Raw genomic sequence first — 288358 nt, forward strand, 5'->3', positions numbered from 1 at the left:
CAGGTGCTTTAAGCTCAGGTTGCTGACATATCATTGTTTTCAATTTTTCAAATGCTTCTTGACAAGGCACCGTCCACACAAACTTCACATTCTTCTGCAAAAGGTTAGTTAATGGAAGGGCAACATTAGCAAAATTCTTACAAAATTTTCGATAATATCCTACCATTCCCAAAAACCTTCTGAGAGTTTTTTCCCCCGTTGGAGTGGGAATCTCTAAAATTGCCTGAACTTTTGCCTGAACAGGAGCTACCTTACCTTGACCCACAACATAACCAAGGTAAGTCACAGTGGCATGTCCAAATTCACTCTTAGCTAAATTAATAGTTAAGTTAGCTTTTGAAAGCCTTTCAAACAATTTCTCCACTGCAATAATGTGTGCTTCCCAAATCATTTCCTGTCACTAAATCATCAATATAAGCATCAATATCTTTCAATCCCTGAATCACAGAGTTAATCATCCTCTGGAAAGTACCTGGGGCATTCTTCATCCCAAATGGAAGAACATTATACTCATATAACCCAGATGGAGTTACAAATGCAGAAATCTCTCTACCTCTGTCCGTTAATGGAACACACCAATACCCTTTCAATAAATCAATCTTTGTAAGGAATTTTGCTTTTCCAACTTTATCTACACAATCATCTACTCTAGGAATTGGATATGCATCTGTTTTCGTTACAGCATTCACCTTCTTATAGTCCGTACAAAACCTAATACTACCATCTGGTTTTGGCACCATAACACATGGCGAACTCCAATTCGAGTTAGAATGTCTAATGATATTATTCTCTAACATATATTTAATTTCTTTCTCAGCAAGTTCACATTTTTCTATGTTCATCCTATATGGGTGTTGTTTGATAGGTTTGGCATCTCCAACATCTACCTCATGTGAAGCTATAGTAGTCCTTCTCGGAACATCTGGAAACAAATCCTTATATTTAAAAATTAATTCCTTCATCTGTTGTTTCTGCTCTAGCTGTAAATGTGATAATTTCTCATCAATATTTTCCAGAATGGTCGAATTTGGTAACCTGACAGAAACAATGTTGGATTTAGAATGAAATTCAGATGAATCATCTATCATGTTCCTCGTTAAATCAAACTCATTCTCACTAACCACAACAGTCACAGTATCAGATTGTTTCCCAAAATATGGTTTTATCATATTTATATAGAAAAGTTGTGTTGACCTTCTACGATCTGGAGTTTTTATCACATAATCCACATCATTGATTTTAGACACAATTTCATAAGGACCATGAAATCTAGCTTGTAAAGGATTTGCTTGCACTGGGAAAAGAACCAACACCTTATCTCCAGGCTTAAACATCCTCATCCTAGCTTCTTTATCATACCAAGTTTTCATTTTCTCCTGAGCCAATTTTAAATTGTCCTTGGCTAAGCTACAAGCTTTATGTAACCTGTCCTTAAATTTCAAAACATAGTCCAACAAATTAGTGTGTACTTCCTTATTAATCCACTGTTCTTTTAATAAAGCTAAAGATCCTCTAACTCTATGCCCAAACACAAGTTCAAATGGACTAAAACCTAAAGAATCCTGTACCGATTCCCTTACTGCAAATAAAAGTAAGTTTATACCCTCATCCCAATCACTTTCATTTTCCACACAATATGTCTTAATCATATTCTTGAGGGTAGAATGAAACCTCTCCAAGGCACCTTGCGATTCTGGATGGTATGCAGACGAAGTGATTTGCTTAGCTCCCAATTTATAAACTATCTGTTAAAACAATCCAGACATAAAATTACTGCCTTGATCAGTTTGTATTTCCTTAGGTAATCCAAAATAAGTAAAGAACTTTATAAGAGCCTTTGTCACAGTTTTAGCTTTTATATTCCTAAGTGGTACTGCCTCTGGAAACCTAGACGAAGTACACATGATAGTCAACAAATACTGATAACCAGTTTTTGTCTTTGGTAATGGACCAACACAATCTACAATAACTTTAGAAAACAGTTCACCAAATGCTGGGATAGGTTGTAATGGAGCTACTGGTGTAACCTGATTTGGTTTACCCACAATTTGACAAGTATGGCACGTTTTACAAAACATCGTCACATCTTTTCTTAGACCAGGCCAGTAAAAATGTTTTAAAATCTTGTCCACAGTTTTCCTTACCCCTTGATGTCCACCTAAAGGCACACTATGAGCTAAAGTCAAAATCTCATTTCGATAAGCTTTTGGAACAACTACCTGGTAAACAACATTCCAATCCTCACTTGCAGGAATTGTAGGCGATCTCCACTTCCTCATCAACACTCCTTTTTCCAAGTAATATTCTACTGGCACCTTCTCAATTTCACTATCTAGTAGAGCTTGTTCTCTTAATTTTATAATTTCAGGGTCTCTATTCTGCTCTGCTATCATCTCCTTCCGAGACAGAGATAAATCTTCATAGTCAGACTTCCTCCAAGAATCTTGTTCAAACAACGAAGGTAAGAAAGTCTCTGACACATCCTCAAAACTCAAATCCTGAGTTGAACAGTCATGAGTAACAACCTCATTCTGCACATCAATATTTTTAGCCATAGCTCTAGTCACAACACAGGAAGAATCTGTGTTAGAATTCATCTCTGGTTCCCCTGACTCCATTGTCAAATGCACTTCAGGAAAAACTTGTCCACCTGCCAAGTCATTACCTAACAATAAAGAAATACCCTTCACAGGTAAGCTATGCTGTAATCCTACTTTACCAAATCCTCTAACTAACCCTGAATTTAAATTTACTTTATGCAAATGTACAGGCATAAAATCACTCCCAACACCTCTTATGTAATTTACCTCACCAGTATCAGACTCTTCATTAAACTTCAACACACTGTCTAACATCAGTGATTGAGAAGCACCAGTATCCCTAAGGATTTTTATCGGCACCAGAGTAGATCCTTCTTTCAAGGATACAAACCCTTCAGTTATAAAATGATCATATCCCTTTCTAACTTGGTCAGACTATAACAAAACCTCATTTATGTTTATCAAACCCTGTAACTTTACAGGTGCTTCAGTATGTTGCACACAAGCCTCTGGAACTGCTTCCTTCTCTTTCTTTTTCAATCTGAAACAGTTAGCTATTACATGGTCAGGTTTCTTACAATAGTTACAGATAAGACCAAGCTGTCTTTCCTTCACAGGCTTTCCTTCCTCCTTACCTTTCTCATTAACTTCTGATTTAATTTCTGATTTACCTGGAGTCTCCGTGTTATTTTTCCTCTTAAAAATTCTGCCCTGAGGAAATTTATTCTTATGGATAAAAACACACTCATCAGCTAATCTAGCACAGTCCTGCAATTTATCACTATCCCTCTCATTTAAGTAGGTCCTTACTTCAACAGGGATGCTTCTTTTAAATTCCTCCATTAAAATCAGCTCTTTCAATGTATCATAGTCCTCATTTACATTTTTAGAAGAAACCCATCTCTCAAAACACACAGCTTTATCATAGGCAAATTCCACATAAGTTTTTTCCACAGACTTCTTCAAACTTCTGAATCTTTCCCTATAAGCTTCTGGGACTAATTTGTATGATTTTAAAATATGCATTTTCACAATATCATAATCAAGTGCTTGCGCAGCAGTTAGGGTGGTTGGGGGTGTGATGGGGTGGGTTAGTTGGTGGTTGGGGGTGTGGTGTGGTGGGGTGGGTGAGTGGGTGGTTGGGGTGTGGAGGGGTGGGTGAGTGGGTGGTTGGGGGTGTGGAGGGGTGAGTGAGTGGGTGGTTGGGGTGTGGAGGGGTGAGTGAGTGGGTGGTTGGGGTGTGGATGGGTGGGTTAGTGGGTGGTTGGGGGTGTGGAGGGGTGGGTTAGTGGGTGGTTGGGGGTTGTGGAGGGGTGGGTTAGTGGGTGGTTGGGGTGTGGAAGGGTGGGTGAGTGGGTGGTTGGGGGTGTGGAGGGGTGAGTGAGTGGGTGGTTGGGGTGTGGAGGGGTGAGTGAGTGGGTGGTTGGGGTGTGGATGGGTGGGTTAGTGGGTGGTTGGGGGTGTGGAGGGGTGGGTTAGTGGGTGGTTGGGGGTTGTGGAGGGGTGAGTGAGTGGGTGGTTGGGGTGTGGAGGGGTGGGTGAGTGGGTGGTTGGGGTGTGGAGGGGTGAGTGAGTGGGTGGTTGGGGTGTGGAGGGGTGGGTTAGTGGGTGGTTGGGGGTGTGGAGGGGTGGGTTAGTGGGTGGTTGGGGGTTGTGGAGGGGTGAGTGAGTGGGTGGTTGGGGTGTGGAGGGGTGGGTGAGTGGGTGGTTGGGGTGTGGAGGGGTGAGTGAGTGGGTGGTTGGGGTGTGGAGGGGTGGGTGAGTGGGTGGTTGGGGTGTGGAGGGGTAGGTTAGTGGGTGGAGGTGTTGATCAGCCTCACTGCTTGGGGTAAGTAACTGTTTGAGCCTGGTGGTCCTTGCTTGGATGCTGCATATCCTCCTCTCTGATGGGATGAGATTTTGCAGATGCTGGAAATCCAGAGCAAAATACACACACACTCAATGCTGGTGGAACTCAGCAGGTCAGGTTGACGTTTGGGGCCGATACCCTTCTTCAGAAGTGGGCAGAAGCCAGCATAAGAAGATGAGGAGTGGGGAAGGAGGACGAGTGAGTTTTGAAACAATTCCACTGGAATATCCCTTGCCCTGTCTGTAGGGGGCAGTGTAGCCTTTACGATGATGTTTCCACTGCTCCAGGAAGTCATTGTGAGAAGGAGGGGAGAGCAATGCCAAGGTTCCCTATTTGTTATTATCAAAGTATGAATGCAATACACAACCCTGGGAGGTGTGTTCCCCACAGACACCCACCCGTTCAAAGAAAAGCATCAAACACCTCCTCCCCGCCACGTGCAAAAGGAATCATGTGACAGGGAAAAAAACGAGTGTAAAACACAGAATATAAAACGCAAAAATCAATGAGAGTCCAAGCATATGAAGTTCAGCTCAGGGTCCGTTATCTGCAGGCCGGCCCGACTCAAATCCACACCAAACAGCAACAAAAACGGAGTGACTAACAGTACAGAGTCCAACCCACAAACCACAGACCCAGTACGCGGACACCATCCTCCGACAGCATCGAGGGAGAGAGAGATCGTTCAAACACAGGGGTCTTCCCTCAGGAGCGGTGAGCAAGAGGGAAAGAGAGATTGCCACACGCGGACACCATCCTCCGACAGCATCGAGGGAGAGAGTGATCGTTCAAACACAGGGGTCTTCCCTCAGGGGCGGTGAGCAAGAGGGAAAGAGAGATTGCCACATGCAGACACCATCCTCTGACAGCAGTGACGATCACCCCCTCTCCTTCTGTAGCTGCCTCGATGAATTCAATCTTCCTCGATCAGTAAGAAATGGAGTCAATCATGGGCTCGCACCCTCTTTCCAGGCTTCTTGGCCTTCAGGCCACACACTTTATCCAAAGCCTCCCAGAATAACCTCGGAATCATCAAAATGCCAGATCGCTCAATCAGCCCGATAACACACCATCAAACAGTAGATCACAGCCTCCAGCTGTAGCGGGAACCACGTTTGAGAGGAAAGGAAGATGTAAAAGAAGGGAAAGAAATAGTTTGTGAACCATCCGATGGATGTCAGCCTCGGTTGTGTTGTTCACTGGCACCATCTTCTTCTGAATCCGGAATAGTTATCACCCCTCGACGATCAGGCTCCTAAACCAGTGTGGATAACCTCAGACGCCTCAACAATGGACAGACCCCACCAACTACAGGCTCACGTTCAAAGTCTCCACCACTCACATCTCATTATGATTTATTTATTTACTTATTTATTATTATCTGTATTTGCACAGTTTGTCTTTTGCATATTGGTTGTTTGTAGTCTTTCAGTGATTCTAGAGTATTTCTTTATTCGACTGTGAATGTCTGCAAGAAAATGGATCTCAGGATAACATGTGGTGATGTATATCTACTGTACTTGGTAATAAATTTACTTTGAACTGTGAAGTGTAAATATCGGAGTTCATCGTTCCACGTCTGTGACAGTCACTGGACTAAAGAGCAGCTCGTTGGTGGTGGAATTAGAAATTATTCACCAACCGTGCACTGAACTCATCACAGAGACAAGCTAAAAACTGTGATTTTTCTTTAAAGCTATCTAATCAGCTAGAAAAATAAATTTATGACAGGAATGTGCAGTTGTCACACGTTCCGTGTAAACATAGAAAAAATCAGAAGAGAGCGGTGCGGATGTTGCCCTGATGGAGCAAGTCTGATAGTGGTCATGGGGGTGGGGGATGGTGTCAGAACACAGAGCATTACAGCACAGTACTGGCCCTTCAGCCCTTAATGTGGTGCCGAATGTTCAACCCTTCCCTCCCACACAGCCTCCATTTTTCTGTCATCCATGTACCTCAATATCAGTATGATGAGAGAGCTGACTGTGGACTTCAGGAAGGGTAAGACAAGGGAATATGAACCAATCCTCATAGAAGTGGAGAGAGCAATTTCAAATCCCTGAGTGTCAGGATCTAACCTGGTCCCAGCATATCAATACAGCAGCTACACTTCAATTGGAGTTTGAAGAGATTTGGTTTGTCAACAAAAGCACTCAAAAACTGCAACAGATGTACTGTGGAAAGCATTCTGACAGGCTGCATCACTGTCCTGACAAAGGGTCTCAGCCCGAAATGTTGACTGCTCCTTTCAACGGATGCTGCCCAACCTGCTGAGTTCATCCAGCCTTTTTGCACGTCTTGATTTGACCAGAGCATCTGCAGTGTACTTTGTGTTTGCATCATTATCTGCTATGGGTGGGGGGGGGGTGATGGTGAGGGTGAGGGTGAGGTGCTCCTGCACAGGGTCGCTAAAAACCTACAGAAACTTGTAAAATTAGTCAACTCCATCTTGGGTACTATAATGTACTGTGTGAGTATTCGTAGGTCAGAGTGCACATGATGTCAGGACGGGGGTAAGAAAAGTGGAAGTCTGTTGAATAAACATTGTTGTGCAATCTACAGCGGTGTCCGAGTCACATCAATACTACATGGTGTCAGAAGAAATCGCGGAAAAAAAAGGAAGAGAAGAGACGTAAAAGATGTCACAGTTACAGCCACCGTCAAGTTTAAGCCTGCAAGGTAATCTTGGTGAGAACTAGAAAATATGGATCCAGAAGTTTGAGCTGTTTTGCTCTGCTAGCGGCGTAGCTGAAAAGATGGTGAAAGTGCAACGTACTATGTTTCTGCATGTGGCAGGGGAAGAGGCAATAAAGATTTGCAATACGTTTGTCTTCCAAGATGATGAGCAAGATAAAATTGAAGTGTTGAAGAAAAAGTTTCAAGATTACTGCAAACCGAGAAAAAACCTACTATACATCCGACACCTGTGTTTCACGAGGGCTCAAGGACCGACAGAGACCATAGACGCCTACGTAACAGATTTGAAGAACAAGGCAAAAGACTGTGAGTTCGGACAACTGCATGATTCTTGAATACGCGACAGGATTGTATGCGGCAGACGAGATGATCATGTGAGAGGCAGGCTGTTGAGAGAGGCGGAGCTTACATTGGAAAAGGTGATTGATGTTTGCCGTGCCAGTGAGATCACATCAAGTCAGGTTAAAGTGCTCAATGAAGAGATTGAAGTGCACAAAATAAAAGCTGTGAAAACTGACAAGAGTAGGGCAAAGCCAGCTCCACAGGATAATCAAAAGGAAGTTAACTGCAACAGATGTGGTTATAAACATGGATACAGAAAATGTCCAGCCTTTGGTCAGACATGCAAGTTATGCCAGAAAATAAATTACTTTGCAAAGATGTGCAAATCGCAGGAGCACGCAAGGAAAATGCATGCTGTGGAACAGAGTGAGGGCAACAGTGACATGTTCATTGGCACAGTTGAAGTGGAACAGGAGGTATGCATAAAGAATATTGACAATGCAGAGATGGAGGATGAAGATGATTGGACTCAAGATCTGATGATAAACAGGAGGAATGTGACATTTAAGCTTGACACTGGGGCAAAGGGCAATGTAATGTCAGCAGAAACATTCAACTCACTGGACATCAGAGGAAGACTGAGAAAATCCACCTGCAAGCTTGTTGCATATTTCGGCCACAAGACGGCGCCATTGGGAAAGAAAGCACTCACCTGTGTGTACAAAGGACGAAAACACAAGATGGAGTGTGAGATCATACAGCAACATGTTCCAACAATACTGGGCAAAGCAACTTGCACAAAGCTAGGCCTGGTGAAGCAAATCTATGGTGTTGAGAAAGAAAATGACATTCTTAAAGACTTTGCTGACTTGTTTTCTGGACTAGGATGTTTACCAGGGAAACACCATATCCAGATTGATCCAACTGTTGCACCAGTCGTGCATGCCCCCAGAAAGATTCCAGTAGCTCTCAGGGATCGAGTAGTGGAGGAGCTACACAGAATGGAACAGATGGGAGTCATAACGAGAGAAATAGGACCGACCGACTGGGTGAAACGTGTGGTGACAATGGTCACTGAAAAAAAGATGAGGATTTGCATGGATCCACAAGATCTCAACCGAGCCATCAAAAGAGAGCACTATCCGCTGCTCACGGTTGAAGAGGTTGTCTCCTGCATACCTAATGCGAAATACTTTTCAGTATTAGACGCAAATCAAGGTTTTTGGCAGATCAAGCTGGATGAGGGAAGTTCCAAATTATGCACTTTCAACAGATATCGTTTCCTGTGTCTACCCTTTGGGATTTCTTCTGCATCAGAGGTATTCCAGTAGCACATATGATTGAAGGCCTGGACTGGTGGTCAACATCATTGTTGATTTACTGATTTGGGGTGACACAACTGAGGAACATGATCAGAGACTGAGGAAACTCCTGGAGAGAGCATGTGAATACAACCTAAAACTGAACAAAATTAAATGTAAGATCAGAACTACAGAGATCAAATACATAGGTCACGTACTCAGCGTTGATGGGCTAAAACTAGATAATGAAAAGGTCAGGGCTGTGGTACAGCTACCACCACCCGAAGACAAGCAAGAACTATTGAGGTTCATGGGCATGATACAGAATCTTGCCAAATTCATTCCCAACTTATCAGAGGTCAGTGCTCCACTTCAAAAGCTACTAGAGAGCAACACTGAATGACATTGGGAAGACGAACAAATGAAAAGTTTTGACACATTGAAGCAGTCGGTTACCAATGCACCAGCACTCAAGTTCTATGATGTCAATAAACCGGTGACGATGTCTGTGGATGCCAGTTCAGAGGGAATAGGAGCTGTTATACTGCAGGATGGGAGGCCTGTGGCATATGGATCACGAGCATTTACAGACTGTCAATGCCGATAATCTCAAATCGAGAAGGCATTACTCGCCATAGTTTATGGGTGTGAGAAGTTCCACCAATATGTATATGGAAAAGAAATCCAGGTTGAGAGTGATCACAAACCACTTGAGAGCATCTTCAAAAAGCCACTTCACCAAGCTCCTATGAGGCTGCAAAGGATGCTTCTCAGGCTAAGAGGTACACTCTCACAGTCACCTGTAAGCCAGGAAAAGAACTGCACATCGCTGATGCTTTGAGCCATGCTTACCTCAAAGAGCAAAAGGAAGAGTTGCCAGGAAGAGAGCTGGAGGTCAACTGGGTTACACCTCAGCTACCCATCTCTGAGGAGAAGTTGAACATGTTCAGGAAAGTGACTGCAGATGATCCTGAAATGCAAATGCTAAGAGACATTGCAATGAATGGATGGCCAACAGAAAGAAAAGATGTTCCAAAGGAAATGCAGAAATACTGGACATTTAAAGAGGAAATTAGCTATGCATCAGGACTAATGTTCGAAGCGGCAAAACTCATCATACCAAACCAAATGAGACCGGAAATGCTCAACGGAATTCATGAGTCACACCTGGGGATAGTGAATTGTAAAGAAAGAGCAAGGGACATTCTCTATTGGCCAGGTATGTCAACTCAGATAGAGAACATTGTGTCTCAGTGTGCTGTCTGTAATGAAAACAAAAACAGCAATCCAAGAGAGCCTCTGCTTCCCCACCCACTACCAGGAAGACCATGGGAGAAAATTGGCACAGATCTCTTTCACTACAATGGTGCAGAATATCTGCTTTGTGTGGACTACTATTCAAAATATCCGGAGATCACCAAGTGACACATCCAGTCAAAGTGTCATTACCGCGATGAAGTCGACATTCGCAAGACATGGCATTCCAGATATTGTAGTTAGTGACAATGGTCCACAATATGCCAGTGGTGAGTTTAGAGGGTTCTCAGAAAACTGGGAATTTCAACATGTTACTTCCAGTCCAGGGAACGCTCAATCTAATGGACAAGCAGAGAGAACTGTACAAACTGTCAAGTACATGCTCAAGAAGGCACAAAGCAGCAATGGTGACCCTTACATTGCTCTGCTTGAATACCGCAACACACTGATTGAGGGTGTGGGGTTCTGTCCTGCGCAGCTGTTGATGGGACGTCGTCTGAAGTCCAAACTGCCAACATCCACAACTCTACTGACTCCTGAAGGTAATGCTCAAGTACATGACAAGCAAAAGTACAAGCAAATAAAGCAAAAGAGCTACTATGACAGACATAAAAGACAGTTGCCAGATCTGCATACAGGTGAAAATGTCAGAATACAGAGAGGAGACACTTGGCAACCAGCTGTGGTTGTGAACAGACATCAGCAACCAAGATCCTTCATAGTTTGCACGCCGGATGGAAGAGTCTACAGGAGGAACAGGAAGCATCTGCTGAAGACAGGCGAGAGGGAGTTTCCACGTACAGATGCACAGGACATTTCCACAGATACAGACATGGAAACAAACGACACCAAGAGTGAGGGACGCGACAAAACCACACGGCGTAATGAAGGTGAAGGTTTGGCGTGGGCCGACCAAGGTGGAAATGCAGACCGCAAAGGTACAGAGGTCACTCGAGAGACTAACACTGATGAAGGACAAGCACAGTTGTGTTACACACGGTCTGGGAGACAAGTCAAACTTCCAGCTAGATACAGAGACTAGATCTATCTACAGTCTCACACAGTTTGAGGCAAAGTCACACATGTTATAGGTTCCAAGGTGTGAAATAAAAGGGTTTTTAGTCTATGTTAGTAAAAGAAAATATACTGCTGTTAGTATTATAAGATACAATGTAGAATACAGTATAAGAAGTTAAGATTTTTTTTAGTTTATGTCATGGCTGTTGCAATGTAAGAAAGGCATACCTAGAGGCATTGTTTTGGTAATTCAGTGTTGTTAAAAAAAATCTTGAGAAGGGGGATGTATTGTATTTTGTGAGTATTCGTAGGTCAGAGTGCATACTTTGTCAGGATGGGGTTAAGGAAAATGGAAGTCTGTTAAATAAACGTGGTTGTTCAATCTGCAGCGGTGTCTGAGTCACATCAATACTACAGGTACTATCCTCCATAGTATCCAAGACATCTATGAAGAGCGGTGTATCAGAAAGGCAGCGTACATTATTAAGGACCTCCAGCACCCAGGTCATGCCCTTTTCTCACTGTTACCATCAGGTAGGAGATACAGAAGCCTGAAGGCACACACTCAGCGATTCAGGAACAGCTTCTTCCCCTCTGCCATCCGATTCCTAAATGGACATTGATCCCGTGAACACGACTTCACTTTTTTTAATATATCTTATTTCTGTTCTTGCACTATTTTTAATTTATTCAATATACATATATACTTACTTTAATCTACTTATTTATTAATTTGATGTTTTTATTTTTCTTCTTTCTATATTATCATGTATTGCATTGAACTGCTGCTGCCAAGTTAAATTTCACAATACATACCGCTGATAATAAATCTGATTCTAATTCCGATTCAGACGGAGACATAACGTAAAGATTTTTTTCTCCTCGTGTATGCAAAGGATGTAAGAAATAAAATCCATTTAATTCAATGATTCTAGGATTTTCCTAGTTGTCCCTAATGTATCTGGCTCTACCACCACCCCAACAGCACGTTCCATCCATCTGTGTAAAAACTTTGACATCCCCCCTATACTTTCCTGCAATCAAAAATTAGCTATTTCCACCCTGGGAAAAAACCTCTGCCAGTCAACTAGAGCCATGCCTCTTATCATCTTGTTCGTCTCCATCTTGTACAATCCTCCACAACATCAAAGTTCTGAATGACAATAAACCTATGAATACTATCTCACTATTTTAATTTTCTTTATATACTATTTAATTTAATTTTTCTTGTATTTATACTTGTTTATTATTATATATTGCAATGTACTGCTGCCAGAAAACGAGGAGGGGCTGTGCTGGATCTGTTTTGGGAAATGAACCTGGTCAGGTGTCAGGTCTCTCAGTGGGAGAGCATTTTGAAGATAGTGATCACAATTCTATCTCCTTTACCATAGCATTGGAGAGGGATAGGAACAGACAAGTTAGGGAAACGTGCAATTGGAGTAAGGGGAAATATGAGGCTATCAGGCAGGAACTTGGAAGCATAAATTGGAAACAGATGTTCTCTTGGAAATGTACAGAAGAAATGTGGCAAATATTCAGGGGATATTTGCATGGAGTTCTGTATAGGTACATTCCAAAGAGACAGGGAAAGGATGGTAGGGTACAGGAACTGTGTTGTACAAAGGCTGTTGTAAATCTAGTCAAGAAGAAAAGAAGAGCTTACAAAAGATTGAAAAAACTTGGTAATGATAGAAATTTATAAGATTATAAGGCTAGCATGAAGGAGCTCAAAAAAGAAATTAGAGGAGAGCCAGAAGGGGCCTTGAGAAGGCCTTGGTGGACAGGATTAAGGAAAACCCCAAGGCATTCTACAAGTATGTTAAGAGCAAGAGGATGAGACATGAGAGAATAGGACCAATCAGGTGTGATAGTGGAAATGTGTGTATGGAACCGGGGGAGATAGCAGAGGTACTTAATGATTACTTTGCTTCAGTATTCACTACGGAAAAGGATCTTGATGATTGTAGGGATGACTTACAGCGGACTGAAAAGTTTGAGCATGTAGATATTAAGAAAGAAGATATGTAGGAGCCTTTGGAAAGCATCAAGTTGGATGAGTCACTGGGACCGGATGAGATGCACCCCAGGCTGCTGTGGGGGGTGAGGGAGGAGATTGCTGAGCCTCTGGCGATGATCTTTGCATCATCAATGGGGACAGGAGAGGTTCCGAAGGATTGGAGGGTTGTGTATATTGTTCCCCTATTCAAGAAAGGGAGTAGAGATAGCCCAGGAAATTATAGACCAGTGAGTCTTACCTCAGTGGTTGGTAAGTTGATGGAGAAGATCCTGAGAGGCAGGATTTATAAACATTTGGAGAGGTATAATATGATTAGGAATAGTCAGCATGGCTTTGTCAAAGGCAGGTCATGTTCTACGAGCCTGACTGAATTTTTTGAGGATGTGACTAAACACATTGATGAAGGAAGAGCAGTAGATGTAGTGTATATGGATTTCAGCAAGACATTTGATAAGGTACCCCATGGAAGGCTTATTGAGAAAGCAAGGAGGCACGGGATCCAAAGAGATATCGCTTTGTGGATCCAGAACTGGCTTTCCCACAGAAGGTAAAGCGTGGTTGTAGACGGGCCATATTCTGCATGGAGGTCGGTCACCAGTGGAGTGCCTCAGGGATCTGTTCTGGGACCCTTACTCTTCATGATTTTTATAAATGACCTGGATGAGGAAGTGGAGGGATGGGTTAGTAAATTTGCTGATGACACAAAGGTTGGAGGTGTTGTGGATAGTGTAGAGGGCTGTCAGAGGTTACAACGGGACATTGATAGGATGCAAAACTTGGCCGAGAAGTGGAAGATAGAGTTCAACCCAGATAAGTGTGAGGTAGTTCATTTTGGTAGGTCAAATATGATGGCAGAATATAGTATTAATGGTAAAACTCTTGGCAGTGTGGAGGATCAGAGGGACCTTGGGATCCGAGTATATAGGACACTCAAAGCTGCTGCACAGTTTGACTCTGTGGTTAAGAAAACATATGGTGTATTGGCCTTCATCAATCGTGGAACTGAATTTAGGAGCTGAGAGATAATGTTACAGCTATATAGGACCCTGGTCAGACCCCATTTGCAGTACTGTGCTCAGTTCTGGTCGCCTCACCACAGGAAGGATGTGGAAACCATAGAAAGGAGGAGATTTACAAGGATGTTGCCTGGTTTGGGGAGCATGCCTTATGAGAATAGGTTTTCCTTGGAGTGACGGAGGATGAGAGGTGACCTGATAGTGGTGTTTAAGATGATGAAAGACATTGATCGTGTCAGAGTCAAAAGTCAGAGGCTTTTTCTCAGGGCTGAAATGACTAGCACGAGAGGGCACAGTTTTCAGGTGGTTTGAGGTAGGTACAGAGGGGATGTCAGGGGTAAATTTTTTACACAAAGAGTGGTGAGTGCGTGGAATGGGCTACCGGTGATGGTGGTGGAGGTGAATCAGATAGGGTCTTTTAAGAGATTGCTGGATAGGTACATGGGTCTTAGAAAAACAGAGGGCTATGTGTAACCCTGCGTAATTTCTCAGGTAAGGACATGTTCGGCACAGCATTGTGGGCCAAAGGGCCTGTATTGTGCTGTAGGTTTTCTATGTTTCTAACAGATTTCACAATATATGCAGGTGTATTAAACTGTGTATTGCTTTTTTTTGTTATCTAAATCATTGTCTGAGACAGCTAAGTCATTAATATGGTCAGTAAGTTGTGAGCGACACTGAAATGGGAGGTGTAGTGGACAGTCAAGAAGTTTAAAGTGGATGTAACTGGGAAAGTGATCCCATCCTGGGCCCGACATATCGATGCAGTTACAAAGAAGGCTCGACAGCGGCTATAGTTCATTAGGAGTTTGAGGAGATTTGGTGTGTCACCAAACACACTTGCAAGTTTTTACAGATGTACAGTGGAGAGCATTCTAATGGCTGCCTCATCGTCTGGTATGGGTGGGGCTGGGGGACGGTTTACTGCACAGGATCAGAAAAAGCTGCCCAGAACCCAGAACATGCCCTCTTCTCATTGCCACCATCAGGGAGGAGGTACAGAAGCCTGATGGCACACACTCGGCAATTCAGGAACAGCTTCTTTTCCTCCACCATCTGATGTGATTATGTATTGAACTGTACTGCTGCTGCAATACAACTCATTTCATGACATATGCCGGAGTTAATAAACCTGATTTTGATTCCAAAAGTGGACCAGAGAATGATAATTGCTATTTGATTTGGACAAATACAAGGTGTTTAGTTTTGTAATTGAAAAAAGCAAAGGTCTTACACAGTGAAAGGTAGACCTCTGGAATGCATTCTAGAGTTCCCTTGCTGATGCATTGGCCAAACCACACGGAGTATTATGAGCAGTTCTGGGTCCCTTAACTAAGAAAGGATGTGCTGGCATTGGAGAGGGTCCAGAGAAGGTTCATGAGAATGATTCCAGGAATGAAAGGGTTCCACGTGAGGCTCTCGGTCTGTAATTGCTGGAATTTAGACAAAAGAAGGCGGATTTCATTGAAATCTGTTGAACATTGAAGGGTCCAGACAGAGTGTGTGTAGAGAGGATGTTTCGTATGGATGGGGGGAGTCTAGGACCAGAGACCAGAGGACACAGCCTCAGAATAGAGGGACGTCCATTTGGAATGGAGATAAGGGTGGTGAATCTGTGGAATTCATTGACACAGGCAGCTGTGGTGGCCACATCACCGGGTATATTTAAAGCTGAATGGAAAGTGTAAAGGAGAACAAAATAATTGTTACTCCAGCTCTGATACAGCAAAGAAAAAGCACGATAAAACACAATAATAATAAAATCCAATAAATATAAATACATAAAAAGGCTTATATTCATAGATTGAGTGTATGTCTGTAAAGTGACGCTAGACACAGGAGTGTCTGCACATAGGATGACTGACAGGAAATGATAAAGTCAAGGTGCTGGAGTGTTGATCAGCCAAGAGCGATGGAGAATGCAGGCATCAATCTTGCTGCCTCTCGCAGGCCACGCCATCGCTCTACCATTTGAACTCATTCCCCAGCACTGTTATTCAGGTTGATTTATTGATTGAAATATAGTGCAGGTCAGGCCCTTCTGGCCCTCAAGCTGCCCTGTGCAGCCATCCACCTATTTAACACAGGGCAATTAACCCGGAGGAAACCCGCGGAGAACGTACAGGCAGCCCTGGGAATTGAAGTCAGGTCACTGGTACTGTAGAGCGTTGTGCTAACAGTTGGGGTACCATGCCGCCTCTTGCAGTGGGTGTACACTCTGATTTTCTGGGAAAAATGGAATCAAGAACTAATGGGCAAAGACGAGATAATCTGCAGATGCTGGAAATCCAAGCAGCACACTTGAAATGCTGGAGGAACTCAGCAGGCCAGGAGGCGTCTATGGAAAAGTGTGAACAGTTGACGTTTCGGGCCGAGACCCTTCATCAGGTCTGGTGACTGTTGTATTTTTGTGTGTGTTGTCCCAAGAACTGAAGGGTATAGGTTTAAGAAGAGAGAGGGACATTTTCATGCAGAGAGTGGTCAGTATACGGAACGAGCCTCCAGAGGAAATGGTTGAGGCAGGTACAATGTTAGAGGTTGTCTGTTGTGTTCAACGATGACAGGAAACCTGTGTGGGAGAGTTTTTAAAGTGGAAACGCCGTTGCACTGGGACAATTCCACTCTGTGGTCCAGTTGTACAAGTAGTTGCCACAGACTGTGCTCTTCCCTGCATGATCGAGAACGTCTGTGCCTCCTGATGCCCTTCGCTCTGCATGAAGTGTAGAACCTCCTTCCTGGCCGCTGGACCTCACTGTTGGTCTCACCTGCTAGTTCAGGCATTCCCTATCTCTCCGGGGTAAGAGACCCACTAACTACCCTCACCTACTTTAGCCGCCTATTAAAGTGGTGTTCCTACTGGGGTGTGGCCACTGTCGCGTGCAAACAGCTACGTGGAGCCACAGGTGAGAGCTGAGTGTCCGGAGGAGACCAAAGGTGAGTGAGCTGCCCCAACAACAAGCCCCTTCACCAGAGGTGCCACCCCTCCCTGGACACCCCAGACAACCCAGTCAGGTACAAAAGCAACATCTGAAAAGCCTTTGGACAGAGATGTGAATTGGAAAAGACTGGGGAACTTAGACAAATGTGGACGATGGATGATCTAGTCCAAAGAACCTGTGTCCCTGCTCTATAACTTAAAGAGCAAGAGAAGTTTCAATGACCCATTTGCTTCTAATTCATTACAAACGGCCAAGGTAACTTTAGCAAGGCTTTCTTCATGGCTAACCAAAACATTGAAATTGAGTCCAATTAGTGACAGGACAGGAATGATATTAATGTAATACAGATTAACATTACTGACTGTGAAAGTAACCATAGAAATACAGAAAACCGACAGCACAATGCAGGCCCTTCGGCCCACAAAGTTGTGCCGAACATGTCCCTACCTTAGAAATCACTAGTGTTACCCATAGCCCTCTATTTTACTTAGCTCCATGTGCTTATCCAAAAGTCTCTTAAAAGACCCTATGGTATCCATCTCCTCTACCGTTGCCAGCAGCCCATTCCACGTATTCATCATTCTCTGAGTAAAAAACTTACCCCTGACATCTCCTCCATACCTACTCCCCAGCACCTTAAACCTGTGCCTCTGTGAAATGGCAGCCATTTCAGCCCTGGGAAAAAGCCTCTGATTATCTACACAATCAATGCGTCTCAACATCTTATACACCTCTATCAGGTCACCTCTCATCCTCCGTCGCTCCAAGGAGAAAAGGCCGAGTTCACTCAACCTGTTTTCATAAAGCATGCTCCCCAATCCAGGCAACATCCTAGTAAATCTCCCCTGCACCCTTTCTATGGCTTCCACATCCTTCCTGTAGTGAGGCGATCAGAACTGAGCACCGTACTCCATGGGTAGTCCTAGCCAAAGGGTGGTAGTGGGGACGAGCTCCCACTACTAAACAAATGCTCTTTATGTCATGCATCCCAAACAGCCCCTGACAACCAAGTCTGACTCCTGGCCTTCATGTGTGGCATAGTTCTTATGCCCGGTGGAGCTGCTCTCACTGACAGGAGAAGGGGCAAAGGCAGACCACTGGTGCCTCAAAACCAGTTGCTCGGGGCAGATGGGGCTCGTTAACCACGGATGGTAGCTCATCTAGGAGAGGGAAAACTCCGATTTCAACCCTCCGCTGCCTTGCGACTATACCCGCTCACGGGAAAGGCTTTGGGAGTAAATCCCGAGGGAAAATCCCGAGTCGGAGTCCCGAAGGCGGCTGACTGCTGAACCCAGCATCGGCACGGCAACTCCTGCGATGCTGCTGGCACCAAACCGTATCGACTTCCGTCGTTCCTCTGGACCCGTCATCAGCTTGGAGAGGGCGGGTCCCACTGCGTGGGCAACAGACAGATCTCCATATCAACCCTGCCCTGGCTTGTGCCCTGGAGAGGCCACTCCCAGTGACTACCTGAGGCCCAGTACCCATGGTTGACCATGACCAACGGAGGACACACATTCCAAATGAGGTAAAGTTATATTTTTAATCCTTTAAAAATATTACTTTAACTCCATTAGAGGAAAATGTTAGGTTCATTTCCCAAATATGTGAATATTTGGCTAAATGAAGTTGAATTTTATTTCATTTTATTGTATTTATTTATTTAGTGATACCTCACAGAGAAGACCCCTCTGGGCCTTCGCTCACACCACCCCAGCAACTCCAGAAGCCTGATTCATCCTAGCCTAATCTCAGGACAATTTACAACGACCAATTAACCAACTAACCCGTATGCCTTCAGACTGTGCACCTGGAGGAAACCCCACACACCCCACATGGAGAACGCACAAGCTCCTTATAGAACGTGCTGGAACGGAACTCTGAAGTGCTGAATGCCCTAAGCTGTAATGGCATCACACCGCTGTGGCACCTCACCCATCACAGTGGTTTTGTATCTTGATACCCAGCCTTTGAAAATATTGTAAAGACTGTGCAAAAATATCGTGTTTGAAGAAACCTAAATATTAATTTAACTTTGATGCAAGTTAAAATACTTGTGACCTGGGTTGATGGGTGGGTTAGGAAGTTTGCAGATGGTACAAAGATTAGTGAAGTTATAGATTACATAGAGGGCTGGTAAAGAATACGGACGATTAGACATCAGTAGCAGATATGGGTGGAGAAATGGCAGATCGAGATTAACAGGACAAATATAAAGGTTGGTACTTTGGAAGGTCAATTGTGAAGAGGCAGTACCCTTAACAGTGCTGATGAGCAAAGGGATCTTGGGTGTTCAAGTCCGTTGGTCCATGAACATGGTTACACTGGTTGATAGGGTGGTTATGAAGGTTTATGGCTTGCTTGCTTGTATTGGTCGAGGCATACAGTTCAAAGGTAAGGGAGTCATGCTGCAGCTTTCTAAAACTCCCCTGAGGTTGTATCTGGGGTGTTGCACAGAGTCCTGGTTGCCCCATTGTAGGAAGGATGTCAACGCTTTGAAGAAAGTGCAGGGGAGGTTTACCAGGATGTTGCCTGATTTTGAGGGCATGTACTATCACGAGAGGTTGGACAAACTTACGCTGTTTTTTCTAGAATGGCAGAAGCCTTGGTATAGACGGCGTCCTTTTAGAATGGAATTTCTTCGGCCAGTGAGTGGTGAATCTGTGGAATTCTTTGGCGTCTGTGGAGACCGAGTATTTAAGGCAGAGGTTGATAGATTCTCGATTGGTCAGGGCATGAAGGAGTACAGGGAGAAGGAATGAGATTGGGGCTGAGAAAAAAGTTGGATCAGCCATCAGGAAATGGCGGAGCAGATTCGAAGGGCCACATGGCCTGATTCTGGTCCTATATCTTATGGACTTATGGTTATGGTCTGATAGAAGTTTATAAAATTGTGAGAGGTACAGATAGAATGGACAGGCAGTATCTTTTTCCCAGGGTTGAAATGTCTAATACCAAGGGGCATGCATTTCAGGTGAGAGGGGCAATTTCAAAGGAGATGTGAGGGGTAGGTTTCCTTACTCAGAGGGTGGTGGGTGCCTGGAGTGGTGGTACAGGCAGATACAATAGGGGCTTTTAAGAGACGTTTAGATCGGCACATGGATGTGAGGAAAATGGAGGGATATGGACATTGTGTGACAGAGGGGATTAGATTAGTTGGCCATTTGATTAGTTCAGGTCACTGTGGGCTGAGGAGCCTGTTTCTGTGCTGTACTGCTCAATGTTCTATGTTCTGTAGCCCTCCATTTTTCCACTATCAACATACTTATCTAAGAGTCTCTTAAATGCCCCTAATATATCCGCCTCTAACCCCTTCCCACCACTCTCAGTATAAAAACCTACCACTAACATTCCCCCTGTAGTTTCCCCCAATCACCTTAAAATTATGCTTACCTGGTAAAAAGTCTCTGGTTGTCCACTCGATCTATGCTTCTTATCATCTTATACCCCTCGATCAAATCATCTCTCATTATCCTTCACTCCAAAGAGAAAAACCCCTGCTCACTCATCCAGTCCTCATTAGACATGCTCTCTAATCCTGGCAACATCCTGGTAAATCTCCTCTAGAGCCTCTCTAAAGCTCCCACATCCTTCCTAGGATGTGACCGGAACTGAACACAATACTCCATTGTGGTCTAACCACGGTTTTATTGAGCTGCAACATTACCTCACAGCTCTCGAACTCAATCCTGTGACTGAGACACCATATGGCTTCTTAAGAAACCTATCTACTTGCACAGCGTCTTTGAGGGGTCTATGGATGTGGACCCCAAGATCCCCCTGCACCTCCATGCAGCCGAGAATCCGGCCGTTAACCACGTATTCTCCCTGTGTAAGGTAGAAGAATGTTCCTCTTTTCAGGGATCATTACACTTCACCAGTGTTAGTGCTCCAGCTCGCTCCAAGAATATCAGAGGGAACACTCTTAAAAAGTCAACAAAAGCCTTCAAACTACACATATGGGGGGGGGGGCGGTATGGTAGTGGAATAACCAGCAGAACACTGTACAACTCCAGTGATCAGGGTTCAACACCTGCCACAGTCGATAAAGAGTTTGCCTGTTCTCTCTATGGCTGGTTGGGGGCATTCCTCCCACATTTCAAAGACCAATTAGTAAGTTGTAGGCATGTTGTGTTGGTGCTGAAAGAGTTGGCTGCCCCCAGCAGTTCTGGTCACTGAATTATAGGAAAGATGTCAACAAAATAGAGAGAGTACAGAGGAGATTTTCTAGAATGTTACCTGGGTTTCAGCACCTGAGTTACAGAGAAAGGTTGAACAAGTTAGGTCTTTATTCTTTGGAGTGTAGAAGGTTGAGGGGGGACTTGATAGAGGTATTTAAAATATGAGGGGGATAGATAGAGTTGACGTGGATAGGCTTTTTCCATTGAGAGTAGGGGCAATTCAAACAAGAGGACATGAGTTGAGAGATAAGAGGCAAAAGTTTAGGGGTAACACAAGGGGGAGCTTCTTTACTCAGAGAGTGGTAGCTGTGGGGAACGAGCTTCCAGTAGAAGTGGTAGAGGCAGGTTTGATTTTGTCATTTAAAAACAAATTGTATAGGTATATGGACATGAAAGGAATGGAGAGTTATGAGCTGAGTGCGGGCCAGTGGGACTAGGTGAGAGTAAGCGTTTGGCATGGACTAGAAGGGCTGAGATGGCCTGTTTCCATGCTGTATTTGTTATATGGTTAATCATCCAGTTATAGAAGTCTACAGCACAGAAAATGGCCCATAGACCCATCTACATTAATCGGCCTAGTTCCATCGACCGGCACCTGGACCATAGCCTGCCATACCCTAGCCATCCATGTACCTTCCCAAATTTCTCTTGTGTTGAAATTGAACCTAATCTACCACTTGCACTGGCAGCTTGAACTACACTCCCACCATGCTCTGAGAAGGAGTTTCCCTTCGTGTTCCCCGTAAACATTTAATCTTTCACCCTTAACCTATGACCTCTAGTTGTCATCTCACCCAATTCGAAAGAAAAACGCCTGCTGGCATTTACCCTATCCGTACCCCTCATAAATCTTGTATAGCTCTATCAAATCTCCCCTCGTTCTCCTGCACTCCAAGGAATGAAGCCCTAACCTATTCAGACTTTCCCTCAGGTCTTCAAGTGCTGGTAACATCCTTGGCTTCAGTCAGTACAGATAGATGATATGAGATATTTGTCGGATTGCTGTGAATGTGGTATTATCCCACAAAGAGAGAAGCACAAAGATCTCTCACAGCAGATTAGCTCTGGAACTCCCTTGCTTTGACTGAATATTTACCCACACACTTACTGTTCGTGTCTGAGCAGAGCGTGTGGGCGGAAATACAATGCCACACAGTCACCACAGGGTCAGATCAATAACCTCTTGTATTTTATACCATCCCCGATCGACTCTGGGACTTACACAGTCAGTGGTAGGGCACTGAGGAGTGCCATGGAATGGAGGGATCTTGAATGCAGATCTATAATTCCTAGAAAGTGGTGTTAGAATCAAGTTTAATATCCTCGGCATATGGCGTGAATTTTGTTGCTCAGCAGCAGCAATACAAAAAACATGTTGTGTGGATCGTGTGGAAAGTCAGAGGCTTTTCCCAGGGCTGAAATGGCTAGCATGTGACGGCAGAGTTTTAAGGTGCTTGGAAGCAGGTACAGAGGGGATGTCAGGGGTAAGTTTTTTACGCAGGAGTGGTGAGTGTGTGGAATGGGCTGCCGGCGATGGTGGTGGAGGCGGATGTGATAGGGTCTTTTAAAAGACTCCTGGACAGGTATATGGAGCTGAGAGAAATAGAGGGGTATAGGTAACCCTAGATAATTTCTCAGGTAAGGACATGTTCACCTCAGCATTGTGGGCCGAAGGGCCTGTATTGTGCTGCAGGTTTTCTACGTCTCTATGTTTCTATGTTATAATAAGCAATATATGCACATATATAGATATATAAGCTAGTGTACATACACCATTTATCTACAGGCTATCACACTCAGGGACTTGAGCGATATTATTTTGTGACTATGATTTTCTGCTATCGTAAACGTATGTGCTGTGGGCTGTGTGTGAATGTTGGTTTTGTATTTGCACCTTGGCCCAGAGGACTACAGTTTCATTTGGCTGTATCATAGAGTCATAGAACAGTACAGCACAGAAACAGGCCTTTTGGCCCATCTAGTCCATGCCAATCCACTTAAGCTGTCTACTCCCATCGACCCACCCTCCATATCCCTACCACCGTGTACCCAGCCAAACTTCTCTTAAGCGTTGAAATCGAGTTCACATGCAGCTCATTCCACGCTCTCACCACCCTCTGAGTGAAGAAGTTTCCCCTCATGTTCCCCTTAGACTTTTCATCCTTAACCCCTGACCCTCAGGTTGTAGTCTCACCTAACCTCAGTGGAAAAGCCTGCACTTACCCTATCTATATCCCTCATGATACTGTATACCTCTATCAAATCTCCGTTTAATCTTCTATGTTCCAAGGAATAAAGTCGTAACTTATTCCATCTTTCCTGTTTACTCAGGTCTTCCAGAGCCGGCAACATCCTTGTAAATTTTCTCTGCACTCTTTCAACCTTATTTACATCTTTCCTGTAAGTAAGTGACCAAAACTGCACACAATACTCCAAATTAGGCCTCACCAACATCTTATACAACTTCACCATAATATCCCATCTCCTGTACCCATTACTTTGATTTATGAAATGGTGGGGCAGACTGGATGGGTTAAAAAGTACAGTTGTGTACAGTTCTGGTCACTGAATTATAGGAAAGATGTCAACAAAATAGAGAGAGTACAGAGGAGATTTACTAGAATGTTACCTGGGTTTCAGCACCTGAGTTACAGAGAAAGGTTGAACAAGTTAGGTCTTTATTCTTTGGAGTGTAGAAGGTTGATGGGGGACTTGATAGAGGTATTTAAAATTATGAGAGGGATAGATAGAGTTGATGTGGATAGGCTTTTTCCATTGAGAGTAGGGGAGATTCAAACAAGAGGACATGAGTTGAGAGCTAAGGGGCAGAAGTTTAGGGGTAACACAAGGGGGAACTTCTTTATTCAGAGAGTGGTAGCTGTGTGGAACGAGCTTCTGGTAGAAGTGGTAGAGGCAGGTTCGATTTTGTCATTTTAAAAAAATTGGATAGGTATATGGACTGGAAAGGAATGGAGGGTTATGGGCTGAGTGCGGGTAGTGGGACTAGGTGAGAGTAAGCGTTCGGCACGGACTAGAAGGGCCGAGATGGCCTGTTTCTGTGCTGTAATTGTTATATGGTTATATATGGTTAAAAAGCCTAACTCTGCTCCTATATCTCTTATGAAGGCCACTGTGTCAAAAGCTTTGTTTATCTCTGTGACACCACTTCGAATGAATATCGGACCTCTGGTCCCAGATCCCATTGTTCTACCGCACTCCTCGGTGCCCTACTGTTCATGGTGTAAGACCTACCCTAGTTGATCCTACCTCGCCACACCTCGCATTTGTCTGCATTAAAGTCCGTCTGCCATTTTTTAGCTGGTCCAGATCCCTCAGCAAGCTCTGATAGTCTTCTATGCCCCAAATCTTGGAGTCATCCACAAATTTGCTGATCCAGTTAACCACATAACATCCAGATCGTTGATGTAGATGACATGCAACAGTGGACCCGGCATGGATCCCTGCAGCACTCTACTAGTCACAAGCCTCCAGTCAGGAAGGCAACCATCTACTACCACCCTCTGGCTTCTCCCACAAAGCCAATGTCTAATCCAATTTACTACCTCATTTTGAAAATCGAGTGACTGAACCTTCTTGACCAGCCTCCCATATGGGACCTGGTCAAATGTGTTAGTTAAGTCCATGTAGACAACATCCACTTTCCTGGTAATTTCCTCGAAAAACTCAATAAGATTGTTTAGATATGACCTACCACGTACAAAGCAATGCTGACTAAAAATAGTCCATGTCTATCCAAATATTTGTATATCAGATCCCTTAGAAAACCTCCCAATAACTTTCCCACTTTTGCTGTCAGCCCCACGACCCATAATTTCCTGGTTTATATTTAGAGCCTTTTCTTTCTTAAACAGAGGAACAACGTTAGTTGTCCTCCAATTCTCAGGTACTCCATCTGTCGCTGAGGATAACCTAAATATCTCTGCTAGGGCCCCTGCAACTACTGCACTTACCTCTTGCAGGGTCCAAGGGAACACCCTGTCAAGCCCTGGAGAGTTATTCACCCTGATTTGCCTCAGGACAGCAAACACCTCCTCCTCTGTAATCTGTACAGGGTCCATGAAGTCTTTGCCTTATTACAGATGCAAAAGAGATCAATAAGACCTCCCCAGCGTATTTTGGCTCCACACATGGATTACCATTCTGATCTTCCAGAGGACCAATTTTGTCCCTAGCTACCCCTTTGCTCTTAATATATCCATAGAATCCCTCAGGATTCTCCTTCACCTTGTCTTCTAGGGGAACCTCTTGCCTTCTTTTAGCCTTCCTGTTTTCTTTCTTAAGTGTTCTCTTGCATTTCTTGTCCTCCATTAACACCTCACTTGTTCCTACCTGCCTATATCTGCTATGCACCTCTTTTTTTTACTTAACCAGTATCTTAATATTGCTTGAAAATCAAAGTTCCCTAAACTTGTTATCTTTACCTTTTATTCTGATGGCACATTGTACTGAGAGCATTGTACTCTCAAAAATTCACTTTTGAATTACCAAGTACCTCTGTGCCAGAAAACAGCCTATTTCCATCCACACTTGCCAGACCCCCTCTCACAACATCAAAACTGATCTGATTTACCATCTCAACGTCTGTCCCATGTGCCTGGTTGAATCACAATTGAACTTGAACTTGACATGTTAGTCATAATGGACTAGTTAGCTCTGCTTTATGATGCCATGAGCAAGATAAGTTTCAATCATATATTTGCATCCGAATCATTCTAAGCATCCAAAGTAATTTTCACCCAGCTTTTCTCATGGCTGACAAAAATAAGAGCAGAGTTTGAACTAATTATGAACAGCAATAGAACAAGGGAAGTCAAAGCCAACATAAAAGCAAAGAAGAAGGCTTTTATTATGGCAAAAATTAATTGGAAGTTAGGGGATTGACAAGCTTTTAAAAACCAACAGAAGGCATCTATTAATCCATAAAGAGAGATAAGATGAAATATGAAGGTTAAGCTAACCAATAATATCAAAGAGGATACCAAAGGTTTTTTTTCCAAATATATAAAGGGTAAAAGGGAGACTAGACTAAATATTGGGCCACTGGAAAATGACGCAGGGCAGGTAGTAATGGGGGGGACAAAGAAATGGCGGATAAACAATAAGTATTTTGCGTCAGTCTTCACTATGGAAGACACGAACAGTATGCTAGAAGTTCAAGAGTGTCGGGGGCAGAAGTGAATGCAGTTGCTATTACTGGGAAGCTGAAAGATAGAGAAGTCACCCAGACCTGATGGTGTACACCCTAGAGTTCTGAAAGAGGCAGCTGAAGAGATTGTGGAGGCATTAGTAATCATCTTTCAAGAATCACTAGATTCTGGAATGGTTCCAGAAGACTGAAAAAATGGAAATGTCACTTCGCTCTGTAAGAAGAGAGGGAGGCAGAAGGAAGGAAAATCCAGGCTGGTTAGCCTGCCTTCAGTGGTTGGGAAGATGTTGGAGTTTATTATTAAAGTTAAAAGTTCAACATACATTTATTATCAAGTATGTTTACATTATACAACCTTGAGATTCATCTCCTTACAGACAGTCACAAAACAAGAAATCCAAAAGAACCCATTAAAAAAGACCAGCAAACACCAATGCACAGAAAGAGAGAGAGTAATAACACATCGTGTAAACAACAAAAGCAAGCAACAGCATTCAGAGCGAAAGTGAGTCCATAGACACAAAGCCTGAAGCTCAGTAGAGTAACCGTCACAGAGCAGGGAACAGAATCAGCCCTACACCTGCCCTTTTCAATGCATCTGGCTTGACATTTAAATCATCTTAACACTGGGTCTTCACTTGCTCTGAGACCTGGGCCCTTTCGCATCAAAACGTTTTGGGCCTGGACTGCGTTGCCACATTTCAACCCTTACTCGCCCTTTCCAAATTGGCCCTGAGCTTCAGTCAGAGTTTTTTAAAAAGGCTTTTTTAAAAAAGAAGTTTTCAAAAAAACATAACCAGGAATTTATAGGCCAGTAAGTTTGACAACAGTTGTTAAGAAGTTATTGGAAGGTAGTCTAAGGGACTGGATATAGAGTATTCCACTAGACTGGACTGATTAAGGATAATCAGCATGCTTCATGTGTGATAGGTCAATCTTGTAGAGTTATCAGGAGAGTGGATGAAGGCAAGGTGGTGGCAAGATCCCGCATGGGAAATTGGTCAAGAAGGTTCAGCTGCTCAGCATTCAGGGTGAGGTGGTAAACTGGATTAGACATTGGCTTCGTGGGAGAAGCCAGAGAGTGGTTGTAGATGGTTGCCTCTCTGACTGGTGGCCTGTGACTAGTGGTGTGTCACAGGGATTGGTACTGGATCCTTTGTTGATTGTCATTTACATCAATGATCTGGATGATAATGTGATTAACTGGATCAGCAAATTAGTGGATGACACCAAGATTGGGGTGTAGTGAACAGCAAGGAAGGCTTTCATGGCTTGCAGAGAGATCTGCATCAGCTGGAAAAATGGCAGATGGAATTTAATGCAGACAAGTGAGACATTTTGCACTTCATTAGACCCAACCAGGGTAAGTCTTACACAGTGAATGGTAGGACACTAGGGAGTGTGGTAGAACATAGGGATCTGGGAATAGAGGACCATAATTTGTTGAAAGTGGCATCACAGGTAGATAGGGTCATAATGAATCCTTTTGGTACATTGGCCTTCATAAATCAATGTATTGAGCGCAGGAGATGGGATTTTAGGTTGAAGTTGTGTAAGACATTGGTGACGGCTAATTTGCAGTAGTGGGTGACAGTCAGGAAGGGGAAAGTGATTAAGGAGCGAGTGTAGAGTATCCATGTGGCCATCCTCCTCAACAACAGGGAAATCATTTTGGATACTGTTGGGGGGAGTGACCTAACAGAGGAAAGTCACAGTGGTCGGGTCTCTGGCACTGAGTCTGCCTCTGTGACTCAGAAGGGAAGCGGGGAGGTTCTGTGGGCAAGAACAGGATTCCTGGATGGTGTGTTGCCTCCCAAGTGCCAGGGTCCAGGATATCTTGGACTGAATCCTCAGCATTCTTAAGTGGGAGGGTGAATAGTGAGAAGTTGTAGTCCATGTAGGTATCAATGACATGGGTAGGATGAGTAATGAGGTTCTGCAAAGGAAGTTCGGAGAGTTGGGTGCTAAGTTAAAGAGCAGGGCCTCTGGATTGTGATCTCAGGATTGCTACCCGTGCCACATGCTAGTGAGGCCAGAACTAGGAAGATTATACAGTTTAATACATGGTTAAGGAGTCAGTGTAGGAGGGAGGGCATAAAATTTTTAGATCATTGGCTTCTCTTCCAGGGAAGGTGGGACACGTACAGAAGGGACAGTTTGCACCTGAACTGGAAGGGGACTAATATCCTAGTGGGAAGGTTTATTAATTCTGCATGGTAGGGTTTAAACTAAAGTTGCAGGGGGATGGGAACCAGAGTGCCAGATCAGTTAGTGGAGAAATTGTGGAGGCAGATGTTGGTTAGACCTTAGACAAAGTTAGGAATCAAAAGGTTGAGCATGGTGTGACTAGAGTCCCAAGTTGTGTATATTTCAATGCAATAAGTATCATAGGAAAGAGAGATGATATTCCTGAGGATGAGGTAACTGTTTTAGTAACTGAGGTAGCATGTAGTAAAGAGAGACTGTTGAATGGGCAAAATTGCAGTCAACAGGATGAGTTGCAACGTAAGAGGCGGACAAAATCAAAGAGGGTGAGTATCGGACTGAAGGTGTTGTACTTGAATGCACGCAGTATATGGAATAAGGTAGATGAACTTGCGGCACAGTTGCAGTTTGGCAGGTATGATGTAGGCATCATTGATTCATGGTTGAAAGAAGATTATACTCGGAGCATAAAGTCTAAGGATACTCATTATTAGATGACACAAAGCTGGGTGGCAGTGTGAAATATGAGGAGGATGTTAGGAGAATGCAGGGTGACTTGGACAGGTTGGGTAAGTGGGCAGATGCAGTTTAACGTGGATAAATGTGAGGTTATCCACTTTGGTGGCAAGAACAGGAAGGCAGATTACTATCTGAATGGTGTCAAATTAGGAAAAGGGTAAGTACAATGAGATCTAGGTGACCTTGTTCATCAGTCACTGAAAGCATGCAGGTACAGCAGGCAGTGAAGAAAGCTAATGGCATGTTGGCCTTCATAACAAGCAGAGTTGAGTATAGGAGTAAAGAGGTCCTTCTGCAGCTGTACAGGGCCCTAGTGAGACCACACCTGGAGTATTGTGTGCAGTTTTGGTCTACAAATTTGAGGGAGGACCTTTTTGCTATTGAGGGAGTGCAGTGTAGGTTCACGAGATTAATTCCCGGAATGGCGGGACTGTCCTATGTTGAAAGATTGGAACGACTAGGCTTATATACACTGGAATTTAGAAGGATGAGAGGGGATCTGATTGAAACATATGTTTATTAAGGGATTGGACATGCTAAAGGCAGGAAACATGTTCCTGATATTGGGGGAGTCCAGAACTAGAGGCTACAGTTTAAGAATAAGGGGTGGGCTATTTAAAATGGAATTGAGGAAAAACTTTTTCACCCGGAGGGTTGTGGATCTGTGGAATGCTCTGCCTCAGAATGCAGTGGAGGCCAAGTCTCTGAATGCTTTCAAGAAAGAGTTAGATAGAGCTCTTAAAGATAGCGGAGTCAAGGGATATGGTGAGAAGGCAGGAGCGGGGTACTGATTACAGCCATGATCACAGTGAATGGTGGGGCTGGCTTGAAGGGCCGAATGGCCTACTCCTGCACCTATTGTCTATTGTATTGAAAGGACAGATAGGAAGGTTGCTGTGTTGGTAAAAAGTGAAATCAAATCATTAGAAAGAGGTGACGTAGGGTCAGAAGGTGTTGAATCATTGTGGATAGAGCTAAGGAACTGCAAGGGTAAAAAGACCCTGACTGAAGTTCTGTACAGACTCCCAAACAGTACTAAAGATGTGTCTACAGTTGACAATGGGAGATAGACAATGCATGTCAAAAGGGCAATGTTACAATAGTCATGGGGGATTTCAGTATGCGGGTAGATTGGGGAAATCAGGTTGGTGCTGGGTTCCAGGAGGGTAATTTCTAGAATGCCTATGAGATGGCTTTTTAGAGCAGCTCCTGGTTGAGCCCACCAGGGGATCAGCTACTCTGGATTGCGTGTTGTGCAATGAACTGGAATTGATCAGAGAACTTAAGGTAAAAGAACCCATTGGGGAAAATGATTATATTTGTTTGAATTCACCCTGAGATTTGAGAAGGAGAAGATAATGTCAGATGGATCAGTATTACAGTGGAGTAAATGGCGGCTTAACCAGGGGTACCCAAGAACTATAGGAGCTTGAGGAGAGGATATTAGTTTAAATTGTACCTGCTCCCAATGGTTCCCAGAAAGAATAAGAGACAGGGGTGGTGCGCAGTGTGTGACTCAGGCCAGAAGTCTACCGTCCAGTCCCTGGGCTTCCAGAGGGTACTCAACGGCTCCCGAGGAATTCTGGCCCGGGAAGCTATGTCCTGATCTAGGAAGTTTCCTTCAGCACTGGAGTCCACTATAGCTGACAGAGGAAGGGATTGTTGGTTGCAGCATAAAGTAGCTGGGATCTACATCCGGGTTTGGAGGAGGGAAGGGAATGTTGTCTGACTCACTAGGGTCCCCCTTTCTATTGGTGAGCCCTCCCTTTTGGCCAAAAGGGAGAGGTAGCACGGAAGTGTCTGGACTGGCCACAATAGAGACACTCCCCTGATCTCAATCTCCGGAGCTGCTCTGTGGGAGAAAGGCAGTTCCATCCCAGCTGCATTGGTTCCTCTCCCGGGGCTGTGGAAACGGCCAGGCTGGGAGCTATTCCAGGAGCAGGAGGAGATGAGAGGCTTGTGCTGGTGGGAGACAGTACAGGGTGCCGTGGAGTGGCCAAAGGGGGTGGACGACCAGTTCTCTCCCTATGGTGTTCTCGAAGGTGGTTGTCCAGTCTGGTGGCCAGGGAGATTAAGGAATCCAGGCTGTCGGTGTCAATCCTTGCCACCAACTCATTTTTCACCATGTTGCTGAGACCATTCTGAAATACCCCTTAGAGTGCCTTGTCATTCCACCCAAGTCGGCCGCTAACATTCGGAACTCCACGGAATATTCGGCAACGCTGTGTGAGTCCTGACAAGGAGAGAGTAAACGCTTAGCAGCATCTTTACCACGAATGGGGTGGACAAAGGTCTTTCTCATTTCTGTGATAAATGTGGGGAAAGAAGAGCAGGTATCTGGTTGATTATCCCAAACAGCTGTAGCCCATGCTAAGGCACTACCCCGCAACTACCAGTGACTTATCTGTGAAGTACGTGGATGACTGCTGATCAAGCACCAAGGAGCATTGCAGAAGGAAGGCTGGCACTTCCCCAGATCCCCAGCATAGTGTTCTGGTTCAGGTATGTGTGGCTCCCTTGCGGGGGTGTTGCTGACATGTAGGGGGTTGCCACTACAGGCTGTCTGTGCTGATTAGACATAGACAGGGTTCCAGGAGTGGATGGGGTAAAACGAGTGGATACACGGTCCACCTGGTCACTGATCTTCGTTACGTTAGCAGACAGGGAACGGAGGTTCTTCACGACATCCTGGAGAAGTTGATCGTGCAGACCCAGTAGGGAGCCCTGGCTGGCGAGGGTGTTTGTGTCTGTTGGGTTCATTATGGCCAGATCATTCTGTTGCAATGAGTGAATGAGGCGAACCCAAGTGCAGGACAGAGGCACGGAGATTGAGTTGGGTACTTACACGGACGTGAATGTTGGACAACAAACAGGAGGGACCTTGACACAGAGAGAAGGGGTTTCACAGGTAAACCCTAAAACTGGAGTAAAACTTAGAACACATGGTTCTAAGCGGCTGGGAAACGTTAATCACCGCACAGGCAAAACCAACGATCTGGCAACTAGCAGTTGTGATGCCGGGGTTCTTACACTGCAGGTCCTGTTGGAAACCAGGTGTGCTGTCATCAAAGAAAATTAGGAGTAATTGGGAAATTAATGGTCGGAACTGTGGCACAATCAAATGAAATTAGATGAAAATAGGGAATAACCGACCAGGATCGTGACAATGAGGAGTAATTTCTTTATGCAGAGAGTGGTGAATCTGTGGAATTCTTTGCCACAGGCAGCTGTGGAGACCAAATCTTTATGGCAGAGGTCGATAGATTCTCGATTGGTCGGGGCAAGAATGGATAAGGAGAGAAGGCAGGAGATTGGGGCTGAGAGGGAAATGGATCAGCCATGATGAAATGGTGGAGCAGACTCGATGGGCCAAATGGCCTAATTCTGCTCCCATGTCTAATGGTAGAACACAAAAAGCCTTATAATAAAGCAGGTTTTTTCGATGTTTCGGGGCGAGACGCTTTTCGGACAGGAAAAGAGCGGACCTGATCTGTGTTGCAGCTGCGGTAAGTTTCTCTTTGCATCTGTGCACACGTGGTGTACTCTTGCGTCCATGTAGGACATTGTGGAGGTTGGAAAGCCGCCGGCCCGGCCTCACCGCGACCTGCAGACTGCGCTGCCGAGCCGCCGTCAATCACGGGCTGCCCTCCCCAAAGCGCTCGGCATCGTTGCGCACGCATCGGCTCCGAGTGGATCCCAGCAAAGCCCCCGGCGTGCAGGCTCTTGCTCCGACACCACTTAGGTAAGGGCTGTCTGTCTCTGATCATCTGTGGCGAAGGCAGCGCCCGCTGTCTGCATTCAGCTCGGCTCTCTCTCTGTTTTCTATATAAAATGCAAAGTTCTCTTACGCATCTGCTCTGATTAATCAGGGGGAAGCTGAGATTGCGAAGGGAAGAAGTCCGCGGAAGAATATTCTCCGAAGAAGGAGCCTAGGGGGTATAGAAGGAACGAGGTGGTGCTCTGTGTTAGCGGGAGGGAGGCGAGGTGAAGCCCGACGAGTCGGATCCCTGCAGCCCGTGTGGCACCGGAGAGCGGCGGCGGCGGCACCATGAACGGCTGGATCCTACTCACGCTGGGACTCTGTACACTGACTAACGGCGAGCTGGTAAGTGGCCGGCAGAGTAAATCCCTGGATCGGACAGGAGACGATAAGGGGAAGCATTTAGTGTCCACACTCACTGAAATGGTAATCTGTCTCTTACCAAATCCATTTACAATCGAATATAAACTTATTGCCCTCACTGCGTCTCCCAACTCTGCCCGTGTGCCTGGAGATTTAAGTTGTTTCTGATTAATTTTCGAAGAGGCTTTGTCCCGTCCAGGGTGGCAGCCGCAGGCTGAAGTGTGTTGAGAGTAAGCGGGAATGTGGCGCTCTTTAATCCCGGGCAGTTTGCAGTTTGACCTGAGGCTGTGTGAAGGAGAAAGCGGCGCCTCATTCCCGCACCTTTGCTGCTGGCCGAGGGGAGCTGGGCAAGTCCGCGAGTTGGAGGGACGAAGGTCCGGAACTAAGAGATGCAGAGACAAGTTTCTAATGAGTGTGTGTGTCCGTGAGTGTGTGTGTGTGTCTGTGAGTGAGTGTGTGTGTCCGTGAGTGTGTGTGTGTGTGTGTGTGTGAGAGAGAAAAAACACGAACACACACAGGTGGGATGTTTACTTGGACTGACTATCCGAATCCTTTAGATGGCGCGGGAGGTTTTTAATATTTCTCGCTTTTGTACGTAAATCACACGGTTGGTTCATGGTGCAGGGCTGCAGATGTTTACCACAGCACCCAGTGGTTTCCACAGTGTCCTTATCTACTTAATGCCCCTTTACAAAGCCGTTCTAAAATTAACAAAATCAAAGTGGATTCAAGATTAAATTGTGTTTTCTTTTGGGGAAGCAGTATCTATTCCGATGACATTTATATCATGTTCTTTCACAAAACTCTTCAGTGGCGTTACATTTCATCTGTAATTTTTAAAAATCTGCAGTTTGTCAATGGATCTGTCACAATGAGGAGCCAGCTCTAAGTGTTTCGCACAGCAAAGTGCTCAGAGATGAAGTAAAGGGTGTCAGAAATCATTCCGATTACTACAGTTTTTATAAGGAGTTCGGAGACAGGGACGGGGAGACAGATGGGAGAGGGAAAAGGGGGAAAGGGAGAGATAGGGGAGGAGGGGTGAGAGAAGTGGGTGTGTGGTGAGGACGGAGGGAGAGAGAGTCATGTTAACTTTCCAAGAAGTGAACTGACCGAACTCGAACAATCCCGTTGCGAACTGCTTTCCAGTCCGTTGGACATCATGGCTTGTTTTGCCGAAAGTAATGTGGTTGAACAATTGCAAAATTATCAGTACTCCAAATCAACAATCTTGGTTTTCAAAGATGAAAACGGATTTCTAATTATGGTTTGGCTGATCATGTGTGCGAGAGACGTGTAGCAGGCGATTTGGAAATATGCATCCCGGTAGAGAAGGTGGAAATCTCGAAGTCCTTGGCCAGACGCTAGCTGTGGGACTCTTGTCTCAGCAGATGAGAGCTGGGCTGTACACAAGAACAACGCGTGCCTCTCAGGAGGAACGCGGCAGGTCAGGCAGCATTTATGGAAATGAATAAACAGTCGACGTTTCGGCCCATACCCTTATCCAGGGCTGGAAATGAGAGGGAGAAGCCAGAATGCAGCTGGGTTTACAGACAGATCAGCCATGATCTTATTGATCATGGGGCAGGCTCGACGGGCCGAATGGCCTACTTCTGCTCCTATTTCTTATGTTCTTATGTAGAATCAGAATCGGTCTATCGTCTCTTTCAGTCCAGATGAAGGGGCTTGGCCCAAAACATTCACCCCGTGGAGGCTACCTGACATCAAAGACCATAAGACAGAGGAGCAGAGTGAGGCTATTCGGTCCATCGAGTCTGCTCTCCCATTCCATCATGGCTGATTTATTATGCTTTTTGACCCCTTTTTTCTGCTGTCTCCCTGTAATCCCTTTGATGCCTATCAGCCTCACCTTTAAACATACCCAATGATTTGGCCTCCACAGCCAGTTGTGGCAATGGATTCACCACCCTCTGGCTAAAGAAGTTCCCTCTCGTCTGTGTTCTAGTTGGATGTCCCTCCATTCCGAGGCTGTGTCCTCTGGTCCTAGACTCTCCCACCATCCTCTCTATGTCCATTCTGTCTCGGCCTTTCAATTTTTGTTGTTCTAAGCTACAGCGAATACAGGTCAGGGCCGTCAAATGCTCCTTATACAGCACATTAACCCTTTCATTACCAAAATTATTCTCAGGAACCTCCTCTGAACCCTCTCCAATGCCAGCACATCGTTTCATAGATAAGGGGCCTGAAATTGCTGACAATACAGTCTGACCAATGCCTTATAAAGCTTCAGGTGGCAATATTTATCATCTCTGACAGAGGTTGAATACAATGGATCTGTACAACTGTTATTACTACATTGTGCATGAAGTTCTGTCTCTCGTTTGCACTTGAAATCTGCCCAGCCGTCAGTGCCTAGGACATGGGAGCAGAATTGCGCCAGCTTTGCCATTTCATCATGGCTGATCCATTTCCCTCTCAACCCCATGACCATACACTTCATAACACCGTATTCCATCTGCCACTTCCTTGCCTATTCTCCTAAGTCCTTCTGTAGCCTCTCTGCTTCCTCAAAACTTCCTGCCCTCTGCCTATCTTCATATCACCTGCAAACTTTGTAACAAAGCCAGCACTGCATCATACAAATCATTAACATACAACATTAAAAGAGGTGCTCCCTGTGGAACACCACTAAGCCACTGGTGGCCAACCAGAAAAGGCTCCCTTTATTCCCACTCTGCCTCCTGCCAAACAGCCACTGCTTTACCCATGCCAGAATCTTTCCTGTAATACCATGGGCTCATATTTGCAAAGCAGGGTCATATCCTACTGAACAGCCTCAAGTGTGGCACCTTGTCAAAGACCTTCTGAAAATTCAAATACAACATAAATTCATTCCACCGAGATGCAACACTGAGCGTCACAGGAAGTCGTTCCTGCCTGTGGCCATCAAACTTTACAACTCCTCCCTCGGAGTGTCAGACACCCTGAGCCAATAGGCTGGTCCTGGATTTATTTCCACGGAATAATTTACTTATTATTTAATTATTTATGATTTTCTATTGCTATATTTCTACACTATTCTTGGTTGGTGTGACTGTAACAAAACCCAATTTCCTCAGGATCAAGAAAGTATGTCTGTCTGTCTGTCTGAATCTCCTTTGTCCACCCTGCTTGTTATTTCTTCAAAGAATTCTAACAGATTTGTCAGGCAAGAATTTCTCCTAAGGAAACCATGCTGACTACAACCTATTTTTCCATGTGCCTCTTAAGTACTCCAAAACCACGTCTTTTAATAATCGACCCCAACATCTTCCCAACCTCTGACGTCAGGCTACGTGGCCTATAGTTTCCTTTCTTCTGGATCCCCCTCTTTTTGAAGAGTGGAGTGCCAGTTGCAAATTTCCAGCCATCTGGAACCATTCCAGAATCTAGTGATTCTGGAAACATTATTGCTAATGTCTCCACAATCTCTTCAGCCACATTGAAGAGCTGCAGTTCCAGTTTCTCACCACGTTGTCATCGATCTGTATCTCCGGAAATCGCCACGTTGTCATCGATCTGTATCTTTGGTTTCTCACCACGTTGTCATCGAGCTGTATCTTCGGTGTCTCACGTTGTCTGAGGATCTGTAGTTCCGGTTTCTCACCACATTGTCATCGAGCTGTATCTTCGGTTTCTCACCACGTTGTCATCGAGCTGTATCTTCGGTTTCTCACCACGTTGTCATCGAGCTGTATCTTCGGTTTCTCACCACGTTGTCATCGAGCTGTATCTTCGGTTTCTCACCACGTTATCGAGCTGTATCTTCGGTGTCTCACATTGTCTGAGGATCTGTAGTTCCGGTTTCTCACCACATTGTCATCGAGCTGCAGCTTGATGCACTTTATGCAGATGTGGTTATCCGGGAGACTGGAGGCCCAGAATTCCCACATCAGGACACAGCCCCTGCGGTCATTCCCACTGCTCTAAGTACTAACAGATAAAGATGAAGAAAAAGAAACTTGCCCAAGTCTGTTGTTGCCGAAGCCTTCCCAGTCTAATACTGGTCCACTCACACAGTGGCAGTTCCGCTTGTCACTGTCTTATTTTTATTTGCCCTTGTTAATGAATCACTATTTGATTGGGCTGCTGGAAAAATGCTGAAAGCCCGCAACCCCTCCTGTTTTAAATCTCACTCACAGACCTGTGAGTTGCTTCCTTTTTCTCCCAGTTCAATTGGGCCACCAGAGAATCACTAAGAGCCTGTGTATGCTTAGTTACCTGGCTGATGAATCCTAAACTTCTAGGTAGGGTTCCATCCTATTTGTGATATTTTATAAATGACTTGGATGAGGAAGTGGAAGGGTGGGTTAGTAACTTTGCTGATAACATTAAAATTGGTAGAGTTGTGGATAGTGTAGGAGGTTGTTGTAGGTTACAATGGGACACTGATAAGATGCAGAGCTGGGCTGAGAAATAGCAGATGGAGTTCAACCTGGAAAAGTGAAGTGATTCATTTCGGAAAGTTGTATTTCAAGATGTTGAAGATTATTTAATGTTCGTTCCAATGCACAAATGTAAAGGAGATCAAAATAATTGTTACTGCAGATCAAATGCAGCACATAAAAAGCAATAAGATGACAAATGCATTAGTAAAAGTTCACAATAAATATAGGTAGTTTAGTTAGTTTCTTAGTCACAGCCTCACAGAGGACAATGAGATTTCAGTGCTGCTCTGTTCAGTTCAGAATGACTACATTCTAAATAACGTCTAGTGACATCTAAATTACAACTGAATGCACAACAAACACCTGAACTGCAGCATCAACAGCCCTGGGGAAAGAGCTGTTTTCAGTCTGGATGTCCAGGAAGAGATGTTTCTGTGTCTCCTGCTGGATGGTTGGAGATGGTTGCCGTAGATTCTTTCCATATCTGGTAGTGTTGGTCTGTGCAGTCTTGGTGACTTGTTAAGCTAATATACTCGACACAGAACGAATGTATGTCCATAAAGCAACACTAGGCACAGGAGTGTCTGTACAAACGGTGACTCTGACAGGAAATGATAAAGTAGTGGTGTTTGGGGGTGTAGAGGGTGGGTTAGTGTGTGGAGGTGTTGATCAGCCTTACTGCTTGGGGAAAGTAACTGTTTTTTGTGTCTGGTGTGGATGTTACGTAGCCTCCTCCCTGATGGGAGTGGGACAAGCAGTCCATGAGCAGGGTGGGGGGATTCTTCATGATGTTACTGGCCTTTTTCCAGCACAGAATACAATCATGCTTCTTAACAGTCTGGAGGGACATAAATAGATCTTAGGCTCCACTTCCACAGATCCCTCAAAACTGATGTCCAAGCTGAAAATCAGCTTAAGAAGTGGTATGATGTGTTCTAAAGTGCAGTGTTTCATGTTCTGTGTTCTAAAATTTGGCACGTCAATGGCAGGGGGTGGGAGGGGTGACCCTACTGGAGGCTTTAACTGTCTCGTCTTTGTGTTTATGACATTTTATTCACCATTAAGAGAAGTCATCTGTGTGTAGTATGGAGCTGAATGTTTCTTGTTTGAATCCTGTTATCCCTGTGTGTAGGGCAGTATCTCAAAGTATATTTAACTGGGAAAACTGGCAGTGAGTGCAATCGCTTTACACTGCTGTTGGAGGTTCAATTCCCACTGCTGTCTGTAAGGACTTTGTAGGGTCTCCCTGTGACCCTGTCAGTTTCCTCCGGGTGGTCTGGATTTCTCCACCACTCCGGATTAGGGTCAGCGAGTTGTGAGCACACTGGGAACACGGCAATGATTCTGAGCTGATTTGATCTGTTGCAAACAACATATTTAATTGTATGTTTTAATGTTTCGGGGTCCGTGTGATAATCCACGCCAGGGGTGTGTGAAAAGACCTACTTGTTAATCAGTGCGGTGATGAAGATTTTGGAGTCCAGAGTTTTGCAGCAGTTTTTCTGACTTGAGGAGTGACCAGTTGGCAAGCGGCATTGCGTAAAAAGAGCGACCATTCAGTCAGGTCTGCATTCAGGATTTAAAAGGCAGAGCTTCGAGCCAGTTTTCTCTGAGTTGGACAATCCACACCAGGGGTGAGTGAAAAGGACTACATTTTATTCAGGGCAGTGGTCGAGATTTCTAAAGAGAAACTTCATGGCAGTTATCCTGATTTGAGGAGCAACCAATCATATAACCATATAACAATCACAGCACGGAAACAGGCCATCTTGGCCCTCCTAGTCCGTGCCGAACTCTTAATCTCACCTAGTCCCACCTACCCGCACTCAGCCCATAACCCTCCACTCCTTTCCTGTCCATATACCTATCCAATTTTACCTTAAATGACACAACTGAACTGGCCTCTACTACTTCTACAGGAAGCTCATTCCACACAACTATCACTCTCTGAGTAAAGAAATACCCCCTCGTGTTTCCCTTAAACTTCTGCCCCCTAACTCTCAAATCATGTCCTCTCGTTTGAATCTCCCCTACTCTCAATGGAATCAGCCTGTTCACGTCAACTCTATCTATCCCTCTCAAAATTTTAAATACCTCGATCAAATCCCCCCTCAACCTTCTACGCTCCAATGAATAGAGACCTAACTTGTTCAACCTTTCTCTGTAACTTAATTGCTGAAACCCAGGTAACATCCTAGTAAATCGTCTCTGCACTTTCTCTAATTTATTGATATCTTTCCTATAATTCGGTGACCAGAACTGCACACAATATTCCAAATTTGGCCTTACCAATGCCTTGTACAACTTTAGCATTACATCCCAACTTCTGTACTCAATGCTTTGATTTATAAAGGCCAGCGTTCCAAAAGCCCTCTTCACCACCCTATCTACATGAGACTCCACTTTTAGGGAACTATGCACAGTTATTCCTAGATCTCTCTGTTCCTCTGCATTCCTCAATGCCCTACCATTTACTCTGTATGTTCTATTTGGATTATTCCTGCCAAAATGTAGAACCTCACACTTCTCAGCATTAAACTCCATCTGCCAACGTTCAGCCCATTCTTCTAACCGGCATAAATCTCCCTGCAAGCTTTGAAAATCCACCTCATTATCCACAACACCTCCTACCTTATTATCATCGGCATACTTACTAATCCAATTTACCACCCCATCATCCAGATCATTTATGTATATTACAAACAACATTGGGCCCAAAACAGATCCCTGAGGCACCCCGCTAGTCACCGGCCTCCATCCCGATAAACAATTATCCACCACTACTGTCTGGCATCTCCCATCTAGCCACTGTTGAATCCATTTTATTACTCCAGCATTAATACCTAACGACTGAAACTTCTTAACTAACCTTCCATGTGGAACTTTGTCAAAGGCTTTGCTGAAGTCCATATAGACTACATCCACTGCCTTACCCTCATCAACATTCCTCGTAACTTCTTCAAAAAATTCAATAAGGTTTGTCAAACATGACCTTCCACGCACAAATCCATGCTGGCTACTTCTAATCAGATCCCGTCTATCCAGATAATTATAAATACTATCTCTAAGAATACTTTCCATTAATTTACCCAGCACGGATGTCAAACTGACAGGTCTATAATTGCTAGGCTTCCTTCTAGAACCCTTTTTAAACAATGGAACCACATGTGCAATACGCCAATCCTCCGGCACAATCCCCGTTTCTAATGACATATTAAAGATCTCCGTCAGAGCTCCTGCTATTTCTACACAAACTTCCCTCAAGGTCCTGGGGAATATCCTGTCAGGACCCGGAGATTTATCCACTTTTAAATTTCTTAAAAGCGCCAGTACCTCCACCTCTTTAATTGTCATAGGTTCCATAACTTCCTTACTTGTTTCCCACACCTTAGACAATTCAATATCCTTCTCCTTAGTGAATACCGAAGAGAAGAAATCATTCAAAATCTCCCCCATCTCCTTCGGTTCCACACATAGCTGACCACTCTGATTCTCTGAGGGGCCAATTTTATCCCTCACTATCCTCTTGCTTTTAATATAACTGTAGAAACCTTTCGGATTTACTTTCACCTTATTTGCCAAACCAACCTCGTATCTTCTTTTAGCTTTTCTAATCTCTTTCTTAAGATTCCTTTTACATTCTTTATACTCCTCGAGCAATTCCTTTACTCCATGCTGCCTATATCTATTGTAGACATCCCTCTTTTTCCGATCCAAATTTCTAATATCCCTTGAAAACCATGGTGCTCTCAAACCTTTAACCTTTCCTTTCACCCTAACAGGAACATAAAGATTCTGTACCCTCATAATTTCACCCTTAAATGACCTCCATTTCTCTATTACATCCTTCCCATAAAACAACTTGACCCAATCCACTCTCTCTAAATCCCTTCGCATCTCCTCAAAGTTAGCCTTTCTCCAATCAAAAATCTCAACACTAGGTCCAGTCCTGTCCTTCTCCATAATTATATTGAAGCTAATGCTATTGTGATCACTCAGCAAGAGGGGTTCATTAGAAAGGGCCAATAGGAATGATTCAGGTTGAAGTGGAGCAGCCATTCATTTGGAGTGTGTCGGGCTGTAGAGTGGCTTGGCTCATCAGGCTTGCCTGAGGTAAATTGTCTTGTAAGTTACTCTCTCCACTTCATGTTCTTCTTTCTTCATTCCTCATTTGTAGTGAGAATGGCTCCAGGGGCAGTGTTTTGTACTGTGTATGGGGTGTGGGAAGTCTGGGAGACCTCCAGTCTCCCGGAGAAATACATCTGCACCGGATGCACCGAGCTGCAGCTTGCTGACCTTTGACTCCTACGGGAGAATGAGGAGGTGATGAGAGCTGCAGGGAGGTAGTCACCCCTGGGTTGCAGGAGACAGGTAACTGGGTGACTGTCAGGAGAAGGAGGGGAAATGTACAGTCATTGCAGAGTTGCAGGAGACAGGTAACTGGGTGACTGTCAGGAGAAGGAGGGGAAATGTACAGTCATTGCAGAGTACACCTGTGGCCATTCCCCTCAATAATAGGTATGCAACTTCAGATATTGTTGAGGTGGATGAGCCACAGTGACTGGGTCTCTGGCACTGAGTCTGGTGCTGTGACTCAGAAGAACAGAGGCGAAGAGGATTGCAGGATTGACAGGAGGTTCCTTAGTTAGAGGAACAGAGATGAGGTTCTGTGGGCATCAGACAGACATCCAGATGATATCGTGTCTCCTTGGAGCCAGGATCAGGGTTGTCTCATATTGAGCCCATGGCATTCTCAAGGACAAGGGTGAGCAGCCAGAAGTCTTGGTACATATAAGCACCAATGACATAGGTAGACAAGGTGAAGAGGTCCTGAGGAGAGATTTTAGGGAGCTAGGTAGAAAATTGAAAGACAAGACCTCCAGGGTGTAATCTCTGGGTTGCTGCCTGTACCACACACTAGTGAGGGCAAGAACAGGATGATTTGGCAGGTGAATGCGGAGTTGGTGCAAGGGGCAAGGATCCAGATTTATGGATCACTGGATCTTTTCTGGGGAGGATATGACCTGTACAAAAGGGGCAGGGTACACCGGAAACTGAGGGGTCCAATATCCTTATGGGCAGATCAGCTAGATCAGATCAGGTGGATTTAAACAAATTTGGCAGGGGTTGGGAACTGGAATGATAGTGCAGAAGATGAGGTAGTTGAGTTACAAATAGAGGCAATGTGAAGTGTGACTCCTAGCACGGAGAAGCTGATGATTACAGTCAACAGGATGAGTTGCAAAGTAACAATCAGACAAAATCGAAAAGGGTGAATACAGGACTAAAAATATTATATTTTAATGTGTGCAGTGTAAAGAATAAGGGTGATAAACTTGTAGCACCCACTTACAGATTGGAATGTATGACGTTGGAGGCATCACTGAATCATGAATGAAAGAAGATTATCGCTGGGAGCTTAATGTCCAAGGATACACATTGTATTGAAAGGTCAGTCAGGTAGGCAGAGGGGGTGGTGGTGCTCAGCTGGTAAAAAATGAAATTAAATCATTAGGAAGAGGTGACAATAGGGCTGAAGGATGTTGATTAATTGTGGATGGAGCTAAGTCACTGCAAGGGTAGAAAGACTCTGGGGGTTGTATACAGACCCCAAAACAGTAGTAAGGATGTGGCTTACAAATTACAACAGGAGATAGAAAATGCATGCCAAAAGGGCAACGTTATGATCGTGATGGAGGATTTCAATATGCAGGTAGATTGGGAAAATCAGTTTGGTGCTGGGTTCCGAGAGTGCCTATGAGATGGGATTTTAGAGCAGCACGTGCTTGAGTCCACTAGGGGTTCAGTTTTTCTAGATTGGGTGTTGTGCAATGATTCAGAACTGATTCGAGCTTAAAGTGAAAGAACCCTTGGATGCAAGTGATCATAATATGATCAAATTCACCCTGAAACTTAAGAAGCTAAAGTCAGATGTATCAGTGTTACAGTGGGGTAAGGGAATTACAGAGGCTAGAGTGGGAGTAATGGGAGCTTTTTCTGGTTGGCTGCCGGTGACTAGTGGTGTTCCACAGGAGTCTGTGTTGGGATTGATTCTTTTTATGTTTTGTCGTGATTTGGATGATAGAATTGATGGTTATGTTGCAATGTTTGCAGACATTACAAAGATAGGTGGAGGGGCAGGTAGTTTTGAGGAAGTAGAGAGGCTACAGAAGGACTTAGACAAAGAAGGGGCAGATGGAATACAGTGTCAGGAAGTGTATGGTCATGCACTTCGGTAGAAGAAATGAAAGGATTGACTAGAATATAAAAGCAAGGATGTAATGTTGGGACTTTATAAAGCACTGGTGAGGCCTCGCAGAGTATTGTGAGCAGTTTCAGAAAGGACGTGCTGAAGCTGGAGAGGGTTTAAAGGAGGTTCATGAAAATGATTCCAGGATTGAATGGCTTATCATATGAAGACTGATGACTCTAGGCCTGAATTCACTGGAATTCAGAAGAATGAGGGTTGACCCAATTGAAATCTATTGAATTGTGAAATGTATTGATATGGATGTTTCCTATGGTGGGAGAGTCTAAGACCAGAATACAGGGGCGTCCTTTTAGAATGGAGATGAGGAGGAATTTCTTCAGCCAGAGAGTCCAATTTAGTAGGAGAATGAAATCATAAGAATGTAGAATAGAAGACAATGGTGTGGTAATGAGAGGTAGCTAAGAGATGTTTTACTTTGAACTTGTTTGCTGTGTAACCAAAACTATGTAGTCAGCTTTGAGTTTGCTATTTGCTATGCATGTATCCAATTTAGTAGGAGAATGAAAGCTTAAGAATGTAGAAGACAATGGTGTGTTAATGAGAGGTAGCTAAGAGATGTAGATTAGAACAGGATTAAATCAATGGGTAGAAACAATAGTGGCGGATGTACTTGTGAGACGCAACTGTAGACCGATTGGATATGCTAATGCAACTAAACCAGGAGATTGCTATAAAAAATGCTATGTACAAGGATCGGTGGGCAATCAGCGACTAGCTCAATGACTGTCTCAGCTTTGATTTGCAAATTAAAGTTTAATACTTCTTGAAGAATCTTCTGCGTCTCCTGGTCGTTCGTGGGGCAAGAAAAACCACAACATGAGGAGGAATTTCTTCAGCCAGAGGGTGGTGAATCTGTGGAATTCTTTGCCACTGGGAGCTGTGGAGGCCAAGTCTTTATGTATATTTAATGCAGGGTTTGATAGATTCTTGATTGGTCATGGCATGAAGAGATATGCAGAGAAGGCAGGAGATTCGGGCTGAGAGCAAAATTGGATCAGTCACGGTGAAATGGCAGACAAATGTCCTAATTCAGCTCCTATATCTTATGGTCTAATCACTGTCAACTTTGAAGTCAAATCACCTCTGATAGGTAAATATTTTATGGTTGGTAGCTCATTTCAGCCCCACCAGGTGGCACAGAGAGGCTTCTGCTTCTGCTTGCCCCCAATACTGTTTGTGTTGGGGAGGAGGAGGTAGTTTAACTGTGTGCACTGATTTAGCAACTCCTTAATTTGTAGAGCTTTGAAACCTCAGCTTTGTGTTGGTACTTACTGCATGTACAGGTGCATCCAGTTCAAACAAGTGTTTGGTGGAATATTTTAGAAAAATTTTGTATCTGGAAATTACATAAGTCACACAACTGTACATCTTTTGGCCATTTTTCATAGACCTAGAAATTAAGCTTTTGCAGCAAGATTTTGGAGTGATTGAATCCAAAATGATTGAATGAGATTTCCCTTCAATAGAATTATAAAATAATCTTTAAATTAAAGGAATTTCAATAAATTGATTCCGAATACACTCAGTGGCCACTTTATTAATTACACCAGTACACCTGCACATTAATGCAAATATCTAATCATGTGACAGCAACTCAATGTAGACATGCAGACATGGTCAAGAGGGTCAGTTGTTGTTGAGACCAAACATCAGAGTGGGAAGGAAATGTGGTCTGAGTGACTTCAACCATGGAATGATTGCTGGTGCCAGACAGGGTGGTTTGAGTATCTCAGAAACTGCTGATCCCCTGGGATTTTCACACACAACAATCTCTAGAGTTTACAGAGAATGGTGCAAAATATTAAAAAAACATTCAGTGAATGGCAGTTCTGAGGGTGGAAATATCTTATTTATACGAGAGATCAGAGGAGAATGGTTAGACCGGTTCAAGGTGACGGTAACTCAAATTACCACACATTACAACAGTGGTGTGCAGAAGAGCATCTCTGAACGCACAGCACGTCGAACCCTGAAGTGGACGGCTACAGCAGCTGAAGACCACGAACATATAGTCAGTGGCCCGAGTACCTAATAAAGTAGCCAATATTGCAGAGGAATGATTATAAACTTATTTTCTCAGTCCCTTCCTTTGCTCCTTTATCCCACACGTTCTTTTTCATGTTTTGTTCTATTTGGAAAATAAATTACGAAGGACTAAATTGCTGGATGTCCAGAATCGGAACGTGTGAGTCTGGTGAAATGTTACAGAACAGAAATAGGTCACTTTGCATTAATCCCGATGTAAGCCTTGTCAAACAGACTGAATTATAAAATATTATAGTATACAAGAAACAATTGAGCCTGTTTTTTTTGGAAAATGCTCTGTTTTCTTATTTAAAAAAATTATTGATTCCTTTAATTTCAAAGGTAATTAAAATCTTGATAATTCTGAGTGTGTAATGACTGGAGTTTAGAAGCAAGCGCAGTCCCAGAGGTACAGTACGTTAACCCAATCATTCCTGGCATCATTCTCGTGAACCTTTTCTGGACCCCCTCCAAAAGGCTGTACATAATCTGGATCAGGATTATAACTAACGGAATGTGTTTTTCCCTTTCCCTTTCCAAATTAAAATGCTTGCATATTAATGAATTGGGAATTGAATTGAATTGACTTTATTTCTTACATCCTTCACATACACGAGGAGAGTGTTATGAAGAATGCCTGTTGAGGAGAGGTTGAGTGAGCTCGGTCTTTTCTCTTTGAGATGAACGAGGTTGAGAGGTGACTTGATAGAGATGTACAAGATGATATGAAGTATAGATCAAGTGGACAGTAAGAGACTTTTTCCCGGTGTGGAAATGTATAAAAGCAGAGGGACTAAATTTTAAGGCGTTAGGAAGAATATAGAGAGGGGGATGTCAGACATGTGGAAGGCTCCCTTAGTTACCATCGACATTGCTCTATTTAAACTCATGGCAATGGAACCGTGCTAAAACATATTTTACAAACTCTTTGCAAATGTTTTGATCTTCCTATCATCACAGAGTGGTGAATCTGTGGAATTCGTTGCCACAGACAGCTGTGGAGGCCAAGTCATGATGTATATTTAAGGTAGAAATTGATAGATTCTTGATTAGTCAGGGCATGAAGGGATATAGGACAAAGTTCGGAGATTGGGACTGAGAGGAAAACTGGATCAGCCATGATGAAAAGGCAGGCAGACTCGATGGGCCAAATGGCCTAATTCTGCTCCTATTATGGATTTTTAACACTCATTAGCTGTTGAGGTTGACTAGAGAGAGGGAGAGGGAACCTAATTAGTCAACAGCGAGGTACTGGATTCCCTTTGCCTTTTTGTGGAAATGTGTTTTGTAGAGACTTTGACGCTTGGTCTATAATCATAGAAAGTTGTGTGGGTCCTCCCATTGTGCCATGTTTGAAGTAGTGAAACTGTTGTTGTGAGGTTAACCGTGGAGTTAATTTGTTCCCAGAGGTTGGTTTTGCTACAATTTGGGGTTAGTTTGTGAAAGGGCAGCAGTGAGTTATAATCGGAACGGGTGTTTCACTCTCCCTTTCCAAGTTAAAATTTAAGAGACTCGTGGGTTAGTACGTGGATGCTAGAAGAATGTGAGAGGGAAGGGTTCGATTGATCATGGAGTAGGCTAAAAATTTGGTACAATGTAGTGGGCCGAAGGGCCTGTATTGTGCTGTAATGTTCTATTTCTCTGTAAGGGTCAGTTGAAGATTTTACATTTTGATCCTTTATCATAAATCTTATTCCCTCATTGCTATTTGGTTAGGATCCTGTGAAGTTGCAGGTGATGGAGGAAGGGATGTTGGTGAGGGAAGGGGATCTTGAGGTCATATTTGTGTTGTCAGAGCTTGAGGGATATAGAATCAGAATCATGTTTATAATCAAACCATAAATATAGGAGCAGAACTAGTCCATTCGGCCCATCAAGTCTGTTCTACCATTCCATCAAGTCTGATCTGTTATCCCTCTTGACCCCATTCTCTTGCCTTCTCCCTGTCACCTCCTGGGACCATGCTGGATATTGACGCAAGCGACACATTTCACTGTCATGTGACCATCGAAACAGTGAAATGCATCATCGTTGTTTCGCTCTTTCGATGTACTGTACATATAGAGCTGATCTCCATCTTTACTCAAAGAATTTAGAATCAGGTTGAGTTACATCTGATTGGGTGGCATGGTAGCTTGTGAGCAGATCAGGCTTCAATTCCTGCTGCTTCCCGTACATCTCCCAGTGACCATGTGGGTTTCCTCCCACTTTCCAGAGATGTACAGGTTAGGGTTTGTGAGCTGTGGGCCCCGGCAGGGTGGTGACACTTGTAGGCTGCCCCCAGCATGTCTTCGCTGATCTGAGTGACGCAAGTGACGTGTGTTTGCATCTACATAAAACTTGGCCAAGGCGGGGGGCGAAGCGCACGTTCGCTGTATATTTCACAAAAAAATGTGCTACTGGGCTCACTTTCAAGGTCTCATGTTCTCAGTATTATTTTATTTATTATTAGTTTTTAGTGTTAGCAGTTTGTTTTCATTTACACAGTATCAGTCTTTGTTATTGGGTAGTTTTTCATTGATCCTATTGTATTTCCTTGTTCTACTGTGAATGCCTGCAAGAAAATTAACTCAGGGTGACAAGTATGTAGTTCGATAAATTTACTTCGAACTTTTTTTTAGGATCTACCCTGAAAATCAGAAGTAGAAAGATAGGCCATTTAATTGGTGATTTAAATTTGGATGACTGAAATTGTTACTGGAGACGGTGTCCTTTCTGATGCAAATGTCTGCTCTGTGGGAGCTTGTCCTTACTGCATTTCTGGTACGGGAAATGTTCTTGTTCCACTCTTTGGAGCAAGTTTTCTAGAAGAGTCTTGAAACTTCAGCCTGATGGTTTTCAACACGTAAATGAGATTTTTTTGCTGGTGGTTGTATTAATTGTAAATGGTCTTTTCCTGCCTTTTAAACTGTAAATACATTTAATGCGAATGGTCTTTTACAAATCCTGTTAAGATTCAAGATTTTAATGTCATTTCCAGTCACAAGTGTAAAGGAGAATGAAATAATTGTTACTCCGGATCCGATGCAGCACAAAAAACCCACAGTAAGATGAAAAACACATGATCTTACTGGCCCTTTTCCGGCACCTTCTGTATCTATGTCTTTGAGAGTGGGTAGCTGGTGCCGGAGATGCACTCCGACTATCCATTGTAGTATACGCTGCAGTGCAGTTTCTGTAGCAGGTAGTGGTGTCGCTAGTTACGGTGCTCTCTACCGTGCATCTGTAGAATGATGTGAGTATGAAGTAGAGGCATTGGTGAGCCTTCCTGATTGTGTAGGATGTGTTCCGGGATGCGACCATGGGGAGGTTGTGTATAAACCACTCCCAGGAGTTTGAAACTTCTCAGTTTCCATTGCTGTCCCACTGATGTAACGAGGGCTGTGACTGATGCAAGTTCTGAAGTCGATAACCATCTCCCTTGTCTTGTTGACATTGAGGAACCGGTTCTTTGCCATAGCATTCAGTTGTTAGTTCAGTGTTGAAAGTAAAGGTTGGAAGGAGCTCTTTTTGGTAAATAACATCACAAACAACCAGACTGTCTGATAGTCTTACACCAAAATTCAAATTGATTTTGTACATTCAGAACATGTATCTCTGGTTCAGAATTTGGATTTCTTGTATGACTGTGTTTCCGTGCATGAGAACCCACCCACCGTGCCTTTTGAAGTTTACAAGCAGTCTTGAGAACACCACTGAACACACAACTTGTGAAGTGTATTTGCTGTTTGTATACCTGTGCCATTTTTCTTTGTCCTACTGTGAATGCCTGCAAGAAAATGGGTGCCACAATAGCGCAGCGCAGCACGATGCTATCGGAGTTTGGAGATAAATTATGGCGCCACCTGTAATGAGTTTGAAGGTCCTCCCTGCGACTGCGTGTGTTTCCTCTGGGTGCTCCGGTTCCCCCCACAGTCCAAAGACGTATCGGTTAGGAGGGTAATGGGTCATTGTAAATTGCCCTGTGATTAGATTAGGCGAGGGTTGAAACAGCTGTGTTGCTGGGCTGGGCAGCTTGTTGGACTGTTAACACTGAATCTAAGAGGAGTTTCTGGTGACATATACGTATGATTTAGTTTGAACTTTGCAGATAGTAGGTGGAGGGGCAGGTAGTGTTGAGGAAGCAGGGTGACTGCAGAAGGACTTGGACAGATTGTGAGAAAGGGCAAAGAAGTGGCAGATGGAATATAACGTAGGGAAGTGCATGGTCATGCATTTGGCGGAAAGAATAAAGGTGGAGATTATTTTCTAAATGAGGCAAGAATTTGGACATCAGAGGTGCAAAGTGACTTGGGAGTCCTCGTGCAGGATTCCCTAAAAGTTAACTTAAATATGAGCTTTATTTGTCACATGTACATTGAAATATTCACTCAAATGTGCTGTTCACATCGACAGTCAATGGAGTCTGAGGATGTGCTGGGGCAGTTTCTGGCACCAACACAGCATACGGACAACCTACTAAGCTCTACATCTTTGGAATGTAGGGGGAAACCGTGGCACCCAGAGGACACCCACATGGTCGTGGGGGGGATGTAGACACTCCTTACAGACAGCGGTGGGAATTAAACCCGGGCACTGTGATAGCTTTATGCTGACCACTGATTGCAGTGCCTGTGAATGGAGAGCATGACGTTTCAGGTCAGAATCAGAGTCAGGTCTAACATCACCGTGGTGAAATCTGTGGTTTTGTTGCTGCAGTACATTGATAATACAAACTATGAAATTGTAATAAGAAGTATATAATGAAATTAACTTTCTACTGCAAAGAGAGAGCAAAAGAGGAATAAAACCTAGTGAGGTCGTGTCAGAAATCCCTCAATTCCGTGGGGATAACTTCACTCACTTTCAAGGAGCCTTCATCTCCTGTACTTGTTTTTTATTTTGCTATTTACTATGAGGTTTTACTTCTTTTGTATTTGCATGGTGTGTTACCTTTTGCACAATATTCCTGTTCGGTGTGCTCTTTCATTGATTCTATTGTGTTCCATGGATTTATATGAATTCCTGTGAGAAAATCAATTGTAGGGTTGTATATGGTGATATATATGCTCTTGTACTTTGAAATCTGATGGCAGAGGGAAGAAGCTGTTCCTGAAACGTTGTGTGTGTGTCTTCAGGCTCCTGAACCTCCTCCCTGATGGTAGCAATGAGAAGAGGGCATGTCCGGGGTGATGGTGGTCCTTAATGAAAATTTTTATCATATTTTGTTTTAAGTTGAATTCGAATTTTACAAGTTGTCCAATGGACTTTGAACATTGTCTGCATTATTGACCAGACCTGAGTTACTAATTCAGCAGCATATCTATTACACAATCACTTATCGGCCAAACCTTGAAATTGCAGGTCACCACAAGTCGCTTCTGCCAATATTGATTTTCTTCACTAACTGTGGATGACCTTTAATTCAGATTGGGCGACCTGGTTGTCTGACGGTTAGAACAGCGCTGTTACATGTTGGGGCATTGGAGTTGAGAGTTTAGTCCTGGTATCCCCTGTAATGAGTCTGTCCGTCATCCCCCGTGACCCGTCTCTGTCCGTCGTCCCCCGTGACCCGTCTCTGTCCGTCGTCCCCCGTGACGGGTCTCAGTCCGTCGTCCCCCGTGAAGGGTCTCTGTCCGTCGTCCCCCGTGACGGGTCTCTGTCCGTCGTCCCCCGTGACGGGTCTCTGTCCGTCGTCCCCCGTGACGGGTCTCAGTCCGTCGTCCCCCGTGACGGGTCTCAGTCCGTCGTCCCCCGTGACCCGTCTCAGTCCGTCGTCCCCCGTGACCCGTCTCTGTCCGTCGTCCCCCGTGACCCGTCTCTGTCCGTCGTCCCCCGTGACCCGTCTCTGTCCGTCGTCCCCCGTGACCCGTCTCTGTCCGTCGCCCCCCGTGACCCGTCTCTGTCCGTCGTCCCCCGTGACGGGTCTCAGTCCGTCGTCCCCCGTGACCCGTCTCTGTCCGTCGTCCCCCGTGACCCGTCTCTGTCCGTCGTCCCCCGTGACGGGTCTCTGTCCGTCGTCCCCCGTGACGGGTCTCAGTCCGTCGTCCCCCGTGACCCGTCTCTGTCCGTCGTCCCCCGTGACCCGTCTCTGTCCGTTGTCCCCCGTGACGGGTCTCAGTCCGTCGTCCCCCGTGACCCGTCTCTGTCCGTCGTCCCCCGTGACCCGTCTCTGTCCGTCGTCCCCCGTGACCCGTCTCTGTCCGTCGTCCCCCGTGACCCGTCTCTGTCCGTCGTCCCCCGTGACGGGTCTCTGTCCGTCGTCCCCCGTGACGGGTCTCAGTCCGTCGTCCCCCGTGACGGGTCTCAGTCCGTCGTCCCCCGTGACGGGTCTCAGTCCGTCGTCCCCCGTGACGGGTCTCAGTCCGTCGTCCCCCGTGACGGGTCTCTGTCCGTCGTCCCCCGTGACGGGTCTCTGTCCGTCGTCCCCCGTGACCCGTCTCTGTCCGTCGTCCCCCGTGACCCGTCTCTGTCCGTCGTCCCCCGTGACGGGTCTCAGTCCGTCGTCCCCCGTGACCCGTCTCTGTCCGTCGTCCCCCGTGACCCGTCTCTGTCCGTCGTCCCCCGTGACGGGTCTCTGTCCGTCGTCCCCCGTGACGGGTCTCTGTCCGTCGTCCCCCGTGACGGGTCTCAGTCCGTCGTCCCCCGTGACGGGTCTCAGTCCGTCGTCCCCCGTGACGGGTCTCAGTCCGTCGTCCCCCGTGACGGGTCTCTGTCCGTCGTCCCCCGTGACCCGTCTCTGTCCGTCGTCCCCCGTGACCCGTCTCTGTCCGTCGTCCCCCGTGACCCGTCTCTGTCCGTCGTCCCCCGTGACCCGTCTCTGTCCGTCGTCCCCCGTGACGGGTCTCTGTCCGTCGTCCCCCGTGACGGGTCTCTGTCCGTCGTCCCCCGTGACCCGTCTCTGTCCGTCGTCCCCCGTGACGGGTCTCTGTCCGTCGTCCCCCGTGACGGGTCTCAGTCCGTCGTCCCCCGTGACGGGTCTCAGTCCGTCGTCCCCCGTGACGGATCTCAGTCCGTCGTCCCCCGTGACCCGTCTCTGTCCGTCGTCCCCGTGACCCGTCTCTGTCCGTCGTCCCCCGTGACGGGTCTCTGTCCGTCGTCCCCCGTGACCCGTCTCTGTCCGTCGTCCCCCGTGACCCGTCTCTGTCCGTCGTCCCCCGTGACGGGTCTCTGTCCGTCGTCCCCCGTGACCCGTCTCTGTCCGTCGTCCCCCGTGACGGGTCTCAGTCCGTCGTCCCCCGTGACGGGTCTCAGTCCGTCGTCCCCCGTGACGGGTCTCAGTCCGTCGTCCCCCGTGACGGGTCTCAGTCCGTCGTCCCCCGTGACGGGTCTCAGTCCGTCGTCCCCCGTGACCCGTCTCTGTCCGTCGTCCCCCGTGACGGGTCTCTGTCCGTCGTCCCCCGTGACGGGTCTCTGTCCGTCGTCCCCCGTGACGGGTCTCTGTCCGTCGTCCCCCGTGACGGGTCTCAGTCCGTCGTCCCCCGTGACCCGTCTCTGTCCGTCGTCCCCCGTGACGGGTCTCTGTCCGTCGTCCCCCGTGACGGGTCTCTGTCCGTCGTCCCCCGTGACCCGTCTCTGTCCGTCGTCCCCCGTGACGGGTCTCTGTCCGTCGTCCCCCGTGACCCGTCTCTGTCCGTCGTCCCCCGTGACGGGTCTCTGTCCGTCGTCCCCCGTGACGGGTCTCTGTCCGTCGTCCCCCGTGACCCGTCTCTGTCCGTCGTCCCCCGTGACCCGTCTCAGTCCGTCGTCCCCCGTGACCCGTCTCAGTCCGTCGTCCCCCGTGACCCGTCTCAGTCCGTCGTCCCCCGTGACGGGTCTCTGTCCGTCGTCCCCCGTGACGGGTCTCTGTCCGTCGTCCCCCGTGACGGGTCTCAGTCCGTCGTCCCCCGTGACCCGACTCTGTCCGTCGTCCCCCGTGACGGGTCTCTGTCCGTCGTCCCCCGTGACGGGTCTCTGTCCGTCGTCCCCCGTGACCCGTCTCTGTCCGTCGTCCCCCGTGACGGGTCTCTGTCCGTCGTCCCCCGTGACCCGACTCTGTCCGTCGTCCCCCGTGACGGGTCTCTGTCCGTCGTCCCCCGTGACGGGTCTCTGTCCGTCGTCCCCCGTGACGGGTCTCTGTCCGTCGTCCCCCGTGACGGATCTCAGTCCGTCGTCCCCCGTGACCCGTCTCTGTCCGTCGTCCCCGTGACCCGTCTCTGTCAGTCGTCCCCCGTGACCCGTCTCTGTCCGTCGTCCCCCGTGACCCGTCTCTGTCCGTCGTCCCCCGTGACGGGTCTCTGTCCGTCGTCCCCCGTGACCCGTCTCTGTCCGTCGTCCCCCGTGACGGGTCTCTGTCCGTCGTCCCCCGTGACGGGTCTCTGTCCGTCGTCCCCCGTGACGGGTCTCTGTCCGTCGTCCCCCGTGATGTGTCTGTCCGTCATCCCATTGGAATGTGTGGGTTTCCCAGCTGCTCTGGTTTTCTCCCACAGTCTGAAGATGTTTCAGGTACACTGTGAAGTGCCCCATGATCTTATTTGGGTGAAATTGGGACTGGGGAAGGTCGTTGTGGTGACACAGCTCAAAGAGCCTGAAGATTGAGGGTAGCAACTGTTGCCGAACCTGGTGGTGAGAGTCCTGAGGCTCCTGTACCTTCATGATGACAGCAGCGAGAAGAGAGCAGGACCTGGGTGGTGGTGGTCTCTGATGATGGGTGCTGCTGTTCTGTGGTAGTGCTCTGTGTCGATGGTGGGGAGGGCTTTACCCATGAGGGACTGCACTGTCACTGTAGGTTTCAATGTCCATGTGATAGATAAATCTGAATCTGAAATCAAATGGAGGATAACTTCTTGAAGACAGATATTTCACACTTTGATGTGACGTTGTTGGCGTGGGGACAGCAGCGCTCTGGGTCCTGAGTGTGTTTGGGTGGCTCTTCGAGGTACTGACTTAACAGAAAACTCCCTCTGCAGATCTACTGGCAGGTTCCTAACGTCAAAGAGTACAACAGCACAGGAAAAGACCCTTTGGCACATAGAATCTCTGCTCGACTTTCTCACAGCAGTGACTGGGGTTCGATTCCCACCACTGTCTGCAAGGAGTTTGTACGTTCTCTCCATGACGTTGTGGTTTCCTCTGGGTGCTCCCGTTTCCTCCCACAGTCCAAAGTCGTACTTGTTGGGGTCAGTAGGTTGCGGCCTGGGCAGCCTCCAGCACACCCTCAGACACAAACAGCGCATTTCATTGTGTGAGGCTGGTGAATTTGTTCAGTACCGTCTCATGTACAATGACAGGAATGTCCCAACTCCTGTATTCAGTACTTTGATCTATGACGGCCAATGCGGAGTCGAGGGATATGGGGAGAGGGCAGGAACGGGGTACTGATTGTGGATGATCAGTCAATGGCGGTGCAGGCTCAAAGGGCCAAGTGGCCTACTCCTTCACCTATTGTCTATGTGCCGAAAGCTTCCTTTACAACCCTATTGACCCGAAACACAGTTTTCCAGGAATTATGGACCTATCTTCCCAGGTTCCTCTGTTCTGCACAAAGTTAGACATCTTGGACATAACATCTGACTGATTTGCCCCGCTCTGTGAGAGGATAGCAATTGCCTGTTCAGAAACCAGAGCAGAGTATTCCCCAGAATTGGCCTTCCGTGTACTGTCACCGAGAGCAGCACCTCTTAACCTTCTGCATCACTCAGCGTTGTTTCTAAAGAAATGCACAGTGGAATAAAACAACTGAAAGTGAGCTGATGCAAGAGTATTTGAACATCTGTAAACTATTTTCCAAAACCACTGATCCAAGACCGACTAGAAATTATATGACGGAATCAGTGTAATTTTCCCACAATTACCAGAGGCCTCAAAGGACCAATTTTTAACAATACATTTTCCAACCCCAACCATTTAGGTCACTAATTGAGCATGATCAAGGAACTCAAAGAATTTTTAAAGATTTCCAAGTATTTCCTGATTTTGATAGGTGGGACAAGAGAATGGAAAAAAATCTGAAGGATAGGAGAATATTCTGTCATTGTTTACTCAGTGGAAAATGTGTGAAGTGATTCCCTTTGGAAAGGCAGAATACAGGGTTAATGGGAGGATTCTTAGCAGGGTGGAGCACCAGAGGGTCCATAGATTCCCCCCCCTCCAAGTTCGAGTTGCCATGCTAGTTGGTAGGGCGATTAAGAAAGTGTAGTATGTCGGTTTTCATTAGACGGGGTACTGAGTACAGGAGCTTTTAGGTAATGTTACAGCTCTATAAAACACTGGTTAGACCACAACTTGGAGTGTTGTGTTCAGTTCTTGTCGCCTCATTGTAGGAGGGATGTGGAAGCTTTAGAGAGGGTGCAGAGGAGATTTACCAGGATGCTGCCTGGATTAGAGAGGGTGCAGAGGAGATTCACCAGGGTGCTGACTGGATTAGAGAGGGTGAAGAGGAGATTCACCAGGGTGCTGCCTGGATTAGAGAGGGTGCGGAGGAGATTGACCAGGTGCTACCTGGATTAGAGAGGGTGCGGAGGAGATTGACCAGGTGCTACCTGGATTAGAGAGGGTGCGGAGGAGATTGACCAGGTGCTACCTGGATTAGAGAGGGTGCAGAGGAGATTCACCAGGGTGCTGCCTGGATTAGAGAGGGTGCGGAGGAGATTGACCAGGTGCTACCTGGATTAGAGAGGGTGCGGAGGAGATTGACCAGGTGCTACCTGGATTAGAGAGGGTGCAGAGGAGATTGACCAGGATGCTGCCTGGATTAGAGAGGGTGCAGAGGAGATTCACCAGGGTGCTGCCTGGATTAGAGAGGGTGCGGGGGAGATTGACCAGGTGCTACCTGGATTAGAGAGGGTGCGGAGGAGATTGACCAGGTGCTACCTGGATTAGAGAGGGTGCAGAGGAGATTTACCAGGACGCGGCCTGGATTAGGGAGGGTGCAGAGGAGATTCACCAGGTGCTGCCTGGATTAGAGAGGGTGCAGAGGAGATTTACCAGGACGCGGCCTGGATTAGAGAGGGTGCAGAGGAGATTCACCAGGTGCTGCCTGGATTAGAGAGGGTGCGGAGGAGATTCACCAGGTGCTGCCTGGATTAGAGAGGGTGCAGAGGAGATTCACCAGGATGCTGCCTGGATTAGAGAGGGTGCAGAGGAGATTCACCAGGTGCTGCCTGGATTAGAGAACATGTTATGTGAGGACAGGTTGAGCAAGCGAGGGCTTTTCTCTTTGGAGTGAAGGAGGATGAGAAGTGACTTTAAAGAGATGTACGAGATGTTAAGAAATGTTGATCGAGTGGACAGCCAGAGACATTTTCCTAGGGTGGAAAAGGCCTAGTACAAGGGGGAATAACTTGAAGCTGATTGGGTGAAAGTATGGGGGCAAGTGTCAGAGGTAGGTTTTTTTACATAGAGCGGTGGCTGTCGCCTGGGGTGGCGGTAGACACAGATATTAGGGACATTTAAGAAACTGTTAGGCACATAGATGATTAAATGAACTGTTAAATTAACTGCTTTTGATTAGTAAAGATAATTTCTGTAAAATGCCTTTAAAGCACAATTCCGTTCCAGGCTGCTTCACAGAGAAGTGGTACAAAGATCAGAGCTATGGAAACTGTGGGATTTGCAAACTGTGGGGAGTGTAGATTACACACAACCTCTCATGGTCCAAAATGTATCCCACACACTCAGGAAAGCTCAGCTGTGCCTTTACGTTCTGAGGAGAGCTGGACTTAGCACCTCGAGACTCAGGAAATTCTACAGACCACGGCCTTATTATTTCCTGTCAGTCACCTGGCATCACAGTGCACATACACTCAACATATATTAGCTCTCTTACGTACTTGTGTTCTTTATCATGTTCTGTTTTCTTGTGCCGTCTCAGATCTGGAGAAACAACTATTTTGTTCGACTTTACATTCGTGCACTGGGAATGACATTAAACAATCTTACATCTGAATAAGGAAGGACAGGACAGTATGGGGAGGGCAGGACAGGACAGTGTGTGGAGGGCAGGACAGGACAGTGTGTGGAGGGCAGGACAGGACAGTGTGTGGAGGGCAGGACAGGACAGTGTGGGGAGGGGAGGACAGTGTGGGGAGGGCAGGACAGGACAGTGTGGGGAGGGGAGGACAGTGTGGGGAGGGCAGGACAGGACAGTGTGGGGAGGGGAGGACAGTGTGGGGAGGGCAGGACAGGACAGTGTGGGGAGGGCAGGACAGTGTGGGGAGGGGAGGGCAGTGTGGGGAGGGGAGGACAGTGTGGGGAGGGCAGGACAGGACAGTGTGGGGAGGGGAGGGCAGGACAGTGTGGGGAGGGGAGGGCAGTGTGGGGAGGGGAGGGCAGGACAGTGTGGGGAGGGGAGGGCAGGACAGTGTGGGGAGGGCAGGGCAGGACAGTGTGGGGAGGGCAGGACAGTGTGGGGAGGGCAGGACAGGACAGTGTGTGGAGGGCAGGACAGGACAGTGGGGAGGGCAGGACAGGACAGTGTGGGGAGGGCAGGACAGGACAGTGTGGGGAGGGCAGGACAGTATGTGGAGGGGAGGGCAGGACAGTGTGGGGAGGACAGGACAGTGTGGGGAGGGGAGGGCAGGACAGTATGTGGAGGGCAGGACAGTGTGGGGAGGGCAGGACAGTATGTGGAGGGGAGGGCAGGACAGTATGTGGAGGGGAGGGCAGGACAGTGTGGGGAGGGGAGGGTAGGACAGGGCAGTGTGTGGAGGGCAGGACAGTGTGTGGAGGGGAGGGCAGGACAGTGTGGGGAGGGGAGGGCAGGACAGTGTGTGGAGGGGAGGGCAGGACAGTGTGGGGAGGGCAGGACAGTGTGGGGAGGGCAGGACAGTGTGTGGAGGGGAGGGCAGGACAGTGTGTGGAGGGGAGGGCAGGACAGTGTGGGGAGGGGAGGGCAGGACAGTGTGGGGAGGGGAGGGCAGGACAGTGTGGGGAGGGCAGGACAGGACAGTGTGGAGGACAGGACAGGGTAGTGTATGGTGGGGAGGGTAGGACAGTGTGGGGAGGGGAGGGTAGGACAGTGTGGGGAGGGGAGGGCAGGACAGTGTGGGGAGGGCAGGACAGGGCAGTGGAGGGGAGGGCAGGACAGGACAGTGTGGGGAGGGGAGGGCAGGACAGGACAGTGTGGAGGACAGGACAGGGTAGTGTATGGTGGGGAGGGTAGGACAGTGTGGGGAGGGGAGGGCAGGACAGTGTGGGGAGGGGAAGGACAGGACAGTGTGGGGAGGGGAAGGACAGGACAGTGTGGGGAGGGCAGGACAGGACAGTGTGGGGAGGGGAAGGACAGGACAGTGTGGGGAGGGGAAGGACAGGACAGTGTGGGGAGGGGAAGGACAGGACAGTGTGGGGAGGGGAAGGACAGGACAGTGTGGGGAGGGGAAGGACAGGACAGTGTGGGGAGGGCAGGACAGGACAGGGCAGTGGTGGGGAGGGCAGGACAGGACAGTGTGGGGAGGGCAGGACAGGACAGTGTGGGGAGGGCAGGACAGGGCAGTGTGTGGAGGGCAGGACAGGGCAGTGTGTGGAGGGCAGGACAGTGTGGGGAGGGGAGGACAGGACAGTGTGGGGAGGGCAGGACAGTGTGGGGAGGGGAGGACAGGACAGGGCAGTGGTGGGGAGGGCAGGACAGTGTGGGGAGGGCAGGATAGGGCAGTGGAGGGGAGGGGAGGGCAGGACAGGACAGTGTGGGGAGGGGATGGCAGGACAGGACAGTGTGGGGAGGGGATGGCAGGACAGGACAGTGTGGGGGCAGGACAGGGCAGTGTATGGTGGGGAGGGTAGGACTGTGTGTGGAGGGGAGGGCAAGGGAGTGGTGGGGAGGGGAGGGCAGGACAGGGCAGTGGTGGGGAGGGCAGGACAGTACAGGGGTGGGGAGGGCAGGACAGTGGTGGGGAGTGGTGCAGTTGGTAGAGCCCTTGCTTTGCAGCACCAGAGGTGTGGGTTTAATTCTGACTGTGGCTGTTAAATGTTGAGTTTGTTAGTTCTCCCTGTGACTGCTGCTTTCCTGTGGGAACTGTGGTTCCTTCCCACAGTGTGAGAACATGGAACATTGTAGAACAGTACCGGCCTTTCAGCCCACGGTGAGGTCTGATAGACCCAGGACAGTCCAGCTCCTCGGCCCACGGTCAGGGTAAGATCCCCCTGGTGTGTAGGTGAGTGGTGAGTAGGTAGGAATGTTGGGAGAGTTGTATAAATGTGACAGGGTCAGCATGTAGATGGTGGGCTGTGACCCAGTCCGTACTGTAGGTCTTTGATTGTAAGGAATGGTAATGAGACTGAAGGGGTCTACATCTGATCCTCCCAAACAGGAATCCCTTGCATCTTTTCTAGATTAAGTTCCATCTCTGCATCACTTATGAGCAGCACAGTGGCGTAATGGTTAGTGTGCAGGAAACCTGGGTTCAATTCCTGCAGCTGTCTGTCAGGAGTTCGTATGTCCTCGCATGGGTTTCCTCTGGGTTCTCCGTTTTTCCCCACAGTCCAAAGACGTATGGGTCAGTAGGCTAATCGGTCACATGGGTGTAAAGTTTGGCAGGGTAATTAGTCATGTAGTCGAGGGGACCGGGCAGAGTAGCGGTTCAGCATGGATTAGATGGGCTGAAGGGCCTGTTTCTGTGCTGTTGTGATCTCTCTATGACTCGATGATTCTATGGGTGTAATTGTTTGGTGTGGGTTCATCGAGCCAGGTTGTATACCTCTATCAAATGTCTTCTACATTTCTAACTCACCTGGCTCAGCGCAGACTCGTGTTTGAATTTCCAGCAGACACATACGATGAAGCTTTGTCTTTGGACACTGTTTTGTCATTGCAGCCTGCAAACGCAGAGGATGTGAGCCGTGACTGGGATGGGCTCTGACTCGGCTGTCATCTGTCCCTCATTACTCTTTCCAGATATCAGTCAAATTCCAGACTGCAATTCAAAAGTCAGATTATTAAATTACTTTCCAAAACTTTTGAACTGGGTCAGTTTTAGCTTTAATCGAGTCTGACAAATGAAGATCATGATTGGTTTTTGTTTGGACAATAATACCAAAGTATGCAGTGTGAATAACTGTGCAAATAAACTATTAGCTGTTCTCAGGGCCCTTGTTTTCCCATACCATAATAATTTGTTAATCTAATTACTGTGTCTTTGATTTATAGCCACACATTCCTCAACGTTTGACCGTTGGATATCCAGCGAGAAACAGCAATCAAGGCAGCTTTTATATTTCTGCACAATGCTTCGAGTGTCTCTCTTTGACAATCTCCTCTCTCCATGACCCCTTAAAAAAAACTGATTATTAAAGCATAGCAAGAAAATCGCTCACAACTTCCCCTCTGTCTTTGTTAAAAAAATAATGAAGGTGCTTTTAGTGCTTGTTTCTTCCTTTTTAATCTTTGACCCCAAAATGGCTTGTCTCCTTCCTTTCGGATACCAGTAGCTTCCTGGTATCTTGAGTGGGGTTCAGTTGGTTATATCTGGGGGGGCTCTTAACCTGCGAGGAACATAGCAGAAGGGCAGTGATTTGCAAAGCTTGTGTAGACTCAGCGTATCACTAAAAACTTTTGTTTTTATTCAGAGATACAGGCCCTTCCAGCCCAGTGACCCTGCACTGTCCAGTTACACTCCAGCACAGGAGATTCTGCAGATGCTGGAAATCCACAGCATCACACACAGAGTGCTGGAGGAACTCAGCAGCATCTATGGAGATGAATAAGTAGTAGAGAACCTTCAGGACTGTGACCAAGGTGACCAATTAGCCTACTACCCCATATCTTTGGACTATGGGAGGAAACTGGAGCACATGGAGAACATCTCGATAGTGACGGGAATGTCAGGCTGTACTAATGTTACATTAACTACTGTTATGGGATCGTGGGTTTGTGCCTCTGGTGGACTGCGTCCTCTCCAGGGCACAAGCCTGGGTGGGAAGGTTTGAAGAACCGGCTGTTGCCCATGCAGCGGGCTCCCCCTCTCCACGTCACTGATGTAGTCCAAGGGGAGGGCAAGCGCTGATACAGCTTGGCACCAGTTACAGAGGTTGTCAGAGTAATGTTGTAAACAACATCAAACTACCTTAGGAACCCCGGCTCCGGATTTCTTCCTCGGGGTTTACTCCCGAAGCCTTTCCCGTGGGTGGGTATGGCCGCAAAGCAGCAGAGGTTTAAAATCAGAGTTTACCTTCTCCTAGGCAGGTTATCGTCCAAGGCTGACGAGCCCCAGCTGCCCGAAACAACTGGTTTTGAGGCACCAGTGGTCCACCTTTGCCCCTTCTCTTGTCAGTAGAAACAGTTCTGCCGGGCCTAGTAGCTGAGCCACACGTGAAGACCAAGCTTTGGACGTGATTGTTAGAGAAACATGCCATTTGCTGCACTTTCTAGGTAGTGGGAGCTTGTCCCCACTACCATTGCCGGCTGTGACAACCGTAGGAATCAGTCTTTGATAACCATCTATAGTGGAGAGCATCCTAACTGACTGCATATGGAAACACCAATGTCCAGGAATGGGAAAGGCTCCAGAGAGTGATGGATACGGCCCTCCCTACCACTGAGCACGTCGACTCTACACAGAGCACTGTCACAGGAATCATCGGAAGCCACCACCCAGGCTGTGCTTCCATCTGGAAGGAGGTACAGGAGCCTCAGGACCCGCACTGACGAGCAGGACGATTACACTGGGTCAGAAAAGATGGGGGCCGTAACGCCTATCACTGTGTGTTTTCATAATCAGGGTCAATATCACTGGCACACGTAGAACATGTTGTTTTCTGGCAGCTGTACGTTGCAATACATAAAAAAAATGATAGATTACAATGAATATAGGTAAAAATAAATTCAAGAAGTTGATGGGTTCACTGCTCATTCAGAAATCTGATGGAGGAGGGGAAGAAGCTGCCCCGGAAACATGGTGTGTGAAACCTCTGAGTATCTTTGGTGACATATCAAATCTCTTCAGAGTCCAAGTGACATATAGCTGCTGGAGAGGGAAGAGTTGGTTGGGGTAGGGGAGTGGCTGTTGGAATAAAGTATTGTAAAGCAAGAGCAGTTGGCATGACAACACAGTGGTTCGAGAATATTTTGACAAGTGTTGTTGGATTTGGCCCGTTTGAAATTGTTGGCCCTGAAATTACTTGGGCCACATTCCGAGAAGCTTCAGTGGAAATATGCCTCGTGGCACTGGGTGTCCAGCGATTGCTGCGTCTGTCACCTTGGGCAAATCTTTTAGGGTAAAAATTCACTTTCTTTGTCACATGTACATCAAAATATCGAAACATTCAGTGAAATCCATTGTTTGCGTCAACAACGACAGCAGTCCGGGGATGTGCTTAGGGTAGCCTGTAGGTGCCATCACACCTCCAGCACCAATGTAAGACCATCAGGTATAGGAGCAGAGTCAGGCCATTTGGCCCATCGAGTCGCTGCCATTTCATCATGGCTGATCCAAATTTCCTCTCAGCTCCAACCTCCTGCCTTCTCCCCGTATCCCTTCATGCCCTGACTGATCAATAAAGAATCTATCAATCTCTGCCTGAAATAAACATAAAGACTTGGCCTCCACAACAAATTCACCACTGTCTAGCGAAATAAATTCCTTTTTCTCTCTGTTCTGAAAGGATACCCCTCTAAAATGAGGCTGTGTCCTCTGGTCTTAGACTCTCCCACAATAGAAAGCCTCTCCACATCCACTCTATCAAGGCCTTTCACCATTCAGTAGGTTTCAATGAGATCACCCCACATTATTCTGAATTCTAGTGAATACAGGCCCAGAGTCATCAGATGCTCTTCATATAACCAGCCATTCAATCCTGGAATCATTTCTGTGAACCTCCTTTGAACCCTCTCCAGTTTCAGTACATCCTTTCCAAGATAAGGGTCCAAAACTGTTCACAATACTCCCAAGTGAGGCCTCACCAGTGCTTCATACAGTCTCAGCATCACATCCTTGCTTTTATATTCCAGTCCTCTTGAAATGAATGCTAACATTGCATTTGTCTTCCTCACCACAGACTCGACCTGCAAACTAACCCTTAGGGGAATCTAGCACAAGGACTCCCAAGTCACTTTGCACCTTAGTTATTTGTATGTTCTTTCCATTTAGAAAATAGTCAACCTTTTCATTTCTTTTACCAAAAAGCATGACCGTACACTTCCCAACACTGAATTCCATCTGTTGCTTCTTAGACCATTCTCCCAATCTGTCTAAACCAGGGGTCGGCAACGTTTACCACTGAAAGAGCCATATGGACCCATTTCCCACAGAAAAGAAAACACTGGGAGCCACAAAACCCGTTTGACATTTAAAATGAAATAACACTGCATACAACGTTTTTTTTTGCCTTTATGCTATGTATAAACAAACTATAATGTGTTGCATTTATGAAATTGATGAACTCCTGCAGAGAAAACGAAATTACATTTCTGCATGCAACAAAAACATTTTGAACTCCGGAAAAAAAGACGTTGGGTTGAAGGTTACTCCATAGGTAGCCTACCTTGGATCGAAGAATTAAAAGAAAGCGCGCACTGGCGGGTGTCAGGCATTGGCAGTGGTGATGTATATTAATAGCGATAAAAAACACGTTGTAGTGGTGTGCTACATGCAGCGCTAAAATAAAGACACTGAATCAAAGGTAACTTTATTCGAACTAAACAGCCTTGCTTTAAAGCCTCCCTCAACCCGTCCCCGTGGGCACGGATGCTCCAAAAGACACGTACTCACAAACCCCCATAAGCTATCTCCCTTAGCCGGAACGGTGGCTAATTGTGAGCCGGTTCGGATGTGCCAGGAAATGGGGTCTCCACAACGTTTTTAGATTGTACAAGAACACCATAATCTTCAAATTTCGAATTATATTTCAAAAACTAACAAACCACGGGGAGCCGCAGCACAGAGATGAAAGAGCCGCGGGTTGCCGACCCCTGGTCTAAACCCTTCTGTAGCCTCTGTACTTCCTCAAAGCCCCTCCACCTATCTTCATATCATTTGCAAACTTGGCAACAAAGCTATCGATTCCATCATCCAAATCCAAATCTAATGTTAAATAACTCAGACCCCTGTGGAACACCACTAGTCACTGGAAGCTAGGTAAAAAAGCCTCCCGCTGTTCCCGCTCTTTGATGTAATTGACTATGAAAAGTTGACTTTATGTTTTAGAGGGATCTGAACACAACATTACAAAGAATGTAAGACATCTTGGTAGAGAGTATGGTATACAGATACAAATGGTTTGCTGCCTGTGTTGGATGGTCATCTCAAGTTCAGATTGTGCCCCCAACACTGACGATGTTCTCACAAATGACACATTTCACTCTATACTTCAATGTGCATGTGATAAATACATTTATTTATTTACTTAGCAACAGAGAGCCACACCACTGTAGCAACTCCACAGCCTTGATTAATCCTAATCTGATCATGGGACAATTTCTAATGATCAATTAAGCTAATAATCTTTGGATTGTGGGAGGAAACTGGAGCATCTGGAGGAAACCCGTGCTTTCGACAGGGACTCCACGCAGAATGACGGTGGAGTTGAACAACGGACTCTGGATTGCCCCAAGCTATAATAGATCCCGCTAACCGCTCTGTGCTGCTGCCTTATAATAATGAATTTCATGACGATAATCTGGTGTTAGATTTTCCCCTCCTCATTGGTGGTGAGCCTTTTGATTCTCCCAGTTGAAGACCAGTTGATTCCATTTGAAATGGAGATTAACTTCATTTCTGTTAATCTTCCTGCAGTTGTTTGTAAAGAGTTTGTACGTTCTTACATTGACCGTGTGTGTTTCCTCCGGGTGCTCTGGTTTCCTCCCACAGTCCAAAGACGTATCGGTCAGTAGGTTAATTGGTCACATGGGTGTAATTGGGTGGCATGGGTTCGTTGGGTAAGAAGGGCCTGTTGTAGTGTTGTATTGCTAAATTAAAATCGAATCTAAATACGTTTCAAGTAAGAGAACCCCAAATTGTGGAATATTTTAGGCTCAAGGCTGTAATGTGAAATCTTTCAGACACATTGCTTTTCTTGCCCAGATTCACTTGCCTCTGCTTCAGGCTGGGGCAATGGTTTCCACACTGCCATGTTACACTGACAAAATCCCACCCAGCAGAGTAGAGACACTGTTCTCCACCCTGAGATTGCCAAAAAAAGGCAGAAATGTTATCATTTTCAAGCATGTCTGCCCTGACCTCCCTGTGTCTTAAATCTGCAGTCGCCACTGGCTGAACTGTGCCTGACCTCTTTATTATGTCTCATTTCATTTGGAAGTGGACCAGAGGATTATGTGGTTGAACGATTAGCGGAGTCTGAGGCGAGATCTGATAGAAGTTTATAAGGTTACGAGAGGCCCAGACAGATAGGGAAATGTAAGCAGGCATTTTCCACTGAGGTTGGGTGGGACTCTAACCAGAAGTCATGGGTTAAGGGTGAAAGGTGAAACATTTAACTGAAACATAAGGGGGAAGTTCTTCACTCAGAGGGATGTGGGAGTGTGGAATGAGCTGCCAGCACAAGTGGTGCATGCAAGCTCGATTTCAATGTTTGGATAGGTACAGGGATGGGAGGGTTATAGAGGGCTATGGTCCCAGTGCAAGTCAGTGGGAGTAAGCAGTTTAAATGGTTCAGCATGGACTAGATGGGCCAAAAGGCCTGTTTCTGTGCTGAACTTTACTATGACTAGTAGACAGACAGGATATTGTTCCCAGGCTGAAATGTCTGATACCAGAGGGCATGCATTTAAGGTGAGGAGTAATTTCGGAGGAGGTGTGAGGGGCAACTTTTTACACAGAGAGTGGTGGGTGTCTGGAATGCGCTGCCTGGGGTGGTGTCGAGGCAGATGTGTTAGAGACTTAAAGAGACATTTAGATAGGCAGATGAATGTGAGGAAAATGGAAGGATATGGACATTGTGTAGGCAGAGGAGATTAGATTAGTTGGTCATTTAATTAGTAATGTAATTGCTTCTGGCACCAACGTAGCCTGTCGACAAGTTACTAGCCCTAACCCGTCCACCTCTGGAATGTGTGAGGAAGCTGGAAAAACACTCGCTCGCGGGAGGAGTGAGACACAGTTGTGGAATTGAACCTGGCTTGCTTTCGCTGTAATGCATTGTGCGACCAATATGATAGTTTAATTTCACTTTTCCGAGGCAATCTCTAGGTCAAGGATAGTTAGTTCATCAATCCTTCTCCACAGGATGAGGATCACCTAACCTATCGTGCAGTCCGAGCTGGTGGACACTAACGTCAAGGAGGAGGGAAGGAGGCTGAAGTTCAAAGTAAATTTATTATCAGTGTCACCTTAGACAACCCTGAGATTCATTTTCTTGTGGGCATACTCAATGAATCCATAATAGAATAATAACCATAACAGAATAACTGAAAGACCACACCAACTTGGGTGTACAACCAGTGTGTAAAACACAACAAACTGTGCAAATACAAAAAAAAGAAACCTACACTCAATGTTTCAGGAACAGCTTCTTCCCCACCGCCATCCTGTTTCTATAAGAACAATGGACCCATGGACGCCACCTCTTTTTTTATTCTCTCTTTTTTTTTGCACTACTTATTTAATTATTATGTGTTTATTTATACGTAGCTAGGTATAGCTCAAATACCATCTATAAATTTGCCGACGATACAACCATTGTTGGTGGAATCTCAGGTGGTGATGAGAGGGCGTTCAGGAGTGAGATATGCCAACTAGTGGAGTGGTGCCGCAGCAACAACCTGGCACTCAATGTCAGTAAGATGAAAGAGCTGATTGTGGAGGGATAAGATGAAGGAACACATACCAGTCCTCAAAGATGGAGAGAGTGAATAATTTCACGCTCCTGGGTTTCAAGATCTCTGAGGATCTAACTTGGTCCCAATATATTGATGTAGCGATAAAGAAAGCAAGACAGCAGGCTATACTTCATTAGGAGTTTGAAGAGGATAAGAAATAGGAACAGAATTAGGCCAGATGGCCGATCAAGTCTGGTCTGCCACTGACTAATCGGGGATCTATTAACCTCTGCCTTAAATATACCAAGTGACCTGGCCTCCACAACTGCCTGTGGCAAAGAATTCCACAGATTCACGACTCTCTGGTTAGAGAAATTCTGCCTTATCTCAGTTCTCAAAGGACGCCCCTCTATTCTGAAGCTGTCTCCTCTTGGACTCATCCATCATCGACTCTCCCACCATTTGGATTTTATGTTTGATATTCTGTGTTCTTCTCCATTTGTTTTGCTGTTTGTGTGACGTTTTCTTTTTGCATGTGGAGTGGAGGAGGAGGTGGTTGATGTTTTTCTTTGTTCGGGTTCCATGGTGTGTCTTTGTTTTGTGGCTGTCTGTGGGAAGACAAATCTCAGGGTTGTAGACTGTGCACGTACTCTGATAATAAATGTGCTTTGAATCTTTGGTTTGGCACAGCATTGTGGGCCGAAGTGTCTGTTCTTGTGCTGTACTTTACTACTATACTGCTCTTTTCCCCGTTATTAGAAGATACCTACAAGGGACCTACTAGAAACTACACAATCTTGCAAACAATCTAAAAAAATTGATACTGGTTTTTGTTATCTCACACTCTGAAGTATTTTGTGATCTCTTTGGGTGGCTTTTCAGATTCTTTTGCAGTGACTCCCAAACTCCTGCCTTTTGAAGGCCTGCATTATAAAAATACTTCTAGTCTGGGAACTTTCAACACCGCTTGTGATAACATATGATATTTGTTTTAGAGTAATTACTTGGAGCACTTCCAGACACTTTGTCTGCATGGAAAAATTGTACATTGTGGGAAGTTTTTCCAGTGCTGTGACTGAATGAAATAAAGAGCCCCGGTGGGGAAAAGGGAGGGATGTCAAAATTTTAACACGGGATCATGATCAATTGAGACACATATACATTGATAGCTGGCTGGTGAAATGTACAAAATTGGTTTGAACCATTGACTAGGTATTTTTAAATAGCATGCAAATGCAAAAAAAAAGATTTGCTTAACTTGAGCCGTAATGGTTCCCAGACTTTTTAATTGGGTCACCGAGTCAAAGAGCAGAACAACACAGAAAAAGGCCTGTTGGTCCACCTAGCCCATGCCAAACTGTTCAGTTACCTACTCCCATCGACCTGTCGCTGGACATAGCTCTCCATACCCCTACCATCCATGTGCCTATCCAGATTTCTCTTAAGTGTTGAAATCAAACCTGCACCCACCACTTCCACTGGCAACTCGTTCCACACTCTCACCACCCTCTGAATGATGAAGTTCCTCCTCACGTTCTGCTTAAACACTTCACCTGTCACCCTTAACCCATGACCTCTGGTTGTAGTCCCACCCAACCTCAGTGGCAAAAGCCTGCTTGCCTTTACCCTCTCAAAACTGCTCATAATCTGGTATACCCTGATTAAATCTCCCCTCATTCTCCTCGGCTCCAACCTATTCAACCTCTCCCTGTAACTCAGGTTTTCAATGAATATTCTCCCTTGTCTTCAGTATGATGACAAAAGTCCAGAACTGCAGAATGTATACATCTTGTTAGTTTCTTTTGCGGGAGTTACATTTGGGTAGTGTGAATCAGGGGTTCCCAACCTGGGGTCCACAGACCCCTGAGTTAATGGTAAGGCTCCAGGGTTGGGACCCCTGGCGTAAAGTTATTGCAGCTCAGAGTTCAATTCCAGCGTTGTCCGTGAGGGTTTGTACGTCCTCCCCGTGTGTGTGTGGGTTTCCTCTGGGTGCTCTGGTTTCCTCCCACAGTCCAAAGACGTACCGGTTAGTAGAGTAATTTGTCATTATATATTGCCGCATGATTAGGCTAGGGTTAAATTGGCGGTTTGTAGGGGTAGAAAGATCTGTTTCACGCTGTATAAAAATAAAAATGAAGTGAACTTCGATGGGAGGTGAGTACGTTGAGTTAACAAGATGGATGCTTTCAATTTTACCCCGTGGCCTTCATTTCTGCTGCTTGTCATCTCTTGATTCTGATTTTTATTTAATGTGGCTGAGCTAAATGTTTCTGAGAAATCTTTCAGATGTACTGACACAGAGTCTGGAAACTGAGTATATTTGTGATTTATCAGCCTTTCAAGCGAGCACTGAAATAAAGAACCTCTCTCAATCTTGTCTTTCTGCGTGAGTGCCAAATAGTTATCATGTAAAGTGGCAGTTTTATTTTTCTGCAGCCTTTTGTTCATATATTGTGATACAACGCCATCAATATTCATGTCTAGCTTTAGTTGGGCCTATTCTATTTGATGTTGTTTATATTTAGAAATGCAACAGACAACAGACCCTTCACACTCAACAAACCACGTCACTAGAATCCCCCGATTTAACCCCAGCCTAATCACAGGACAATTTACAATGACCTATTAATCTACATCTCTGAAATGTGGTGGAGAAAACCCACACATGGGGTACAGACTCCTTATAGAGGATGCTGGAATTGAACTCCGAACTTCGACACCCTGGTGCCTCCGGAGCGCTGATGAACTACTGAAAGCTCGACAGGAAGCTCAGAGACCTCGGCCTTCACCCTGCCTTGTGCAGCTGGATCCTGGACTTCCTGTCAGATCACCGGCAGGTGGTAAGAGTGGGTTCCCTCATCTCAGCCCCTCAGAGCTGTGTACTAAGCACCCCTCCACCCCCTTTACTCCCTGTATACCCAAGACTGTGTCACTGCCCAGCTCCAAACTGTTAATTGAATTTGCTGACAATACTACGTTGATTGGCCTCATCTTAAACAATAACAAGGGGGCCTACAGGGATGAAGTCATCTCTCTGACACAGTGGTGTCAAGAAAACAACCTCTCCCTTTGTCGTAAAAACAAAGGAGCTGGTTGTGGATTACAGGAGGAATGGAGACAGGTTAACACCTATTGACATCAATGGATCTGGGGTCGAGAGAGAAACAGCTTTAAGTCCCTCAGCATCCACATAACCGAGGACCTCACGTGGTCTGTACATACCGGCTGTGTGGTGAAAAAAGCACAATAGCATCTCTTTCACCTCAGACGGTTGAAGAAGTTTGGTATGGGGCCCCCAAATCCTAAGAACTTTCTACAGGGGCACAGTTGAGGGCGTCCTGATTGCCTGGTATGGGAACTGTACCTCCCTCAATCGCAGGACTCTGCAGAGAGTGGTGCAGACAGCCCAGTGCATCTGTAGATGTGAACTTCCCACTATTCAGGACATTTACAAAGACAGGTGTGTAAAAAGGGCCTGAAGGATCACTGGGGACCTGAGTCACCCCAACCACAAACTGTTCCAACTGCTACCATCCGGGAAACGGTACAACAGCATAAAAGCCAGGACCAACAGGCTCTGGGACAGCTTCTTCTACCAGGCCATCATACTGATTAACTCACGCTGACACAAATGTATTTCTGTTATATTGACTGTCCTGTTGTACATATTATTTATTACAAATGACTATAAATTGCACATTTAGACAAACATAACGTAAAGATTTTTACACCTCATGGATGTGAAGGATGTAAGAAATAGTTAATTCAATTTAATTCAGTTCAATTCAATTCAATACTTTTCACTTATGCTAACAGAATAAATGTATGAGATTTAAGTGAAGCCTTGCTTCAAATTGAATGTTAATAATAGAGAAGTTGAATGTTTTGTGCATATTTTACAGACTTACTTTCACTCTCAGCAGAGATTTGTTCACTTTATTGTGCAATTTTGAAGGCGTCTCCTTTGCTAAAATGTCAGATCCCTGAGTGTAGGAGAACGAGGGCGATTTGATAGAGGCGTACAAAATTATCAGAATCAAATTTAACATCACGAGCATATGTTAACTTAATGGCAACAGTACAATAAAATACATGATGAATAAATATAGAGGAGAAGAAAATGGAGTTGCATTAAGTATATGTATGTATTAACTAGTTAAAATAAGTAGTGCAACGTAACAGAAGTAAGAAAGGCACTGTGGAAGTGTTCAGTGTCCATTTGGAAAATGATGATGGGTATAGATAGGGTAAGTGCAAGCAGGCTGTTTCCAGAGGCTGGGTGAGAGTATAGCTATGAGTCATAGGTTAAGGTTGAAAGGTGATAAGTTGAGAGGGGGAATGCTTCACCTTGAGGATCGTGAGAGTGTGGAATGAGCTATCAGTGGAAGTTCTAGATGGAGATTCAATTATAACATTGAAAAGAATTTTTGGTAGGATTTGCTGCTTCATTGTGAAGTCTCTTCGAGAGCAATGCTTACACTGCAGAAGTTTAAATCTTCTTTTTGATAAAACTTCACTGTTTGTAAATGAAAATATCTAATCAGCCAATCACGTGGCAGCAACTCAGTACATAAAAGCAGCAGACGTGGTCAAGAGGTTCAGTTGCTGTTCAGACCAGACATCAAAATGAGGAAGAGATAGTCTAAGTGACTTTGACTATAGAATGATTGTTGGTGCCAGACGGGGTGGTTTGAGTATCTCAGAAGCTGCTGATCTCTGGGGATTTTCACAACAGTCTCTAGAGTTTACAGAGAATGGTGCAAAAAACAAAAACATCCAGTGAGTTGCAGTCCTGTGGGTAAAAATGCCTTGTTAACGAGAGAGGTCAGAGGAGAATGGACAGACTGGTCCTGTGGGTAAAAATGCCTTGTTAACGAGAGAGGTCAGAGGAGAATGGGCAGACTGGTTCTGTGGGTAAAAATGCCTTGTTAACGAGAGAGGTCAGAGGAGAATGGCCAGACTGGTTCTGTGGGGGAAAACACCTTGTTAATGAGAGAGGTCAGAGGAGAATGGGCAGACTGGTTCTGTGGGTAAAAATGCCTTGTTAATGAGAGAGGTCAGAGGAGAATGGACAGACTGGTTCTGTGGGTGAAAACACCTTGTTAATGAGAGAGGTCAGAGGAGAATGGACAGACTGGTTCTGTGGGTGAAAATACCTTGTTAATGAGAGAGGTCAGAGGAGAATGGCCAGACTGGTTCTGTGGGGGAAATCACCTCGTTAACGAGAGAGGTCGGAGGAGAATGGCCAGACTGGTTCTGTGGGGGAAATCACCTCGTTAATGAGAGAGGTCAGAGGAGAATGGGCAGACTGGTTCTGTGGGTAAAAATGCCTTGTTAACGAGAGAGGTCAGAGGAGAATGGGCAGACTGGTTCGAGCTGACAGGAAGGTGACAGTAACTCAAGTTACAACAGTGGTGTGTAGAAGAGCATCTCTGAATGCACAACACATCGAACCTTGATGGGCTCCGGCAGCAGAAGACACTGGACATGCACTCAGTGGCTACGTGATTAGGTACAGGTGAGGTCAGCTGAGAAGGTCATCGGGGTCTCTCTTCCCGCCGTCATAGACATTTACACTACACGCTACATCCGCAAAGGAAACAGCATAATGAAGGACCCCATGCACCCCTCATACAAACTCTTCTCCCTCCTGCCATCTGGGAAAAGGCTCCAAAGCATTTTGGCTCTCACAACCAGACTATGTAACAGTTTCTTCCCCTAAGCTATCAGGCTCCTCAATACCCAGAGCCTGGACTGACACCTTACTGCCCTATTGTCCTGTTTATTAATTATTATAATGCCTGCACTGTTTTGTGCACTTTATGCAGTCCCGGGTAGGTCTGTAGTCCAGTGTAGTTGTTCTGTGTTTTTTTTTCCTCTCTGTTGTTTTTTACGTAGTTCAGTCTAGTTTTTGTACTGTGTCATGTAGCACCATGGTCCCGAAACACGTCTCATTTTCACTGTGTACTGTACCAGCAGTTATGGTCGAAATGACAATAAAAGTGACCTGACTTGAAGAGGTCACTGAGTGTGTATCTAGAAATTTATAAATAGCAGACTATTAACAGTTGAAATTCAAAATAAAGTTATTACCAAAGCACATATATGTCCCCATGTACAACCCTGCAACTCATTTTCTTGTGAGCATACTTGATAAATCTAAAGAATAATAAGCATAACAGAATGAATGAAAGGCCACACCAGCTTGGGCATTCGACCAGAGTGCAGGGGACAGCAAACTGGAAATACAAAAGGAAAGATATAATAATAATAAATAAATATCGAGAACCTGAGATGAAGAGTCCCTGAAAGTGAGTCCATAGTTTGAGGGAACAGTGAAGTTGAGTGACGTTATTCTCTCTGGTTCAAGAGCCTGATGGTTGAGAGTAGTAACTGTTCCTGAACCTGGTGGAGTGATTTCTGAAGCTCCTGTACCTCCTTCCTGATGGCAGCAGTGAGAAGAGAGCATGACCTGGGTTCTGGGGGTCCTTGATGATGGATGCTGCTTTCCTGTGACAGCGTTTTGTATAGATGTGCTCAGTGGTGGGGAGGTCTTTACCCCAGGCATCGGTGTTTCCGTACCAGGCTGTGATGCAGCCAGTCAATACATTCTCCACCACACATCATAGAGATTTGTTGAAGTGCCAGTGGAACTGATATTCCAGTCAAGGCAGGGAACAATGGGTAACCTGGTTTATTATTGTCACGTACCAAGGTACAGGAAATCCCTTATTGATTGTTGTTTGTCTTTGTGTGCTGCTGTAGTGATGCTTTCAGCAGTGATTATTGTAGGGGAATGGTTGTGCAATATTTCAGTACATGGGGATTAACTGCCTGCCTGAGTAATCAGTAGTAACATCACAAATGCTTACTTAACACCAAATTCACTAAGTTTCATTTTAGTTGGTGAGCCTCAGGACTCGCAGCACCAGGTTCAAGAACAGTTACTACCCCATAACCATCAGGCTCTTGAACAAAAGAGATAACTACACTCACTGGCCCATCCGCTGAGAGGTTCCTAGATTTGAGAGATCTAGGAATAATGGTGCATAGTTCCATGTGGATAGGGTGGTGAAGAAAGCTTTTGGTGTTCTGGCCTTTATAAATCAGAGCATTGAGTATAGGAGTTGGGATGTAATGTTAAAATTGTACAAGGCATTGGTAAGGCCGAATTTGGAGTATTGCGTACAGTTCTGGTCACCGAATTATAGGAAAGATGTCAACAAAATAGAGAGAGTACAGAGAAGGTTTACTAGAATGTTACCTGGGTTTCAGCACCTAAGTTACAGAGAAAAGTTGAACAAGTTAGGTCTTTATTCTTTGGAGCGTAGAAGATTGAGGGGGAACTTGATAGAGGTATTTAAAATTATGAGGGGGATAGATAGAGTTGACGTGGATAGGCTTTTTCCATTGAGAGTAGGGGAGATTCAAACAAGAGGACATGAGTTGAGAGTTGGAGGCAAAAGTTTAAGGGTAACATGAGGGGGAATTTCTTAACTCAGAGAACGGTAGCTGTGTGGAAAAAGCTTCCAGTAGAAGTGGTAGAGGCAGGTTCGGTATTGTCATTTACAGTAAAATTGGATAGGTATATGGACAGGAAAGGAATGGAGGGTTATGGGCTGAGTGCAGGTCGGTGGGACGAGGTGAGAGTAAGCGTTCGGCACGGGCTAGAAGGGCTGAGATGGCCTGTTTCCGTGCTGTAATTGTTAAATGGTTATACTTTGATAATAAATTTACTTAGAGCTTTGCATTTGTGGATCCAGTTCCTATAGTGTGAACATTGAACCTGTTGAATATTGGAAGGCCTTGATAGAGTGGATGAGAAGATGTTGCTCATAGGGAGGAAATCTTAAGACCAGAGTAGAGTGGTGTCCTTTTAGAATGAGATGAGGAGGAATTGCAGGAGAATGGGTTTGGAGAAGGATAATAAATCAGCCATGATGGGATGGTGGAGCAGACTCGATAGACCATATGGCCTAATTCTGCTGCTATGTCTCATGGTCTCAATTTTGAATCTCTCTAGGCCCATTTAGGACCAGGAATTGATCTTGTTTTTTTTTCCAGACACTACTGTTGTGGATTTAGCATAAAAATCCTACTTCCTGCCATTTACAGGCTGACAAATGCCCTTTAATTGACTGACAGTATTCAATGTTGCTGTCTAAGTACAATGGCGGCACACTAGCCTGCTGGTTAACACAGTGATATCACAGACACAGCGATCCGGGCTCAGTTCCCGCTGGTTAACGCTGTGATATCACAGAGCCAGTGATCCGGGTTCCCTTCCCGCTGGTTAATGCTGTGATATCACAGAGCCAGTGATCCGGGTTCCCTTCCCGCTGGTTAACACAGTGGTATCACAGACACAGCAATCCGGGTTCAGTTCCCACTGGTTAACGCCGTGATATCACAGAGCCAGCCATCTAGTTTCAGTTCCTGTTGTTTAACACAGTGATATCACAGACACAGCGATCCGGGCTCAGTTCCCACTAGTTAACACAGTGGTATCACAGAGCCAGTGATCCGGGTTCCGTTCCCGCTGGTTAACACAGTGATATCACAGACACAGCGATCCGGGCTTAGTTCTCGCTGGTTAACACAGTGGTATCACAGACACAGCGATCCGGGCTTAGTTCTCGCTGGTTAACACAGTGATATCACAGAGCCAGTGATCCGGGTTCCCTTCCCGCTGGTTAATGCTGTGATATCACAGAGCCAGTGATCCGGGTTCCCTTCCCGCTGGTTAACACAGTGATATCACAGACACAGCGATCCGGGCTCAGTTCCCACTAGTTAACACAGTGGTATCACAGAGCCAGTGATCCGGGTTCCGTTCCCGCTGGTTAACACAGTGATATCACAGAGCCAGTGATCCGGGCTTAGTTCTCGCTGGTTAACACAGTGATATCACAGAGCCAGTGATCCGGGTTCCATTCCCACTGGTTAACACAGTGTTATCACAGAGCCAGTGATCGGGGTTCCATTCCCACTGGTTAATGCAGTGATATCACAGAGCCAGTGATCCGGGCTCAGTTCCCGCTGGTTAACACAGTGGTATCACAGACACAGCGATCCGGGCTTAGTTCCCGCTGGTTAATGCAGTGTTATCACAGAGCCAGTGATCCGGGCTCAGTTCCCGCTGGTTAATGCAGTGATATCACAGAGCCAGTGATCCGGGCTTAGTTCCCACTGGTTAAACAGTGTTATCACAGAGCCAGTGATCCGGGTACCACCGCTGCTGCTGTCTGTAAGGAGTTTGTATGTTCTCACTGTGATATGTGTGTATTTCCTCCGGGTGTTCCAGTTCCCTCCTACATTTCAGACATATGTGTTGGTAGGTGAAATTTGTCACATGTTATTGTCTTGTGGCACATAGTGCAGCAACATCTTGCCGTTTCTTTAGCGTTTGTCTGATTTTTACAAGGCCGTGATGCAAGCTCGATGGTAAACCAGCACAGATGGAAAGTGTGTAAGAGCTGGCCGGATTCAAGCCCGGCTCCAATCGCACTACACCTCCAGCTGGCTAATGGTCTCATGGGTGTAATTGGGCTGCACTGACTTGTTATCGTGCTGTATCTCTGAATCAATAAATAACTCACCAGTTGAGAGAGAACAGGGATGACTTACTTCATTAAATACTTAAAATATTCAGTATTCTTCAGTACTCACTACGGAAAAGGATCTTGGCGATTGTAGTGATGACTTACAATGGACTGAAAAGCTTGAGCATGTAGATATTAAGAAAGAGGATGTGCTGGAGCTTTTGGAAAGCATCAAGTTGGGTAAGTCACCGGGACCGGACAAAATGTACCCCAGGTTACGGCGGGAAGTGAGGGAGGAGATTACTGAGCCTCTGGCAATGATCTTTGCATCATCAATGGGGACAGGAGAGGTTCCGGAGGATTGGAGGGTTGCGGATGTTGTTCCTTCATTCAAGAAAGGGAGTCGAGATAGTCCAGGAAATTACAGACCAGTGAGTCTTACCTCAGTGGTTGGTAAGTTGATGGAGAAGATCCTGAGAGGCAGGGTTTATGAACATTTGGAGAGGTATAAAATGATTAGGAATAGTTGGCATGGCTTTGTCAAAGGCAGGTCGTGCCTTACAAGCCTGATTGAATTTTTTGAGATGTGACTAACACATTGATGAAGGAAAAGCAGTAGATGTAATGTATATGAATTTCAGCAAGGCATTTGATAAGTTACCCCCGCAAGGCTTATTGAGAAAGTAAGCAGGCATGGGATCCAAGAGGACATTGCTTTGTGGATCCAGAACTGGCTTGCCCACAGAAGGCAAAGAGCGGTTGTACACAGGTCATATTCTGCATGGAGGTTGGTGACCAGTGGTGTGCCTCAGGGATCTGTTCTGGGACCCCTACCTACACTTTGTGATTTTTATAAATGACCTGGATGAGGAAGTGGAGGGATGGGTTAGTAAATTTGCTGATGACACAAAGGTTGGGGGTGTTGTGGATAGTGTGGAGGGCTGTCAGAGGTTACAACGGGACATCGACAGGATGCAAAACTGGGCTGAGAAGTGGCAGATGGAGTTCAACCCAGATAAGTGTGAGGTGGTTCAATTTGGTAGGTCAAATATGATGGCAGAATATAGCATTAAATGTAAGACTCTTGACAATGTGGAGGATCAGAGGGATCTTGGGGTCTGAGTCCATAGGACGCTCAAAGCTGCTATGCAGGTTCATTCTGTGGGTAAGAAGGCGTACGATGCATTGGCCTTCATCAATTGTGGGATTAAGTTTAAGAGCCGAGGGGTAATGTTGCAGCTATATAGGACCCTGGTCAGACCCCACTTGGAGTACTGTGCTCAGTTCTGGTCGCCTCACTACAGGAAGGATGTGGAAGCCATAGAAAGGGTGCAGGGGAGATTTACAAGGATGTTGCCTGGATTGGGAAGCATGTCTTATGAGAATAGGTTGAGTGAACTTGGCCTTTTCTCCTTGGAGCAACGGGGGATGAGAGGTGACCTGATAGAGGTGTACAAGATAATGAGAGGCATTGATCATATGGATAGTTAGAGGCTTTTCCCAGGGCTGAAATAGCTAGCATGAGAGGGCACATTTTTAAGGTGCTGGGAAGTAGGTACAGAGGAGATATCGGGGTGAGTTTTTTACACGGAGAGTGGTGAGTGCGTGGAATGGGCTGCTGTCAGCGGTGCAGGAGGCAGATGCAATAGGGTCTTTTAAGAGACTCCTGGATGGCTACATGGAGCTCAGAAAAATAGAGGGCTGTGGGTAACCCGAGGTAATTTCTAAGGTAAGGACATGTTCGACACAGTATTATGGGCCGAAGGGCCTATATTGTGCTGTAGGTTTTCTACGTTTCTATGTTTTCTATGTAAAAGACTGTATTCTGTGAATAGCGGTCGGGCTGAAACGTCGACTGTACTTTTTCCATAGATGGTGTCTGGCCTGCTGAGTTCCTCCAGCATTTTGTGTGTGTTGCTGTGTATAGGTGTACTGTACAGAGTATTCAAACTGGGTGCATCATCGTCTGATATGGAGGGGCCTCTGCAGAAAGGGGCAAACTCAGCCAGCTCCATCGTGGCCATTAGCCTCCCTAGCAGTGCCTCAGAAAGGCAGCGTCCATCATTAAGGACCCCCTCACCCAGGACATGCCCTCTTCTCATTGCCACCATCATGGAGGTGGTTCAGGAGCCTGAAGACACACACTCAGCATTTCAGAAACAGCTTCTTCCTTTCTGCCATCAGATTTCTGAATGGACATTGAACCCATGAAGACTACCTTATATTTTTTTTGCTCTCTTTTTACACAAAATTTTTAATTAAATATATATATCTCTTATTGTAATTTATAGTATTTTTAATGTACTGCTGCCTCGGATCAACAAATTACACGACATACAGTATGCCAGTGATTCCAGTAGGTAGTTTGAGGTCTGGGTTTGATCCTTTGTGAATGATGTTTAGACCTTGTTAATACTGTCTTTGTAAGGACTATAAAGAACGTGAGGAGTTTTTTTAATTGTGGAGTGATCTGTTTCTACTGGTTCACATAGAAAAGGATGTTACCATAATCACAGACATCAAAGAGCATTGTCTCTCTTGACATCAGACAGATTTTCTGATTATTTTCTTGTTTGATGAGACTGTTTAGAAACAATAGAGGCATGGGGGGGGGGGCCCTTCTAAAACACTAGATGGGCTATGAATGGAAAACAATCTAGACTGTTCGGCAATAGTCCAAAGAGTCATAGAGAACAGAAACAGGCCCATCAGCCCATCTAGTCCATGCCAAACGTGAAATTGAGCCCACATGCACCACTTGTGCTGGCAGCTCGTTCCACACTCTCACCAACCTCAGAGTGAAGAAGTTTCCCCTCATGCTCCCATAGACATGTCAGTGTTTCACTTTCACCCCAACCCAAGTCTGTTTGCATTTACCCCATAATTTTGTCTCATAATTTTGTCTACCTCTGTCAAATCTCCCTTCAATCTTCTACATGCCAAGGAATAAAGGCCTAACCTATTTAATCTTTCCTTAACTCAGGTCCCATTGACCCAGCAACATCCTTGTAAGTTTTCTTTGCTCTCTTTCAAACATATTTTTATCTTTCCTGTGGTTAGGTGACCAAAGCTGCACACAATACTCTAAATTAGGCCTTAGGTCTTATACATTTCAGGATGTATATTGTATACATTTCTCTGACATTAAATCTACCTATTGATTGAACTTCAACATAACATTCCATCTCCTGTACTCAATACATTGATTTATGAAGGTCAATGTGCCAAAAGCTTTCTTTACAACCCTACCTACCTGTGTCAATACTTACAATGAACTGTGGTCCTACCATTCATCGCACTCTTCTACGGTGTAAATCCTAGCCTGGTTTGCCCTCACAACACCTCACACTTGAGTGTGACATCCACCATTCTTGAGCCCATTTTTCCAGCTGATCCAGATCCCACTGGGAGCTCTGGTAGCTTTCCTCACTGTCCACTACAACCCCAACTTGGGGTTATCCGCAAAGCTGCTGATGCCGTTCACCACATTACCACCCAGATTGTTGATGTAGATGTACGTAATGAAGTGGCCACTGAGTGTACGTTTGTGGTCTTCTGCTGCCATAGCCCGTCCACTGTGTTCAGAGATGTTCATCTGCACACCACTGTTGTACCGCGCTGTTATTGGAGTTACCTTCCTGTTAGCAGAATCAGGTTTAGTATGATCAGTGTGGCATGAAATTTGATGTTTTGCAACAGTAGTACATTGCAACACATAATAGTGAAACTATAAATTGCAATAAGAATATTTTAAAATAAATTAAGTAATTAGTTCAATGTGGGGGGGGGGGAATACTGAGTATTCATGGGTTCATCGTCCATTCAGAAATCTGATGGCAGAGGGAAAGAATTTGTTCCTGGACCAGTCTGGCCATTGTCCTGCTCTCCCTCACTAATGAGCCATTTCTGCCCACAGAGCTGCTGCTCACTGGGAGTTGTTTTTTTTAAGTTTCCCACCATTCTCTGTAAACTCTAGAGACTGCTGTGCGTGAAAATCCCAGCAGATCAGCAGTTCCTGAGATACTCAAACCACCTCGTCTGGCACCAACATTCATTCCACAGTCAAAGTCACTTCAATCACGTTTCTCTCCCATTCTGAACAACAACTGAACCTCTTGACCATGTCTGCATGCCTTTATGCATTGAGTTGCTGCCACATGATTGGCTGATTAGATATTTGCATTATTGAGCTGACGTCAAGTCAAGTCGCTTTTTATTGTCATTTCGACCATAACTGCTGGTACAGTACACGTAAAAACGAGACAATGTTTTTCAGGACCATGGTGCGACATGAAACAAAACAAAAACTAGACTGAACTAGGTAAAAACAACACAGAAAAAACTACACTAGACTACAGACCTGCCCAGGACTGCATAAAGTGCACAAAACAGTGTGGGCTTTCAATAAATAATAACACGTACAAACAAACTGGATGGACTCAGCAGGTCGCACAGCATCTGTTGAAGTGAGCAGTCAACGTTTCGGGCCGAGACCCTTCATCAGGACTTTGTGTTTACAATAAATAATAAATGACAATAGGCACAGTAGAGGCAGTAAGTTGGTGTCAGTCCAGGCTCTGGGTATTGAGGAGTCTGATAGCTTGGGGGAAGAAACTGTCACACAGTCTAGTCGTGAGAGCCCGAATGCTTCGGTGCCTTTTCCCAGACGGCAGGAGGGAGAAGAGTTTGTATGAGGGGTGCATGGGGTGCTTCATAATGCTGTTTGCTTTGCAGATGCAGCGTGTAGTGTAAATGTCTGTGATGGAGGGAAGAGAAACCCCGATGATCTTCTCAGCTGACCTCACTATCCGCTGCAGGGTCTTGCGATCCGAGACGGTGCAATTTCCGAACCAGGCAGTGATGCAGCTGCTCAGGATGCTCTCAATACAACCCCTGTAGAATGTGATGAGGATGGGGGGTGGGAGATGGACTTTCCTCAGGTTTGCAGAAGGTAGAGACACTGCTGGGATGTACCTAACAGAGTGGCCACTGAGTGTAATCCAGTACTGCTCAGTTATGTGAATGCATGCGTTGAAATGTTCTGGTTCTGTATATAATAACTTCTTAGGTAATCGGCATTCACAGTTACCAGCCACAGCAGTTCGAGGCCCTTTGATGCAAGACATTCAGAATGAGGTTTGTCTTATTTATTTCCTTGTCAATGCACACAAGAAAATGAACCTCAAGGCAGTTTGGCAAAGGTCCCTAATCACCGCTTAAAGGTATTATGTACTGCAAGTGGGGTTTGACCAGGGTCCTATATAGCTGTAACATTACCTCTTCACCATGATTGATGAAGGCCAATGCACCATATGTCTTCTTAACCACAGAGTCAACCTGCACAGCAGCTTTGAGTGTCCTGTGGACTCGGACTGCAAGATCACTGTTACTCCACGCTGCCAAGGGTTTTATCATCAATACTATAATTCTGCCATCATATTTGACCTACCAAAATGAACCACCTCCCACGTATCTGGGTTGAACTCCATCTGCCACTTCTCAGCCCAGTTTTGCATCCTATCAATGTCCAGTTGTAACCTCTTGACAGCCCTCCACACTGTCCACAACACCCCCAACCTTTATGTCAACAGCAAATTTACTAACCCATCCCTTCACTTCCTCATCCAGGTCACTTATAAAAATCATGAAGGGAAGGGATCCCAGAACAGATTCCTGAGGCACCCTACCGGTGACCGACTTCCATGCAGAATATGACACATCTACAACCACTTTTTGCCTTCTGGATCCATAAAGCAAGGCCCCCTTGGATCCCATGCCTCCTTACTTTCTCAATAATCCTTGCATGGGATAGCTTATCAAATGTCTTGCTAAAATCCATATGCACTACATCTACAGTTCTACCATCATCAACGTGTTTAGTCACATCCTCAAAAAATTCAATCAGGCTCGTAAGGCACGACCTGCCCTTGACAAAGCCATGCTGACTATTCCTAATCATATTTTGCCTCTCCAAATGTTCATAAATCCTGCCTCTCAGGATCTTTTTCATCAACTTACCAAACACTGAATTAAGATTCACTGGTCTATAATTTCCTGGACTATCTCTACTCCCTTTCTTGAATAAAGGAACAACATCTGCAACCCTCCAATCCTCTGGAATCTTTCCCATCCCCATTGATGATGCAAAGATCATTGCCAGAGGCACAGCAATCTCCTCCCTCACCTCCCACAGTAGCCTGGGGTACATCTTGTCCCATTCCGGAGACTTATCTAACTTGATGCTTTCCAAAAGCTCCAGTGCATCCTTTTTCTTAATGTCTATATGCTCAAGCTTTTCAATCTGCTCTAAGTCATAATTACAATTGCCAAGATCCTTTTCAATAGTGAATTCTGAAGCAAAGTATTCATTAAGAACCTCTGCTATCTCCTCCGGTTCCATACACACTTTTCCACTGTCACATTTGATTGATCCTATTCTCTCATGTCCTATCCTCTTGCTCCTCACAAACTTGCAGAGTGCCTTGGGGTTTTCTTTAATCCTGCTCACCAAGGGTTCTCATGACCCCTTCTGGCTCTCCTAATTTCATTCTTAAGCCCCTTTCTGCTAGCCTTATAATCTTCTAGATCTCTATGGTTACCTAGTTTTTTGAATCTTTCATAAGCTTTTCTTCTTGACTAGATTTTCAACAGCCTTTGTAAACCATGGTTCCTGTACCCTACCATTCTTTCCCTGTCTCATTGGAACGTACCTATACAGAACTCCATTCAACTATCTCCTGAACATTTGTCACATTTCTGCTGTACATTTCCCTGAGAATGCTTGTTTCCAATTGCTGCTTCCAAGTTCACGTCTGATAGCTTCATATTTCCCCTTACTCCAATTAAACGCTTTGCAACTCGTCTGGTCCTATCTCTCTCCAATGTTGTTGTAAAGGAGATAGAATTGCGATCACTGTCTCCCACTGAGAGATCTGACACCTGACCAGGTTCATTTCCCAATACCAGATCAAGTACAGCTTCTCCTCTTGTAGGCTTATCTACATATTGTGTCAGGAAACCTTCCTGAACACACCTAACAAACTCCACCCCATCTAAACCTCTTGCTCTAGGGAGATGCCAATTAATAGTCGGGAATTTAAAATCTCCCACCACGACAACCCTGTTATTATTACACCTTTCCAGGAGCTGTTTCCCTATCTGATCCTTGATGCTCCTCAATGGTTCCTCCATGATCTGACTGTCAATGCAAGCATGAAATGCATTGGTCTGATCTGGAAGTGAAGCTCTGCTGTCTCCCATGTCACCTGATTTAATTTATAAGAGGTGATATTATTCAAGTTTAGTCTGGAATTGCCGCTTCACCTGTGAGATGGCTTTCTGGAGATCGTATCAGTTCCAGAACAGACGCTAGTATTTCAGGTGCACCCGCATTGGTCTGGGCTGATGTCTGTTGCAATGTAAGATGTTTTGGTTTGTAGGGATGGTGTTATGTCATCCTTTTGGAATTGAAGAGAGATTCTAAGCTGCAGTTTGAAGTTTCCCATTATGTTTGATAATCTGATAACCAAGAGTGTCACATTTTTTGCAACACTGGAGTAAACAGTTTGAAGATTGTGTATAAATTATTCAAGGTCAAGTTCAGTTCATTGTCATTCAACCACGCACATTTATCTCGCCAAATGACACAAGATCAAGGTGTACAACACAATACATACTGTATAGCACACACACGCTCTACACATACTGTAATATTAGCACAAATAAAAAGTGAACAATGGAACACGACTGAGGCTTGATAGGTGATGAGATGTGGGTGGTGGCAGGGTGTTCAGCTGTCTCACGGCCTGGGGAAAGACGCTGTTTCCCATCCTCAGAGTTGCTGGCTGGGGGGTCAAAGAGACTGTGGGATGGATGGGAGGGATCTTTGAGAATGTGTACACAGCGCTGCTGGTGCGTATCTCCGGTGATCTTCTCGGCAGTCCTGTGTGGGGTCCTGAGGTCAGATGCCTTGCAGTCAGTGACGCAGCCCGTCAGCGAACTCTGCGCCCTGCTCCTGGAACCACCTTTGTTACAGGATCAGGGGAAGTAATACATCTTGTTTCTCATGAACCGAGTTGGTGGAAATATTTCAGAGGGAATGATGTGTCATTTGCTCTGTGGCCTCTGGCAGCAGAATGTCTGGCAGATCTGAGGACAAGTCAAAGTTCAAAGTAAAATTTATTTTCAGAATATTAACATGTCACCACATACAACCCAGAGACACTTTCAGTGGGCGTACTTAGCAAATCTATAGAACAGCAACTGTAAACTGTAAATGTCAAAAACTATAAGTTGTAAACAAACTGTGCAAATGCAGTTATAAATAACTAGCAATAAATAACAAGTATGAAATAACAAGGTAACATCCATCAATATAACCCAGCCCTTAAATGAATGTAATTAAAATAGAACGATAGAAAACCTACAGCACAATACAGGCCCCTCAGCCCTCAATGCTGTGCAGAACATGTGCTTACTTTAGAAATTACTGGGCTTACCCATTGCCCTCTATTTTTCTAAGCTCCATGTACCTATCTAAAAGTCTCTTAAAAGACCCTATCGTATCCACCTCCACCACAGTCGCCGGCAGCTCATTCCACACACTCACCACTCTCTGCGTAAAAAACTTACCCTTGACGTCTCCTGTGTACCTGCTCCCCAGCACCTTAAAACTGTGCCCTCTCGTGTTAGCCATTTCAGCCCTGAGGTAAACATTGTGGTTCCCACACCAGGCTGTAATGTAGCCAGTCAGCACACTTTGCACCACACATCTATAGAATCTTCCAAGATGCTATGCTGAACCTTCCGGACTCCTGAGGAGGTAAAGGCACTGATGTGCTTTCCTTGCAATTATATTTATATGTTGGGTTCAGGATAGGTCTCCTGAGATAGTGACACCCAGGAATTTTAGTTACTGACCCTCTCCACCTCTGATCCTCCGATGATTCATGGAACTCTGGTTTCCTTCTGAAATCTACAATCAGTTTATTGGTCTTACTGATATTGAGTGAAAGGTTATTGTTATTACACCATTTGGCAAGACTGTCAACATCTCCTGTATACTGATTCATACACACACAACAGTAGTGTCATCAGTAAGCTTGTATCTGATGTTGGAGCTGTACTTAGCCACACAGTCATTGGTGTAAAGAGAGTAGAGCAGGGGATAAGCACACAACTCTGTGGTATTCCAGTGCAGATGGAGATTGTGGAGACAAACTGACTGGGCTCTACAAATGATGAATTCCAATTGCACAAGAGGATATTGAGGCCAAGCCATGAAGTTTACTGATTACTTTTGAGGGGATGATGGTATTAAATGCCGAGTTGTAATTGATAAAGAGCATCCTGATATATGTATCTTTGCTGCCCAGATGCTCCAGGGTTGTGTGAAGAGCCAATGAGACAGCATCTGCTGTAGACCTGTTGCTTCGGTAGGTGAATTAGATGCACTGGGCTGTCCGCACCACTCTCTGCAGAGTCCTGCGATTAAGGGAGGTACAGTTCCATTACCAGGCAGTGATGCAGCCGGTCAGGATGCTCTCAATTGTGCCCCCCATCCTTCTAAATTCCAGCAAGTACAGACCTGGAGATGTGATCTTTACAGAACACGGAGTCCAGTGTAGCAGATGCCCAAGTGGGCTCAACAACAAACTGCTGTCAGAAGCCATCTCGTAGGCATTCAACAAACTCACTACTGATTTGATGCCCCTCTTTACCAGCAGAGCCAGGCCTCCCTCTCTGCCTCCCTTCCTACCCCTCTGATATAATGTGTAACCTTGGACATTCAGCTCCCAACTACAACCATCCTTCAGCCACGATTCAGTGATGGCCACAACATCATACCAACAATCTCTAATAGTGCAACAAGATATCCAATTTATTTCTTATACTCTGTGCATTGAGATGCAACACTGAGTACTGTATTGACTGCCTTTTTTGATTCTGCATCACCAATGCACTGGCACTCACCCTGCAGGCTGCAATTCTCTCCTGTCATCTGCCTGCCCTTCCTGACAGTCTGACTACAGGCTGTCTTTGCTTTTTTAACATCAGTCTTATCCTGTCCCTGCATTCTGGTTCCCACCCTCTTGTGAAATTAGTTTAAACCCTCCCTAACAGCTCTACCAAACCCACCCGCTCGGGCTCAAGTGCAACCACTCACTTTTGAACATGTCACCTCCCCCAGAAGAGATCCCAATGATCCAAGAACCTGAAGCCCTGCCCCCTGCACCAGTCTCTCAGCCACGCATTAATTTGCCAAATCATCCTGTTCCGGACCCCACTGGCACAAGGCACAGGTGGCAGTTGAGTGTGAAGAAATCAGATCAGCAGTTTCTGAGATGCTCAAACCACCCCGCCTGGCACCAGCAACCATTCCACGGTCAATCACATTTCTTCCCCATTCTGATGTTTGGGATGAAGAACAGTTGAACCTCTTGACCATGGACTGCATGCTTTTATGCATTGAGTTGCTGTCATGTGATTGGCTGATTAGATATTTGCTCTATCAAGTAGGTGTACTGGTGAACCTAATACCGTGGCCACTGAGGGCAATTCAGTGATGCTCGGTTCTGTGACTGTGTGTATTGAACTGTTCGGATCCTGTTTACAATCCACCATCACTGCTGGCAGCTTGTCCATGCTCTCACCTCTCAGGTTCCCCTTAAACATTTCACCTTTCACCCTTAACCTATGACCTCTAGTTCTCGTCTCACCCAACCTCAAAGGAAAAAGCCTGCTTGCATTACCCCAACTATATCCCTCATAATTTTAATACCTCTATCAAATCTCCTCTCATTGTCCAATTCTCTCAGCAGTAATATCCTAACCTATGCACTGTAGAATGACAACCGACAATCTATACCTGCAGCGTAATATTACGGCGAGGTTTTTGTTTGAGCCGTCAGCCTTGTGACAGTGGTGGCAGTTAAAGGTCATTGACTTTGTCCATTTTGCCATGTCACACATTCCTTCACCCTGGAGCCTGACCAGGAACACAACTGCGGTGCTTTCATCTCGTTGGAATTCCCACACAAAAAGGCCAGCCCCGTAACTGTGATACCTAATCCTCCAGTGGATGCAAGTTAATTGTACTGCATGCGTGAATGCATGGATCCAGTGGACTGTGCTGTCTCTCTCTCTCTCTCTCTCTCTCTCTCTCGAGGTTTTAAACACCATTGTTCAGTAATCAAAGGGGAGTATTCAATGTGATATGGGTTATGATGATGTTGATTAGTGAGCAAAATTACTGCCTCTCCTTCACCATGGTTTGTCATTTTCAACCAAGATTCTATTTTACCAAATTCCCGTCCACTGTGGAAGGTTCTGTAGTCCATGGAAATTCTGGAAAATCTAGCTTTAAATATCTTTTGATGTTTATTCAAGTATAGTGTTTTTGGTGTTTGTTCAAAAATCTAACCATTTGAATTCTAATTCAATGTGTACAAGACGATGCATAAACGCCAAGGACGACAGACCCAAATGGAGCGAGCTAGGTCCATCTTCTTTGGAGTGAAGGAGGATGAGAGGTAAATTGATAGAGGTGATAACAGGCATAGATCGAGTGGATAGTCAGAGACTTTTTCCCAGAACAGAAATGGCAAATATGAGGCGGCATAATTTTAAGGTGATTGGAGGAAAGTATAGGGTCTTTTCACAACAAATCAGCTGGAGATGTACAGAGTGTGTAAATTTCATTGCTAATATGAGGGGAACATAATTTTTAAGGTGATAGGAGGAATGTATAATAGGGATGTCAGAGGTAGGTTCTTTAGAGAATGGAGGGTATCAGGGGTGGTGGGAGAGGCAGATACATTTTGGACATCTACGAGACTCTTAGACAGGCACGTGGATGTCATAAAAATGGATGGCTATGTAGGAGGGAAGGATTAGATTGATTTTAAAGTAGGTTGTGCGTTGAAGGGCCTGCAGTGAGCTGTAATGTTTGGTGTAAGGTCATGTTCGTGGATCAGCGGTTTAGGGTGCTGAACAGTATTGAATACATCACTCTATGGTGAGTCTTAGTCAGTGACCAGAATATCTCCTGCTTTGTAGCTGATAGTCACAAAGCAGCTGGAGATGTAAAGAATATGGAAATGTCTGGAGATGTAAAGGGCGTGTAAATGTCTGGAGATATAAGGAGTGTGTAAATGTCTGGAGATGTAATGGGCGTGTAAATGTCTGGAGATATAAGGAGTGTGTAAATGTCTGGAGATATAAGGAGTGTGTAAATGTCTGGAGATAAAAGGAGTGTGTCAATGTCTGGAGATGTAATGGGCGTGTAAATGTCTGGAGATATAAGGAGTGTGTCAATGTCTGGAGATGTAATGGGCGTGTAAATGTCTGGAGATGTAAAGTGCGTGTAAATATCTGGAGATGTAAAGTGCGTGTAAATATCTGGAGATGTAATGGGTGTGTAAATGTCTGGAGATGTAAAGTGCATGTAAATATCTGGAGTTAGTGCTGAAACTCTTGCTCCACTTCCGCATTTGCCTCGATGCCTCAACCCTCCTCGATGCTTTAGATGGCGATTAATGGATGCTTTAACCAGTGAAATGGAGTCAAACATCGGCTCGAGCCCCATCTCGGTTTCTTTCCATTGAGGCTGTCCGAGCACGCGCTGGCTTCCTGGAAGCTTCTTGGAGATGGCAAAGTGCTGGGTCACTCAATCAGTTTCCAAGCAGTAAATCACAGGCTCTAACAGTCGGGAAACACACTTAAGGTGAAAAACAGATGTAAAGGAAGTAAAAAGGATATTTTCGGCAGATATCTGGAGGATGTCAACTGAGGGAGTGTTGTACACTGGCGCTATCTTGACCGGAAGTTTCAGGGTATGTATATGTCACCATATACAACTCTTGAGATCCATTTTCATGCCGGCATACTTAATAAACCCACTGAATAATAAACATGACAGAATCAATGACAGAATGCCCAACATGGGTGATTAACCAGTGTGCAAAAGACAACTACCTGTAAATACAAAAATAAATAGTAATAATAATTAAATAAGCAATATTATGGTTCTTGGATTTACTGTGATTGCCCGCAAGAAAATGAATCTCAGGGTTGTATATGGTGACATATATGTACTTTGATAATAAATTTACTTTGAACTTTGAAAACCCATCAGATGCTGGACGTCTGAAATAGAAACAGAAAATGCTGAAAGTGTTCAACAAATCAGGCCGCATTGGTGGAGAGAAATCACTGGCCCAAGCCCAAATGGTGAAATACTGTTTCATCTGCCGGACATGCATTTTGTGTGCATTGCTGCTGATATTTGCCGCTGCTTGGACAAAAGTTACTATGATTCTCCCTTTACCAACTCGCTCTGAGCAATATTGACTGCATTAAGCAAGGTGAGCAGATTGTTATATTGAAGTAGGAGGTAGAATGTTCTCTGTAGGAAGTTGGCTTCGAACTTCTTAAACACTTTAGAGAATAAAGTTAGGGGGGTAAACATGAAATCAAGGTAGAAATTAAACCTTTAAATAATTGTTTTCAAATTTCATTATTTTTAATAATACAGTATTGTTCTTGACAAGTAAAATGTAAGGGTTGACATGGTTGTTAATTAGTAATTATAGCATTTTGTTTAACTTCTCTAACTCAGTTAAAACTCATTCATCAAAATATTATACGGTCTGACAGCGGACGTACTTGGCGTTTCAGCTTTCCGTTGCTCACCCTGGGAAAGGCTACTACAACACATTCTGTCGAAGAGCAGGAAATGAGTGACAACAGGGTTTCTGAATGAAACTGCAAATGCTTACGCCAAGAGTTTTAATGTTAGATTTTCTACTCTGATCTCACGGAATTTTCATTGCTTTTTTTCCTGTGCTCTTGATACCACTTCCTTAATCTCTTAATTACCTTGCTTCAATGCCTAATCACTATTGTCCAAGATTATTTAAAGTAATTTCCAGTACACAAGTGTAGGAGAAAGAAATAATTGTTACTCCAGATCCAACATAGCACAAAAAAAACACAATAAAATAAAGAACACAATAATGATTTTTAAAAAGACAATAAATATAAATACATAATATAGCTTATATACATTGATTGTATGTCTATAAAGAAGTGGTTTCCAAGCTGGGGACCATGGTCCATCCAGGGTGAATGGTAGGGGGTCTATGGCATAAAAAATGTTGGGAACCCTGTCATGAGGTGTTACATAAAGTGACGGAAAGGAAATGATACAGTAATGGTGGTTAGGGGTCTGGAGGGTGGATTAGTGGGTGGAGGTGTTGATCAGCCTCACTGCTTAAGGAAAGTAACTGCGTTTGAGTCTGGTGGTCCTGGTGTGTAGCCTCTTCCCTGAGGGCTGGGGACAAACAGTCCATGATCAGGGTGGGTGGGATTCTTCATGATGTTACTGGCCCTTTCCCAGCACTTTTTGGCCTATACCTCCTTGATGGTGGGTAGGCTGGTGTGTTGGGCAGTGTTAACGACAGTAGCATAACTATATGTGCTGTATAAATGTACATACTGTGTTCTGCACCATGACCCTAGAGGAACAGTGTTTCATTTAGCTGTATATGTTTATGGTTGAAAGACAGCTACATTTGGAACTTGGTTGTGAAGATAAAGTTTTTGAAAAGGCAGTAACCAAAGCAAAGTTAGGTCCACTCAATGCCGATGAAGTGACGGAAGTTCAAGTTGAGTACTTTGTGTTGGTATTTACCAAGGAGAAGGTTTAGGGGATCAATTGGGGGAGAGGCAGAGTGTAGAATCCTAATGCACTGGGACATGTTGAGATTCAGATACAGGTATTAATCATTAATGTTCAAATTATGCCCCCTTAGAGTTAGCCAAATGGCCTGTCTAGCGTACTGTTCTGTTTTTATTAATTTCTGGTGTACAGAGAGACAGCGTGGATCAAGTCTTTTGGCCCTTTGAGGCACAGCGTCCCAGCAAACCCTGTTTCAACCCTAGTCTAATGCAGCTATTTACAATGAGCCATTAGCTTCTTTGGACTTGGGAGGAAACTGGAGGATATACCAACTCGGGATTGAACTCTGAACTCTGACACCCCGACCTGTAATATTGTGTCCTATATCTGCTCTTGTACAGTAAATTATATTATGGTTTGCAGCTCCATATGGCCAGTGCGACTTGGCAGATTAATGGCTATGGACTCAATGGACTGAATGGCCTGTTTCTATGCTGTAGTGCTCTTTAACTCGATGACTCCATGATTCTTCTCTTAAGTTAACAGAACTGCAAGCATAAGATTGATTCTAGATTCTAAATATATGTAGTGTGCATCTTGTGCCCTGAAGAAGGGTCTCGGCTGGAAATGTTTGCAGTATAAGTGCTGTCTGACCTGCTGAGCGTGTACCATTTTGTGTTCCAGCATCTGCAGTGTGCTTTTATAGTCTGTGATATTTCAGTACTTTCGAAGGGTGTGGAAGCATGATGTTTCAAAATGCTGATTTTTTTTTGTGTTGGCATTTGCATCAAACATTACAGAGCTGACCTTTCCTTTTGCCAAACTTCTAACCTAATCCAACATTAATCCAGCCTTCCCTCCACATAGCCCCTCCATTTTCTATCATCCATGTAGCCATCTGAGAGTTTCTCAATTACCCCTAATATTTCTGTCTCTACCATCACCCCTGATAGGTTGTTCCACACATCCACCATGTTATATGTAAAAAAAACCTACATCTGACATCCCTTACCCTCATACTTTCATCCAATCACCTTAAAATCAAATGATTAGTCATTTCTGCTCTGAGAAAAACACTCTGGCTGTCCACTCCATCTCTGTCTCTCATCGTCTTGTACATCTCTGTCAACTCACACCTTGTCCTCCTTCAGCCCAAGGAGAAAAACGCTAGCTCACTGAACCTGTTCTCATAACAAATTCACTCTCATCCAGTTGCTCTTACAATTAAGTTGTTCCTCTGTTTTTAAAATGTAAATTATCTTTACAGCGAATCCTATAAAAAGTAGTGGATACAGCCCAGTCCAACGCAGGTAAAGCCCTCCCTAGCATTGTCACAAGAAAACAGCATCCATCATCAGGGACCCCACCACCCAGGCCATGCTCTCTTCTCATTGCTGCCATCAGGAAGAAGGTACAGGAGCCTCAGGACTCACACCACCAGGTTCAGGAACAGTTATTACCCCTCAACCAAAGGGGATAACTCCACACAACTTCACTTGCCCCATCATTGAACTGTTCCCACAACCTATGGACTCACTTTCAAGAACTCGTCATCTCACGTTCACAATGTTTATTGTTTATTTATTTATTATTATTTTTATTTTTGTATTCACGCAGTGTGCTGGTTTGCTTGCCTGTCTTGTGTACGGGTTTTCATCGATTCTGTTGTGTTTCTTTGTATTTACTGTGAAAGTTTGCAGGAAAATAAGTCTCAGAGCAGTGTATGGTGTCACGTGCTTTGATGATAAATTTACTTTGAACTTTCAGAGTATGTTTGCATGTAAAAGCAGCAAGCCATGGCAGTGTGTCACGAGGGAGCAATTGCATTGAAGGTAACTTATGAAAATGAGAGTTCAGAGCTGGAAACCTTGGTGGTGGGGAAGTCATCTTACTGATACTTTATCAGTGGCTAAACATTTTAATTCTGATTCTCATTCCTGTTCTGACACGTCAGTCCATGGCCTCCTCTTGTGCCATGATGAGGCCGGTCTCAGGGCGGTGGAACAGCAGATTATATTCCGTCTGGGTAGCCTCCAAGCTGATTGTGTGAATATCAATTTCTCCTTCCAGTAAAAAAAATTCTCTCCCACTCCCCTCTTTTTCTATTCCCCTCTCTTCACCTCCCTCAGCTTCCCTCCTCCTTCCCTTTCTCCCATGGCCCACTCTCCTCTCTTATCAGATTCCTTCTTCTCCAACCTTTTATCTTTCCCACTCATCTGGCTTCACCTACCACCCTCTAGCTATCCTCTTCCCCTCCACCCACCGTTTTAATCTGGCATCTTCCCCCTTCCTTCTCAACCCTGATGAAATGTCTCAGCTCGAAACATCGACTGTATTCATTTGCACAGATGCTGCCTGGCCTGCTGCGTTCCTCCAGCGTTTTGTGTGCATTGAGACGGGAATTTGATATTGTTTAAATGCCCATGGATTTCCCTCTTGGTGGTGGAGTGTTGTTAATACAGTAAGTACGGACGTTAATCATTTGGATAGGAAGTTCTTGCAACTTGGGGAGTGTCAGTTTACTCTACCCTGTATATTATCCCACACTGGCTTTCACCAAATCAAGGGTTATTTTTTAAGCAACATATGTTTAGAATCCCTGATTGTCTGATGTAACCGACCTCACTGCCAAGCAGGCAATTTAGAACAGGGAGGAAAGCGTCTACAAACTACGTCCCAGACACATAATATATTTCAGATGGTGCAGTGCCGGAAACACTTTCCACAATAAAAGTCTGTTAATCTCAAACTAGAAGTAACGTTCCTTAACTTTTTACTTCTTTCATGAACTCTACTGAACTTTCCTGCGTTCTGTCTGTTTCAGCGCCCCAGACCCTCTGTTAACTCTCTGATTGCCTCCTAGCTTGGGTCTTAACACACCAGCCTCCCCGGTCTGCTTCACAATCACCACAACTTCCTGATGGTAAGGATCAGCATAAGTCAATGGTTTAGACAGTATTCAAATGTGTTGTCATTCCATCATAACTATTTACAGTGAATGTTCCTCAGGGATCAAGATGCAAAACACAGTACATATATACATACAGCACATAAAAGAATATTAACAGATTAAAGAGCATTCTGTCGATGCCCAAGTTGACATAGACTGCATATACGATACATTTAAATACACAACAGTATAATGTTACTCCACAAACACAAGACAATGTGCAGACACTGGAAATCCAAAGCAGCGCACACAAAATGCTGGAGGAACTCAACAGGCCAGCAGCATGAACGTTTTGGGCTGAGACCCTTCATCAGGACTGGCGCAGTCACAAGTAATGTGTGCTGGGTGGTAGGTGGCAGGGTGTTTAGACGTCAAGCAGCCTGGGGGAAGAAGCTGTTCGTGCTTGTTCTCATCCTGCGGTACCTCCTCCCTGACAGTAGGAGAGCAAAGTGACTGTGGCCACAATCGCTTTTTTGAACTTTTCAAGAGATTAACTTCATTTGTCATATGTTTATTCAAACATCCAGTGAAATGAGTTATTTACTTCAAATTAAATCAGTGAGGGTGTTCTGGGGGCAGCCTGCAAGAGTTGGCAACACAGCATGGCCACAACTTACCAGTCCTAACCCCAGGTTACCATGTCCCTGAGGTGCACCGGTGTTGATTGGCAGTGAGGAGGAGATGTTATTTCTGATCCACACAGACTGTGGTCTTCCAGTGAGGAAGTTAAGGATCCAGGAGCAGAGGGAAGTAAAGAAGCCCAAGTTTTGATGCTTTTTGATCAGAATGGTAGGAATGATGGTTTTAAACCTGAACTGTGGTTAATAAACAGCAGCCTGAGGAAGTATTTGTATTGCCCACGTGGTCCAAGACAATGGGACAAGCTAATAAGATGGCATCTATTGTAGACCTCATGAGGTGATAGGCAAATTGCAGTGACAGGAGTTGATTCTAGCCTTAAAAGCCTCTTTTGCTTAAGCAAAATAGCTTTTCAAAGTATGAAAGACCATAAGACATTAGTGCTCTTATGGTCCTGGTAGGTCAGGACTATAGGATAATGGGCCATTCTATCATGGCTGATTTATTATCCCTCTCAACCCATTCTCCTGTCTTTTCCTCATAACCTTTGATACCCTGACTAATCAAGAACCCACCAATCTTTGCTTTAAATAGACTCAATGACTTGGCCTCCACAGATATCCACAGCAATGAATTCCACGCTGGTGTCAGAATATGTGGTGACAAATTGCGGGCTGCCCCAGCACATGTGATGGTTGTTAACACATAGTGGAGGGGGATTGAGAAACTGAGGGCACAGATTTAGCATGCTGACTGGAGGAAGTTAAAAATTCTCACATGAATTTGATGATTTCTGATTTAATTGTTTGAGCAACGAATTCTAATTTTTAAGGTGCTAACGGAATTGTGAAACAGAAGATTGCTGCTGGTTGTCATGGAGACGGGCCAACCCTGTTTGGCCTGGGGAAGGAAGTTGGCCTGCTGGCAACCTCCTTTCACCAACAGAGTTAAACTTGGTTTAAGTATAAACTTTGTAATCAGATTTGAGGTGGCAGAAGGGAGAGGGGAAGTCCTTTTCTCCTCTGGTTGGGTGAGTTAAGAGTGAAGCTTGAGATATTTAGTGGGAACCTGACAGGGAACGTCGTCACTCAGAGGGAGGTGAGAGTATGAAATAAGCTGCTAGCACGAGTGGGTTTGATTTCAGCGTTGATGAGGAGCTCGGATAGGTACATGGATGGGAGGGGTATGGCGGGATATGGGCCCGGTACAGATCAACAGCACTAGGCAAATTAATGGTTTGGCAGAGACCGGGTAGGCTGAATGGTCTGTTTCTGTGACTCTATGTCTCTACGTGGTGTGTGCTGGAGATCCCACTACCCTCTGCCCCTCTCTCAGTCACCATGTTAAAGTGTTGGGCGCCACATCTGGGTATCCACACCATCAGTGTTCCTGCTGCAGTGCATCATCGTCACTGTCGGCCTTCCGCCAAGCTAGCCAAGAAGCTTGGCTGCGCACGACACCTGTAAAAGGCTGAATGAAAGAAGTCCCCCTGGTAGGATTAGGATTGGAGCACAGGGTGGTGGGCTGTTCACGTGTCCTCCAATCATTCACTGGAATGGAGTTCCTCATTTATGCTTGCCACCCTAGGAAACTAGCGGGTGATTCGGCTGCACTGGTTGGGATCTCCAAGATGCAGCTCTATAAAACTCTGGTTAGGCCACACTTGGAGTACTGTGTCCAGTTCTGGTCGCCTCACTATAGGAAGGATGTGGAAACATTGGAAAGGGTACAGAGGAGATTTACCAGGATGCTGCCTGGTTTAGAAACATAGAAACATAGAAAATAGGTGCAGGAGTAGGCCATTCGGCCCTTCGAGCCTGCACCACCATTCAGTACGATCATGGCTGATCATCCAACTCAGAACCCTGTACCTGCTTTCTCTCCATACCCCCCGATCCCTTTAGCCACAAGGGCCATATCTAACTTCCTCTTAAATGTAGCCAATGAACCGGCCTCAACTGTTTACTGTGGCAGAGAATTCCACAGATTCACCACTCTCTGTGTGAAAAAGTCTTTCCTCATCTCAGTCCTAAAAGGCTTCCCCTTTATCGTTAAACCGTGACCCCTCCTTCTGGACTTCCCCAACATCGGAAACAATCTTCCTGCATCTAGCCTGTCCAATCCCTTTAGAAATTTATACGTTTCAATAAGATCCCCCCTCAATCTTCTAAATTCCAGTGAGTATAAGCCTAGTCGATCCAGTCTTTCTTCATATGCAAATCTTGCCATCCCAGGAATCAATCTGGTGAACCTTCTCTGTACTCCCTCTATGGCAAGAATGTCTTTCCTCAGATTAGGGGACCAAAACTGCACACAATATTCTAGGTGCAGTCTCACCAAGGCCTTGTACAACTGCATTAGAACCTCCCTGCTCCTGTACTCAAATCCTTTTGCTATGAATACCAACATACCATTTGCCTTTTTCACTGCCTGCTGTACCTGCATGCCCACCTTCAATGATTGGTGTACAATGACACCCAGGTCTCATTGCATCTCCCCTTTTCCTAATCGGCCACCGTTCAGATAATAATCTGTTTTCCTGTTCTTGCAACCAAAGTGGATAACCTCACATTTATCCACATTAAATTGCATCTGCCATGAATTTGCCCACTCACCTAACCTATCCAAGTCACCCTGCATCCTCTTAGCATCCTCCTCACAGCTAACACTGCCGCCCAGCTTCGTGTCATCCGCAAACTTGGAGATGCTGCATTTAATTCCCTCGTCTAAATCATTAATATATATTGTAAACAACTGGGGTTCCAGCACTGAGCCTTGCGGTACCCCACTAGTCACTGCCTGCCATTCTGAAAAGGTCCTGTTTACTCCCACTCTTTGCTTCCTGTCTGCCAACCAATTCTCTATCCACATCAATACCATACCCCCAATACTGTGTGCTTTAAGTTTGCACACTAATCTCATATAATCTAAATATACCACATCCACTGGTTCTCCCCTATCCACTCTACTAGTTACATCTTCAAAAAATTCTACAAGGTTCGTCAGACATGATTTTCCTTTCACAAATCCATGCTGACTTTGTCCAATGATTTCACCTCTTTCCAAATGTGCTGTTATCACGTCTTTGATAACCGACTCTAACATTTTCCCCACCACCGATGTCAGACTAACCGGTCTATAATTCCCCGGTTTCTCTCCCCCTCCTTTTTTAAAAAGTGGGGTTACATTAGCCACCCTCCAATCCTCAGGAACTAATCCAGAATCTAAGGACTTTTGAAAAATTATCACTAATACATCCACTATTTCTTGGGCTACTTCCTTCAGCACTCTGGAATGCAGACCATCTGGCCCTGGGGATTTATCTGCCTTTAATCCCTTCAATTTACCTCACACCACTTCCCTACTAACATGTATTTCCCTCAGTTCCTCCATCTCTCTAGACCTTCGTCCCTTACTATTTCCAGAAGGTTATTTATGTCCTTCTTAGTGAAGACAGAACCAAAGTAGTTATTCAGTTGATCTGCCACGTCTTTGTTCCCTATGATCAATTCACCTGTTTCTGACTGTAAAGACCTACATTTGTCTTGACCAATCTTTTTCTTTTCACGTATCTATAAAAGCTTTTACAATCAGTTTTTATGTTCCTTGCCAGCTTTCTATCATAATCTTTTTTCCCTTTCCTAATTAAGCCCTTTGTCCTCCTCTGCTGGTCTCTGAATTTCTCCCAGTCCTCAGGTGTGCCACTTTTTTTTTGCTAATTTATATGTTTCTTCTTTGGACTTGATACTATCCCTAATTTCCCTCGTCAGCCACGGGTGCACTACCTTCCCTGGTTTATTCTTTTGCCAAACTGGGACGAACAATTGTTGTAGTTCATCCATGCGATCTTTAAATGCTTGCCATTGCATATCCACCGTCAACCCTTTAAGTATCATTTGCCAGTCTATCTTAGCTAATTCACGTCTCATACCTTCAAAGCTACCGTTCTTTAATTTCAGATCCTTTGTTTCTGAATTAACTATGTCACTCTCCCACTTATTGAAGAATTCCACCATATTATGGTCACTCTTACCCAAGGAGCCTCGCACGACAAGATTGCTAACTAACCCTTCCTCATTGCTCAATACCCAATCTAGAATGACCTGCTCTCTAGTTGGTTCCTCGACATGTTGGTTCAGAAAACCATCCCGCATACATTCCAAGAAATCCTCTTCCTCAGCACCCTTACCAATTTGGTTCACCCAATCTATATGTAAATTGAAGTCACCCATTATAACTACTGTTCCTTTATTGCACGCATTTCTAATTTCCTGTTTAATGCCATCCCCAACGTCACTTCTACTGTTAGATGGCCTGTACACAACTCCCACCAGCGTTTTCTGCCCCTTAGTGTTATGCAGCTCTACCCATATCGATTCCACATCCTCCAGGCTAATGTCCTTCCTTTCTATTACGTTTAGAGAGTATGGATTATGATCAGAGATTAAGGGAGCTAGGGCTTTACTCTTTGGAGAGAAGGAGGATGAGAGGAGACATGATAGAGGTGTACAAGATATAAAGAGGAATAGACAGAGTGGATAGCCAGCGCCTCTTCCCCAGGGCACCACTGTTCAGTACAAGAGGACATGGCTTTAAGGTAAGGGGAGGGAAGTTCAAGGGGGATATTAGAGGAAGGTTTTTCACTCAGAGAGTGGTTGGTGCGTGGAATGCACTGCCTGAGTCAGTGGTGGAGGCAGATACACTAGTGAAGTTTAAGAGGTTACTAGACAAGTATACGGAGGAATTTAAGGTGGGGGGGGGGTTTATATGGGAGGCAGGGTTTAAGGGCCAGCACAACATTGTGGGCTGAAGGGCCTGTACTGTGCTGTACTATTCTGTGTTCTATGCAAGATCCAAGGTGCAGGCTCGAAGGGCCAAATGGTCTACTTCTGCACCTATTGTCTATTGTCTATTATTGATCATGTGTACATTGTTTGTGTTAATGATCAACACACCCAAGGATGTGCTGGGGGCAGGCAGCAAGGGTCACCACCCATTCTGATGCCCACAGAACATGCCCACAATGCTTGGCAGAACAGGTCAAAGGACAAAACAGTGCCAAAGAAAGTCCTGTTCCTCCCTCTCTCCCATGCCAATATGCAGTCCTGTAAACCCAGGACAGTCTCTATATTAACTGATACTCAGACTAGGTCAAGGGAGGGCTGTTGAGGACCAGCAGGATCAGAGACCTACATCTCCAAGGTTTGTGAGGTAGTTGTTTGACATGCCCCTCGATTACAGTCTAATCGAAATTCTGGTACGTGATCTTCGAGCAAGTTTGCTTCGAAGCACAGAATATAGACCAGGACAGGGCCTTTCAGCCCACAATGTTGCAACTAAATTCAAGTAAATTAGTAATCAAATGGCCAACTAAACTAATCCCTTCTGCCATCACAATGTCCATAGTCTTCCATATTCCTCACATTAGTGTACCTATCTAAACATCTCTTAACAGCCTCCCTGCAGCCCCGTGGGCGGGCTGATTCCAGCCAGTTTTGCTGAATGAGGCACTGCGGGAGAAATGGAACATCGCAAACAGTGGACTGGCTGTTGGGGCCTCTGTATCCGGGCGATATCTATCTATCTACCTATCTATCTCACTCTCTCTCTCCCTCTCCCTCTTGGAACATTGACTGTTATTCATTTGCAGAAAAGTTGCCTGACCTGCTGAGTTCCTGCTTCATTTTATAGTAGATAACTCCCATGAGTACTTCACCCATGTTGTGTGAGCTCGCTGTTTGGTAATCAGACCCTCTGTGAGCGCGGACTCTTCGTGGTTTGGTTCAGATGATTTGCACTTGGTTTAATTTCCTGCACCGGTCACCCACTGTAAACTGTTCTCAAAGTTGACAGTAAGTTTATTATCTAAGTATGTATGTGTTGCCATATATAAATATACTTAAATAACACTTGAACAAGAGAAAATCTGAGCAACACACACAATGCTGGAGGAACTCAGCAGGCCAGGCAGCATTTATGGAAAAGAGTTCAGTCAATATTTCGGGTCGAAACCCTTCATCAGGACTGGAGAAAGAAGATGAGTCAGTTAGAAAGTGGGGGGGAGGAGAGGTGGTGAGATCCCACTGGAGATGGCGGAAATTACCACCACCGAGAACATCTTTCCCTTCCCCCCACTTTCTGCTTTTGGCAGAGATCGCTCCCTAAGCGACTCCTTTGTCCATTCGTTCCCCCTCCCCACTGATCTCACCCCGGCACTTATTCTTGCAATTGGAATGTGCTACACCTGCCCCAACACTTCCTCCCTCACCACCATTCAGGGCCCCAAACAGTCCTTCCAGGTGAGGTGACACTTCACCTGTGAGTCTGTTGGGGTCACTTACTGTGTCCGGTGCTCCCGGTGTGGCCTCCTGTGTATCGGGGAGACCCGACGTAGATTGGGAGACTGCTTCACCGAGCACCATCTGCCAGAAGAAGTGGGATCTCCCAGTGGCCACCCATTTTAATCCCATTTCCCATTCCCATTCCCATTCCGATGTGTCAGTCCATGACCTCCTCTACTGTCGTGATGAGGCCACACTCAGGTTGGAGGAAAAACACCTTGTACTCTGGCTGGGTAGCCTCCAATGTGATGGCATAAATATCAGTTTCTCAAACTTCCAGTAATGTCCCCCCTTGCTCTTTCCTATTCCCTTTTCGCTCTTGCACATTATCTCCATACCTGCCTCTCACCTCCCTTTGGGGCTCCCCCCCCCCCTCTCTTTCTTCCACGGCCTTTTGTCCTCTCCTCCCAGATTTGCCCTTCTCCAGACTTGTATCTCTTTCACCAATCAACTTCACAGCTCTTTACTTCACTCTTTGCCCCCCGCCCCCGTTTCACCCATCACCTTGTGCTTCTTTCTCCCTCCCACCACTTTCTAACTCTGACATCTCATCTTTTCCAGCCCTGTATCTCTTCCACTAATCAACTTTCCAGTTCTTTACCTCGCCCCCCCCCCCCCATTTCACCCATCACCTTGTGCTTCTTCCACCCTCCCACCACTTTCTTCCTCCGACTCCTCATCATTTTTTCCAGTCCTGATGAAGGGTTTCGGCCTGAAATGTCTACTGTACTCCTCCATTGATGCTGCCTGGCCTGCTGAGTTCCTCCAGCACTTTGTGTTTGATAGTACTTAAATTCTTTAGTCAGAGGGTGGTGAGTCTGTGGAATTTGTTGCTACCGGCAGCTGTGGGGGCCAAATCATTGGGTATATTTAAGGCAAAGGTTAATAGGTTGGTCAGGGTGCGGAGGGATGGGGAAGAAGGCAGGAGATTGGGGCTGAGAGGGAAATGGATCAGACGTGACCTAATTCTGCTGTTATGTATTATGATCATTAAGAACACAAGAGATTCTACAGATGCTGGAAATCCAGGACAACACACACAAAATACTGGAGGAACTCAGCAGGTCAGGCAGCATCTATGGAGAGGAATAAAGAGTCGAATTTTTGGGCCCATCCCTCATCAGGACTGGTCATTTATGTTACCCTATACTGCCTTGACATTCATTTTTTTCCAGTTAAAATAAGGAAATACAACAGAATTTACATAACCAGGCAAAGAATGCAAAAATAACCAAAATGCCAAAAAAGACAACTGTGCAAATAATATTTATTTTCCTCCTATTCAAATTCCTAGTACTGCCCACGGTAAACATCTGCTGTAAGGTGGTAATCAACAGTCAGAAAACATTTCGAGAAAAACTTAAATGCTTCAGAGGAGAGGAAGAAAATCTGGCCTTAAAATCGCGCGTGTGTGTGGTTATGAGGGAGTGTGTGTGTGGTTATGAATGAGCGTGTGTGTGTGTGTGTGTGTGCGTGAGAGGAGAGCAAGTGTAGGGAGAGTGAGTGTGTTTATGAGAGTGATTGTGTGTTTGAGTGCGTGTGAGAGAGAGGGAGAGGTGTGTATGTATGAGAATGATTGTATGTCTGTGAGAGTGAGTGTGTACGAGTGATTGAGTGTCTGTGTGACTGTGTGAGTGTATGTGTGTATTAGTTGGTAATAGTTGAAACTGTTAAACGCTCTTGTTCCGCCTAAGCAAAATGTTCTTGTTTATTTCAATCAAGCAGAACTGCTTAAGTTTGCTCTCCCGCAGCCGGGAATGGTGAGTTGGCTGTGCTTATCTCCAGGGTTATGTTAAATCCGGCACGGATTCAGATTAATCCTACAGCTGTCTTTCCATGATGCCAAATCTTGCTATGGAAAATGACTGTATCTTTCTCCCTCTGTACTTAGTGAAGCTAGCAGGATTCCGGGAGATCGTTGGGAACTGAGGTCAGATTTGGTGAGAAGTGGGCGTGCAGAATGATACTGTGATTAGGTTGCCTGCAGTTAAAACTTGCCAATGTCTATTCAGAAATTTGATAGGGTATCTTGCAGCTTTGAAGAGGAGCGCAATGACCTGGAGGGCTCTGCTGGCTGGAGTCAGGGCTTTATGCTCTTGGTAGGGTCACCCATGCCAAACAGGCCAAGGGGCAAAGACCAGGCTAAGAGTGGTCCACCAGCCCTCCAGGTTCAGGGTTTCAGCTCAGGGCTTACAACCCTGAATGGGTCAAATAAGATTGTTACAGGAACAGCAAGGAAGAATCCTCCTACACCGGAGTGCAACGGTGTTTCTGACTTTCCACCCGGGACTTGCACGACTGCAAATTGAGAGCAAGCTTCTAACAGGCAGCAGTGAAGTATTTTGCATCAATGTGAATCCTGACCCAGGAAGTAATCTGGAATCGGAATCAGATTCAGGTTTAATGTCTCTGGCATATGTTGTGAAATTTCTTGTTATGTGGCAGCAGTACATTGCAAAACGAGGTCATAAAGAGCTGTAAATTACAATTAGAAGTTTATAGATATTTAAAAAGTTAAATAAGTAATACAAAAAGACTTTAAAAAAAGTAGATGAGGTGTATGTGAGTTCAATGTCCATTTAGGAATCGGACGGCAGAGGGGAAGAAGCTGTTCCTGAATCACTGAGTGTGTGCATTCAGGCTTCTGTACCTCCTACCTGATGGTAACAGTGAGAAAAGGGTTAGAGCTAGGGCTTGTTGACTACAAGATTGTTGCTGTGTCGTCTCAGTTAAGTTTCTCCAGTATTTTGTATGTGTTGCCGTGGATTTCCAGCATCTGTGGTATCTCTTGTGTTTACTATTTTTGCATGACTTTTTTTTTGTAATTTTTCCTTTGTCAGTGAAAATAAACCTGCTTCTATCACCGTGGTAGTGTAGCAGTTAGTGCAATGCTGTTACGCTCGGGACGTCGCAGTTCAGGGTTCATTCCCAGCATCCTCTGCAGGACGTTTGTACAACCTCCCCATGACTGCTGGGTTTCTTCCAGGTGCTCTGGTTTCCTCCCATGGTACAAAGGTGTACCGGGTAGTAGGTTAGGCGGTCATTGTAAACTGGCCTGTGATTAGGTTTGGGCTAACCAGGTCAGTTGCTGGGTGGTGTGACTTGAAGGATCAAAAGGGCCTGTTCCACGCTGGATCTCCAAATAAAAACATAAATAAATTTCTCCAGTATGTCAAAAGTTCAAAGTAAAATTTATCAGAGTACATGCAAGTCACCAGCGCAACCCTGAGATTCTTTTTCCTGCGGGCATACTCAGCAAATCTATAGGACAGTAACTAAACAGGACCAATGAATAATAAACTATGCAAATGCAAGTAAATAGCAACAAAAATAACGAGAGCGTGAAATAACAAGAATCCTTGAAATGAGACCATCGGTTGTGGGAACACCAGAAGTAGAATGAATGTAGTTTTGATGGTTGAGGGGTGGAAACTGTCCTTGAACCTGGTGGTGCAAGCCCTGAGGCTCCCGTACCTTTTTCCTGATAGCAGCATGGCCTGAGTGATGAGGATCTTTGATAATGGATACTGCCTTTCTACGACAATGTTTCATATAGATGTGCTCATCGGTAAACCCAATTCTGATTTTGTCTCCTCTCATTGCCACACCTCACCCTCAGCAAGTTTTCTGTTGTCATGAAGCTAACCTGCAGGACTAATTGGAAAGGCTTCGGCCTACAGATTTGCACTCTATGGTCGGTGCTAGAGAAAGTAGCTGAGTTGTGTGTGCTGATTGTGTTGTGCCTTCACCTTCCCTGAGAGATCTAGCAGCAATTAAATCCTGTGTGGGTGCAATTTTACAGACCTGCAGTTAAATTATCAACCCAAGAGATTCTGCAGATGCTAGAAATCCAGAGCAACACACACAAAATGCTGGAGGAATTCAACAGGTCAGGGAGTATCAATGGAGGGCAAAATAACATTTGATGTTTAGGGTCAAAACCTTTCATCAGGACTGGAAAGGAAGGAGGAAGATGGCAGAATAAGGAGGTGAGGGAGGAAGGAGGACAAGCTGGCAGGTGGTAGGTGAGACCAGGTGAGGGGGTAGGTGGGGGAGGGGATGAAGTGAGAAGCTGGCAGGTGATAGGTGGAAATGGAAAAGGACTGATTGAGGAGTCTGATAGGAGAGGAGAGTGGAGTGTGTAAGGAAGGGAAGGAGGAGGGGAACCAGAGGGAGGTACTGGGCAGGGGAGGAGTGTAGAAGGGATAAGATGGGAGCCGGCATGGGGAATGGAAAAAGAGGGCAATTACCAGAAGTTGGAGAAATCAAAGTTCATGCCGTCAGGTTGGAGGCTACCTGGATGGGATATGAGGTGCTGCTCTTCCAACTCTGACAGTGGCCTCATCGTGTCAGAAGAGGCGACCGTGGACCGACATTCCAGAATGGGAAGATTGTTTAATGCCATTTCCGGTACACAGTGTAAAGGAGAACAAAATTGTTACTCCAGATCCGATGCAGCAGAAAAACACCGCAATAAGGTAAAGAACATGATAATACTAATAAAACACACAATAAATATAAATACAATAGATAGCTTATACATAGACATAGATTGTATGTCCATAAAGTGACGCTGGGCTGAACATGACGTAAATGGTGGGTCATAATAAATTAATGGTGGAAGTGTTGATCAGCCTCACTGTTTGGGGAAAGTAACTGTTTTTGAGTCTGGTGATCCTGGTGTGGATGCTACGTAGCCTCCTCCCTGACGGGAGTGGGACAAACAGTTCATGAGCAGGGTGTCTGGGATCCTTCCTGATGGATCTTCTCTGGCACGTTTCTGTATATTTGTCATTGATGGTGGGGCTGGTGCTGGTGATGAATTGGGCAGTTTTGATGACCTGTTGTAGGGCCTTCCTGTCTGCCTCAGTGCAGTTTCCAGACATGGTGTAGCTTGTTAGCACGCTCTCCACTGTGCATCTGTAGAATAATGTGAGTAAGGATACACAATTGTGAACTGTAGAGACTTTGAAAGTGAGTCCATAGGTTGTGGAATCTATTCCAGGTTAAGGCGAGTGATATTGTCCCCTCTGGTTTAGTAGCTGGATGGTTCTAGAGTAATAACTGTTCCTGAACCTGGTGGTTTGGGACCCAAGGCTCCTGTACCACCTTCCTGCTGGTAGCAGTGAGAAGAGAGCATGGCCTGGATGGTCGATGCTGCTTTCCTGTGGCTCTGTGCCTTGTAGATGTGTGCAATGGTGGGAAGATCTTTGCTTGTGACGGACCGGGCTGTATCCATCTTCTGTAGAGTCTTCCGTTCCTGGGCACTGGTGTTCCCATACCAGGCTGTGGAAATTGTGCCACCATTAGTCCTCCGTACTGGCTGTGACATCTGGTCCAGCATTGGTCCTGGGCACAGGTGTTCCCATACCAGACTATGAGAGCTGGTCTAGCGCTACACCTGTTTTCATTGTGACTAACGTAATGACATTCAGAACAAATGGCCAAGCCATTTTTAGTGTTCGTTTCTGACTAACCATAACCTCGGGTGGTTTTGTAAGGGGATTCTTTCCTTTCATTCCCCTCCTGTTAACATTCTGTATAATAAAATTATAGAATAGAAACATAGAAAATCTACAGAACAATACAGGCCCTTTGGCCCACAAAGCTGTGCTGAACATGTCCTTACCTTAAAAATTACCTACGGTTACCCATTGCCCTCTATTTTACTCAACTCCATGTACCTATCCAGGAATCTCTTAAAAGACCACAATGCCGCTAGATGATTTCGCTTTGAAAAGCACCCTCCACCTGTATGCCGAAATTCAAACTCTGGCACCACCTGCTCGTTGTTCAAGGACATTTGTTCCTGGTGTCTGTCGCCCAATGGCAAAAGCCTGCCAATTGTAACTATCTTGTCCTGTTTAATATCATTAAAATGTTTAATGATATTTTCTATTTGCAGTATTGTTTGATGTATCTGAAAATACCTTAAGAAAAAGATTAGCTTTATCTGTTACAAGTACTCAAAGCATAGAGTGAAATTTGTTGGTACGCATCAATGGCCAACACAGTCCAAGGGTGTGCTGGGGGCAGCCCGCAAGTGTTACCACACTTCCAGCATGTCAATAACTACTGACCCTAACACCGGAAGACCATATGACACAGGGGCAGAATTAGGGTATTTAGCCCATTGAGTCTGCGCTACCATTCAATCATGGCTGATCATTTTTCCCTTCCTCCGCCCCACTGCCTGCCCTTCTCCCTGTATCCTTTGATGCCATGTCCAATCAATCTCTGCCTTAAATACACCCAATGACCTGACCTTGCTGCCTGTCCACAAATGCACCACTCTCTGGCTAAAGGAACGTCTCCGCATCTCTGTTTAAAATGGACAACCCTCTATCCTGAAGCTGTGCCCTCTTGTCCTAGACTCTCCCACCATGGGAAACATTCTTTCCACATCTACTCTGTCTAGGCCTTTGAATATTTGAAAGGTTTCAATGAGATCCCCCCTCATCATATAACATATAGCCATATAACAATTACAGCACGGAAACAGGCCATCTCAGCCCTTCTAGTTGGTGCTGAACACTTACTCTCACCTTGTCCCACCAACCTGCACTCAGCCCATAACCCTCCATTCCTTTCCTGTCCATATACCAATCCAATTTTTTTTTAAATGACAAGATCGAACCTGCCTTTACCACTTCTACTGGAAGCTCGTTCCACACAGCTACCACTCTCTGAGTTAAGAAATTCCCCCTCGTGTTACCCCTAAACTTTTGCCCGCCTAACTCTCAACTCATGTCCTCTTGTTTGAATCTCCCCTACTCTCAATGGAAAAAGCCTATCCACGACAACTCTATCTAACCCCCTCATAATTTTAAATACCTCTATCAAGTCCCCCCTCAACCTTCTACACTCCAAAGAATAAAGACCTAACTTGTTCAACCTTTAGGTAACTTAGGTGCTGAAACCCAGGTAACATTCTAGTAAATCTTTCTGAATCCCAGCAAGTACAGACCCAGAGCCATCAAATGTTCCTCACATGATAACCCTTTCATTCCTGGACGCATCCTTGTGAACCTCCTCTGAACCTCTGTGAAAGCAGAAGAGATTTGGCCTGTCCCCTAAAACCCTCACTAATTTTTATAGATGCACCGTAGAAAGCATTCTTCTAGGGTGCACCACAACCTGGTATGGAAGTTGTCCTGTCCAAGACAGGAAGAAGCTGCAGAAGATCGTGAACGTAGCCCAGCACATCACACAAACCAATCTTCCATTCTTGAACTAATTTTACACCACACGCTGTCGGAGCAGTGTTGCCAGGATAATCAAGGACACGACCCACCCAGCCAACACACTTTTTGTCCCTCTTCCCACCGGGAGAAGGTTCAGGAGCTTAAAGATTCATACGGTCAGATTTGGGAACAGCTTCTTTCCAACTGTGATAAGACTGCTGAACGGATTCTGACCCGGATCTGGGCCGTACCTTCCAAATATCCGGACCTGACTTGCACTACCTTACTTTCCTTTTTCTATTTTCTAATTATTATTTATAATTTAAATTTTTATTATATTTACTTTGATTTGTACTTCAGGGAGTGTGAAGCGCAGAATCAAATATTGCTGTGATGATTGTACGCTCTAGTATCGATTGTTTGGTTACAGTAAAGTAAAGTAAAGTAACCCTCTCCAATACCAGCACATCTTTTCTTAGATGAGGAGCCCAAAACTGTTCACAGTACTCAAGGTGAAGCCTCACCAGTGCCTTATAAAGCCTCAGCATCACATCCCTGCTCTTGTATCCTGGACCTCTTGAGATGAATGCTAACATGGCATTTGCCTTCCTCACCACCAACTCAACCTGCAGGTTAACCTTTCGTTTGTTCTGCACAAGGGCTCCCAAGTCCCTTTGCAGCTCAGATTTTTGGATTTTCTCCCCATTTAGGAAATATTCTGTACATTTATTTCTACTATTAAAGACTGCAAATGAGGACAATTTGGAGGGATTATGATCTGGTGTACTGTCACCGAGTTAGTGGCTAGGCTCAACGATAGTTGAAGTGCTCTCCATTGTAAAGGGTCTGGAGTTTGGAACTAGGGAAGTTTTGGTTAACAACGACTTCTCTAATTTCCAGTAACTTTTCCCCTCCCCATTCTCTCCTTTTCCATTCCCCATTCTGGCTTCCCTCTCATCTCTTCTTTTCTCCACACTTGCCTGTCACTTTCCCCGGTGCCCCAGTTTCTTACTTTTCTCTCTGTTTACTTTCCTGTCAGATTTCTTCATCTTCAGCCCTTTACCTTTTCCACCTATCACCTCCCAGCTTCTTACTTCACCCCCCACCCCACCTACCTGCCTTCACCTATCACCTCCCAGCTTCTTACTTCATCCCTCCTCCCCACCCACGCCTCCTTATTCTGGTGTCCTCTCAGTTCTGAAGGGTCAGCCTGAAATATTGACTTAGGTGTCATCGTGCAAGACCCCAGAAGGTTAATTTACAAGTTGAATGCGTGGTAAAGAAAGCAAATGCAATGTCGGCATTTATTTCAAGGGGAATAGAATATAAAAGCAAGCAGAATGCTGAGGCTTTATAAGACACTAGAGGCCACACTAGGAGTATTGTCAATAGTTTTGGGCCCCATGTCTCAAAAAAGATTATAAGAGAAAGCTGGCAGGGAACATAAGAACTGACTGTAAAAGCTTTTATAGATACGTGAAAAGAAAAAGATTGGTCAAGACAAATGTAGGTCCTTTACAGTCAGAAACAGGTGAATTGATCACAGGGAACAGACATGGCAGACCAATTGAATAACTACTTTGGTTCTGTCTTCACTAAGAAGGACATAAATAATCTTCCGTAAATAGTAAGGGACTGATGTTCTAGTGAGATGGAGGAACTGAGGGAAATACATGTTAGTAGGGAAGTGGTGTTAGGTAAATTGAAGGGAATTAAAGGCAGATAAATCCCCAGGGCCAGATGGTCTGCATCCCAGAATGCTTAAGGAAGTAGCCCAAGAAATAGTGGATGCATTAGTGATAATTTTTCAAAACTCCTTAGATTCTGGATTAGTTCCTGAGGATTGGAGGGTGGCTAATGTAACCCCACTTTTTAAAAAAGGAGGGAGAGAGAAACCAGGGAATTATAGACCAGTTAGTCTGACATCGGTGGTGGGGAAAATGTTAGAGTCGGTTATCAAAGGTGTGATAACAGCACATTTGGAAAGAGGTGAAATCATTGGACAAAGGCTTATACTCACTGGAATTTAGAAGATTGAGGGGGGATCTTATTGAAACGTATAAAATTCTAAAGGGATTGGACAGGCTAGATGCAGGAAGATTGTTTCCGATGTTGGGGAAGTCCAGAAGGAGGGGTCACGGTTTAACGATAAAGGGGAAGCCTTTTAGGACCGAGATGAGGAAAGACTTTTTCACACAGAGAGTGGTGAATCTGTGGAATTCTCTGCCACAGGAAACAGTTGAGGCCGGTTCATTGGCTATATTTAAGAGGAAGTTAGATATGGCCCTTGTGGCTAAAGGGATCAGGGGGTATGGAGAGAAAGCAGGTACAGGGTTCTGAGTTGGATGATCTGCCATGATCATACTGAATGGTGGTGCAGGCTCGAAGGGCCGAATGGCCTACTCCTGCACCTATTTTCTAGGTTTCTATGTAACATATGAGGAGAGTTTGGCAGCTTTGGGCCTGTACTTACTGGAATTTAGAAGAATGCAGTTGGGGCGAATGGATCTCATTGAAACCTACTGAATGTTGAAAGGACTAGATAAGGTAGATGTGGAGAGGATGTTTCCTATGGTGGGGGCATCCAGAACTGGAGGGCACACCCTCAAAATTGAGGGGCAACTCTTTTGACAGAGGTAAGGAGGAATTTTTTTTAGCTAGAGAGTAGTGAATCTGTGGAATGCTCTGCCACTGACTGTGGTGGAGGCCAAGTCCATGGGTATATAAGGTAGAAGTTGATTGTTTCCTGATCGGTCAGGGCATCAAAGGATATAGCGAGAAGGCAGGTGTATGGGGTTGAGTGGGATCCAGGATCAGCCATGATGGAATGGCAGAGCAGACTCAATGGGCTGAATGGCCTAATTCTGCTCTTATGTCTTATGGTCTTATGGTAATGCCCACTCGCATTAGCTGTTTCCGCCCTGGGAAAAAGTCTCTGGGTGTCTGCTCAATCTGTGTCTCTTGTCATCTTGTACACCTCTATCAGGTCACCTGTCTTCCTCCTTCACCAGAGAGAAAAGCCCGAGCTGCCTTGCTCAGCTCGCACCTGCTCAGTCTGTCTTTGGACGAATGAGGAGTGCCCTATTGAGGCATGAGTGACTCTTGAAGGGGAGGGTGTTCTTGGCAGGTAATTGTTGTACTGGGAGAGTCACAAAGGGGGTATAGATACAAATTAATGTGCTGGTTGTGAAGACTGAGGTATGCTGGTGGACATTCCGTTGAGGGGAGTGAATCTCAGCAGTTCTCAGCCCCTGAGTGTGGGGAAGGCCGGATGTTTAGATATATTTATAGTGGGTGGGGGACAATAGATTAGCATTGAACAATTTGGGAATTAAGGATAATGGGGAAATGACTCATTGAGCTGGTGATCATGATGGACAGGTATGAAGGGCCAACTTCTGTCTACTTGCTGTGGGTGAGAATTTAAATGCAAAGAATTGGCGTATGACTCCTGTCGCTGCCTGTAAGGAGTTTGTATGTTCTCCTTGTGACCAAATGGGTTTCCTCCAGGTGCTCTGGTTTCAAAGACATGCTAGTGACGTGTGGAGAGATGTGGGCATGCTATCTTACTGTCAAAAGGATGGGGACACTTGCTGATTTGATTTGACACAAATGACACATTTCACTGCATGTTTTGACATACATGTGACAAATAAAGCTAATCTTTAATAATAAAAAAAATACTGGTTGAGAAGAGCAATGTAATAAAACAAAGATAAATTTTGTAAGTAACTCCTAAGTCTTATAAAGTTTATTTTTACCAGTAAAAACAGCTGGTTTTACATGTGCTGATTTCTTTTTCAGTTGCTATTTTTGGACTTCCCAATCCTTTTTGATTACTTCCTAAAACTTCCTTTATGAGGAAGCGCTGTGAGAAATGGGAAGTTAACAAGTGTCACGGGGCTGCTGAGTGAGCCATGCAGTTGGCAATAACATGTAGTGACTGATCTAAAGCTTACTGGGTTTTGGAAATGCTGAGCTATAACAAAACACACTTTGACCACTAGCCCACGACATGCAGCCCATCAATTTCCTCTGCCATTCCATCATGGCTAGATTGTCTGTTTATTCATTTTGTTTGTTGGTTTGTTTATTTATTGAGATGCTTTTTGGTACTTCAAGCCATGATGCCCTGCAATTCCCTGATTTATTCCCAACCTAATTGCAGAACAATTTACAATCACCAATTAACTAACCAACTGGTGTGTCTTTGGCCGATGGGAGATAACCCATATAGTCACAAAGAGAACATAAAAACTCCTTACAGACAGCGGTGGAATTGAACCTAGTTCACTGGTAAAATGTTGTGCTAACCATTGCACTGCACTACCATACTGCCCCTCGGTATTATTATCTGTGGTATTTATTACACCTCTCAACTCTATTCTCTTGTCCTTTCCCTGTAACCCCTGATGCCTTTAAAAGGCGGAACAGATTAGATATGGCTACGTTATTTCCAATGGTAGGGGAGTCTAGGACAAGAGGGCATGACTTCAGGGTTGAAGGACATCCATTTGTAACAGATGTGGAGAAATTACTTTAGTCAGAGGGTGGTAAATCTGTGGAATTTGTTGCCAAGAGAAGCTGTTGAAGCCAAGTCATTGGGTGTATTTAAGGCAGAGATAGATAGGTTCTTGATTAGCCAGGGAATCAAAGGGTATGGGGAGAAGACAAGGAGTTGTGCTGACTGGAAGAATTGGATCAGCCATGATTGACTGGTGGAGCAAACTTGATGGGCTGAATGGCCTACTTCTGCTCCTATATCTTAGGCTCTTGACTAGACCTTAAGACCATATCAACCTCTCTTTTAAATATATCCAATTACTTGGTTTCCACAGCTGTCTATGGCAATGAATTCTACAGATTCACCATCCTCTGGCTAAAGAAATTCCTCCTCATCTCTATTCTAATTGGACAAAACACTTTCCTGAGGCTGTGTGCTAGACTCTCCCGCTGTTGACAATACCCTGTCCACATCCACTGTACCGAGGCCTTTCAATATTCGACTCGTTTCGATGAGGTCCCCTCTCATTCGTGTGAACTCCAGGGCGAATAGGCCCAGAGCCATCAAACACTTAAATTCCTGGAATCATTCTCACGAACTTCCTCTTGACAGTTTGCAATGTCAGCACATCTTTTTCTTAAACAAGGGATCCAAAACTGCTCCGAATACTCCAAGCTCGACCTCATCAATGCCTTATTAAGCCTCAGCATTACATCCTTCCTTTTATATTCTAGACCTCTTGAAATGAATGCTAACATCACATTTGTTTTCCTTACTATTGCCTCAACCTGCAAGTTAACCTTTAGGGAATCCTGCACAAGGACTCAAGACCCTTTGCAGCTCTGATTTTCTGATTTTCTCCCCATTTAGAAAATAGACTACACCTATATTTCTTCTGCCACTTCCCTGCACCATAGGGAATTTCTTTGCCCATTTTCCCAGTCTGTCTCGGTCCTTCTACAGACTCCCTGGTTCCTCAGTGCCACCTGCCCCACCAGCTGAGGCCCTGACCATTGTCAGTGAGTCCTTCTGTCTGCCCAACAATCTGCTACCATCAGGCAGGAGGAACAGTGGCATTAGGACAAGGACACTTGGGGTGGCCACCCTGGGGTAAAGTAAGAGATTCCTTGCAGGAGGAACAGTGGCATTAGGACAAGGACACTTGGGGTGGCCACCCTGGGGTAAAGTAAGAGATTCCTTGCAGGAGGAACAGTGGCATTAGGACAAGGACACTTGGGGTGGCCACCCTGGGGTAAAGTAAGAGATTCCTTGCAGGAGGAACAGTGGCATTAGGACAAGGACACTTGGGGTGGCCACCCTGGGGTAAAGTAAGAGATTCCTTGCTTTATCCAGTGTCTGTGCTGTTGGTCAATAGAGGATGGTAAAAAAACTGGCCTTTGGGCTGATGAATGTGTTCAGCTACAAGACTGAATTGGGAAGGTTTGAGTAGAGTTACAAAGCTATTGAAACAGAATTGAAATGTAACTTAGATATACATACTTGACAACAGTTTAAAAGGTTCTGATCAAGGGTCTTGGCCTAAAACATCATGTACTAATTCCCCTCCAAAGATACTGCCTGACCTGTTGAGGTCCTGCAGCATCTTCAAGATTCAAGATTGTTTCATGTAATTTCCAGTACAGTGTAAAGGAGAACAAAATAATTGTTACTCTGGATCTTATGCAGCTCAAAAAAACACAGTAAGATAAAGAACAGAATAATTTAAATACATAATATATATTTGGGCCTATCATTTGATGTGACACTAGGCACAGGAGTGTCTGTACTAAAGATGACTCTGACAGGAAATTATAAAGCAGTGGGTTTGGGGTGAGTTAGTGGGCGGAGGTGTTAATCAGCCTCACTGCTTGGGGAAAGTAACTGTTTTTGGGTCTGGTGGTCCTGGTGTGGATGCTACGTAGCCTCCTCCCTGATGGGAGTGGGACAAACAGTCTGTGAGCAGGGTGGGGGGGATCTTTTCTGTGTGCATTAGTTTGGATTTGCAGAATCTCTTGTGTTAAATTGTGTTTGAATGTGTTCTGGTAAGAATACCAGCACCTCTTTCCTGTTGCCTCGGGGCTTTCCTGTATCTCATGCTGGAGCTGATTATTTTCTCTTGTTTCTTGAATTAACTTGCACTCAGTGGCCACTTTATTAGGTACACCCATATACCTGCTCGTTAATGCAAGTATCGAATCAGCCAATCTTGACAGCAACTCAATGCATGTAGATATGGTCAAGAGATTCCGTTGTTCAGACCAAACAGCAGAGTGGGAAAGAAATGTGACCTAAGTGACTTTGACCGTGGAATGATTGTTGTTTGAGTATCTCAGAAACTGCTGATCTGCGATTTTCACACGCAAAAGTCTCCAGAATGGTGTGAAAAATAAAAAAAACATTCAGTGAGCGCCAGTTCTGTGATCGAAAGTGGCTTGTTAATGAGAGAGGTCGGAGGAGAATGGCCAGACTGGTTCTGTGGGGGAAATCACCTTGTTAATGAGAGAGGTCGGAGGAGAATGGACAGACTGGTTCTGTGGGGGAAATCACCTTGTTAATGAGAGAGGTCGGAGGAGAATGGCCAGACTGGTTCTGTGGGGGAAATCACCTTCTTAGTGAGAGAGGTCAGAGGAGAATGGCCAGACTGGTTCTGTGGGTGAAATCACCTTGTTAATGAGAGAGGTCAGAGGAGAATGGCCAGACTGGTTCTGTGGGTGAAATCACCTTGTTAATGAGAGAGGTCAGAGGAGAACGGCCAGACTGGTTCTGTGGGGGAAAACGCCTTGTTAATGAGAGAGGTCAGAGGAGAACGGCCAGACTGGTTCTGTGGGGGAAAACGCCTTGTTAATGAGAGAGGTCAGAGGAGAATGGCCAGACTGGTTCTGTGGGGGAAATCACCTTGTTTATGAGAGAGGTCAGAGGAGAATGGCCAGACTGGTTCTGTGGGTGAAATCACCTTGTTAACGGGAGAGGTCAGAGGAGAATGGCCAGACTGGTTCTGTGGGGGAAAACGCCTCGTTAATGAGAGAGGTCAGAGGAGATTGTCCAGACTGGTTCTGTGGGGGAAATCACCTCGTTAATGAGAGAGGTCAGAGGAGATTGTCCAGACTGGTTCTGTGGGGGAAATCACCTCGTTAACGGGAGAGGTCAGAGGAGACTGTCCAGACTGGTTCTGTGGGGGAAATCACCTCGTTAACGGGAGAGGTCAGAGGAGAATGGACAGACTGGTTCTGTGGGGGAAATCACCTCATTAATGAGAGAGGTCAGAGGAGAATGGACAGACTGGTTCTGTGGGGGAAATCACCTCGTTAACGGGAGAGGTCAGAGGAGAATGGCCAGACTGGTTCTGTGGGGGAAATCACCTCGTTAACGAGAGAGGTCAGAGGAGATTGTCCAGACTGGTTCTGTGGGGGAAATCACCTCGTTAACGGGAGAGGTCAGAGGAGAATGGCCAGACTGGTTCTGTGGGTGAAATCACCTCGTTAATGAGAGAGGTCAGAGGAGAATGGCCAGACTGGTTCTGTGGGTGAAATCACCTCGTTAACGAGAGAGGTCAGAGGAGAATGGCCAGACTGGTTCTGTGGGTGAAATCACCTCGTTAACGAGAGAGGTCAGAGGAGAATGGCCAGACTGGTTCTGTGGGGGAAATCACCTTGTTAATGAGAGAGGTCAGAGGAGAATGGCCAGACTGGTTCTGTGGGGGAAATCACCTCGTTAACGGGAGAGGTCAGAGGAGAATGGCCAGACTGGTTCTGTGGGGGAAAACGCCTCGTTAATGAGAGAGGTCAGAGGAGAATGGACAGACTGGTTCCAGCTGACAGGAAGGTGACAGTAACTCGAGTAACCATGTGTTACAACAGTGGTGCGCAGAAGAGCATCTCTGAATGCACAACAGGTCGAACCTCGAAGTGGATGGGCGACAGCAACAGGAGACCATGAACATGCATTCAGTAGCCACTTTATTAGGTACTTAATTAGTGAAGTGGCCACGAGTGTAATCTATTGTGTAATGCAATTTTAGCAGACAAGAAGAGTCCCTGTTCCAGTTGTACGTTTGGATGTCTTTCTTTCTTCTACTAGTTGAAGACATTATTGAAGCCTTATCAGATAATCAATTGGACTGAGGGTTGTTCAAAATGGCTCAGATAAGTTAAATTTGTTATGAAAGCAAAGCACACAAAATGCTGGGGAAGCCCAGCAAGCTGTGGAAATGTATAAAGAGCTGACATTTTGAGCCGAGACCCTTCATCGGGACAGTAATGAAAGTGGAAAGATGCCAGAGTAAGAAGGTGGGGGAGGGGAGATGATAGATGGGTGGTTGTGGGAGGATGAAGTAAGAAGCTGGGAGGGGATAGGTGGAGAAGAGGAAATGTGATGGGAGAGGAGAGTGGACCATGGGAGAAGGGGAAGGAGGAGGGGCACCGGGGGAGGTGGTAGGAGGTAAGAAGGTGGGGGAGGGGAGATGATAGATGGGTGGTTGTGGGAGGATGAAGTAAGAAGCTGGGAGGGGATAGGTGGAGAAGAGGAAATGTGATGGGAGAGGAGAGTGGACCATGGGAGAAGGGGAAGGAGGAGGGGCACCGGGGGAGGTGGTAGGAGGTAAGAAGGTGGGGGAGGGGAGGTGATAGATGGGTGGTTGTGGGAGGATGAAGTAAGAAGCTGGGAGGGGATAGGTGGAGAAGAGGAAATGTGATGGGAGAGGAGAGTGGACCATGGGAGAAGGGGAAGGAGGAGGGGCACCGGGGGAGGTGGTAGGAGGTAAGAAGGTGGGGGAGGGGAGGTGATAGATGGGTGGTTGTGGGAGGATGAAGTAAGAAGCTGGGAGGGGATAGGTGGAGAAGAGGAAATGTGATGGGAGAGGAGAGTGGACCATGGGAGAAGGGGAAGGAGGAGGGGCACCGGAGGAGGTGGTAGGAGGTAAGAAGGTGGGGGAGGAGGAAATTTACCTGATTAAATTGATGTTCATACCATCAGGTGGAATATGAGGTGTTGCTCCTCCACTCGGAGTGACCTCATTGTGGCCATGGACCCACATGTCAGAACAGGAGTGGCGATAGGAATTAAAATGGTTGGCCACAGGGATGTTCTACTTTTTCTGGATGAAACCCTAACCCTTATTATCAAATTGTCTATATGTTACCAGATACTATGCTGAGATTAATTTTCTTTCAGGCATCCACAGGAACTACAATTTATGAAAAACTCTACACAAACAAAGATAAATCTGCAAAAGAAAACAAATGGTGCAAATAATAAAAAAACTTGTTTTGGGATGTGGTGTAATTTGTCAGCATCAGGAAGGCCAGTGTGCCTGTGACACACCGATGGTCGGACAGAGCAGTTTAGATGTGTGAAATAGGACATTTGGTCGAAGACTGCAGGAATGTGCGGCACTGGCTGGGCTGGTGTAATTGTTAACGAGCTTGCTGGCAGTGCCGGGAAGTATCATGTTGTGTGAAGAAGCTTCAGGAGTGAGTGACAGTGAGGAGGAATGTAATCCCTCGGAAAGGAGAGGTGTGGGGGAAGGGGGAAGAGGAAGGAAAAACTATATTTTTTCTGTATTTATTTTTGTTTCAAGCTTCCTGCATGGTTAAATGTTAGCACAAGTCCCTGATATATTTGTGTAATTAGTTGAAGAATCTTGGGCCTGGTTTTGTTTTGATGTTCAGGATCGGAAGCAGGAAGGAACACAGAAGAGATTTCCTGTCCAGTTTAATCCAGTCGCGCTGTGAATGGGCCTGGTGAAATCCGAGCACAAGCCGTCCCTTGTGAGGCTGCTGAGCTTGGAATCTGGCACTGGTCAACAAAATGTTGCTCTGTTGTGAAACCCACTTTTTCCACCCACATTCCAGTCGATCTCATATAAGCATAACGAAACAAAAGGTGTTTTTAAATTAAATTTTAGATCAAAAACCTGCAACCATTTAATGTAATATTGACATGCCTCTGTGTCTGCCCCCTCTGTGGTTCAGTTATGTTGCTGGATTCACTGTTATGCCTGAATTCCGTCTTATTGCAGAGTGATTTTTTTCCCCCTGTAATTACAACTTCATTAATTTGTTACCATCGTAGCTTTTGCAATGTTGCTTCAGTGCATTAATGCTGCCACTCTGTTAGTTTAAATTCCAATTTAAAATGTTTTCCTCACTAACGCTGCCAAAGGAAAACTCCACTCTGCTCTTGCAGCTGCACTTATCTCCTGTTCCCCAGATTCCTTTCTAAAACTTTCCAAAGTGGTTGAAGTTAACTACAGGGTACAAATGCTCTTAACCAGACCTTCGACACAGACTAACGTAGTGATTAGCACGACATTATTACAGCTCAGGTGTCGGGAGTTCGGAGTTCAATTCTGGCACTGTCTTTCTCCACGTTGACAACATGCATTTCCTCCTGGTGCTCCAGTTTCCTCCCGTGGTCCAAAGATGTACCGGTTAGAACAGGGGTGGGCAAACTTTTTGACTTGTGGGCCACAAAGGGTTCTAAAATTTGACAGGGGGGCCGGACCAGGAGCAGATGGACGGAGTGTTTTGGTAATACACCTCATAAGAGAAAATAAAATATCATGGGATATGTAGAAAACAAGTGCTTTAATTTCAATTGAAAATGAACAAATGCATTACAACAAAATATCTGTCTTTGAAGTCCCATGGTATTTAGCTATTTATTGAAATGACTTTTAAAACACTGAAAATTAAAATACAGCTTTTTTTAATAGTAACAGTTTTAAAGCTCTGAAAATTCTGTTATCCATCAAGATATTATCATCATCACTCTCCTCCTGCCTGTCTTTATTTCAAAAACGGTAGGAGATGCAGGTCTACTTGTCCTGCTCCTTCTTATTCAATTGTCCCCTGTGCCAAAACTCAACAACGACCAGCACAAAGACAGAACAGTGACAGCGTGCCAGTATGCGGAGCGCATTATTTGATCTGGAGCGCATTTTTTATTTTGAGAACGTACGTGCACCTGCGCACTACTCATGTCCATCACTTAACAGAAATGACATGTAACATGTAAGGCTTATTGAAAAAAATATTTTCAAATGCATTTTTTACATAACACAATGAAGAAACTTATTTTTAATTTCAGTGGGAACAGTGTTGTTGGTCTCCCTTTTTAGCCAGTACATCAAAGTCTGGATTTAGTTTTGTTGTGGCAATTCTCAGGATGGATCTGAGGTGTTGGTCAGTTAACTTGGATCTGTGGCTGGCTTTGTTGATGTTCATGACGCTGAACGCCTGTTCACACAAATAGGTCGAGCCGAACAAAGAGTAAAGCGCAAATGTGGAGTAATACGCTGCACCTCAACAAAGGTCAATGTGTAGCAGTGTACTACATGCAGCGCTAAAATTACGACACTGAGTCGGTAACTGCAGTCGAAGAAAAAAACTTCATTCGAAATCCCCAGCCTCACTTTTAAGCCTCCCTCAACCTGCCCCCCCCCCCCCCCCCCCCGTGGCGCAGAGGCTCCAAAGCTCTGTGCTCGCAAATCCCCGCAGGCTATCTCCCTTAGCCGGAATGCTGGCTAATTGTGAGCCGGTTCGGATGTGCCAGGAAATAGGTCGCCACAAATGTATATAGAGTGCGTCATCTATTGGGAAAACGCCAGAATTGCGGGGAAAAAACGTTAAGAAGGTTTATTAATATAATTTCATCAAGTTCTGCGGGCCAGATTAAAAAGCTTAACGGGCCGCAAATGGCCCCCGGGCCGTAGTTTGCCCATGCCTGGTTAGAAGGTTAATTATTCATTGAAAATTGTCCTATGATTGGGCGAGGGTTAGATAGGTGGGTTGCTGGGCAGTGTAGCTTATTGGGTAGAAAGGGCCTGTTCTGCGCTGTATCTCTTAAGTATAAGTAAAGTTTTGAAGTTTTAATTTGACAATAAACAATTTACACACACAAAATGCTGGTAGAACACAGCAGGCTAGGCAGCATCTATAAGGAGAAGCGCTGTCGACGTTTCAGGCCGAGACCCTTCGTCAGGTCTAACCGAAAGGAAAGATAGTAAGAGATTTGAAAGTAGTGGAGGGAGGGGGAAATGCGAATAAACAGTTTATCCTGTTTATCGAAAAGATTCATCATGTCCCCCTGGTGTCTCTCCTCCATCCCTTTCTCCATGGTCCACTCTCCTTTCCAATCACATCCCTTCTTCTCCAGCCCTTTGCCTTTTCCATCTGTCACCTCCCAGCTTCTCACTTCACCCCTCCCCCACCCACCTCATCTTATCTATCACCACCTAGCTTGTCCTCCTTCCCCTCCCCCCACATAATTCTGGCATCTTTCCCCCTTCCGTTGCAGTCCTGATGAAGGGTCTCAGCCCAAAATCATCAATTATTTATTCATTTCCATAGATGTTGTCCGACCTGCTGAATTCCTCCAGCATTATGTGTGTTGTTCAAAAGATCTAATGTTTGGATTGTGAGTGTGATGGTTGATTTAGTTTCACCATGCTTCTGCACAGTTCCTGATGATTTATCTTTTAACCTGAGGAATCTCAGTGCAGAATTGTTGCATCTTACTATTCTCTCTGAGATAAGACCATAAGACATTGGAGCAGAATTAGGTTATTGGGTCCATTGAGTCTGCTCCAAAATTTTGTCATTTGCCCTCTCGACCCTCCATAACTGTCTGTTCACCACCCTCTGGTTGAAGAAATTCTTCTTCATATCTCTCTTTTCTAAGTTATGTCCCTCCATTGTGAGACTGTGGCCTCTGGTCTGGGACTACCCCACTATAGGAAACTCTATCTTGGCCTTTCAATATTCGATAGGTTTCAATGAGCTCCCCCGTCATTCTTCTAACCTCCAGCGAGTACAGGCCCAGATTCATCAAATGCTTCTCATGCATTAATCCTTCCTGAGATCATTCTCCTACTCGCTCAACCTATTCGTTGTAAGACATGCTGTACAATCTGGGCAACATCCTGGTAAATCTCCTCTGCGCCCTCTCCAAAGCTTCCACATCTTACCATGAGGTGACTGGAACAGAACACAACATTCCAAGTGTGGTCTAACCAGTGTTTTATAGAGCTGAAGCACTACCTTGCAGCTCTTGAACTCAATTCCCCAACTGATGAAGGCCAACATTAGCTTCAGGTCCCATTGATTTAGAATCGTTGATTTCACTGCACACACCAGTTATTGTTTATTTATGGTACAGCAGGCAGTGAAAAAGGCAAATGGTATGTTGGCATTCATAGCAAGAGGATTTGAGTACAGGAGCAGGGAGGTTCTACTGCAGTTGTACAAGGCCTTGGTGAGACCACACCTAGAGTATTGTGTGCAGTTTTGGTCTCCTAATCTGAGGAAAGACATTCTTGCCATAGTGGGAGTACAGAGAAGGTTCACCAGATTGATTCCTGGGATGGCAGGACTTTCATATGAAGAAAGACTGGATCTACTAGGCTTATACTCACTGGAATTTAGAAGATTGAGGGGGGATCTTATTGAAACGTATAAAATTCTAAAAGGATTGGACAGGCTAGATACAGGAAGATTGTTTCCGATGTTGGGGAAGTCCAGAACGAGGGGTCACAGTTTAAGGATAAAGGGGAAGCCTTTTAGGACTGAGATGAGGAAAAACTTCTTCACACAGAGAGTGGTGAATCTGTGGAATTCTCTGCCACAGGAAACAGTTGAGGCCGGTTCATTGGCTATGTTTAAGAGGAAGTTAGATATGGCCCTTGTGGCTAAAGGGATCAGGCGGTATGGAGAGAAAGCAGATACAGGGTTCTAAGTTGGATGATCAGCCATGATCATACAGAATGGCGGTGCAGGCTCGAAGGGCCGAATGGCATCTATTCTCTATGTTTACCTGAGGAATGGCAGTGATGACTTGTTGATGGTGGCACTTTTCTCTCTGTTGGTGTGTACTGGCCCCTGCTTAATTTCTATGTTTCTGAATCTTTGAACCTGAGGAATGACAGTGCAGACTTGTTGATGGTGGCACTTTTCTCTCTGCTTAATTTCCTGAGAAGGTTCCATCCACAGAGATGTTCCTGAAAATCTCACGATGGCTTTGCTTCATGTCTGAACGTATAACACTGATCCTGAGGTCCATAGATCCATAATTCCTTAAAAATGATTTTGGAATTCCTTGCAAAGATAGAATTGTAAAAGAGCTTTTGGCACATTGTGTTTCATAAATCAAAGTACTGGATACAGTAGTAGGGATGTTATGTTGAAGTTGTATAAGAATATGATGAGGCCTAATTTGGAGTATTGTGATCAGAATCACACACCTACCTACAGGAAAGACATCAAGAAAATTGAAAGAGTGCAGAGAAAATTCACAAAGTTGTTGCTGGGGCTTGAGGACCTGAGCCATTGTGAAAGGCTGAATTGGTTAGGACTTTATTCCCTGGAGCATGGGAGGATGAGAGGAGATTTGATGGAGGTACACAAAATAAGGGGTATAGGTAGGGTAAATGCAAGCAGGCTTTTTCCACTGGTGTTGGGTGAGACTAGAACTGGAGGTCATGTGTTAAGGGTGAAAAGTGAAATGTTTAAGGGGAACATGAGGGGGAACTTCTTCACTCAGACAGTCCATAAGACAAAGGAGCAGGTCAGCCATTCGGCCCATCGAGTCATTTTATCATGAGCTGATCCATTCTCCCATTTCAGTCCCACTCCCCCGCCTTCTCACCATAACCATTGATGCCCTGGCTACTCAGACACCTATCAATCCCTGCCTTAAATACACCCAATGACTTGACCTCCACTGCCACCCTTGGCAACAAATTCCACAGATTCACCACCCTCTGGTTAAAAAAATTTCTTCGCATCTCTGTTCTGAATGGGTGCCCTTCAATCCTTAAGTCATGCCCTCTCATACTAGACTCCCCCACCATGGGAAACAACTTTGCCACATCCACTCTGTCCATGCCTTTCAACATTCGAAATGTTTCTATGAGGACCCCCCCATTCTTCTAAACTCCAAGGAGTACAGTCCAAGAGCGGTCAAACGTTCCTCAAATGTTAACCCTCTCATTCCCGGTGCCACAGTCATGAGAGTGTGGAAAGAGCTTTCAACAGAAATGGTGGATTGGGGGTCAATTTCAACGTTTAAGAAAAATTTGGATAGGTGCATGGATGGGAGGGTATGGAGGGCAATGGTTCCAGTGCAGGTCGATGGGACTAGGCAGACTGATAGTTTGGCAAGACTAGATGTCTGAACGATCTGTTTCTATGCTATAGTCTTCTAGGATACTACAGCATATATCAGAGTATTCAGGTAGGTTCAAGAAGAAGCAACACTCCAAATATTTTCTCACCGTGTCTGATCATGTAGAACCCTCACCATCCTCCATCCTCATACCCTCTTCTCATTGCTAGCATCGTGGAGGAGGTACAGGAGCCTGAAGGCAAACATCAATGCTTTAGCAAAAGTTTCTTCCCTTCCACCATCATATTTCTGAACAGCCTATAAACCCATGGACACTACCTCAAAATTCCTTTTTTTGCACAATTTATCTATTTTTAAGTTCAAGTTTAATTGTCATTCAACCATCCACGAGGATGCAATCAAATGACATGGTGTTCCTCCTCAGGGCCAAGGTGCAAAACCAACAGCACAGAACAGAAAAACACAGCCACAAAAAATGTTTAAAAAGTGATCATATTTAATAAGTGTGGCATGACCTGCAGACTGATGTTGTCCTGGAGACATGTTTCTGCAAGAACTGCCAACAGAAATATTTTTGTCAGTATATCTGCTGTTGCAAAACTGCAATTTTCACATCATACAAATCAGTGCTAATAACTCTTGATTCAGATTTGCAAGGGACTTTCTGGATGATTTTTTTCTACAGCTAGTTCATGGCATTTAGTCCAGTGATTTGTGAACATCCTTAAAATTTCTCCCAATTCATCACTTTTCAGTTTGGCAGAAATCCAGCTTTAACAATTATTTGTCACGTGTACATTGGAATACCTAATCATACAGTGTTACTGAGGCTTGAAGACCTGAGTTCCAGGGAAAAGTTGCATATGGTGAGAAATCAGTACTTGTTAAAAAGAGGGGCTATGGTAATGCGGGGAGAAGTACAGAGACAACAGTTAGCATGACGCTTTACAGGGCCACCGATCCTTGATTGAGATTCCACACCCACCGCTGGCTGTAAGGGGACTGTACATACTCTATCCTTGACCACATGGACTTCCTCCCACTCTTGAAAGATGTACCGATCAGGGTTGTAAGTTGTAGGCTTGCTAGGTTGGTGCTGGAAGCATGGTGACACTTGTGGGCTGCCCCCAGCACATCCTTGGTCATTGACACACATGACACATTTCACTGTATGTTTTGATGTACACGTGGCAGATAAAGCCAGTCTTTAATCGTTACTCATGGGCCCTCAGGCATGAGCTTTCGTTTGCTCCTTTGCAGCACATTACACCCATGTGACCAATTAGCCTACTAACCAATGTGAGCACCCAGAGGAAATCCACAGGGTTACAGAGGGAATGTAAAACTCCCTACTGCCAACAGCGGGAATTGAACCTGCATCACTAGTGCTGTATTAACATTGCATTAACCACTCGATCCCCTGCCGACGCCAGTATAGATGGAGTTGGTGGAAGATGGCGCCTTTTCAATTGCAGCGGCTTCTGTAGAATCAATCAAAAATGTTATTGTCTTTTTAAAATGTATTTCTTACAATTGCAAGGACATTAAGAATGTAAAGTACTGCAGGTGTACCCTATCAGCGAGTTGCTGTCCGGTGGAGAAACTGAAGGATTGTGCTCGGTATGGATTGTGCAGTGTCAGAGACACCGGATGAGTCAGTATGTGATGGCGGTGTGCAGTCTAACAGCGAGTGATCGTCTTGGTCACTTTTCTTGTGATCACATGGCCCTGTTGAACATTGTTAATGTGGAATGCCACAGATCCAATCGATGAATGGCAGGGGTAGGCAACAGGGGAGTTGCGTGGCTTCGGTTGTTGTGAGAACTAGGCCTCAAACCAATGTCACTGGTTTACAACTGCCCAGGAGAGAGGCGTGGGAGTTGTGAGCATGGCATCCAGGCTGGAGTCAGTACTGGCCCCCAGTGTCCACTCAGTAGAAGACAGGCTGTACTGTGTTCGACTGCAGACTGCTGCAACTTTCATGCACTCAGGGACTTGGACTGTTGTTTGGGTGACTGCATTTTACTGATATCTTATACATGCTTTGTCTTATTGGTTCTTGTTTTGTTTTGTTGACTATTGATACTGGAGTAACACTGTTTTACCTGGCTGTGTTCGTGGGTATTCATGTGTGGTTGAATGACATTTAAACTTGAACTTGAAGTACCGACATGGGACTCAATTTGCAAAGTTAATACAGAGACTGGCTGGTAGTTAGATAGTGAGTTGATCCAGGGATATGAGAATGGTGGAACAATGAAAAATTGGTGTGATCTTCCATACTATGCAGGACGAGTCATTGGACATGTTTAAAACCCAGTACATTTTTGATTAGTCAGAGCGTCAAAGGTTATGGGGAGAAGTCAGGAGAATAGGGTTGAGAGGGATAATAAATCGGCCATGATGGAATGGCAGAAGTTATTTGATGGGCTGAATGGTCTAATTCTGCTCCTGTGTCTTGTGGCCTCATCGTCTTATCTTTAACAAATCATTTGACTCATGGGCCCTCAAGTCTGAGTTTTTGAGTGGGTGGGCCAGCTCGGTTCCCACACCACAGCTCGGGTGCTTTTTTAGCTGCTTAGAATGTGGCTAAATGTCAGTCGTTAGCATGGATAGTTGAGTCTAAGGTTTGTGGTTTGAAATGTCAGAGAGCTGAGTGTGTGTTTAGACTGGTGCCACAGCACAGTGAAGGGTTAGGGTTAGGCTTAGAAATGGGAGACATCCAGACTGGGATTCAAAGTGAATTTATTATCAAAAGGACATGTATGTCACCATGTACAACCCTGAGATTCATTTTCTGGTGGACATTTATAGGATAATAAAGAAACACAATAGAATTTATGGAAAGCTATATGCAAAGAACGATAAACATTTAATGTGAAAAGAGGACAAACCCTGCAAATAATAAATAACAATAAGTATATAATACCGAGCTGTGCAGTCCACAAAAGTGAATCTGTAGGTTGTGAGACCTGTTCAATGAAGTTGAGTGAAGTTATCTCCTCTGGTTCAGGAGCCTGATGGCTGATGGGTGATAACTGAATCTGGTGCTGTGGGTCCTGAGGCTCCTGTACCTCTTTCCTGATGGCAGCAGTGAGAAGAGAGCATGGCCTGGGTAGTGGGAGTCTTGATGAAAAACCATAAGACGTAGGAGCAAAATTAGGCTATTCAGCCCATCGAGTCTTCCCATTCCATCATGGCTGATCGTGGATCCCACTCAACCCCATACACCTGCCTTCTCACCATACCTTTGATGCCCTGACCAATCAGGAAGCTATCAACCCATGGGCTTGGCCTCCACTCCACTCTGTGGCAAAGGATTCAACAGTCTCACTACTCTCTCCACGTTCACTTACCTACTCCTTTCAACATTCAGTAGGTTTCAAAGAGATCCCCTGCATTCTTCTAAATGCCAGAGAGTCCAGGCCCAAAGCCGCCAAACACTCCAAATATGTTAACCCCTTCATTCCCAGAATCATCCTGATGAACCTCCTCTGGGCTCTCTGCAATGACAACATGCCTTTTCGGAGATATGGGGCCCAAAACTGTTGACAATACTCTAAGTGTGGCCTGACTGGTGTCTTATAAAGGCTCAGCATTATCTCTTTGCTTTTATATTATACTCCCATTGAAATAAATGCCAGCATTGGATTTTATCATCTTTATCACTGACTCAACCTATAAATTAACCTTCTGGGAGTCTTGCACGAGGACTCCCATGACCCTCTGCACCTCTGATGTTTGAATCCTTTTCCCATTTAGAGAATAGTCCTCATTATTGTTCCTTCTACCAAAATGTATTATCGTACATTTCCCAACACTGTATTCCACCTGTCACTTTTTTGTCCATTCTTTCAATTTGTCTAAGTCCTGCTGCAATTAATTGCATTGCTTCCTCAGCACTACCTACCCCTCCACCTATCTTCATTTCATCCGCAAACTTTGCACAAAGCCATCAATTTCATTATCCAAATCATTGACAAACTATGTGAAAAGTAGCTGTCCTGATACTGACTCCTGAGGAACATCACCAGTCACCAGCAGCCAGCCAGAAAAGGCCCCTTTTATTCCCACTCGCTGCCTCCTGCCTGTCAGCCATTCCTCTATCCATGCCTGTAGCTTTTCTGCAATCTTGATAAGCAGCTTTACGTGTGGCACCTTGTCCATCCTACTTGTTACTTTCTTGAAGAACTCTTAAACAGATTTGTCAGGCAAGATTTCCCTTTACAGAAGCTTTGACTTACTTTATCATTAGTTTCCAAGTACCTTGAAACCTCATCATTAATAATAGACTCCAACACTTTCCCAACCACTGAGGTCAGGCTAACTGGCCGAGAGTTACCTTTCTTTTACCTTCCTCCCTTCTTAAAGGGTGGAGTGACATTTGCAGTCTTGTAGTCCTGTGATGGGACCATGTGATTCTTGAAAGATAATGACTGATGCATCCGTTATCTCTTCGGTAATCTCTCTCAGTACTCTGGGATGTCATCCATTTAGACCAGGTGACTTGTCACACCTGAAGACCTTTGAGTTTGCCTCGCACTTTTTCCCTTTGTAATAGTTTTGATCTTCCCATACAGTGTATTACCTTGCGATTCATTTTCTTGCAGGCATTTACAGGAAAATAAGGACATACAATAGAATTTACAATGAACCGTACATAAAGACTGACATCAACCAACATGGAAAAGGAAACAAATTTTTAAAAATTGAGAATAATAGTGATTTGTAAAGAATCTTTAACACTGGTTCAGGGGCCTGAGTTTTTAGCCATAATAATTGTTCCTGAACCTGGCGGTGTGGGACGTGAGTGACCCGGTTACAGGCACTGAGCATGGGTCTGTGGTGGAGAAGGAAAAGTGAGAGAAGGGAGTGTTAGTGATAGGGGACTCGATACTGAGCGGAACAGTCTGGTGCAGGGGGCAGGGCTTCAGGTTCTTGGATCATTGGGATCTCTTCTGGGGGAGGTATGACCTGTTCAAAAATGATGGGTTGCACCTTAACCCGAGGGGAGCAAATATTCTCAAGAGCAGGTTTGTTAGAGCTGTTGGGGAGGGTTTAAACTAATTTGGCAGAGGGAGTGGGAACCTGAGTGAAGGGTCAGGAAAGGACGGATGGTAAAAAGTAAAGATAACGTGCAGTCAGATTGTCAGGACATTCAGGCAGGTGGTGGAATTTAGTTGCAGCCAACAGGCTGAGTATCAAAACATTAGGGATGAAGAATCAGAAAGGATAGCAAATACAGTACTCAAGGTGTTGTATGTAAATGCGCGTAGTATAAGAAATAAGGTGGATGATCTTGTTGCAATATTACAGATTGTTGGGTGTGATGTTGTGGCCATCACTGAATTGTAGCTGAAGGTTGGTTGTAGCTGGGAGCTGATTGTCCAAGTTTACACGTTGTGTCGGAGGGATAGGAAGGCAGACAGAGGCAGTGATGTGGCTCTACTGGTGAATGGCATCAAATCAGTAGAAAGGTGTGACATAGGATCGGAAGATATTGGATCCTTGTGAGTTGAGTTAAGAAACTGCAAGGATAAAAGGACATTGGTGGCAGTTATATACAGGTCTCCCAACAGTGGACCACAGGTTACAACAGGAAATGGAAAAGGCAAGTCAAAACGGCAATGTTATGGTAGTCATGGGAGATTTTAACATGTAGTTTGATTGGGAAAATCAGGTCGGTGATGGATCTCAAGAGAATGAATTTGTTGAATGCCTAAGAGATAGCTTTTTAGAGCAGTTTCTCGTTGAGCTTACTAGGGGATCAGCTATACTAGATTGGGTGTTATGTAATGAACTGGGGGTGAGAGAACCCTTAGCAACCAGTGATCACAATATGATTGAGTTCAATTTGAAATTTGATAGAGAGTAAAGTATAGCAGTATTTCAGTGGAGTAAGGGGAATTACAGAGGTATGAGAGAGGAGTTGGCCGAAGTAAATTGGAAGGAGCTGCTGGCAGGGATGTCAGCAGAGCAGCAATAGCGTGTGGGTTTCTGGGAAAAATGAGGAAGATGCAGGACATGTGTATTCCAAAAATGAAGAAATACTTAAATGCTAAAATAGTACAACCATGGCTGACCAGGGAAGTCAAAGCTAACATAAAAACAAAAGGAAGGGCATACAACAAAGCAAAAATTAGTGGGAAGATAGAGGATTGGGAAGCTTTTAAAAACCTACAGAGAGCAACTCAAGAAATCATTTGAAGGGAGAAGATGAAATATGAAAGCAAGCAAGTAAATAATATCAAAGTGGATAGTAAAAGTTTTTTCAAGTATGTTAAAAATAAAAGAGAAATATTGGAATTCTTTGAGGAGATTACAAGTAGGATAGATAAAGGGGATGCAGTGGATGATGGATATTTGGACTTTCAGAAGGCCTTTGACAAGGTGCCACACATGAAGCTGCTTATCAAGTTAAGAGCCCATAGTCAGAGCTTTGGTTGATTGGTTGGATGCAACAAGTGGGAATAACAGGATATTTTTCTGCTTGGCTGTCAGTGACTAGTGATGTTCCACAGGGGTTGGTGTTAGGACCACTTCTTTTTATGCTGTATATCAGTGATTTCAATGATGGAATAGATGGCTTTGTCACCAAGTTTACAGATGATGCAAAGGTAGATGGAGGGGCAGGTAGTGTTGAGGAAACAGGCAGGATACAGAAGGACTGAGACAGATTAGGAGAATGGGCAAGAAAGTGGCAATGAAATACAATGTCGGAAAATGCATGGTCATTTTACCCAGAAAGTGATGGGTGTGTGGACTGCGGTGGCAGTGGCAGATACATTAGGGACATTCAGATAGGCCAATGGATGATAGAAAAGCTCAAGTGTTTTTCATTCTCTTTGTATCTGCTCAGTTAGGACAGTAGAGATGTCGGGCAGGACAGTGAAATGCTCCTCTAGCGGAATGTGGGAAGGCAGGGAGATCTCCAGTGTCTCCAGTGACTACACTGAGAGAAGTGCATCCAGCTGTGGCTTCTAATAATCTGTGATAAGGAGTTGGAGCTGGAACCGGATGAACTTCGGATCATTCGGGAGGCTGAGCAGGTGATAGGACATATGGGGAAATACAGTAGTTACACCCAAGGTGCAGGACACCGGGGAAGGGGGATAAGGAATCAGTGTAGAGTATCTCTGTGGCCACCCTTCTTTAGATACTGTTGGGGGGTGGGGGTAACCTAGCGGAGGAAAGTCCCAGTGTTCAGGTCTCTGGCACTGAGCCTGGCTCTGTGACTCAGAAGGGAATGGGGGTGAAGAGACACGCTGTGGTGATAGGGACTTCATTAGGGGAACAGCAGGAGGCTCTGTGGGCGAGAACAAGATCCCTGAATGGTATGTTGCTCCCAGATGTCAGTATCTGAGATATTTTGGATTGTGCCACGAGTTTATCCCTCTTATTCCAGATGCTACACGCATTTAAATACAGCACCTTCAGTCCTTCATTCTTCGCCCTTTTCAATTTGCCTCTTGGGTATAATTTAACTCTTTGCTCTGTCTGCATTTGTACCTAATCATTGGCTTGTCCTTCCTTACATTCATGTTACACCCATCATCTACTTATAAACCTGCTGGCTCATCCTCAGCTCGATCATACTGGCTCCCATCCCCCTGTCATATTGGTTTAAATCACTCCCAAAAGCTCATTAAACCTGCCTGAAAAAATATTGGTCCCCCTCAGATTCCAGTGCAACTCTCCTTTTTGTACAGGTCCCACCTGCCCCAGAAGAGGTCCCAATTATCCAAAAATCTGAATCCCTGCCCCCTGCTCCAATCCCTTAGCCACGTATATATCCTCCACCTCATTCTATTCCTCTTCTCACTGCCGCTTGGCACAGGCAACAATCCCGAGATTACTACCTTTGAGGTTCTGCTTCTCAGCTTCCTAACTAACTTCTTGTATTCTGTTTTCCAGACCTCCTCCCCTTTCTACCTATGTCGTTGGTACCAAAATGTACCACGACTTCTGGCTGCTCTCCCTCTCTTTTCAAGGCAATGTTACAATTGTCACAAAGGATTTCAATGTGGGGAAAATCAAGTTGGTGCTGGATTCCAGGAAGGGAATTTCCAGAGCACCTACGAGATAGATTTTTAGAGCAACTTGTGATTGACCCTAGCAGAGGATTATCTATTCTGGATTGGGTGATGTGCATTGAAGTGGAATCGATTAGAGAGCTTAAGGTAAAGGAACCCTTAGAGGAAAGAGATCATAATATGATCAAATTCACCCCTGAAATATGAGAAGGAGAAGCTGAAGTCAGAAGTGAAGGAATTATAGAGGCATGAGAGACGAGTTGGCCTGAACTGATTGGAAATCATGTCTGGTAGGGGTGATGACAGAGCAGCAATGGCTGGAATTTCAGGGAGTAATTCAGAAGGCACAGGATATATACATTCCAAAGATGAAGAAGTATTTGAAAGGAAAGATGCAGCTAACAAGAGAAGTCAAAGCCAACATAAAAGCGAAAGAGAGGGCATATAATAGAGCAAAGTTAGTGGGAAGTTAGGAGGTTGGGAAACATTTAAAAACCAACAGAAGGCAACTAAAAAAGTTATCAAGAAGGCAAAGGTGGAATATTAAAGCAAGCTAGCCAATAATATTAAAGAGGATACCAAAAGTTTCTTCAGATACATAAAGAGTAAAAGAGAGGTGAGAGTGGATATCGGCCCACTGGAAAATGATGCTGGAGAGGTAGTAATGGAGGACAAGGAAATGAAGGAAGAACTGATTAGTATTCTCCATCTGTCTTCATTGTGAAAGACAATAGCAGTATCCAGGTGTCAGGGGTCACAAAGTGTGTGAAGTTGCCATAACTAGAGAGAAGGTTCTTGGCAAAATGAAAGTTCTGGAAGGTAGATAAGTCACCTGGACCAGATGGTGTACACCCCAGAGTTCTGAAAGAAGTGGCTGAGGAGTTTGTAGAGTCTGTCTCCTCTTCTAGCTGCCTATCACCTCTCTCATGATTCTGCCTTCTTCTACTACCCATAGTGCTTTCCCCTTAGATTCCTTCTTCACCTCTCTGGCCTACCCTCTCCCTGCTTCCCCTCCCCCCACTTTCTTTATGGGGCCCCTGCCCCCTCTTTCTTCAGTCCTGACGAAGGGTCTCGGCCTGAAAAGTTGACTGCTCATTTCAATGGATGCTGCCCGACCTGCTGAGTTCATCTAGCTTGTCTGTATGTTTTGTGGAGGCATTAGATCTTTCAAAAATCTCTAGATTCTGGAATGGTTCTGGAAGTCTGGAAAATTGCAAATGTCACTCCACTCCAAGAAGGGAGAGAGGCAGAAGAAAGAAAACTATCGGCCAGTTAGTCTGACAGTGGTTGGGAAGATGTCTGAATAAATTATTAAGGATGAGGTCTCAGAGTACTTGGAGGCAGATGAGGCTATAGTATATAGTATATATATATAGTAGGCTATAGTCATCATGGATTCTTCAAGAGAAAAGTTTGCCTGACAAATCTGTTGTAAGAAATAATAGGCAGGATAATTGGTTGATGTTGTGTACTTGGATTTTCAGAAGGCCTTGGACAAGGTGCCACACATGAGGCTGCTTAACAAGCCTGTGGTACTACAGGAGACATTCTTGCATGGATAAAGAGTGGGAATAAAGGGAGCCTTTTCTGACTGGCTTCCGGTGTCTCGTGGTGTTCCACAGGGGTCTGTGTAGGGACTGACTCTTTTTACATTATATGTCAATGATTTGGATGATGGCATTGATAGCTTTGTTACGAAGTTTGCAGATGATATGATGCTAGGTAAAGCAACAGGTAGTTCTCTGGATGTAGAGAGGCTATAGAAAGATTAGGAAAATGTGCAAAGAAATGGCAGATGGAATATAGTGTTGGGAAGTGTATGATCATGCACTTTGGTAGAAGAAATGAAAGTGTTGATCATTTTCTAAATGGACAGAAAATACAAAATACTGAGGTACAAAGGGACTTGGGAGTCCTTGTGCAGGATTCCCTAAAGGTTAATTTTCAGGTTGATTCTGTGGGTGAGGGAGGCAAATGGAATGTTAGCATTCATTTCAAGAGGACTGGAATATAAAAGCAAGGATGTAATGTTGAAATTTTATAAAGCACTGGTGAGGCCTTGCATGGAGTATTGTGAGTTGTTTTGGGCTCCTTACCCTAGAAAGGATGTGTGAAAATTGGAGAGGGTTCAAAGGAGGCTGACGAAAATGAATCCAGGATTGAATGGCTTGTCATTATGAAGTGCATTTGATGGTTTTGGGCTTGTGTTCACTAGGATGCAGAAGAAAGAGGAGTGACATCATTGAAACCTATTGAATGGTGAAAGGCCTTGATAGAATGGATATGGAGCGGATCTTTCCTATGATGGGACAATCTAAGACCAGAGGGACACTGCCTCAGAATAGAGGGATGTCCTTTTAGAAAGGATATGAGGAGGAATTTCTTTAGCCAGAGAGTGGTGAATCTCTGAAATATAATGCCCCAGGCAGCTGTGGAGGCCAAGTCTTCACGTATATTTAAGGCAGAGGTTGATAGACTCTTGATTGGTCTGGGCATGAAGGAATACAGAGAGAAGGCAGGAGATTTGGGCTGAAAAGGAAAATGGGACAGCCATGATGAAATGGCAGAGCAAACTCGATAGGCCAAATGACTTAATTCTGCTCCTACATTGTATGGTCTTATGCAGCGTAATTGTTGGTCATTAACAATGAGCAATGAGAATTTGTACAATTTTGTGCTATCACGAATCAGAATCAACTCTCAGCAGCATGTGTGAAATTTTTTGTTTTGTTACAGCAGTACATAAAATTACTGAAAGTTGTGAATAAATAAATACTGCAGAAGAGGAATAGTGAGGTAGCGTTTAGGGACCAATGGAATGCTGGGGGAAGAAGCCTTTCCTGAGAGTTGAATGTGTGTCTTCACTCTTCTGTACATCCCTCCTGCCTAATGAGAGAGGGCATGTCGTGAGTCATTCGGAATCCTCAATGAAGGATGTCTTTTTCTGAGGCATTGCCCTTTGATGATGGGGAGGACAGTGCCCATACTGGAACTCGCTGAGTTTACAACTCTGCATTTTCCATCCTGTGCACTGGCCCCTCCTTGCCAGAAGTTGATGGAAACAGTTAACACAGCACAGTACATCTGTAGAAATACCTGAGTCCGCGGTACCTCCCTCCCTCCTTCCAGCCCTCCCAACTTCATTCTTACCCCTCCCTCCCTCTCTCTCTCCCTTCTCTTTCTGTCTTTCTTTTCTGTTTCCCTGATGTAATAAACAAGAGGAGCACAGGTTAAATGGAAATGTTTAGGAAGTTCTTTTTTAAATTCTTGTGAAAGGATTCATGTGGAATTTGTAACTGTGACTCCTGATGCTGTGTGTGACTAGATACACTGAAACTGTGTGTGACTGGGTTTACTGAAACTGTGTGTGACTAGGTTTACTGAAACTGTGTGTGACTAGATACACTGAAACTGTGTGTGACTGGGTTTACTGAAGCTGTGTGTGACTGGGTTTACTGAAACTGTGTGTGACTAGATACACTGAAACTGTGTGTGACTGGGTTTACTGAAGCTGTGTGTGACTGGGTTTACTGAAGCTGTGTGTGACTGGGTTTACTGAAGCTGTGTGTGACTGGGTTTACTGAAACTGTGTGTGACTGGGTTTACTGAAACTGTGTGTGACTGGGTTTACTGAAGCTGTGTGTGACTGGGTTTACTGAAGCTGTGTGTGACTGGGTTTGCTGAAGCTGTGTGTGACTAGATACACTGAAACTGTGTGTGACTGGGTTTACTGAAACTGTGTGTGACTAGATACACTGAAGCTGTGTGTGACTGGGTTTACTGAAGCTGTGTGTGACTGGGTTTACTGAAGCTGTGTGTGACTGGGTTTACTGAAGCTGTGTGTGACTGGGTTTACTGAAGCTGTGTGTGACTGGGTTTGCTGAAGCTGTGTGTGACTAGATACACTGAAACTGTGTGTGACTGGGTTTACTGAAACTGTGTGTGACTAGATACACTGAAACTGTGTGTGACTGGGTTTACTGAAACTGTGTGTGACTGGGTTTACTGAAGCTGAGTGTGACTGGGTACAGTGAAGCTGTGCGTGACTGGGTTTACTGAAACTGTGTGTGACTGGGTTTACTGAAGCTGTGTGTGACTGGGTTTACTGAAGCTGTGCGTGACTGGGTACAGTGAAGCTGTGCGTGACTGGGTTTACTGAAGCTGTGTGTGACTGGGTACAGTGAAGCTGTGCGTGACTGGGTTTACTGAAGCTATGCGTGACTGGGTTTACTGAAGCTGTGTGTGTCTGGGTTTACTGAAGCTGTGTGTGACTGGGTACAGTGAAGCTGTGTGTGACTGGGTTTACTGAAGCTGTGTGTGACTGGGTACAGTGAAGCTGTGCGTGACTGGGTTTACTGAAGCTGTGTGTGACTGGGTTTACTGAAGCTGTGTGTGACTGGGTTTACTGAAGCTGTGTGTGACTGGGTACAGTGAAGCTGTGCGTGACTGGGTTTACTGAAGCTGTGTGTGACTAGATACACTGAAGCTGTGTGTGACTGGGTTTACTGAAGCTGTGTGTGACTGGGTTTACTGAAGCTGTGTGTGACTGGGTTTACTGAAGCTGTGTGTGACTAGATACACTGAAGCTGTGTGTGACTGGGTTTACTGAAGCTGTGTGTGACTGGGTTTACTGAAGCTGTGTGTGACTGGGTTTACTGAAGCTGTGCGTGACTGGGTTTACTGAAGCTGTGTGTGACTGGGTTTACTGAAGCTGTGCGTGACTGGGTTTACTGAAGCTGTGTGTGACTGGGTACAGTGAAGCTGTGCGTGACTGGGTTTACTGAAGCTGTGTGTGACTGGGTACAGTGAAGCTGTGCGTGACTGGGTTTACTGAAGCTGTGTGTGACTGGGTACAGTGAAGCTGTGTGTGACTGGGTTTACTGAAGCTGTGTGTGACTGGGTTTACTGAAGCTGTGTGTGACTGGGTTTACTGAAGCTGTGTGTGACTGGGTACAGTGAAGCTGTGTGTGACTGGGTTTACTGAAGCTGTGTGTGACTGGGTACAGTGAAGCTGTGTGTGACTGGGTTTACTGAAGCTGTGTGTGACTGGGTACAGTGAAGCTGTGTGTGACTGGGTTTACTGAAGCTGTGCGTGACTGGGTTTACTGAAGCTGTGTGTGACTGGGTTTACTGAAGCTGTGTGTGACTGGGTTTACTGAAGCTGTGCGTGACTGGGTTTACTGAAGCTGTGTGTGACTGGGTACAGTGAAGCTGTGTGTGACTGGGTTTACTGAAGCTGTGTGTGACTGGGTACAGTGAAGCTGTGTGTGACTGGGTTTACTGAAGCTGTGTGTGACTGGGTACAGTGAAGCTGTGTGTGACTGGGTTTACTGAAGCTGTGTGTGACTGGGTACAGTGAAGCTGTGTGTGACTGGGTTTACTGAAGCTGTGCGTGACTGGGTTTACTGAAGCTGTGTGTGACTGGGTTTACTGAAGCTGTGCGTGACTGGGTTTACTGAAGCTGTGTGTGACTGGGTACAGTGAAGCTGTGTGTGACTGGGTTTACTGAAGCTGTGTGTGACTGGGTACAGTGAAGCTGTGTGTGACTGGGTTTACTGATGCTGTGTGTGTCCCACCACAGGCTGAACGTGCTTTTTTGGCTGTTTGTAGTGTTGAAAAATTATGCGCTTCATTTGCTGGCCATCTGGAAATAGTGTGGGAGGATGGCAAAGTTTAGGAAGGAACCCCAAGTGCTTTAAAACGGAGTGTGGGAGAGGGATTGATTCTCACTGTGGTTTCGATGTTGCTCTGTACACAATTACTCACACCTATCCTGCACATTCTGCTGAAACCCTCGCAAGTAACCACAGTAAATAAGTTTCACAAAATTGTGGCTTTGATTGGCTGGTACACAAGGTACATTTGAAGCTGAATCCAAATCAGGATTAATATCAGAAGTAAAATTTACTGTTTTGCAACAGCAGTACATCACAATGCATAATAATAAAAACTATAAGCTACTTATGCAACTAATAGTCAATAAATAGTGCAAAGACGGCCAAACGTATTGTACAAGAATTCATCGTGCTTTCAAAAATCTGATAGCAGAGTTGAAGAAGCTGTTCTGACTTGTTGAGTGTGTGCTTTCCGACTCCCGTACAGACAGACAGACAGACATGCTTTATTGATGCCGAGGGAAATTTGGTTTTGTTACAGCCGCACCAACCAAGAATAGTGAAGAAATATAGCAATATAAAACCATAAATAAATAATAATAAGTACATAATGCCAAGGGGAAATTAGTCCAGGACCAGCCTATTGGCTCTGTGTGTCTGACATTCTGAGGGAGGAGTTGTAAAGTTTGATGGCCAAGGGCCATACCTTCTCCCTTGATGGCAATAACGAGAGGAGGGAACGCCCTGGGTGATGGGGGTCCTTCATGGTGGGTGCCATCTTTCTGAGGCATCGACGAAGTGTCCAGGGTGCTGGGGGCCCCAGTGCCCATGATGGAGCTGGCTGAGTTTACAACTTGCTACGGCTTTTCCCGATCCTGTGCAGTGTTCCCTGCACAACAGGCAGTGCCTTGCCTTTTTGAAGTAGTTTTGTGGTTTACCATAGGCTGTCTCACTGAAAGTCTGCACTGTGTGACTTCAGTTGAACCAAGTTCAGATTGAATAGATAACTGCCACCTACCACACATTCAGCACAGAGAACAGGTAGCAACCGTCTACCCACAAGCACAGGACATTCTGCAGGTGCTGGGAATCTAGAGCAATACGCACAGGACATTCTGCAGGTGTGGGAATCTAGAGCAATACGCACAGGACATTCTGCAGGTGCTGGGAATCTAGAGCAATACGCACAGGACATTCTGCAGGTGTGGGAATCTAGAGCAATACGCACAGGACATTCTGCAGGTGCTGGGAATCTAGAGCAATACGCACAGGACATTCTGCAGGTGCTGGGAATCTAGAGCAATACGCACAGGACATTCTGCAGGTGCTGGGAATCTAGAGCAATACGCACAGGACATTCTGCAGGTGCGGGAATCTAGAGCAACACACACAGAGTGCGTGTGGAACTCAGCAGGCCAGGCAGCATCTACGTTTTGGGTTGAAACCCTTCATCAGGACTGGAAAGGAAGGGGGGAAGAAACCAGATTATGGTGAGGGGGTGGGGAAGGATGACAAGCTGGCAGGTGAGGGGGAGTGGAGGTGGGTGGGGAAGGATGAAGTGAGAAGCTGGAAGGTGATAGGTGGAAAAGGTAAAGGGCTGAAGAAGATGGAATCTGATAGGAGATGAGTGGACCATGGAAGAAAGGGAAAGAGGAGGGAACTGGGAGTGGAAGGATGAGGAGAAGAGAAGAGGAAAGAGTGGGTTAGGAATGGGGAACTAAAGCAGAGGGATGGGGAGGGAAAATTACTGGAAGTTAGAGAGATAATGGAACCATGGACTCTGGTTTTTATAACTTCTGTAACTATTGTTCTCTCCTAACAGACCCTTTCTGCTGAGTCTTGAAGATGTGAGCTCCAGGGTATGATTGAATAGGTTAGGACTTCATTTCCTAGAATATAGAAGATGGAGGAGATATTTGATAGAGGAATACAAAATTATGAGGGGTATAGACAGGACAAATGCAAACAGGCTTTTTCCTGCTTAAGAGGGTGAGACTGGAATTTGAGGTCATGGGTTAAGGGTGAAAGGTCAAAGGTTTAAAGGTAACATATGGGGGAACTTGCACACGCAGTGAGTGCTGAGAGCTGCCAGCACAGGTGATGGATGCAGGGTTGATTGTGGATAGGTACATGGATGGGAGGGGTATGGGTGCAGGCCGATGGGACTAGCCAGAATTACAATTTGGCATGGAATAGATGGGCTAAAAGGCCTGATTCTATGACTCTCTGCTGCCAATACCGTCAGTAATCGCCGGTACCTTCAGGGATTGAATGGGACAGGGATCGGCCATGGTAGAATGGCGGAGCAGACTCGATGGGCTGAATGGCCTCATTCTGCTCCTGTGTCTTATGGCCTTACATTGGTGCTGATGTTTATTTCTGGGGTTGTGTTATCCAGCACTTTTAAACAGAATGTTTCATGGCAGTTTGAGGTAATACTCTGATAAGAAAATAAATTTCAATGTGTTGTTAACTGGGGCACATTCTACAGTGGTGACCTCAAATCACTGTGAATATGCCAATGTTACTTTCAAAGGGAAACAACTTTCATGTACTGTTTCAGTGGTTTTGAAAATGTCTTTTTAAAAGCTAAGAATAGGGCATGCCCTTTTCTCAGTGCTACTAGCAAGGAGGAGATACTGGAGCCTGAGACATTCACTCAACGTTTCTTCCCGTCTGCCATCTGATTTCTCAATGCAAATGGAACCCATAACCACTTTCTTTTTGCACTACCTAGTTATTTTTTTTCTTGTATATCTACTTGCTGTAATGTGTAGTTTTTTAAAATTATCTTTTACAATGTACTGCTGCCACAAAGCAACAAATTTCATGAGAAATGCCAGTGATATCAAACCTGAGTCTGATCTGGATTCTGGAAAGAAGGTGACTTTCAATAAAACTCTGCAAACTCTTCTCCGTTCGCCCCTCTATTGCAAGTAAGCTCTTGCCATCAGCCGTTCATTGTCCACTGCAATTCTGGGCGATTTTCCACTGGACGGCATCAGATTTTCTTGGTGTACAGCTGCAGAATACAAATGTTATAAAAGAAAATTTTGAAGTGTTTGAGTTTATTTCATCCAATTTTCTCTTTCTTTATTTGCAGACACAGTCTGTCTCAGCAACTAAGATGCCGTGGTCTGGCGAGCTGTACCTGGAGCAGAGGTGGGAGAAAGCGGAGCTGGCTGAGTCTGGGAACTGGCCGGTTGATGATGATGACTATGATCACTCTGGATCAGGTTCCGGTAAGCCGGCAGCAGCATGTCCTCCTCACGGGCACACCAGTCGGGTGTGGAGGGCTGTCAGAGGTTACAGCGGGACATTGATAGGATGTAGAATTGGGCTGAGATGTGGCAGATGGAGTTCAACCCAGATAAGTGTGAGGTGGTTCATTTTGGTAGGTCAAATATGATGGCAGAATATAATATTAATGGTAAGACTCTTGGCAGTGTGGAGGATCAGAGGGATCTTGGAATCTGAGTCCATAGGACACACAAAGCTGCTGCACAGGTTGACAGTGTTGTTAAGAAGGTGTATGGTGTGTTGGCCTTCATCAACGATGGGATTGAGTTCAAGAGCCAAGAGTTAATGTTGCAGCTATATAGGACCCTAGTCAGACCCCACTTGGAGTACTGTGCTCAGTTCTGGTCACCTCACTACAAGGAAGGATGTGGATACTATAGAGAGAGTGTAGAGGAGATTTACTAGGATGTTTCCTGGATTAGAGGGTTTACCTTATGAGAATAGTTTGAGTGGACTTGGCCTTTTCTCCTTGGAGCTACACAGGATGAGAGGTGACCTGATCGAGGTGTATAAGATGATGAGAGGCATTGATCGTGTGGATAGTCAGAGGCTTTTTCCCAGGGCTGAAATGGCTAACATGAGGGGGCACAGTTTTAAGGTGCTTGGGAGTAGGTATCGAGGGGATATCAGAGGTATGTTTTTACGCAGAGTGGTGGGTGTCGGTGACGGTGGTGGAAGCGGATACGATAGGGTCTTTTAAGAGACTCTTAGATAGTATATGGAGCTTAGAAAAATAGAGGGAAATGCGCTAGGGAAATTTAGGCTGTCTCTACAGTAGGTTATATGGTCAGCACAACATTGTGGGCTGAAGGGCTTGTAATCTGCCGTAGATTTCTATGTTCTATGTTGAATACTGACATTCAAGCATTGGTAAAGAATGTCTTTCTTATTTTTTGTGGGCAAGGCACTCACTTCCCATCCCCAGCATCCTGTCTGTGATGTCAGCTTGGCTGCTTTAGTACATAGAACCTTACAGCAGGAGACAGGCCCTTCAGCCCATCAAGTTGTGGCAACCTTTTAATACACTATCAGAACCAGGTTTCATACCAGCTGCACAGGCTGTACAATGTGTAGTGTTGTGGCAGTAGTACATTGCAATGCTTAATAATAACAAGCTATCAGTTACCATACCAGTGTAATACCCTGGCTGAGGTTTCCACTGCTGTGCTGCATTCTGTAAGAGCAGTGCACCTCGCTGGGAAGGGTGCTTTGGTTTTGGCTAAGGTAAGGACACATATTGCCCAACTTAGCCAATCAGGTTTGTGGAATGTGAGAGAAGGTTCTCGAGATCTGTGGGGAAGGGTAGTCTGGTTTCGGGGCGCAAGGGGAGATGCTGCAGAATGTCATTGGTAGGAAAGACCCTGTTGCACGAGGTGCTTTGGCGAGATGAATGGCTCCAAGGAGGAAAGGCCAAAACTCCTGAGAGAGCCAGTCTGTTTGGGATGGATTTCGAGTGACGTTCCAACTATGGTGTGTGTTGGCATGCGGACCGTGGGCCCAGCGTGAGAGTAAAGGTGACTCCAGTATGAGCTCCAGTGCATGTTGGACTGGCGTAACGCTATGAGCCCTTTTCTTGTTTTTCTTTCCTCTCTCCCATTAGCTGTTCAATAAAGTTAAATTTGTAAATATGCTTTCTTTACAACTTTATGTATGATTTCTTGCTGAGGCAGTATTTACAGAGCATTTGCTCAAATCAAGGTTTCTTCAATCGGCACATCGTGACATTCCTGTTCAGTTGAACCCTAAATGATACAGACCCTAGCCCAGGGGTCAGCAACCTTTACCACTGAAAGAGCCACTTGGACCCGTTTCCCACAGAAAAGAAAACACTGGGAGCCGCAAAACCCGTTTGACATTTAAAATGAAATAACACTGCATACAACGTTTTTTTTGCCTTTATGCTATGTATAAACAAACTATAATGTGTTGCATTTATGAAATTGATGAACTCCTGCAGAGAAAACGAAATTACATTTCTGCATGCAACAAAAACATTTTGAACTCCGAAAAAAAGACGTTGGGTTGAAAGTTACTTTTAAGTAAAATACTCAATGTCTATTTGAGTCCTTCTTGTATTTATGAAAAACGCCGAACTTAAATTTTCCGCCAGCAGCAAACCAAAAATAACATCAGCCAGCTGTCATCCTGAAAAATAAAAGGACTATTTCACTGAACAATGAAAAAATATGAATATAAGTAAAATAATAGGCAATTAAAATATTTATCATACTTGGTTAATGGGATTTCTGCTCCTGGACCTCAGCGCACAGCGTCTGCACATCAGGGCTGTATGACATCACCTTCATCTTTACACAGGATCGCAAGCTGTCATCTGTGAGGTTTTCAATATCACTCCATTTGTGTTTCTGAGCAAGAACGGCCTTCTGACGGGCAACATCTTCAAGGTCTGCTGTCAAGCGTCTAAACTTGGACACCCATATGTCTTTGTCGGCTATGTCGGCCAGTTCCATCTCAAGATCAGGTTGACTCACACCTGCCAATGCAGTCGTATTCAGTAGGGAAGGATCGATGCTTAAGGGAGTGACCGGGAAGGATAATGTGTTTTTTTCCTCTCTGAACTCACAGAAGCGTTTCCCAAACGATGTTTGCATTGCGATGATTGCAGAATGTAAATACTCCGAAATTATCATGTCGTGACCTTGTTTGAACTCTCTCAAATTGGGGAAGTGAGACAAAGTGCCTTTCTGTAAATCTCTGGCAAGCACTGTCAACTTGCGCTCGAATGCCAAGACATCCTCCAACATGTGCAGGGCTGTGCGTCCTTTCCCCTGAAGAGCTGTGTTCAGCGTGTTCAGGTGCGCTGTCATGTCTACCATGAAGTGTAGCTTTTCCAGCCACCCTGGCTGTTCCAGCTCAGGAAAGTTGAGCCCTTTGCTGCCCAGGAAAGTTTTCACTTCTTCCAGACACGCGACAAAGCGTTTCAGCACCTCCCCTTTGGACAGCCACCGGACTTTGTTGTGCAGCAGGAGATCAGAATATGCGCTTTCCATCTCGTCCAGTAACAAACGGAATTGATGGTGATTTAAACTTTTTGCCATTATTTTATTGACAATCTGAATGACAACATCCATTACTTCTGTGCATTCCGGAGGAAATGTTTGAGCGCACAGTGCCTCTTGGTGCAAGATGCAGTGAAAAGTCAGCAGCTTTCTGTCCAGCGACTTCTGCAGTAAAGCCACAAATCCCTTGTGCGTTCCCGTCATATTCGGAGCCCCATCAGTAGCTACTGACACCAGATGGGTGGTCTTTATTCCTTTGGCTCTTAAACAATTCAAGACAGCCTCACAGATGTCCTCCCCCCGTGTTTGGTCTTTTAGAGGTATCAACTCAATCAGTTCTTCCTGTGGCCCGGCAGAGTTTACATACCGGCAGAACAACGCTATTTGTTCAATATCGCCTTTGTCTTTAGACTCGTCACAGGCAATCGAGTAGGCCACAGCTGAATTGATGTCTTTAATTTGCTGTCTTGTGATGTCTTCTGCCATTTTTATGGTTCTGTCTTTGACAGTCTTTGCAGAGAGGGGCATATCCCTGATTTTCTGCACAATTTCACTCTTGTTTTTAAAGTCCGTGAATAGATGTTCTGAAATCTTAATGAAAGATTCTTTTATATATTCACCATCTGTAAACTGCTTCCCGTGCCTGACTATTTCCTGAGCGGCAATATAACTGGCGTATGTCGTTGATTTTCCTGACTTCATCCATTTCTGGAAATGATTTTTGCTCAGATCAACCTTCCGCATCAGTTCCGAAACGGCTTTTTTTCTCTCATCTCCATCCAGATATTTTTGAGCAAAGGCTGCGTGTTTACTCTGGAAATGCCTTGCGACTTTTGACTTTTTGTTGTTTGCTAGTTTCTCATTGCATATTAAGCATACCGGTAAACCAGTCTCGTCAGCAGTGAAAGCAAATGAATCTGTCCACGTATCATTAAACGTTCTGTTTTCTTCAGTCACTTTTCTTTTTTTAGAATTCTCCATAGTTGGCTTACCTTGGATCGAAAAATTAAAGAAATCGCGCACTGGCGGGTGTCAGGTATTGGCAGTGGTGACGTATATTAATAGCGATAAAAACACGTTGCAGCGGTGTGCTCAGGCAGTCAGTAAACTGCAGTCGAATAACTTTATTCGAACTAAACAGCCTTGCTTCTAAGCCTCCCTCAACCCAGCCCCCATGGACGCAGATGCTGCAAAAGACACGTACTCACAAACCCCCGTAGGCAATCTCCCTTAGCCGGAATGCTGGCTAATTGAGAGCCGTTTCGGATGTGTCAGAAAATGTGTCGCCACACTTACATTGTACAAGATCACCATAATCTTCAAATTTAGAATTACATTTCAAAAGCTAACAAACTAACATAAAATACATTTTAATTAAATACTGACCAATTATTTCCCAAAGCCACAGGGAGCCGCAGCACAGAGGTGAAAGAGCCACAAATGGCTCGGGAGCCGCAGGTTGCCGACCCCCGTCCTAGGTAATGGATACCACCTTTTTGAGGCATTGCCTTTGGACAGAGTCCTGGATGCTGGGGAGGCCAGTGCCCACGATGGGGCTGGGAGAGTCTGTAACTCTCTGCAGTGGCCCCTCTATATCAAATGGTGATAATAACAGTTAGGAACATCTTCTCCACTCCGCCATCAGATCCTCGAATGGACCAATGTCTATTATTTTCCTCTCTTTGTGTACTACTTATATAATTTAATTTTTTAATATATATTTCTGTACCTCTCTCACTGGGCTTGTATGCAAACTAACAGCTTTGTGACATGGCAGTGAGCCGGTCACCCTTCACAAACAATGTATGCCTAGGGCGGGGGTCGGCAACCTGCGGCTCCCGAGCCATTTGTGGCTCTTTCACCTCTGTGCTGCGGCTCCCTGTGGCTTTGGGAAATAATTGGTCAGTATTTAATTAAAATGTATTTTATGTTAGTTTGTTAGCTTTTGAAATGTAATTATGGTGATCTTGTACAACCTAAGTGTAGCGACACATTTCCTGCCACATCCGAAACGGCTCACAATTAGCCAGCATTCCGGCTAAGGGAGATAGCCTACGGGGGTTTGTGAGTACGCGTCTTTTGCAGCATCTGCGTCCATGGGGGCTGGGTTGAGGGAGGCTTAAAAGCAAGGCTGTTTAGTTCGAATAAAGCTATCTTTGACTGCAGTTTACTGACACCGCTACAACGTGTTTTTATCGCTGGCTGTCCAGACGGAAGGTGCTGAAACGCTTTGTCGCGTGTCTGGAAGAAGTGAAAACTTTCCTGGGCAGCAAAGGGCTCAACTTTCCTGAGCTGGAACAGCCAGGGTGGCTGGAAAAGCTACACTTCATGGTAGACATGACAGCGCACCTGAACACGCTGAACACAGCTCTTCAGGGGAAAGGACGCACAGCCCTGCACATGTTGGAGGATGTCTTGGCATTCGAGCGCAAGTTGACAGTGCTTGCCAGAGATTTACAGAAAGGCACTTTGTCTCACTTCCCCAATTTGAGAGAGTTCAAACAAGGTCACGACATGATAATTTCGGAGTATTTACATTCTGCAATCATCGCAATGCAAACATCGTTTGGGAAACGCTTCTGTGAGTTCAGAGAGGAAAAAAACACATTATCCTTCCCGGTCACTCCCTTAAGCATCGATCCTTCCCTACTGAATACGACTGCATTGGCAGGTGTGAGTCAACCTGATCTTGAGATGGAACTGGCCGACATAGCCGACAAAGACATATGGGTGTCCAAGTTTAGACGCTTGACAGCAGACCTTGAAGATGTTGCCCGTCAGAAGGCCGTTCTTGCTCAGAAACACAAATGGAGTGATATTGAAAACCTCACAGATGACAGCTTGCGATCCTGTGTAAAGATGAAGGTGATGTCATACAGCCCTGATGTGCAGACGCTGTGCGCTGAGGTCCAGGAGCAGAAATCCCATTAACCAAGTATGATAAATATTTTAATTGCCTATTATTTTACTTATATTCATATTTTTTCATTGTTCAGTGAAATAGTCCTTTTATTTTTCAGGCTGACAGCTGGCTGATGTTATTTTTGGTTTGCTGCTGGCGGAAAATTTAAGTTCGGCGTTTTTCATAAATACAAGAAGGACTCAAATAGACATTGAGTATTTTACTTAAAAGTAACTTTCAACCCAACGTCTTTTTTTCGGAGTTCAAAATGTTTTTGTTGCATGCAGAAATGTAATTTCGTTTTCTCTGCAGGAGTTCATCAATTTCATAAATGCAACACATTATAGTTTGTTTATACATAGCATAAAGGCAAAAAAAACGTTGTATGCAGTGTTATTTCATTTTAAATGTCAAACGGGTTTTGCGGCTCCCAGTGTTTTCTTTTCTGTGGGAAACGGGTCCAAGTGGCTCTTTCAGTGGTAAAGGTTGCTGACCCCTGACCTAGGACATGCCTTTTTCTCACTGCAACCGTCAGTAAGAGAGGGAGGACAGCGTGATGCCTCAAAAAGGTGGTATCCATCATTAAGGACCCAGGCCATACCCTCTTCTCATTGCTAACATCAGGGAGGAGGCACAGGAGCCTGAAGAAACACACTCAATGTTTCAGGAACAGCTTCTTCCCCTCCGCCATCAGATTTCTGAATGGACATTGAACCCATGAACACTATCTCACCATTTTTTGCTCTCTTTTTGCACTACTTATTTATTTTTAATGTATTTCTTATTATAATGTTTATTATTGTGCATTACAATGTACCGCTGCTGCAAAACAACAACTTTTACAACGTACGCAATTCCAGTGACATTAAACCGGATTGTGATCAATAAACCAGGGCTCATCTCCTGGTCTGATGGTAACTGAGGCATCTGTCTGGATTTATGAATTTGCACTTTATGGTGGTTTTCTTGTTGATGTGATGGACAGTACAATGCACGGTAACAGACAGCATGTTTGAATTGCTGGGCTTCTTCTGAACCTGTCCAATTTAACATGGTGGTAACGTCACACATACACTAGGTTGTGTCCTCGAAATGCAGACATATCTTACCAAGGACCGTGGTAGTGATATCAGTGCTGGCACAGATTGGTAGGTCTGCCCCTGGACTGGTGACAACGTGAAGAAAGTTTTCCCCTCCTGTGGACTCTTTCCACATCAGTTTAGTACCTGATCACTTTGTGACTCTGCAGGCTTAGTCAGTACTGGTGGATGCTGTTGGAATCTGATGTTTTTGATCCAAAGTTCTTTCAGAAGTCAGAAAAGAGTCACTAATCTTGTTGCTGGACAGTTATTTTACTCAGTGCTAGTAGAACAAAAGAGAATTAGAAACACTGACCTGTGAAAGGACAAAGAACAGGGAAAAAGACTAAAGATGGTGGACCAAAGTGGTCTGTCCTCCTTAAACCCCGTAGATAAAAACATAACATTCAAATTGGTAGATGAGTTAACCAATCAGGCAGCCTGTATTCTAATTAAGTGATACCAGAGAACTTTCCCAGAATCATACGGAATTGTAACCACTGAACAATTACATATACATACTGTGACCCACTAGGAAACATACTGAACAGTTAACATGTAGTTGTATAAAAGACGAGTAGACATTCCATAAATTGTTAAACAGCAAAGAAAATGCAAATTAAACTGTCCAATCTGATAATGCTGAATCATCACACTGAGTATATTTTGCGTCCTTGGACCACTCTGAACGATGACACAGAGGTGGTCTCAGGAAAGGCAGTATGTGTCAGCCAGCTCGAGACCCCTTGTGTTTGGCCAGGGATTTATATTTAAAGCCGAGCCTTACACAGTGACAGCAGTGTTTCAGAACCACCTCTGACAGGTTTTAGATAGCAGCCTTGGTAAGAAAATATTAAACCTTTTGGGTGCATTCTACTGAAATCAAGCATTACCCTGTTACTTACACCCAGCTTTCAAGGTGGCTTTCCATTTCTTACACAAAAGCTCGAAAGTTGACAGATCAGCCAACTGTTAGGGAACAGGATTAGAACATAGAAACCCAGCACACAGAACACAGAACATTCAACGCAGAACGCTATAGGCTCTTCGACCCAAGACGTTGTGTCAACCTTTTAACCTACTCCAAGTTGAACCTAACCCTTCCTTCCCACATAATTCTCCATTTCTCCACCATCCTCGTACCTATCTGAGAGTTTTTTAAACGTTCCTAACTTATCTGTCCGTATATGACTTTTTAAAAATCATGATGTGCTTGAGGAAACAGATGGGAAAGTAAGCAGATTAGAAATCACATGTACAGAAAAGGATTGCACGGTATCTTTGCACTTAACCTCCTCCCACCTACCAAAATGTGTTCATTGTAAAAGATGAAGAGAAAGATTAAATATTAGATTACAAACGAGAAAATCTGCAGGTGCTGGAAATCCAAGCAACACTCAAAAGAACTGGAGGAACTCAGCAGGCCAGGGAGCATCTATGGAAAAGAGGCGAGTCTCAGCCTGAAACGTCGACTGTACTCTTTTTCCATAGATGCTGCCTGGCCTGCTGAATTCCTCCAGCGTTTTGTTTGTGTTGCTGAAGATTTATTTGTCACAGTGAAATGCATCATTTGTGTCAACAATGACAGTCAGAGGATGAGCTGAGGGCAGGCGTATTTCCAGCGCCAACGTAGCATGTCCACAACAGACTGACTTTTCAAATTAATTTAGTTTTCTTGTTAAATAAGCTTGTTGAACCAACTTTCTCTGCATGTCTGAGTTCTGGTTTAGCAAAGATAAAGCTCACATCACACCAGGTGGACTGAAGATAAGTCACACGGAGCGATTGCTATGCATAATTACTCTTGCATCAGATAAGATTCTGTCTCCAGACTTCATCGAGATGAAACGATACTGCACATCCTACCACCTCTGCCATAAAACCACCACCTCCATCTGCTCAGCTGAAGATATTACTTGGGGTAATTGAGTAGCTGGGTAAGCTGTTAAAAAGAGCCTACAGGTCGTCTTGCTCCATTTTAACAAAAAGGAACTATCTTTATTTGAGCTTGCTCTGCAAGAGTGGGTGACGTTTTTCAGTGATATAAGGAGTAAAAGGGAGGTGAGAGTTGATATTGGGCCACTGGAAAATGATGCTGGTGAGGTAGTAATGGGAGGGGGGGCAAAGAAATGGTCAATGAATTTATTGGGTACTTTGCATTTGTGTTCACTGTGGAAGACAACAGCTGTGTGGCAGAGGGCAGTGAGTGTCAGGGAGCAGGAGTGAGTGTCATTACTATTACAAAGGATAAAGTCCTAGGCAAACTGACAGGTCTTAAGGTGGATAAGTCACCTGGACCAGATGGACTACATCCCAGAGTCCTGAGAGAGGTTGCTGAAGAGGTAACAGATGTATTGGTCATGATCTCTCAAGTATCATTTGATTCTGGCATGGGATATTGCAAATGTCACACCACTCTTTATGAAGGGAGGAAGGCAAAAGAAAGGAAATTATAGACCAGTGAGCCTAACCTCAGTGGTTGGGAAAGTGTTGGAGTCTGTTATTAAGGATGAGTTTTTGAGTTTCTTGGAGACTAATGATAAAATGAGTCAAAAGTCAGCATGGTTTCTGTACAGGGAAATCTTGCCTGCCAAATCTGTTCTGAGTTCTTCGAGGAAGTAACAAGCAGGATAGACAAAGGAGAGTCAGTGGATGTCATTTACTTGGATTTTCAGAAGGCACGTGATAAGGAGCCACACATGAGGCTGCTTAACAAGATAAAATCCTATGACGTTCCAGGAAATTTGCCAATGGCTGACTGGCAAAAGTCAGTGAGTGGGAATAAAGGGGGCTTTTCTGGTTGGCTGCCAGTGACTAGTGGTGTTCCTCAGGGATCAGTATTGCAACTGCTTCTTTTCAATGTATTTGTCAGTGATTTGGAATTGATGGCTTTGTGGCACAGTTTGTGGATGATACAAAGATAGGTGGAGGGGTAGGTAGTGCTGAGGAAGCAATGCGATTGCAGCAGGACTTGGATAATTTGGAAGAATGGGCAAAAAAGTGGCAGATGGAATACAGTGTTGAGAAATGTATGATAATGCATTTTGGTAAGAGGAACAACAGTGTGGACTATTATCTAAATGGGGAGAAGGTTCAAATATCAGAGATGCAGAGGGTCTTATGAGTCATTGTGTAAGACTCCCAGAAGGTTAATTTAGAGGTTGAATCTGTGGTAAAGAAGGCGAATGCAATGTTGGGATTTATTTCAAGGGGAATAGAATATAAAAGGAAGGCTTTATAAGACACTAGGCAGGCTGTGCTTAGAGTATTGTCAACAGTTTTGTGTGCATTATCTCAGAAAGGATGTATTGCCGTTGGAGAGAGTCCAGAGGAGCTTCTCAAGGATGATTCCAGGAATGAAGCAGTTAACATATCAGGAGAGTTTGGCAGCTTTGGGCCAGTTCTCTCTGGAATTTAGAAGACTGCGGGCGGATCTCAATGAAACCTTCTGAATGTTGAAAGGTAGACTTGGAAAAGATGTTTCCTCTGGTGGGGAGGTCGGGATCAGCCATGATAGAATGTCAGAGCAGACTCTGGGCTGAATGGCCTCATTCTGCTCCTGTGTCATATGGTGTAGAGACCATAAGACAAAGGAGCAGAAGTTGGCCATTCGGCCCATCGAGTCTGCTCCGCCATTTCATCATGAGCTGATCCAATCTCCCCTTTAGTCCCATTCCTCCATCTTTTCACCATAACCTTTGATGCCCTGACTACTCAGATACCTATCAATCTCTGCCTTAAATACACCCAATGACTTGGCCTCCACTACCGCCCATGGCAACAAATTCCACAGATTAACTTTAGCTGGGAATGGTGAATTCATTGCCACAGATGGCTGTAGAGGCCAAGTCATTGAATATATTTAAAGCGGAGCGTGAAGGTTCTTGATTAGCCAGGGTGTCAAAGGTTACAGGGAGAAGGCAGGAGATTGGGGTTGAGATGATAGAATAGTCTCAGTGGGCCAAATGGCCTCATTCTGCTCTGTGTCTTATGGTTTTATCAAAGAGTTGGAAAGCAGAGCAGAGAGTCTCTGTTCCCTCACAGGGGATGGCCCTTGTGCCAGAGAATCAGGTCTCTCCTTGCTTTAACGCAAAGGCTCCTTGAATCTTCTGAGACTGGAAATGTCTGTTGAGAAAGCAGATTGATTGAAACTTTGTGCTCCCTTCTGAATCTGAGCATCACTCAGCCATGCCCCTCCTGCCCTGCCATTAATCCTCCTATCAGGCTCAAGTTCAAGTTTAATTCTCATTCAACCGTACATGAATATCCATGAATAAAGCCAGGCAAAACAGTGTTCCTCCGGGGTCAAGATACAAAACACAGCCAAACACAGCACAAGGCACATATAAGGCAGCAGTAAACAAAAAATATAATGTAGCCCAAGTCCCTCAGTGATATGTTCTGTAGATTGATGGTGCATGGGTGTTGTTGGCAAGGAGAAACACACAGCAGATCAAGCATCTCGTATTCGTGCAGCCGCAGGCGAACGCAATCCGGCTTGTTTTCCATCAAGTGGACAGAAGGGGCGAGTCCCCAATTCAGTACGGACATCACACCACACTGCCTTCAGCGTGTTCTCCCCTGGCGGTGGCAACTAGCAACTGTGGTGACGCAGCTCCCCCACCATCGGTCTCACCAATGAGCTAGAGAATTAGACTCACGGTATTCTACATTACCAATGTCCAACAGGGTCTTGTGGAAAACGCCCAAGGCAGTCAGTCACTCTGTGCATGGCCCCTGACGCCTTCCTATAACACTGAGTGATGTTTGGAGATGCTGATCCTGGTCTGTCCAGCCGGGTTCCTCCAGAGGAACTCTGGTGAGCATTCTGTGTGATGTAGAGCCCTCAAAACAAGCACATGGAACCCTGAGGGCAAGATGCTGCTAGAGCCCAGCTGGCAGGTAAGTGAGGTCTGAGTTGGACCTCAGATCCACAAAACTTGCAGAAAGTCAGGTTCAAGGAATCTATTGTCTTTAGTGCTGGGTATTCAGAAATCTCAAGACCATTCAGGCATTTTTGCTTGGCCACATCCACAAATTTGGAAAGTGTCATCACTGCTTGAAGTGACCATTAAATATAAAAGATATTTTTATGGAGAGTGGAACAGGGCCACTGAGCTGCACCACGCAGCAAACCCCCACTTAACACTCACCTAATCAAGGCAGTTTACATTGACCTGTTAGCCTACTAACCTCGGGAGGGAGCTGGAGAACTTGGAGGAAAACGATGTGATCATGGGGAGAACGTGCAAGCTCCTTACACAGCGCCAGAATTGAACTCCGACTCTGGAACACCCTGAGCTGTAATAGTGTACTGCTATGTTACCGTTACAACCATGTGATTTTGCAATTTATGAACAATATGCACACTCTTGGGTGTCAGATGCTGGGCATCACGTGTAAGGCAGTACCCAGGGGTGTGGCACACCAGTTGCGGACACTACACCTGAATATGTGGAACTTCTGCAATGGCCTGAGGACCCACCAATGAACAACCCCTCAAGAGAATATCAGATTTGACTTTGAATGATGGCATCACTGCAATACCATCGAACATAGACATGCAGCTCGCACTTTCTGTCAACCTCAGGCCGTGTCGCTCAGGGACGTGAGAACAAGCAGCAGCTGTGTCGGGAGAGAGTGAACAACCACTCTTTCCCACACCGAACCAGGACATGTGGATCCTGGATCGGCCTCTACAGACACCAGCACACAAACCCCTCAGGGGAACATCGTGCTCGACTTGAGTGATCGTACTGCTACTACAGAGTGGAGAAAACAGAAACACGGATGCAGGCAAGTATTTCCATTTAGTACAGCATAGTTCCACTGAGTTCCTCCAGCAGACTGTTTTTTTTAATTGATTTTTTAATGCATTTCTACAATTACTACAGCAAAAACCCAACAGCAAAATGAAGGTTAATACAGTGCAAGATAAACATAAAATAATATAATTCAAAACAATGATGGAAGAGCACCCAAAATAAAATCATGTAAAGTTAGTATCCTTCCCCCTCCGCAAAAAAAGAAGTCCAGGCCAACCATTGCAAGATGTAAAAAATATTAATTGGAGCATTCAAACCCCCAAAACTGTAAATGAAAATAAAAATAGAGTAGTAGTGCCTACTACCAAAGAAAGAAAAGAAAGCTGAAATTAAGGGATTGAAAAAAATAGACTTAATCTAAAGAGGAGTTATGAAAATATTCAAGAAAAGGTCCCCATACTTTATGAAACTTTATGTCCGAGTTGAGAAGTGAATAGTGAATTTTTTCAAGGTCTAAACAGGCCATAATATCATTAAGCCATTGAGCATGGGTGGGTGGCGCAACATTCTTCACCTAAGAAGAATTAAGCTTCTAGCCAAAAGAGAAGCAAAAGATGATGTTCGACATTTAGTCGGACTCAAATGTATCACCCAAGGTACCAAAAACAGCAATCAGAGGGTCAGGTTCTAAGTGGCAATTCAGAATATGGGATAAGATTAAGAAAACTCCTCTCCAAAATTTCTCTAGACTAGGACAGGCCCAGTACATGTGGGTAAGAGAACCCTCGCCACCTTTACACTTGTCACAAACAGGACTAATGTTAGGATAAACTTGGGGCAATTTAGATAAAGGCAGTGGTGAGCACAAAGAGAGATTGAATTAAATGACTTGAGAATTGAGTCCCAAACTGCATCAGATAAAGAAACTTTTAAGTCTTAGGCCATTCTAATTTTATCAAAGGGGGCGCGCCGTAGGGTCACTAATTTATCACGAATAAAAGATATGAAGCCTTTGCGCAATGGATTAATAGAAAGAAACAGGTCCACAACGTTTTTCTCAGGCATTGCAGGAAAATTGGATAATAAAGGATTAATGAAATGTCTAATTTGAAGTTATCTAAAGAAGTGGGCATTAGGTAGATTGAACTTTGCAGAAGGTTGTTGGAAAGTTGCAAAATGATTGTCAATGAAAAGATCTTCAAAATGCCTAATGCCCATTCTATACCGATCATGAAATATTGAATCTTGCATAGAAAAGACGATTTAACGGTCTTCATGGTTTCTCCCTTTCTAGTCCCATCTTGCATAGTCTGTGTTTTGCTGTAGATTCCGGCATCTGTAAGCTCTCGTGTGTTGATACCATAAGACCATAAGATATAGGAGCAGAATTAGGCCATTTGGCCCATTGAGTCTGCCCCACCATTTCATCATAGCTGATCCAACTTTCCTCTTAGCCCCAATCTCCTGCCTTCTCCCTGTATTCCTTCATGCCCTAACCAGTCAAAAACCTATCAACCTTTGCCATAAATATACTTAAAGACTTGGCCTCCACAGCTGCCTGTGCCAAAGAATTCCACAGATTCACCACTCTCTGGCTAAAGAAATTCTTCCTCATCTCCATTCTAAAAGGACACCTCTCTATTCTGAAGCTGTGTCCTCTGGTCTTAGACTCTCCCACCACAGGAAACATCCTCTCCACATCCACTCTATCAAGGCCTTTCACCATTCGATAGATTTCATAGAAACATGGAAAACCTACAGCCCAATACAGGCCTTTCGGCCCACAATGCTGTATTGAACATGTACTTTAGAAATTACCGAGGGTTACCCTTACTCCTCTATCTTTCTAATCTCCATGTACCTATATAGAAACTTAGATCAGGACTCAATGATGAAGGGTCTCGGCCAGAAACGAACACTGTACTCTCATCCATAGATGCTGCCTGGCCTGCTGAGTTCCTCCAGCATTTTGTATGTGTTGCTAATTCAATCCTGGCATAATTTTGATAAATCTCCTTTGAACTCTCTCCAGTTTCAGCACATCTGTTCTAAGATAAGGGACCTAAATCTGCTCACAATATTCAAAATCTCAACATTACATCCTTGCTCTTATATTCTAGTCCTCTTGAAATAAATGCTAACATAGTATTTGCCTTCCTCATCACCGACCCAAACTGCAAGTTAACACTTACGGGGTCCTGCACAGAATTCGCGTCCGTTTGTGCCTCAGTTTTTATATTTTCTCTCCATTTAGAAAATAGTAAACCCTTTCATTTCTTCCACCAAAGCACGTGACCAGACACTTCCCAAAACTGTATTCCATCTGTGATTTCTTTGCCCATTCTCATAATCTGCCCAAGTCCTTCTGTAGCCTCTCTACTCCTTCAAACTTACCTGCCCTCTACCTACCTTCATATAGTCTGGAAACTTTGCAACAAAGCCATCAATTTCATCATCCAAATTATTGACATACAGTTGGCCCTCCTTATCCGCGGGTTCCGCACGCACGGATTCAACCAACTGCGGATCGGGAAAACCCAGAAGTTGAGCATTTTTCACCTTGTATCTCGTTCACTCGCTACTTGTGTTGTGAGCAAGAAGGAAGAGTTTAAGGCTAGTAAGGGATGGCTGGCTAGCTATGTAAAGCGCTACAGCCTCAAGAACTTAAAGATCACGGGAGGATCAGGATCGTCTGATGCCGATACAGTATAACAACTATTTACATAGCATTAACATTGTATTAGGTATTATAAGTAATCTAGAGATGATTTAAAGTATATGGAAGGATGTGCATAGGTTATGTGCAAATAATACGCCATTTTATATAAGGGACTTGAGCATCTGGGTTTTTTGGTGTCCGCGGTGGGGTTCCGGAACCAATCCCTCGCGGATAAGGAGGGCTGACTGTATAACATAAAGATAATCAGTCTCGTCACACATATCCCCCCCATCTCCCCCCCCCCCCCCCCCGCCCCAGTGGAACACTACCAGTTACCAGCTACTAACCGGAAAAGCCTCCCTTTATTTCCACTCTTTGCCTCCTGTCAATTCACCACTGCTTTATCCATGCTAGAGTACAATGTCCTGTGTATATTACTCAAAATGGCTTCTTTGGTTTGTTAAGAGTAGGAATGCTTCTTTGTCTGATAAGTGTTTCTCTTGCAGTTGTTTAGCTTTAGTCTTGCTGATATGGGGATTGTATTCATTTGTTAACCAATGGGGAATGTTATTTTGTCTGGTGAGGCTGGGAGCTTGGGGGGATTTTGCGGTTTTTTCAGGGGAGTCGGGAAGAAGATGCCGAGGAAGGTGGACGTGCGCTGCACTGCTCGGTCGACCACCAGGGTGGTCCCAGGTGCGAGGACGTGGAGGTCGGAGGAAAGTGACGAGGGATCGAATGGTTTGATGGTTGAGCTCCAACAATGTGCACTAAACTCACTGAACTTTGATAAGTTGGCGCCTTTTACATTTTCTTTTCTTTCATATATATTGTATTGCATAGTACTCTTTTAGTTTTAGTAAAATCTTTAAAGTGTATTTCATAACGGTATGTGGTGTGTGTTTGATAAGGTGTGTGCGCGTGCGGCATAAACTTGATTCTCACAGCACCTGCATGTACAGGAGGTGGGGTCAGTGTATGGCTGGATCTCCTTTTCCCCTAGACATATACCAGCCTGTTGGGTAAGTGTTACACTAGAATCTTTCCTGTAATACTATGGGCTCATGGCTTGTTAAGCAGCCTCATGTGTAGCATCTTGTCAAAGGCCTTCTGAAAATAAGTACACAACATCAACCGATTCTCCTTTGTCAATTCTGCATGATAATCCTTCAAAGAATTCCAGCAGATTTGTCAGGTTAAGATTCTCCCGTGAGGAAACCATGCTGACTATGGCCTATCTTATCATGTGCCTCCAAGTACCCCGAGGCCTCATTCTTAATAATTGACTTCAACATCTTCTCAGCCACTGGTGTCAGACTAACTGGCCTATAGTTTCCTTTCTTCTGCCTCTCTCCCTCTTGAAGAGTGGAGTGACATTTGAAATTTTCCAGTCTTCCAGAACCATTCCAGAATCTAGTAATTCCTGAAAGATCATTACTAATGCCTCCATGATCTCTTCAGCCACCTCTTTCTGGGGTGTACATCGTCTGGTCCAGGTGACTTATCAACCTTCAGACCTCTCAGTTTCCCAAGAACCTTCTCTCTGGTTATGGTAACTTCACACACTTCATGACCCCCGACACCTGGAACTTCCAACATACTGAAAGTCTCTTCCACAGTGGAGATTGATGCAAAATAGTATTTTTTTTGTTCAGTTCATATATTCATATATTCAGTTCATCTGCCATTTCCTTGACCCCATTACTCCCTCTCCAGCATCGTTTTCCAGCAGTCCGATACTCACTCTCACTTCTCTTTTACACTCTATGTATTTGAAGAAACTTTTGGCATCCTCTTTACTATTATTTGGCTAGCTTACTTTTGTATTCCATCTTTACCTTCCTAATGACTTTTTTAATTGCCTTCTGTTGGTTTTTAAAAGCTTTCCAATCCTCCAACTCTCCGCTAATTTTTGCTTTATTAATTGGCCTGGCTTTGACTTCTCCTGTTGGCCCCGGTTGTGGCGTTTTTTCATTAGAGTACTACCACTTTAAGATGTATATGTCCTGTGCCTTCCGAACTGCTTCTAAAAATCCAGCCATTGCTGCTCTGCCGTTCTTTTCCAATCATTTCTAGCCAGCTCCTCTCTCGTGCCTCTGTAATTCCCTTTACTCCACTGTAATACTGGTTCATTTGACTTTAGCTTCTCCTTATCAAATTTCAGGGTGAATTTGATGATATTATGATCACCCTTCCCTAAGAGTTCTTTTACCTTAAGTTCTCTAATCAATTCTGGTTCATTACACAACACCTAATCTAGAATAGCTGATACTCTAGTGCAAGGGTAGGCAACCTGCGGCTCTTTCATCTCTGTGCTGCGGCTCCCCGTGGTTTGTTAGTTTTTGAAATGTAATTCGAAATTTGAAGATTATGGTGATCTTGTACAATCTAAAAACGTTGTGGAGACCCCATTTCCTGGCACATCCGAACCGGCTCACAATTAGCCACCGTTCTGGCTAAGGGAGATAGCCTACGGGGGTTTGTGAGTACGTGTCTTTTGGAGCATCCGCACCCACGGGGACAGGTTGAGGGAGGCTTTAAAGCAAGGCTGTTTAGTTCGAATAAAGCTACCTTTGACTCCAGTGTCTTTATTTTAGCGCTGCGTGTAGCACACCACTACAACGTGTTTTTTATCGCTATTAATATACATCACCACTGCCAATGCCTGACACCCGCCAGTGCGCAATTTCTTTTAATTCTTCGATCCAAGGTAGGCTAACTATGGAGTAACCTTCAACCCAACGTCTTTTTTTCGGAGTTCAAAATGTTTTTGTTGCATGCAGAAATGTAATTTCGTTTTCTCTGCAGGAGTTCACCAATTTCATAAATGCAACACATTATAGTTTGTTTATACATAGCATAAAGGCAAAAAAAAACAGTTGTATGCAGTGTTATTTCATTTTAAATGTCAAACGGGTTTTGTGGCTCCCAGTGTTTTCTTTTCTGTGGGAAATGGGTCCATATTGGCTCTTTCAGTGGTAAACATTGCCGACCCCTGCTCTAGTGGGTTCGACCATAACTGCTGGTACAGTGCATAGTAAAAATGAGACAATGTTTTTCAGGACCATGGTGTTACATGACACAGTACGAAAACTATACAGAACTACGTAAAAAAAAACAACAGAGAGAGCTACACTAGACTACAGACCTACACAGGACTGCATAAAGTGTACAAAACAGTGCAGGCATCACAATAATTAATAAACAGGACAATAGGGCAAGGTGTCAGTCCAGGCTCTGGGTATTGAGGAGTCTGATGGCCTGGGGATGGCATAGTCTGGTCATGAAAGCCCGAATGCTTCGGAGCCTTTTCCTAAACGGCAGGAGGGAGAAGAGTTTGTATGAGGGGTGCATGGGGTCCTTCATAATGCTGTTTCCTTTGCAGATGCAGCATGTAGTGTAAATGTCTGTGATGGCAGGAGGAGAGACCCCGATGATCTTCTCAGCAGACCTCAATATCCGCTGCAGGATCTTGCAATCCGAGATGGTGCAATTTCTGAACCAGGCAGTGATGCAGCTGCTCAGGATGCTCTCAATACAACCCCTGTAGAATGTGATGAGGATGGGGGGGTGGGAGATGGACTTTACTCAGTCTTCACAAAAACTAGAGACGCTGCTGGGGTTTATTTGCTATGGAGCTGGTGTTGAGGGACCAGGTGAGATTCTCTGCCAGGTGAACACCAAGAAATTTGGTGCTCTTAACGATCTCTACCAAGAAGCCGTCGATGTTCAGCGGGGAGTGGTCGCTCTGTGCCCTCCTGAAGTCAACAACCATCTCTTTTGTTTTGTTCACATTCAGAGACAGGTTGTTGGCTCTGCACCAGTCCGTTAGCCGCTGCGCCTCCTCACTGTAAGCTGACTCGTCGCTCTTGCTGATGAGACCCACCACGGTCGTGTCAGCAGCGAACTTGATGATATGGTTCGAGCTGTGTGTTCAGATACAACATCTTCAGTCCTGAATTCTCCCTTTTCGATTTGTCCACCTTTTATGTTGCAACTTATCCTATTGACTGTAACTTTGTGCTATCAACAGCCTCTCATCCGAATGCATTGCCTCTGTTTGTAAACTAGCTACCTTATCTTCAGAACTATCATCTGCCTTTCATTTATCATCTGCCCACGATACTTCTGCATTGAAATGTACACAGCTCAGGACACTAGTCGCACCGTGCCCAGCCTTTCGATTCCTGACTTTGTCTGAGGTATTACCAACATCAGCCTCCACAACCTCTCCACTAACTGATCTGGCACTTTGGTTCCCATCTCCCTGCAACTCGAGACTAAACCCCACCGAGCAGCATTAACAAACCTTCCTGCTAGGATATTAGTTCCCTTCCAGTTCAGGTGTATCCGCCCCTTCTGTACAGGTCCCACCTTCCCTGGAAGAGAGCCCAATGATCCAAAAGTCTTAAGCCTCCCTCCTGCGCCGAACCCTTAGCCATGTATTAAGCTGTACAGTCTATCTATTTCTGGCCTCACTAGCACGTGGCACAAGCAGCAATCCTGAGATCACAACCCTGAACCCTAACTTAGCACCCAACTCCCTGAGCTCCCTATGCAGAACCTCGTTGCTCATCCTACCCATGTCATTGGTACCTACATGGATGACAACTCCTCACACCTAAGAATGCTGAGGACTCAATCCGAAATATCCCAGTCCCTGGCACCTGGGAGGCAACATACCATCCGGGAGTCTTGTTCTTGCCCACAGTACATCCTGTTGTTCCCTTAAATAATGAATCTCCAATCACAATCAGAAGAGGAAGTGCCTCTTCTCCCACTTCCTTTCTGAGTCACGGAGGCAGACCCAGTGCCAGAGACCCGACCACTGGGACTTCCCACCTCCCAACCCCCAAAATACCTGCACCATCTCGTTCCTTTTCAGCCTATGGGTATTATGCTAAAACCTTCAACATTAGGAGTTTTGACATAGAAGGCTGGGTGTGTGTGAGTTTAATACACAGTAAGTCCAAGGAGTGGTTCAGTATAAGCAGCAGAAGTTAAATTCAAGTTGAAGTTTAATTGTCATTGAACCATACATGAATACACCTGAACACAGCCAAACAAGACAGCGTTACTCCAGGGTCAGGGTGCAAAACACAGAACCAACAGTCACACACAGCGCAAAGCACATATAAGACAGCTGTAAGTGTACAGTCACATAAAAATGTATATAGTCTAAGCTGCTGACGCATGTCCTGTTAATTGATGGTGCATGTGTGTTATTAGCAAGAAATTGTTATAGGTAGTGTGGGTTTAGTACTTTTTTTAAGGATGATATGGGTCAGCACAACATGGAGGGCTGAAGGGCCTGTACTGTGCTGTAGTGTTCTATGGGTCTAGGATAAGATGAATGAGTCCATAGTTTGTGGGAATAGTTCAGTGATGGGGCAAGTGAAGTTAAGTTTCTGGAGGGGTAATAACTGTTCCTGAACCTGGTGGTGTGGGTCCTGAGGCTCCTGTTCCTCCTTCCTGGTGGCGAGGGTCCCTGATGATGGATGCTGCTTTCCTGCGACAGCATTTCGTGTAACTGCTCAGCGGAGCGAGGGATTTACCAGTGAAGGACTGGGCCGTATTCACTCAAGACAAACAATCAATCTGCAAAAGACAGCAAATAATAATAGCAATGCATAAGTAAGTAATTAATGCTGAGGTGATGAGTTACAGAACCCTATGATAACAGCTATACTCTGACAATCCAATGAACTGAATGCACAGGTGGAGTTGTCTTAACTTCATTGCAAGGTGATGATCTTTATACTAGACATATTTTATAAACTGAATTTTTCCTTAGTAAGCTTTGTAAGCCTCAGGCTTGGCCAGCTCGTTTTCGTCTGGGGAAAACAGCCCTTGGCCCCACCAAACTAGGTAATCACATTTGTGTGGATGCTGTGTAACGTACGCCCAGTTACAAACACACAACGCAAAATATCAGACAATATACCATATGCAATTAAATGATTGAACTTTATGAATGTTAATCTGAATATAGGGTTAGTAATGAAATTTTAAAAAGGGCCCAATTCAAGGAAAAGTGAAAAGTCCCCACTGGAGCTCACTCAGTCGTCATTCTTCTACCATCGGCCCCCTCCAAGCGTCACCGACCTTCGGACCCTCAGATCCCAGGCCACTCCGTCCAGTGGTCTACCTGCTCTCTCCACACGCGTCCTCCCTCTTCATCTCTCCTCGACAAAAGACCGTGAGAAACCTCCTTCCAGATTCACAAGACAGAGCAACAATCTCTGATTGGCTAACATGCATTCCACAGTCCTGTTATCTCCAGCCATAACCCAAACATTGCTGCTACAGAGAAACTGTTACCTCAGCAGTGAACATTACAGAGAAGCCATTACGTTAGCAGTGAATCCTTACAACGTGTTACAGCTTGATCTGGAATCTTTGTTCCACACAGACAGACATACTTTATTGATCCCGAGGGAGATTGGGTCTCGTTACAGTTGCACCAACCAAGAATAGTGTAGAAATATAGCAATATAAAACCAAAAATAATTAAATGATAATAAGTAAATTATTCCATGTTGTTACTTTATCCATAAGACTATAAGACCAAGGAGAAAAAATGGGCTACTCGGCCCATTTAATCTGCACCTCCATTCCATCATGACTGATTTATTATCCCTTTCTACCCCATTCTGCCTTCTCCCCATAACCTTTGACACTCTGACTAATCAAAAGCTGATCAACTTCCCCTTTAAATATCCCCAATGACTTGACTTCTACAGCCATCTGTGGCCATGAATTCCACAGATTCACCACCCTCTGGCTGAAGAAATTCCTCTTCATGTCTGATCTAAATGAACAGCCTTGTATTTTGAGGCTGTGTCCTCCAGTCCTAGACTCACCCACTGTAGAAAACATGCTCTCTATTTCCATCAAATGCTCCTTCTATCAATAAATGATCTTGGGATGGTGATTTTCCCGAATGCATGAATGGATTTCTGCTTGGACTGGAATTATGATGTAAGGACTTTGAAAACACTATGTCAATAAATAATGTTGATACTTCTTCCCTGCACCAAAGTTGTGGATACCTCCCTCTCACCCATATCTATCTTCATTATCACTTGATAGCTGTACCTTTGTTTTTTTTTTAAATACGCTGAGGTTTCTTGAGGAAGTAGATGGTAAAATGAGCAGTTTAGAATTCACACAAGTACAGAAACTGAATGTCCTGTATCTTTGCACTTAACTTCCTCCTCCTGCAGGAATGTGTTCATTGTAAAGAAAGATTAAAGATCAGCTTTTCTTGTCACATTACATCGAATCGTCGACACAGACAGTGAAATGTGTCAACTGTATCAATAACAACACTGTTTGAGGACGTTTTGTGGGTTGTCCTCACTGATTTGATGTGACACAAAGGACTGATTTCACTCTGCGTGTGAATGGAGGACCTATCAAGGAGACTTCTTTCTCCCAGCTGGTACAGGGCCTCTGTTGGTCTCATGATTCTGGAACTTGACTCATGTCAACTTGAGTTGTCCGTAGCATTTCTTGTGTCTTGTTGACCATGGAAAGACTTTGATGGGTCAGAAGCAGACTCACTTTATAGATTGAAAGATTTTACAGATTACCTTTATTGATCACATGTACATCGAATCGTACATGAAATGTGCCGTTTGGGTTGATGACTAACCCATTCCGAGGATATGCTGGAGCCAGCCCCTGGAGGAAATCCGTGTGGTCTTGGGGAGAATAAACGAGCTCTTTCCAGACAGCTGCAGCAATTGAACCCCGATTGCTAGCTGTGAAACTACCGTGCTGCCCAGAACTACAAGATTGTCGGCCTCTGATCACCTTACTTTACCATCGTGCAGTGCAGATGGACATGCAGTCTGTACCACTGTACACATGGCTGTTTATGTAGATATCTAATCATCAATCCTGGGGTAGCAACTCAGGTAAAAACATGCAGATGTGAGCAAAAGGTTCAATTGACTTTGACTGTGGAATGATTGTTGGTGCCAGATGGGGTGGTTTGAGTATCTCAGGAACTGCTGATCTGCTGGGATTTTCATGCACAACAGTCTCTAGAATTTACAGAGAACGGTGCAAAAAACAAAGCACATCCAGTGAGCAGCAGCTCTGTGGGGGAAATCACCTTGTTAATGAGAGAGGTCGGAGGAGAATGGCCAGACAAGGTGACAGTAACTCATGTAACAACAGTGGTTTGCAGAAGAGCATCTCTGAACACACATCATGTCAAGCAATGAAGTGCATGGGCTACAGCAGCAGAAGGCCACAGACATAAAGCATACACATAGTGGCTACTTTATTAAGTAGAGGATGTACCAAATAAAGGGGCCACTGAGTATATATCATTGTCATTTCTGGTCATATTCTGACTGACAAATCTCCCCATGTTTATCACTTGTGTGAGAGTAGGAGTATTTGTTCCCTTTGATTTACAGGAACTTTAACACAGGAGATTCTGCAGATGCTGGAAATCCGGAGCAACACACACAAACTGTTGGAGGAGCTCATCAGGTCAGGCAGCATCTAGGGAGGAGAATAAACAGTCGACAGTTTGTGCTGAGGCTTGTGTAGTTTGTAGTCACTTTCCAAAGCTTACCCCGCATAAGCAACCAAATAAAGGAGAGATTTGGTTGTGTAAATGCAGCCTGGTATGGGAACACAGAAAATCCTACAAAGAGTGGTGAATATGGCCCAGGCTCCCCTCAATATTGAGCACATTTACACAGAGCACTGTCACAGGAAAGCAGCATCCATCATTAGGTACCTCCTCATCCAGGCCATGCTCTCTTCTCGCTGCTGCCATCAGGAAGGAGAAGCAGGAGTGTCAGGACTCACAGCGCCAGGTTCAGGAACAGTTATTACCCCTCAACTATCAGGTTCTTAAACCAGTGGCGATAACGTCTGTTATGTACCAGCAACAACAGATCACAAATGAGACAGGTTTTAATGTTAAAACCACTATATTTATTAATATCTACTCAAAAATATAGAAAATTAAATGAGATAAACAGAAGTTAACAGTGCTTGGGAACAGTTCTTAAAGTCTTAAGATGGCAAACTAGAAAGGTCCAGTAATCCATGGAATAAGGGAGGAGAGGAACTGGTAAATCCATGTTAAAATATAGAGAGGAGGCGATCACGTAGAATTCCACAGGTTCCACACTGGGAAAATGAAGTAACAGTTGCCAAAGATCTTATCCGTTGAGTCGTTCTGAAATCCACGTAGAAATAGCGCAAGGTGCCGGTCACACATCCAATATGTGTGTGCCATTAATCAACCCAGTCCTTTGGGCATGGGAAAGTATCAGACTTTACCCATTGTCGCAGCAAGCTCTTGCCAAAACTTCCACTCTGTCTCTCTCTCCTTCTCTCTGAAAGTCCCAGCAGTCTGTCCCAGCTTGTTATGCTCTCGTCATAGTCCTGCCTCATCCAGGCATTTTAAAGTGACGAGGTCAAGATGAAACCACACTCAGGTTGGAGGAACAACACCTTATATTCCGTCTGGGTAGCCTCCAACCTGATGGCATGAACATTGATTTTTCTAACTTCCGTTAATGCCCCTCCTTCCCTTCTTACCCCATCCCTTATTTATTTATTCCCCCCTCCTTTTTTCTCTCTCTCTGCCCATCACTCTGCCTGCTCTCCATCTCCCTCTGGTACTCCCCTCCCCTTTCTTTTCCCTAGGCCTCCCGTCCCATGATCCTTTCCCTTCTCCAGCTCTGTACCCCTTTTGCCAATTGTCTTTCCAGCTCTCAGCTTCACCCCACCCCCTCCGGTCTTTTCCTATCATTTTGCATTTCCCCCTCCCCCTCCTACTTTCAAATCTCTTAGTATCTCTCCTTTCAGTTAGTCCTGATGAAGGGTCTCGGCCCGAAACGTCGACAGCTATTCTCACTATAGATGTTGCTTCGTCTGCTGCGTTCCACCAGCATTTTGTGTGTGTTGTTTTAAAGTGACGCCCATAGTAAATGAAACCATGGTCACGTAACACTTCACTCACCTCAACACTGAGCTGATTCCACAATCTATGGATTCACTCTTAACGACTCCATATTTCAATACTCTCGATAATCATTGTTATTATTATCCTTGTTTTTGTATTTGCATAGTTTGTTGTCCTTTGCGTCTTTGATGTGTGTGGTTTATCATTGATAGAATTGCGTTTCTTTGTCTTTACTGTAAGAAAGTGAATCTCAGGATTGTACAAGCACTTTGATAATGAACTTGCTTTGAACTTTGAGCATGTACGGCATACACCTCTCCAGTCCTGACACACCAATCCTGAAGCTGGGGACCTTTCAGAAATGTGCTGAGTCTCTGCAGTTCCTCCCATGTCTCCTTTAACAGTCAGAGATGTTCTGTTTGGGCTTGGTGATTTCAAAGATGCTAATCCTCTGAAATTTTCATGATTTTAACGTTTAACCCATCCAATGCTTGTTGCTGGTCTACGGACGTTACAGTGTCAGTATCATACTGCTTTGGATTCAGAACCGGGTTTCATATCACTGGCATTTGTTGTGAAATTTGATGTTTTAAACCTGATTCTCATTCATGGGGGTTGGTTGATTGTCCAGTCAGAAATCTGGTGGCAGAGGGGAAGAAGCTGTTCCTGAAACGTTGAGTGTGTATCTTCAGGTTCCTGCACCTCCTTCCCTGTGGGAAGAGGGTATGTCCTGGGTGATGGGGGCCAACTCATTGCATATGCAGACATGGTCAAGAGATTCAGTTGTAATTCAGACCAAACGTCAGATTGGGGAAGAAATGGGATCTTTGACGGTGTAAGTACTTTATTGATTTGGAGTGGGAAATTATTTCATTATAGCAGCAACATTTAAAAACGGACTTAGCAGTGTACAGACTCAACTGATAATAAAGTACAGAATAATAATACACAATAATAATGTACAAAATAATAGAACAGACTATTGTACTATGACGTGTGTTCTGTCACAGAGATGAACTGTTGTATTGCGTTTGGTAGGAAAGGTTTCCTGTAACGATCCTTGTGACAGCGGAGCTGAACGAGTCTGTTGTTCAGTGGGTCATGGAGGGGATGTGCCAGATTGTCCGTAATGGATAAGTTTATTTAGTGATCTCCTCTCCACCACTAACTGAAGAGTCCGGGTTGTAGCCAGGGACAGATCCAGCCTTTTCGATGAGCTTAGTCAGTCATTTTGTGTCACCAGCACCAATGCTGTTCCCTCAGCACAAAGCAGCATAGAAAACTGCACTGGCTACAACAGGCCCGTACAATATCTCCAGCATCCTGCTGCACACATTGAAAGATCTCAACTTCCTCTGAAAGTAGAGTCTGCTCAACCCCTTCTTGTAAACAGCCTTGGTCCTGGTTTTCCAGACAAGTCTGTTGTCGAGGTGAGCACTCAAATATTTGTACTTCTCCACCACCACAACAACTTTTCCCAGAATGTATACAGGACATGTCACAGGCCTTTTCCTTCTAAAATCAAACACCTTCTCCCTGGTTTTGGCCACGTTCAGGAGCAGGTGATTCCTCCCACACCACTGCACAAACTTGTCCACCGGTCCTCCGTACTCCGACTCCCGCCCATCGGAGAGTCATCAGAGAACTTCAGCAAGTGGCCAGACCCAGAGTTGTACTGAAAGTCTGAGGTGTACAGCGTGAACAGAAGTGGAGACAGGACAGTCCCTTGTGGTGCTCCAGTGCCACACCCCACCATCTCAGACAGAGAACTACCCAGCCATACAAACTGAGGTCTATCTGTCAGGTAATCCAGGAGACAGTAGATTTGTCTATGTCCATCCTTTGCAGCTTCTCGCTCAGAAGACGTGGCTGAATTGTAGGCACTAGAGAAATCAAAAGATGTGATTCTCACAATGCCACCAGCATTGTCCCAGTGGAGTTTGAGCTCTCTGCCACAGGTAGGTGATGGCATCATCCAGGTGGGAGTGAGCTCTCTGCCACAGGTAGGTGATGACATCATCCAGGTGGGAGTGAGCTCTCTGCCACAGGTAGGTGATGGCATCATCCAGGTGGGAGTGAGCTCTCTGCCACAGGTAGGTGATGGCATCAGCCACTCCCACGAGGCTGGCAGGCAAACTGTAGAGGGTCTATTGAAGATCTCACCTGTGATCCAAGGTGTCCGGACCAGCCTCTCCAGCACCTTTCATCACATGAGATGTGAGGGCGATTGGTCTGTAGTCATTAAATTCAGATGGAGTCACCTTCTTGGGTACAGGAACCAGCAGGAAGTCTTCCAGAGCACCGGTATCTTTTCCTGACTTAGACTCAGATTGTAAAGGTGCTGCAAATACCAAACAGCTGGCTCACACAGGCCTGGGGCGGATACTGTCCAGTTCTCCAGCTGTCTCCTAACCTGACCTGCAGGCATCGTCAGGAGGGGGAGGTTGTCATCCCCATAGAGGCAGGCTACTCTAAAATTGGGTGGGGGGGGGGGGTGTTGAAACACAAGCATTCACCAGAAGGGAGGGCGAAGGCTTTGGGGACATGAAGGTGTTATATTTTGGTAAAAGGAACAATAGTGCGGACTATTATCTAAATGAGGAGAAGATCCAAACATCAGTGGTGCAGAGGGACTTTGGAGTCCTTATGCAAGACTCACAGAAGGTTAATTTACAGGTTGTGTCTGTGGTAAAGAAGGCAAATGCAATGTTGGCATTTATTTCCAGGGGAATAGAATATAAAAGCAAGGAGATGATGCTGAGCCTTTATAAGTCAGACCGCACTTAGAATATTGACGACAGCTTTGTGCACCATATCCCAGAAAGGATGAGTTGTCATTGGAGAGAGTCCAGAGGAGGTCCACGAGGATGATTCTGGGAATGAAGTGGTTAACATGAGGAGTGTTTGGCAGCTTGGGGCCTGGACTCACTGGAATTCAGAAGAATGCGGGGGATCTCATTGAAACCTACTGAATATTGAAAGTTTTATATAGGGTGGATGTGGAGAGGATGTTTCTTATGGTTGGAATATCCAGAACTAGAGGGCACATCCTCAAAATTGAGGTGACCTTTTAGAACAGAGATAAGGAGGAATTTTTTTAGCCAGAGAGTAGTGAATCTGTGGAATGCTCTGCACAGACTGCAGTAGAGGCCAAGTCCATGGCTACGTTCAAGGCAGGAGTTGATCGTTTCCTGATTGGTCAGGGCATCAAAGGATACAGTGAGAAGGCAGGTGTATGGGGTTGAGTGGCATCCAGGATCAGCAATGACGGAATGGCAGAATGAATGGCCTAATTTGCTCCTATGTCTTATGATTTCTAGGGATTTTTACTTGTCTATCTCCAGACCTGAAGGCTTTCTTCTTCATATTCAAAACTACTTTCAGGTGATTGAAGATTCTGTTCGGAAGCGGTGTACAGTGCTGGCTGGCACGCTAATTTTATATAGCCTGTGATATAGTCAGTCATTTTGTTAATGTCCTCCCTGTGTGGCTGATATAACAGATCCCAGTCCGTCCCATCAAAGCAATCGTTAACATCCTGAGTTCATTTCCTTGTAATCCTTGTTGACACAGGCTGCCACTGGAAGCAGATACCTGGGTGTTGTCAGGACCAGGTTAGGATCAGATCTGCCACGTGGGGGAAGGGGAACGGCACTGTCTGCATCCTTTACAATCGCCTATAGCAGGTCTATTGTCCCGTTTAGGGCAGCTGACATATTGATAAAAGTCAGTATTGCTGCCTCGAGAGAAACATGATTAAAATTCCTAGTGCCAGCCACAAAAACATTGCGATTTTGGATTTGTATTCTAGCGACGATTGAAGGATTGTTGGTGCCAGACGGGGTGGTTTGAGTATCTCAGAAACTGCTGATCTCCTGGGATTTCCGTGCACAACAGTCTCTAGGGTTTACAGAGAATGGTGTGAAAAACAAAAAACATCCAGGGAGCAGCAGCTCTGTGGGGGAAATCACCTCATTAACTAGAGATCAGAGGAGAATGGCCAGACTGGTTCTGTGGGGGAAATCACCTCGTTAACTAGAGATCAGAGGAGAATGGGCAGACTGGTTCCAGCTGACAGGAAGGTGACAGTAACTCAAATAACCACGTGTTATAACAGTGGTGTGCAGAAGAGCATCTCTGAACGCACAACACATCGAACCTTGAAGTGGATGGGTCACAGCAGCAGGAGACCAGGAGTAAAGTCAGTGGCCACTTCATTATGTACAGGAGGTTCACACTGAAAGTAGAACAGTGCACAGCAGTCCAGGCCTTGTGGCCCTCAAAGTTGTGCTGAACCTTCAATTTATTTTCACGACTCAGAGTTCCACTGTATCTGATGTAAAGTCACCTCTTTAGCCTGGTTTTGCCCTCACGTTGCCGTATCGCCGAAGGGACTTTGGTTTTGGATGTCCCACTCCTTGTAAGAATGTTGTGAATGAATCTTTTGATCCTGATTAACAGCTGCTTCCTATTGCTCAAAGAATATTTGCATTAAATTTTCCTTTTCCAAAATACTTACTGTCATAGAGTTGTAGAAAAGTACAGCACATGAACAGGCCTTTTGGCCCATCTAGTCTGTGCTGAACCATTTAAACTGCCTACTCCTCCGTACCTCCTATCATCCATGTACCTATCCAAACTTCTCTTAACATGCTCCAGGCATCTCACCACCCTCTGCGTGAAGAAGTTTCCTCTTGTGTCCCCTTAAACATTTAACCTTTCACCCTTAACCCATGACCTCCAGTTGTAGTCTCACCCAACCTTAGTGGAAAAGTCCTGCTTGCATGTACATTATTTTCACTTCTCATAATTTTGCAAACCTCCATCAAAATTCCTTCCATCTTCTACTTTCCAGGGACTAAAGTCCTAACCAATTCAACCTTTCCCCATAACTCAGATCCCCAATCCTGGCATTATCTCGTAAACTTTCTCTGTACTCTTTCAATCGTATTGCTGTCCTGTGTATCTGGTACAATTTGTCTTTATCAGTTTAAGCTCTTACTCCTCAGTTACATGATAGTTGTATGCTTTCATTTTCATTTAAGATCATAATTCATAGTAGTAGAATTAGCCCATTTGGCCCATTGAGTCTGTCACACATTCAAAAAGATAAATACTGTAACTATTAATATTAATTAATGGATAATTACCGCAATCAGCACTTGGCCTACGGCCTGCAGTGATTTCTTGACTGTATTTTGAGATTGGTCTTCTCTTTCGGCAGGGGATTTTGATGCGGAGGTACAGGTGGTGACTTTCAGGCCTGCTCGAGAGAATCCAGACCTGCAGCCGACTGTCGAAGCCACAAGATCGGTGACTGCCAGAGTGGAAGCAACCACACAGAGAAAAATGCTCAGGAAGCCGGTCCAAACTGAGGTAACTCGACGCAGCTCCAATCCCAGCAACATTTTCAGATGATTTGCTTATGTTCTGTTTTTTTGATGTTGACTTTGTTTAATTTATCGCTATTTTACAATGAACTTTTATCACTGTGTGACAGAACAAAGAGGTCTGGGAATTCAGGTCCAGAATTCATAGGTGGTTAGGCTCATAAAGAGAGCTTTTGGCACATTGGCCTCCATAAATCAAAGTGCTTATAGAACATAGAAATCTACAGCACATTGCAGGCCCTCCGGCCCCCAATGTTGTTCTGACCATGTACAGGAGCTGGGATGTTATGTGGAAGTTATATAAGCTATTGGTGAGTGTTGTGTGTAGTTCTGGTCCCCTGCCGATAGGAATTCTCTGCAAGGATATGATAGCCGAGTGTTTTGAAGGCAGAGGAGATGGAGTATGCTTTATGATTAACTAATGGAGCACAAACGTGGCGGTTCTGTCTGTCTCAGTCCTGCTCACCTGACCTGGAACATCTAGGCGTCAAATTTCATCTATTTGAGGGAGTTTTCCACCATCATCCTGATAGCGGTGTACATTCCACCCCATGTTAGGCAGGCACTGGGCAGTGTAATCAGCAGGCACAAAACCACACCCTGATGCTTCCTGATCATTGCGGGGGATTTCAACCAGGCCAGCTTGAAGAAGTCTCTGAACAACCACCACCAACATCTCACCTGTGGAACCGGAGGAGCCACCATCAAGAACACTTTCTGTGCCACCTCATGCCCACACTTTGGAAAGTCAGGTAACCTGGCCGTATTTCTACTGCCAGCATATAGGCAGAAACTAAAGACCGCAGCACCAGTGGTGAGGACCAAGAGGTATGGTCAAGGGAGGTGGAGGAACGCTTACAGCATTGCCTTGAATCGGTGGATTGACAGTATTCAGGGACTTGTCTTTGAGTCTGAATGAATATGCCACAGTTATTACCAACTTCATCAAGACCTGTGTGGATGAATGTGTGTCCTCGAAGAACATATCAGACATATCCAAACCAGGAGAACCAGGAGATTCGTAGTCTGCTGAGGGCTAGATCTGTGGCATTCAAGACTGGTGATCAGAATGATATAAGAGGTCCAGGAACGAGGCACGCCTGCTCTGGCAGGGTTTGCAGGCCGTTATGAGGAGCTGTACAGGAGCAAGATAAATCAGCTAGTTGAGTGGTGTCGCAGCAACAATCTTGCACTAGCCTCCCCAGCATCAAGGACATCTTCGAAAGGTGGCACCATTTGAAAACGGAGAGCATTCTAACCGGTTGCATCACTGTTGGATAGAGGAGCCTTTGCACAGGATCAGAACAAGCTGCAAACACACCCAGCTCCATCATGGGCACGAGCCTCCCAAACAGCTAGGGCACCTTTGAAAGGCGATGCCTGAAGAAGATGACATCCGTCATTAAGGCCATAGGACCATGAGACAAAGGAGCAGAATTAGGTATTGAGCCGATCGTGTCTGCTCCACCATTCAATCATGGCGGATCCCGGATCCCACTCAATCCCATACTCCTGCCTTCTCGTCATACCCTTTGATGCCCTGACAGATCCGGACATGATCAACTTCTGCCTTAAATATGCCCGCAGACTTGGCCTCCATCAGAGTCTGTGGCACAGCATTCCACAGATTCACCACTCTCTGGCTATCTTCGTGAACCCGCTCTAGACTCTGTCCTAGGACAACACATCCCTTCTGAGATATGAGGCCCCAAACTGTTGACAATACTCCAATGCGGCCTGCTTAGTGTCTTATAAAGCCTCGGCATTATCTACTTCCTTTTATATTCTAACCCCCTTGAAATAAGTCCAACATTGCATTTGTCTTCATTGCCACAGACTTAGCCTGTAGAATAACCTTCTGGGAGTCTTGCACAGGGATTCCCAACTCCCTCTGCACATCTGATGTTTGAATCTTCTCCCCATTCAGATAATTATACTATTGTTCCTTTTACCAAAATCCATTATCATACATTTCCCAACACTGTTTTCCATCTGCCACTTTCTTGCCCATTCTTCCAATTTGTCTAAGTCTTGTTGTAATTGCATTGCTTCCTCAGCACTACCTACCCCTCCACCTAGCTTCGTATCACCTGCAAACTTTGCCACAAAGCCATCAATTCCACGATCTAAATCATTGACAATGTGAAAAGTAGTGGGTCCAAAACTGACCCCTGAGGAACACCACTATTCACTTGCAGCCAACCAGAAAAGGCCCCTTTTATTTACACTCACTGCCTCCTGCCTGTCAGTCATTCCTCTATCCATGCCAGTATCTTTCCTGATACGTCATAGGACTTTATCTTGTTAAGGAGCCTCATGTGTGGCACCTTATCAAATGCCTTCTGAAAATCCAAGTAAATGACATCCACTGCCTCTCCTTTGTCCAACCTGCTTGTTACTTCCTCGAAGTACAGTGACAGATTTTTCAGCAACATTTCCCTTGACAGAAGCCAATCTGACTTTGAACTGTTTTATCATTAGTTTCCAAGTACCTCAATGCCTCATCCTTAATAATAGACTCCAACATTTTCTCAACCTCTGAGGTTAGGCTAACAAGCCTATGATTTCCTTTCTTTTTACTTCCTTTTTAAGAAGGGAGGAATATAGTCAAGGGACATCTGCAATTTTCCAGTCCTCCAGGACCATGACAGAATCAAGTGATTCCTGAAAGATCATGACCAATGCATCCGTTATCTCTTCAGCAAACTCTCTCACGATTCCGGGATGTAGTCCATCTGGTCCGGATGACTTATCCACCTTAAGACCTTTCAGTTTGCCTAGCACTTTTTCATTGTAATAGCAATGGCTCTCACTCCTGCTCCCTGACACTCAAAGACCCCTTGCACACTGTTAATGACTTCTGCAGTGAAGACTGATGCAAAGTACCCACTAAGTTGATCTGCCATTTCTTTGTCCCCCATTACTACCTCACCAGTATCATTTTCCAATGGCCCAATATCAACTGTTAACTCCTGTTTACTCTTTATATGACTGAAAAAACATTCTGGTCTCCTGCTTTATATAATCGGCTAGTTTGCCCTCATATTTCATGTTTTTCCTTCTTATAGCTTTTTCAGTTGCCTTTTTTTTTTGGATTTTAAAAGCTTCCCAATCATCCAACATCCCACTCACTTTTGCTATCTTACATGTCCTTTTCTTGACTTTTATACAATCCTTAGCTTCCCGTGTCAGCTAGGGTTGCCAACCCCTGTCATTTGAGAACTTCTGTGGGACATATCTATCCTGAGCCTTGTGAATTATTCCCAGAAACTTCAGCCATCTCTACACTTGTTGTGATGGAAATAACTGGTTCTTTGAGTCTCAACGGTAGAGGCCTGGACACACACAGTTTTAATAATAAGGAATTTATTTACAAGGGGAAGTCGGGTCAACACAATCAACTACAATACACAGGAAGCAGTGTGGGGACAGGGTACGGTTACACATACAAAGAACAAGGGAAAAGCACTACGACAGCTATCCCCCTTGACCTTGGATAGCTGCAGCTCCCTTACCAGGACAAACGATAGACCTTCCCAAACGTAAATCAATGCACTTACCTTCAATGAGGTGGTCTGTAAGAGAGAGAGAGCTAGGGACAAGTCTCACCTTTTATAGCATGGGGCTGGGAGAGATAATCCAATTAAGGCGACCAATAATTTAGGTGTGCATTGATTAGTTGGGAGGGACCAAATGTTGATTGGCATGTGGTGTGTCCTCCGACCAGCCAGGTGGCAGTGCGTCTGTCACGTGGCCAGTATCTCTGGAGACAACGCTACCATCATCCCCACCAGTATCCTCCTCCAATCCACCTGGGCGAGCTCCTCTCTCATGCCTCTGTAATTCCCTTTCGATACTGATACACCTGACTTGTGCTTCTCCCTCTCAAATTTCAGTAAGGACCCTCATCACCCAGGACATGTCCTCTTCTCATTGCTACCGTCAAGAGGAGGTACAGGAGTCTGAAGAAACACACTGAACGATTCAAGAGTAGTTTCTTCCCCTCTGCCATCAGATTTCTGAATGAATCCATGTACACTACTTCACTTTTCTCCCCTCTTTTTTGCACTTAATTATTTTTATACATACTCCTTGGTGTAACTTAAAGTAGATATTACTGTAATTTACACTTCTTATTATGTTTTGCAATATACTGCTGCCGCATAGCAACAAATCTCATTACATCTGCCAGTGATATTAAACCTGATTCTGAAAGATGTCAGTCAGATTGAAAGAGAACAGAGAAAAGCTACAAGGATGTTGCCAGGTCTTGAAGACTTGTGTTATTAGGAAAAGTTGAATAGTTCGGACTTTAGTCCCTGGAGCATCGCAGAATGAGAGGAGGTTTGACAGAGGTATAAGAGATTATGGGAGGTATAAGGTAGGGTAAATGCAAGCAGGCTTTTTCCACTTAGGTTGGGTGGGACTACAACCAGGGGTCATGGGTTAAAGGTGATAGCTATAATGTCACCTCAGAGTGTGGTGAGAGTGTGAAATGACTGCCAGCGGAAGTGGTGGGTGTGGGTTTGATTTCAGTGTCTTAAAGCAGTTTGGAATAAGTATTTGGTGGGAAGGGGTAAGGAGGTCGGTGGGATTAAGCAGAACATACCGGATGGACTGAAGGGACTGGTTCTGTGCTGTGGTGCTCTATGACGAATGACTTTGAATTGTCTTGCTCCCCTCCCCACTTGTACAATATTTACAGAGAGCCGTTGTGCAAAGCGACGGATTATCTTTCCAAGGCTTAATTCAAACAAGTAGATTTTAAATTGCTTTGTTTCCTGTAAATCCCACTTTGGAATCTCTTTTTGATTTGTGTAATTGCAGACGACTGTAGCCACTGTGGTTAAAGAGGAGACAAAGAAAGGAGATGACTTTGTTATTGAAAAGCCAACGATGAATACCGATGGCAATGATGTTTCTGCAGAAAAACATGCAGAAAGTCTGTTCCAGAGAACAGAAGTGCTTGCAGGTGAGTGGGAGCTTTGATTTAACCTGCCCAGGTGATTGGAGGGCTCCTTTATTCAACAAGGGCAGAGGGAATAAGATCGATTACTTATTTTGATTTTTTTATTACTTACTTAGGCCAGATTGTGGGGTGGGGATACATCATCTCTACCAAAGAAGGCTCCAGCCTGCAGGTTATTCTTGGGCAAGGTGTCGCACCTGCTTAGCCTCCCCGATCAGGGTCACGTGAAGCCTTAGGAGCAGAAACTGAGAACCAGGATTCTTTCTTTCTTTGAAGATCCATTATGACTGAATCAATAGTTTGACACAAACTAGATACACGGAAAGGCCTGCTATTGTACTGTAGTGTTCTATGACTCTGTGAGCTGTTTGCATTTTTCAAAGAGTTAAAAATGCACTGAGTGGCTGCTTTATTAGGTACACCTGAACACCTGCTCATTATTGCAAATATCCAATCAGCCAATCACGTGGCAGCAGCTCAATGCATAAAAGCACGCAGACATGGTCAAGAGGTTCAGTTGTTGTTCAGAACAAACATCAGAATGGGGAAGAAATGTGATCTAAGTGACTTTGACCATGGAATGATCGTTGTGGTCAGACGGGGTGGTTTGAGTATCTCAGAAACTGCTGATCTCTTGGGATTTTCACAAACAACAATCTCTAGAGTTTACAGAGAATGGTGCAAAAAACTAAAATAAAACATCCATTGAGTGGCAGTTCTGTGGATGAAATCACCTTGTTAATGAGGGAGGTCAAGGGAAATGGCCAGACTGGTTCAAGCTGACAGGGAGGTGACAGTAACTCAAATAATTATGTGTTGCAACAGTGGTGTGCAGGAGAGCATCTCTGAATGCACAACATGTCGATCCTTGAATTGGATGAGCTACAGCAGCAGAAGACCATGAACATACACTCAGTGGCTATTTTATTAGTTACAGGAGGTATCTAGTAAATTGGTCACTGAGTGAATGTATTAATGGAGAGAGAGTAGTTGACTGTGGACTGAAGGGAGGTCAGCAAGGACTTAGGCATATTGCCATGTACTGGTGTGCTAGAGCCCTTTCTGGGTTGGGGCTGCCCTCCAGTGTTCACTCAGTGAAGACAAGTTGGATTGTGATGGTCTGTAGCTGCACAAGAGCCTGATGAGGAACTGTTTTTGGGCTTGTCCTTGCAAAACACTTTACACTACAGGCGACATGGGTTCAACTCCTACCGCTGCCATTATGGAGTTTGTACATTCTCTCAGTGACCGTGTGGGTTTCCTCTGGGTGCTTCAGTTTCCTTCCAAAGTCCAAAGACATACCAGTTGGTAGGTTAATTGTTCATTTTAAATTGTCCTGTGATAAGGTTTTTTCTGCAGTCTCGAGCCCCTTATTCCAGAAAGGATGTATTGTCATTGGGGAGAATCCAGAGGAGGTTCACAGGGTTGATTCCGTAAGACCATAAGACATAGGAGTGAAATTAGGCCATTTAGTCCATCACATCTGTCCCACCATTCACTCATGGCTCACTATTTTTCTCTTCCTCAGCCCCACTCCTTGTCCTACTCCCCATAACCTTTGATACTGTGTCCAACCAAGAGCCCATCAATCTCTGCTTTTGCCTGTCACCCAATGACCTGGCCTCCATAACTTCCTGTGGTAAAAAATACCACAAATTCACCACCCTCTGGCTAAAGTAAATTCTCCACATCTCTGATTTAAATGGACACCCCTCATTACTGAAGCTGCGCCCTCTTGTCCTGGACTCCCCCACCATGGGAAAAGTCATTTCCACATCTACTGTGTCTAGGCCCTTCAACATTTGAAAGGTTTCAATGAGATCCCCCCTCATCCAGACCCAGAGATATCAAACATTCCTTGTATGATATCCCTTTCATTCCCAGAATCATCCTTGTGATCCTCCTCTAGACCCTCTCCAATGTCAGCACAGCATTTTTTTAGATGAGGGGCCCAAAACTTTTCACATGGTGAGGCTTCACCAGTGCTTTATAAAGCCTCAGTATCACATCCCTGTTTTTGTATTCTAGACCTCTCGAAATGAATCTTAACATTGCATTTACCTTCCTCACCACCAACTCTACCTTAATCTTTAGGGTGTTCTACACAAGGACTCCCAAGCTCCTTTGCATCTCAGAGTTTTGTATTTACTCCCCAAGTATAAAAAGTCAGCACACTTATTTTTTCTACAAAAATGCATGACCATGCATTTTCCAACATGGTATTTCAATTGCCACTTTCTTGCCCATTCTCCTAATCTCTGCATTCTACCTGTTTACTCAACACTATCTGCCCCTCCACCAATCTTCATATCATCTATAACTTGGCAACAAAGCCATCTGTTCAATCATCTAAATCATTGATATACTGTACAGCATAAAAAGAAATGATCGCAACCCCGATCCCTGTGGAACACCACTAGTCACTGGCAGACAACCAGAAAAGGATCCTTTTATTCCCACTTGCTGCCTCCTATCAATCAGCCAATGTTCTAAATATGTCAGTAACTTCCCAGTAATATCACAGGATCTTAACTTGGTAAGCAGTCTCATGTGTGGCTCTTTGTCAAAGGTCTTCTGAAAGTCCAAATATACAACATCCACTATAGCCCCTTTATCCTACATGTAATCTCCTCAAAGAAGTCCAATAGGTTTGTTTGGCAAGATTTTCCCGTAAGGAAACCATGCTGACTTTGTCCTATCTTGTCGTGTATCACCAAGTACTCCCATCTCCTCACCCTTAACAATCGACTCTTAACATCTTCGCAACCACTGAGGTCAGGCTAACTGGTCTATAATTTCCTTTCTGCTGCCTTCCTCCTTTGTTAAAGAGTGGAGTGACATTTGCAATTTCCCGGTCCTCTGGTACAATGCCAGAGTCCAATGCCTCCATAATCTCTCCCACTACATCTTTCAGAACCCTAGGGTGCAGTTCATCTGGTTTGGGTGGCTTATGCACCCTTAGGTCTCTCAGCTTTTTGAGCACCTTCTCCCTTGTAATAGTAACTGCACTCACTTCTCTTCCCTCACACCCTTCAACATCTGGCACACTGTCAGTGTCTTCCACAGTGAAGGCTGATGCAAAATACTCATTTAGTTCATCTGCCATCTCCTTGTCCCCCGTTATTACTTTCAAGTGGTCCTATATCCACTCACATCTCTCTTTTATGTTTTACACACTTGAAAAAGCTCTTATTATGCACTTTGATGTCGTTTGCTAGCTTGCTTTAATATTTCATCTTTTCCCTCCTAAAGATTCTTTTAGTTGTTCTCTGTTGGTTTTTAAAAGCTTCCCAAATGCTCTATCTTCCGGTTAATTTTTGCTTTGTTTTATGCCCTCTCTTTTGCTTTTACATTAGCTTTGACTTCCCTTGTCAGCCACGGTTGTGCTATTTCTCAATTTTAACATTACTTTTTTTTAGAATACATATATCCACAACTTCCTCATTTCTCCCAGAAACTCACACCATTGTTGCTCTGGTGTCATCCCTGCCAGCATCTCCTTCTAATTTACTTTGACCAAATCCGCTCTCATACCACTGTAATTTCCTTTACTCCACTGAAATGCTGCTACATAAGATTTTACTTTCTCCCTATCAAATTTCAAGTTGAACGGCATTCTGGGAATGAAGGGGTTAACATATGAGACGCGTTTGGCAGCTTTGGGCCTGTACTCACCTCACTGGAATTTAGAAGAATGTGTGGGGATCTCATTGAAATCTACCGAATGTTGAAAGGAATAGATAGGGTGGATGTGCCGAGGATATTTCGTCTTCCGGGGGTATCTAGAACTAGAGGGCACAGCCTCAACATTGATGGGCAACCTTTTAGAACAGAGGTAAGGAGGGATTTTTTTTTAGCTGAAATATGGTGAATCTGTGGAATGCCTTGCCACAGACTGGTGGAGACGAGGTCTGAGGGTATGTTTAAAGTGGAAGTTGATAGATTTCTGATTTGTCGGTACATCAAGGGATATGGGGAGAGGGCAGGTGTATGGAGTTGAATGGGATCTGGGATCAGCCATGGTGAAATGGTGGAGTGGGCTCGATGGGCCGAATGGCCTAATTCTGCTCGTATGTCTTGTAGTCTTAAGGTCTTAGTGCTAGGAGCAAATTGGAAGATTGCTGGGTGATGTGGCTCAAGGGCCGGAAGGGCTTGTTCCGTGCTTTATCTCAGTAAAGAAATATTTTTTTGTGATTGTGTTTTTTCTGCTGCTGTAATTGTATGTGCTCTGTGTGCTTTGTGTGACTGTTGGTTCTGTGTTTTCCACCTTGGCCCCAGAGGGACACTGTTTCGTTTAGCTGTATGGGTGAACAACAATTAAACTTGAACACGAGCAGTTAATTGTTTCTGCAGAGATTTTCACACTGTGGCATTCTCTTTCTTGTAGCCGTCATTGCTGGAGGAGTCATTGGCTTTTTATTTGCCATCTTCCTCATCTTGTTGCTGGTATACCGCATGAGGAAGAAGGACGAAGGCAGTTACGACCTTGGGGAAAGAAAACCACCCACCACAGCCTATCAAAAGGCACCAACCAAGGAATTTTATGCATAAGCCTTCAAAGTGTCTCTATTTGTGAGATCACTGAACTGTATTAATTAAAGCTTTTTGCATAGAGATAATGAACACCTTTTCTTAACGAAAAGTCGTGCAGACTTTCCTATAACAAGCCCTGTTATATTTAAAACATTCTTCTATATTCTTTTAAAACAAAATGCCATCCAATCTATTCTTAACGCTTAAGATTTTGACGGTGAATCGTGGCTTAGTTTCCACTCACTGGGTTTGAAGAAATAAATATTAAAAAACATCTGCAAACAGAATGAAAAGTATGAAAGATACTTCTTCTGTTTTCTTACATTTTCTATCAGAGTTCTTTAATTTAGTCCTAATGCATCTAAAATTGATCTTGCAGGTAAAAATGTTCCTTAATTTATCTTTTTCTGATCTGTTAAAATGCCTTTCTAAAGTTTTCATGGTGCAATGTGTCTTCAAATAATACAAATATGTGTAAATGTAATTTCTGCTACAGGAACTATATTTACAGGAATCTCTACTTTGTATCGAATAGTAGTATTATGAGGTTTATTTTAAACTGTGCTTGATAAGCATCTAGCGAATGAATATCCTAGAAAACAAGAGTACACAATTTATTTTTGGCAACCTTCTGTAAAATTGTGCCAGTGTGTGATAGCAGATCTCCTGTACATAAGATCTGATATAAATTTGAACAGATCCAAAGACTAGTGACTTCAGCTGCAATATATGAATACAACCACAGATGTATGTTAACATTATCTTTTTGGTACAGTGTATTCCGGTTAATTGGGACACATTGGGACCAGTACACTCTGTCCCAATTAAGTGGCTGCCCCAATTAGCTGAAGTTTCATGGAAATAGTTTTAAAAAATACAAAGTATTTAAAAAGAGACAAACTGAGTAGCAAGTTATATATTTAAATGAAATACAGAACAAATTCACACTACTGATACTACTACAGTATGATAAAAGTGTGTATTAGTTTGTAATGGATTTCGATTGGGGATTTCATCTGTGTTCTGTTGATTGACTGTAAATCAGCACAGACAGTAACACAAAAAAATGCTGGAAGAACTCAGCAGACCAGGCAGCATCTCTGGAAAAACGTAGAGGCGACGTTTCGGGCCGAGTGTAGCTAATGGACAGGCTTCATAAATTGCTTTCAAAACCGTCAACTCTACTTTTTTACCTAGAGTTCATTTAAATATATAACTTGCTACTCAATTTGTCTCTTCTTAAATATACTTTTTAACTACTTCCATGAAACTTCGGCTAACAAGAAAACTTTGCTTTCAATGATTGCATCCACTAAGTCTTCATTTTCATCCTAACATTCAAGATGATTGTTAATACCTTCAAACTCTTTGTAGTCCTTGTTGAAGTAGTGAAATTGTTTCATTTTCTCTCCCGGCTCTTTCTGGCATCTCCAGATCTGAATGCTTGAAACTTGCAGTGAGTAAAACAGTTTTGTATTGTCTTACTGCTTATTTCTTGAGAACTATCAGTGACCAAAATCGCTAGTTTTTGAACACAAACACGTGCAACTGAGGTTATTTAAAAACTGTTCACTCTAAACAAGGTTCAGTGTCACACACAACTGAAGCTTGTTGAAACTGGCACGAGTTTTCTGTCCCAATTAAGCAGCACAGTGTCCTATATAAACAAAGGCAATTCCAGCAATTTTCCCAGTTAGTTTTTGTTCTTTAAGAGTTGTTCCAAATAAGCAACTGTCCCAACTAACCAATGGCCCAATTAAGCGCAATCCACTGTATTAATTTCTTTTTTAATTTGCTAGGAAATGACAGTTTTGGACTAGAACATTTCAAACCAATAGGTACAGGTTTTCATGAGCCTATTACGTGCCTGCTCGTTCTCTGGTTCCTTCACTGCCATCCTGCTGATATTGTGGTTGATATGGTAATTTGTAAGGTCAGTTAATTTAAGTGCTATGGTTTTTACTGTTTAACAGACATGTTTTAATTGGAAATGGGGAACATAAACTACTGAATAAATTATGTAGCCCATTGATGAATTATCACTGCCTCGTTATGTGTCTTTTGCACAGCTCTGGTTAACGTGCTAGTTTGGTTCATTGTACTTGTGGATAATTTTGAGGTGATTCAAAGTTGAAAGTACATATATGTCTCTATATACAAACATTTTCTTGTGGGTATACTCAGTAAATCCAACACAATAGAATCAATGAGAGTCCACACCCAACAGAGTGGACAAACAACCAGTGTGCAAAAGAGAAAATAAATAAGTAAATGATGAATACTGAGAGCATTAGATGAAAAGTCCTTGAAAGTGAGTCCATATGTTGCGGGAACAGTTCAGTGATGGGGCAAGTGAAGTTATCCCCTCTGGTTCAAGAGCCTGATGGCTGAAGGATAATAAGTGTTCCTGGACCTTGTGGTGTGAGTCCTGAGGCTCCTGTGTGCTGTGGGGGAGGTCACTGATGCTTTTCTGAGTGAACACTCCGTGTAGGTGTAGATCTCCTTCACCCCTACTGGGGCATAGGCTGTCGACAATACGGATTTGAATTCTGAAGCAATATGATGCTAGCACTGTAATGTTTCGGGACAAGCAAGAAGCTTTGGATGGGATAAATATATTAAAAAAGGGAAAAATTCAGATCTTTGAAATCACCAAGCCCAAACAGAACATCTCTGACTGTTAAAGGAGACATGGGAGGAACTGCAGAGACTCAGCACATTTCTGAAAGGTCCCCAGCTTCAGGATTGGTGTGTCAGGACTGGAGAGGTGTATGCCGTACATGCTCAAAGTTCAAAGCAAGTTCATTATCAAAGTGCTTGTACAATCCTGAGATTCACTTTCTTACAGTAAAGACAAAGAAACGCAATTCTATCAATGATAAACCACACACATCAAAGACGCAAAGGACAACAAACTATGCAAATACAAAAACAAGGATAATAATAACAATAAATATCGAGAGTATTGAAATATGGAGTCGTTAAGAGTGAATCCATACATTGTGGAATCAGATCAATGTTGAGTTGAGTGAAGTTATCCCCTCTGGTTCAAGAGCCTGATGGTTGAGGGGTAATAACTGTTCCTGAACCTGGTGGTGAGTCCTGAGGCTCCTGTGCAGATGTGCTGAGTGGTGGGGAGGGCTTTCCATTCAGCGACACTGGTGTTTCAAGACCAGGATAAGATGCAGCCAGTCAGTGTACTCTGCTTCACACTTCTATAGAGGGAATTACAGGCGTTACGGTCTGCACCTGACCGTGCCAGCTTCTGGGGCTTAGGCATTGCCACTCTAGAATATGGATACTTGGTGCAGCCCCTTGAAAGATTCAGGCCTGCCCCGCTAATTAGCAGCCATGTTTTGGCGCCAGGATTTTAATTTTTAAAAAACACCTGAACTAAGGTTTGGTGCTCAGTCAGCAGCTCAACTTTGTATGTCCCTGTACCAAAAAGACCAGGATAACATGTCTGAACGACTGGCGTCCTGTCGCACTGAGCTCAATAATAAGCAAATGCTTTGAGAGACTGGTCAAGGTTTAGATCTGCAGCTTGCTACCACCCAAACTGGACCCCTTACAATTCGTCTAATGACACAACTGATCAACAGACAATGCAAAAGCCACTGCTCTACATACTGTCCTTACACATCTGGAGAAGAAGGATGCTTATGTGAGAATGCTGTTTCTGGACTACTGTTCAGCATTCAACACAATAGTTCCATCCAGGCTCAATAGGAAGCTCAGAGACCTCGGCCTACACCCTGCCTTGTGCAGCGGGATCTTGGACTTACTGTCAGATCGCTGGCAGGTGATAAGAGTGGGTCCCCTCACCTCCAGCCCTCTGACTCTCAATACAGGAGTCCCTCAGGGCTGTGTACTGAGTCCCCTCCTTTACTCCCTGAGACTGAGTCACCACCCACAACTCCAATTAGCTGACTGCACTATATTGATTGGCCTTATCTCAAAACAATAACGAGGCGGCCTGCAGGGAAGAAGTCATCTCTCTGACACAGTGGTGTCAAGAAAACAACCTCTCTCAATGTCACGAAAACAAAGGAGCTGGTTGTGGATTACAGGAGGAGTGGAGACTGGCTAACCCCTATTGACATCAATGGATCTGGGGTTGAGAGGGTGACCAGCTTTAAGTTCCTCAGCATCCACATCACCGAGGGTCTCACGTGGTCTGTACACACCAGCTATGTGGTAAAAAAGGTAAGAAGTTTGGTATGGGCTCCCAAATTCTAAGAGCTTTCTAGAGGGGCACAATTGAGAGCATCCTGACTGGCTGCATCACTGCCTGGTATGGGAACTGTACCTCCCTTAATCGCAGGACTCTGCAGAGAGTGGTGTGGACAGCCCAGCCCATCTGTAGTTGTGAACTTCCCATGATTCAGGACATTTACAAGGACAGGTGTGTGAAAAGGGCCCGTAGGATCATTGGGGACCCGAGTCATCCCAACCACAATTTATTCCAGCTGCTACCATGCGGGAAATGGTACCGCAGCATAAAAGCCAGGACCAACAGGCTCCAGGACAGCTTCTTCCACCAGGCCATCAGACTGATTAACTCATGCTGAGTTGAGTGTATTTTATGTTACATTGACTGTTCTATTCATTATAAATTACTATGATTGCACATTTAGACGGAGACACAATGTAAAGATTTTTCTCATGTATGCGAAGGATGTAAGAAATAAAGTCCATTCATTCAATTCAACCTCCAGTTTAGAACCCTGTTCTCATTTCAGTCTTGTATTGTGACTTGGTTCTAGTCTTGGATACCCCAGCACCTGGGTCTTAACTGTCCTCTCCTTGGGAGGATGTCAGAGTGAAGTTTTTTACAGAGAGTGGTGGATGTGTCGAGAGGTGGTGGGACCAGACACATTGCAGACATTTAAGAGACTCTTAGGCATGTGGATGCTAGAAAACCAGAGGGTTTTAGATAGAATAGTACAGCACAGTACAGGCCCTTTGGCCCACAATATTGTGCTGACCCTTAACCCCTGCCTCCCATATAACCCCTCACCTTAAATTCCTTCATATATCTGTCTAGTTGTCTCTTAAATTTTACATGTATCTGCCTCTCCACCACTGACTCAGGCAGTGCATTCCACACACCAACCACTCTCTGAGTGAAAAACCTTCCTCTAATGCCCCCCTTGAACTTCCCTCCCCTTACCTTAAAGCCATGTCCTCTTGTACTGAGCAGTGGTGCCCTGGGGAAGAGGCGCTGGCTGTTCACTCTGTCTATTCCTCTTAATATCTTGTACACCTCTATCATGTCTCCTCTCATCATCCTCTCCAAAGAGTAAAGCCCTAGCTCCCTTAATCTCTGATCATAATCCATACTCTCTAAACCAAGCAGCATCCTGGTAAATCTCCTCTACCCATTCCGATGCTCGTGGGAGGGAAGGGTTATTGATATAAGAGTAGGATAAAATTCAGCACAAGTTGATAGTTTCTTAGTTAGTTAGGGTGTCAAAGGTTATGGGGAGAAGGCAAAAGAATGGGGTTGAGAGAGATAATAAATCAGTATCATGGAATGGTGGAGCAAGATTCAACTGGCAAAATGGTCTTATATGCTCAGGGATGAAGTCCCAGATATTCAAACACTTGGCAGCTGATGAACACTGCAAAAAAATGTCAAACGAGGAGCATTTAAACTGAGGACAGAAAAATGGTAAAGAAATTAAATTGAAGGGAATGGAGATTCTGGTGTGACTGGAAACGAGATTGAAGGAAATGGAGATTCTGCTGTGACAGGGAAACGAGATTGAAGGAAATGGAGATTCTGCTGTGACAGGGAAATGAGATTGAAGGAAATAGAGATTCTGCTGTGACGGAAACGAGATTGAAGGGAGTGGAGATTCTGGTGTGATTGGGAAACGGGATTGAAGGGAGTGGAGATTCTGGTGTGATTGGGAAACGGGATTGAAGGGAATGGAGATTCTGGTGTGATTGGGAAACGAGATTGAAGGGAATGGAGATTCTGGTGTGACGGAAACGAGATTGAAGGGAGTGGAGATTCTGCTGTGACAGGGAAACGGGATTGAAGGAAATGGAGATTCTGGTGTGACGGAAACGAGATTGAAGGGAGTGGAGATTCTGGTGTGACAGGGAAACGAGATTGAAGGGAGTGGAGATTCTGGTGTGATTGGGAAACGGGATTGAAGGGACTGGAGATTCTGGTGTGATTGGGAAACGGGATTGAAGGGAGTGGAGATTCTGGTGTGATTGGGAAACGGGATTGAAGGGAGTGGAGATTCTGGTGTGATTGGGAAACGAGATTGAAGGGAGTGGAAATTCTGGTGTGACAGGGAAACGGGATTGAAGGAAATGGAGATTCTGGTGTGATTGGGAAACGGGATTGAAGGGAATGGAGATTCTGGTGTGACAGGGAAACGAGATTGAAGGGAGTGGAGATTCTGGTGTGACGGAAATGAGATTGAAGGAAATGGAGATTCTGGTGTGACTGGAAACAAGATTGAAGGGAATGGAGATTCTGGTGTGATTGGGAAACGGGATTTAAGGAAATGGAGTTTCTGCTGTGATAGGGAAACGAGATTGAAGGGAGTGGAGATTCTGCTGTGACAGGGAAACGAGATTGAAGGGAGTGGAGATTCTGGTGTGATTGGGAAACGAGATTGAAGGGAATGGAGATTCTGGTGTGACGGAAACGAGATTGAAGGGAGTGGAGATTCTGCTGTGACAGGGAAACGAGATTGAAGGGAGTGGAGATTCTGGTGTGACAGGGAAACGAGATTGAAGGGAATGGAGATTCTGGTGTGACAGGGAAACGGGATTGAAGGAAATGGAGATTCTGGTGTGATAGGGAAACGAGATTGAAGGGAGTGGAGATTCTGGTGTGACAGGGAAACGGGATTGAAGGAAATGGAGATTCTGGTGTGATAGAGAAACGAGATTGAAGGGAGTGGAGATTCTGGTGTGACAGGGAAACGGGATTGAAGGAAATGGAGATTCTGGTGTGATTGGGAAACGGGATTGAAGGGAATGGAGATTCTGGTGTGACAGGGAAACGAGATTGAAGGGAGTGGAGATTCTGGTGTGAGGGAAATGAGATTGAAGGAAATGGAGATTCTGGTATAACTGGAAACAAGATTGAAGGGAATGGAGATTCTGGTGTGACTGGAAACAAGATTGAAGGGAATGGAGATTCTGGTGTGATAGGGAAACGAGATTGAAGGGAATGGAGATTCTGGTGTGATTGGGAAACGGGATTTAAGGAAATGGCGATTCTGCTGTGACAGGGAAACGAGATTGAAGGGAGTGGAGATTCTGGTGTGATTGGGAAACGAGATTGAAGGAAATGGAGATTCTGGTGTGATTGGGAAACGAGATTGAAGGGAGTGGAGATTCTGGTGTGACTGGAAACAAGATTGAAGGGAATGGAGATTCTGGTGTGATAGGGAAACGAGATTGAAGGGAATGGAGATTCTGGTGTGATTGGGAAACGGGATTTAAGGAAATGGCGATTCTGCTGTGACAGGGAAACGAGATTGAAGGGAGTGGAGATTCTGGTGTGATTGGGAAACGAGATTGAAGGAAATGGAGATTCTGGTGTGATTGGGAAACGAGATTGAAGGGAGTGGAGATTCTGGTGTGACGGAAACGAGATTGAAGGGAGTGGAGATTCTGGTGTGACAGGGAAACGAGATTGAAGGGAATGGAGATTCTGGTGTGATTGGGAAACGAGATTGAAGGGAGTGGAGATTCTGGTGTGACAGGGAAACGAGATTGAAGGGAGTGGAGATTCTGGTGTGACAGGGAAACGAGATTGAAGGGAATGGAGATTCTGCTGTGATTGGGAAACGAGATTGAAGGGAATGGAGATTCTGGTGTGACAGGGAAACGAGATTGAAGGAAATGGAGATTCTGCTGTGACAGGGAAACGAGATTGAAGGGAGTGGAGATTCTGGTGTGATTGGGAAACGAGATTGAAGGGAATGGAGATTCTGGTGTGATTGGGAAACGGGATTGAAGGAAATGGAGATTCTGGTGTGATAGGGAAACGAGATTTAAGAAAGTGGAGATTCTGGTGTGACAGGGAAACGAGATTGAAGGGAGTGGAGATTCTGGTGTGATTGGGAAACGGGATTGAAGGAAATGGAGATTCTGGTGTGATAGGGAAACGAGATTTAAGAAAGTGGAGATTCTGGTGTGACAGGGAAACGAGATTGAAGGGAGTGGAGATTCTGGTGTGACGGAAACGAGATTGAAGGGAATGGAGATTCTGGTGTGATTGGGAAACGGGATTGAAGGAAATGGAGATTCTGGTGTGACTGGAAACAAGATTGAAGGGAATGGAGATTCTGGTGTGATTGGGAAACGGGATTTAAGGAAATGGAGATTCTGCTGTGATAGGGAAACGAGATTGAAGGGAGTGGAGATTCTGCTGTGACAGGGAAACGAGATTGAAGGGAGTGGAGATTCTGGTGTGATTGGGAAACGAGATTGAAGGGAATGGAGATTCTGGTGTGACGGAAACGAGATTGAAGGGAGTGGAGATTCTGCTGTGACAGGGAAACGAGATTGAAGGGAGTGGAGATTCTGGTGTGACAGGGAAACGAGATTGAAGGGAATGCAGATTCTGGTGTGACAGGGAAACGGGATTGAAGGAAATGGAGATTCTGGTGTGATAGGGAAACGAGATTGAAGGGAGTGGAGATTCTGGTGTGACAGGGAAACGGGATTGAAGGAAATGGAGATTCTGGTGTGATAGAGAAACGAGATTGAAGGGAGTGGAGATTCTGGTGTGATTGGGAAACGGGATTGAAGGGAATGGAGATTCTGGTGTGATTGGGAAACGAGATTGAAGGGAATGGAGATTCTGGTGTGACGGAAACGATATTGAAGGGAGTGGAGATTCTGCTGTGACAGGGAAACGGGATTGAAGGAAATGGAGATTCTGGTGTGACGGAAACGAGATTGAAGGGAGTGGAGATTCTGGTGTGACAGGGAAACGAGATTGAAGGGAGTGGAGATTCTGGTGTGATAGGGAAACGAGATTGAAGGGAATGGAGATTCTGGTGTGATTGGGAAACGGGATTTAAGGAAATGGCGATTCTGCTGTGACAGGGAAACGAGATTGAAGGGAGTGGAGATTCTGGTGTGATTGGGAAACGAGATTGAAGGAAATGGAGATTCTGGTGTGATTGGGAAACGAGATTGAAGGGAGTGGAGATTCTGGTGTGACTGGAAACAAGATTGAAGGGAATGGAGATTCTGGTGTGATAGGGAAACGAGATTGAAGGGAATGGAGATTCTGGTGTGATTGGGAAACGGGATTTAAGGAAATGGCGATTCTGCTGTGACAGGGAAACGAGATTGAAGGGAGTGGAGATTCTGGTGTGATTGGGAAACGAGATTGAAGGAAATGGAGATTCTGGTGTGATTGGGAAACGAGATTGAAGGGAGTGGAGATTCTGGTGTGACGGAAACGAGATTGAAGGGAGTGGAGATTCTGGTGTGACAGGGAAACGAGATTGAAGGGAATGGAGATTCTGGTGTGATTGGGAAACGAGATTGAAGGGAGTGGAGATTCTGGTGTGACAGGGAAACGAGATTGAAGGGAGTGGAGATTCTGGTGTGACAGGGAAACGAGATTGAAGGGAATGGAGATTCTGCTGTGATTGGGAAACGAGATTGAAGGGAATGGAGATTCTGGTGTGACAGGGAAACGAGATTGAAGGAAATGGAGATTCTGCTGTGACAGGGAAACGAGATTGAAGGGAGTGGAGATTCTGGTGTGATTGGGAAACGAGATTGAAGGGAATGGAGATTCTGGTGTGATTGGGAAACGGGATTGAAGGAAATGGAGATTCTGGTGTGATAGGGAAACGAGATTTAAGAAAGTGGAGATTCTGGTGTGACAGGGAAACGAGATTGAAGGGAGTGGAGATTCTGGTGTGATTGGGAAACGGGATTGAAGGAAATGGAGATTCTGGTGTGATAGGGAAACGAGATTTAAGAAAGTGGAGATTCTGGTGTGACAGGGAAACGAGATTGAAGGGAGTGGAGATTCTGGTGTGACGGAAACGAGATTGAAGGGAATGGAGATTCTGGTGTGATTGGGAAACGGGATTGAAGGAAATGGAGATTCTGGTGTGACTGGAAACAAGATTGAAGGGAATGGAGATTCTGGTGTGATTGGGAAACGGGATTTAAGGAAATGGAGATTCTGCTGTGATAGGGAAACGAGATTGAAGGGAGTGGAGATTCTGCTGTGACAGGGAAACGAGATTGAAGGGAGTGGAGATTCTGGTGTGATTGGGAAACGAGATTGAAGGGAATGGAGATTCTGGTGTGACGGAAACGAGATTGAAGGGAGTGGAGATTCTGCTGTGACAGGGAAACGAGATTGAAGGGAGTGGAGATTCTGGTGTGACAGGGAAACGAGATTGAAGGGAATGCAGATTCTGGTGTGACAGGGAAACGGGATTGAAGGAAATGGAGATTCTGGTGTGATAGGGAAACGAGATTGAAGGGAGTGGAGATTCTGGTGTGACAGGGAAACGGGATTGAAGGAAATGGAGATTCTGGTGTGATAGAGAAACGAGATTGAAGGGAGTGGAGATTCTGGTGTGATTGGGAAACGGGATTGAAGGGAATGGAGATTCTGGTGTGATTGGGAAACGAGATTGAAGGGAATGGAGATTCTGGTGTGACGGAAACGATATTGAAGGGAGTGGAGATTCTGCTGTGACAGGGAAACGGGATTGAAGGAAATGGAGATTCTGGTGTGACGGAAACGAGATTGAAGGGAGTGGAGATTCTGGTGTGACAGGGAAACGAGATTGAAGGGAGTGGAGATTCTGGTGTGATTGGGAAACGGGATTGAAGGGACTGGAGATTCTGGTGTGATTGGGAAACGGGATTGAAGGGAGTGGAGATTCTGGTGTGATTGGGAAACGGGATTGAAGGGAGTGGAGATTCTGGTGTGATTGGGAAACGAGATTGAAGGGAGTGGAAATTCTGGTGTGACAGGGAAACGGGATTGAAGGAAATGGAGATTCTGGTGTGATTGGGAAACGGGATTGAAGGGAATGGAGATTCTGGTGTGACAGGGAAACGAGATTGAAGGGAGTGGAGATTCTGGTGTGACGGAAATGAGATTGAAGGAAATGGAGATTCTGGTGTGACTGGAAACAAGATTGAAGGGAATGGAGATTCTGGTGTGATTGGGAAACGGGATTTAAGGAAATGGAGATTCTGCTGTGATAGGGAAACGAGATTGAAGGGAGTGGAGATTCTGCTGTGACAGGGAAACGAGATTGAAGGGAGTGGAGATTCTGGTGTGATTGGGAAACGAGATTGAAGGGAATGGAGATTCTGGTGTGACGGAAACGAGATTGAAGGGAGTGGAGATTCTGCTGTGACAGGGAAACGAGATTGAAGGGAGTGGAGATTCTGGTGTGACAGGGAAACGAGATTGAAGGGAATGGAGATTCTGGTGTGACAGGGAAACGGGATTGAAGGAAATGGAGATTCTGGTGTGATAGGGAAACGAGATTGAAGGGAGTGGAGATTCTGGTGTGACAGGGAAACGGGATTGAAGGAAATGGAGATTCTGGTGTGATAGAGAAACGAGATTGAAGGGAGTGGAGATTCTGGTGTGACAGGGAAACGGGATTGAAGGAAATGGAGATTCTGGTGTGATTGGGAAACGGGATTGAAGGGAATGGAGATTCTGGTGTGACAGGGAAACGAGATTGAAGGGAGTGGAGATTCTGGTGTGAGGGAAATGAGATTGAAGGAAATGGAGATTCTGGTATAACTGGAAACAAGATTGAAGGGAATGGAGATTCTGGTGTGACTGGAAACAAGATTGAAGGGAATGGAGATTCTGGTGTGATAGGGAAACAAGATTGAAGGGAATGGAGATTCTGGTGTGATTGGGAAACGGGATTTAAGGAAATGGCGATTCTGCTGTGACAGGGAAACGAGATTGAAGGGAGTGGAGATTCTGGTGTGATTGGGAAACGAGATTGAAGGAAATGGAGATTCTGGTGTGATTGGGAAACGAGATTGAAGGGAGTGGAGATTCTGGTGTGACTGGAAACAAGATTGAAGGGAATGGAGATTCTGGTGTGATAGGGAAACGAGATTGAAGGGAATGGAGATTCTGGTGTGATTGGGAAACGGGATTTAAGGAAATGGCGATTCTGCTGTGACAGGGAAACGAGATTGAAGGGAGTGGAGATTCTGGTGTGATTGGGAAACGAGATTGAAGGAAATGGAGATTCTGGTGTGATTGGGAAACGAGATTGAAGGGAGTGGAGATTCTGGTGTGACGGAAACGAGATTGAAGGGAGTGGAGATTCTGGTGTGACAGGGAAACGAGATTGAAGGGAATGGAGATTCTGGTGTGATTGGGAAACGAGATTGAAGGGAGTGGAGATTCTGGTGTGACAGGGAAACGAGATTGAAGGGAGTGGAGATTCTGGTGTGACAGGGAAACGAGATTGAAGGGAATGGAGATTCTGCTGTGATTGGGAAACGAGATTGAAGGGAATGGAGATTCTGGTGTGATTGGGAAACGAGATTGAAGGGAGTGGAGATTCTGGTGTGATTGGGAAACGAGATTGAAGGGAGTGGAGATTCTGGTGTGATTGGGAAACGGGATTGAAGGGAATGGAGATTCTGGTGTGACGGAAACGAGATTGAAGGGAGTGGAGATTCTGGTGTGACAGGGAAACGAGATTGAAGGAAATGGAGATTCTGCTGTGACAGGGAAACGAGATTGAAGGGAGTGGAGATTCTGGTGTGATTGGGAAACGAGATTGAAGGGAATGGAGATTCTGGTGTGATTGGGAAACGGGATTGAAGGAAATGGAGATTCTGGTGTGATAGGAAAACGAGATTTAAGAAAGTGGAGATTCTGGTGTGACAGGGAAACGAGATTGAAGGGAGTGGAGATTCTGGTGTGATTGGGAAACGGGATTGAAGGAAATGGAGATTCTGGTGTGATAGGGAAACGAGATTTAAGAAAGTGGAGATTCTGGTGTGACAGGGAAACGAGATTGAAGGGAGTGGAGATTCTGGTGTGACGGAAACGAGATTGAAGGGAATGGAGATTCTGGTGTGATTGGGAAACGGGATTGAAGGAAATGGAGATTCTGGTGTGACAGGGAAACGAGATTGAAGGGAGTGGAGATTCTGGTATGATGGAAACAAGATTGAAGGGAATGGAGATTCTGGTGTGACAGGGAAACGAGATTGAAGGAAATGGAGATTCTGGTGTGACAGGGAAACGGGATTGAAGGGAATGGAGATTCTGGTGTGACAGGAAAACGAGATTGAAGGGAGTGGAGATTCTGGTGTGATTGGGAAATGAGATTGAAGGGAATGGAGATTCTGGTGTGACAGGGAAACGAGATTGAAGGGAGTGGAGATTCTGGTGTGACGGAAACAAGATTGAAGGGAATGGAGATTCTGGTGTGATTGGGAAACGAGATAGAAGGAAATGGAGATTCTGGTGTGATAGGGAAACGAGATTGAAGGGAATGGAGATTCTGGTGTGATTGGGAAACGGGATTGAAGGGAGTGGAGATTCTGGTATGACAGGGAAACAAGATAGAAGGGAATGGAGATTCTGGTGTGACGGAAACAAGATTGAAGGAAATGGAGATTCTGGTGTGATTGGGAAACGAGATTGAAGGGAGTGGAGATTCTGGTGTGATTGGGAAACGGGATTGAAGGGAATGGAGATTCTGGTATGACTGGAAACAAGATTGAAGGAAATGGAGATTCTGGTGTGATAGGAAACGAGATAGAAGGGAATGGAGATTCTGGTGTGATAGGGAAACAAGATTGAAGGGAATGGAGATTCTGGTGTGACGGAAACGAGATTGAAGGGAATGGAGATTCTGGTATGACGGAAACGAGATTGAAGGAAATGGAGATTCTGGTGTGATTGGGAAATGGGATTGAAGGGAGTGGAGATTCTGGTATGATTGGGAAACGGGATTGAAAGGAATGGAGATTCTGGTGTGACGGAAACGAGATTGAAGGGAGTGGAGATTCTGGTGTGACAGGGAAACGAGATTGAAGGGAGTGGAGATTCTGGTGTGATTGGGAAACGGGATTGAAGGGAATGGAGATTCTGGTGTGACAGGGAAACGAGATTGAAGGGAGTGGAGATTCTGGTGTGACAGGGAAACGGGATTGAAGGAAATGGAGATTCTGGTGTGACAGGGAAACGAGATTTAAGGAAATGGAGATTCTGGTGTGATAGGGAAACGGGATTGAAGGGAGTGGAGATTCTGGTGTGACGGAAACGAGATTGAAGGAAATGGAGATTCTGGTGTGATTGGGAAATGGGATTGAAGGGAGTGGAGATTCTGGTATGATTGGGAAACGGGATTGAAAGGAATGGAGATTCTGGTGTGACAGGGAAACGAGATTGAAGGGAGTGGAGATTCTGGTGTGACAGGGAAACGAGATTGAAGGGAGTGGAGATTCTGGTGTGACAGGGAAACGGGATTGAAGGAAATGGAGATTCTGGTGTGATAGGAAACGAGATAGAAGGGAATGGAGATTCTGGTGTGACTGGGAAACGGGATTGAAGGGAGTGGAGATTCTGGTGTGACTGGGAAACGGGATTGAAGGGAGTGGAGATTCTGGTGTGACAGGGAAACGAGATTTAAGGAAATGGAGATTCTGGTGTGACAGGGAAACGGGATTGAAGGAAATGGAGATTCTGGTGTGACAGGGAAACGAGATTTAAGGAAATGGAGATTCTGGTGTGATAGGGAAACGGGATTGAAGGGAGTGGAGATTCTGGTGTGATTGGGAAACGAGATTGAAGGGAGTGGAGATTCTGGTATGCTTCAGAAGAGAAGCTATGCAGATAGCAGTGCGAACAAGTAGAAGAATTTAAAATACAAGAGTGCTCGAGTGAAGCGTGGTCACAAAGATCAGAGTTTGCAAGTGCAGTTCAGTCAGTGGAGAGCTGAGCTTTATATCAGCTCTAGTATCAGGGGTTTGAGGGAGCCTGTTTGCAGTGTGACATGTTCAAGTCCAGAAAGAACAAGAGGAGAGGATGTGAATATTGTCAGAGGAGGCTGGGCAAAGATTTGATGCTCATATCTGATCAAGTTGGACGATACAAGTTTTCAGTAGATACCAGGGAGTGGGATAGAACTGATGGCCAAGAGACAGTGGTTAGGATCCGAATCTGATTAACTGTCACTGTTCTACTGTATGCTTTGAGAATTGTTTTCTGGAAGCAGTGCAGTGTAATACATAAAATATACTCTAAATCAGAATCAGTTTAATAGCACTGGCACATGTGAAATCTGTTGTTTTGCAGCAGCACTACATAACAATACATAATAATAAACTAAATTACAATAAGAAATATATATATATCTAAAAAAAAGAGAAAGAGAGGGAAAAATTAGGGAAAAAATTAGAAACCTGATGGTGGAGGGGAAGAAGCTGTTCCTGAATCAAGTGTCCCTCTTCAGGCTCCTCCACCTCCTCCTGGATGGTAATAAGTGAGAAGACGGATGTCCTGGGCGATGGAACTCTTAATGATTGATGCTGCCTTCTTGAGTCATCACTTTTTCAAGATGTTCCAGATGCTGGGAACCCACAAACTGGAAACTGCTACCCGTTTCACTGCTGATCACTCGGTGAGGACTGGTGCGTGTTCCCTTGACTTTGTCCACATCAGAGTCTGACTTCATACGAATCTGTGAATGATTGAGATCATAGCCTAGCACGTGCATACAACTCACTGAAACACTAACTCTCTTCACAGGGTCCAAATTACAGGTAAGACAGGCAAAAAGGTTAAAAAGATTGTAAATTGGAAAAATAAGTATTTTTCTTTATACCTAGATGGGGAAAATGAATCTTCTATATTCTTTTTAAATAGATGCTCAGATAGAAGGGAAAAACTGATTATCTTTAAAGAACTTTCAAAATCCATGTTTGTAACAGCGTGGATCAGCGTGACTTGCCTTGGTGCTGTGGGGCAAATGGAGCCCAGGCGGAGCGGATGTAGAGCGGGTATTTCCGATAGTGGAGCGGTCAAGGACCAGAAGGCCCAGTCTCACAGGAGAGGGATTTCCATTTCGAACAGAGATGAGGTTGGATTTCTTTCGCCAGAGGGTGGTGAGTCTGTGGAATTCGTTGCCTCAGACAGCTGTGGAGGCCGAGTCATTGGATGTATTTAAAGTGGAGGTCGATAGGATATTGATTAGTCAGGGTGTGAAGTACTACAGGGAGAGGGCAGGAGAATGGGGTTGAGAGGGATAATAAATCAGCCATGATGGGGTGGTGGAGCAGACTTGATGGACTGAATGGCCTCATTCTGCTCCTATATTAGAAACATAGAAAACCTACAGCACAATACAGGCCCTTCAGCCCACAAAGTTGTGCCCAACATGTCCCTACCCTAGAAATTACTAGGCTTACCCATAGCTCTCTATCTTTCTAAGCTCCATGTACCTATCCAAAAGTCTCTTAAAAGATCCTATTGTATCCGACTCCACCACCATTGCCAGCAGCCCATTCCACACACTCACCACTCTCTGAGTAAAAAACTTACCCCTGACATCTCCTCTGTACCTACTCCCCAGCACCTTAAACCTGTGTCCTCTTGTGGCAACCATTTCAGCCCTGGAAAAAGCCTCTGACTATCCACACGATCAATGCCTCTCATCATCTTATACACCCCTATCAGGTCACCTCTCATCCTCCATCGCTCCAAGGAGAAAAGGCCAAGTTCACTCAGCCTGTTCGCGTAAGGCATGCTCCCCAATCCAGGCAACATCCTTGTAAATCTCCTCTGCACCCTTTCTATGGTTTCCACGTCCTTCCTGTAGTGAGGTGACCAGAACTGAGCACAGTACTCCAAATGGGGTCTGACCAGGGTCCCATACAGCTGCAACATTGCCTCTTGGCTCCTAAATTCAATCCCACAGTTGATGAAGGCCAATACACCGTACACCTTCTTAACCGGAGAGTCAATCTGCGTAGCAGCTTTGAGCGTCGTATGGACTCGGACCCCAAGATCCCTCTGATCCTCCACACTGCCAAGAGTCTCACCATTAATACTATATTCTGCCATCATATTTGACCTACCAAAATGAACCACCTCACACTTATCTGGGTTGAACTCCATCTGCCACTTCTCGGCACAGTTTTGCATTGTATCAATGTCCCCCTGTAACCTCTGACAGCCCTCCACACTATCCACAACACCCCCAACCTCTGTGTCATTAGCAAACTTACTAACCCATCCATTCACTTTCTCATCCAGGTCATTTATAAAACTCAAAAAGAGTAAGGGTCCCAGAACAGATCCTTGAGACACTCCACCGGTGACCGACCTCCATGCAGAATATAACCTGTCTACAACAACTCTTCGCCTTCTGTGGGCAAACCAGTTCTGGATCCACAAAGCAATGTCCTCTTGGATCCCATGCCTCCTTACTTTCTCAATAAGCCTTACATGGGTTACCTTATCCAATGCCTTGCTGAAATCCATATACACTACATCTGCTGTTCTTCCTTCATCAATGTGTTTAGTCACTTCCTCAAAAAATTCAATCAGGCTCATAAGGCATGACCTGCCATTGACAAAGCCATGCTGACTACTCCTAATCATATTATACTGCTCCAAATGTTCATAAATCCTGCCTCTCAGGATCTTCTCCATCAACTTACCAACCACTAACATAAGACCCACTGGTCTATAGTTTCCTGCACTATTCCTACTCCCTTTCTTGAATAAAGGAACAACATCTGCAACCCTCCAATCCTCCGGAACCTCTCCCATCCCCATTGATGATGCAAAGATCATCGTCAGAGGCTCAGCAATCTCCTCCCTCACCTCCCACAGTAGCCTGGGGTACATCCCATCCGGTCCCGGCGACTTATCCAACTTGATGTTTTCCAAAAGCTCCAGCACATCCTCTTTCATGCTCAAACTTTTCAGTCTGCTGCAAGTCATCACTACAATCACTAAGATCCCTTTCCATAGTGAATACTGAAGTAAAGTATTCATTAAGTACCTCTGCTATTTCCTCCGGTTCCATACACACTTTCCCACTGTCACACTTGATTGGTCCTAATCGTTCACGACTTATCCTCCTGTTCTTCACATATTTGTAGAATGCCTTGGGGTTTTCCTTAATTCTGCCCGCCAAGGCCTTCTCATGGCCCTTTCTGGCTCTCCTAATTTCCTTCATAAGCTCCTACCTGTTAGCTTTATAATCTTCTAGATCTCTAACATTACCTAGCTCTCTGAACCTTTTGTAAGCTTTTCCTTTCTTCTTGACTAGATTTATTACAGCTTTTGTACACCACAGTTCCTGTATCCTACCATAACTTAAACTCTACGCAAGTGTCCCCTGAACATTTGCCCCATTTCTTCCATACTTTTCCCTGAGAACATCTGTTCCCAATTTTAGCTTCCAATTTCCTGCCTGATAGCCTCATAATTCCCCTTACTCTAATTAAATGCTTTTCTAACTTGTCTGTTCCTATCTCTCTCCAATGCTATTGTAAAGGAGATTGAATTATGACCACTATCTCCACGATGCTCTCCCACTGAGAGACCTGACACCTGACCCAGGTTCATTTCCTAATACCAGATCAAGTACAGCCCCTCCTCTTATCAGCTTATCTACGTATTGTGTCAAGAAACCTTCCTGAACACACCTAACTAACTCCACCCCATCTGAACCCCTTGCTCTAGGGAGATGCCAATTGATATTTGGGAAATTAAAATCTCCCATCACGATAACTCTTATTATTACACCTTTCCAGGATCTGTTTCCCTATCTGCTCCTCAATATCCCTGTTACTATTTGGCAGCCCATAAAAAACACCCAGTAAAATTATTGACCCCTTCCTGCTCCTAACCTCCACCCACAGAGACTCTGTAGACAGTCCCTCCTTGGCACCCACCTTTTCTGCAGCCGTGACACTATCTCTGATCAATAGTGTCACGCCCCCACCGCTTTTGCCTCCCTCCCTGTCCTTTCTGAAACATCTAATGCCTGGCACTTGAAGTAGCCATTCCTGTCCCTGAGCCATCCAAGTCTCTGTAACGGCCACCACATCATCGCTCCGGGTACGGATCCACACGCCAAGTGCATTCACTTTGTTCACAACATTCCTTGCGTTAAAATAGACAAATTTCAAACCTTCAGTCTGAGTGCGTCCATTCTCTATCAATGGTCTATCCTCCCTCTCGCACTGTCTCCAGCTTTTTCATTATTTGAGCTAACCTCCTCTTCCCCAGTCTCTTCAGTTCAGTTCCCACCCCACAACAGTTCTGGTTTAAGCTCTCCTCAGTAGCTTTAGCAAACCTCCTCACCAGGATATTGGTCCCCCTGGGATTCAAATGCAACCCGTCCTTTTTGTACAGATCACACCTGCCCCAGGAGAGGTCCCAATGATCCAGAAATCTGAATCTCTGCCCCTGCTCCAACTCCTCAGCCACTCAGTTGTCCTCCACCTCATTCTATTCCTATTCTGTCGCGTGGCATGGGCAGTAATCCCGAGATGACTACCTTTGCAGTCCTTCTTCTCAACTTCCTTCCTAACTCCCTGTAGTCTGCTTTCAGGACCCTTTTCCTACCTATGTCATTGGTACCAATATGTACCATGACCTCTGGCTGATCTCCCTCCCACCGCATGTGATCAGAAAGATCCCGGACCCTGGCACCTGGGAGGCAAACTACCATCCGAGTTTCTTTCCTGCGTCCACAGAATCGCCTGTCTGAACCCCTGACTCTGTAGAGTCCCCTATCAGTACTGCCTTCCTCTTCCTTTCCCTACCCTTCTGAGCCCCAGGACCAGACTCTGTGCCAGAGGCACGGCCACTGTCACTTCCCCCAGGTAGGCTGTCCCCCCCAACGGTACTCAAACAGGAGTACTTATTGTCAAGGGGTACAGGCACTGGGGTACTCTCTAGTACCTGCCTCTTCCCCTTCCTGACCGTGACCCACCTATCTGTCTCCCGTGGTTCCGATGTGACCACCTGCCTGTAACTCCTCTCTATCACCTCCTCACTCTCCCTGACCAGATGAAGGTCATCGAGCTGCAGCTCCAGTTCCCTAATACGGTCCCTCAGAACCTGCAGCTCAATGCACTGTGTGCAAATATGGCTGTCCGGGAGTCTGGGAAACTCCATGACGTCCCACATCTGACACTGAGCACAGAAAACTGGCCTCACACACATAGTTTCTCCTTTCCACAAATAACACAGGTAAACCTACCTCGCCTCGTCCCATTACTGCCTCAGCCCGTTGAGCCAAAGCCCTCTCACTCTGCTGTGCGCTGGATATGGCGGTCTTTTTAAACGTTTTGTGGTCTTATGGTCTAAAAGGGTAATTGAATTCTGATTTGGCGAAAGGCTGTTTATTTGAGTGAATTTGCATATTTAGATATTGGCTGATGAACATAGTTTTACATGGACCATAAGATATAGGAGCTGGTTAGGCCATTCAGCCCACTCCATTCCATCAAGGCTGATTTATTATCCCACACGATAAGGTATAGGAGCAGAATTATACCATTCGGCCCATCGAGTCTGCTCTGCCACTTCATCATGGCTGATTCATTTTCCCTCTTAGCCTCAATATCCTACTCCTTCCCCCCAACCCCCATATCCCTTCATGTCCTGACTAATAAAGAATCTATCAACTTTTGCCTTAAATATACTTAAAGACTTGGCCTTCACAACCGCCTGTGGCAACGAATTCCACAGATGCAACAGTGCTGGCTAAAGGAATTCCTCCTCACCTCCTTTCTTCTGTGAGTCTGTGTCCTCTGGTCCTAGCCTCTCCCACCACAGGAGACATCCTCTCCACATCACCTCTATCTGTGTCCTCTGGCCCTAGCCTCTCCCACCACAGGAGACATCCTCTCCACATCACCTCTATCTGTGTCCTCTGGCCCTAGCCTCTCCCACTATAGGAAACATCCTCTCCACATCCACTCTATCAGTGTCCTCTGGCCCTAGCCTCTCCCACCACAGGAAACATCCTCTCCACATCCACTCTATCAGTGTCCTCTGGCCCTAGCCTCTCCCACCACAGGAAACATCCTCTCCACATCCACTCTGTCAAGGCCTTTCCTGACTACGTGTTATTTCTCCTCACTCCTCACCGAGGTTTCCAATCCGTCCCCTGGATCAATGTGGATGAGAAGTGATCACACGGGCCTGCACCATACCTCTGAGACCTAATGTTTGTCTGTTTGGTTATTACAAAAGTCCAGATAATTGAGCAAAACAATTCTTGAAGAGGAAAGAGATGTTTAATTGTGCAATCACTGCTTAACAAACAAAGAGTTTACCTTACCCCATTGATCGAGCAGAGCAGAAATGGACTGCAACAACTCGGCAAACTTTTGAGATTTTTTAAACTGCAATGTGGAACTAAATGGAGACGTTCAGGCTTATTTTTCACACCTCGAAACACAAAGTGATATGTGTCAATGTGAGGGAGTGTTGGGGGCAGCCCACGAGAGTCACCAGTGCCAACATAGCACGCCCAAAATGTTCAGCTGAACAGCACGTGACACAACACAACAAGAAAATACAACAACACACTGTCCTTACACACCCGGAGAAGAGGGATTCCTCTGAGAAAAGCAAAATACAACAACAAACCGTCCTTACACACCCGGAGAAGAGGGATACCTCTGAGAAAATGCTGTTCTTACACGACAGTTCAGCATTCAACACTATAATTCCCTCTAGGCGCAATAAGAAGCTCAGAGACCTCGGCCTTGACCCTGCCTTGTGCAGCTGGATCCTGGACTTGCTGTCAGATCGCTGGCAGACGGTAGGAGTGGGATCCCTCACCTCTGTCCCTCTGACCCTCAACACTGTTGCCCCTCAGGGCTGTATACTAAGCCCCCTCCTTTACTCTCTGTATACCCACGATTGTGTCGCCACCCACAGTTCCAATCTGCTAATTAAATTTGCTGACGACTCTGCACTGATTGGCCTAAGCTCAAAAAATAATGAGGCAGCCTACAGAGAAGAAGTCATCACCCTGACTGAAAGCTTTCAAGAAAACAACCTCTCCCTCAATGTCACAAAAGCAAAGAACCTGGTTGTGGACTACAGGAGGAATGGAGACAGGTTGAGAAGGTGAACAGTTTTAAGTTCCTTGGCATGTGCATCACCAAAGAACTCACATCGTCTGTACACACCAGCTGTGTGGTGAAAAAAGCACAACAACGCCTCTTTCACCCTCAGCCGGTTGAGGAAGTTTGGTATGGGTCCCCAAATCCTAAGGACTTTCTACAGGGTCCTACATTGAGAGCATCATGACTGGCTTCATCACTGCCTGGTATGGGAACTGTACTTCCCTTAATCGCAGGACTCTGCAGAGAGTGGTGCGGACAGCCCAGCGCATCTGTAGATGTGAACTTCCCACTATTCAGGACATTTATAGTGACAGGTGTGTAAAAAGGACCTGTAGGATCACTGGGGACTCGAATCATCCCAACCGCTAACTGTTCCAGCTACTACCATCCAGGAAAGTGTACCGCAGCATAAAAGCCAGGACCAACAGGGTCTGGGACAGCTTCTTTCACCAGGCCATCAGATTGATTAATTCACACTGATACAACTGTATTTCTATGCTATATTGACTGTCCTGTTGCACGTAATATTTATTGTAAACTACTATAAATTGCACATTGCACACTTAGACAGAGACGTAAAGATTTTTACTCCTCATGTATGTGAAGGATGTAAGAAATAAAGTCAATTTAATTCAATTCAAATCCAAACACACTAACACTGTCCTCCAATGCCAGGACTGGCTGTCTCCAGACTGCAGCCTCCAGTGGACTCACAGATTCACAGACTGGATTTTCCAGGGCACGCCAAGACTCAGGGCTTCAACTTTCAGGCCTCAACTTCCAGGCTTCAGATTGACCTTTGACTTTCAACCTCAGGACTCACTGATGATAATAAACAAGGTCCTGGGATGAGGACCCAGGCACTAGAGCTCAAACTACAAACTCACGATGATGGTGTAGGGTAATGAAATTGGTGGAAATTTACATAATTCACAACCATCAACATTGAGTTGGGGTTCACTTTAGGGTGCTGAACTGGCATGATTTTGTATCACGTTAAGTACTTTTACCGTGCTTTTTGTATTCAGTGGAGCATAATAAATGAGTTGTTATGGAATTTCTTAAACATAAAATGCCTCACGTTGTTTTTGCAAATACCCACATTGGTGACCCCAGCGTGAGGTGGCTGGAAATGTGGCACTCAGCCCACTTCTGCAACTGTAGTGGAGAATGTGGGCTTGGTGAGGTTTGGCAATTCACCCATCAGTTGAGTGAACTCACATGCAGTGTTGCACGTGCTGGACCGGTCTGGTCAGAGGACATGACCAGGGCAGTTGATGATAGCACTGAGCTCTTCCCACACAACCCTTCCGGTAGACCTGCTCCCCAACGCACCCACAGCCATTACTTCTGACATTTCAGACTATGCTGTGCTCAAACAGTTGGTTGGAGGCGTGTGACAGCCGCTCGCCTTCCTCTGCCGCCAGCTCCAACCCCCTAAAGGAAGTACAGCATGGTTGACTGTGAGCTACTTGGTCTCCATCTGGCTGTCCACCATTTTGTTATAGAGAGTCGCTATTTCCCAGCATTCATTGACCACAAACCCCTCGTGCACATGATGGCCAAAATCTCAGAACCTTGGTCTGTGTAGAAGCAAAGCCATCTGGCCTACATATCAGAGTTCACAACTGTTATACAATACGTCAAGCGGAGAAATAATGCCATGGCTGATTGCCTCTCACGTCCAGCTGCTGAGGCCATACCCCATTGGCGTTGACTATGCCGGCATGGCAGCTGACCGAGTTACTGACCCAGAGGTCCAGGCTTACCGAATAGCAGTAACTGGGGTTTCTCCCCTTTGCAATGTCTCAACCAGTCGCCCTTGCCCAATCATGCCTGCAGACTGGAGGCTGAATGTTTTTAACTCCATACATGGCCTCTCGCATCCGGGACTGAAGACCTCACAGAAACCAGTTGCACTGAAGTCTGTGTGGCAGCCTGTTTGGAACACCAACGGGAAAAAAATTAACCATCATCTCCAGGTGCCATTGGCATCTTTTGAGGTCCCTGAATGACGGTTTGACCATGTCAACGTGCATCTTGAGCTCTATGAGGAAATGGATGTCATTTACTTGGAGTTTCAGGAGGCATTTGATAAGGTGCCACACATGAGGCTGCTTAACAAGATAAAATCCTATGGTGTTACGAGAAAGATACAGGCATGGATAGCAGAATGGCTGACAGGCAGGAGGCAGCGAGTGGGAATAAAAGGGGCCTTTTCTTGTTGGCTGCCAGTGACCAGTGGTGTTCTTCAGGGGTCAGTATTGGGACTGCTGCTTTTCACATTGTTTGTCAATGATTTAGATAATGGAATTGATGGCTTTCTGGCAAAGTTTGTGGAGTATACAAAGATAGGTGGAGGGGTAGTTAGTGCTGAGGAAACAATGCGATTACAGCAGGACTTAGGCAAATTGGAAGAATGGGCAAAAACGTGGCAAATGGAATACAGTGTTGGGAAATGTATGATAATGCATTTTGGTAAAAGGAACAGTAGTGTGGACTATATCTAAAATGGGGAGAAGGTTCAAACATCAGAGGTGCAGAGGGACTTAGGAGTCCATGTGCAAGACTCCCAGAAGTTTAATTTACAGGTTGAATCTGTGGTAAAGAAGGCAAATGTAATGTTGGCATTTATTTCAAGGAGAATAGAATATAAAAGCAAGGAGATAACACCGAGCCTTTATAAGACACTAGGCAGGCTGCACTTGTGCGTCATATCTCAGAAAGGATGTGTTGTCATTGGAGAATCCAGGGGAGGTTCACAAGGATGATTCTGGGAATGAGGGGATTAACATATGAGGAGTGTTTGGCAGCTTTGGGCCTGTACTCACTGGAATCTAGAAGAATGTGGGGGGATTCTCATTGGAACCTACTGAACATCATAAGGACTAGATAGGATGGATGTGGAGAGGAGGTTTCCTATGGTGGGGGTATGGTTTTATGGTATCTTCCCCAATCCTGTGGTTTCATGCACCTTCTTATCATGGCAGACTACCAGGTGGCCAGGGGCCGTCCTTCGAGAATCAGTGACGACCGCAGACGTGGCTCGGGTGCTCATCAGCATTTGGGTTGCTCGGTTTGGCACCACCATCAGATATTTCCTCTGACCGTGGGCCCCAACTCATACCAGACCTCTGGTATGGGCTACGATGGCCCAGAACCTCAGAGTACACAACAGTGTACTACCCATACGTGAATGGTCTACGCGAGCGGTTTCACTCTTCCTCGAAGGCTGCTTCCTTGACCGATGAGTGTTGGCATGATCGTCTCCCATGGGTCCTGCTGGTGTGCAAAACTCTACAAAGGAGGATTTGCAGTCGGCCACGGCTGAATTGGTATACAGGCAGCCATTACAAGTGCAGGTTATTTTATTCCTGACACCACACCTGCCTCTCAACAACATTCCACCATCCTCAGTAAATTCAGTTCCTTTTCTGTTATTCCTACCTCCCATCATGGTGTACAGCACTCTAGGGTTCCTGAGGACCCTCATTCCATCTCATTTGTTTTCATCTGCCATGATGCACCCTGACATCTCCTTAGGCCCCCTTACGATGCCCTGTTCTGCATTGTGGAATGGAGAGAAAGACTTCTATCATAGATAAAGGGGTAAACCTGAATGAATTTTGGCAGATCACCTTAAATTTAGAGGATTCCGCTACCATGCCCCTGGTATCACAACATGACCACGAGTGTAATACCTCTAGTCGAGCCATGGAACCTACTGGAACATAAGACCCAACCTGAGTGGCTTGTCTGAGTTCTAGACAGGTTCACGATGCAGGCTTCAGTGGATTTTGGGGGTGGGGGGCTCTGTAGGGTAATGTAATTGGGAGAAATGTACATGGCAAAAGAATAAACCAGGGAAGGTAGTACACTCGTGGGTGACAAGGGAAATTAGGGATACTATCAAGTCCAAAGAAAAAACATATAAATTAGCAAAAAAAAAAAGAGGAGGACAAAGGGCTTAATTAGGAAAGGGGAAAAAAGATTATGAGAGAAAGCTGGCAGGGAACATAAAAACTGACAGTAAAAGCTTTTATAGATATGTGAAAAGAAAAAGATTGGTCAAGACAAATGTAGGTCCTTTACAGTCAAAAACAGGTGAATTGATCATAGTGAACAAAGACATGGTAGACCAATTGAATAACTACTTTGGTTCTGTCTTCACTGAAGAGGACATGAATAATCTTCCGGAAATAGTAAGGGACCGAGGGTCTAGTGAGATGGAGGAACTGAGGGAAATACATGTTAGCAGGGAAGTGGTGTTAGATAAATTGAAGGGATTAAAGGCAGATAAATCCCCAGGGCCAGATGGTCTGCATCCCAGAGTGCTTAAGGAAGTAGCCCAAGAAATAGTGGATGCATTAGTGATAATTTTTCAAAACTCCTTAGATTCTGGATTAGTTCCTGAGTATTGGAGGGTGGCTAATGTAACCCCACTTTTTAAAAAAGGAGGGAGAGAGAAACCAGGGAATTATAGACTGGTTAGTCTGACATTGGTGGTCAGGAAAATGCTAGAGTCGGTTATCAAAGACTTGATAACAGCACATTTGGAAAGAGGTGAAATCATTGGACAAAGTCAGCTTGGATTTGTGAAAGGAAAATCATGTCTGACGAATCTTATAGAATTTTTTGAAGATGTAACTAGTAGAGTGGATGGGGGAGAGCCAGTGGATGTGGTATATTTAGATTTTCAAAAGGCTTTTGACAAGGTCCCACACAGGAGGTTAGTGTGCAAAATTAAAGCACATGGTATTGGGGGTATGGTATTGATGTGGATAGAGAATTGGTTGGCAGACAGGAAGCAAAGAGTGGGAGTAAACAGGACCTTTTCAGAATGGCAGGCAGTGACTAGTGGGGTACCACAAGGCTCAGTGCTGGGACCCCAGTTGTTTACAATATATATTAATGATTTAGATGAGGGAATTAAATGCAGCATCTCCAAGTTTGCGGATGACACGAAGCTAGGCGGCGGGGTTAGCTATGAGGAGGATGCAGGGTGACTTGGATAGGTTAGGTGAGTGGGCAAATTCATGGCAGATGCAATTTAATGTGGATAAATGTGAGGTTATCCACTTTGGTTGCAAGAACAGGAAAACAGATTATTATCTGAATGGTGGCCGATTAGGAAAAGGGGAGATGCATCGAGACCTGGGTGTCATTGTACACCAGTCATTGAAGGTGGGCATGCAGGTACAGCAGGCGGTGAAAAAGGCAAATGGTATGTTGGCATTCATAGCAAAAGGATTTGAGCACAGGAGCAGGGAGGTTCTACTGCAGTTGTACAAGGCCTTGGTGAGACCACACCTAGACTATTGTGTGCAGTTTTGGTCCCCTAATCTGAGGAAAGGCATTCTTGCCATAGAGGGAGTACAGAGAAGGTTCACCAGATTGATTCCTGGGATGACAGGACTTTCATATGAAGAAAGACCGGATCGACTAGGCTTATACTCACTGGAATTTAGAAGACTGAGCGGGCATCTCATTGGAACGTATAAAATTCTAAAGGGATTGGACAGGCTAGATGCAGGAAGATTGTTTCCGATGTTGGGGAAGTCCAGAATGAGGGGTCACAGTTTAAGGATAAAGGGGAAGCCTTTTAGGACCGAGATGAGGAAAAACTTCTTCACACAGAGAGTGGTGAATCTGTGGAATTCTCTGCCACAGGAAACAGTTGAGGCCGGTTCATTGGCTATATTTAAGAGGAAGTTAGATATGGCCCTTGTGGCTAAAGGGATCGGGGGTATGGAGAGAAAGCAGGTACAGGGTTCTGAGTTGGATGATCAGCCATGATCATACTGAATGGCGGAGCAGGCTTGAAGGGCCAAATGGCCTACTCCTGCACCTATTTTCTATGTTTCTGTGTTTCTATAATTTACAACCATTGACATTGAGTTGGGGTTGACATTAAGAGGCTGGTGTGTTGTGATGACGTATCACCTGAAGCTCTTTTACTGAGCTTTGTGTTCTGTGGTTGGAGAACAATAAATGAGTTGTTAGTTTTTCTTAAACATGAAACACTTCACATTTTATTTGTGATTCATCTATGATGGGAGTCTGAACACTCGGCTAAAGGTGGTCACACTCAGAGTGCAAATTTCAGATAGTAGATGGGTGACCAGCAGCAGAAGTAAGGGCAGTGAACAGTTCCCCTTGCCCATTCCCCTTTGGATTCTGCTGGTGGCGTGGAGGAAGACCTATATGGCCAGCTCTGTGGCTCAGCAGGGAAGGGTAAAGCCAGGCGGAGCAATAGTGATAGGAAGCTCAATAGTTAGGGAGCAGATAGTAGATTCAGTGGTCGTGAAGGAGATGCCAGGATGGGGTGTAATCTCCCTGGTGTTACGCTCCAGGACGCCTCAGAGCAGCTACGGAAGATTCTCAAGAGGAAGGGTGAGCAACCAGAGGTCGTGGTGCACATTGGCACCAATGACATCAGTAGAAAGGAGTAAGAGGTTCTGCACAGTGAGTATAAGCAGTTAGGGAAGAGGCTGAAGGGCAGGACCCATAAGGTAGTAACCTCTGGATGACTCCCAGTACCACATGCTTATTGGCCAGGAACAGGATGATGGTGCAGATGAATGAGTGGCTGAGGAAGTGGGGCTGGGAACAAAGTTTCAGATTTTTGGATAATTGGGATCTCTCCTGGGGAAGGGGTGACCTGTACAAGAAGGACATGCTGCAACAATATCCTGGCTGGGAGGTTGGCTAGTGTTACTCAGGAGGCATTGAACCATGTGGCAGGAGGATGGGAATCAGAGCACCAGGTCAGAAAGTGGAGGGATGGAGAGCAACGTAGATACCACGGCAGTAAAAATAGGCAGCTGCAAAGTAATAGATATGAAGGGATGGATAGTTTTAATGCGAGGAGTATAACAGGCAAAGGTGATGAACTTTAGAGCATGGAACTACGAAGTGCCCATTATGAGACTTGATTGAGAGAGGGGGAAGAATGGTTGCTGAATGCCCCAGGGTTTCAATGTTTTAGAAAAGATAGAGAGGGAGGTAAAGGGGAGGGGTTGCACTACTAATTAGGGACAATATCACAGCTGCACTCAGATGGTATATAATGGAGGGCTTGCCTCCTGAGTCTATATGGGCAGAACTCAAGAAGAGGATGGGTGCAATCACTCTGATGGAACTTTTACTGCAGACCTCTCGATAGCCATTGGGATCTTCAGGAATAGACATGCAGGCAGATTAAGGAAAGGTGTAAAAAAAATAGGGTTGGTGTCACAGGGTATTTCAATATAAACTGGGACCCTCTTAGTGCAAGAGCTTTAGGTGGGGCAGAATTTGATAGGTGCATCCAGGAGGGTGTCTGAAACCAATAGTTCAACAAGAGGAGGGGCTGTAATGGACCTGGTGCTGGATAATGAGTCTGACCAGGTGACCGACTTTTCAATGGGTGAGGAATTAGGGAACAGTGACCACAACTCCTTAGCCTTCAAGATAGCTATAGATAAGGACAAGTATAGATCTTGTGGGATTAAAGTGGAGCAGGGCAAATTAGGAGGGCATTAGGCAGGAACTAGGGAGTTAATTGAGCAGTTGTTTCAGTGCAAATCCACATCTGACATGTGGAGGGTGTTTGCACGGAGTATGGATCAGAGTTCCAGTTAGAAGGAAGGACAGGATAGCAAGGTAAAGGAGCCAATGGTGAGAGAGGTGATGAATTTCAACAAGAAGAAAAAGGAAAAGTATGTAAAGTTTAGGAAGCTAGAGTCAATTATAATCCCTTGGGGATTATAGAGAAGCTGGAAAAGAACTAAAGAAGGGAATTAGGAAAGCCAGGAGAGGCCATGAAAATTCCTTGGTGAGGACGATTAAGGTGAATCCCAAGGCATTCAATGCATCAAGAGCGAAAGGAGAACTGGAGAGATCAGTGCCACATGCTTGGGCACTTTGAGGTAATGGAGGAGGTAGTGTTTGGTCTCTTAAAGAGCATGAAGGTGGATAAGTCCCCAGGGCCTGGTCAGGTTATTGAGAGAGGTAAGAGAAGAGATTGCAGGGACCTTGATCGATATCTTTGAGTCCTCGCTATCCAAAGGCGAGTGGCTAATGTGGTTCCATCGTTCAAGAAGAGAATCAGGGATAATCCTGGGAATTAAAGACCAGTGAGTTTCACGTCAATGGTAGGAAAGTTACTGGAGAGAATTCTGAGGGATAGGATTTATGAACATTTGGAAAAACATGGCCTAATTAGTGAGAGTCAACATGGTTTTGTGTGGGGCAAGTTATGTCTTGCTAACCTGATTGAGTTTTTGACAAGGTGATGAGGGTGATGATGAAGGTAGATCTGTGGATGTTGTCTACCTGGATTTTAGTAAGGTATTTGACAAGGTCTTTCATGGGAGGCTCATCCAGAAGATTAAGATGCATGGGATCCATGGTGAATTGTCTATTTGAATTCAGAATTGGCTTGCCCATAGAAGAGAGAGGGTGGTGGTTGAAGGAACACATTCGAGCTGGAGGTCTGTAATTAGTGGTGTTCCACAGGGATCTGTGTTGAGACCTCTGCTGTTTGTGATTATATAAATGACCTGGATGAAAATGTAGATTTAGTAAATTTGCAGATTATTTGAAAATTGGTGGTGTGTGGATAATGTAGAGATTAGTAAAGTATACAGTAGGACATAAATGAGTTGCAGATATGGTGGAGAACTGGCCGATGGAGTTTATCCTGGTCAAATGTGAAATGTTGCACCTTGACAGGGCAGATATAATGAGACAAGGCCTCTGAAGGTGTACTCTCCATAGAAGGATACAAACGTAGTGTGACAGAAGGGATTAGTTTAGTTTGCCATTTGATCACTGATTTAATTGGTTTAGCACAACATTGTGGGCTGAAGGGCCTGTTCCTGTGCTGAGCTGTTCTAAGTTCTTTGGTATAGATAACACTGATGGTGCATGGGGTTGTGGCAGATGGGTGGAATGTGATCGAAGTGACACAGATCTCAGATCAGTTTGTTTCAGTTCTGTGTTTTACTGCTGGGGGGTGAAAAGAAGAGAGCCAAATTTACCAGTGTGGAACAAAGGAGGAAGAATTAACGTAGAACATAGAACATAGAAATCAATAGACAATAGACAATAGGTGCAGAAGTAGACCATTCGGCCCCTCGAATCTGCACCGCCATTCTGAGATCATGGCTGATCATTCACTATCAATACCCAGTCCCTGCCTTGTCCCCATATCCCTTGATTCCCCTATCCATCAGATATCTATCTAGCTCCTTCTTGAAAGCATCCAGAGAATTGGCCTCCACCGTCTTCCGAGGCAGTGCATTCCACACCTCCACAACTCTCTGGGAGAAGAAGCTCTTCCTCAACTCTGTTTTAAATAACTGACCTCTTATTCTCAATCCATGCCCTCTGGTACTGGACTCTCCCAACATCTGGAACATATTTCCTGCCTCAATCCTATCAAATCCTTTAATTATCTTAAACGTTTCAATCAGATCCCCTCTCAATCTCCTCAATTCCAGCGTGTACAAGCCCAATCTCTCCAATCTCTCTGCGTAAGACAGCCCTGCCATCCCAGGAATCAACCTAGTGAATCTACGCTGCACTTCCTCAATTGCCAGAATGTCCTTCCTTAAACCTGGAGACCAAAACTGTACACAATATTCCAGGTGTGGGCTCACCAGGGCCCTGTACAAATGCAAAAGGACATCCTTGCTCTTGTACTCAATTCCCCTTGTAATAAAGGCCAACATTCCATTTGCCCTCTTCACTGCCTGTTGCACTTGCTCATTCACCTTCATTAACTGGTGAACTAGGACTCCTAGGTCTCTTTGCATTTCTCCCTTACCTAACTCGACACCGTTCAGACAATACTCTGCCCTCTTGTTCCTGCTTCCAAAGTGGATAACTTCACATTTATTCACATTGAATGACATCTGCCAAATATCTGCCCACTCACCCAGCCTATCCAAGTCTCCCTGTATTCTCCTAACGTCCTCTTCGCATGTCACACTGCCACCCAGTTTAGTATCGTCAGCAAACTTGCTGATATAGTTTTCAATGCCCTCATCTAAATCGTTGACATAAATCGTAAAGAGCTGTGGTCCCAATACAGAGCCCTGCGGTACCCCACTAGTCACCTCCAGCCAGTCCGAGAAACACCCATTCACTGCTACCCTTTGCTTTCTATCTGCCAACCAGTTTTCTATCCATGTTGAAACCCTGCCCCCAATGCCATGAGCTCTGATTTTACTCACCAATCTCCTATGTGGCACCTTATCGAATGCCTTCTGAAAATCTAGGTACACTACATCCACTGGCTTACCCTCGTCTAACATCCTTGTTACACCCTCAAAAAACTCCAACAGATTAGTCAAGCATGATTTGCCCTTGGTAAATCCATGCTGGCTCGGCCTAATCCTATTACTGCCATCAAGATGTACCACTATTTCGTCCTTAATAATGGACTCAAGCATCTTCCCCACGACTGACGTTAGGCTAACAGGGCAATAGTTCTCCGTTTTCTCCTTCCCTCCCTTCTTGAAAAGTGGGATAACATTAGCCACTCTCCAATCTTCAGGAACTGATCCTGAATCTAAGGAACATTGGAAAATCATTACCAATGCATCCGCAATTTCCTGAGCCACCTCTTTTAGAACCCTCGGATGCAGACCATCTGGACCCGGGGATTTATTAGCCTTCAGCCCTACCAGTCTACTCATCACAGTTTCTTTCCTAATGTCAATCTGTCTCAATTCCTCTGATATCTTATGACCCTGGCCCATCCATACATCTGGGAGATTGCTTGTGTCCTCCCTGGTGAAGACAGATCTAAAGTACGCATTAAATTCTGTTGCCATTTCCCTGTTTCCCATAACAATTTCTCCCAATTCATTCTTCAAGGGGCCAACATTGTTCTTAACTATCTTCTTTCTCTTCACATAGTTAAAAAAGCTTTTGCTATCCCCTTTTATATTCCTGGCTAGACTGAGCTCATACCTGATTTTTTCTCTCCGTATTGCTTTTTTTAGTTAAGATCTGCTGCTCCTTAAAACTTTCCCAATCATCTGTATTCCCACTCATCTTAGCCCTGTCATACTTCTTTTTCTTTAATGCTATACAATCTCTGACTTCCTTTGTCAACCACTTCCCCCTCTTTGAATCCTTCCTTCTCATTGGAATGAACTGCTTTTGCATCTTTTGTATTATGCCCAAGAATATCTGCCACTGCTGATCCACTGTCTTTCCTGCCAGGGCATCCGCCCATTTAACTTTGGCCAGCTCTTCCCTCATGGCTCTGTAGTCTCCTTTATTTAATTGCAACACTGACACCTCTGATCTGCCCTTATCCCTCTCAAATTGTAGATAAAAACTTATCATGTTATGATCACTACTTCCTAATGGCTCCTTTACTTCAAGATCACTTATCAATTCCTGTTCATTGCACATCACCAAGTCCAAAATAGCCTCGTTCCTGGTTGGCTCAAGCACAAGCTGTTCCAAAAATACATCCCTTAGACACTCCACAAACTCCCTATCCTGGGGTCCAGCACCTACCTGATTCTCCCAGTTCACCTGCATGTTGAAATCTCCCATAACGACTACATTACCTTTAGCACATGCCAATGTTAACTCCCTAATCAACTTGTACCCAATATCCACGCTACTGTTTGGGGGCCTGTACACAACACCCATTAGGGTCTTTTTACCCTTGCTGTTCCTCAGCTCAATCCACACAGACTGTACTTCCCCTGTTCCCAAGTCACCTCTTGCTAAGGACTGAATCTCATTCCTTACCCCACCCCCTCTTCCCATATTTCTGTCTCTACGATAGCACGTATACCCTGGTACACTCAATTCCCAGGCCTGATCCCCTTGCAGCCATGTCTCCGTTATCCCAACAATATCGTAGTTCCCCATTTTCATCTGAGCTTCAAGCTCATCTGCCTTATTTCTGACACTACGTGCATTCAAGTATAGAATTCTTAGCACATTCCTCCTCTCTTTGCTTAAAAGACTGTCTACTGTACCTAACCCAGCTCCTTGAACTTCCATCGGGCTAATTGCACCCTGAATTTTGATGACCTTCTCAAGATTACCCAAACCTTCTACACATTTAATCCCATGCTCCTTCTGACCAACCCTCTGGATCTGGATCCCTGCCCCCTGCACATCTAGTTTAAACCCCCCCAAGCAGCACTGGCAAACACTCCTGCAAGAATGCTAGTACCCCTCCGGTTCAGATGTAGACCATCCCTTCGAAACAGATCCCAATGTCCCTGGAACAAAGACCAATTATCCAAAAACCTGAACCCTTCCTTCCTGCACCATGCTCTCAGCCTCGTATTAATGTGCATAATCATTCTATTCTTCGCCTCACTCGCACGTGGCACAGGTAGCAATCCCGAGATTGTCACCCTGGAGGTCCTGCCTTTCAGCTTCACTCCTAACTCCCTGAACTCTCTAAGCAGGGCCCCCTCACTCACCTTACCTACATCGTTGGTCCCTACATGGACCACTACATCTGGGTTCATGCCCTCGTTCTCAAGAATAGCCTGCACCCGATCTGAGATGTCCCGGACCCTGGCACCAGGGAGGCAACATACCATCCGAGACTCCCGATCTGCCCCACAAAATCTCCTATCTGCCCCCCTAACTATAGAATCCCCTAAAACTATCGCTCTCTTCTCCCCTTTCTAGTTGAGGGTTCAACCTCTGTGCCAGAGGCAGGACCACTACAACTCATTCCTGGTAGGTCATCCCCATCAACAGTATCCAGTACGGTATACTTATTGTTAATGGGAATGGCCACAGGGGTGCTCTGCTCTCTCTGCCTGCTCCCCCTGCCTCTCTGGACCGTCACCCATCTGCCTACTTCTTGGTTCTTTGGCTTTACCCGTGTTCACACCAAAGAACCAAGATTTAGGCAGATGGGTGACGGTCCAGAGAGGCAGGGGGAGCAGGCAGAGAGAGCAGAGCACCCCTGCGGCCATTCCCATGTCACACCAAAGAACCAAGAGAACATAGAAATCTACAGCGCATTGCAGGCCCTTCAGCCCACAATGTTGTGCCGACCATTTAACCTACTTTAGAAACTGCCTAGAATTTCCCCAGTGCATAACCCTCTATTTTCCCAAGTGCCACGTACCGATCTAAGAGTCTTTTAAAAGACCCTATTGTATCTGGATCTACCACCATCACTGGCAGTGCATTCCATGCACCCACCACTCTCTCAGTGAAAAACTTACCTCTGACATCCCCTTGGTACCTACTTCCAAGCACCTTAAAATTATGCCTCCTCCTGTTAGCCATTTCAGCCCTGGGAAAAATCCTCTGACTATCCACACGATCAATGTCTCTCATCATCTTGTACACCTCTATCAGGTCACCTCTCATCCTCCGTCGCTCCAAGGAGAAAAGGACAAGTTCACACAACCTATTCTCATAAGACATGCTCTGTAATTCAGACAACATCCTTGTAAATCTCCTCTACGCACTCTCTCTATAGTATCCACATCCTTCCTATAGTGCCGGTGATCTTTCAACCCTGACTGGTGAGCAAAGGAGGTGAGTAATGTTTCAACTGGTCACCAACGCAGATCAGCATGTGTGGTGGAGAGTCCATCGACTGGGTGTGTTGCAGCCTGGTATGGAAAACCCTACAGCCCAGTCCATCACGGGTAAAGCTCTCCTCACCGCTGAGCACATCTACATGGAGCATTGTCACAGGAAATCAGCATCCAACCTCAGGGCCCCCACTGCCCAGATCATGCTCTTCTCACCAGGAAGGAGGTACAGGAGCTTCAGGACCCACACCACCAGGTTCAGGGACAGTAATTACCCCTCAACCATCAGCCTCTTGAAGCAGAGAGGATAACCACTCAACCTCACTTGCCCCATTAGTGAACTGTTCCCACAACATGTGGATCCACTTTTAAGGATTTTTCATCTTACGTTCTCATTATAAAGGCATTTTGCTGTTTTTAGAAAGCTGGAGAGATGTTGTTCTACTTGGAATGAACAAAAGGACTACAACAGATTTTTTTTTGTCTTTAACTATTATAAATTAGTAATGTCCGTTAAACTTGTTTTGTACTTCCTCCTGCCCATATCCCAATCTAATTTTAAGTGAATCCTAACTGCTAGTTTTCTGTTTGTTGAAAGGCTTCTGGCAAAGTCATCTGGCAACTTCATGTCCAAGACAATTGTGAAACCAATTAAGTTGTGATCGGTTCTTGAATTACATTTCAGACGAACAGCAAGGAACGATTATGTAGAAACAATAAACAGAATGGAATTGTACAAAATTGTACAAAATTAAATCTTCTCAGTTTCATTGTCGAGAAGAGGATTATTGGGATTTGCAATTTTAATCTTCTTCCTTTGCATAAAGATTAACTTTGCCCATAACGTATTAGAGATCATTTTTATTTTAGATTTTGTGTCAAGATAAATTAATGTTATTTTGTTACCAGTTCTTGCAATGGTTTCCATCAGGACAACAAATTATTCATCCCAGTCTATCACAGGTAACGCCCTCCCCACCACAGAGGCATCTATATGGAGCACTGTCAGTGGAAAACAGCAACAATTATAACGCCTCTTGCTGTTGATAACTTTACTCACCTCAACGCAGAGATCCCAACTGATTCCAGAACCTATGGACTCACTTTCAAGGAATCTACAACCCATGTTCTTAATATTATTTATCAATTATTTGACTATTGTTATTATTTTTTGTATTTTACAACTTGTTGTGTTTTGCACACTGGGTGTTTGACTTTGTATGTATTTTCTTTGAATGAACCTCAGGTCGAGATGTGTATGGTGAGATATATGTGCTTTGATAATAAATTTACTTTAAAACTTTGATGTGATGTGGGGTCTCGGCCAGTTTCGACAGTTTATTCCATTCCATTGCTACAGAATTAGAAGCCCACCTCCTCCGTTGGTACATGTTCATGTGCTCATTGACATTAGACACAGCTTCTGTCTGAATAGGTGTGAAATGGCAGTTTCATGCCCCTCTTTCTTTCACTGAGCTCACGAATGTGTACCAGCTGCCAGATTCAATGTTGCCCTGACCTTATTGTGGCCCTCAGCATTGTTAACAATACCTCACATCCATCCAACAGGCGGGAGGTGCCGTGGCATTGGGACCACAATCAGGTTTAATATCACCAGCATACATTGTGAAACTTACTGTTTTGTGGCAGAAGTACTGTAATACATAACTAAAATATTACAATAAGAGATACATATAAAAGATAAATAAGTACTGCAAAAATAGAGGAAAATAGTGAGGTAGTGTTCATGGGTTCATTGTCCTTTCAGAGATCTGATGGTGGAGGGGAAGAAGCTGTTCCTGAAACATTGAGTGTGTGTCTTCAGGCTTCTGTACCCCCTCCCTGATGGTAGCAATGAGAAGAGGGAATGTCCTGGGTGATGCGGGTTCTTCATGAGGGATACCACCTTTTTGAGGCATTGCCTTTTGAGTGTGTCCTCAATGCTGGAGAGGCTGACCCGTGATGGAGCTGGCTGAGTTTACAACCTTGTGCAGCGTTTTCCGATCCTGTGCCTTGCCCCTCCATACCAGACGGTGATGCAGCCAGTTAGAATGCTTTTCATGGCACATCTGTGGAAATCTGCGAGAGTCTTTGGTGACACACCAATACTACTCAAACTCCTTATGACGTTTAGCTGCTGTCACGCCTTCTTTGAAATTGCGTCAATATGTTGAACCCAGGATAGATCTTCAGAGATGTTGACACCCAGGAACTTGAAACTGCTCACCCTTTCCATTTCAGATCCCTTGATGAGGACTGTTCGGTGTCCCTTTGACCTCCCCTTCCTGAAGCCCAGTATCAATTCCTTGGTCTTACTGACATTGAGTGCAAGATTGTTGCTGCGACACCGCTCAACCAGCTGATCTATATTGTTTCTGTTCACCTCCTCATCCTGTCCGAGATTCTGCCAACAATAGTCGTGTCATCAGCAAATTTATGGATGGTGTTTGAGCTGTGTGAATGTCCGGAATGAATCTGCCCTTACCCTCAGCCCTGGCAGGGTGTTTCCTGCATCCACCACTTTCTGTGTAAAAACTTCCCTCTGATATCCATTACACTTTCCACCAATTACCTCCGAATCATCTCTCCTGGTATCAGCTACGTGATTGTACTTGGTGCTTCATGAGTTAATTCGTTCGAAGGTTCCATTGAATATCAGAGAATATGTACAATATACAACCTGAAATTCTTACTCTTCACAGACATCCACGAAAACAGAAGAAAAACTACAAAGAATGAATGCCAGAAAAACATTAGAACCCCAAAGGCCTTCTTCCCCTTATGCACAAACAGCGGCAGAGCATCTGTCCTCTCCCTCCCCATCCCCCATGTCCACCATCCACCAAGCAAACAATAGCAAAAGCTCCAAAGAGAGACCGTGACCTGCAGTCCAACAAAAACTATGGTTCTCCCAACAATTCGACATGCCACAGTCTCTCTCTTTCTCACTAACAAGGGACAGAGAATGTGTCACCACAGCGAAAGGGGAGACCAACAAAACAATCGCTGTTACAATGTTACAGTCTTTTGCATCTTTTACTCCCAGTTTTTCTGACCTGAAAATTGGCAGCAAATCCTTCCCCACCATCGCTCAAAATAACAAGTAAAAATCCTCATCAGAAAAAGCCCCAAAGATGAGAAAAAGGCAGATGTCTACAATGCAACAAGGACCTTGGTTCCCAAGTAGACAGACTTTATTGTGAAGAATTAGGCAGCTTGACCTTTTTCAAACTTCAAAGTAAAAGTAAATTATTTATTAAAGTACATATATGTCACCACTTACAACCCAGGCATTCACAGTCAATACAATATTGAGAATAGAATGAATGAAAGAACACATCAACAGAGTGGACAACCAGCGTGTAAAACACAGCAAACTACAAATGCAAAAAGAAGGAGAAAAAAAAAACTAACAATAACAATCAAGAACATGAGATGAAGGGTCCACGAAACTGAGTCTGTAGGTTGTGGGAAAGATTAGGTGATGGGGTGAGTGAAGTTATCCCCTATGGTTGATGAGCCCGCTGGTTGAGGGGTAATAACTGTTCCTGAACCTGGTGGTGTGAGTCCTGAGGCTCCTGTCCCTCCTTCCCAATGGCGGCAGTGAGAAGAAAACATGCTGTGGATGGTGCTTTTCTGCAACAATGCTCTGTGTAGACATGCTGGTCTTCTTAAGCCCATCACCTCTACAGAGGCATAGAACTCGGACAGTCCTCAGACCAAGGGCAAAGGTTGATTGGCCCTGTGGCTTTGCTTTCATCACCCAAAGTCTGATGTCTTAGACCATAAGGCCATAATATATAGGAGCAGAATTAGTCCATTTGGCCTATCCAGTCTGCTCCACCATTTCATCATGGCTGATTCAATTTTCCTCTCGACCCCTCTCCTTATGCCTTCTCTCCTTATCCCTTCATACCCAAGCCAATCAAAAATCCATCAGCCTCTGCCTTAAAAATACATAAAGACTTGGCCTCCACATCTGCCTGTGGCAAAGAATACCACAGATTCAACACTCTCTGGCTAAAGAAATTCCTCCTCATCTCTGTTGTAAAAGGATGCTCCTGTATTCTGAAACTGTGCCCTCTGGTCTTAGACTCTCCCGCCCCAGGAAACATCCTCTCCGCATCCATTCTATCAAGGCCTTTCACCGCTCGATATTCGATATTCATTCTTCTAAATCCTGGTGAATACCCATCAAACACTCTTCATATGACAAGCCATTCAATCCTGGAATCATTTTCGTGAACCTCCTTTGAACCCTCTCCAGTTTCAGCACATCCTTTTGTAAGATAAGGGACCCAAATCTGCTCAGAATTCTCCAAGTGAGGCCTCACCAGTGCTTTATAAAGTATCAACATTACATCCTTGCTTTTCTATTCTACTCCTCTTGAAATGAATGCTAACATTGCATCTGCCTTCCTCACCACAGACTCAGCCTGCAAATTAACCTTTAGAGAATCCTGCACAAGGACTCCCAAGTCTCTTTGCACCTCAGATTTTTGTATTTTCTCTCCATTTTGAAAATAGTGAACTCTTATTTCTTCTACCAAAGTGCATGAGCATACATTTCCCAACACTATTCCATCTGCCATTTCATAGCCCATTCTGCTAATTTAAATCTTTCTGTAGCCTCCCTATTTCCTAAAACTATCTGCCCATCCACATGTCTTCATATCATCTACAAACTTTGCAACAAAGCCATCAACTCCATCATCAAAATCATTGACAAACAACATAAAAAGAATCGGTTCCAACACAGACCCCTGTGGAACACCACTAGTCACCGGCAGTCGGTCAGAAAAGGCTCCCTTTATTTCCACTCTTTGCTCCTGCCAACCAGCCACTGCTTTATCCATGCTAGAATTTTTCTTGTAATACCATGGGCTCATAGCTTGTTAAGCAGCCTCATGTGTGACACCTTGTCAAAGGCCTTGGGAAAATTCAAATACCCAATATCAACTGATTCTCCTTTGTCTACCCTGTTTGTTACTTCTTCTAAGAATTTCAACAGGTTTGTCAGGCAAGATTTTCTCTTGAAGAAACCAAGCTGACTATGGCCTAATTTGTCATGTGCTTCCAAATAACCTGAGATCTCATCCTTAATAATTGATTCCAACACCTTTTCAAACACTGAGGTCAGACTAACTGGCATATAGTTTCCTTTCTTTTGCCTCTCTCCCTTCTTGAAGAGTGGAGTGACATTTACTATTTTCTAGTCTTCCGGAACCATTCCAAATCTAGTGATTCTTGAAAGATCATTATGAACGTCTCCACGATCTCTTCAACCACCTCTTTCAAAACCCTGGTCCAGGTGACTTATCTACCTTCAGACCTCTCAGTTTCCCAAAAACCTTCTCTCTGGTAATGGTAATTTCACACACTTCATACCCCCTAACACCTGGAACTTTCACCATACTGCTAGTGTCTTCCACAGTGAAGACTGAGGCAAAATACTTATTCAGTGAATTCCCCATTTTGTTGTTGCTCATTACTACCTCTCCAGCATCGTTTTTCACTGGTCCGATATCCACTCTTGTCTCTCCTTTACGCTTTACAATATGTATCCGAATAAACTTTTGGAATCTGCTTTAATATTCTTGGCCAGCTCACTTTTGTATTCCAGTTACAGTGACTTTGCTCTATTACACAATCAGAATCAGAATCAGGTTTATTATCACCAGCATGTGAGGTGAAATTTGTTAAATTAGCAGCAGCAGTTCAATGCAATACATAATCTAGTGGAGAAAAAGTAAAAATAATTAAATAAATAAACCGATTACAATAGATTAGAAATCATGCAAAAACAGAAATAATAAATATTTAAAAAGTGAAGTCGTGTTCACGGGTTCAATGTCCATTTAGGAATCGGATGGCAGAGGGGAAGAAGCTGTTCCTGAATCGTTGAGTGTGTGCCTTCAGGCTTCTGTACCTCCTACCTGATGGTAACCTGGGTGCTGGAGGTCCTTAATAATGGACACCGCCTGTCTGAGACACCGCTTTTTTGAAGATGTCCTGGGTACTTTGTAGGCTAAACATAGAAACATAGAAACATTGAAAACCTACAGCACAATACAGGCCCCTTGGCCCACAAAGCTGTGCCGAAAATGTCCCTACCCTAGAAATTACTAGGCTTACCTATAGCCCTCTATTTTTCTAAGCTCCATGTACTTATCCAAAAGTCTCTTAAAAGACCGTATCATATCTGCCTCCACCACCATTGCCGGCAGCCCATTCCACGCACTCTCCACTCTCTGAGTAAAAAACTTACCCCGACATCTCCTCTGTACCTACTCCCCAGCACTTTAAACCTGTGTCCTCTTGTGGCAACCATTTCAGCCTTGGGAAAAAGACTATCCACATGATCAATGCCTCTCATCATCTTATACACCTCTATCAGGTCACCTCTTATTCTCCGTCGCTCCAAGGAGAAAAGGCCAATTTCACTCAACCTGTTCTCATAAGGCATGCTCCCCAATTCAGGCAACATCCTTGTAAATCTCCTCTGCACTCTTTATATGGTTTTCGCATCCTTCCTGCAGTGAGGCAACCAGAACTGAGCACAGTACTCCAAGTGGGGTCTGACCAGGGTCCTATATCAAGTTCAAGTTTAAGTTGCTTTTATTGGCATTTCAACCATAAACTGCTGGTACAGTACACAGTAAAAATGAAACAACATTCCTCCAGGACCCTGATGCTACATGAAACACAGAACTACACTAGACTATGTGAGACAGCACAAGGCTACACTAGACTACGTAAGACAACATAAAAACTGCACTAGACTACAGACCTGCACAGGACTAAATAAAGTGCACAAAACAGAGCAAGGAACTAATAAACAACTAATAACTAATAAACAGCTGCAACATTACCTCTTGGCTCCAAAATTCAATTCCATGATTGATGAAGGCCAATACACCGTATGCCTTCTTAACCACAGAGTCAACCTGCACAGCAGCTTTGAGTGTCCTATGGACTCGGACCCCAAGATCCGCCCGATCCTCCACACTGCCAAGAGTCTTACCATTAATACTATATTCTGCCATCATATTTGACCTACCAAAATGAACCACTTCACACTTATCTGGGTTGAACTCCATCTGCCACTTCTCAGCCCAGTTTTGTGTCCTATCAACGTCCCTCTGTAACCTCTGACAGCCCTCCACACTATCCACAACACCCCCAACCTTTGCGTCATCAGCAAATTTACTAACCCATCCCTCCACTTCCTCATCCAGGTCATTTATAAAATTCATGAAGAGTAGGGGTCCCAGAACAGATCCCTGAAGCACTCCACTGGTCATCGACCTCCATGCAGAATATGACCCGTCTACAACCGCTCTTTGCCTTCTGTGGGCAAGTCAGTTCTGGATCCACAAAGCAATGTCCCCTTGGATCCCATGCCTCCTTACTTTCTAAATAAGCCTTGCATGGGGTAGCTTATCAAATGCCTTGCTGAAATCCACATACTCTACATCTACTGCTCTTCCTTCATCAATTTGATTAGTCACATCCTCAAAAAATTCAATCAGGCTCATAAGGCACGACCTGCCCTTGACAAAGCCAGCTGACTATTCTTAATCATATTATACTTCTCCAAATTATCATAAATCCTGCCTCTCAGGATCTTCTCCATCAACTTATCAACCACTGAGGTAAGAGTCACTGGTCTGTAATTTCGTGGGCTATCTCTACTCCCTTTCTTGAATAATGGAACAACATCTGCCACCCTCCAATCCTCCGGAACCTGTCCCATCCCCATTGATGATGTAAAGACCATCAACAGAGGCTCAGCAATCTCCTCCTTTGCCTCCCACAGTAGCCTGAAGTTATCTCATCCGGTCCCAGCGACTTATCCAACTTGATGCTTTACCGAAGATCCAACGCATCCTCTTTCTTAATATCTACATGCTCAAGCTTTTCAGTCTGCTGCAAGTCATCACTACAGTCACCAAGATCCTTCTCCATAGTGAATACTGAAGTAAAGTATTGATTAAGTACCTCTTCTATTTCCTCTGGTTCCATACACACTTCTCCACTGTCACATTTAATATGTCCTATTCTTTCAAGTCTTATCCTCTTGCTCTTCACATACTTGTGGAATGCCTTGGGGTTCTGCCCGACTCCTTCTCATGGCCCCTTCTGGCTCTCCTAATTTCCTTCTTAAGGTCCTTCCTGGTAGTCTTATAATCCTCTAGATCTCTAACATTACCTAGCTCTCTAAAACTTTTGTAAACTCTTCTTCTTGACTAGATTTATTACTGCCATTGTACACCATGTTTCCTGTACCCTACCATAACTTTTCTGTCTCATTGGTACCTATGCAGAACTCCACATAAATATCCTCTGAACATTTGCCACATTTCTTCTGTACTTTTCCCTGAGAACATCTGTTTCCAATTTAAGTTTCCAATTTCCTGCCTCATAATTCCCCTTACTCCAATTAAACACTTTTCTAACTTGTCTGTTCCTATCTTTCTCCAATGCTATTTTAAAGGAGGTAGAATTATGATCACTATTGCCACAATGCTCTCCCACTGAGAGACCTGACACCTGACCAGGTTCATTTCCCAATACCAGATCAAATACAGTCTCTCCTCTTGTAGGATTATCTACATATTGTGTCAGGAAACCTTCCAGCACACACCTAACAGACTCCACCCCTTAGCTCTAGGGAGATGCCAATCAATATTTGGGGAACTAAAACCTCACATCACAACATCTCTGTTATTATTACACCTTTCCAGGATCTGCTTCCCTATCTACTCCTCGATATCCCTGCTACTATTGGGCAGCCTATAAAAAACACTCTGTAAATTTATTGACCCCTTCCTGTTCCGAACTTCCTCCCACAGAGACTCCGTAGACAATCCTTCCACATCTTCCTCCTTTTCTGCAGCTGTGACACCATCTCTGATTGACAGTGCCAGGCCCCCACCTCTTTTGCCTTCCTCCCTGTCCTTTCTGAATCATCTAAAGTCTGGCACTTGAAGTAACCATTCCTGTCCCTGAGCCATCCAAGTCTCTGTAATGGCCACCACATCATCGCTCCAGGTACTGATCCACGCTCTAAGCTCATCGGCTTTGTTCACACCACTCCTTGCATTAAAACAGACACATCTAAAACCTTCGGTCTGAGCGCGTCCCTTCTCTATCACCTGCCTATCCTCCCTCTCGCACTGTCTACAAGCTTTCTCTATTTGTGAGCCAACCTTATTTTCCCCAGTCTCTTCAGTTTGGTTCCCACCCTCAATAATTCTAGTCTAAACTCTCCCCAGTAGCCTTAGCAAACCTCCCGGCCAGGATATTGGTCCCCGTGGGATGCAACCCGTCCTTTTTGTACAGGTCACCCCTGCCCCAAAAGAGGTCCCAATGATCCAGAAATCTGAATCCTGCCGCTGCTCCAATCCCTCAGCCACACATTTATCCTCCACCTCACTGTTCCTATACTCACTGTCTCATGGCACAGGCAGTAATCCCGAGATTAGTACCTTGGTGGTCCTGTTTCTCAAGTTCCTTCTTAACTCCCTGTAGTCTTTTTTCAGGACCTCTTCCCTTTTTCTACCTATGTCATTGGTACCAATATGTACCACGACCTCTGGCTGTTCTCCCTCCCACTGCAGGATACCTTGGACGCGATCAGAAACATTGCAGACCCTGGCACCAGGGAGGCAAACTACCATCAGAGTTTCTTTCCTGCATCCACAGAATCACCTGTCTGACTCCCCTAACTACAGAGTCCCCTATCACTACTGCCTTCCTCTTCCTTTCCCTACCCTTCTGAGCCACAGGGCTGGACTCTGTGCCAGAGGCACGACCACTGTTGCTTCCCCCAGGTAGGCTGTCCCCTCCCCAACAGTAGTCAAACAGGAGTACTTATTGTCAAGGGGTATTCTCTAGCACCTGACTCTTCCTCTTGCCCCCCGACTGTGATCCCTTGTCTATATCCCGTGGCCTCAGTGTGACCACCTGCCTATAACTCCTTTCTATCACCTCTTCGCTCTTCCCGAGCTTGGCTAGTACCCAAAATGGAACCAACTAAGCTTACAACCCTCTGCAGCTTCTTTCGATCCAGTGTAGTAACCTCCCCCCCTTTCTCTTTGGCTTTTCTGGTGGTTTTGACTTCTCTTGTTAGCCACGGCTATGTCATCGTTCCTTTAGAGCTATTTCTGTTTTGTGCCTTCCAATTGATTCCAGATATTCCAGCTATTGCTGCTCTGTCACCAGTGTTCTTTCGCTACCAGTTCTAGACAACTCCTCTCCCATGGCTCTGTAATTCCCTTAACCGCACTGTAATACTGATACGTCTGACTTTCACTCCTCCTTCTCAAATTTCAGGGTGAATTTGATCATACTATGGTCACTTGACTCAAAGAAGTTCTTTTATCTTCTAGGCCAAGATCCTTCTGCTCCCAGGGATGATGTCTTTGGAACTTCTGTTGGTGTTTCTGTAGTACTGTCGTTTTAAGGGTTGGGGTTGCTAGCCCCATGCCCAACCCTCCTCCTTTCACAGCCAGGCTTCGGACCGTCCATATGTGGAGTTAGGTACCCTGCCAGTCAGAGTTTAATTTTAATTTCCTGAAAGTTTTGTTCAGTCAGCACAAATATTTATAGAGTGTTCACAATTTCACTCCTAACCTACATGACATAATTAATTTTTGTCAGATATGTTCTGCTTTCTGGATCCATTTAATATAGAACAATGCTAACCAGTTCTGCAAATCTTATGGAGGCAATTACGTATGAAGTGGTTTGTGTGATTGATTGCACATTGGGAAATATTTTAGGGAAGTGATATCAGAACATTGCCATGGACAGTCCCAAGCCCGCTAGTGAAAGGAGGAGGGTTGGGCAAATGGCCAGCCCCGTAAAAACCCAGTTACAGAAACACCAACAAAAGCTCCAAAGACCTTATCACTGGGAGAGAAAGATGCACCGAGGAGACGGGCTGAACCTGTGGCCCAGGACACAGGACTCTGGCAGTACGTGCTTCAGTAGGTATGATGGGGATTAAAGAGAAGATATTGTCAGGAAAATCAGCAGCAGCACCATTTTCCCTGGAATCCTGATTGGGAGGGACCCATGCATATCATAATTACAGAGAGCTACGGTGCAGAGGAGGTAATTTGGCTCATTGTGTCTACAATAAGTGGTTAGTCCCAGTCTAGATAGTCCCCCAGCCATGTCCAGTTGCCCTGTACCAGTATACCTGTAATTTCCTTACTTTTCTCTTTCAGTGAAGGAGGATGAGAGGTGACTTGATAGAGGTGTACAAGAGGATGAGGCACAGATCAAATGGACAGCCAGAGATATTTTAATGGCTAATACAAGGGGGCATAATTTTAAGATGATTCAGGAAAATATAGGGGAACGTCAGAGGTAATTTCTTTAAACAGAGTGAAGGGTGTGCGGAATGCCCTGATGGGGTGGGGTGGGGTGGTAAAGGCAGCTACATTAGGGATATTCACAAAACCCTTAGATAGGCGTATGGTTGATAGAAAAATGGACGGTTGTGTCAGAGGGAAAGGTTAGATTGATCTTTGAGTAGGTTAAAATCTTGACACAACATTGTGTGCCAAAGGGCCTGTATTGTCCTGCAATGTGTACTCAGTCCGGGAGGTACCGAATGAAGTGGTCACTGAGTGTCTGTTCATGGTCTTCTGCTGCTGTAGCCTTCAACGTGTTGTGTGTTCAGAGATGCTCTTCTGCACATCACTGTGTTGTAGTGTGTGGTTACTTGAGTTACTGGCACCGGAACCAGTCTGCCCATTCTTCCCTGACCTCTCTCATTAATAAGGTGTTTTCCTTCACAGTACTGCTGCTCATTGGATATCTCAGCATTCTCTGTAATCTCTAGAGACTGCATGAAAATCCCGGGAGATCAGCGGCTTCACACCACCCTGTCTCGCACTGTCATGCATGGATCTATTTTCTTCAGAGCAATGACACCCCCCCCCCCCCCACAGCCCTACGTATTGATCTGCTGTCTGCACGTGTGCTGTTGTCTAGACATGCACATTCCTTCTCACTCTCCCTCTCTCTCACACACTGCAATGTGAATGCACCAGTTATAACCATATCTCACGTGCACAGTATGACCTGAATGTCAGAAGATGTCACAGATTGCACTGACAGTTATGGGACAAAACAGCAAGAGTTAAACAGCATGAGAAAGCCAACACAGATGCCAACAAACATGTGAGAACATTGCATTGTAACTGTGAAAGATGCACTGAATTTAATGTGAAACTAACTAATGGTTTCAGTTGGTGAAGTTGATGAATTTGATAGCATGAATGAAGGCTGGGAGTCATATATCGAGAGGGTTGAACTGTACTGTAACGTGAACAACGTGGAGGAGCAAAAGAAAGCCCCTACACTTCTGAGCTCAATGGGCCCAAGAACATAAAACCTAGTAACCCCTGAAAAGTCAACAAGCCGGACGTTCAAAGGTTCATTTAATGTCAGAGAAACGTATACAATATACATCCTGGAATTCTTTTTCTTCACAAACATCCATGAAAACAGAGGAGTGCCCCAAAGAATGAATGACAGTTAAATGTTAGAACCCCGAAGTACCCCCCCAGCTCCCCTCCCTCCCATGGGTAAGCAGAGAGCAACAATTCCCCCTCCCCCACCAGCAATAAAAAAGCATCGGCACCCCCACCGAGCACTCAAGCGTGAGAGAAACAACAGCAAAGACACAGACTTGCAGTTACTCCAAAGCTTCATGTTTCACCCGCCATTCGACATCCCGCAGGCTCTCTCTCTCCCTAATAAGGGAGAGGGAGGTATCTCCATTTTTCCCATCCAGTGGGGAGACATAACAAACAACTCACTGATTTATGATGTTAAAAAGTCCGTCACATCACTTTTTCCGAGCTCTGTTCCCAAAGATCTCAAAGATCCCAGGTCTTAGGGCACACGGCAGATATCACAACTCCCCAGATGACACACGGATCTCCTGCTGTGACACCGACCCTTGATCTGCCCATCTTTAGAGCCTCGAGATCTTAGGTTTCCAAATTCGAGCCGAATCTCAAACCGAACCCTTGGCGTGCTGAGCAACGGCCAGTCCTGAAACCCCGAGAGCGGGTCCCATTCCGGCAAAGAACCGAAGTCAGTGTGTAACTCCGGGACAGGGTCTTCAAAAGAACCCTGAAAGGGAAAAATAGAGATATTAAAGATGGGAATAGAGCTGTTTCCGAAGATGCAAGCAAAGGAGTTGCTGTTTAGCGCCATCTTAACTTTTGACAAAATTGTTACAAGTTTACAAAATTATTTGAGCCCTAAAACAGTTGTAATAGCTGAAAGGTTTAGATTTTATAAAAGGAACCAGTTAAAAGGTGAAAGTAATCCTAAATGCATTGCAGAACTTTCTCAGTACTGTGACTTTAGAGATAGACTTTCAGATACATCAAGGGACAGGTTTGTATGTGGCATGCAGTCAAAGCACTCAAAATAGGCTCCTGTCCAAACGAGACCTAACCTTAGAATGGGCGCTGACCATTGAAATACTGTCAGATACTGCAGCAGAACTACAGAAAAATAGTTTGGAATGTGAAGTGCACAAAATGGTGCAAAAAGCCAAAGATGTTATCAATGTGGCAAAGCTTCCCATGATGCAAATGACTGTTTGTTCAGAGAAAAGATCTGCAGGAAGTGTCAATGACAAAGTCACATCGAGAGTGTCCAAGGTAGACGAAAAGCACAATGGAGTGAGAAGCCTCAAACACAAAACTAAGCAAATGCATAAAGTTACCGAATGTAAAACTGAATCAGACAACACAGAATCTGACCAAGGTGAACTGTCATGCCTGGAACTGCATTGTATAACTGAAGCAGATCATAACATCATCTGGATCGCAATAGATGTGGCTGGGGTAAAACTGAAAATGGAACTGGATGCAGGGTCAACTTTGTCCGTATTTGCAGAGGCCGACCTCAACAGACTGTTTTCTAAGGTATTAGAAACATAGAAAATAGGTGCAGGAGTAGGCCATTCGGCCCTTCGAGCCTGCACCGCCATTCAGTATGATCATGGCTGATCATCCAACTCAGAACCCTGTACCTGTTTTCTCTCCATACCCCCTGATCCCTTTAGCCACAAGGGCCATATCTAACTTCCTCTTAAATATAGACAATGAACTGGCCTCAATTGTTTCCTGTGGCAGAGAATTCCACAGATTCACCACTCTCTGTGTGAAGAAGTTTTTCCTCATCTCAGTCCTAAAAGGCTTCCCCTTTATCCTTAAACTGTGACCCCTTGTTCTAGACTCCTCCAACATCGGAAACAATCTTCCTGCATCTAGCCTGTCCAATCCCTTTAGAATTTTATATGTTTCAGAGAAGAGCTCAGTGATAGTGAAGACTTAGACAGATGTAAAAGTGTTTCCCAAAGGCAAATTGAAGGCCATAGCAATTTGCATGTGTGAAGAATTCAAGGAGACCATCAACCCAATGCTGCATCCTCTGCAACAAGTGGAAGATATTTAGGCATCCTTGGCAGGTGGGGAGAGGTTTTCTTGTCACAAATGATTAAGGAGTCAAGCAGGAACTTCATCACAGTCGGCGCTCACAAGGGACTGTTCCAGTAGACTGTAATCACCTCGTCTTTGGAGTTGCATCTGCTTCAACGATTTGGCAAAGAGCAATGGAGCAAGGAAGTCATAGCACGTGATCATTGAGCAGACAAGTGGACACCCAGTAGGATAGATACAAGAACTGGACCATTGATGTACAAGTGGATCTTGAGGATCAAACATGAAGATGTCATGTGGACCAGGTATTGCATGCTCAACTGAAGAACACACCTGAGTCAACTGCATCCAACAAGATGCAAGATGGACACATTACAGTCAATGGACTGAGGGAAAACAAATTCCATAACACAGTGCCTACAAGTATCACTCCCCACCCGAACGTTTTCATGATTTATTGTTGTACAATATTGAATCACAATGGATTTACTTTGGCTTTTTTTACACTAATCAACTGAAAAGTCTCTTTCGGGTCAAAGTAAAATCAGATTTCCACGAATTGGTCTAAATTTACTTCAATTATTAAACACAAAATAATTAATTGCATAATTACTCACTCCCTTCAGGTCAGTATTTAGGATCAGATTCAGAATCAGAATCAGGTTTATTATCAACGGCATGTGTCGTGAAATTTGTTAACTTAGCAGCAGCAGTTCAATGTAATGCATGATCTAGAAAAAGAAGAAAAATAATAAACAAGTAAATCAGTTACAATATACAAATATTGAATAGATTAAAAATCATGCAAAAACAGAAATAATACGGATTAAAAAAGTGAGGTAGTGTTCACAGGTTCAGGTCTATTTTAATGCAAGAAGCATCATGAACAAAGAGGATGAGCTTAAAGCATGGATCAGTTTGTTCCACAGTCAGAAAGTGGAGCTATGGTGTGGGGCCATTACAGAGATTTGGATGGCTCAGGGACAGGAATGGTTACTTCGAGTGCCAGGCTTTAGATGTTTCAGAAAATACAGGGAAGGAGGCAAAAAAGGAGGGGAAGTGGCACTGTTGATCAGAGATAGTGCAGAAACGTATGAAGTCATAGAGGGATTGTCTATTGAATCTCTGTGGGTGGAAGTGAGAAACAGGAAGGGATCAATAACTCGAGTGGGTGTTTTTTATAGACCATCCAATAGTAACAGGGACATAGCAGAGCAGACAGGGAAACAGATGCTGAAAAGGCATAATAATAACAGGGTTGTTGTGGTGGGAGATTTTACTTTCCCAAATATTGAGTGGCCTCTCCCTAGAACAAGGGGTTTAGATGAGGAGGAGTTTGTTAGGTGTGCTCAGGAAGGTTTCCTGACACAATCTGTAGATAAGCCTACAAGCTGTACTTGATCTGGTATTGGGAAATTAACCTGGTCAGGTGTCAGATCTCTCAGTGGGAGAGTATTTTGGATATGGTGATCACAATTCTATCTCTTTCACCATAGCATTGGAGAGGGATAGGAAAAGAGAAGTTAGGAAAGCATTTCATTGGGGTAAGAGGAAAATGAAGCTATCAGGCAGGAACTTGGAAGCATAAATTGGGAACAGATATTCTCAGGGAAATGCAGAGCAGAAATGGGAAAATATTCAGAGGATATTTGCGTGGGGTTTCAATTAGACAAGGAAAGTATGGTAGGGTACAGGAACCGTTGTGTACAAAGGTGGTTGAAAATCTAATCAAGAAGAAAAGAAAAGGTTGCAAAAGGTTCAAAAAGCTAGGTGATGATAGAGATCTAGATGATTATAAGACTAGCAGGAAAGAGTTTAAGAATGAAATTAGGAGAGCCAGAAGGGGCCATGAGAAGGCCTTGGCGGACAGGATTAAGGAAAAGCCCAAGGTATTCCACAAGTATGTGAAGAGCAAGAGGATAAGACGTGAGATAATAGGACCAATCAAGTGTGACAGTGGATAAAAGAACCGGAGGAAATAGCAGAGGTACTTAGTGAATACTTTGCTTCAGTATTCACTACAGAAAAGGATCTTGGTGATTGTAGGGATGACTTACAGTGGATTGAAAAGCTTGAACATATGGACATTAAGAAAGAGCATTTGGAAAGCATCAAGTTGGATAAGTCGCCGGGACTGGATGAGATTACCTCAGGCTACTGTGGGAAGTGAAGGAGGAGATTGCTGAGACTCTGGAAATAATCTTTGCATCATTAATGAGGATGGGAGAGGTTCCAGATGATTGGAGGGTTGCAAATGTTGTTCCTTTATTCAAGAAAGGGAGTAGAGATAGCCCAGGAAATTATAGCACCAGTGAGTCTTACCTCAGTGGTTGGTAAGTTGATGGAGAAGATCCGGAGAGGCAGGATTTATGAACATTTAGAGAGGCATAATATGATTAGGAATAGTCGGCATGGCTTTGTCAAAGGCAGGTCGTATCTTACGAGCCTGATTGAATTTTTTGAGGATGTGATGAAACACATTGATGAAAAAAGAGCAGTAGATGTGCAAGGCTTATTGAGAGAGTAAGGAGGCATGGGATCCAAGGGGACATTGCTTTGTGGACCCAGAACTGGCTTGCCCACAAAAGACAAAGAGTGGTTGTAGACGGGTCATATTCTGCATGGAGGTCGGTGACCGGTGGTGTGCCTCAGGAATCTGTTCTGGGACCCCTTCTTTTTGTGATTTTTATAATTGACCTGGATGAGGAAGTGGACGGATGGGTTAGTAAATTTGCTGATGACTCAAATGTTGGGAGTGTTGTGGATAGTGTGGAGGGCTGTCGGAGGTCACAGTGGGACATCAATAGGATGCAAAACTGGGCTGAGAAGTGGCAGATGGAGTTCAACACGGATAAGTGCGAGTCAGAGGGTGGTAAATCTGTGGAATTTGTTGCCACAAGCGGCTGCGGAGGTCAAGTCATTGGGTGTATTTAAGGCCTAAATAGATAGGTTCTTGATTAGCCAGGGCATCAAATGGTATGGGGTGAAAGCAGGGGAGTGGGGATGACTGAAAGAATTGGATCAGCCCATGTTTGAATGGCGGAGCAGACTCGATGGGCTGAATGGCCTACTTCTGCTCATTTAACTTATGGTCTTATGGTCTTAAATGTGAGGTGATTCACTTTGGTAGGTCAAGTATGATGGCAGAATATAGTATTAATGGTCAGACTCTTGTCAGTGTGGAGGATCAGAAGGATCCTGGGGTCCGAGTCCACAGGACACTCAAAGCAGCTGCGCAGGTTGACTCTGTGGTTAAGAAGGCATACGGTGTATTGGCCTTCATCAATCATGGAATTGAATTTAGGAGCCAAGAGGTAATGTTACAGCTATATAGGACCCTGGTCAGACCCCACTTGGAGTACTTTGCTCAGTTCTGGTTGCCTCACTACAGGAAGGAGGTGGAAACCATAGAAAGGGTGCAGAGGAGATTTACAAGAATGTTGCCTGGATTGGGGAGCATGCCTTATGAGAATAGGTTGAGTGAACTGGCCTTTTCTCTTTGGAATGGCAGAGGATGAGAGGTGACCTGATAGAGATGAATGAGATGATGAGAGGCATTGATCGTGTGGATAGTCAGAGGCTTTCTCCTTGGGCTGAAATAGCTAATACGAGAAGCATAGATTTAAGGTGCTGGTGAGTAGGTACAGAGGAGACGTTAGGGGTAAGTTTTTTACACAAAGAGTGGTGAGTGTGTGGAATGGGCTGCTGGCGATGGTGGTGGTGTCAGATACGATAGGGTCTTTTAAGAGAATCCTAGATCGGTACATGGAGCTTTGAAACCTCATGGGTAACCTGAGGTAATTTCTAAGGTAGGGACATGTTCGGCACAGCTTTGTGGGCCGAAGGGCCTGTATTGTGCTGTTGGTTTTCTATGTTCTATGTTCTGTGTTGTATTCATTTTTACTTGTACAATTTGTTTTTTGAACATTAGTTCTTTGTCTATTATGTAGTTTTATTTGTAAGTTCTATTGCACTTGTTTATTTTCCCCTCTAAATGGCTGCAAGAAGCGGGTGCGGCATGGTAGCGCAGTGGCTAGCATGATGCTTTGCAGTACCATTGACGCAGGTTCAATACCTGCCACTGCCCACAAGGACCTTATAGGTTAACCCCATGACCGAGTGAGTTTCTTCTGGGTGCTCTAGACTCCCCTCACAGTCCAAAGACGTTAGTATCTTAATTGGTCATTGTAAGTTATCCTGTGATTAGGCTAGAGTTCAATTGGTGGGGCAGAGTCTGAAAGGGCTGGAAGGGCCTGTTCCGCGACGTATCGCTTATTAATTAAATAAATAAACGAAAAGTGAATTGTCTGTTGGTCATTTCTGCCTCTCTGTCTCAATTCCCAAAGAAATAAGAGAGTGAGAGTGTTTAATGAGCTGCCAGCACAAGTGATGGATGTGGGTTCGATTTCAATGTTTAAAAGAAATTTGGACAGGTACAGGGATGGGAGGGGTATGGAGGGCTATGGTCCAGTGCAGGTCAGTGGGAGTAGGCAGTTTAAATGGTTCGGCATGGACTAGATGGGCCAAAAGTCTGTTTCTGTGCTGTACTTTTCTATGACACTATGATTACTTTGTTTTCCTTTACACTGTGCACAGGAAATGACAATAAACAATCTTGATTCTCAAATCTTAAACGTTAAACAATCTTGAGATCATGGAGCCCCTTTTGTACACTGAGCTGAATTTAGAAAATGTTTGATTCCTTGCTGTAACCATTAAAGTTCCTGTCAATAAAACTGAGCACAATGTCTGTTTTTGTGTATGGCGACGGGAGCAGAGTGTGCAACCTGAACAGTGCAGTATTCATGTCAGCTGAATGTTTGCCACCCAGGCAACTTAGTTATGTCAGGGCACCAAGTGAAATGTAAAGCAAAAAAAAAATGGAGCAGAAATGCACAATAAAGGGACTTGTGCAGGGAAACAAAGTTCCACGTTCAGGAATAGATTTCCTTCAAAGTGCCGTCTCAGGTTGACAGGGTCGTAAAGGAATCTTTTGGCCTTCATAAATCAATGTACTGAGTACAGGAGATGGGATGTTACAGTGATGTCGTATAAAATGTTGGTGAGTCATAATTTGGAGTATTATGTGCAGTTTTGGTCACCTACCCAAAGGAAAAATACCAATAAGATTGAAAGAGTGCAGAGAAAATTTACAAGCATCTTGCTGGGACTTAAGGACCTAAGTTACAGGGAAAGGTTTAATAGGTTAGGATTTTATTCCCCAGAGAGTGAGAGAATGAGTGGAAATTTGTTAGAGGTGAACAGAATCATGAGGGGCATAGATAGGGCAAATGCAAGCAGGTTTTTCCACTGAGGTTGGCTGGGACTAGATCTAGACGTCATGGGTTAAGGGTGAAAGGTTAAGGGGAACATTAGTGGGAACTTCACTCAGAGAGTGATGAGAGTGTGGAACGAGCTGCCAGTAAAAGTGGTAGATTAAGAGAAATTTGGATAGGCACACCTCCATGGATGGGAGGGTATGGACGCTACGGTTCAGCAGTGGGTCAATGGGGCTAGAGGGCACAGACTCAGAATCGAGGGGCATCCATTTAGTATGGAGATGAGGAAGAATTTCTTTAACTAGAGTGGTGAATCTGTGGAGTTGGTTGTCACAGGTGGCTGTGGAGGCCAAGTCATTGGGTACTTTTAAGATGAAGGTTGACAGAGTCTTGATAAGTCAGGGTGTGAAAGGTTATAGTGAGAAGGAAGGAGAATGGGGTTGAAAGGGACTCATTGAGCCAAATGGCCTAATTCTGCTCCAGTCTCTTATGGTCTTGTGGACTAGGCAGAATAACAGTTTGGCACAGACAAAGTACAAAGAAATAACAGTTCGAAGTACAAAGGAGATAAATTTTCTAAGTGCAGTTTAGTTTGAAGTGACCACTGTCCTGAACTGCTGACTTAGTGTAGTTGGAGATTCCTGTCATATCATCAGTTGATGGTGATTGCTATTTTGGACAAATTCCCAAAACAGAATTCCCTTGTTTTTTTTTGTATCAACTAGAGCAGGCAGCCGAGCAAATGCAATCTCAGAGATTGAGTAACATTCTGACTGTCTGGCTTTTCTAATCCCTCCTTTCCAGTAACTAAGAGAGTAGACTGTGCCTGTTGGATGTAGGATCATACTTAATTTCACCAATTCCCTCGTGTATTAAATTTACCTTGAACTCTGAACTTTATTTAAAGCAAAGGACTGGGCATTCAGGAGAGATGGCATGGTATGGCAAAACCATAGGACCTTAAGTTAAATGAGCAGAATTAGGCCATTTGGACTATTGAGTCTGCTCCTCCATTTTAACATGGCTGAACTATTTCCCACTCAGCCCCAATCTCCCGCCTTCTCCCCATATCTCTTCATACCCTGACCATTCAAGAATCTACCAATCTCTGCCTTAAATATACCCAATGACTTGGCCTCCACAGCCGTCTGTTGCAACAAATTCCACAGATTCACCACCCTCTGGCTAAAGAAATCCTTCTTCATGTCTATTCTAAACAGACATCCCTCTATCCTGAGTCTGTTTCTGGTCCTAAACTCCTCCGGTATAGGAAACATCCGCTCCATATCTACTCTATCTTTCAATATTCGATAGGTTTCAGTGAGATCCCCCTTATTCTTCCAAATTCCAGTAGGAAGGAGACTGGCGTGTTCAAACGCTCTTCATATGATATCCCTTTCATTCTTGGAAACATTCTTGAGAACTTCTGAACCCTCTCCAATGTCAACACATCTTTTCTTAAATGGGGACCCAAAACTGCTCACAATACTCCAAGTGAGGCCTCGCCAGTGTGTTACAAAGCCTCAACATTACATCCTTGCTTTTATATCCTGGCCCTCTTGAAATTAATGCTAACATTGCATTTGCCTTCCTCACCACCGACCCTGCCTACAAACCAACCTTGGTAGATGGCATGGTAACTATCATCAAGGGCACCCACCATCCAGCCCATGCCCTCTTCTCGTTGGTGTACACTAGATGGCATGGTAGTGTATGGGGTTAACAGTGGGAGTGATTATCAATTCCTGTCGCTATATTCAAGGAACCCACCAGCTCTTCCCGCGACAGTGTGTGCCTCCTTTAGGTGCACTGACTAGATGGGCTGAATGGCCAGTTTCTGTGCTGTAGTGTTCTATGACTCTATGTCTCTATTACTAGTAAGGCAAAGTAATTGCCAGATTTTGAGGGGGGCACTTGGGATGGAAGATGTTCCCAGCCTCCCTTCTGCTATAATGTTAGAAGGTGACACTACCTCCCCACTGCATTGTAAATTAGAGAACAAGGAACTTGATTCCTTAAGGTTGCTAGAGCCAGGAGTGGTAGTAATGATAAGCTCCACTAGCTATTAAATGCTCCCAATGTGTGTGGCTCAAATAGCCTCTGATCACCAAGTCCAGCTCCTGGCCTTCATGTGTCACTTGGCTACTAGGCCCAGTGGAACCGCTCCTACTGACAGGAGAAGGGGAAAAGCGGGTTACTGGCATTTTAAAACCAGTCACTTCAGGCAGATGGGTCTTGTCAGCCATGGCTGGCAGCTCATCTAGGAGAAGGAAAACTCTGATCTCAAAGCTCTGCTGCCGTGTGGCTATACGCACTCGAGGAGAAAGCTCTGGGAGTAAATCCCAGGGAAAAATCCAGAGCTGGAGTCCCTAAGCCAGTCCACCAATGCTGGCTGGCAGCTCCAGAGATGCCACTGATGCCAAACTATATTGATCTCTGTTGTTCTTTTGGATTTATCAGCTGTGTGGAGAGGAGGAGCCTGCTACGTGGGCAGCAGCTTGCTTGCTGTACCGTACTGAGCAAGCCTGCATACTGCTCGTGCATCATGCAGACAGCCAGATTGCAACATCCAATCGACCCCAGCCAACGGAGGGCCTGATGTGAATCCTTCTACCAGCCGGCTTCCCATTCAGGGCTTTTCAGTGGGGCTTCTGGACCCAGTGCAAATCTCAGTCAATGAAACTATCCCAGTTAGAGCTGAGTTTTCAAAGGGGGAATTTCCTTATGTTCAAATAGGATTCAAGAATACTGAGTTTGTGGGAGAAGTGATTCTGAGCCCAATGGAGGCTGGGCTGTCCTGATTACCAGCGGACTGTGTCGTTGTGTTGTGGGATGACACCTGCCGACATCGTTAGATTGTGCCGGTTGTTAACACCAATGACACATTTCACTGTAGGTCTTGATGTGCGTATGATGAAACTGAGGTCACTATTGATTAGTTAGGTAAGGCAAAATGTACGAGTGTCACCTGGTCACGTGTGACACTGGTGCTTATGAAAACATTACCTATTAATCAGGCCTTGAGCTCTTGTGTTGCAGTCAAGGCATCATTCCTATGTCAGCAGAATTATTTTTCTGCAAAATGTAAAGCTACAGGTTTATTTTCAAATGTGCCCCTGCAGTTTTTTTTCATATTAAGTTCATGAAATACCTGTTGCTTCTTTTTACTAAACCGAATAGCATGAATGGCAGTGATGCTTCACTACCAGATGAACTCAACGCCTTCTATGCCCGCTTGAAAGGGAGAACACAACAACAGCTGTGAAGATCCGTACTGCACCCGGTGACCCTGTGATCTCTGTCTCAGAGGCCGATGTTAGGGTGTCTTTAACCATCGCAAGGCGGAAGATCCCAGTGGAATACCTGGTAAGGCTCTGAAAATCTGTGCCAACCAACTAGCGGAAATATTCAAGGACATTTTCAAATTCTCACTGCTTCGGGCAGAAGTTCTCACTTGCTTCAAAAAGGCAACAACTATACCAATGTATAAGAAGAATAATGTTTAATAATGTGATCTGCTTTAATGACTATCACCCGCTAGCACTCACATCGACAGCGATGAAATGCTTTGAGAGGTTGGTCATGACTAGACTGAACATCTACCTCAGCAAGGACCTGGACTCACTGCATTTTGCCCATCGCCACAAAAGGTCAATGGCAGATGCAATCTCAATGGCTCTCCATGCAGCTTTAGACCACCTGAACAACACAAACACCAATGTCAGAATGCTGTTCATCGACTAGATCTCAGCTTTTAATACCATCCCACAATCCAGATTGAGAAGTTTCAGAACCTCCTTCTGCAATTGAATCCTTGACTTCATAACTAGAAGACCACAATCTGTGCAGATTGGTGATAACATCTCCTCCTCGCTGACGATCAACACTGGCACACCTCAGGGGTGTGTGCTTAGCCCACTGTTCTACTCTCTCTATACCCATGACTGTGTGAATAGGCATAGCTCAAATACCATCTATAAATTTGCTGACGATACAACCATTGTTGGCAGAATCTCAGGTGGTGACGAGAGGGCGTACAGGAGTGAGATCTGCCAACTAGTGGAGTGGTGTCACAGCAACAACCTGGCACTCAACGTCAGTAAGACGAAAGAGCTGATTGTGGACTTCAGGAAGGTTAAGATGAAGGAACACATACCAATCCTCATAGAGGGATCAGAAGTGGAGAGAGTGAGCAGTTTCAAGTTCCTGGGTGTCAAGATCTCTGAGGATCTAACCTGGTCCCAACATATTGATGCAGTTAAAAAAAAGGAACAACAGTGGCTATACTTCATTAGGAGTTTGAAGAGATTTGTTATATCAACAAATACACTCACAAACTTCTATAGATGTACTGTGGGGAGCATTCTGACAGGCTGCATCACTGTCTGGTATGGGGGGTGGGGCTGCAGCACAGGACTGAAAGAAACTGGAGAGGGTTGTAAATCTAGCCAGCTCCATCTTGAGTACTAGCCTACAAAGTACCCAGGACATCTTCAAAAAAGCGGTGTCTCAGACAGGCGGTGTCCATTATTAAGGACCTCCAGCACCCAGGTTACCATCAGGTAGGAGGTACAGAAGCCTGAAGGCACACACTCAACGATTCAGGAACAGCTTCTTCCCCTCTGCCATCTGATTCCTAAATGGACATTGAATCTTTGGACACTAACTTACTTTTTGTTTATTATACAGTATTTCTGTTTTTGCATGATTTTTAATCTATTCAATACATGCATACTATATAACATATATTGAATAAGATTTACTTAATTATTTATTATTATTATTATTATTTTATTTTTCCTTCTCTACTATATATTGCATTGACATGCTTCTGCGTCTCAATATCACCAAGACCAAGGAGATGGTGGTGGACTTTAGGAGATCTAGGCCTCATATGGAGCCAGTGATTATTAATGGAGAATGTGTGGAGCAGGTTAAGATCTACAAGTATCTGGGAGTGCAGTTAGACGAGAAGCTAGACTGGACTGCCAACACAGATGCCCTGTGCAGGAAAGCACAGAGTCGAACTGTACTTCCTCAGAAGGCCGGCGTCATTCAATGTTTGTAGTGAGATGCTGAAGATGTTCTATCGGTCAGTTGTGGAGAGCGCCCTCTTCTTTGTGGTGGCGTGCTGGGGAGGCAGCATTAAGAAGAGGGATGCCTCACGTCTTAATAAGCTGGTAAGGAAGGTGGGCTCTGTCGTGGGCACAGAACTGGAGAGGATGACATCGGTGGCAGAGCGGAGGGCGCTGAGTAGGCTACGGTCAATCATGGAAAACCCTGAACATCCTCTGCACAGCACCATCCAGAGACAGAGAAGCAGCTTCAGCGGCAGGTTGTTGTCAATGCAATGCCCCTCAGACAGGATGAAGAGATCATTACTCCCCAACGCCATTCGGCTCTACAATTCAACCACCAGGGGCAAGACATGTTAAAGTGCCGGGGTTAGGACTGAGCTTAAGTTACCACTCAATGCACTTTAGTAAACTATTTAAGAACTTTTTAAAAGCTATTTATTAATGCTTTTTGGGAGGGTGATTTTAGATGCATATCATATTTATACTGAGTTAAATACTGTATGTAATTAGTTTTGCTACAATAAGTGTATGGGACACTGGAAAAATGTTGAATTTCCCCTTGGGGGTGAATAAAGTATCTATCTATCTATCTATCTATCTATCTATCTACCTATCTATATATCTATCTATCTATCTATCTATCTATCTATCTATCTATCTATCTATCTATCTATCTACTAAGTTAACAACTTCACGTCACATGCTGGTGATAATAAACTTTCTGTTTCTGATTTTGATTCTAAGAGTCCTCCATGCACGGTCCTCAGACCGGCTGTGAAAAGGGGAGGGTTTGGGCATGGGTCTAACAATCCCATCCTGTAAAAACCCAGAGCTGCAAAAACACCAATAGAAGCTCCAAGGGAGGTCGAGTCTTCATATCTTCTCATTGTTGTAACCGCCCAAGGGAGGGTCCCCAACTTGGCTGTGAAAGATGGATTGTTGGGCAACCCCATCCTGTAAAAACCCCGAGCTGCAGAAACACCAACAGAAGCTCCAAAGACCTACCCCTGGGAGTGGATGAAGTGGTGTGGTAAAAGTGAGAGCCACTTTTGATGGTCTGATGGTTGATCAACCATCAACTTTCTATTGGCCCAAGACAGACAACTCAGCCGAGAAGCTGTCAGCAGCCCATGTCCCAGTAGGAGTGATGGACTGAAGAAGAATTGATTTGTAACTAGAGGCATCTCTGTCTAAGTAAAACTTCAAGGCACTCCAGCTGATGTCCAGATGAGGCAGCTCACTCACCTCAACTCTAAGCTGATTCTGCAACTTGGCAACTCATGTTCTCAGGTTTATTTATTATTTAGTTTTTATTTTCACAATTGATCTTTTTTGTATTTTGGTTGTTTGGCAGTCTTTACTTATGTATAGATTTTCATAAAATCTATTGTACTTCTTTATTTTCCTGTAACTAGAAATATAGACCCATAGAAATGTACAGCACAGAAACCGGTCCTTTGGCCCATCTAACAGGTCCTTGCCAAATCATTTAAACTGCCTAGTCCCATTGACCTGAATGGGGACCATAGTCATCCATACCCCTACCATCCATGTACCTATCCAAACTTCTCTTAACCATTGAAATTGAGCTCACATGCACCACTTGTGCTGGCAGCTCATTCCACACTTTCATGACACTCTGAGTGAAGAAATTTCTCCTCATTTTTGTACTAAACTTTTCACCTTTTACCCTTAACTCCTGACCTCTGGTTGTAGTCCCACCCACACAATCAGATGGCTTGGTGGTTCAGTGGAAAAAGCTTGCTTGCATTTACCCTGTCTATACTCCTCACAATTTTGCATACCTCTATGAAATCTCCTCTCAGACTTCTACGTTAGAAGAAAAGAAGTCCTAACCTATTCAATCTTTCCATATAACTCAGGTGCTCTAGACCCAGCAATGTTCTTGTAAATTTTCTCTGCACTCTTTCAATCTTACTTACATCTTTCCTGTAGGTAGGTGACCAAAACTACACACAATACTCCAAAATTAGGCCTCACCGTCTTATACGGCTTTAACATTACATCCCATCTCCTCTACTTAATACTTTGATTTATGAAGGCCAATGTGACAGAAGTTTTATTGACACCCTATCTAGCTGTGACACCCTACAGTTCACTGTGTAGGATCTACTCTGGTTGGTCCAACTGAAGTGCAACATCTTGCTCTTGTCTGCATTAAATTCCATCTACCATTTTTCCAGCTGATTCGCATCCCACTGAGAGTCATGATAGCCTTCATCACTGTCTACTACACTCCCAGTCTTGGTGTCATCCATAAATTTGCTGATCCAGTTAACCACATTATCGTTCAGATTGTTGATAGTGATAATGGACCTAGCACCATTCCATGTGGCATACACTAGTCACAAGACTTCAGACAAACACACAACCATCTACTCCCACTCTCTGGCTTCTCCCACAGAGCCAATGTCTAATCCAGTTTACTAGCTCATGTTGAATGCTGAGCGACTGAACCTCCTTGACCAGTCTCCCATGTGGGACCTGGTCAAATGCCTTGATAAAGTCATTGTATACACCATCCACTGCCTTGCCTTCATCCAGTTTCATGATAGCTTCCTCGAGAAACTCTATAAGGTTGGTTAGGCATGACCAACCATGCACAAAGCCATGCTGGCTATCCCTAATCAGTCCACGTCTAAACAGATACTTACATATCCTGTCTCTCAAATGCTTGCAAGAGGATGAGTGTCAAGGTTGTGTTTGGTGACATACTGTATACGTACTTTGATAATAAATTTACTTTGATCTTTGATTAATTCAGATAATTCATTATATATCCATGGTTCTAAGTGATTTTTCCAGGAATGTGTTGATCAACCTAGTAGAATTTCTCCCAACCCTACTTCCCTGGCCATGTTAATAATGGCACTCATCCAAACATGGAGAGCTTCATTCCCCCCACCATTCCCCTACCCTCCTGGCATTGCCTATCACATTACTTCATTCCCCCCACCATTCCCCTACCCTCCTGGCATCGCCTATCACATTACTTCATTCCCCCCACCATTCCCCTACCCTCCTGGCATTGCCTATCACATTACTTCATTCCCCCCACCATTCCCCTACCCTCCTGGCATTGCCTATCACATTACTTCATTCCCCCCACCATTCCCCTACCCTCCTAGCATTGCCTATCACATTACTTCATTCTCCCCACCATTCCCCTACCCTCCTGGCATTGCCTATCACATTACTTCATTCCCCCCACCATTCCCCTACCCTCCTGGCATTGCCTATCACATTACTTCATTGTCCCCCGCCTTCTTTTTCTGGCATCCTCCCCTTTCCTTTCCAGTCCTGATGAAGAATCTTGGCTCAAAATGTCAACTATCTGTTCCTCTCCGTAGATGCTGAGTTCCTCCAGCATGTTGTGTGTGCTGCTTTGGATTTCCAGAGTCTGGAGAATCTCTTGTGTGTGTGTAATGCAAATGATTCTGCTTAGCCAGCCATCTATCCTCTGTGAACGGGGCTGAAGAGGAAGACAGGGTAAAGTTCCACTCAGCGGCCACTTTATTAGGTACACCTGTACACCTGCTCATTAATTCACATCTCTAATCAGCCAATCACGTGGCAGCAACTCAAAGTATAAAAGAATGAGGACATGGTCAAGAGGTTCAGTTCAATGCAACACACACAAAATGTTGGAGGAACTCATAGGTCAGGCATCATCCAAGGGAAAAAGTAAACAGTTGATGTTTCAGGCTGAGACCCTTCATTAGGATCTACAGAAAGATCTCAGCCTGAATCGTCCATAAGACCACAAGACCATAAGACATTGGAGCAGAATTAGGCCATCTGGCCCATCAAGTCTGCTCCACCATTCAGTCACTGGTGCTTTTCTCCCTCCGCTGCCCCACTCCCTGGGCTCTTCCCCTTAACCTTTAATGCCGTATCCAGTCAAGAACCTATCAAGCTCTGCCTTAAAAACACCAAGTGTCCTGGTCTCCACAGCTGCCTGTGGTAACAATTTCAACAAATTTACCACCCCCTGGCTACAGAAAATTCTCTGCATCTCTGTTTTAAATGGATGCTCCTCTATCCTGAGGCTCTGCCCTTTTGTCCTAGACTCCCCCACCATGGGAAACATCCTTTCCACATCTACTCTGTCTAGGCTTTTCAACATTTGAAAGGTTTTAGTGAGATACCCTCTCATCCTTCTGAATACCAGTGTGTACAGACCTAGAGTTATCAAACATTTTTTTCATGATAACCCTTTCATTCCCAAAATCATCCTTATGAACCTCCTCTGAACCCTCCCCAATGCCAGCACATCTTTTGTTAGATAAGGGTCTCAGCCTGAAACGTTGACAGGTTTCACTGTTAAGGTAATGGTTTCTCTGTAGCAGCAATGTTTGGGTTATGACTAGAGATAACGGGGTTAGGAATGCTGTTGTTCTTTCTTGTGAGCTGGGAGAGAGATTTTCACGGTCTTTTGCCAGGGAGAGATGAGGAGAGAAGACACGAATGGAGAGAGTGGGTAGTCCGCCGGACAGGGTGGACTTGGAGTGAACAATCGGCTTATCAGTGAGCTCCAACATTGTGCAACAGACTGTTTCATAAGATTGGGCCCTTTTTCTTTTTTTATCGTTTCTTTACTAACCACATAGTCAAAGTAAGAATAATAAAGCTTGGTTGTTTAATCGCATATAATGTACTGTTTCTTATTTCGGGGTGCTGATTTGCAACAGGAGACACATCGTGCAACATCCACCCAAATGAGATTTCTTAAGTTTGACCGGGCCGGGGGCTACACCCCCCCATATTAAGCCGCTAGCTGAAGCAAGAGTTGCACCAGTTCACTCTTTTCCGTGAACGCTGCCTGACCTGCTGAGTTGAGCATCCAGAAATTTGAGCTTTTTGCTTTGAATTCTGCAAGTTTTCTCATGCTCAAGGCCAAAGAGCAGAGAGGGGAAAAATGTGATCCACTGACTGTGGAATGATGGGATGCTTTGAGTATCTGAGAAACAGCTGATCTCCTGGGATTTTCACACACAACAGTCTCTAGAGTTTATAGAGGACAGTGTGAAAAATAAAAAAACATCCAGTGAGCAGCAGTTCTGTGGGTGAAAATGCCTTGTTAAATGAGAGAGGCCAGTGGAGAATGGCCAGACTGGTTCAAGGTGACAGGAAGGTGACAGTAACTCAAGTAACCACGTGTTATAACAGTGGTATGAGCAAGAACTGCTCTGAATGCACAACATGCCAAACCTTGGAGAAGTTACAGCAGCAGAAGACCACAGAGATACACAGGAGGTACCTAATGCAGTAGCCATGTTGAGAGACCTTGCAATATTGTGATATTTTATTCTGATCTAAGGTGAAGCGGCTCTTCGTGTCTCATCTCTGTTGGACCCAGTTTGTGATCACACGCAGGATGTAATGAGTTTCATACCATCTGTTTGCAGTAATTTTGTTTCCTTTCTGATGCACCATCAATAACTCTCGGAGACTGGAAGTGAATGATAGGCTTTTATTAACAGCAAAAGGGAGCACGACAGCTCAGTGACTGAGGGAGGAGCAGTGCCCCAATCGCCTTTATACAGGGGTCTGTGGGAGGAGCCACAGGAGCAGTCAGCAGAGGGGCGTGTCCAGACAGATTTACATGGTTTACCACACTTCCCTTTTTTCTTTTCCTTTCCCCCTTCCTTATTCTTCTTATCCCCACTTCGGCCTCTTAACTCTTCTCATCTACTGATCACCCCCCCCCCCCCCCACCACCACCGGGTCCCCTCCTCCTTCCCTTTCTCCCACAGTCCTCTCTCCTTTCCTAACAGATTCCTTCCTCTCCAGCCCTTTACCTTCCCACCTGGCTTCACCCATCACTTTTCAGCCATCCTTCTTCCCTTCCCTGAACTGCTGCCATCTCCCCTCTTCTTTTCCAGTCCCAATGAAAGGTCTCAGCTCAAAATGTCGACTGTTTATTCCTCAACATGGCCATTGCCTGATGAGCTGAGCTCCTCCAGCATTTTGAGTGTTTTGCAGGATTTAATGACCTGCATCAAATACATTCAGGTTATAGTTTAAAGCTGGAATTGTGTATTCAGAATCAAATAACTACTTGAGATGTTTCAGAGCGTACATACACTGACTAGTTAGTGCTAAACTTGTTAATGTTTACATTGGAGCCCATTTCACAGTCTTTTCTGCATGATTAACCAGTGATATACTGCCATGGTCGATTGGTTCATTAAACCAGTTCTGTGTCAGAGCATTAAGTCTGCATTACGCAGTGAAGCCATGTTTCTGTAGATTTATTTTTATCCAGAAAATAGTAACGAATGCAACAGATTGGCACATTGGCCTTCAGCAATCAATGTACTGTACTGAGTACAGAGATGGAATGTTGTGTTGACATTGTAGAAGATGTTGGTGAGGCCAAATCCGGAGTATTTTGTGCAGTTCTGGTCACCATCCTGCAGAAGAGATGTAAATAAGATTGAAAATGTACGAGGACCTGAGCCAGTTCTGGAGGACCTGAGTTATAGGGAAAGGAGGAATAGGTTACGACTTTATTCCCTGAACCATAGGAAAATGAGGGGAGATTTGATAGAGGTATATAAAATTGTAAGCATCATCTTCATTGTGTGCCATGTTCAATGACATGGGCAATCATGGTCTTGACTATGACTGTTCTTGGCAAATTTTCCTACAGAAGTGGTTTGCCATTGCCTCTTCTGGGCAGTGTCTTTACAAGACGGGTGACCCCAGTCATTATCAATACCCTTCAGAGATTGTCTGCCTGGTGTCAGTGGTCACAAAACCAGGACTTGTGATGTGCACCAGCTACTCATACAACCATCCACCACCTGATCACGTGTCTGTAATCGGGGGTGGGGGTCTGGTGGTTTAAGCAGATGTTACACCTTGCCCAAGGGTGACCTGCAGGCTAGTGGAGGGAAGGAGCACAGTACCCCTCCTTTGATAGAGACGTATCTCCACACCACCACTCTATGGAGGAGTCTAGGAAATGCAAGCAGGCTTTTTTCACTGAAATTGGGTGAGACTAGAGCTAGGGGTCATGTGTTAAGGATGAAAGGTGAAATATTTAAGGGGAACATGAGGGGGAATAATTCTTCATTCTGGTAAAAGTGTGGAAAGAGATGCCAGCCTAAGTGGTGGATTCGTGTTTGATTTCAACATTTAAGGGACATTTGGATAGGTACATGGATGGGAGGGGTATGGAGAGCCACGTTCCTGATGGGATAAGGAAGATTAATTGTGTGGTATGGACTAGATCGGCCGAAGGCCCTGCCTCTGATTGTGGTGCTCTATGATGCTAGGTGTTTGCTGAAATTTGCTACGAGTTATCTTCAGAGCTGTTTGTTTGATTTGCCCTGTACTTGCGACACAGAAGCGGTTATCACACTGAACCTGAGGAAGTAGAGGGCTTTGATGTGTTTGCTGTTTGTAGATTTATTTGGATAGAATTTGGGTACTATCAGAATTTGGTCACTGCTCTTTCCCAATGCAAACATTTACCATGGGCCTCTTCTCAAGGGCAACCAGGGATGGGCAATAAATGCTGGCTTAGCTGGTGACGCCCACATCCGTAAATCAATAAATTTAAAAAAATTCAGCTGTCAGTCCACAGACTGGTTCACTAACACTGAATTTGAAATATAAACTCCTCAACATTTTACATTTAAACTTTGAAATATTCCTAATATTGCACAGATTGACATTCAGAGGGTCATGAGGATGCAGAACGAGCTGTGAACGTAAGTGGTGCATTTGAGCTCAATTTCAACGTATAGGAGAAGCTTGGATAGGTACATGGATGGTAGGGATATAGAGGGCTGTGGTCTGGGTGTAGGTCGATGGGAGTAGGCAGTTTAAATAGATTCGGCATAGACTAGATGGACTGAAGGCCCTATTTCTGTGCAGTACTGTTATATGACTACTGAAGTAGTTGGACTATCTGAGGGGTTTTGATACTCATAATTATGCTTAAATTGTAAAATCGGGTGACAGAACAAAAATTTGGCCATTTTTTCATGATAGTGCCAGACTGTTTTCTTTCTAGTTCAGTTTCAATATCTGTCCTGCCACAGTCTAAGTAAAATGTGTCTACATCAGCATCTCCAACACAAGTGTTATTTTAATATGAGTACGTACATTCAGTCAAACAAACACATTGGAAATGATGCAACTGATTTACCTAAGAACAAATGACACAGGACATAGAAAATAGAACATACACTCAGCTACCTCACTGGACCTAACAAAATGGCTACTGAGTGCAGCCCATCCGCTACAAGGTTCAACGTGTTGTGTGTTCAGAGTCGCTCTTCTGCACATGACTGTTGTAACACGTGGTTATTTGAGTTGCTATTGTCTTCCTGTCAGCTTGAACCAGTCTGGCCATTCTCCTCTAACTTCTCTCATTAACAAGGCATTTTCACCCACAAAACTGCTGCTCACTAAATGTTTTTTTCCTCTACTTTGCACCATTCTCTTTCAACTCTAGAGACTGTTGTGCGTGAAAATCCCAGGAGATTAGCATTTTCTGAGGTACACAAACCACTGCGTTTGGCACCAACAATCATTACACAGTCAAAGTCACTTAGATCAAGTTTCTTCCTCATTCTGATGTTTGGTCTGAACAGCAACTGAACCTCTTGACCATGTCTACATGCTTTCATGCATCGAGTTGCTGCCACGTGATTGGCTGATTGGATATTTGCATTAATGAGCAGATGTACAGGTGTATCTCAATGTAGAAGATAGAACTCTACAACACAGTCCAGGATTTTCAGCCTGTAACATGGTGCCAACCTTTTAATCTGCTCTAAAATCAATCTAACCATTCCCTCTCACATAACCCTCCATTTTTCTATCATCCACATGCCTTTCTAAGAGTTTCTTAAATGTCCCTGATGTATCTGACTCTACCACCACTCCTGGCAACATATTCCACACACCCACCATTCTCTGTGTAAAAAACTAAACTCTGACATATTTCTTGACATTTTCCCCCAATCATCTTAAAATTATGCCATTTCCACCCTGGGAAAAAAAGCCTCTGGCTGTCCATTAAATTGATGCCTCTTAACATCTTGTACAACTCTATCATGTCACTGATGCACCATTAATAACTCTTGGAGACGAGAGGCGAGATATAGCTGTGTGTCCAATCGCCTTTATACCGGGGTCCGTGGGAGGAGCCACGGTCAGTGGGAGGAGCCACAGGAGCAGTCAGCGGGGGGGGGGGGGGGGGGCGGGGGCATGACCAGACAGGTATATGTAGTTCACCACAGTCACCCCTCATCTTCCTTCAGTCCAAAGAGACAAAGAGAGAAGCCCTAACTCATTCAACCTAACCTCATTGGACATGCTCTCTAATCCAGGCAGCATTCTGGTAAACCTGCTCTGCACCCTCTCTAAAATGATAATGAGGTGACCAGAACTGAACAGAATACTCCACGTACAGTCTACCCACAGTTGTTTAGAGCTGCAACATTACCTTGGTCGTCTCGAACTCAATCCCCTGGCTAACGAAGGCCGACTCACCATAGACCTTCAACTCTATCAACTTGCGTGGCATCTTTGAGGGATCTACGTGTTGTGATTGTGGTCGAAGTTCCCAGAGAGATACTGAAGCTGATGTAACGGAAAAAGTTTCAGTTCTGGGCTGAGGGTCAGGAAAGTGTCCTCCTCTTCTATTGCTCTTTGCTGGCAACTGGCAGACCAACTAAAAAAGTGTATTATCGCCCCCTACTGAACTGGAGTGTGAGGAGGATTCAGGAGAGAGGTCCTGACACCTACCACCCCCCCCTCCCCAAAATAGTATGGATAATAATAATAACAACAACAACAATAATAATAAATATACAAACACACAACACTATTGACTTAAATTGTATTAAACAATGCAACAAGTTTCAAGAATTTAAAAACTTGCCTACATTTCTCTCACACTTCTTGCCCATGCCCCAGCAAACGATCCAAAGTAAGAACGCAGCCTGCCAGTGTCTGGCGTCTCTCTGCCCTACATTCCAATAACACATGTGAGACTGGGTCTGGAAGCTGACACTGCCTACATCCAGCTGAAGTATGTCAGGAAAGAGTGGGAGTCCGAGGGAGGTGGAATGTGAATTAGATCATGTGAGAGTGATCGAAGCTGATGGAGGAGGGAGGTAACAATTGGGACAGCGATTGCCGATCAGATGGGAGGATACAGCAGAAAGTAGAGGAAGGGTGGATAGGGAAGGAGCTGGTTCACTGGTGTAGCAGAGAGAAAACAGACAATGAGCCAGCGGTTAGCTGGCACTCCCAAACCCACACTGTCGAAATCCATTCCAACTCAGGCTCCCTGTGGGACAACCATGAGAACAGGCAATGCCTAATGACTGTGCTGGAGTGATTGGGGAATTAATTTTAATTTAGAGATACAATATGGTAACAGGCCCATCCGGTTCAACAATCCTGTGCTGCCAAATTACATCCACGTGACCAGTTATATACCAACCAGTGCATCTCCGGACTGTGGGAGGAAACTGGAGCACTTGGAAGAAACCCACACAGTCACAGGGAGAATGTACAAACTCCTTACATGCAACAGCAGGAATTCAACCCCAATCCTGTAATAACCGTTACGTTACCATGCTGCCCAAGATAATGGGCAAAGGAAGTTAACAAGCCAGGTAGAAGTGGAACCTACAATTTTCTGATCCGTAGTCAAACACATTATCCATTGTATCACAGGCCCACACTGAATGGGATGGGCTGAGGACACGTGTGTTACCCATGAAAACACAGGCCCACACTGAATGGGATGGGCTGAGGCCAGAATTGTACTGCTTTACAATATTCAAATCAAGAATTAATGTATATGATCTCAACCAAGAAAAATATTAGATGTCTAAAAGTCTCACTGTCAGCTTGTCGGTCGGATATTGATTTTAATTGGCCTGACAATAAGCATCTGTGGTTACTTTACACATAGTTTGCATCACTGAGTTTCCAGCACACATTACCCTGTGGACGATATATTTATTTTTGGCTCTCTTCTCTCCAGAAGCAAATCCAACTGTTCAATAATGAGGAATTATACAATAATGTTATGCCAGCATACTCTGGGTGTAACTTTGGCCCAGGTTCAGGAGAGTGAAGTAAGCCCAGCTCTCCTTTGTACATTCTGCTGAGTTAACGGCAAATCCAAACTGCTTCATTTTGGCTTTCAGCTTCTTGTTATTTTAGTGGGAAGTTGGATCTGTGGAAAGAGAGTTTGACTTTTGGTCCACAACCCTGTACTGGTGTGGGTATTACTTTGGAGATTTGGGGTGGCTCAGTAACCTAATAGTTAAATGATGTTCCCAAGTTCAGAACTTAATTCCCGCTGCTCTCTGTAAGGAGTTTACATCCTTGCTGTGGTGTGTGGGTTTCCTCTGGGTGCTCCGGTTTCCTCCTACAGTCCAAAGATGTATCAGTTAGTTGGTTAATTGCTTGTTGTAATCGTCCCATGATTAATTGAGTGTTCTTGGCCTTTTCTCCTTGGAGCGATGGAGGATGAGGGGTGACCTGATGATGAGAGACATTGATCCTGTGGATAGTCAGAGGCTTTTTCCCAGAGCTGAAGTGGCTAGCATGAGAGGGCACAGTTTTAAGGTGCTTGGAAGTAGGTACAGAGGAGATGTCAATAGACAATAGACAATAGGTGCAGAAGTAGACCATTTGGCCCTTCGAGCCTGCACCGCCATTTTGAGATCATGGCTGATCATCTACTATCAATACCCGGTTCCTGCCTTGTCCCTATTGATGCACCATCAATAACTGAGACGTGAAGGCGAGATATCGGCTTTTATTGACTGGAAGAAGGAACAAGCAGTGAGTGACCACCATACTACATCCTGGAGACTGAGAGGCCGGGCTCAGGCCTCGATCGCCTTTATACCGGGGTCTGTGGGAGGAGCCACAGGAGCAGAGAGCAGGGGGCGTGTCCAGACAGGTATACGTAGTTCACCACACCCATATCCCTTGATTCCCCTATCCGTAAGATACCTATCTAGCTCCTTCTTGAAAGCATCCAGAGAATTGGCCTCCACTGCCTTCTGAGGCAGTGCATTCCACACCCCCACAACTCTCTGGGAGAAGTTTTTCCTTAACTCTGTCCTAAATGACCTACCCATTATTCTCAAACCATGCCCTCTGGTACTGGACTCTCCCAACATCTGGAACATATTTCCTGCCTCTATCTTGTCCAATCCCTTAATAATCTTATATGCTGCAATCAGATCCCCTCTCAATCTCCTTAATTCCAGCATGTACAAGCCCAGTCTCTTTAACCTCTCTGCGTAAGACAGTCCGGACATCCCAGGGGCAAATTTTTTATGCAGAGAGTGGTGAGTGCGTGGAATGGGCTGCTGGCCACGGTGGTGGAGGTGGATATGATAGGGTCTTTTAAGAGACTCCTGGACAGGTACATGGAACTTAGAAAAATAGAGGGCTATGGGTAACCCTATGTAATTTCTAAGGTAGGGACATATTCGGCACAACTTTGAGGGCTGAAGGGCCTGCATTGTGCTGTAGGTTTTCTATGTTTTCTAGTCTAGGGTTAAATTGGTGAGTTGCTGGGTGGTGCGGTTCATTGGGCAGGAAGGGCCTGTTCTGCATCGTTTCTCTAAATAAACACAATTACCATCATTTCTCTGATGATCAATTGGAGCCTGCCTTCTATAAAATGAGGTTTCTTCCAGCTGCTTCAGATGTTAATTGCACCATGCAGTAACAGGGCATCCTGTCTTTCCAAATTCAGGTCAAAGAATTCAAGACACAAGCGACTGCAGATGCTGGAAATCAGAGTAACAACCTCCTGGTTTTTCACCAGGCTCAGGAAGAGTTACTGCGCTTCAACCATCAGGCTCATGAGCTAGTACGGATAGTTTTGATTGATGCACAACTGCCCAGGCTCATGGACGTCAGCGAGCTAGACCGGCGGGAAGAATTTAAAAAGATAACATCTTTATAGAGCAGGTGCTGGAGTAGAGGAGTCAGAGTAGGAGGGCTTTGGCTCAATGGGGCTTCAGTGATAACGTGTTGAGGTGAGTTAAGTTTCTTGTGAAGAAAAGAAACCGGAAGTAGGTCTGTGAGGCCGGTGTTCTGTACTGGGTGTTGGATGTGGGAAATCCAGGAGATTCCCAGCCTCCCAGACGGCCACAACTGTGTCAGTAGCGTCGAGCTGCAACTCCTTAGGGAACTGGAGATGCAGCTCGATGACCTTCATCTGGTTAGGGAGAGTGAGGAGGTGACAGAGAGGCGCTATAGGCAAGTGGTCTCACAGGGGCCTCGAGAGACAGATAAGTGTTAACAGTCAGGAGAGGGAAGGGCAAGAGTCAGATGCTAGAGAGTACCCCATGTGACTGTCTCCCTTAACAATAAGTACTCATGTTTGAGTACTCTTGGTGGGGGGGGGGGAACAGCCTACCTGGGGGAAGCAACAGTGGCCGTGCCTCTGGCACAGAGTCTGGGCCCTGTGGCTCAGAAGGGTAGGGAAAGGAAAAGGATGGCAGAAGTGACAGGGGACTCTGTGTAGTTGGGGGGGGGGGGGGTCAGACAGGTGATTCTGTGGATGCAGGAAAGCAGAACGGATGGTAGTTTGTCTCCCAGGTGCCGAGGCTGGGATATTTCTGATCGCATCCACGATATCTTGAATTGGGAAGGAGAACAGCCAGAGGTTGTGGTACATATTGGTACCAATGACACAGGCAGGAAAAGGGAGGAGGTCCTGAAAACAGACTACAGGGAGTTAGAAAAAAAGCTGAGAAGCAGGACCTCAAAGGTAGTAATCTCGGGATTACTGCCTGTGCCACGTGACAGTGAGTATAGGAATAGAATGAGGTGGAGGACAAATGTGTGGCTGAGGGATTGGAGCAGGGGGCAGGGATTCAGATTTCTGGATCATTGGGAACCCTTTTAGTAAAGGAGCCATTAGGAAGTAGTGATCATAACATGATAAGTTTTTATCTACAATTTGAGAGGGATAAGGGCAGATCAGAGGTGTCAGTGTTGCAATTAAATAAAGGAGACTACGGAGCCATGAGGGAAGAGCTGGCCAAAGTTAAATGGGTGGATGCCCTGGCAGGAAAGACAGTGGATCAGCAGTGGCAGATATTCTTGGGGATAATACAAAAGATGCAAAAGCAGTTCATTCCAATGAGAAGGAAGGATTCAAAGAGGGGGAAGGGGCCACAGTGGTTGACAAAGGAAGTCAGAGATTGTATAGCATTAAAGAAAAAGAAGTATGACAGGGCTAAGATGAGTGGGAATACAGATAATTGGGAAAGTTTTAAGGAACAGCAGATCTTAACTAAAAAAGCAATACGGAGAGAAAAAATCAGGTATGAGCTCAGTCTAGCCAGGAATATAAAAGGGGATAGCAAAAGCTTTTTTAACTATGTGAAGAGAAAGAAGATAGTTAAGAACAATGTTGGCCCCTTGAAGAATGAATTGGGAGAAATTGTTATGGGAAACAGGGAAATGGCAACAGAATTTAATGCGTACTTTAGATCTGTCTTCACCAGGGAGGACACAAGCAATCTCCCAGATGTATGGATGGGCCAGGGTCATAAGATATCAGAGGAATTGAGACAGATTGACATTAGGAAAGAAACTGTGATGAGTAGACTGGTAGGGCTGAAGGCTAATAAATCCCCGGGTCCAGATGGTCTGCATCCGAGGGTTCTAAAAGAGGTGGCTCAGGAAATTGCGGATGCATTGGTAATGATTTTCCAATGTTCCTTAGATTCAGGATCAGTTCCTGAAGATTGGAGAGTGGCTAATGTTATCCCACTTTTCAAGAAGGGAGGGAAGGAGAAAACGGAGAACTATTGCCCTGTTAGCCTAACGTCAGTCGTGGGGAAGATGCTTGAGTCCATTATTAAGGACGAAATAGTGGTACATCTTGATGGCAGTAATAGGATTAGGCCGAGCCAGCATGGATTTACCAAGGGCAAATCATGCTTGACTAATCTGTTGGAGTTTTTTGAGGGTGTAACAAGGATGTTAGACGAGGGTAAGCCAGTGGATGTAGTGTACCTAGATTTTCAGAAGGCATTCGATAAGGTGCCACATAGGAGATTGGTGAGTAAAATCAGAGCTCATGGCATTGGGGGCAGGGTTTCAACATGGATAGAAAACTGGTTGGCAGATAGAAAGCAAAGGGTAGCAGTGAATGGGTGTTTCTCGGACTGGCTGGAGGTGACTAGTGGGGTACCGCAGGGCTCTGTATTGGGACCACAGCTCTTTACGATTTATGTCAACGATTTAGATGAGGGCATTGAAAACTATATCAGCAAGTTTGCTGACGATACTAAACTGGGTGGCAGTGTGACATGCGAAGAGGACGTTAGGAGAATACAGGGAGACTTGAATAGGCTGAGTGAGTGGGCAGATACTTGGCAGATGTCATTCAATGTGAATAAATGTGAAGTTATCCACTTTGGAAGCAGGAACAAGAGGGCAGAGTATTGTCTGAACGGTGTCGAGTTAGGTAAGGGAGAAATGCAAAGAGACCTAGGAGTCCTAGTTCATCAGTCAATGAAGGTGAATGAGCAAGTGCAACAGGCAGTGAAGAGGGCAAATGGAATGTTGGCCTTTATTACAAGGGATGGATAGGGGAATCAAGGGATATGGGGTCAAGGCAGGGACTGGGTATTGATAGTGAATGATCAGCCATAATCTCAGAATGGCGGTGCAGACTCGAGGGGCCGAATGGTCTACTTCTGCACCTATTGTCTATTGTCTATTGTCTTTTAGGGCAGGAGTGACCTGTACAAAAAGGACGGGTTGCACTTGAATCCCAGGGGGACCAATATCTTGGCAGGGAGGTTTGCTAAGGCTATTGGAGAGAGTTTAAACCAGAATTGCTGGTGGGTGGGAACCGAACTGAAGAGACTGGGGAAGAGGCAGTTGGCTCACAAATGGAGAAAGTTTGTAGACAGTGCGAGAGGGAGGATGGGCAGGTGATAGAGAAGGGATATGCTCAGTCTGATGATTTGAGATGTGTCTATTTTAACGCAAGGAGTATCATGAACAAAGTGGATGAGCTTAGAGCGTGGATCGGTACTTGGAGCTATGATGTTGTGGCCATTACAGAGACTTGGATGGCTCAGGGGCAGGAATGGTTACTTCGAATGCCGGGTTTTAGATGTTTCAGAAAGGACAGGGAGGGAGACAAAAGAGGTGGGGGCGTGGCACTGTTGATCAGAGATAGTGTCACAGCTGCAAACTAGGAGGAAGTCATGGAGGGGTTGTGTGGTGAACTACGTGTACCTGTCTGGACACACATCCCGCTGACTGCTCCTGTGGCCCCTCCCACAGACCCTGGTATAAAGGCGACTGTGGTGAACTACATATACCTGTCTGGACACGCTCACCCCCCCCCCCCTCGCTGACTGCTCCTGTGGCTCCTCCCACAGATCCCTGTATAAAGGCGATCGAGGCCTGAGCTCGGCCTCTCAGTCTCCAGGATGTAGTATGGTGGTCACTCACTGCTTGTTCCTTCTTCTAGTCAATAAAAGTCGATATCTCGCCTCACATCTCAGAGAGTTATTGATGGTGCATCAGGTTGTTTACAGGGTCTCTGTGGGTGGAAGTTAGAGACAGGAAGAAGTCAATAACTTTACTGGGTGTTTTTTATAGACCACCCAGCAGTAACAGGGACATCGAGGAGCAGATAGGGAGACAGATTCTGGAAAGATGCAATAATAACAGAGTAGCCATGGTGGGAGATTTTAACTTCCCAATATTGATTGGCATCTCCCTAGAGCAAGGGGTTTAGATGGAGTTGAGTTTGTTAGGTGTGTTCAGGAAGGTTTCTTGACACAATATGTAGATAAACCTACAAGAGGAGAGGCTGTACTTGATTTGGTATTGTGAAATGAACCTGGTCATGTGTTAGATCTCTCAGTGCGAGAGTATTTTGGGGATAGTGATTGTAATTCAATCTCCTTTACCACAGCAGGAGATGGATAAGAACAGACAGTGTTTAATTAGAGTAAGGGGAAATATGAAGCTATTAGGCAGGAACTTGGAAGCATTAATTGGGAGCAGATGTGATCAGGCAAATGTACAGCAGAAATGTGGCAAATGTTCAGGGGATATTTACGTGGAGTCCTGTATAGGTGCGTTGAAGTGAGACAGGGAAAGGATGGTTGGGTACAGGAACCATGGTACAGGACACTTGACAGTGTGGGGTCCGAGTCCATAGGACACTCAAAGCTGTTGTGCAGGTTGTCTCTGTGGTTAAGAAGGCATACGGTGCATTGGCCTTCATCAACCGTGGGATTGAGTTTAAGAGCCGAGAGGTAATGTTGCAGCTGTATAGGACCCTGGTCAGACCCCACTTGGAGTACTGTGCTCAGTTCTGGTCGCCTCACTACAGGAAGGATGTGGAAGCCATAGAAAGGGTGCAGAGGAGATTTACAAGGATGTTGCCTGAATTGGGGGGCATGCCTTATGAGAGTAGGTTGAGTGAACTCGGCCTTTTCTCCTTGGAGCGACGGAGAATAAGAGGTGACCTGATAGAGGTGTATAAGATGATGAGAGGCATTGATCGTGTGGATAGTCAGAGGCTTTTTCCCAGGGCTGAAATGGTTGCCACAAGAGGACACAGGTTTAAAGTGCTGGGGAGTAGGTACAGAGGAGATGTCGGGGTAAGTTTTTTGCTAAGAGAGTGGTGAGTGCATGGAATGGGCTGCCAGCAATGGTGGTGGAGGTGGATATGATGAGAGGCATTGATCGTGTGGATAGTCAGAGGCTTTTCTCCAGGGCTGAAATGGCTAGCATGAGAGGGCATCGTTTTAAGGTGCTTGGAATTAGTTACAGAGGAGATGTCAGGGGTAAGTTTTTTTTACACAGGGAGGGGTGAGTGAGTGGAATGGGCTGCCAACAACTATGGTGGAGGCGGATACGATAGGGCCTTTTAAGGGACTCCTGGATAGGTACATGGACCTTAGAAAGATAGAGGACTATGGGTAACCCTAGGTAACTTTTACAGTGAGTACATGTCCGGCACAGCATTGTGGGCTGAAGGGCCTGTATTGTGCTGTAGGTTTTCTATGTTTCTAACTTCCACTCCTCAACACAGAACTGGTTACACTACCCATGGACTCACTTTAGGGCTCAACAAGTCAGGTCAGCGTTTTCCTATTTGTATAGTTTGTCTTTTGCATATGGTTGTTTGTCAGTCTTTGTTTATGTCCAGATTTTCATCGGGCCCCATGGTACTGTAGAGGCTAGCATGACACAGTTACAACTTGGGGTGTTGGAGTTCAAATCTGGTATCATCTATAAGGAATTTGTACGTCCTCCCTGTGAACCGTGTGGGTTTCCTCTGGGTGCTCCGGTTTCCTCCCGTAGTCCAGAGACGTACCAGGTCATTGTAAATTGTCCCGTCATTAGAGTAGGGTTAACTTGGTGGGGTGCTAGGCAGTGCAGCTCAATGGGTCGGAAGGACCTGTATCTCTAAGTAATAAAAATAATGCCTGCAAGAAAATGAACCTGAAGGTAGTATGTGGTAACATGCAGTATAGGATATATGGTAACATGCAGTATATCAACTTAGATAATGAATTTACTTCAGCGTGGACTTGGTGGAACTTTCCCATAGATGCCTAGTTGGACCACTGACTTCCTCCAACAGATTGTTGCACTGTGAGAGCCCCTCTTCTCATGGCTGAAGAGGGTGGTGGTCTCCTGGTCATTAATGAGTTGTCTACTTTCTCTTCATAACACATGCCCAGGTATTGTGTGCAGCTAGGCACCACAAGGAGCCAGTGCTGTGTAAAACCTGCCTACAGTTTAAAGAAGTAAAGTCATGTGGTTGGTCCCAAAGATGATGATGAGTTGGCGTTCAAGGGGAGGCAGAGCAGCTGGTAGAATGGTGCCAGCACAACAACTTGAGTCTGAAAATGGACAAGACTAAAGCGATCACAGAGAAGAGAAAATCTACAGATGCTGGAAATCCGAGCTACACACACAAAATGCTGGAGGAACTCATCAAGCCAGGCAGCATCTATGGAAAAAAGTACAGTTGACGATTTGGGCCGAGAACCTTTGGCGAGACTAAAGAGATGATTTCAGACTTTAGCCAGGTGCAAGTTGACCACTGAGCTCCTCACTGCTCACGAATGGCTCTTCCGTGGAGGGAATTAGGAGCACCGAGATTCTAGGAGTGCACCTCATGGCCACTCTCCCCAGTCCCTCAATAGTTAAGTGTATCCACTTTCTGAGGAGACTGAGACAAGAGAGGCACCCTCCCCTCATTCTAACTAATTTTTACAGGAGCAGCACTGAATGTCCCAACCAGCTGCTTCACCATCTGGTACGGGAATTGCAAGGCATCAAACTGCAAATCCCTACGAAGATTGAGAGGGCTGATCATCGGGGTTTCTCTTCCACGCATGTACATCTTCCAAGATACATACCAGGAGCTCTGTGTACGCAGATCCCTTATTGTTATCAATGATCCTGCCCATCATCCAACAATCTCCCTGCCATCAGGCGGAGGTACTGAGGCTTAGATAAAACAGCTTCATCCCCCATGCAGTGAGACTACTGAACCTGATGCCACCCGGGTCTCGTCACAGTAAGCTTGATGAGGGATACTGATACCGAGACATGGCAGTGAACGTAGAACTTCTGCTTGGTGATGCACATGTGTGCGGTTGAAATCACAATACACCTGATGAGGGATGTACTGATACCGAGACATGGCAGTGAACGTTGAATGAGATGATGGCTGACCTGATTGTGACCTTACTCCACATCTCCCTTTATCGATGGGAATCTTTCATTGCTCATGGGATACTCATCTATCTCTGCAGGAAAACTCTGCAAAAAATCTGCTTCTGAGGAAGAGAGGTCCAAAAATTCAAAATCTCAGAGAAAATATTTCACCTTTGCTCTGTCTTTAGTGAAATGCGTTGTTTTGCGCCAGTTCGAAGATGCGCCAGGGGACATCCACAAGTGTTGCCATTCTTCTGACACAAGGCTAGGAATGGCCTGAATGCCAATTTGTACATTGGAAATGCTGTGTGATTCTACATAATAGCTTCACGGTTGAAACTGATGTGGTTGGTTTTAAATCTTCATTTCACAAAAGGCTTGGTTTGAAGTACAAAGGAGACATACATTCAAAGTGTAGTTTAGTTTGAAGTGATGGCTGTCCTTATCTGCTGACTTAGTGTAATTAGAGATTCGTGTCATATCATCAGTTGATGGTGATTGGACAAATTCCCAAAACAGAATTCCTTTGTTTTTTTTTGGATCAACTAGAGCAGGTGGCCGAGCAAATGCAATCTCAGAGATTCAGCTGCATCCTTACTATTCGGATTTTCTAGTCCCTTCCTTTCCAGTGACCAAGGGATAAGACAGTATCTGTTGGATATGAGGTAACACTTTATTTTACCAGTTCGTCAGTGTATTGAAAGCAAAAGACTGGACAATTGGGATCCATGGTACAGTAGAGAAGATGCCATGGCTTCCATCATGAAGGACCCCACTATCCAGGACCCCGACCATCTTCTTGCTTCTGCCTTTAGGAAGAAGGTACAGGAGCCTCAGGACTCACACCACAAGGTTCAAGAATAATTGAGGAATAATTCCTCAACCATCAGGTTCTTGAACCAGAGTTAATAACTTCAGTCACCCCACAAACTATGAACTCCCTTTCAAGGACTCTTCATCTCTTATTCATAGAAACATAGAAACACAGAAAACCTACAGCACAATACAGGCTCTTCGGCTCACAAAGCTGTGCTGAACATGTCCCTACCTTAGATCTACTTAGGCTTTACCTATAGTCCTCTATTTTTCTAAGCTCCATGTATCCATCCAGGAGTCTCTTAAAAGACCCTATCATTTCCGCCTCCACCTCCGCCATAGGCAGCCCATTCCACGAACTCACCACTCTCTGCATAAAAAAATTACCCCTGACATCTGCTCTGTACCTACTTCCAAGCACTTATAGCTATGACCTCTCAGTCTAGCCATTTCAGCCCTGGGAAAAAGCCTCTGACTATCCACACGATCAATGACTCTCATTAGCTTGAACACCTCTAGCAAGTCACCTCTCATCCTCCATCGTTCCAAAGAGAAAAAGCTGAGTTCACTCAACCTATTCTCATATGGCATGCTCTCCAATCCAGGCAACATCCTTGTAATTCTCCTCTGCACCCTTTCTATGGTTTCCACGTCCTTCCTATGGTGAGATGACCAGAATTGAGCACAGTACCTGGATCCTATATAGCTCCAACTCGGCTCTTAAACTCAATCCCATGATTGATGAAGGCCAATGCCCGTATGCCTATTTAACCACAGAGTCAATCTGCGTTGCAGTGTTGAATGTCCTATGGACTTGGACCCCAAGGTCCCTCTGATCCTCCACACTGCCAAGAGTCTTACCATTAATACTATATTCTGCCATCATATTTGACCTACCAAAATGAATCACGTCACACTTATCTGGGTTGAACTCCGTCCACCTCTTTGCATCCTATCAATGTCCCACTTTAACTTCTGTCTGCCCTCTACACTACCAACAACACCCCCAACCTTTGTGTCATCAGCAAGTTTACTAACCCATCCCTCCACTTCCTCATCCAGGTCATTTATAAAAATCACAGAGTAGGGGTCCCAGAACAGATCCCTGAGGCACACCACTGGTCACTGGCCTCCTTACAAAATATAACCTGTCTACAACCACTCTTTGCCTTCTGTGGGCAAGCCAGTTCTGGATCCACAATGCAATGTCCCCTTGGATCCCATGCCTCTTTACTTTCTCAATAAGCCTTGCAGGGGGTACCCTATCAAATGCCTTGCTGAAATCCATATACTCTACATCTACTGCTCATCCTTCATCAACGTGTTTAGTCACATCCTCAAAAAATCCAATCAGGCTCATAAGGCACGACCTGCCCTTGACAAAGCCATGCTGACTACTCCTAATCATATTATGCCTCCCCTAATGTTCATAAATCCTGCCTCTCAGGATCTTCTCCATCAACTTACCAACCACTGAAGTAAGACTCACTGGTCTATTATTTCCTAGGCTATCTCTACTCCCTCTGTTGAATAACGGAACAACATCCACAACCCTCCAATCCTCCAGAACTTCTCCCGTGCTCATTGATGATACAAAGGACGTTGCCTGAGGCTCAGCAATCTCCACTCTTGCCTCCCACAGTAGCCTGGGGTACGTTCCTTCCAGTCCCAGTGACTTATCCAACTTGATGCTTTCCAAAAGCTCCAGCACATCCTCTTTCTTAATATCTACATGCTCAAGCTTTTCAGTTCGCTGTAAGTCATCCCTACAATCGCCAATATCCTTTTCCGTAGTGAATACTGAAGCTAAGAATTAATTAAGTAACCCTGCTATTTCCATTGTCACACTTGATTGGTCCTATTCTCTCACGTCTTATCCTCTTGCTCTTCACATACTTGTAGAATGCCTTGGAGTTTTCCTTAATCCTGTCTGCCAAGGCCTTCTCATGGCCTTTTCTGTCTCTGCTAATTTCGTTCTTAAGCTCCTTCCTGCTAGCCTTATAATCATCTAGATTCATATAATAACCTGGTTTTTTTGAACCTTCTGTAAGCTTTTTTCTTTTTGACTAGATTTATAACAGTCTTTGTGCACCATGGATCTTGTACCCTACCATCCTTTCCATGTCTCATTGGAACTTACCTACTCAGAACCCCACACAAATATTCCCTGAACATTTGCCACATTTCTTTGGTATGTTTTCCTGAGAATATCTGTTTCCAATTTAAGCTTCCAAATTCCTGCCTGATAGCCTCATAGTTCCCCTTACTCCAATTAAACGTTTCGCTAACTTGTCTGTTCCTATTCCTCTCCAATGTTGTGGTAAAGGAGATAGAAATTGTGATCACTGTCTCCAAAATCCTCTCCCACTGAGAGACCTGACACCTGACCAGGTTCATTTCCCAAAACCAGATCAAGTACAACCTCTCCTCTTGTAGGCTTATCCACATATTATGTTAAGAAACCTTCCTGAACACACCTAACACACTCCACCCCATCTAAACCCCTCACTCTAGGGAGATGCCAATCAATATTTGGGAAATTAAAATCTCCACCACAACAACCCTGTGACTATTACTCCTTTCCAGAATCTGTCTCCCTATCTGCTCCTCGATGTCCCTGTTACTATTGGGTGGGCTATAAAAAATACCCAGTAGAGTTATTGACCCCTTCCTGTTCCTAACTTCTACCCACAGAGACTCTGTAGACAATCTCTCCATGACTTCCTCCTTTTCTGCAGCCGTGACACTATCTCTGATCAAGAGTGCCATGCTCCCACCTCTTTTGCCTCCCTCCCTGTCCTTTCTGAAACATCTAAAGTCTGGCACTTGAAGTCACCATTCCTGCCCCTGAGCCATCCAAGTCTCTGTAATGGCCACAACATCATAGCTCCAAGTGTTGATCCACTCTCTAAGCTCATCTGCTTTTTTCATGATACTCCTCGCATTAAAACAGACTCATCCCAAGCCATCGGACTGAGCGCATCCCTTTTCTATCACCTGCCTATCCTCCCTTTCACACTGTCTACAAGCTTTCTCTATTTGTGAACCAACCTCACTTTCCTCCGTTACTTCAGTTCGGTTCCTGATATTTATTTTTTGTTTATTTATGATGATTATTTATTATATTTATGTTATACTTACTATTATTTTTCAGTATTTTTCTTTTTGAATTTGTGCAATTTGTTATTTTTTTGCACATTGGTTGCACCATCCTGTTGGTGCGATCTTTCTTTGTTTCCATTATGGAAATTTGATAACGCCGAGAGAACGTATCTCAGGGTTGTATACTGTGACACCGCGGATAAGCGGTGTGGCGGTTGTCTGGAGTAGGCCAGTGGTGAGAGTAGAAGCGACATGCGTTGGCTCATTCAGGCTTCGCTGAGGGAAGTGGGTAAGTGAACTTGGTTTTTGCTTCTTTCTCCACATTTTTTTTGAGGAATAGTGAACATGTTGGTAGGGTTAGTATTTTGCTCTGGGAATCCTAGGAATCTTCCCATCTCCCAGATGTCCACACCTGTGCCAGATGCACTGAGATGCAGCTCCTGAGAGACCGTGTTAGGGATCTGGAGCTGCAGCTCAATGACCTTCGGCTTATTAAGGAAAGTGAACAGGAGGTGTAGAGGAGCTACAGTCACCACAAGGATGCAGGAGTTAGATAGGTGGGTGACAAGCAAGAGGGAGAGCTCAGATAGTAGAGAGCACTCCTCTGCCCATTCCCCTCAGTAATCATTATCTCATTTTGGATGCTGATTGGGGGGGGGGGAGGCGGGTGGATGTGATCTGACAGAGGACGACCACGGTGATCGGGTCTCTGGCACTGAGCCTGGTTCAATGGTGCAGAAAGGAAAGAGGAGGTTGAAGAATGCGGTAGTCATAGGGGATTCCATAGTGTGGGGAACAGACAGGAGGTTCCGTCAGCCTGATAGAGATACCCGCATGGTGTGTTGCCTCTTAGGTGCCAGGGTACGGGATGTCTCAGATCAAATGCAGAGTATTCTGAAGGGAGAGGGTGAACAGCCAGAAGTCTTGGTACACATTGGTAACAATGACATAGGTAGAAAAAGAGAGGAGGTTCTGAAGAGAGAATTCAGGGAGTTAGGTAGGAAGCTGAAAGGAGAACCTCTAAGGTAGTAATCTCAGGATTATTGCCTGTGCCAAGCGCTAGCAAGAATAGCATGATCAGGCGTCTTAATGTGTGGCTGAGAGACTGGTGTAGGGGGCAGGGATTCAGATGCCTGGATCAATAGGGCCTCCTGGAGGAGGTATGACCTGTACAAACCTGTAGTTTAGGGGAATGGGCAAAGAAGTGGCAAATGAAATACAATGCTGTTAAGTGTACGGTCATACACTTTGGTGGAAAAAATAAATGGGCAGACTATTATTTAGATGTGGAGAGAATTCAAAATGCAGAGATCCAGGTTGAGTTGGTGGTGAAGAAGGTGAATGCAACGTTGGCATTCATTTCTAGAGGTATGAGCAGGGATATGACATTGAGGCTTTATAAAGCACTTGTGAGACCACACTTGGAGTATTATGTGAAGTTTTGGGCTCCTCATTTAAAAAAGGATGTACTGACATTGGAGAGGGTTCAGAGAAGATTCGTAAGGATGATTCCAGGAATGAAAGGGTTACAGTATGTGGAATGTCTGGCAGCTCTTGGACCATATTCCCTGGAGTTCAGGAGAATGAGGGGGATCTCATAGAAACATTCCAAATGTTAAAAGGCCTGAACAGATTAGATATGGCAAAGTTATTTCCCATGGTAGGGGATTCTAGGACAAGAGAGCACAACTTCAGGATTGAAGGACGTCCATTTAGAACTAAGATGCAGAGAAATTAGTCAGAAGGTGGTAAAACTGTGGAAATTGCTGCCACGAGTGGCTGTGGAGGCCAAGTCATTGGGTGTATTTAAGGCAGAAATAGATAGGTTCTTGATTAACCAGGTCATCAAAGGGTATGGGGTGTAGTCAGGGGAGTGGTGATCACTGGAAGAATTGAATCAGTTCATGATTGAATGGCAGAATAGACTCGATTGGCCAAATGGCCTACTTCTGCTCCTATAACTTATGGCTGTAAATATGTACATTGAAAATAAATTGAACTGTGAGCTGTGAGTTGTGAGCGTGCAATGTTGGCACCAGAAATGGAGTCTTGGTCGAATGATGAGCTTTATTTGTCACATGTACACCGAAACGTACAATGAAATGTATCTATCATATCAACAAGAAACTCAGTCCGAGGATGTGCTGGGACCACGCTGCTGGCATCAATATAGAATGCTTGAAAGTTCTGCGGAGAAAAACATTGGTGACAAAATATCACCAAATCCAACAACAAACTACCATGTTGAGAATCTGAGAGAAAAAACTGAAAGTCAGGGATGTGATTGCAAATTTCATAAGATGGGAATTGTGTTGAAAAGCAAAGAAAGATATTGGTCTATAATTTCAAAATTGTCAATTCAATAGTTCAATAGTTCTATTTAATAGCAAAGAATGTAAACAATATATAACCTGAAATTCTTGTTATTCACAGACATCCACATAAACAGAAGAGTGTCTCAAAGAATGAGTGACAGTAAAGATGTTAGAACCCCAAAGCCCCCCCCCATGCACAAGCAACAATTCCCCCCCTCACTGACTTAAGCAAAAGAAAGCATTGGCACCTTCCCCCCGCCAAGCAGGCAACAGCAAAGCCCCCAAGACAGATCATGATCTGCAGTACAACAAAAACTAATCATTCACCCAACGATTCGACATAGCGTAGGCTCTCTCTCTCTCCACACAGCAAGAGTGGAGACTAACAAAACATTAAAGACACTTGCAGTGTCTAAACACTGTGTTAAACGTCTGCCGCCTCACCTTTTTTTTTGAGTTCTTTGACTTGAGAATTGGCAACAAACTTTTCCCACCAATGAGAGAAAGAGAGAGAGCAAGCCGAGTACACAGCCCTCTGACAATAGTTCCCAATATACCGTTTTACTCCTCGATGCTTCAGTTGATGGCATTGGTTTAGAATCAACTTGTCCTCAGGGCCACAAAGCCCAAGAGTGTATCGAAGCAGCAGGGCCTGGATCTGAGAGCAAGCAACACGTGAGGTTTAGACCATTTAAGCGCTGGGCCAGACTGGGCGTCGGTGCAGGAGGAGAGGGACGGGACGGTTCAGATCACTGCTCCTCTGCGGCCTGCAACTAGTGAGCATCTTAATCATGAACTTCAGTTCTGAACCCTATTTGCTTACTGTTATTGTTTGCAGAATTCGCTCTTTTTAATCTGCACATTAGGTGTTCAACAGTCTTGTTTTAATGGGTTCTATTCTGTTCCTTTGTTTTGTGGGTGCCTGTAAGGAGATGAATCTCAAGGTTAATAAATGTACTTTGAATTTTGACCATGTCACCAAAGTCTCTCGGGAATTTCTATCGATGTGCCATGGAGGACATTCTAATTGGTTGTCTGGTGTGTGAGGGTGGGGCACTGCACAGGATCAGAAGAAGCTGCAGAAAGTTGTGAACGCTGCCTGCTCCATCATGGGCTCCAGCCGCCCCAGCATCGAGGACACCTTCAAAAGGTGCTGCCTCAAAGAGGTGGTTTCCATCATTAGGGACCCCCATCACTCAGGACGTGCCCGCTTCTCATCGCTACCATCAAGGAGGAGGTATGGAATGTTTCACAGACAGTGTCTTTCTCTCGCTGACTGATCAATGAACCCATGAGTAGTACCTCACTATTTGCTTTTCTTTTTTTAATATATCAATCCTCCAAGATGACTACAACCTTGACGCGGTTTGGAGGCTTATGTGCATCAATAACCCAGAGAGCAATGTTGGCTGGAGTCAGGGCTTTATGTGTCAGCTCTTGGTAGGGTTACCTGTGCCAAACAGGTCAAAGGGTAGAGGCCAGACTAAGATGGTCCGCTGATTGCCATTCATACATGGTAAATGGTAGGGCATTGAAGAATGCAGTAGACCAGAGTGATCTGGGAATAATGGTGCATAGTTCCCTGAAGGTGGAATCTCATGTGGATAGGGTGGTGAAGAAAGCTTTTGGTATGCTGGCCTTTATAAATCAGAGCATTGGGTATAGGAGTTGGGATGTAATGTTAAAATTGTACAAGGCATTGGTGAGGCCAAATCTGGAGTATTGTGTCCAGTTCTGGTCACCAAATTATAGGAAAGATATCAACAAAACAGAGAGAGTACAGAGAAGGTTTACTAGAATGTTACCTGGGTTTCAGCACCAAAGTTACAGAGAAAGGTTGAACAAGTTAGGTCTTTATTCTTTGGAGCGTAGAAGGTTGAGGGGGGACTTGATAGAGGTATTTAAAAGTATGAGGGGGATAGATCGAGTTGACGTGGATAGGCTTTTTCCATTGAGAGTAGGGGAGATTCAAATGAGAGGACATGAGTTGAGAGTTAGGGAGCAAAAGTTTAGGGGTAACATGAGGGGGAACTTCTTTACTCAGAGAGTGGTAACTGTGTGGAATGAGCTTCCAGTAGAAGTGGTAGAGGCAGGTTCGATTTTGTTAATTAAAAAGAAAATTGGATAGATATATGGACAGGAAAAGAATGGAGAGTCTATGGGTTGAGTGCAGGTAGGTGGAACTAGATGAGAGTAAGCATTCGCCACGGGCTAGAAGGGCCAAGATGATAGATAGATGCTTTATTCATCCCCAAGGGGAAATTCAACATTTTTCCAGTGTCCCATACACTTATTGTAGCAAAACTAATTACATAAGTATTTAACTCAATATAAATATGATATGCATCTAAAACCACCCTCCCAAAAAGCTTTAATAAATAGCTTTTAAAAAGTTCTTAAATAGTCTACTAAAGTGCATTGAGTGGTAACTTAAGCTCAGTCCTAACCCCGGCACTTTAACATGTCTTGCCCCTGGTGGTTGAATTGTAGAGCCGAATGACGTTGGGGAGTAATGATCTCTTCATCCTGTCTGAGGAGCATTGCATTGACAGCAACCTGCCGCTGAAGCTGCTTCTCTGTCTCTGGATGATGCTGTGCAGAGGATGTTCAGGGTTTTCCATGATTGACCGTAGCCTACTCAGCGCCCTCCTATACAGATGGCCTGTTTCCGTGCTGTGATTGTTATATGGTTATATGTTATATGATCCTCCAGCTTTGGTGGGGTACAGCTCAGGACTAACAACCCCAACTGGTCAAAAAAAATTGTTATGGAAACAACAAGGAAGTATCCTTCTACATCTGAGTGTAATGGTGTTCCTGAGTCTTCAGCTAATGTAATGGTCTTTCTGTGGAAGCAGTGTTTGGGTTATGGTTAGAGATAATGGGTGCTTTGGAATGTGGGCCGTCCAATGAAGGGAGTGTGTGCCTGACACCGGGGTGATCTGGGTTGTTGTTCAGTGGCAGATGAAGAGAGAGAAGATGCTAGAGAGGAGAAGTTGTAGGAATGGACTGGGAGTGGGGCCAGGAGTTAACGAAGCCGGGAAAATCGATGGAGGGTCGTGAAAGGGAAACTGTGAGCTCCAACTTGTGCAAATTAGACTGTTTCATTAAAATGGGTCCTTTTTGCTCTTTCTTTACTAACCCTTTAGTCAAAATAAGAATGATAAAGCTAAATCATTTAATTGTGTTCGGTGTACTCTGTTATTTCGTGGTACGGATTTGTAACGGGGAACAAATCACGCAGCATCCACACAAACGGGGATTCGGGTGAGCTCGCACCTCAACCTCACACGTTTGGTGGGGCCAGAGATTGTCTTCCCTAGACCTCCCTAGGACCTGAGGGTTACATGTGTATATACATGTATATGCATATATATAATAGTTAAATTAAATAAGTAGTGCTAAAATAAAGATAAAAAGGTAGTGAGGTAGTGTTCATGGGTTCAGTGTCCATTCAGAAATCGGATGACAGAGGGGAAGAAGCTGTTCCTGAATCACTGAGTGTGTATCTTCAGGCTTCTGTACCTCCTCCCTGATGGTAGCAATGAGAAGAGGGCGTGTCCTGGGTGATGGGGGTCCTTAATGATGGATGCTGTCTTTTTGAGGCATCACTCCTTGAAGATGTCCTGGATGCTGGCGAGGCGAGTGCCCATGATGGAGCTGGCTGAGTTTACAATCCTCTGCAGCTTACTTCAATCCTGTGCTGTAGTACCACCCCCACCCCCCACCCCATACCAGACGGTGATGCAACCAGTTAGAATTATCTCCACAGTACTTCTGTAGAAATTTGCAAGTGTTTTTGGTGGCAAACCAAATTTCCCCTCAAACTCTTAATGAAAATTTCTGTAAACAACAAATTTCATGACATATGCCAATGCAATTAAACCTGATTTTGGATCTGAATTTATGATTTCTACATTCACCAAATGCTCTTCTTCTCAGCAGCCTATTACCTCCCCCTGTGTTCCTCCTTCTTCTCTTTCTCCTATGGTCCACTGTCCTCTCCTATCAGATTCCTTCCTCTCCAGCCCTTTACCTTTCCCACTCACCTGGCTTCTCCTATCACCTTCTAGTTATTCTCCTACCGCTCCCCCTGCCTTTTTATTCAGGTTTCTTTTCCCCTTCCTTTCCAGTCCTGAAGAAGGGTCTCTGCCCAAAATGTCAGCTGTTTATTCCTCTCCATAGATGCTGTCCGATCTGCTGAGTTCAACCAGCAGTTCATGTGCATTGCAATAAATAAAAGAATTTTCTTTCAGCAGAGCCTTCTCCGAGTTAATGAGCTCACACGTTTGTCTTGTGCTTCCAGCAAAGTTATTGGCATTCACGGGCATGCTCTGCCCCATATACCAACTATTCTTTTAACAGTTCAGAAATGCCCATTCAGTTTGCAACGGAATCTGAGATGCTGGGAAATGGCCATGCATTGTGCAGACGGATTTGTTAAGAATTGCTATGTTGTTCCCTGTGGAAGTGTCCAGCTCAGTGACAAGCAGAAGACAAGTAAAGTTAAAGTCATATCCACTCAGGACTGTATCGAGACTGTGCAAGCTTAACTTTTTAATGTTGGAGGCAACAGAGGAGTTTTCATCCCCTTTATCTTAAACGGATGAAGCCGAGTACTTGTGGTTGCTCAGAGAGAATGTGTGTTTATATATCCAGAGATCTAAGGAAACATCACGTTTCCCTTTGGGGCAAAGGAAGATGAGCTGATAGAGGCGTACAAGATGATAAGAGGCAAAGATCGAGTGGATAGACAGAGACTTTGTTCCCACAGTGGAAATGATTGATGCAAAGGGGTGTAATTTTAAGGTGATTGGAGGAAAGTACAGAGGAGATGTCAGAGGTAGGTTTTTTATACACAGAGTGGTGGGTGCATGGGACACCCTGCCAGGGCTGTTGGTAGAGCCAGGTACATCAGTGACATTTCAGAAACCTTAGATAGACACAAAGATTTTAGAAAAGTGGAGGGCTATGTGGGAGGGCAGGAACCTTCATACTGCCATTAGGAAGAAGGTACAGAAGCCTCAGGACTTGCACCACCAGGTTCAAGAACAGTTATTACCCCTCAACCATCAAGCTCTTGAACCAAAGGGGATAACCACTCAACCTCACATGCCACATCACTGAACTGTAACCACAACCTATGGACTCACTTTCAAGGATTGACCATCTCATGTTCTCAATACTTATTGCTTATTTATTTATTATTATTACTTGTCTGTTTTACTATTTGCAGTTTGTTGTCTTTCATTGATTCTGTTATGGTTATTATTCTATTTTTGATTTATTGAGTATGCCCACAAGAAAATGAATCTCATGGTGCTATATGCTGACACATACATACTTCGATAATAAACTTATTCTTTAAACCTACTCTAAGACAATGTAAAGTTTAAAGGTCGTCACAACATGGGGAGCTGAAGGGCCTGTACTGTGCTGTTCTATGTGTTAAGTGTGTTCTAATTTCTATTTAGTGTTTCATCCACAGTTGATATCAGAATTTTTTATTGATACTGGAGTTCTCCTGAAATGTTATCATTTGGAAAAAAACGAGCTAAAAAAAAATCAGTAATGAGGACGAGAACTTTTTCAGAACCATTTCCAGAATGAGGGTCATAGATTAAGGATAAAGGGGAAGCCTTTTAGGACCGAGATGATGAAAAACTTCTTCATGCAGAGAGTGGTGAATCTGTGGAATTCTCTGCCACAGGAAACAGTTGAGGCCGGTTCATTGGCTATATTTAAGAGGAAGTTAGATATGGCCCTTGTGGCTAAAGGGATCGGGGGTATGGAGAGAAAGCAGGTACAGGGTTCTGAGTTGGATGATCAGCCATGATCATACTGAATGGTGGTGCAGGCTCGAAGGGCCGAATGGCCTACTCCTGCACCTATTTTCTATGTTTCTATGTTTTTATAAGTAATCAGAAATTCTGGTTAAATGGTAGAAAATGAGGAATAAAGTTTGAAAAAATCTTCTTCCCAATGCATTACAGAATGTATCTTCACAAACGTCCGAGATGAAAGGAAGATTTTCATTTTGCAGCTTCTCTCACAGGACATCTGTCAAGCTTAATTGTCATTCAACCACACACGTGTATACAGCTAAAAGAAACAGAGTTCCTCTGGGCCAAGGCCCAAAACACAGTGCAGACCATCACACACAGCTGATGCGGCACGTACAGTCACGTAGATTCAAGAGGTTAATTCCTGGGATGTCCGGACTGTCTTACGCAGAGAGGTTAGAGAGACTGGGCTTGTACACACTGGAATTAAGGAGATTGAGAGGGGATCTGATTGCAACATATAAGATTATAAAGGGATTGGACAAGATAGAGGCAGGAAATATGTTCCAGATGCTGGGACAGTCCAGTACCAGAGGGCATGGTTTGAGAATAAGGGGTAGGTCATTTAGAACAGAGTTAAGGAAAAACTTCTTCTCCCAGGGAGTTGTGGGGGTCTGGAATGCACTGCCTCAGAAGGTAGTGGAGGCCAATTCTCTGGATGCTTTCAAGAAGGATCTTATGGATAGGGAAATCAAGGGATATGGGGACAAGGTAGGAACTGGGTATTGATGGTAGATGATCAGCCATGATCTCAAAATGGCGGTGCAGGCTTGAAGGGCCGAATGGTCTCCTTCAGCACCTATTGTCTATTGTCTATAAAACGCAGTGCAGACCATCACACACAGCTGATGCGGCACGTACAGTCATAGAACAATATCAGCTTAAGTCCCTGAGTGACATGGCCTAAAGATTGATGGTGCCCAGGATGATGTCTTGGGAGGCACGTTTCTGCAAGGACATGTATACGGCTGTTCCTGGTTCAGTAAACGAACACAAAACAACTTGTTTTGTGGAACAGCTTGACGTGGAACAACAGAGGCCATGCAGCTCCCCCACCGTCAATCTCACCAATGAACCAATGAAATGGACTTGCAATATTTTATATTACAAATGCCCAATATTGTTGTGTAATTACAAGAAAGACACTATTTATTGGACCAGGAGAGGTAGTGCAAATAAACACTTCACCATTTGATTAGAAAAGTGTTATTGAGTTATTGGTGTCATGATAGCACAGCGTTTAGCATGGCCCTGTACTGCTCAGGACATTGGAATTTGGAGATAATCCCCAACGTTATCTGTATGGAGTTTGTCCATCTTCCCTGTGGAATCTTTTTGTTTTTACTGGGTGCTTTGGCTCCCACCTACAGTCCAAAGACATACCCGTTAGTAGGTTAATGAATCATTGTAAATTGTCCTGTGATCTGGCTTGGGTTAAGTCGGGGTGGTTAGGGCCTGTTCTGTGCTCTATCTCCAAATAAGCAAATAAAAACATACATAAATAAATAAATCTCATCCACCTCTGGGCAAAAATAGCTATGACAACACTTCCAATCACACCGGCTCGATGAGCATTCATCTGTTGAAATGGAATTGACCTGAAGTTTTCTCAGTTTTCTCTCTGTTCAGATTTCCAGCATCTTTAGTGTCTTTTGCTTTTCAAAAACAAGTTTTTGCTTGAGGTTCTTTAATTTTTCAATATTTTAAGAACTATAAATATAAGCACATTTCTAACGAATGATCTGAAACAAAGAAGGAATAACAGGTACAATCTGACTAGCTTCTCACTGGGGACCAGGAAACTGAACAGCTTTGCATCAGCAGGAACATTCAGAATGTTGAACTGTGTACTGTACTATTTTACCTTAGTGCACAAGACTTTAACTTCTGAAATACTTTGTATCCACCTGCAAGAAAAGAACATAGAATGTGAAGTCTGACATGGGAACCTGGCTGAGTACGACGGAACTGTGCTGATCTGTGTGGATCGGTGATAATATCTCCTCCTCGCTGACGATCAACACTGGCGCACCTCAGGGGTGTGTGCTTAGCCCACTGCTCTACTCTCTGTATACCCATGACTGTGTGGCCAGGCATAGCTAAATATCATCTATAAATTTGCTGATGATATAGCCATTGTTGGTAGAAGTTCAGATAGTGACAAGAGGACATACTAGAGTGAGATAGCTCAGCTGGTTGAGTGGTGTCGCAGCAACAACCTTGCACTCAACACCAGTAAGACCGAAAAACTGGTTGTATAAGCAAAAACAGAAGTAACCTAATCTTACTTAGAGCCTGTAGCTGTGCTTGTCCAAGCCTACTGACCAGACCCCAGCAATGGCCTCTCCCACAATGACCTCTCTGCTTACACCTTTCTTTTTATTGCCTCAAATAATGACTGACTCCCAACAAGACTTGCAGTTGTCAAATGGCTCCCACCCCTACAGTATGCCACTCTCTCAATCGTTACTTCAAATAAGGATTCACTTCTAATGAGACTTGAGGTTTTCAAATGGATGACTGGTGGCACCACTACAATCTCTCTCACAATGTCAGCGAGCCCAAAGAGCTGGTTATTGACTTCAGGAGGAGGAAGATGGAGGTCCATTTGCCAATCCTCATTCGGGGATCGAAGGTGGAGAGGGTCGGTAACTTTAAATTCTTCAACGTTATTAATTCAGAAGGTCTGTCCTGAGCCCAGCACACAAGTGTCATCACAAGGTGGAGAGGTAACTTTAAATTCTTCAACGTTATTAATTCAGAAGGTCTGTCCTGAGCCCAGCACACAAGTGTCATCACAAGGTGGAGAGGTAACTTTAAATTCTTCAATGTTATTAATTCAGAAGGTCTGTCCTGAGCCCAGCACACAAGTGTCATCACAAGGTGGAGAGGTAACTTTAAATTCTTCAACGTTATTAATTCAGAAGGTCTGTCCTGAGCCCAGCACACAAGTGTCATCACAAGGTGGAGAGGTAACTTTAAATTCTTCAACGTTATTAATTCAGAAGGTCTGTCCTGAGCCCAGCACACAAGTGTCATCACAAGGTGGAGAGGGTCGGTAACTTTAAATTCTTCAACGTTATTAATTCAGAAGGTCTGTCCTGAGCCCAGCACACAAGTGTCATCACAAAGAAGGTCTGGCAGTGCCTCTGCTTTCTTAGAAGTTTCAGCTGATTTGGCATGTCATCTAAAACTTTGACAAACTTCTATAGATGTGTGGTGGAGAGTATCTTGACTGGCTGCATCAATGCCCTGGAATATAAAATCCTGCAGACAGACAGACAGACAACACACACAAAAGGCTGGTGGAACACAGCAGGCCAGGCAGCATCTATGAGGAGAAGCACTGTCGACGTTTTGGGCCGAGACCCTTTGTCAGGACTAACTGAAGGGAAAGATACTAAGAGATTTGAAAGTATACAGACAGACAGACATACTTTATTGATCCCGAGGGAAATTGGGTTTCGTTACAGTCGCACAACCAAGAATAGTGCAGAAGTATAGCAATATAAACCATAAATAATTAAATAATAATAAATAAATTATGCCAAGTGGAAATAAGTCTAGGACCAGCCTATTGGCTCAGGGTGTCTGACACTCTGCGGGAGGAGTTGTACAGTTTGATGGCCACAGGCAGGAATGACTTCCTATGATGCTCAGTGTTACATCTCGGTGGAATGAGTCTCTGGCTGAATGTACTCCTGTGCATAACCAGTACATTATGGAGTGGATGGGAGACATTGTCCAAGATGGCATGCGACTTGGACAGCATCCTCTTTCCAGACACCACTGTCAGAGAGTCCAGTTCCACCCCCACAACATCACTGGCTTTACGAATGAGTTTGTTGATTCTGTTGGTGTCTGCTACCCTCAGCCTGCTGCCCCAACACACAACAGCAAACATGATAACACTGGCCACCACAGCCTCGTAGAACATCCTCAGCATCGTCCAGCAGATGTTAAAGGACCTCAGTTTCCTCAGGAAATAGAGACGGCTCTGACCCTTCTTGTAGACAGCCTCAGTGTTCTTTAACCAGTCCAGTGTATACTTAATGTAGTATACGTATAAATGTATACGTAAACGTACAAATGTAGTGGATACAGCCTGGTCCATTACAGGACGAGTCCCTCCCACATCTACATGGAGTGATGTTGGAGAAAAGAAGCATCCATCATCAAGAACCCCCTTATCCAGGTCGTGCTCTCTTCTTGCCTCTGCTATCAGAAAGAGCTACAGGAGTCCTAGGTCCTACATCAACAAGTTCAGGAACATTATTATCCTTCAACCATCAGGCTCTTGACCCAGTGTGGATCATTTCTCTCGCCTCCATTCTAATCTTATTCCACACCCACGTATGGACTCATTTTTAAAGACTCTAAAATTCATTTTCCCAATATTATTTATTATTTACTGTTACTATTTGTTTTTTTATATTAACATAATTTGTCATCTTTTGCACAATGGTTGTTTCTCAGTATTCTTTATGTGTAGTTTTTCATTGATTCTATTATATTTCTTTGTTTTATTCGCAAGAAAATGAATCTCGGGGTTGCATATGGTGATATATGCATACTTTGATAATTGTTACTTTGAAATTGGAACTTTGAACAAACTTTGAACAAACTTCTTTGCTTGCAAAGAACCAAACTCCTGTAACACCATGTTCAAAACTTTTTGTTTCCAACTGTACTTTCAGACACTGCAATGGAAAGGTTATCAAATTCTATATTTATTAATATATTGGGCATTCTTTTGCCTGTTGGTTATGGCCTTACGTTGCACTGAAGGGCAGTTAACAGTTGATTTCTGCTCAAGTGCAGGAAAGTTATCACTTCTTTAATTGAGTTTGCAAATTTCAGTTCATGAAAAATAAACAAGGTATTAAATCTTTTAACAGAATTGATCTATCATTTTTATAGATTACCAGTAGAACTTTTAATTATATATTCAGTTATGTTATTACACTTTGCAAATGGTAAAACTGACATCAATTAGGAAGCACGGGTTTGGAGTGGGTCAGATTGTAGTATAAACCAAACAGCTTAGAGTTATACGACTCTGCACGCCGGTCAGCTGGTGGTAATGCAGGCTGTTTCTTGAGGAAGGGTCTCAGTCTGAAATATCGACACCTTATTCATTTCCATAGATGCTGCTTGACCTGCTGGGTTCCTCCAGCATTCTGCCTGTGTGACTCTGGATTTCCAGCATCTGCAGAATCCCTTATGTATCAAGTTTACACAAAATACCTTATAAATGTGGATTATAAAAGGTTTGTTAAGAATATGGGAAAAATGTGGACAATGTGATGTGCTTGCACAGAGGAGGTAGGTAAAATGTGTGTGTTGAGTAAATTGTTGAAAGGAGAGATGGTGGGGTGGGTGAGAGAAGTGAATAATCGTTCAGCTTTCTTTATGTATGCAAGTCAAACACATAGAATTTCTATCTGCTCCTCTGTACAGCTGGCAAGGACAATGATACAAGGAGTTCTTTCACTTTCCTCCAATCACACATATAGCTGATGTAGTTACATTTGCAGTAAACATACAATCAGAAAAAAAAGATTCAAAGTACATTTATTCTGTATGCAGTATACAACCCTGAGATTAGATTTCCCACAGACAGCCACGAAAGAAAGAAACACCATGGAACCCAGTCAAAGAAACAAAACTTCAACCTCCATCTTCAACCCATGCACAGAAAAAGCAAATTGCACAAATCAATTGAAAACACAGAATATAAAACACAATACTGTGTGCAGTATGTGGGAGGTCAGGGTCAACACAGTTGTCCCTGATGACCACACCTGCAAAAGGTGCGTCCAGCTGCAGTTCCTATCAGCCCGAGTTAGGGAATTGGAGCAGGAGCTGGATGAACTACGGATCATTTGGGAGGTGGAGGCAGAGATAGATAGGAGTTATCAGGAGGTAGTCACACCAAAAAACCAAGAAGTAGGCAGATGGATGACGGTCCAGAGAGGCAGGGGGAGCAGGCAGAGAGAGCAGAGCACCCCTGTGGCCGTTCCCATCAACAATAAGTATACTGTTTTGGATACTGTTGGTGGGGATGACCTACCAGGGACAACTTGCTGTGGTCCTGTCTCTGGCACTGAGGTTAGACCCTCTACTAGAAAGGGGAGGAGGGAAGAGAAGAGAGCAGTAGTGATAGGGGATTCTATAGTCAGGGGGTGGATAGGAGATATTGTGGGGAAGTTCGTGAGTCTCAGATGGTATGTTGCCTCCCTGGTGCCGGGGTCCGGGACATCTCAGATTGGGTGCAGGTTATTCTCGAGAGGGAGGGCAAGAAACCAGATGTTGTGGTCCATGTAGGGACCAACGACGTGGGTAGGATGAGTGAGGGGATCCTGCGTAGGGAGTTCAGGGAGTTAGGTACGAAGCTGAAGGGCAGGACCTCCAGGGTAACAATCTCAGGATTGCTATCTGTGCCACGTGCGAGTGAGGCAAGGAACAGAAGGATTATACAGATTAATGCGTGGCTGAGAGCATGGTGCAGGAGGGAGGGCTTCAGGTTTGTAGATAATTGGGCTTTGTTCCAGGGAAGGTGGGATCTGTTCCGACGGGACAGTTTACACCTGAACTGGAGTGGTACTAACATTCTTGCAGGGAAGTTTGCTAGTGCTTCTCGGGGTAGGGGGGGTTTAAACTAAATTTGCAGGGGCAGGGATCCAGAATGCGAGAGAGGATAGTGAGATGAAGAATAAAGGACAGGTGGGGACTACACGGTTCTGGAATATTAAGTGTGTAGTAGAGAAAGGTGAGGCGGAACAAGTGATAAGGAGGACACACGTACAGAGGGATGATCTGATGGAACATGGAGTTAAATGTGTTGAAAGAATAAGTAAATTTAGGAAGGACAACAAAATTCTAGGGGTATAGAGCCCAATGGGAGTTCGGGGAGCTGGGTTAAGCACAATAGGCAGCGGTTTAAACAGAGTGAGAAGAAATGGGCTAAAAATTCCATATCTGAATGCACGAAGTGTCAGAAATAAGGCAGATGAGCTAGAAGGTCATCTGCAAATGGGTAACTATGATGTTGTTGGGATAACGGAGACATGGCTGCAGGGAGATCAGACCTGGGAAATGAATGTATACAAGGGTATACGTGCTATCGTAGGGACAGAAATGTGGGCAAAGGGGGTGGGGTGGCCCTGTTGATGAGGAATGAGATTCAGTCCTTTGCAAGGGGGGACATATGATCAGGAGAAATAGAGTCTGTGTGGATAGAACTGAGGAACAGTAAGGGCAAAAAGACCCTAATGGGTGTTGTCTACAGGCCCCCAAACAGTAGCATGGATATTGGGTGCAAGTTGAATATGGAGTTAACATTGGCATGTGGCACAGGTAATGTTGCAGTAGTTATAGGGGATTTCAACATGCAGGTGAACTGGGAGAATCAGGTTGGTGCTGGACCCCAGGATAGGGAGTTTGTAGAGTGCCTACGGGATGCATTCTTGGAACAGCTTGTACGAGAGCCGACCAGGGACAAGGCTATTCTGGATTTAGTCTTGTGTAATGAACAGGATTTGATAAGTGATCTTGAAGTAACAGAGCCATTAGGAGGTAGTGACCATAATATGATAAGTTTTTATCTGCAATTTGAGAAGGATAAGGGCAGATTGGAGTTGTCTGTGTTGCAGTTGAACAAAGGAGACTATGGAGCCATGAGGGAGGAGCTGGCCAAAGTTAAATGGATGGATATCCCAGCAGAAAAGACAGTGGAACAGCAATGGCAGGTATTCTTGGGAATAATGCACAAGGTGCAAAATCAGTTCATCCCCCGGAGAAGGAAGGATTCAAACGGGGGAAAGGGGCCACAGTGGTTGACAAAGGAAGTCAGAGATGGCATAGCATTAAAAAAACAGGATGTATGACAGAGCTAAGGTGAGTGGGAGGACAGATGTTTTGGAAATTTTTAAGGAACAACAGAACTTAACTAAAAAGGCAATACGGGGAGAAAAAATGAGGTACGAACGCAAGCTAGCCAGGAATATAAAGGAGGATAGCAAAAGCATTTTTAGGTATGTGAAGAGAAAGAAGATAGTTAAACCCTTGGGCCCTTGAAGAATGAATTGGGTGAAATTGTTAATGGAAACAGAGAAATGGCAGAAGAATTTAATAAGTACTTTAGATCTGTCTTCACTAGGGAAGACACAAGCAATCTCCCAGATGTATGGATAGGCCAAGGACATAGGGTAACAGAGGAAATGAAACAGATTGACATTAGGAAAGAAACGGTGATGAGTAGACTGATAGGACTGAAGGCTGACAAATCCCCAGGTCCAGATGGTCTGCATCCTAGGGTACTAAAGGAGGTGACCCTGGAAATTGTGGATGCATTGATAATCATTTTCCAATGTTCCTTAGATTCAGGATCAGTTCCTGAGGATCGAAGAATGGCTAATGTTATCCCACTTTTTAAGAAAGGAGGGAGGGAGAAAACAGAGAACTATCGTCCTGTCAGCCTAACATCAGTAGTGGGGAAGATGCTAGAGTCCATTATTAAAGATGAAATAGTGGCATATCTAGATAGCAGTGATAGGATTGGGCCGAGCCAGCATGGATTTACCAAGGGCAAATCATGCTTGACTAATCTATTGGAGTTTTTCGAGGATGTAACCAAGAAGTTAGACAAGGGAGATCCAGTGGATGTAGTGTACCTCGATTTTCAGAAGGCATTTGATAAGGTCCCACATAGGAGATTGGTGGGTAAAATCAAAGCTCAGGACATCGGGGGAAAGACATTGACATGGATAGAAAACTGGTTGGCAGATAGAAAGCAAAGGGTAGCGGTGAATGGGTATTTCTCGGAATGGCAGGTGGTGACTAGTGGGGTGCCACAGGTCTCAGTATTGGGACCACAGCTGTTTATGATTTACATCAACGATTTAGATGAAGGCATTGAGAATAACATCAGCAAGTTTGCTGATGATACTAAGCTGGGTGGCAGTGTGACATGTGATGAGGATGTCAGGAGAATTCAGGGTGACTTGGATAGGCTGGGAGAGTGGGCAGATACTTGGCAGATGACGTTTAATGTGAATAAGTGTGAGGTTATCCACTTTGGGAGTAAGAACAGGAAGGCAGATTATTATCTGAACGGTGTAGAGTTAGGTAAGGGAGAAATACAAAGAGATCTAGGAGTCCTTGTTCATCAGTCACTGAAGGTGAATGAGCAAGTGCAGCAGGCAGTGAAGAAGGCTAATGGAATGTTGGCCTTTATTACAAAGGGAATTGAGTACAAGAGCAAGGAAATCCTCTTGCATTTGTACAGAGCCCTGGTGAGACCACACCTGGACTATTGTGTACAGCTTTGGTCTCCAGGGTTAAGGAAGGACATCCTGGCTGTAGAGGAAGTGCAGCATAGATTCACGAGGTTAATTCCTGGGATGTCCGGACTGTCTTACGCAGAGAGGTTAGAGAGACTGGGCTTGTACACGCTGGAATTGAGGAGATTGAGAGGGGATCTAATTGCAACATATAAGATTATAAAGGGATTGGACAAGATAGAGGCAGAAAACATGTTCCAGATGCTGGGAGAGTCCAGTACCAGAGAGCATGGTTTGAGAATCAAGGGTAGGTCACTTAGGATAGAGTTAAGGAAAAACTTCTTCTCCCAGAGAGTTGTGGGGGTCTGGAATGCACTGCCTCGGAAGGCAGTGGAGGCCAATTCTCTGGATGCTTTCAAGAAGGAGCGAGATAGATATCTGATGGATAGGGGAATCAAGGGATATGGGGCCAAAGCAGGAACAGGGTATTGATAGTAGATGATCAGCCATGATCTCAGAATGGCGGTGCAGGCTCGAAGGGCCAAATGGTCTACTTCTGCACCTATTGTCTAAATCAAAAGGCATATTTCACTTCAGCTCAATGTTTATTATCTTGCTATACTAATTCATAAACTTCCCAGAAATAGCAACAAAAAAGGAAGAGTCCAAAACAACTAGAAACACATCAGAGGGGAATCAGAGTGCATATCACAGTCCGTGTAATAAATTATCCTGCCCGAATCCCTGAGTGACCTGGCCTGTAGATTGATGGTGTAGAGGATATTGTCCTGGAGACACATTTTTTTATAGAACATAGAATAGTACAGCACATTACAGGCCCTTTGGCCCACAATGTTGTGCCAACCCTCAAACCCTGCCTTAAGCCCCCCACCTTAAATTCCTCCATATACCTGTCTAGTAGTCTCTTAAACTTCACTGGTGTATCGGCCTCCACCACTGACTCAGGCAGTGTATTCCACGCACCAACCACTCTGAGTGAAAAACCTTCCTCTAATATCCCCCTTGAACTTCCCTCCCCTTACCTTAAAGCCATGTCCTCTTGTACTGAGCAGTGGTGCCCTGGGGAAGAGGCGCTGGCTGTTCACTCTGTCTATTCCTCTTAATATCTTGTATACCTCTATCATGTCTCCTCTCATCCTCCTCTCCAAAGAGTAAAGCCCTAGCTCCCTTAATCTTTGATCATAATGCATATTCTCTAAACCAGGCAGCATCCTGGTAAATCTCCTCTGTACCCTTTCCAATGCTTCCACATCCTTCCTATAGTGAGGCGACCAGAACTGGACATAGTACTCCAAGTGTGGCCTAACTAGAGTTTTATAGAGCTGCATCTTTACATCACGACTCTTAAATTCTATCCCTCGACTTATGAAAGCTAACACTCCATAAGTTTTCTTAACTACCCTCTCTACCTGTGAGGCAACTTTCAGGGATCTGTGGACATGTACCCCCAGATCCCTCTGCTCCTCCACACTACCAAGTATCCTGCCATTTACTTTGTACTCTGCCTTGGAGTTTGTCCTTCCAAAGTGTACCACCTCACACTTCTCCGGGTTGAACTCCATCTGCCACTTCTCAGCCCACTTCTGCATCCTATCAATGTCTCTCTGCAATCTTCAACAATCCTCTACACTATCTACAACACCACCAACCTTTGTGTTGTCTGCAAACTTGCCAACCCACCCTTCTACCCCAACATCCAGGTTGTTAATAAAAATCACAAAAAGTAGAGGTCCCAGAACAGATCCTTGTGGGACACCACTAGTCACAACCCTCCAATCTGAATGTACTCCCTCCACCATGACCCTCTGCCTTCTGCAGGCAAGCCAATTCTGAATCCACCTGGCCAAACTTCCCTGGATCCCATGCCTTCTGACTTTCTGAATAAGCCTATCATGTGGAACCTTGTCAAATGCCTTACTAAAATCCATGTAGATCACATCCACTGCACTACCCTCATCTATATGCCTGGTCACCTCCTCAAAGAACTCAATCAGGCTTGTTAGGCATGATCTGCCCTTCACAAAGCCATGCCGACTGTCCCTGATCAGACCATGATACTTTAAATGCCCATAGATCCTATCTCTAAGAATCTTTTCCAACAGCTTTCCCACCACAGACGTAAGGCTCACTGGTCTATAATTACCTGGACTACCCCTACTACCTTTTTTGAACAAGGGGACAACCTTCGCCTCCCTCCAATCCTCCAGTACCATTCCCGTAGACAACGAGGACATAAAGATCCTAGCCAGAGGCTCAGCAATCTCTTCCCTCGCCTCATGGAGCAGCCTGGGGAATATTCCGTCGGGCCCCGGGGACTTATCTGTCCTAATGCATTTTAACAACTCCAACACCTCCTCTCCCTTAATATCAACATGCTCCCGAACATCAACCTCACTCATATTGTCCTCACCGTCATCAAGTTCCCTCTCAGTGGTGAATACCGAAGAGAAGTATTCATTGAGAATCTCACTCACTTCCACAGCCTCCAGACACATATTTCCACCTTTATCTCTAATTGGTCCTACCTTCACTCCAGTCATCCTTTTGTTCTTCAAGAACAAGCCAGCAGCAGTTCCTCAATGCAATAGTGCAGCTGCAGATTTACGCAATCCAGCTTGTCTTCCTCAGAGTAAATACAGGAGGGCAGCATCTACGGGCAGGGCAGGGTAGGGGGGGCAGCCCCAGCCAGGAAGGGTCTCCAAATCTCTCCCACACTGCTTCCAGAGTCTCCTCCCCAGGCAGCTGTGAGCAGCTATTAGTAACGATCGCAGAGTCTGGGGTCATTACCTCAGAAACAGAGGGAGATGTAATTGTGCTGTGTACAGGACAGGATAAATAGGAAGACCCTGGTGTCTTAGCACGAGCTGTCGTAAATCAGGGTGGTGCTGGTAGGGGGGTACAAATCTGCTGTGGCCTTCCTGTGAAAGTATAGAGGGGGGAGATGTCAGAGTAGGTATTTTACACAGAGAGTGGTGGATGTGTGGAATGCCCTTTCAGAAGTGGTGGTAGAGGCAGATACATCAAGGATATTTAAGAGACTCTTGAGTAGGCACATGGATGATAGAAAAATGGTTTAGGTTGATGTTAGAGTGGGTTAAAACAATGCACACTGGGAATATAATCCTCCATATCCCTGCTATCTATGTACCTACCCAAACTTCTCTGAAATGTTGAAATCGAGCTCACATGCTCATTCCACATCAAGTCAAGTCGCTTTTATTGTCATTTCAACCATAACTGCTGGTACAGTACACAGTAAAAACGAAACAACATTCCTCCAGGACCCTGGTACTACATGAAACAACACAAAACTACATTAGACTTCAGACCTACGCGGGACTACATAAAGTGCACAAAACAGTGCTAGACAGTACAATAATTAATAAACAAGACAATAGGCGCAGTAAAGGGCAAATTACAATATAATAATAAATAATGTAAATGTAAATAAGAATAAGAGGATAAGAGGTCAGTTATTTAAAACAGAGTTGAGGAAGAGCTTCTTCTCCCAGAGAGTTGTGGGGGTCTGGAATGCACTGCCTCGGAAGACGGTGGAGGCCAATTCTCTGGATGCTTTCAAGAAGGAGCTGGATAGATATCTGATGGATAGGGGAATCAAGGGATATGGGGACAAGGCAGGGACTGGGTATTGATAGTGAATGATCAGCCATGATCTCAGAATGGCGGTGCAGACTCGAGGGGCCGAGTGGTCTACTTCTGCACCTATTGTCTATTGTCTATTGTCTATAAATGTAAACAATGTAAACAATATTTTAGCAGGAATTGAGAAAGAAATGAGCAAAAATTGCAAAGGGAGTGGAGGGGAGTGTGTGTGTGTGTGTAAGTTGGTGTCAGACTAGACTCTTGGAGGAAGAAACTGTGACACAGTCTGGTCATGAGAGCGCGAATGCTTCGGTACCTCCTGCCAGATGGCAAAAGCTCACGACCCTCTGAGTGAAAAGGGTCAATGTTCAATGTCCTATGTTTTGTTTAAGATGTCTGATTCAATCCAAGACTCACTGTTTCAATGTTGCATTTTTTATGTCTCCATGATCTCTTCAGCCACCTCTTTCAGAACTCTGGGGTGGACATCGTCTGTTCCAGGTAATTTATCTACCTTAGAAACATAGAAAACCCACAGCACAATACAGGCCCTTTGACCCACAAAGTTGTGCCGAACAAGTCCCTATCTTAGAAATTACTAGGTTTTCTATTTTTATTTCTATTTCTATTTCTATTTTTCTAAGCTCCAAATACCTGTCCAGGAGTCTCTTAAAAGACCCTATTGTATCCGCCTCCACCACCGTTGCCGGCAGCCCATCCCACGCACTCACCACTCTCTTAGCAAAAAATTTACCCCGACATCTCCTCCGTACCTACTTCCAAGCACCTTAAAACTGTGTCCTCTTTTGTTAGCCATTTCAGCCCTGGGAAAAAGCCTCTGACTATCCACGCGATCAATGCCTCTCAACATCTTATACACCTCTATCAGGTCACCTCTCATCCTCTGTCGCTCCAAGGAGAAAAGGCCGAGTTCACTCAACCTATTCTCATAAAACATGCTCCCCAATTAAGGCAACATCCTTATAAATCTCCTCTGCATCCTTTCTATGGCTTCCACATCCTTCCTGTGGTGAGGCGACCAGAACTGAGCACAGTACTCCAAGTGAGATCTGACCAGGGTCCTATATAGCTGCAACATTACCTCTCGGCTCTTGAACTCAATTCCACGACTGATGAAGGCCAATACACCGTACACCTTCTTAACCACAGAGTCAACCTGTGCAGCAGCTTTGAGTGTCCTATGGATTCAGACCCCAAGATCCCTCTGATCCTCCACACTGCCAAGAGTCTTACCATTAATACTATATTCTGCCATCATATTTGACCTACCAAAATGAACCACCTCACACTTATCTGGGTTGAACTCCATCTGCCATTTCTCAGCCCAGTTCTGCATCCTATCAATGTCCCGTTGTAACCTCTGACTATCCACAACACTATCCACACTATCCACAACACCCCCAATCTCCTGACCCTTCAGTTTCCCAAGAACCTTTTCCCTAGTAATAGCAGCCTCACACACTTCCACCCCCCGACACTCTCGAAATTTTAGCATACTGCTACTGTCTTCCACGGTGAAGACTGATGCAAAATATTTTTTCAG

General features: G+C 44.8%; 1 protein-coding gene across 1 annotated transcript; it reads left to right on the plus strand.

Annotated features, from left to right (window-relative positions):
* The first annotated feature begins 32575 nt into the window (after window positions 1–32575).
* Window positions 32576–183600, plus strand: sdc2 (syndecan 2). The gene is made up of 6 exons (XM_059985252.1): window positions 32576–32732; window positions 32860–33095; window positions 141111–141249; window positions 171894–172045; window positions 176887–177031; window positions 181416–183600. Exons 2-6 carry the CDS (start codon window positions 33039–33041, stop codon window positions 181577–181579), a joined length of 657 nt encoding a protein of 218 aa, XP_059841235.1. The 5' UTR covers window positions 32576–32732; window positions 32860–33038; the 3' UTR covers window positions 181580–183600.
* Window positions 183601–288358: the final 104758 nt, after the last annotated feature.

The sequence above is a fragment of the Hypanus sabinus genome, chromosome 1 (assembly GCF_030144855.1).
Source record: "Hypanus sabinus isolate sHypSab1 chromosome 1, sHypSab1.hap1, whole genome shotgun sequence".
Lineage (NCBI taxonomy): Eukaryota > Metazoa > Chordata > Chondrichthyes > Myliobatiformes > Dasyatidae > Hypanus > Hypanus sabinus.

Coding starts and splice junctions, on each gene's coding strand:
- sdc2 (XM_059985252.1), top strand. CDS start 33,039: ATGAACGGCTGGATCCTACTCACGCTGGGACTCTGTACACTGACTAAC. Junction 172,046..176,886: donor GGAAGCCGGTCCAAACTGAG/GTAACTCGACGC, acceptor GTGTAATTGCAG/ACGACTGTAGCCACTGTGGT. Junction 177,032..181,415: donor GAGAACAGAAGTGCTTGCAG/GTGAGTGGGAGC, acceptor TCTTTCTTGTAG/CCGTCATTGCTGGAGGAGTC.